Source organism: Corvus cornix, chromosome 8 (assembly GCF_000738735.6).
Source record: "Corvus cornix cornix isolate S_Up_H32 chromosome 8, ASM73873v5, whole genome shotgun sequence".
Taxonomy (NCBI): domain Eukaryota; kingdom Metazoa; phylum Chordata; class Aves; order Passeriformes; family Corvidae; genus Corvus; species Corvus cornix.
This window is the reverse complement of record NC_046338.1, coordinates 19,311,864-19,596,844: the sequence shown is the minus strand read 5'-3', so window position 1 is coordinate 19,596,844 and position 284,981 is coordinate 19,311,864. Positions and strand designations below refer to the sequence as shown.

Below are 284,981 nucleotides of genomic sequence, written 5' to 3'. Positions count from 1 at the left end.
ACATATATTAGTACAGGTTGATACCACTTCTTACAGTAAAATTAATCTCACCTGATTTCAATAGCACTGACAGGGTAACACACTCCTATTAGTCAAAGGAAAGAAAGTAACCAACACTACTACAGGGTGCTAGAGATGGATGGATAAGAGGGGTAGGAAAAGCACCTTTGTAGGGTGGTTTGTCATACTGAGATAAATCCTGCCCTTCTAAATTAGTAACAACATGTTGGATTCCAGTATTTAGACTTGAAAGAACAGCTTCCATACAATCAGTACAAAATGTGGCAAGACATTATCAAGTAACACAACTTCCCGCTAAGGAGAACTCGTTTTTCTACGAATGTGTTGATCACCTGTCTTTTCAAAATTGGGAATTCCAAAGTAATATACCCAGAAGGCTGAAATTACCATGCCTCAATATAACCCGATTTCTGTTACAAGCTTTGCCTTCCTAATTAAGCAGCACAAGCAGAAAATCTTCATAATGTAGCAGCAACATACAAGCTTTATTCTTATAGGTGAAGCATGTGCTGTTTATTATCATAATAAGGTACCAATAGTATGTGGGAGGAAAAAACATCTCCTTAAACATGGGGAAATTAATTGTAGAGTCTGTTTCAATATCTTAATGACCTCCTGTTTCAAGGGATAAACATGTAAAAGGATCATGTCACTCCTCCACCCAAAGCAGAATACATAAATTTCACCAAGCTATGCTGGCAGCAGAAAGAGACACAGACAACCCCAAATCTAGCCCAGGAACACAAGTCTGCCAATCCTCCAGGCATGCCTGTCCTGAGGGACCCTAAGGAATGTGAACAATGCACACCACAAAGCCCATAGTACTCTCCTTGGAATGGACCTACTACTCCCCAGGACAAAATGGGCAGAACAAAGCTCCCCAGAGAAAGCTTCCTACACAGTAATAATCCTCTGTAGTCCCTTCTGGCAATTTGTGCCAGTGAGTAACTACCAAGTCTATTGTTACACACAAAGGCTGTTCAGCCTGCCCTGTCTGTCACAGCGTGCCCGGCAGACCACTGGAAGGGTCACTCTGTGACTCAGCACTGTAGTCACTGCTAGCAAAAGATGGTATTAAATTTGAAAAATGAAGAGAAAATAGCTGAGTGAGATGGATTGATACAAGGTTTTAATCACAGATTGCATATGTCTAAGAATATTCCTTTCCAGACAAGCTCAGGGGCTCAGTGACTAGCTGTCACTTAGCTCAGCAGGCTGGATCCACAGCAAAGGCTATTTGTTTCAAAGCACAGCCTGAATAAACCTGTTACCTGGTAATTTGTCATAATCAATTGCTTAGAAAATGCTGGAGTAGAGATGAACAAACCATTCACAGCAAATTACTCATCTAGTAAATTGTATCCTGTTCCAGTTCAAGAATTGCCAGGGAACAGTCTTGATACATACTGATGTTTGCGCCAGTGAAAATATTTTGTGGAAACTATTTGGATAAGCACCTCTTCCTATAAATCACCCAAGCATTCCCTGCTGTGAATCTCATATCCTTGACATTCAGAAGGCAATACTGAGCATTTAGGCATATTTTCTATAAAAGGCAAATGAGGGCTGCAACTGCAGATCTTTGGGACAGAGTTGCATCACAGCCTGCTGTGCTGACATGCTCCCCACACCACTAATTCCCAGGAAGCTAACTCCTGCACCATGACAGTGTCACAACTGCATCCCACCAGCTCACACTCAAAAGGACTCAAGTATGCAAACTACCTTCCATAGATCATAAAGCCAAGTCCTGAAACTCACCTCCCCACCAAGAACAGAGACCACTTTATTGCCAGAACTAAAAGCAAAGCCTGTTTTCTAAGATGAGCTTTCCTCATTAATTCTCCAACAGATGATCATATACATGGACATCAACATGCAAAAAAATAAATTAACTACAAACTAATCCTAAAATTATAGAATAATAAGGTTATTTTTCCCACAGAAAAGAGACCATTTAGGTTATGCATAGATATGAAGGTTTCTACATTGACTTAATGGGAAACTGAGGAAAGACAGTTACCCAGCACCAAGTTGTGGAAATTATACAAAAATGACTACTTTGTATAGGATGGCTTTTATCTGGCCCTAGAAAACAGGTACTATATTGATGCAGTAGCTATGACCACAGATTCACTAAACTAAGGTATGCAGGAATTTTCCCAAAACTGCGAACAGATCATCCACCATCCAAAATATTCTGGTATTATAATTAATTTCCACTCTTATAATCTTTAGACTCCTGTAGACTTCTAGTTGTTATTTATCTGTATTTAGCAAGCATTTCAAGATAACTTCTACACTCCTACATCTCTTTTTTCCTCAGAAGCCTCTCACACATGTAACACATCTTGTGTCAGGCCATGAGGGTGATGAACACAAGGGATACATCCTTTCTGCAGCTCTCATTAGAGTCAGGAGGGATTATTCATAAATGTAGAGATTGACTCCAGATATCAAAACTCTGTTTCTTCCAACACCACCACTGGAGGAAATCCTTACTCTTAAAATACAAATCATGTTTACTGATTTAATACAAAGACGAGTTGCACCAGCTTTTCATAAAAGCATGCAGCCTCCGAAAGACCAAGGATATTGTCTTTGAAATCCAGACACTGAAGAAAATTCACATTTTCTTGAGAAGCAGAAATTTCTACTCAATTCATATGCTTCTTGCCAGCTGAGCACCAGCAGAAGAGCCTGTGGAGTTTTCCTGTATCTACTGCTTCAGAATATTCAATTAAAATAATTACATTGCAGAAACATTTCAACAGGCCAAGTGAAACAAATCTTCCTCAGGATTTTTTTTCAAAAGTGGCAGAGTTTTAAACACAGCTCACTATGAATGAATACAATATTTAGATCAGTGGCATTCTGGCCCCACCTTTGCATCCATTGTACAGAAGTCCCATTTTCCCTAGAAACTGTGTGACTGATATACCATAGCAGCACAGAAAAGTATATGAAGACATATTAAAATGACAGCTAACAGGTCAGATTTGACATCTCAAAACATAATCCATTTTACTGTGCCTTTTGTACAGAAGTTTGAATTCCTATTTACACAGCTCTTGTGGTGAACACGAACAGGAAGAACCTACTGGGCCAGAAATACTCATTTTCCCCTCACACAGTATCAGCCACATGCACAAACCACTCCAGCTTATTTTTCTTTGCATTTTCTCTTCTTTTGTTAGTTCTAATCTTCTTGATCTTCACCTAAACCTGCCCCAACCCCTCTCATCTTGCAGTATGTTTAATGAATGGCTGTTCAGATAGAACCCAAACTGCACAGAGGATTTATAGTACAGCAAGTTTCATCTGGAGAAGGCATAAATTTATTTTTCCAGTTATGTAAAATTTAGCTCTAGTATGCCCATAAAACTGCCTACAAGCAATACTGATTTTATATCATGGATTGCTCTACAGAAATAATTTAAAACAGGTTCAAGATAACTTTCTCCCCTTTTATTTATTTTAAAGGAAATATTTTGTTTTGTATCTGCCATGGTGAGAAATTAATTCAAATTAAATTCATCATTGTCCCCAGCAGGTTTAGACATCCATTTCTCCTTTCTGGATGACAGCCTCAAGGTGGTCAGCAGCACTTCCAACTTGTGAAAAATCAGGTCTCACAATAATTGAGCATTCACACTGTCAAAGGTCCTTATGCCTTTTGAGTTAAGCTCCAAGTCTGTGTCACACCATGCAAACAGTCCATTCATTTAGGCTTCCCTCATCTTGGTAAATTTGGCTTACTGTCACCTTGAAGGATATACCAGACTGATGGTGCTGTTGTAAGGTATTTGAACCTTGACAGTGTGCCCCAGCCAAACCATCTTTAGCTATTCTTATCAGAGCCCTCAGAGTGGGACCACGCTGGAATTATCCTCACTGGCTTCACTGGGCCTTCCACCTTCAGCTGCAGCACATCAGTCCCAAGAGGGTTTTTAAGCTCCAGTCTGAAGGCTCAAGGGGAGAGGAGGGACAGGCTTATATCTGCTCTCTGTCCTTTGCTGTCTTGTTGTTTGGATTTCCTGGACTAACTTGGCTGCTGATCGCTGGATGGGTTTTGTTGCTGTCATCATCTTGACGCTGCTTGCCTGGATCAGGAGCCCCACCTTTTAGAGCCCTCAGGAATTAATCATAGACTGAAAGGTAAACTGTGCTAAACTGGAAAAGAATTGAGAAAGAAGAAGCTGAAAAACTAAATACCAAGACAGCAAGGAACAGATGAAAAGGACTGTGCCACACTAGATTAAAACCAATCATATTATCAAAAAAGTGTGTACAGAGCTCATGGACAGACTAGAGAAACCAATCAAGCAATGTGAAACCTCATGCACATCAGTTGCAAAACGTATACGTACTGTATTATGGATAAGTTGTAAAATGTATGAGTACTATGTAAAGGTTGTAAGATGTATAAGTAGAGTAACATGTATAAGTAGGTAAAATGCGTAAGTACAGTGTTATGTAGAAGTTGTAAAAAGTATAAGTAAGAAAATGTATAAGTAGAGTGATATGTATAAGTAGTATAAGGTAAGTAGGTAGAATGTATAACTAAGCAAGGTGTATAAGTAGGGCATGATGTCAAAGTTGTGAGATGTGTGAGTGGAGTGTGTTTTAAACAATAAGAAGCTCCTGTGAAATCGTATTGCTTCGTTGATCAGAAGGCATGAGTTCCCGCATGGGGGCTCAGGCCCGTCCCTGTCAGTGCAGCACTGGGAGAGACAGGTGCCTTTTGGAGGTGAAGAGCGCAGGAGGACTGCGGTAACTCATTACTGTGGCTCTGACAGCAGCTCATTCCTGAGGGAAGAGCACACAGCACCTGTCATTCCTGCAGCCACCACCTCCTTGGGACTGCAAGGTAATTTACAGACACTAATTTAGACCATTTCCCACTCTGTCAGGAAAGAAAGGACATTTGTATGAATGTCATTGTTGAGGCTGAGCAGCTTGGACACAGAAGTGTTCAGCTTAAGCCCAGCAGAGCTTCTTTGGCTCACCAGCAGTTGCTGTTAGATTTTCAGTTCCCAAGTCAGTGTATCACTCATTAGCTCACTTCTGCTGAGATAAATATGTGTATCCAAAAGTTCAGGTCCCACAGTCTTACACGCTTTGCCTGTTTTGGCTTTGGCCTAATAAGGAGGCCTGTGTCCATTAGTAAGGTGGCTGGTTAATTCACAGTCATTATATGCCTGCCATGGGTGACTGCCTCCAATAATTTCTGAGGGAAAAAATGTCACTTTATATGGAGTTACTTTGTTCCCTTTATGAAGGAGGAATCCAAAGGGTGCTCCCATGGCAGGGCAGTGTCAAGGATGGGCATAACCTTGGACACAGAGCTCTGCCATGAACCCAGCCATGCTCAGGAGGAGCAGTGGGTGCCTACCTAAACACATTTTAGGTTCCTACATTTCTGGACTAGCTCTCTTCACAACACAAATCTCATCAAAGTATATTCAAAAGCAGTTCTGTTCACCAGGCCAAATGAGGGAGGAAAACATGAGAATTTTTAAATGCTTTGTCACTTATTTGGGAGCTGAATTAGGACTTTGGAGATTCACAGGCCTCATCCTGGCTCTGTGCCCAGGAATGAATTACACTCTGAAAGTCTAAACTGCACTCTTATGGCAAATGCTGAAATACTGTTATTCTAATAGCAATGCCATATCATGATACAGAGCAAAAAAATGACACACAGCAGGGATCCTAATCTGAAAGACAATAACACTATAAAATACAACATACTAAAAAAAAAATTATCCCAATTAAGCGTTTCCCAATATATGACCTAGCTTAATAACACTCATAGTTTTTCAACAGAATATACTAAATACCAGCTCAGTCGATTTTATTGGTATTTACTGAATAATAGTATGCATTACAGGCCTAGGTAATTATGGAATTGGATATTTATGTACCAAATAAAAATTGATACTTATGTCATTCAACTGACTCAAAAAAATTCAAAAAATCCTATAATTATGAGCATAGAACATACCATATTAAATTAGAGCAGAAATAGAAATTGAAATAGAAATATTTTATGCCACAGTGTAGGATGATACTTCTATTAAAGATAAAAATTAGAAATCTGTGTATACAGTGCATCAAATACACATGGATGAAAGAGCTACATAAATTTCAGTTTTGTGTTTTCCTTTCCAAACTGCATTTATAAAAATCACAAAACCAATTTTACAGAAAATATAGTCAGATGCAGATGTAAGTACAGATATATGACTGTACCTGGGTTGTACATGATATTTATAACCATGCCTGGAGAGAATACAGAATGTCTGGGCAAGAGCTTACATACTAACTGAAGCAGTAACAGCTAGAAAACAATCAAATATGCAACATAAGGAAACTTCTCCCTTGTTAGCCAGACTTCCCAAAATGGAGATATTTCTTCTACCTGGAACAAAATCAGTCATGCCTTGCAGAGGCTGCAGCCAGCCAGAGATATTGGGACAGCCACAGCCCCCAGTGTCTGGGCAGCTGCCACCATCCAGTGCAATCAGCAATATATTCACCCTGTGGAAACTGTAAAGCCCTCAACAGATAGTCCTGAGAAATCCTAACGTTGCACATAATGGTTACCTGAATAATCAAAGGAACCTTTGCCATAAAGTCAAGCAAACTGTACAGTGTGACAGGTTTGTAAGAAAATAATCTTAGTTTAAACACCTTCTGTTTAAGTAGTTGGCCAAGCTTTATGCCACTGTGTAGCTAGTCCACTTGGTGGCACAGACTCATTAACATTTTGTCCATGTTTACCACATGGCCACCCAGGAATTAGGGGAGAATGTTTGGGGAGATTTATTAGATTTATTACAGAAATTCTGATAAATAAGCATATAGCTACAACAAGTCTAGAAATGCTAATTGGGTTTTTTTACCATTTTTTTCTAATTTGTATTCTTTTGGAATACCTTACTCATCTGCTACTAAATAGAGATTGCTCTGGCCTGCCAAATAACTCATTTAAAATAGCATACACTTACATATATTGAAATAGAAATCAGCCCCACTGTCACGCCTGGATATCATTTTAAATGTCTGAATCTACCTATCAATACTAACAGCTAAATTATCTTTCACTGACACTACTGTAAAATTTCAGAACCCTTTTACAAGGTGTGTAACTAAGTTACAGAAAAGGGCCTTTAGCATTTCAAGTAATGAATTAGATATCAGTTCAACAAATACTCTGTTTTCCTTCTACATAATGCTGTCTTATTAACTTTAAAAGGGGCATTAAGAAACCATATCTGAAAATATTTTTATACCAATAAAAGCTGTAAAAGAACTGACTGAATTATTTGTGTACCCAATGATGCTGAGAATGCGTGAACGGTTGGGAGTTTCACCTCCGTTTTGCTTCAGTCAATCCCAAACTATCGGGCTCAACAAAGAACCAATACAGGAGTCAATTTTGGAGAAGTGTAACGGTGTGTGAAATAGGAAAGGTCAGATTAGGTAATGCATTATTCAGTATAGATTTAAACTGTGACTGTATGAATCTCTGACAGATTTAGATCTAAAGCATTTATCAGCACTTTTGGGTGCATTCTTCCATTCAGATTTATACAGACTGAATAAACACACAGCAATGCTTCAAGAAATATAAAAAGGTCAACATTTAAAAATTGGCCCATCGATTTGGACTTTCCTGCACTTATGGAAATTAATGATCTAGAAAGTCACATGAAAGTTATGAGTAACCATTTGTGAGCTTTTGCTTTTAAAAGCCAGATAATGCTAAACAGTGATTACTTTGCACTCTCTTTAGGCAACGTGTATGATGCCAGCTGTGGCGGTGCAGGTGGCTGCAGCCACCCTGACCCCTGAAGACATAACCAGCTGCAAGCCGCGGTGGGCAGGCACTGAAGTTTAACGCCACACTCGTGGTTAGGGTGAGAGCCCATAATCCCCCAGTTTTGTCATCTGCATACTTTCGTATGGTCGGTTCATGTTTTCCCCTCCCTGTTCTATGTATCAGTTTGTTAATATTCATTTCCCTCAAGTTAACATGTATAAGTTCTAGAAGCTTCTGTGATACTCGACAGCCCCATTGGTTCCTTCCCTAAGTCCTTCCTTTGTGTTAATCCCATTGGTTCCCCCCACCTCAACCCTGCCTCCTGTCACATATCCCATTGGCTGTGTCCCTTATCCCTGCCTTTCCATCCCCACTATAAAATCCCTGGACACCCTCAGATCCTGGTCTTCTTGTCCTCATCCTTTCGGGTGTGAGAACGTTCTGTGTGGAACCTATACGAAGGGTCCCCTCTCTCTCCTTCTCTGCCTGTGCACCTTCCATCCAGCCCAGGAGTAGCTCCCTTGGGTGAGGGGCTCGCTCTCAGTCTCCCTTTAGTGTGTGCCGCCGTGGACCAGCCGGAGTGCAGCTAGACCTCCAGGCTCCTTCTGTGGCTAGCATGCTGCTGCAAGTAACCCGTCAACCAGCATTTAATCCATTTTTAACAATTGCCATTAACATAAAAATCAAACTGGGAGTATGTTAGAAAAGTGTTTTACTTGTAAAAGTTGTAGAACGATTTCTGGGTTTTTTGATGACTGTTACAGACTTGCCAGGAATCAAGACTGCGATCACAAGCTTCTAAAGAGCATAGTTCTGCATTTCATTTTGATACTAGTAAATCCAGTTAAACAGCTTCCTACTTTTGCTGTCTGTTTCCAACCCTGCTACTACTCCCAGCCTATTTGAGCTGATAGAACTGTGGTGCTGTGTGACTGATAAATGGAATCTAGAGTTAAACAGGAAAAAAGGTGGGGGGAATACAGAACATAGACAGCTAGATAGACATTGCCACATAGACACAAAACCAGCCATAAGTGTCTCATGCAGTTTGAAAAAGTGGCACTCATTGATTTGGTCTATAAAGTAAGTTAAACAGAAAAGAAAGATTTTGGGACGTGACTGCAAGCTTGAATTATAGATTCTTCCAGGCCTCTATCTTGACTATTGTGAAGTTACCATGGCACGTGGAATTTAAATGTTAAAGCAAGAACCACAACAGTGGGATGCAGCAAATGGACTTTCTCTTTTTTTTGGAGAAATTTAAGAAAACTGACTTCATTTAAAAAAAAAAAAAAAAGATGTTACAATGGCTATGTAGGAGGAGATCATGATGAGCTACTGATAGATTAGGCTGAGTAAACCTCTTTAGGCAAGGAGAGAAGCATTACAGGGATTGTCTGAACTCCACCAGTCCCCACAGTAGTGATTCTCCTGAGTGGTCTGCCCTGCCCGGGTGCCTATCCAACAGAAAAAGCAAATCTCAAGCAGGGGACTCACCCTGTCCCAGCATAGCTTACAGAAACCCAAACAGATTAAAAAAACACAAGCCAGAGAATCTTGGCAGATACTAGCCACCAGATAACCTGACCCTTACTTCCACACATTTACGACTTGCTTTTGAATCACTGTGGTTTGTGCCTGGATGATGCTTGCAAATAACAGCCATCTTTCCTAGCCACCACCTTTAATTTTAAAAATATATAAGAGTGAGTTAGAGGCCTCCATATTTCCACTTAATTTCATTATCAAAGAGAGAAACCCAATTGTTTTAATTGGGGTTTTTTTTGTTTTGTTTTGTTTTTTGTTTTGTTTTCATCTTTGAAGATGCAATAGTAGTCCAATGAGAATATTTTGTCTGCTCAGCTTCCAAGTCACTATATTAAAATGCTATGGACAGAAATATTTCTAAGAGAATATATGAAGACACCAGCCTCGCCTTTCTGATTATTTCTGTGGTATTTGAGTTCTCTTCTTTCTAAAATAGCTATCACTTCTTCAGGAAATATTTTTTTGAATAAATGATCCAGGCCCATCCATCTGATTTCAGCAGAAAAGGCTGAAATAAATACTTTTCACACTATTTTACAAAATTACATGGACTACAATTTAGCAGATAACCATGAATTTATAGAAAACATCTATACAAAAAAGTCACTTCATTAGACAAACTTCTGGCTCAGTAAACCATCTCCAAGAATCTCCAAACCTGTACTAAGTAAGAAAGTGTTGCTCTGTCACTGACTCATCTGACAGACAGCTTTTACTGCATTAATATTCTAAAGATTCTTCCATTATTTCAATTTTACAGAACCCATTAATCGGTATCAATTACAACAATACTGTCTGAGATGCTATCCTAGCATTCAGCTACAATTTCCAGAGGTACTAAATAGCTTTTCTCATGTTAATAATTCATTATGGAAGCTGAAGTTGCCAGACTGTATCAGTCATGTTGTTCACAAGGCTGAGGCCTTTTGGGGGAAATAAATTGTCTGCCAGCTTCACAGCTACCTTGTGGAAGCAAAAACCTATATAAATGGTCAGTTTTCCAGCTTAATGTCTATCTGTGCTGTCACACCAGGGTGTAGCAGCTGTGTCAAATGTGTCACTCCTGGAGAGTGGAAGACATTCTCAGGATCACGGCTGATAACAACCACACATCTTATGGAGGGGGCTCAGACTGTACGAGGAGGAGTACCCAGTACATGCTGGTTATTTCACCCACCTTTATCATTTTCACTTGCAGAAAATTTCATTCTATTTTTACCCTTTTGGGACTATACCAAGCATAAATTCAAAGACTGTACTAAATGTAGTCAGTAACACGAAGGAGAACAGGCAATTCAAAGCCTTAAAAGAAATAATCCCATGTTTTACGTTTGTGAGTTTAGTATGCAGCTTCTGTAAAGGTCTACATTTAAATACAATAATACTTTGATGGGACTTGCATTTTCTGCTTGAGAGCTGGATCTCTATTTTGTGTACTTTAAACTATCTAAATGCTTATAAAACATCTTTGGGAAAGAAAATTCCCACTAGAACTTGCATATTAAGTTAAGCTTTTCTACTGAGAATATTATTAAATCCCACTAAATCCTATTTCCATTCAGTCATCAGCAGCTCTGTGCATAAATACATAGAAAGAATGCTATAAGGGATTATGTTTGGGAAAGAACTATCAGCCAGCATTCTTGGCTTGCTCCTTAGCAACAAAATAATGATGGTTCCTAAAAAAAAAATAGTTTTAATTTCCCTAAATCAAGAAGTTACTGATAATACCATTTTAAATCACTTAAGTACCTTTAAGAACCTTAGAAAGATCAAACCGTGAGAAAAGCTCCTGGAGATGAGCACTTTTCTTGCTGTAACTTGCATAATGGCCAGGAATACAGAATAGGGGATTATACCAGATTTGCTCCCAAATACTCTGAACACTGAAAATTAAAGATGTCATTAAACATATGGAAAGATGTATGAAAAAAACCCTTTATATTTGTTTAAAACTTATCCAACAGGAAGAGAAATTTCTTCTGAAACACTTTTGACAGGTGAAGAAAGAAGATGCAAGATGTAAAATATTTCAATAACTTGTTCTGGAAAGAAAATATTGGGCGTGGTGCTATTCTTTCTTTCTTTAAGCATACCTCAGTGTCCTTAGAAAATGTTCAATTCAGCACCAATACTGAAACAGCATTTTCTTCTGAATAAAGCACAGGTGGTGGCTGCACAAGTCTTTACTCATGTTTGCTGCATGAGTAAAGACAAGCATATGGAGCCAAACGTGTTTCTTGTTTCCAGAGATCGCAGGTTAAGAACAACTCTGTGGATGCACATTTAACCAATCCAGTGTAAGTCTTTGGCTTTCTGAGGAATTTCTTCATGGCATTTTCTATGCTGATTTTCCTACGATTAAGTTTCATACTTTACATTTTTAATGTACCTTTGCAGCTTCATTTTGATAGCTGATATTAACAGCCTTTTCTGGCATTATATAGTGTAGTGGTTTGGCCCAATTCCAAACACTCTTTGTGTATGGCCATATTTAGATTCAAACAAACTGTCCCAGTTTCTTCACACTGGCTAGCAATAAGTATTTCAATATGTTTGGGGGATCTTCGGGAGCTTTATGGCCGTATCGATAAGACAGAAATTGTGGATTTTTCTGCTTCTGTGGAATTCACATGACACATGACTGAAAATTGCAATACAAGAGAGCACATCATACCACCCAGGAACACCATATAAAATAATAAATCCAATTATTCAAGCATAAAAGCATCAAACCTGAGTTGAAGCCAGTGTTATTTGTTTAGCCCAGGTAACAATTCAATGTGTGTCATAGGAGTTAAAGCCCTGAAGGAAAGGGAGTTTTTGGCTCTAAAACACTAAATGAGAAATGAAAGATGTGTCAGGGTGTGTGTGACTTCAAGAGCAGCCCTCACCATCTTGTGTTTTCCTTAAAATGTTCTAGAGGCACCTGGATCTAAGACCATTTCCTTCAGCAGTTTCCAAATTCATACTATTAAAAAACAAAGGTGCAGCAGCTGACAAGATGATTGGGTGATAAGATAGAGTAAACTATATAGTCTTCAGACTATTTCAAAATTCCATACCTTGGCCATCATTAATCATGAGGATAAATAAGACAAATAGATTAAATGTGCCCTCTAATGTCAATTATATTCATAAAATGAAAAGTGCAGTGAAGGTTAACTAACACTGAAGTTCACTCATTCACTTCAGTGCATTGCAAAATCATCAGTTATGATTACTTTAATAGAGCTCATTTACCCGACAAGGTGTCTGGTTAAATGAAATAACTTCATCAAATTATATAGTTAAACTGCAGCTGACTGAATCTAGATTTTATTTTCCAGTGCTTAAGCTCAGACAAATGTTTTTAATCCTCCCTTCCTAAAGCTGTGACATTTTTCTATTCTGACCTTTATACAGCATATATGATGGATAGACACTGCCTTGACAGCACAATCATACATAAATTTAAACTGTCACAGCAGGAAGAAAAAGCAATGTGTTAAGAGTAGTCAGAAAAAACTGCCAAGTTCTGTATCCCTTCTTTTCCCTTCTTTGAACTAGAAGGGTCTGTAGCTGAATGCACTTAGAATACCTGTCTTTCTTTAAAAGATGACATGGAAAATATTTTGAAAAATCGAAGTGTCACAATTTTTTTTCATCTTTGGAAAAACAAAAGGGAAATTTACAGTATCTGTATTAATAGATAGGTCTCTATAGAATACAAGCTGTATTCTTTTTTCCTCCAAGAAATACTAAATATGATTGAAAAATAAGTGTTATTTAGCTAAAAAATATCTGGCAATAGACAGTGTTTATTGTTCAAATTGCACAGAGAAATATTTAGCAGTGTTTAATTCCTTTTTATTTATCTAGTAGTTAGTGTTGTATGTCAAACAAACAACCAAAAAAAACTCCAATAGAATAAATCCAGAACCAATGTTTCCTGTAACAAAATCCATTTCTAATTAATGAGACTTTCCTGCACTCTAGACTGCCAGAACTAATTTGGCTTTTTGCACCTGCATAGTGTCTCTCCTGCATTTCTGTGCTTTGATACAGAGGGGCAACAGAGTCTCAGGCAGTGCCAAATTCACTTCTGCAAAATAGCAAAGAGAAGAATGAGTATTTAGCTGTGGAACAAGGAGTGCTCTGCAATCACGTCCTCATACAGCAAAGGGCATTGGGCAAGTCACCCTCTGTCCTTTCTTCCCCTATGACCCTCAGTCTACTCCAAATGCTGTTGTTTGTCCCAAACCCGTGGTTAGCCTCTCCAGGCCAGGATTCCTTACACACACTGAGGAGTAGAGTACATGTGTGGGGAACATTATACCCTGGAATTCCCATGCCATTGCAGAGAAGAAAAGGATAAGAGGATGAAAAAAGAGAAAATAAATGCTGCCTTCAGTTCCCATCTATACGTAGAAGCTGAGGGCTACAAAAGGCAAAACAGACCAGATAAATGAATGAAAAACAGACACCACATATGTGTGCCATTCCATCCCTCCTCCCAGAGACACCACCTCTTGCTCCTCCTGTCCCGTGAGCACAGCAGGCCATACACAACTTTGTATCATTATCTCTCCACGCATATTTCAGGACATCAAGAAAGCTACTAAAAGACTCTTTGTTCCCTACTACCCTGCAGCTAAACATTGGTTTACAGTCACTAGAGAAGTTCTGTCAGCCTCTGTGCATGTCTCTGGTTCTACATGATAAAAGCAATTTTTATAGATGGTGAAAGGTTTAGTTATGCCTCATCAAACACTGTGGAGATGTTGGTACTCTCTGTGAAACGCAGCATATTGCTAAGCATAGATTAAAAATAAACATGTGGCAAAATTGAGAAATGCCTACCAGTTTTCCAGGAATTTTAATTATATTTACATTTCATAGCTGTTGCTGTAGAGCATGTGTACACTTACTGACTTTTGGGATATACTACACAGATTATCTTTTGTCCACAGAAACAAATCTGTGGAAATAGTCACAGCTTATTGTAATTGTATATCACTTACAGATGTTTTCTTGCAGCAGATGAAAATTATTAAAGTTATATCTCATAAGTCAATGAAAATGCTTCCTCTGAGTGGACTGTAGCAAGAAAATTGCACTGTTATTATTCTAATACAATAAAACACTGAACACATGATTTTCTGCTTCCCTTATTGTGAAAGGAGAATAGACTTCATTCTTACTGTCAATTTACCTGCTACATTTCATAGAGTTATATTTCAAATTCACAGCACCTCAAATGTACATTTCAAATGTGTGTACATGTGCTTATTGAGGCATAGACTGAAATTAATATCAGGTTTTCAAAAAAAAGTAATTAAGCATTACAAAAGCTTAATATTCATCCAGTTCACATTTGAAAGATAACAGAAAAGCAGTCTATGCCAAATTAACAAAAAATTCAATTCTCTTCCCTCCCCAACAGCATTTAGAAAAAAACCCAGAGAGGTCAAAATACTGTTTGAATATTCTTGGCTGATACCTATTGTCTATTTCCACAGGCATCTGAAGTGTTTCCAAAATTCAAAGCCAGTAACAATACCTGCAAGTCTGTTGGCAGACTCACAGGCTGGATATTTGATAAAGGATCTGCTGCATAAGGTTGTGCCACAACAATTCCTTGAGAACTTCTGTTTTGCCCTTTCAGGTAGCACTGTACATATATGTTGCAGTATCTGCATATTAGTAAAAGCACAGTTTCAAGGGAAACAAGCCTCTGCTAACAGATACACTGGCCAAAAGCTCCCCCACCCTTGGAAGAGCAGAGATGCCTGAAGAGAAGTTCTCCATTTGAAATCTCTTAAATCCTTCACTTAAGAACCAGATGAGTTTTTTCAGTTGCCAAATCTTATTTCTGAAAATCAAATGCTGTATATTGGAAGCCACAGTTACTTATGTGTAATAACATATATAATACAATATAATATAATTAACACAGTTAAATTCTTACATAAAAGAATTTTCAGATATGTAGAGAACTGACTCCCTACGCTGGCTTGGTTACCCCGCAAACAAATCAGATCCATGAACAACAGATGTATAAAAACCATTGCTTTGGTATCTCTGGCAAAGCCCCTCTGCTGCTGCACATACCTGTGCATATTCACGCTGTTCTTCTCATTGTTCAAATCTGAAATCATGTTAAACAATATCATTAATATTCCTACAATAGACGTAAAAAATTTTATAGATAAGATATAGCATACATAAATACTTTGAAATAACACTAAGAAGCAACATGCTAATGAGTAGCTTACAAGCCTTCAAGAGTATCTCTCAAACAATAATTCAACAGGGTAAATACAAGGGTCCAAAGAAAGCGCCAATAACATAGCTATTTCAAGAAAAAATACCAGCCTGATTGTTCATTAATTTAAATAGTTAAGTAGCTTTTCCATAGAAAAAAAATCTATTAGCATTAGGAATGTAAAGAACACTTAAGGGTGAAGGATGTCTGCAGTCACACTGCCAGCAAAGAGCTGAAACCTCTACTTAAGGCTTTCTCAGTTTTTCCCATTTCTGCCTCAACTATGCATATATGCCACCAGTAATTATTTCAGTAACATACAGTGTCTCCTGTGTGCCTCATGTAACACAAAATACCCATTCTCATTCTTAGTCAATGTTTATTCATTTCCTCTCCATTTGCATTGTTGAATGAAATGTTAGTTCTAAGCATAACAAGAACTGTTCCAAACCTCCAGACAAAAATGTTGCCTTAAGTACAAAGTAGAATCTATAACAAGGCATTTCAGAGACATCTCATCTCCAGTGTATTGCCCAGGAAACTACTGCTTCTTAGATCTGCTCGTTTACCACGTACACAGCTACCTTTATTTCACTGCTCCTGTTCTTTGTTCATCACACAGGTACTGAGCTTTAAGAGACCAAACTGATTCTGAGCTTGTAAGGACAGTTCCACTGATTAGACCACAAGCACATCAGCATAGGCTCCCTCAGGGTGTAGGAGAAGCACAAATGTGCTTCTCTAATATTCCATTCAGTTTTCCAAGTCTGGAAAATCACAGGCTGATAATGAGTAAGAAAATAATTAGAACAGTAAATCCAAGGTCATGTCAAAGACAGGTATATAATCCATCTTGCAACATATATTGTTTCTTGGATTAGTGACATATTAAAAAAAATGTGTCTAGAGCAAACAAAAACTCTAAATTTTTATATGTTCATGATAGTGATTATGTGTGACACAATTAAAGTCTGTCCAACTTCCAGCACTTCACACAGTCAATGAGAATAATTTAAAAAGTAAAATTTTTTTAATAATGTTTTCAAATATCCACTGGAGCCAGCCTCCATTGACATTTCCTTGTAGACAAATTTTAAATTACTGAAACTAGTAATATCAGCCAATTGTACTACCAAGACCATGTAGCTCTGTCTGAAGTGAATTGGACATGTACTCCCCATTGTTGTCAGCACTAGCTGGGAGGCACTGTGCTGGAAGCAGCCTTTGGTACAGCATGTCTCTTTTATATCAAACAGCATTGCTAGAAAACCTTCCTACATATGTAAGGCACCTCTGTTGGACTTCGTGCCTTTAGGACAAGCAGAACAGGTAATGTAAAAATATTCCTGGCCCTAGACTCCATGCATACAGGTTAATTCAAAGAGGTAAAACACTGCCAAATCTGGATGCAGCCAGATAACACCTCATTAAAGTAAGACAGTTTCAGTCAGTCCTGCCTAGAGCTATTCCACCTTAAGTACCTAACCAAAATTATTAACCTAGAGATGTGGCAATCCTGAACTCTGCAGCTATGTGAACTCATCTAATTCCTCAGGATAACAACTTCAGGGAGCTCTAATCTTAACTTTGGTGCTGCAGTTCCTTGCCTAGGGATAGCTGAGCTAAACTGATCCACATCTGCACCAGTACAAGGTTCAGGGCACACAAGTATGTCACGTGTCTGCTCGTGGCTGTGTTTTGGGGAGAGGCCTCTTGAAAGGTATTGTGGAACTATTTAAAACTTAAGAAACTGTGATAGTGAGAACTGTTCACATTCAACTCAGGACACTATATATTTTGCTACTCATTAAAGGAATACAATTATCAGAGAATAAAAGGAAAATAAACATACTGGCACAATTCAAAATTTGCCTGAACTATCAATTATTAAGAGCCACCAAACTGTCTTACTCTGCTTTCCACTCACCTGATCCCAGAACTAGTTTAGGCACACAGTACCCATGCCTGTTGTGCCCAAGGAACAAAACCTCTCTAATGAAGACGTAATTGTTTAGATGCCTCAGCTCTAACCCTATTTGCATTATAAAATGCTTCTATTCTTGGGGGGAAAAAAAACCAAAAATAAAAGGTCTGGAATACATACAATATAGTGCAATAAATGTGAGGATAAAGTACTATTTTCAGTCTACTATGAAAATACAGGATAGTGATGGCAGTTGTTCTGAAAAAAGAAAGTTTATAGCGTTACTCTACAGCTGAAAAAAAAAATTAAAACTCTCCTGCTGTGAAAAAAAATGAATCAGCTATAATAATGTGCATGTTGATGCAAGTCACATAGAGGTAGAGGTGTTAGACAAATACAAGAACCAAATCTTAAAAGATCTGGGAATTCACCACATGGGCTGTAATGCTGTATCTAATTTGCAGCATCCCATTCATGGAAGATGAGAAACAACAGGACAAAGTCCGGACCACTTAATCTGAACTCTAGAAAATCTGCCTTCTTGAAAGGGTTTGGTTTCTTTATTATACAGGAGAAATAAACTTGAGGAGTCACATGGTGATATAGGTGATTGTGAGACTGCAGTGAAGAAGATAGAAGTAAACTGTGCTCCATGTTCTTTGTGGGAAGGACAAGTAACAACCTTAAACTGCAAAAGGACATTCAGGTTATGGAAAATATTTTCAATAAATAGACAAGCTGCTTCAACTCTCAACCCTCATCTACTTTTCTGTTAGTTGAATAAATTAAATATGTGGCCAACTCTTACATATTTTGAAGTGAATGAGTTGATTAAAAAAAATTATTAGGCATGAAAAAGGTACCTAGTTCACTAAAGACAGCAGAAGAAAATTCCATCAACTTTTGTAGTTTTAGGATCTTGCTCCTTAAGAAGATTCAATGCTAATATAGCTGTTTTCCAGTTGAGAAGGTATAAAAAGAGAGTAAAAAATATTTTAGTGAGTTCATAATCTCCACAGCAGAAATTAATTTTACTAGCAGTAGTTGCAGAATTTATATATATTTACTTTTTTTTTTTAGACAGTAGTATATCAAGAGGGATGCTGCAGTGCATGGAACAAAATATATTCTTTTTTTTCTAAAATTAGAGCCACATCTGTACTTTGAAACATGTAAAAGGCAATTACTATACTATTTAATAGATTTCATGTGGATTACGGTAGTTCTTCATACATCTCCATTTCCTGATACTAAAAAAAATTTAAAATATCAGAATCTTCATGAGACAGCAAGACTTAAGCTCACAATTTATGTTTTTGAAGGCCGATAACCCTGTACTGCAGGTTTGTTTTTTCCCCTTTATGGTTCATCTTACATAAAATCCAATTTTATTCAGTTTCCTTAAGTGCCCAAAATGCAATATCCTGGTAAGAACATTGTAGAAAGCAGTAATTGAGTGAATCAGCTATGAATCCTACCCCTATACACATCTGGAAAATACAGGGCATTACAGAATAATTGTCTTCCACTTTGCAGTTACACCAAGAGCAATATTTTACAGATAAATGCAAAAATACAGGGTGAAAAAAACACCTTTATTTTTCAGCATTACTTGAAGAAGAGCTCAAACCATGCTCTGTGAGCTTTTATTAATTTGGCCCCAATTTTGTACATTTGCTATCAGTCAGTGTAGCAGGTTCAGTTCATAAACCAGGCAGAAATTTTCAAAGTTTCAAATCAAATCAGGCTGAAGGTTTGTACCTGGGCTATCAGTTCAAAACCAATGGGATTTTTGTTACAAAAGGTTTTCAATTACTTATCTTTCTGAATTTATAAGGAGAAAGATTCATCCATCTTGGGAGCAGATTTAGATGCACATTACCAACAGTAGTTTGATTTTTTTTTACAGATACGTATTTTATTTTGGAAGTACAAAGAGTTTTTGGATAATAAATTGACTAATGCTAAGGTAGGAGGTTCTCAAAAAGCTAGTAACAAATGACAGCTAAATATGAACATTAACAATTTATTATAGAATATTTCACAGCTAAATATTTGATCAAGCACTCAAAAAAATCAGCAACATGCTGAAATATTGTGACTGTGTAATGCAACTTGGTAAGTGAAGCAATTGTTTCCATTTATACCTGTATCATTATATTTGAGTTTAAGTAAAATAGATTGAACTGATTGTACTTCTGTATTAAATCCACTGCTGCTATTCACTAAGGCGACATATTGGTAAAATCAAGGCTAAATTGAATTCTGACCCATCCCTTCCTCCTAAGAGTCCCTAAGGCCACAGTGCTGTGGCAGCTGCTGAGGCAGCGGCTGGTTCTGAAGGGGGGGGTGTGAATGGAGGCAATATCTAGGAGTGCCCAGGGGTCTGCCCCCCTGAGGGAGCTGGCAACAGATCCGTTCTCTCTACATTTTCTAGCCAATCAGGTTATCTGGCTCTTCTCACTCCGTGACAATGTGCCCACCTACAAAGATTGCTGGGAGAAGAGGAACTGTGCTCTGGATTGGCACCATGCTGAGGCTCCACGCTGTAACCCTACACAGACCTTACACTCACTAAACTTCTGAAAGTACAATGTTCAGAGCAATTGCAGATTTGAGAGTTCAAACAAGTAACTCCTACAAGCCTCTGCAACACTGCGGTTGCAGTTTTAAGCTTGTCCCTCCACCCCAGTTATCCTGTTCTTACACCACCTTAGGTCATGCTGCTCTATACTGGTATTTTATTGGTGAATAAGTGCTGATTCCGTATTATGTACAGGGATTACAAAGAGCACATTTGAATGCTAAAAAAGCGCAAGAGAACAATGCTTGCAGATGTTCTGTAAGCATAGAAAACATCTCTTAGGTTCAGATTTAGGTCTTCTGGATCTCTCAATAATTACTGCTGAAGAGCTACACCTAATCGTATTTCAGATTAACGCTTGCTTATATATAACAAAGCCTCCAAATAACAAGTGTTTTTAACTGAAGATTAGATATTGAAATTCTTGGGGGGATTTTGTTCCCTCTGCCACCACTCTTTGCCTGTAAAATAGGATAATAATCATTACACTACTTACACACTTTTGTAAAACTTAGACTGTCAAAAATTATCTGAGTTTACAGAGTTTGACTGGACAGGCTTCCTAATTTTGAGAACATAAACACTGCATCTTCAACATTTCTTCAGGAAACATCACCTCGCATCAATTTCTGTATAGTATGCTGTACACTGATTATACTTGTTTATATATTCAGGCAAAGACATGGACAAAGTTTTTCATTTAGAAGAGACATCCTTTTGAAAAAAGATTTTAATGAACATTGCTAAAATATGTCTAACCATTCCCTTGAATTCAGGCAATAAAGGAAAAAATTGTTTACTATATTAAGCATTTCATTAGGTCTTCAGTGTACTTTGCCTGCCTCTTTAATCAATAAATTGTGGATACATGCGGCCAATCTATTCAATTTATTTAAACTTGAGATCCTTTTGATTCAAAGTTATTTGAATTTCTATAGTTATATATCATTTATCCAGTTTATATATCATCTGTGGACTATCGTCTTACTGAGGTGCAATTTTGTTACTGTGTGTTAGAAATAATTAGCACTGTAATAATGTTATAGCAACACACACATACTTGACACTAATGGATTTGTTTTCACTGCTTTTGGGTATCTATCTACGTGATCTGACAGCTTTATTCTTCAATTGAATCCAGACTAAGAGTCAATTCTAGTACTGAGTACACAATTCATTTACTTCTAATGAGGTGTTTAATCAAAATCTATTTGATATCTTAGGTGTGGAAGGCACTATTGAATATAATGAAAGCACAGGATCGATGAGCCAGAAAACATGCTTGCTCTTCCTCCTGAAACGTTTAGGAAGCAATAGTTTCGAGACCATGAAAAGACATCCCTAAATTGCAATCCTAACCCTGGAACTTTAAAATACCATTTAGATAAATAATAAATTAAATGATACCACAAATAAACTGAAGTGCCAGCCAGGTTGTGCTACACGCCCAAAAATTTTTGAATCCAAAAATTGGAGGATGTTGTAAGAACTTTGCAACTGCAGAAGCAACACAGACAAACCCCAAGATGTTAGAGCTGTGCTTGTTGTCTTAGGAAAATATTTTCTGAGTTAGTATTATACTGGCACTACATTCTGCATACTTATCTCCAAGGCCAAAGAACTCTCTGTAACAGAGAAAGGTTATTTCTAAGGTAGCAATGCCTCCCTTTGCAATGAAGTGACCTGCCAGGAGAGCACAAGGCTGTGCCAGGCCTGTGTGCATGCCGGCTGGGAGGAGGCAGTTGGCAGGAGCTGGACCAGGATGAGATGCCTTAAGAGATATCTGGGCTATCGTTTACATACTCCCTTGCAGGCAGGATAAGAATTGGCAGGTAACTGGTGGGAGAGCACAATGCTACTGTCTAGATCCTCTCTATTTTAATTTTGGTCTAGCTGAAAGGAGGAAAGCATGAAGGAAACACAAAACACCCACTGCAGTCTACAGATTATATTTCAGTTCAGCCTTGCTGCACAAGCAGTGAAAGTAAAGGAGCAGGTTGCTATGGGATTTTTACAAAAGCAGATCTCAGACAAGAAACTGAGAGTAAGAAGAGGAGTGAGAAACTCCTAGTTCTGCACTTAGTTAAGTAGACAACACCATATCTACACATTTGCTAAAAAGTTACAGGTTTTGTAACACTGGTAGGGGCCCTTTGGCCTTTCAGGTTCCTCCCAGCTTAGCAGCTAAAGCTATCAGCAGCTGTAAGAGTCGGATTCTGTGTGTTCTCCAGATACTGACTGCTGCAGCTGCCTTTAACTTCAGCAACATTTGGCTGTTAACAATACTTCTCAATCAAATGTTGCAAAATAGCACTAAAGTATTATTTTAAATGCTCTACAGTATGACCCCAGATTTCTTAATTTATTTTCCTTTATAGCACAATTTGTATAGCTAATCAAATAATGTTAATGAGTTTACTTATTAAATGGTGTAAAAATATTATAAAAGAAGATGGTACGTTAGACTTTGCTATAGTTTATGTCAAAGAAAAACTGATTCAGTTCTTCAGCATAATATTCTGTGAATATTGTTTCCATTATACCTGGTCAAAAAGCTGCCTGAGAGCAACTGGTCAGGCCAATGTCTCTTTCCAGGCAAAGGAAGGTGAGAGTGTATCTCTTAAACACACAATTTTTTCCAAGCTCTGCAGCTTTTTCTTTCCCTGGATGCCCTGCACAAGTGGAGGGAATGAAGACACCCAAGACTAATTGCTTGTTCAGTAGTTAATTGTCCGTGAATATTACAGGCACAGAAATGGATGGAAAGGCAGGTGCAACTCGACATGACTAACATCAGCCTAATGTTGATAAAAATACTTGTTTACAAGCAAATTAAAGAAGTCGAAAAACACTTCCACACATCAGCAGAAACACGTAAATAATGAGTTTCTACTGTCACATTTGACACTCTTCAGAATGATACAAAGATTACAAAATTTTAAAATGTGCTAACAAATATGATGCTAGCAAAAAGAGAAACCACTTGGTATGAAAATTCTACAAAATGTTTTTAGCTACAATGTTTTAAAACAGTTAAAATCGGGATTGAAGATATGATCAGACATGCTGTCTGTTGGCTTTTTCTCCCTTCACTACTTCTCTTTGCTGAAACAGAAAATCACCCAGCAATCCTCAAGCTATATGGCATAGCCTGCCCAAAATTAATAGGGCCATAAACATGACTCAGCCAGCTCTCCTCTGTTACTAAATCTTACTCAAGTATCTTGCCTGCTGAAGTTACAGGCACAACTAAAGTCTTACTTTACTAAAAATACATCTAAGAGATAAGACATGTCTTATAGCTCAGAAAATCCTTAGCAATTCCATCTACTCCAGTGTGGAAGCCCGAAGTGAAAGAAATTCTGATATGCTGAGTTCATTCAAAGACACGTCCTAAACGCAGAGTGTTGAAAACCAAAGTAGTCTTGGCTTGATGCTATAGACAAGATCAGAAAGCAAAAATGAACTGCCATTTGCACAGCAAAGGAAAACAATTTCGGGGACAGTCTCATCCCCTCTTTGATGTTTGCAACTGTGCACGCAACCTGAACAAATGAGGCCAGAGTTTTATCACCTCAACCACAGAATCTGAACTGCAAACATGAAAACTAGGTTGGTCCCATCTGTATCTTACAGTAAGGGTGACCATAGTAGTAGATCCATTTTCCAGCTCTCCAACATATTCCAGTCATGCAGAGACCTTGGAGTATTTGGGTTTGAAAAACAGAAGTGAAAGAACAGTGTTTGAGGGTGACTTCATATTTTATTTTTATAAGGAATTCTACAGTTTCTGGAATAGATTCATTATGATCAAGCCCAAAAGATTCAAATTACTGTATTTTTAAAAAGGTTATGTCCAAAGGTTGGGAAAAGGGGATTTTTGACCTAACCAAAAGCCTTCCAGTGACACACTTTTACTTATTCTCTGATGTAAATTAGAACAGCTTCAAAGCTATTCTAAATTCCACTTTTTCTGCAAAAGCAAGGGAATTATGCCTACCAAAGGCTGCTAAAATCCAGTATACTCCGAGGAGGAAGAATAGAGCAGACAGCTAACCTGCTACCTTTTTTTCTGCATAGAGATTTATTTTATCAATAGGCAACTTTAGCTGTCCAATTAGACCTATTGCTAGACTCTCATTTTTAACACAATGAATGCATATAATTTAGCAGTCCTGGACATGCAGTCACTTATTCCTCATATTACTGTACTGAATTGGAAGTATTTGTACAGTTCAAACAAATAATTTATATCCCCACATACCTGTTACTTCACCTGGGCCATACGTTGCTGCTAGGAACTTAGGAAAATATTTTTGGCCAGGCTTTTTTGCCATTAAAAAATACAATCTATTGTATCATTGGGTTTTGACATCATACCTTGACAAGAAGCCTAACTGTTGAGGAAAGGCTGTGTTGCACCTGCTACTACTGGATATGACTGTCCAGATGTATTTCCCTCTGGAAAATTAAAACCTTCAAAGTTATCACCATTGTTTTGGCAGTTTGCTGAATTTCTAAGCACTAGATGTCAAAAAACGCTTACTGCTTATTTTCAAACGACACTCAGTAGCAAAACACAGACTACTGTCCATATTCAGCACAGATTTTTCATTAGGAAGGAAGAGGGGAAAGCCTAGTGGTTGTCTTTGCCTTCAGAACAATGACATGAGCTAAACTTGGAGGACTGCTGTATGTCCTGTGAAATGTCATCTGTTGTGCTAGTCAGGAAAATAAAATTGCCATCATATTCTCCCTTCCCCCCACTCCTCAGGATTGCATTTTCTCCTACATGCTCTTTGACTTTTATTTCTCCTGGTGATTATCTCCTGGTGTTTCTAACTTCCTTTTGCAATGACAATGAAGAAATAATGTAGTTGCCTTGGGGAAGACAACGCAGAATGGCAATCAGAGACAGCAAGATGCTCAACCACTCCATAACTTCCTCATTTTTATCTGCATTGTGCTATTACCTTGTGTTATGTATAGCTTCCCATGATGCAAAGCTATGAAGAAAGCACACACGTAATTACTTTTAATGGATTATATTTACATGATTTTTGTCTCAATAAATTAGGATAGGTTTTGTGAAGGTCACCTTGTTAATGCAGTGACACAGGACAAGCTGCCACCCCATATTAATCCAAAGTGGAACTACAGCTAATGAAATTTGCAGCTCCTGGGTGGAGGGATCACCCAGCAAGCTCTCATATTTCTATACACAACGTGTTTCTGCCAATAGCACCAATTCACCACGGATCAACTCAAACCTCTAAGGAAGAGATCTGGCAAAGAGAACAAAAATCACTAGTGACTCTTCAAAAATTGCTTCTTTTTAAAAATGGTCTCTAAAAATTCTGATGGAAATTACCACGTGATGGCATTTCATTTTTCACGTGATAACCATTAAGAAGTATCCAAATTTAATCTGGAAAATTTGGCCAAAGTTGTGGGTAAACAGAATCTAAGAAATGGGTGCTACTTTAAGAATCTGAACTTCAATCCTTAATGAAAATCTCAAAAACTAAAAATTGAAAATATATGTCTTTACTTTTGGGAACCACCACTTGAAAAATTTCCTCTGAGTTGTTTTTAAAACATACGCCTTAGTTGCTTTACTTGGAGAACATGGTTCATTTTCTCTGAAGTATTCAAAAAACAACAGCTTAAGCTGCTCTGCAAAAAGTACCAAGTCAGTCCATTGCTAGAATTTAACACTCATTATAAAAACAAATTAAAAAAAAAAAATAAAAGAGAAAATTAAACAAAAAAAAAATCGTATAAAATCTCAGTGGAATTTTTTGCTTCCAGGTAGATTGACTGACAATACTTACAACTGTGTGCTAATAAGAATTATATCAGACGAGGTTATTTTATGTTGAATAATGTCCACGACAATTCTAACATCTTCAGGGAGATAATTTAAAGAGATGTTATTCAAAAGATGATGCACTGCTGAGACAAATTTTAATCCACAGAACTCAGGGAACTTCCTAACCCAAGGCTCGTTCCCATAGCAACTGCAATTACATAGCTTCAACATATGCATTATTGCCTTTTCTTATGAGCTGTCAGAACAGAGCCTGGCAGTCTAAAACTCTACCAGGACGCTGCTTTTCCTACATTTGTACATCTGATCTACAGGTGCTACTACACTCTGAAGTTTTAATTTTGCACTCTATTCTGAGTTGTGTTTTGTCTTGAAAGTCAGCAATATTAGCACAAATCCAGACTGAAACAACAGAACCACAGCACCTTGAATCTCACTGAAACACACAGCCCAGAGCAGCACATAAAGCTTGTCACATATGTTTTTTATGACAGTAAGTTGTTGCTACCTCATGATGGAAAATACCCCCTCCCCCCCCTTTTTTGTTTTTTGTTAATACCTATTATTTCAAGAGATGCTATTCTGGAAACATTAAATTTCTCAGAATCAGGCTAGACAAGGAGGACAGAATACTTCTGTTAGTAAAGGAAATTCTTAATAAAGGGGTGAACCAAACCCTAGACAAATGAAAATATTTGACTTTAAGCTCTCAAAAACCCCTGCCCTCTGCATTACAGATTACTACAGAAATCTCAGCTAAATATGTTGGGATTACCTTTTATTTTCCTTAGTTTATTCTGAAACAGTAAATCCTCACACAATTGAACCATTCTCTCAGTTTGGTTAGACAATGTAAACTTGAGCCAGTAGTTTGGCTCAGAGCGAAGAACAGTTGCAGCTGCTGAGATCTTGTTTAACATAAAAAACACACATACAAAAATTAAAAATTAAGAAAAGATATTAGGAGCCACCTAACATCCTGAGAAATAGCATTTAAGCAATTTAAGCATAGCTGTTATGCTAGAGTTTGTATTTTGGCTTACTGAGTTAAAAAACAACGTATCACACTCATAATATGAGCTTTCAAGGTACCTGAAGTTACACAGCTCCCACTGAAACAGAACACATCAGAAATCTGAAGATCTCTGAAAATCTGGGTTTATTGACTTTAGGTGTGGTCAGTGGTGCTCATATACTGCCAGGAGATCTATCAGAAGGATGTTTGGCACAATAAAATTGAGCTTATTATTATTCTGAAAGATATGTGGGAATGGACCAGGTATTTTGGACAATTGCAAACTGGTAGAACTTTGGCTATTATATCGAGAAATCGCAAACTTTGACAAAGAGGAATTTAAGGGTTGGTCACTTCCAGAGTAAATGGAACAAATAATCTCCACTTTCTTGTCAGAGGCAGAAACTCTTCAACTCCAAATCCAAAGGAGATAATTACAGTGCAAAGCTATGCTAGGAACTGTGTCATCCACCTTAAAATAAAACAAACTCCAAACAGAGCATGATGATGACTGTGGTATAAAGAGCAGTTTGTTCAATGACCACTGTTCTTTACACAAAAACTAAAAATCTGAATTAAACTTAGCTCACCTATACACTTCAGATCTGAGATTATCAAGAAAAAGAAAATTGTAATGACTTATCTTACTAGGGTACTGTGTACACGAGCTCTCAGGAAGGCTGTTCAGAGCCCTGAGTAATTCAGGTTCTGCAGGCTGCTCTGTGGCCAGCACTAGTCTCACGCATCCTGCAGTGCAGTTCTGAGAGCCTTGCCTCTGCACTGGGCACTCAGGGAACATCCTCAGGGTATCCCTCTATCACACCTCTGCAGAAGGCTTTTCCAAACCTCAGCTAACCTCCACTGAGGTCAAACACTGCCTAAAAGAAGCAGGCAGGATACAGTTTCAGGTGGGTTTAGTTTTTCAGGAGGGAAAGGGGAGGAGGGGTTGGGGGGTTTGCTTTTTTGTTTTTGTTGGTTTGGTTTGTGGTGAGCTTTTTGGGGGTTTTGGTTGGTTGGTTGGGGTTTGGGGGGTTTTGTTTGGTCAGTTCCTTTTATTTAATAGTATTAAAAAGGATTTGAAGTCTAATAGGTTCTTTACCTTTTCAAGGAAAAGAGTGAAAAAATATCAAGTTATCACTAAGCTATATGAAATATTCTGCTGCCTTTAATTTTCCAGCTACTTGCTTATCACAGAAATACCCACTCTCCCTTTCTCAGTTCCTTTCTTTGTGCATATGTCAAATGCTGGCATGCAGGCTGCCCAAAGGGAATAGAATATCATCTCCAGGAAGTTGTTAACATAAGGCTGTGCATGTACCATGCTGTTATTATGACAGTTTGCTCTAAAGCAGAAGAGACAAGCAGAATAGGGGAAAAGTGCACAGCTCCTGTTTCTACCACATGTGTATCCTGTTCATTCCTTAATACTAACCCTACCGGGCTCTTGCAGGCAGGCAACTGCAAAGCACAGAGCACTTCAGCAACTCAGTTTGCTGTAGCTGTGTTTGCCCATTTTCATTACTGATAGTTAACAACAATCTTCTCCAAAGCCTCCTGAATTGCTAACTTCAGTCAAAATACACCACAGAAGTACCTTGTATGACAGGAATCTCACAGCTCTTCCCCATCTCTGAACTATGGGATCATTTGGGTATGAGTTGCAGAGATTTCCCATATTGCAACAAACAGTAACCTACAGCAAGAACCCATTCACTTGATATTGCTTGAAGTGGCCAATCTGGATCAAACTCAATTAGTAAACTTGCTTCAGATATGTTATTGCTCCTCAATTCTTCTGCCTCATTATATTCCTGTCTCACAGAACTAGCCTGGAAATACTTGAAGACACATGGCTTGCATAAATATCTTAAATAAAATATTAATGAATTATTGTTTCCATTAGCTTCTTGAGTATTTTCCCCAGAGTGAACATTGCAGCCTTGAAATATTCAAGAACTATTCCTGCTCTCATATTGCTAGTTCCTATCAGAGCTATCCTCTGCTCTTTTCCCAACACTAAAAGCAATCTCATTAGCCTCTGGTATTCCCTGCCCTCTTTCTCTAATAGGCCCCAAAGAGATCATTTTTAATTTCCTTTCTACCTCTTGCATAATTCAACCGGAGACCCCCTGTCTTCCATTCTGATTTAATGAAATTGAGAATGGTAAAGCACAGTAGTTCTCTCCTATCAATACTCACATTTACCTTCTACATTTTGGTATTGATAGAGTTTTTAAAACCAAATTGATACATAAATTTGACCTGGTTGGGTCAATATGGCATGCCTCTCTACCATTTGGCAATTTGCTAAAAAAATACCATTTTGTATCTTTCATAAATAAGTTAAGTGCAAGGATTTCCCTGATTTTGGACAGAGTGCCTAGTCAGAAGAGCAGAGTTAGTCTCAAAGGGAGCCAGAAAGCCCCTTGCACCCTCATCAGGATAGCTGTCTTAGGCACCAAAGGACAAGTCCTTTCCCTACAGGAATGCAGGCAGCTCATGGAGAGGGCTGTCCCTTTGCAGGTCCCTACCCCTCGTGTAGCATTTATTTTGGGATAACCCTCTCTCTCCTTTGTGCCCTTGGCGTGAATGCTTCTGCTAAGTTCAGAAAGAAAAACAAGGACAATAGCCAGATCTGAATATATTTTGCTTAATGAGTCTTCCAGCTAGCTCAGACATAAATCAAACCAGTTCCAAAAAAAGATATTTTAGACATTGCAAAGGGGCTGAGTTTAAAACATCATACTATATAATTGGGGTTTTTTTGTTTTGTTACTTTAGTCATAATATAAAGACAGAAATCAAATCTCAAACAGCAGAAACCAAGTACAGTCAGGTGCCAAAAGGGATCTCTTCAAAGAGAATACATCAGACTGGTAAGTTAACTCACTTTCTTCTTTTTTCCTTTTTTTATCTTATAGATTGCCAATAGACGATAATATTCATACGTTCTACAGAAAGGAAAAAAAAAAACCCACACAACAACCCGAGTTGAGGGTCTGGTGTGATGAAGAAACCACAGGAACAGACTGAGCCAAATGCAGACAGATGTTCACAGACTACTTCAGCCAATTTGCCTCCCCTTCAAAGGACACTTTTTCTTTCTGAATGACATGGGTCTTACAGCATAGTACCAGCTTTCTCAGGTTTTTTGGTTTTGAATGCTCTTCCACTTCAAAAAGTTAAATTCAAGGACGTTTTCCCACTCTCTCAACCCTCATTACTCCAGTACTGAAGATGCTGACGAGTTTGTACTGTTTTTATGGTACTAATTAATTCTTACTAACAGAGCTTTTCTTTAATATATTCCTGCACATCTTCATGAATGCTAAATCATTTCTTTAAAAAAGATATGATTGCACAAAAAAAAAAACCCGTGAAGCAAATAAACGATTCATCCAGAGTCACATCAGTGCCATCCTTATCATAAACCAGATACTAACACCTACTACCAGAAATTAAATTCACTACCCTTGGCTCCAGACTTCATCAGCAGCAAAAGTAATGTCCACATGTGAGTGAAGAACCATATATGCACATTTATTTCCATATATTTTAGTATATGCATGTGATCTAATGTTTATGTAAATAAGCACTGGGCAATAAGGGGGAAGTCCTGCCTTATGATCAGAAGGGAGGTTAAGAGACCAAACATGAAGGAACTGTACAGCCAGAGAATAAATAAAGATCCAACACATGCATGGATTTCTAACCAGTGCCGCTATGGTTGAACACTATGATTCTGAAAATTGACATCTGCTTTGCATTAGCTCTGGGGGTAATTGGTTGTACTAATTTTGGCATTAGTATTTGAGTGTAAGATCTCATATTCTTTCAATCAACTTTAAAACATTAATAGGAAATACAGATTTTGTAAAAACTTTCTTTAGTTCACATTTTTTAGTAACAGAGATGAAATACACTTCTCCAGAGTTTTTGAGTAGTATCTAATTAAGAAAATCCAATCTGGTTATCTTGAGGTGTTCTTACCAATGTAGATATTTCATCGAAAGAAGAAAATGTGCTATTTCATCAAAATTTTTGGGCTAAAGAACGTAGCAGACCATAATAAGCAAAATATCTTCACAGCCCTGGTCTTCCTGTGGGGTAAAGCTAGTATGCCCAAAGTGGAGGATGACCTGTTGCCATCCTCCCCTCAATCCTACAGGCACTATACAGTCACAAAAATTGTGTGGAGACCCCTTTAACTCCAGTAAAGGTGTAATGGCACAAAATGCCCCACAGCTTGAATTGCTCTATTGCCTCTCATTTTCATGGTGCCTGCATTACAGAAAAAGAAAAAAAAAAAAAAAGAAATTCCAAAATATTACTTTCTTCAGTTACTTTCACTATTTCATAAAATGGAAAGTGACTTAAAGGTCAAGAAGTACAGAGGAAAATAATATGTAATAACTCAAAAAGTTAAGCTTGTGAAGTGGTGCCTTTTTTTCCCCCACTTTTTTAAGGAATCTTGAAACAATTTGGGGTGGTTTTTTGTTTAGCAGGTAAAAAACTGCTTTAGCAAACTATCAGCTTGTAGCTATTTCTTGGTCAAAATTCTAAGACCTTCTTAAAAAATTTGGTCCCTTAACACCCATTACTTAGTAATTATCTACCCCGACCTGATATGTAATGAGCTGAAATGCTTTAAAGAGGTTAGTATATTGTAGCAGAAATATAAAAAGCCCATAATATAATTCCTTATTGAAAAGGTATTGATACATTTTGATGGATTTTTACCCCCTAAAATGAAGGAAAGAAACCAAATACATTTCAGCAGAGTTTGCTCACTGTTTAACTTAGTCTGAGTTATTTCTAAATGAAATATTGCATGCAAGTAAAGCCATATATGCTTCTTAGCCTTGTTTTGAACTTTTAATTACCTTGCACTTCTCAGAAGAAGATTTGGACTGGTACAGAAATGGATTTGAAACACCAATGGACTTCTTTATGCCTTCCTGCCTACAAAAATTGTATTATTGTAACCTTGACATTAGCTTACTGAAAAAATGGGTTTGCACTCAAAATTAAATAAAAATTTGTGGAAAACAATATTTTAAAAAGTGATAAAATTACATATGCATTTGTTCCTTTCTCCTTTGGAGATTAAAAAGACCCTGAGGCAGCTCATTTTTACAGCATGTTTGCTGTCAAGGGGCAATGAAGTACAAATGGAAGCCAATCGAACTTGGTGATTTGTTTACTCAGGAAGACAACAGCTGGAGAAAAATGGAGCATTTCAATCATCAGCCAGTCACATTAGATAAGGAACAAACTGGTATATGATATAGCATTATTAATAAGGAGACTTCCTGTGGGGAATTAGAGAGAATGAGTAATTACCTTCCTTGAGGATCAAGGAATTTACTTCACTTTATCCGAGTTTGTTGGAAACTACAGTCCAAGATATCCTTGTCTGCTTTTTCCAAACCCTCAGGTAGTACAGACTTCACAGGTTTTTACTTCAAAATTCACAAACCGTTCTGGTATACCCAGTAGTCCCTATTGTCTCCTAAAGAAGAGCTTCGTAAAATGGAAGTGGTTTAATGAATTCATATTATGTATGTGGTGAAATTAAAATTTGTGTTACTGGGCATGTGTCAATGACTTCTAAATACGTTGTGCAGCTCAATTATCCCCTACCCACTAGCACATACAAGGGACAAGAAAAAAAAATTTGTTCATTAAAACGTCTGCATGCAAAATGCCTAATCCAAAATCTGCTAAATAAAAGCCTTCCTGATACCATCATTGACTTTTCCAATCAGACTCTGTCTCGCGGAACAACTCAAACTCCTTTCATGAATAGCTGAGTAGATTTTGCTCAGTGAGTTCAATTGAAATTGGTGCTACAAGATGTTATTTTAGACCTTTGGCTAAAGTGACAAACTTTTTTGACATCATGACACACAGCCCTGAAAAGAATCCAGAGGAATCTGTAGAAATTACAGGGGACACATTCTGAAGAAAATAATTGTTTTCTTAACCCTCTATAACAATATTCTTTGTATTGATTTATCTGAGTAACAGTGACTCATCATAACTGGACAAATTAGAGGATGAGGGCCATTTCTATCTGGAGCCTATCCTTTAGTCCTCAAATTTAAGCTGCTCAATTTCTGTATACTTCTTATTTCTGCATGACTATACAAGAGAAATAGACCTAATACTAACTGCAACACATTAGGGAAAGCTATTGCTGTAAAAAGTTGGGTGTTCCTTAACTCAGTATTTCCTCAGGTGCTCTATCTCCCCATCAGCCAAGTGTTCTGTTCCCAAAATCCCACAAAATTCAACTGAAAATCACAGTGATGAAGAGCAGTAGAAATTGCTATTTTCAAGCTTTGAAAAGCTCCCAGGAGACAAGTCTCACATCTTTGTAAACTCAAAAATGCTACTCCATTCTCTTGTCTTCTAACAGGTAATCACAGTATTCCTTGCCTTTGCTGCTGATGGCTCTTCCGAACTGACACCTTTCCAGCACTTTGGTTTTCGTGAAGGTGCATCTGATGAACGCTACAGAGGCACAACCTGAGCAGCCTTTCTTGCCGCTGCTGCAGCTGTCAGCTTGGAGGGGATAATGTAAGCAATTTTGTGTCCACAGAAAAAAATCAAAGAAATAATACAATTCTGCCAGTTTGGGAAGTAGCTGCTTAATTCATGCTAACTGAAATTGGATGTTACATGGAAGAAGCTGTAGGTAATAGTTGCTAAACCACTATCTCTACCATTTTATGTGTACAGTCTGTCATACAGCACACACACAACAGGGCTTTATGACATTTACGGTTAAACTAATTACAGCAAATTTTTTTTTTAAACTACCTCAAGCTTATATGCTTCATGATACAATTTTCTCATTGTTACCTTCATTTTATCATTACAATCTTGTTAAAAATCTCTGCTAGAAAGCAGTTCAGTCTTTTTCGGCTGCTAAGCTGGTGTCATACTTAAAACAAACTCATATTTTTTTATCTAACACTATACAGAGGCCAACAGCCTAATTTGAAGTTTGCATCAAACAACTTTCCATGCAGTCTGGAATTCTCACCAGCTACATCCATGTTTCTCTCTGTGAGTAATTGGAGAAGGAGCAGAAGCAACACCAACAGTGAGTTAGAAATAAACTACAGCAACATATTTTTGAAAGCTAATTTTGAACATACCCTGAAAGAATTTGCACCAGAATCCTGCCTTTTATGAGGCAAACTCCCATTACATAGATGATGTTGGTATCAAACAACACTGCATCCTTGTTTCTCTGCAGATTACAAACTATTTTGAAAATAATTAAAAATACAAATGAACTAACATCATGGGAAATTTGTAAGTTTAAAGAGGACAAATACACAGAATACATTGTGTCCCCCCCAAAACACAACTGTCTCTAGTTGTCATCAAATAATTCAGGACCAGCTATAAAAATAAAAAGAAAGTTATCATTTTAACACCAACCCAAATGTAACCTCTTGTTCCTGGAAAAAAAAAAAAAAAAAAAAAAAAAAGCTGAGACAAAGTATTTCTAGTCAACAAAAGAGAAAATATCAAAAGACACCAAAATAAGTTTAATAAGACACCTAGGCACCAAAATTTCTAGAGTTTACTATTTAATGTATTCAGAGATTCCTTCTGCAAATGTGTAAATAGCTTTTCTCCTCATTAGGACAAATTAAATTATGTTTTTGTACTTATGAAAACACAGAACCGACTTCAAAGAAAAACAGGGACCATGTAAATGAACTTATTCTTTTAAGTTTGTGAAATTGATAAAACCTCAGATTTGTAGAAAACTACCTAAAAGAGAATAACTCTTGGTAAATGAATGCCAGGATGTGAAATTTATGAAATATAAAGGAAATCAAATTTTCAAATGTTTGTTCTGCTTCAACTGAATTATTCATTGTGAATCAGATTCTTTTGACTTTAGTCCCCTCTCTTACCACAAATTGTCTAGGAAATGACCACCATTTTATTTAAACATTCATTACCTGCAAGCATTTGCTGAATATTTTATGTCAACAATTTTGAGTCCTTGGGATGCTTGCAAGATCTTCACCTCAGTACCATACTACTCTTTTATGTATCTGGAATGTTTGGCCAACTTAATTAAATACAAAGTTTCTAGTGCACTTATTGAACTACTAAAATGGTTTAAACAAGGATAAAACAAACTATGAACACTGAATAACAAATAATGAAGCAAAAAAAAAATCAAGCAAATATTTAAGGCATAGATATGAGCGGTATATGCTTAATCACTGCCCTACTTGAGAGTAATTTGGTATTTTTATGTCTCTCCACTTTCTCTCCAAGTTGTTAATTGTCTTGAAGCTGTGTTTTCCAAGGTACTTCCATATTGAAAGATGAGAGCAAGGTCAAGAAAGGATTTATGCATGCATATAAATGCCTTGGTTTAAAGATATTTTTGAAAAGCCCATTTTGACTTTTTTACATCGCAAGGTGTCTAAAAATATAAGATATTTTTGTGTGTTGTACACCTCGTTGCCTTAATTATTATTAATTAATACCTGACTTTTGCCATCAGAGATCCTCCTCAGGTCCCTCTGTTCAGGAACTGTTGACCAGTCCAGTCCTCCTTCCTTTTCAGCAGCCACTAGGGATGGCCAAGATAATTAGAAGCTCTGAGACTATTTTTCCCTGGGGAATACTTGTTTTCCAGCTCTGAGCTGCCTTTTCTCCTTTTTCCTGTTTCTTTTTCCTGTGTTTCTTCAGGGAGGCCCAGTTGTTGAATTTGCAGGGAGTTACAAACTCCGAGCCTGGCACACAGGACCACCAGTTGTTAAATTCTCTATTTTCACTTTACCTCTGTCTCGCGAGTTCTTTTACTCAGAGTTCGGATTAAAACACAGGGTTCTTCTTCTAATTGATGTTTATTATTTCTTATCTATGGCACAGCTGCACAGAAGGTGCCTCTAAGTTAACAAGGTGGAAATGGGCCCCAAGTGCTACCTTCCAAGGTCTTTTAAAGTCCAGTCTATCCAATTATGGAATGCCAACTGATTTATTTTTACTTATAATCCAGTAACTAAACATTCATATTCCACACTGTGGGTTTTTTGAACCAATACCAAACCACCTAGATTTGTGAAGCAGGAGGAAAAAAGAACTAACCTACACCCAAAATCCTCCATCTTGTTACCTATATCCCAGAAACCTAAATTTCCTACATCTCTACATATTCCACCCAGTGATATAACTTGAATTACACAGCAACAATCTCAGTGCTATTATATAATCTGGGAAGCCTTTCCCAAGGCCTCAGGTCAAATGCAGTGTGCTTTTCAAGATCGCTGCCTGTCAGCACTGAAAGACTGAAATTCTCTGAACTCAGGGTTCCAACAGAGTATTAATAACAACTCTACTGACTTTATTTGGAGAATTGTTAACATGTATAGACAGGATGAACATTGGGTCTTGATCCACTACAGATTGAAACAATGCTTACAAAGGAGAATTTCGTGCCCAAACTACAGGTAGCAGCAGCTCAGTTCATTGCCCTCAGTCAGACCAGGATTTGACTAGGAGTCAGAGAGAGATGGCATGCTTCTCCTGCTATTTTAAAATCAAATGCTAAAAATGATTTGAAAGGATAAACTGGAAGAATCTTACTACTTTTGAATATACAGTAAACAATTACTGTGATGGGCAAAAAAATTTTTTTATCTGCTTGATAAAACTAAACTGAACTGTGGTAAACATCAGTTGAGAAGATGAAGATGATGCTCTGTGTCTCAAGGTATTCTCAGCTGTAAGACTAATTCTATGCAGAAATAGCATTTATACTGACTGTTTCTCCAATTCCATGACAGCTGGACTAATAGGCATTTTTACCAAATGTGGAATATATGGTAAATTAAAGTAAAATCCAAGACAAACATTTCAAGTTCACCCAAGACTTTGCAGCAACCTGTGCATTAACATATGGTTGCATTTCTCTGAAGTTCTGCAAAGCAGCAATTCCCTATGAACTAAACATTTTCCTTTATCTTCTTAAATACACATCATCTCTCTAATATTATATAAAGCCATTTGAAAACCTCCTTCACAAGCTCCCTAAAACCAGGCACAATGTCAAACTAGCAGAATAAACACTTAAATCAGAAACACAGTCCTGGCCTTATAAAGTAACATTCCATTATGAATCTCAAACAACCATTTACTTTTCCAGAAATAATTACATGCTGTAATTTCATTTTTCTTTGAATTAGAATTGGAATTTAAATTTTTTTAAACACACATATTAGTTTTATCTAACATCGGGGTATTATATCTCAATAACACTGAGAAAACTACTGAATTTCATGTATAGGCTATATCTGCAATATCAAACATGTGCAAGGTGAAATGAGTAGTATATTAATGAAAGTTTTGAAATAGGAACCAAAGCAAAAAAGGGGTCAAGATGGACAAAACTATTTCAGCTACATCAAAATTAAACACTTTTCAGCGTCTATTTTGACTTTTTATATAATCCTGTAATTAGTTTGAGTTTAATAAAACTGCATTTTCTGATCATTCTTCTTGAACCACCACAGAATGCAAAATTTAGAATCAAACATTTTTGAAACTTCCCTGCTGCCTTCTATCAGACACTAATTCTAAGGAAATGCAGTACCAATATCTGTGCTGTAGCCACAGTGCAATTAGAGAATATCAGTGTTTTATAAGGATGGAAAAGGAGCATCTGGAATTCTCAGAATATCTGCAATCCAAATACATTGTTGTATTTAAGCAGTATGTTGATGAGGTATTCTACAAAGAGTTCAGAGAAGGAGGACATAAGAGACAAAGTCAGACAGTAATTAGAGTGTTACTTGGAAACAACCAGTAGCACCAGTTTAATAGAACTTCTGCTGACACTGGCTTTCCAAATGAAATCAGTGTCACAAATTCAGAGAATCCAAATAATTTTTAACTAATATCTTATTGGAAGCCAATAAAACATCAACAAGGGGGCACTTCTAATCATTAAAAGAATTCCTGTGTAACAGAGCTCAAAATTAAAAAGATCTGCTAGGGCAACAAGAGACAACCACATTGCTTGGAAAGACATCAGTGGGATATAATAGCAAGGAAGAAAAAGATCCTGCTTTTTCTATTATCAATCAAAGCTGAGGTAAGGTATTTGCATCATTAAAACATCTGTTGACATGTGAGTCAAAGAACAGAAATTAAAAGAACTGTCACACAAGAGAGTGATATGAAGAACATAGAGAAGTTATGAGAAGGATGCAAAAGGAAATAAATGTGAACATTGTACAAACTGTAAAGAATAACACAGCCTGAAAACAGCCACTGGGAAGAAATAAAGAAAGCTCTTCATTGCAATGAAAAACCATAACAAAGACCAAATTTTATACCAGAAAAATCACCACCACATACTGAGGGTGCTAACTGGAATAATCAGTGCAAGTTCAAATATGTGTGCAAGAACTTGCAACGAATCAGACATTCCTTCTGTTTCCAGAAAAGGCTGAATATGCCATTTCACTGCTGTTGAACATTGCATTCTTTACAAACAAAAGGGGCTGCTTTTCCTTCTCTTCCCAGTCAACCACCTCTGCAGTTCCCAGAGTTACACAAATCACATACAGTACAAATGATAGATGGATGGGTACAGATCGATACAAGCTGATTCTGTGACTCACATTCTATGTCCAGTGCTGTATTACTTACCTGAACAGACTTTAATCACAGGATCTTTTAAACAAGGAGAAAAAGAAATTCTAAAGAAAAAAAAATGGTGTTGTTTTAAATAGTGCCTCTATTTTTTTCCTCAGACATTTATTACAGGACCCTATAAATTTGGAGAAAAAGAAACTAATAAAAAAAGTCATACAAAACTGTTGAAGAATTAAGGATATTACTAAAAACAAGACAACAGATTTTCCTTACTACAATTTCTTCATGTTTTCAGGATCCTGTAATAAATGGCAGTAAAGAAAAAAGGACTTTTACATATACGCAGATAGAAGCAGCATTGGGAAGGTTAGCTAAGACCACTGTATCAGCTTAAATGTTAAGCCCTATGGCTTCCTAAGAGCCTCTTCATCCTGTGTCTGAGTGTACATAATCATTTTATTTTCAAAGTTGTGTGCTGCCATTTTTAACTAACAATTATTTCTTATAGGTTGCCATCAGACAGACTGCACCTCCAGTGCTTAGGGCATTTGATGCTAATTGACTCTACGTGTCAGAAAAAGCAAATCATGCTCTCCTACTTCTGCTTTGCATCAGTGTCTGGCTTAATGTACCACACATCTCAAATTACTGTTCTTACTGTAACCTACTGTAGTCACCCACATATGTACATCAGTAGTTATTCCTAACATTTGGGTAAAATTATCACCCTTTTCCCTTTCAGCATAATCTGCTGTGTTCATCACACTGGTCCAAACCATCTCTGGACAGTGTCAGGACAAACACTGCCTTTTACTGCTCACATCATTACTCTTTCAGATACACCTCATTTTTGTAAAGGCTAATCATTGAGTAATGGAAATATTTTTTTGTAAAGAAATTAATGGGTTTACAAAAGAAAATAGTTAATATGAACACTATTTGTAAAACATTACCCCTCAGTCTAGAGTAGTAATTGCCTTATAACATCCGTTGCCGTCTAAATATGCTTGCAGGCCTTTGTAACATCACGACTGCGTTGACTATAGATAAATCCTTCATACTTACAAATTAGGATTGCAGCTAAACAAAAGAGCATCAACACTTTTGCAAGCAAATTTCCTTGGGATGAAGAAAGGAGAATTACCCTTGACCCACTCAGGGTGTTCAGCTTCATTATGGCATCAGAAGGAAGATCAAGACAACTACCCTTGATTAGATGCCTAATTTTGCACAAGTGAGATAAACCCATTCTAAACCTTGCACATATAAGCAGTCGCTTCCATTTGTGGCCACCAAAATAATTGCTTTTTTACAACATGTTATTACAGTTTCTTATTAAATTGCCTAAAATAATTATTTTTTTCAGGCATTGTTTTGTCCCAAGTGACCCTCATTAAATTCAGTAACGGATTTACTATTGACTCAAATGGGAGCAGCATTAGACCTATACAGCATGGATATTCTTTTCTTTGTCTAATACATCTTTACAGAATACACTAGAGAAAGGAAGGGAGTCTTTCTTTTCAGACAATGAAAATACATGGTTTTAATTCCTATTTGAAGTATATCCAGTACTATCCCCATGATATTCAGTAAATTCCATAAACATGACTAAAGAATAAATATGGCCTCATGCATCTGCAAAAAGCAATCCATTGAGACAAAAGTCTGTACAGTTCACAGTTTCTACATTTTTATTTTTTAATCCATTGACCTTAGTAGTAACACTAGCACAAAGCAGATGTGACAAAGCTGGCATTAAAGCTTGTTACCCATCAGACTAACACTGAGCTATAAGACTTTTTCTTCACAAACTTCATCAGTAGCTTAAGCCAATGAGCATAATATTACCTGAAATAAATCTCTTGGCAACAATTAATTCCTATAAACATTATATTACTGATCTCTGGTATTAACCTTAGGGGATCATTTGAAGAATGTTAGCTACAAGAAAAACTGTATTTTTCTAAGTTGAGATACAATGAAGTTAATTATTAGAACAAACAGATAAGCAACACTCCTACTGCAACTTCACTCTGCCAGCATCCACAAGCAAATATAGGGATGACTCTAAAGTAACTCATTAAACAGTTGGAAAGATTTTGCTCCAGTCCAATATTTCTTCCTCAAAGTATTACACATGGAGATATAAGAATTTGGTGCCAGTGTGGTCTGTCTAACAAAAAGATAACAAAACAGACTTGAAAAACAAAAGGAAATAAACACATCTTTTTCAAATGCTATTTAAAGAAAACCTTTAAATAGTCCCCAAGGATGTTTGAAAGTAAGCACACAATTTTAGAGATTATTTAATTATATTTCTCTGAAAAGTATTTTAACCCACCTTAATTTTAGAGAGAATTAAACAAGGAAAATCTAACATTCACTAATCCACACTCAGTCCAGTAGTTTCAGTCATTACCAGCTCCATAGTTTTTATAAACAAGTATATAGAGAATATTGAAACACAACTGATAGAAAAATACACATTAAGCATTTCACAGGCCCCATCTACCATATATTTGGGGACAGAATTCCTCAGGTACTTATTCAAGTTTTTTCATATATAAGCAACTTTGTTCGTTTGCTCTGCTGTTAAGTGTTCTTGAGCCTGGATTTATTCACAGAAACATTGAGCCTAAAACTTTTCATAGGTGGCACCCAAGAAGACCCAAGGTTCACATGAAAGCCTGTTCTGTGTATGTGTTTTAAACTTTCCTCCATTTATTCACCTGCTTTTTAAAAGTTTGCTGCTGAAAAATTAAACAGAAGCAATAATGTACAAGTTAAGTGACTAGTCACACACCATGAAAATTCAAAATGAGCAGCTCCCAAACCTAATCATGCAAATGTATTGGCTGAGCTGTCTGGCAAGTACCTCTAAATTAAAAATAGATCCCTACAAATCAAGAGCCACCTCCAAAAAAAAATATTTAAATTGAACTGATATTATAACTATTCTGAGCAGATCAACTATTTCTAATAGTAAGAATACAAATCAACAAGAGATGCAAATCCTATGTAAAAAATAATTAAACCAGTAAAACCAACTTCTACCCAGTTTGGTTCTAATGCAAAAAGTGCTCTGCCTCCTTAGATGTCATCTATTCTGCTGTAAGTTAACTTAGGTCTTTTCTTATTGCTGCTTTAAAGTCTTGGTTTTTTGGGGTTGTTGTTGGTTTTGGGTTTTGTATTTTTGTTTTGTATTTTTCTTTAGGTACTATGAATTATTTGCATGCTTTACTAGCAATATCCCTAAACTGCATATATAGTACAGTGTACTTCAAATAAAGAAGCCAACTCCAGGTAGCCCATCTTTTCTGCCATCACAGGTGAACAGACTGCAGCAACATTCCACAGGCAGCTGGGTAGGACAGAGTAGGACTGCATGTGGTGCCTAAGGGATACGGCAGTCTCAACAATTACATCATCATTGCAACATCATAAAGCAAGTAGTTGGAAAGGTTGTCTTGCTTATCTTGCTCTATTTTTTAAGACGTTTGAGAAGTCATTTCCACTTGCTTTTCTTCTTCAATATAAGATTTTTTTCCCCTCACCTGTAGTAGTTTGTCCATTCTCACTTAAAGGGGAAGAGGACCTCAATTTGCATCTGCCCCATCCCAAGGGAGATAAGCAGAGAGAGGATGGCCATCACATGTTCAAACACCACAATGTGTTCACATCACACAACTCAAAGCTAGATGTTCTTTCCTTCATAATTTTTTTTTTAAAAAAACCTGCTCACACTTCAGCAGTCCTATGGAAATGTATTTTTACAGATGTGTCACAATCAGATACAGTTTTCAGTAGAAGCCAAAATACAAGCGCAGGCAACTTTATTCCAAAATCCATTTTCTGAGATCCAGACAGTCTTTACTGTCCCCAAAGAATTCAGATTTATTTTTAAAAGTGTATTCAGCTATCCATCTTTCTGAGAAGTAAATCTTTCATCTGACAAATAGCTTCACAAAAAAACCTGACATCTTATTTTCTTCCACTGTATTTGTAGATACCTACTGCAGTAAAAGTACAAGAAAACTCCACACAAATCACATTTCCTAAAAGCAAAAATTATGATGCTTGGGAACTTTAATTGGACCTTGTTACAAAGCAGAATTTATCAAAAGAGCTATGCCTGGGGAAAAAAATTTGACTCTAGGAACAAAACAAACAAAAAGGAGAAATCTTTCACTTGTGAAGGGAAACCCAGTGGGTAAGGGGGAGGGAGCAAGAAACAACCAGGACTCACACTGACTTACAGGGGAAAAGCTGGAAAGAGAGTCAGTGCAGGATCTGGTCATTTGGTGTACAAATGACTCTGGAAGCCTCCTAATAGACTATAAAATCTGTTATGTTGCCACCTGCTGAGGATAAGCATTCATACCTGGTGACCTCCCTTTTTTCTGCTTTTAGTATTTTGCCTTTCGCCTCAGAGTCTCTTGATGCTTGTCTTGCCTGCCCCTTTCTTTTCCAAAGAAAGTGTTTCTTATAGTTCTATTCTGGATCAGGTTGAGTTGTTTTTTTTTCATACTTTCAAGTGTTAAACATAATTGATTTTTTATAATTAATCCTCTAGTGCCCAACTAAAGCAATCTATGTGTTACAACTTATTAATTCCTTGCTTTAGGCTTCACCTGTTGAGAGAAAATAGAAGAAAATCTGCATTCTTAGTAAACAGATTGGACGATGTATTAGAAGTAAAAAGAAGCAGAGACTGATGTTTCATGCTGCTACTGTGTGTTCTCTGATAGATAATTGTTCATAGAACCTCCCTGGGCCTCCAGGACCCTGAAGCTCTGGATAAGTTAAGTGTCAGACTAAGAGTTTCTCATTTCTCTGCTTTAGTCTCAGTTATCTGTAGAACATAATGATGGCATTTTCCTCCACACCCTTAAACTTGTTACTGGCGTGAGAAGGAGTAACTACTATTCCCTAAGAGATAGTTTATAGTTTGATAGTGTTAAAGCCTCTTGCCAAATACAGAAATATTTCTTCTTCTCAGCATTTGCCTGCCCTAATAGCATATGGCTGAACTACAGCAGAATCATCCAAGGATGATTTAGTTTCCCCCAGTAGATCATGGCATCATGTAGTAAAGTACCTCATTCTTTTATGTTTCCCACGCTGCCAGTGTTTGAATATGGGTCTGCATTACATTTGTATAACCTTAACAGATTGCCAGTAGCACCACTGCTACTGCAAACACTTTTTCAGGCAGAATAGTAAGTTTTTATGGGTACACCATTCTCCTCCTCAAATTAATTGCTGATACATTAAGTGCCAATCACACATTATCAGCATAAGCATCACTTGGACTGCTCTAGCTTGGGCTGATGACACTGCAGAGTCCAAGAATGAAATCAGCTATTTGATTTCCTTTACAATGTATTCTTATTCTATTATTTCTAATTTTTAAGCTCGTTTAAATCAGTTTCTATGGTAGACAGTACACTTTGAGATGCAAATTATTAAAAAACCCAAATATAGACAAGAAAAATAGAAAGGTGTCATGTTAAATTCTTTCCCATCTCTGACTACTTAATACTGGCATAATTTTATGTGAAAAAACACCGGTTGCTGAAGTCAGACAATATAAAATCTGTAAAGGAAATATTAGTCTTAATTAAAATATTGAAGAAAGGATGAGATATCATTCCTAATACTTGGCAAATGAATACAGTAAAGAGTTAGAACATAGAAAGGTTTAGGTTGGAAGGAACCCTAAAAAATCTTCAAGTTCTAACTAGATCTAGTTCTAATACCCCTGGAAAACTTTTCCAAACAAGCTACATAGACAAGCATAGCAGTTTGGTTTTTATGTCAGCTCTGTGGTTTCACTTCAAGATGCCTGAGATCACTGCCAAATACATCTGGATTCTACCGAACTTTCAATCAAATCAAATTTACATTACAAAGAATCTCTTATGCCACATTCTAGGGGACTGAACAAATCCACTTCAAAAATAAATGCAATTGAATGTTATTAACAAATAAGCTGAACAAATTATTTTGTTTTACAGTTAGAAATTTGCAGTTCTTCTCCAGTTCTCATACAAGTAGGGATTGATTTTCACAGCCCTAAGATTACACTAAACAAAAATATGCAGGTCTCGGTCTCTGAAGAAATAAATGGCAAAGCAAAAGATGCATCCTGATGAAAAAATTAATCTGACTGCAGCTCAGGTAGAAGGGACACAAACTCAGAGCATGTGATGAATCAGTGTTAATCTGGCTGATGGCCAGTACACTTGAAAGCCTTCATCCAGAATTTTCAGAGACCTGTCTAATTTAGAAGCTAATTTTTTTTAATCTGGGCTACACACTCATTAACAGCTATCATGATTGAGTCATCACTAAGCACTCATTGACATGAGTCAAGAGAAACCCAAGATGGAAAAATAAACTTCCTGATCTCAGAGTTATGTTATTCTGGAACTGGAACTTTAGATGTAAGGATTTACATCCGCTCAGCGCAAATGCAAATATCTGCTCACCTCTACAACCCAACTAACTCATACGCACAGCTGAGAAATACACACAGAGCTGTGGGTATATTTACATTCATACCAAACCAAAAAAGTTTTTCTGTGGAAAGACTCCAAAATATTAAGAATTTTTATCATTAGTCATCCCTAGGAACCTCATCTGTTACAAACTTTACTGAATGAATTGTAAGAGACTTCATTATTCTAATACAAGGGAGAAAAGACACATGTAATCAATGATACCTGCAATTTGCTATTTTTGCATGCACAAGAATCACTTCTAGATCTTATAACCTGTAGCTACAGTCCACCAGAATATTTAAACCATTGTTTAACACCATGTATGTCAGCAAGGCTGTAAACTTCAAAGGCGCTTCATAGGCTTAATACAAAGCAGGCCTTGAAGGATATGACCTTATAACATTTTTTAATTATTACAATTAAGAGATTGTAAGAATATAGGTCAACTGTTTAAGATCATCTAATTAATCATACGTAGCATTTATAACCCACCTTATTTACCTACCATCTCTTGAGATGGCTTATTATTTGAAATGATTGACATAGTTGATTTTTTCCCACTTCTCTGCTCAGATTTTCTTCTTTATTATTTTTACTATATTGTCTAAGCAATGTTATCATCAGGCATCTCATCAGCAATGAGTCAAAATCTCAGCACTGTTAACAGGAATATTACAGACCTTCCTTAATAGTACTTTAAGCATAACTGATATGCTAAAAGAATTAGAAACTTCTAAGATCAGTATCAAAAAGACAAAGTTTTCTGCACTTTTTTGTTAATTTATAAACATAAGTTTGCTGCCTGAGCAGTGCTGTGAACATTAAGAAAACCCCAGCACTGCTGAATAGAACTTTTATGGAGATTTGCTTCTCAGCTTACTGCAGTGTAACTTTGTTCTCATTGAGTCTTAGAGCAAAATGAACGCAGCATTCATACCAGTGCCCCATGCAACTTAAGAGACAGAGTGAGCATCAGGCATACTGGCACCGTGTTTTTTCCTCACTCTTTTCTTCCTGTTTGCCCCTTATGACTGAGAATATATACTAACTTCTCAGGATTACTGCAGTCAGGGAAGAATGTACAAAAATGCATCCCTCTCTTGAGAACAAAGTCAGGGATGGCTGTGAAAGTCTCTGGGGACCAGAAAAATCAACACAGCAGGAAATACTGCAGAAGCTAATAAAATACCCTGGTTGTGCTCCCCTCATTTCCTGTAAGCTAAATATTACTGAAAATATTTTGAAAAAATCAGTCAGCACAGGCAATGTGCATATCCATGTGCACCGGTACAATTCCAAACAAATATGATGCTATATAACTTAGCACATGCATTTTAAATACAGGGTTTTTTCTTTCCACTATTCTAATTCATATGTCTCATCCCACAGGATGAGATACAGATAACCCATGCTATGGGTTAACACCTGAAAAGATACTTGAGGATTTTTACTAGAATGTGTGTGGAGGAGAAAAGAAACAGCCCCACCAAATCAGCAAAGAGGCTGTGGATTACCTCTACACAAACTTGTCTCCTATTCTCTCTCAGTGAAGAGGAGAGAAACCAGTAGAGCTTTACAGATGCTTCCCATCTTCTCCCACATATCACCCCAGATGGGAACCTGCCAGGCACTCAGGATTAATACTCAAACTCTCCTGTAGAAAATCCTAACATGTTCCACTGCCAAAGCACATCTCAGGTAGGAGCCGTTAGGGAAAAAACAAAGATTCTATACTGTAGGGTGCTAATTGGGTCAATAGGGATTGCACATGGATTGCAACACAAGCACAAGCTTGCTCATTTGTCATGAACGTGAAGGAATACTTATCTTGTTTTTTCCACATGTATTTAACTAAAAATTTAAGACTTGAGAGGCCTAGAAAGCCACAAGCAATCTCACCAAGGGCATATGCGTTTCCTTGTAGATAAAGCTTACCCTCATGACAGCTGACTTCAGGGAATTTTGTTATTACAAGGGAAAAAAAGCTGCTGAAAAATAATAACAAACAAGATTTTACAGCAGGAACAATTTGGCATAAACACTGAATACCAAAAACTCCCAAGATATTCCATAATGTATAATGATTCTGTAGAAAAGAAAACAGAGACAGCAACATCTGTGCTATGTGATGCTGGTGTTGGAGCCCACAGAGAAGGATTTACAGTCCCAAATGTACTAAGAAGTGATTTTGTGAATCTGTGTACACACACATACATCATACTGAAGTCCTAGGTTTTTGGGTACTGCACATGCAACAGAGTTAAAACCCTTTATTTCCAGCTAGTACTTGAAAAATTAAGACTGTCATTTGGTTAATACTCATTTAAAGTTACAATACTATTGCCAGCAAAAGCAATTTATCAGAGCACTTGCCAAGCTATTTGGCTGACTGTTTTTGGCATGGGGCTGCTGCAGCCTGAGTCATTCACATCAGTTAAAATGAAGACTCTCATTCACAAAACATTGCTCTATTGAAGCAAAGGAGCATTCTGCTTTATTTTTCATACTGTATTTCTATGTTACTTCTGTGACATCTAGGACAATTGGAATTAGAGCCTTAGATCACAAACTCCCAGACATCTATGAATAGAGTGGTGCAGCACAAGTATTTCCAGAGCATACCTGATACTTATCCTTTTCATTCAATTCTGAAAGATGTGGCCTGCCAATCTCAACAGCATCAACCATAGAAACAGAGCATGCATATACCCAGAATCTTCATACCATTCTATTAGAAAAGAAGCAGCTCTGAATCTGAGACTGAAAATTAAGTATGACCTCCACATTCTCAGACAGTTCAGTCAGATAAAGGACAGTTTCTGTCAGCCTCAGTTTGTGTCAAATCCTCACTCAGCAAAACTTTCTGCTTTTGTTATCAGTACAGAGCTCCTTATGAATTTTAGAATCTTCAAAAAAAAAAAATCTTAGTTGGCCCACAGTCCTGATTACAGCAGTCTTAAGTGTACAAATACAGATTTCATTAATAGAACATGCTTATCAGATATGAAGGAAAGTGACAATGCTAGGACACAAAGAACTATTCATCCATCAGCTATACTTCACAGCGTTTTCCATTACAACTTTCTTGTATACTTGCAGCCATTTAAACGTTCAGGCAATTTTTGGTGGCTTTCACTTGAACATAGATGCTTAAATCACTGACGCTTGGGTCTTACATCCACTGAGATGATGAAAGTAACTTCTTGAATAAATGCTAGACTAAAAACCCAGAGGTTTAAGACAAAAAAAGCAAGTTTCACCCTCTGCCCATTATGCCAAATTCTCCAAGAATGCCTAACACCAGGTGGTAGTTGTTTAAGTCCATATTCTCAGGGCTAATAGATTTTTCATATTGGACTTCATTGTCAATTCCCTGTAACTTTTTGTGCTCTGGCACATGAAGACTCCCACAGTTTTGCTCCATCTCGCAAAGGTTAAACACTGTCCACTGACTCTGCAGTCTGATCCCCTTCAAGGTACAGCACTTCTTAGCACGTAAATCCAAACTCTTTTACCTCTCTCAACCCACAGCAAAAAGTCAGTTTGCTGATTTGAAAGGCAGCCAGTGTGGGCCAATACCCATTTTCATCCCAGTACAGCTTCACCAACTACATGAAGACTGAGGAGGCATATCTTCTAGTCTAAGACAACAAAAAGAAGTTTAATTGCCTAATTGGTATTTGAAGGCTTAGAACTGAGAGCGATGATGGTTAGCCTGTTTTCAGAAGGCACTTCCAAGATACAATATTCCATCCTTTGGCATACACTTATTTCAAATCTATGAAAGTGAGAAAAGCTTATCCACACAGCTTGTGCTATTCTAGCTACTGTCTTTTGAGATGTGACCTCTTGTAGTGACCCTAAACCAAAGCCTGTTGTACATCAAGGAGTTTGAGGTTCAGCTTGCAGCAAACCTTGTGCTGTGTCACATGTACAGCTTGGCCACCAGGCCTGGCTGGGCCCTTGGCTGCAGGATGAGCTCAGCCAGGTAACTGTAGTAGAGGGAGCCTGTAGGCAGCTCCCACTCAGCATTTGCTATTACCTTGACCTTGCATTTATCTAAAACTCCACTAGTAACTTCATCTGAATGTGATTTTTCTTTGACAGTAGAAATAATTGCTTTCCTTACAGGCATTTTGAAAATTAATTCTTTCAATCATGTCAAGAAAAGCTAAAAAATTTTGAAATTTCTTTTTTTACCATCTATATGAAGAATCTTGTCCGCTAATAATATAGAAATTTTTTCTTTAAGTGAAAACACAGCCTATTTCATGTGCAGCTCACTGATTAGATGATCTGTGGAGACTTAAGAGCACAATCTCCCATTTACTTCAGTTTGGAAAAGTCTTCAGATTTTGTCCTATAGATTAAAGGAAAAGAGCCCAGCTAACCCAGAGCCTGCAGAAACCCATCTCACCCAGCCTCAGCACACAATGCAGAGGCACTTTCTGCTCTTCATTCTGCTCAGTAATGGCCAACAGAGGAGCACTGGCTTTCCAATAAGATTTCTGCCAAAGGATGCAATTTTAAATGCAGAATTTGATGTGAGAGCTGTTTGGAGCAAATATTAGTCATACATCACCACTACAAATTTACACTGTATGTATTTCCACAGAAATGATAAAGCTCTTGAAGCTCTGAATTTTATTCCAGTGTAATATTAGACTGTTTAAAGATGGCACTGCATAATTCAAAAGTAAAAGTGAATGCGCTGTAGAAAAGAAATTGTTTAATAGGGGCTTAATATATGAGAAATCAGCATTATCTGGATCTTTCTAATAATAATTTCAGTTGTTAAAGCACCAGGGACTCCATCAGTCTATACACTATATTCTGATTCAATTACAAGATGCATTAAAAAGTGGTGGTTTACAGCATCCATTAAACTTGTTATTACCCTTGTGCCATACTCAATTGACCAAAGGAAAAAAAGCTTTCTCCTATGGGAGGTGAGACCAAAAAAGCATATTCAGTGAGATGCATTAATAAGTATCTCCAAAAAGAAGTTTCAGTTCATTTCTTCCAGAGTTGTGTATACCTGCAAAATGCAGAGTAAACATCCTGCCTCATTACCCCTTTGTATAGTTCAGACCCCACATATATATAAGTGTAACACTGATTAATGGAAATAAATTACAACATTCTGTGACTCCGAGTAAATTACTCCAAACCTTAGCAGGACTAATAACAGCAACAACAACTTGAATAAAGCATATTAGCAGGAGACTCATCCAAGCCTCATTCATAATATCCAGCGTCTCATTTTTCTCTTTATCTTGCACCTCAAAAGCCATAAAAATACAGCACTGCCATTCTTAGCATTCCATCTGACGGCAATAGCAGTGAGATGATGTTTAACTTTGGTCAGGCTGACGAGATACTCTTTGCTGTTACACTGAATATGAGACACCCATTTTGCAGCTCACAATTTAGCTGTCAATTTAGCTCTGACCCACAATAAAACACTTTACCATTTTCTAAAAGACAAAAAACACCCCCAAACAAGTCTGCTCCCAGACTCCATATAGAATTTTCCAGACATCTGCAATCTTTATCTACCAGCAACTGCAGTATTAAAGCTACTCTACTCAGTATTCAGAATATGCTTGATCCCCAAATTAGATTTTTAAGCCCTTTTGGAGTAATTCAGCCACAAAGTTAACTTTTCTTTTTAAACAAAGGTAGGTCATGACTTTTCATATAAGTATATTTATTGCTAAATTTATCAAGTAATTGCATTATTCTGGGTTTTAGACATAATTAAGAAGGAGGAACAATAAATTCCCCCGTCTTCTAAGTATTTGAAATGTAAAATAATTCTCATTTAAAGATGAAAAAAAATGTTATTTTTATATATTAGTGAGAAAGAGACGCATGTGTTTTAATTTCAAAATCTTGTTAATGAATTGGAAGAAATCATATTAAATTATGTAACAGAAAAATGTTTTATTTGAAAACTGAACTAAGGAATAAGAAATTAAATTACTGACAAAATGTTATTCTCACCAACATAGCACCTTTTTGTGCAGTTTCCTTTTGGGGTAATGAGATCTTTTCAGCCAAAGAATTCTCACTCTTCTATGAATGCACAATAAATTTATTCACAATTTATGCCAATGACATAATGCCTTTTTACTCTTTTACAGCACCTGTAGATCCCCCAATTCCTTTACACTCCTATGCTTTAGAACATAAATTTCCTGTAAAAGCCATTCTTGTGCATGAAATACGAACAATTTTATTCAGGAGCTAAACACACTCCAGCTCCAATTGCTTGTCATTCAGAGGCAGCCAAGGCTTGCTGTCTCTCGCAGCTCTCTCCCCCTGCCTGTCCCACTGGCACGCTCCACGCGTTCCACAGCAGCGTGAGCCCACGCGGCTCTGGCCATCTGCTTCCCTGCCGTAGCGAATGCCTCACAGACTTGTTAGCACATGAGATTTCCTCTCCAGTTTGCTCAGAAAAGAAAATGTCTGGCTAATAAATGCTGCCTGTTTGACAACACTGAACACTATTTACAAACTGGGGCTCCCTTTAATCAACACACTTGTCCCTGATTCCAAGATGTGATCGTGGCTCATTTTAAGTCTGCAACAAAATTCTTGTTGAGATGGATGGAACTGAGGGTGAGTGCAGGCCCCACTCTTAGAGCTCCACTCAAATGGGGTCTTCTGCCCGTGACATGCCCATCACCAACAACATCGTTCTGTGCAAGTTTTTGGAGTAACTGATATGATGCTCACACCAGAAAAAGGACATCAGTGAATAATTCTCCATAGTGACACATAAGCTGAATCCCAAACAAACATCATTCTCCCCACGGCTTACACCAAGGCAAATACCTGTCATATCCTAGGAAGAGGGAGTAAAGCAACCCCTGACAACCAATGTCAGTGATGCTATGCTGGTTTGCAGTAACCATCTGACTTCTTGCCTGGTAAGTTAATTTCCTCTATGAAAGCTGATGAGGCACTCTTTTTATCTGATGATAGAAAATATTTTAAAAATATATCTTTCAAGCATGGAGTTTGAGAGAGTTTTTGTTTTCTGGTTTTGGTGAGGTTGCTGGGGTTCAATGTTTGGTTGGGGGGGAGGGGGCAGGAGGTTGGGTGAGGTATAACTTTGAAAAAAGCATTTTTTCCCATAATGTCCATTAAGTATTTCATACTAGCACTAGTCACCAAAGGATTGAGTTTTGTCAAAAATCATTGTTTGCCACCAACCTTTTCCTTTCCCAATGCAATTTATGTGACATCCAACATCCAATGCCAACTCACTATTCTTTTATGCCATTAGTGCATTGCTAGAATAAAAAAGCCCAGAATAAAATGATAGGCAAAATAAGACCTGAAACAGGAAAGCTGAAAATGACAAACCAACCAAGCACTTATTTATTTCATCCCCACCTATACTAAGAATATAAAATAATATTACACTTCACATGCCTGAAAACAGCACAGAGCCATTGGCTCAATAAAGCAATAATGAAGCATCAGGCACAAAGCAAAAGGAATCCAGTAAGGGACATGAACTCACTGCCAGTGACCCAGTGCATCAAGTGACCACGACGAGCCCCATATTTGGCAGCCCTTGGGCTTTTCTTCTTCATTATGTGATTTATCAGTTTTTAAACACCGAGCCTCTGCCATGCAAGGTGGAATAGACAATCACAGGGTTTCCTGTTGGCTTTTAAATCTGTTTTTTCCACAGTGGTGTGGTATCCTACAGCAAGAAATAAAAAGCAACAAGCCCTTATTGCTCATTATCCTGATGGTGTGTGCCAAATCTGCAGTTGGAATCGTGGCTCTGCAGAGCTGAAACACACAACTGTGATAGCTCATCTGACACTCTACAAGTGCTATTGCTCAGGTCATCCTACACATCAAAAGCCATACTCCTAAGCAGAGCAGACACACGTAAACCAAAGTCAATACCAAAATTAAAATTCTCTTCTGATAAAAACACAAATAAAAGTTCACATTGACTGCAATACCAGATACATCTTTGGGCATTTGGGTAGCCACACACAAAGTGACCGAGATAAGATGGGATCATTAGAAAAGAGAGTGTATAAACTTTAAGTTGCCTCTAACATTTGCGTTTTTATATTTCTCCATTGGAATGCTCTAAATTAAGTCCTAGTAACTTTCCTATTATCTCATAATGGGGACAGCTGTGGCTCTAACCTTCCATTTATTAGTCAGAGCTACAGCCTCAACATTACACCTTACCAGGAAAGGATCTTGTTCTCCAGTAACAGCCCTTTTTGTGGCAATGTCCAGCTGTGTGAGTGGATGCAGATGGCTCCCTGATGTGATGGATAAAGTTTGTTAGTATTTTCAAACTCACCCAGGATTCATGTAAATATGCAAACACATGGGATTAAATTCCAGTCCTAATTTCTTGGCCTGAAAACAATCTTAGGGCCATACTGCACAGCACCTGCACAGGAAGCATATGATCTGTATGAATAGTGAAAACATGATTGATAAGACAAAAAAAGAAAAACCACACCTGTGAAACAAGAGAAAAGTAGGCAGAGTTTGTGGGTTTTTAAGATGTCATAGAACTTGTGATTTCTCTTTCATTCTCTTTATAGAATTGTGTTTATGTTAAACTTCTTTGGCAAGTGGTATCAATATTGTGTTCCAAAAAAGTTCAACGCATTTAAAATGCACTAGCCTGCATTGCTCTCAGTTCCAGCAGTATACTGATTTAAAATCCAGGCCTCAGAACCTGGTGATAAGAAACTTACCTAATCGGAATGATACCACTTCATTATTCCACAGTACAGAAATTGTGCTTAGTTTTCCACACTCAGATTTAACTGTTCTAATGCAGAGAGCATTTATCTGCCTGGCGGTGAAATGGAACTGTTTAGCAGAGGTCCAATAGCCTATAAAGCTTTCCAGCCACTTAGAAAAGGTACATGTTTATGACCTTTGAAATCCACCTTCCTGATTTATTCAAATGTTCACTCAATTGTTCTCTGAAGCCCCTGGATATCTTTGGATCCCCTTTAACAGGAATTCAACTGAGTCTAGATGCATAAAACCTAGACAAGACTAGGAATTTCACAGTAAAACATTTGCTTAGAAAATGTTGTTTAATGGAAAGTAAAGGATTTTTTTTTTTTTGTAATAATATATTAATGTTGGTGAAAATTCCAAGGAAGAATATTCTCCCTATCAAGAGATGCATTCTGTAATTACCAAACATTGTAGGAGATAAAAAACCTTTTTAGTCTGAGTCAAACTGTAAATTTTACTGTTTTAAATTCTTGGTTCATGCCAAAGCAGTGTTGATGTTAGAGCTCAATCTACAAGGCTTGTTTCTGACCAGTCACAATTTAAAAAAAAAAAAAAAAAAAAAAAAAAAAAAAAAAAAAAAAAAATCACAGAATCCTGGAAATGAAGTCCAGAAGGAGAGTTGAAATTTATTGCTAAAATCAAATTGTTTCTTATACCTTACCTTTCATAAGGCATAATAGACATGGCTGACATAGCAAAATCATCCACATGCCCTTCAATAAACTTCACAGATGCACATCCTCAGAGATGACTTTTCATCTTTTATATCCTACTTTCCAAGAATTCAATCACACTAATATATTAAAATAATAATTCTTACTGCCTAGCCACTACAATTTCATATGAGCATTTATTGTTGCAGTTGCTATAACATAGCAATGATAGTGGCATAACTAGAAGATTATCTGTAGCAAGGAGCTACCACAGCATTGTGTCTCTGTGTCTCTATTCATGTGTGTCTTCTAGTGGAGCTCTTATTTTTAGAGTGAACTCTTAGTGACCCAAGAACAGAAACACAAGACTTGCTTGTGCTCACAGAACATCAGTTAACCTCAGCCTGAGTGACATCTAAGAAAAACAGATGTTGTATCAGCCCAAAAATAGAGGGAGAAAATTACAACAGAGGCTTTGAAACAGCAACCACAGAATGGCAACGGAGACCACAGAACTACAAAAACAAATCACAAAAGATTGATTTATGGTCACTATATGCATGCAAGTTTAAGAGATGGGTGAACCTGTTTAGGGAGTACCAAAGAACAAACATCCATCATATATAAAACATAACAAAAATAACAGATCTTCAATAAAATGTCACTTACAAATCACTGGAGGAAAAGCAAGTGAGCAGACTGTTTCAGCAATTACACAAAAAGAAGCCAAAGATGATGCAAAATCACAGGGGAAGAAACCATCATCGCATTTCCCTCAGCAAAGGGCTCAGTGTGCTGACAATTCATTGTAAAACTACTTTCTCTTCCTTTCAAGAAAAATTAATGCATGCAACCTAGGAGCTAAAGCAGCATGGGACTAAAGGGAAATGCCAAAAACTGAGATGACAAAGTTTGCACATATTTATTTATATTATCATTGAGAGTAAGCTGTAATAACAAGATAATTTGGATATTGTTAGCACTGTGACTGGACTAGTAATAATCCTTTGATCAGATAGTTAACAGCCATACTTAAGAATAAATTCTTGCTCCAAGTACATTTCTTCAGTCTGCACAAATGGAGAGGGCATTTAACCTGGTATCCTGCCTCTGTAGGCTGGCTGTTAAATCAGGATGTGACTTTATTGTCACACTACTACAATTTAGCTTTGTTAGTATTGATTTTACTCATAATGAAGTGAAGCAACTGAAGCATTCCACCTCAATAAAAGGTCCATGATTATTTTTCTTTTTTGCAGACAAGAAAACTTCTACTTTTCTGAATGACAAAGCTTCTCCTCACCCCACCCCTCATTGTACACACACACAAAATGCAACTCATTTCTATCAAGTTTCTCACAACTAAGTTTTCCCTTAACATCATCTGTCAAGTTAAAACATCTCTTTGTGATCAACAAGCAGATTAACACATATTCAAGTCTAAAATATTTAGAGGACAGGAAAGCTATTTTCCCATCATGTGTTATGAAAACAATCAAGAAATGCCATGTTCCTCCAATGCAATGCTCCAGTTAAATTGCTCTGCTGCCTTGGAGAAGAAACAAATTCAGAATTAACATTTCAGCTAAATCACACTGTTTTTGATGCTAGACAACAGTCAATTTTGATTTGTTCTGGAGCATCTCAGCTGAGCTATTGCAACAGATCTGTAAAGAACACAAAGAATGATTTAAAGACAATGCCTCTACTATTTTCACTTCTTACCACTGTAATTTAACCTAAGAATGATATAGCACATCCACTTTAACAGAGTATTTTGAACAGAATTGAGCCGCAGGGGGCCTGAACTGAAATTAAACCACAAGGAAGGACTGACTCAGAGCAGGGGAAGGAAGAAGAGGTGGGGGGCGGGGGGGGGGAGGGGGGGAGGCAAATAAAAATCTTTCTTTTCTTCCTCCTGTTTGTGTTATCATTTGTAATTGCAGGTCCACAAAGAAATCCTGTCTCCTTTCCACATCTTTTCTTTTTTAAATTCACATTATATTTTAGAAAAAAAAAAAAATAGGTCTTGTGCTGCACAATACTGTGAATACATGCACCAGCAGTTCAGGAATACAAGCTCTTTTGTGGCTTATCACTTAATTGGCAATTATAATCCTATAATTAACTACAGAAAAAAAGCCTCTGGCAAAAAGCAGATGAGTAATTCAAACATGAGATATAAAATTACTCCTAAAACCAGTCAACAGCAGCTTATCTGCAAATGCATAAATAAGCCCCACTGGAGAGTTTGTGCCATCAATTCCTGTGCCCACTCAATCCTCTCGCCATCGAGGGGCCACATCAGTTTAAAAGTGACAGGAAATGGTTTCAATGCAGCCATCAATCTGATGTGGACTGGGACTGATTGTCAGCCTTCCTCACAAAAAGGGAGAAGGCTAAAAAAATCCTGACTCACCTTGCTGCTGTAAACAGCCTGATATATTGTTCTAGTTGACAATCACTTATAGAAGTAGTGGTGCAATAAATGAGCTAATGAAAGTGTCACTTACAATAAGATGTCAGCAAGCCAAAAAAGCCAAGCTTGACTGGCATCCGTCCTGCTGCACTTGAGTAAATCCTTCACATCACACTGCACTGTTAATTACAGCAACACAGGCATCGGCAGCCAACCTGTTCTTTTTATGAGAGTAGCAGATGGGCCAAAACTGTGACCAACAGAAAATAAAATCTGATTGGATTCACCTCACCTTCCTTTTCTGATACTCAATACTTCCTCCCCCTACCTGCTCATCATCTAAACCCATCACTAAAATACTACTTCAGCCAGATGACAGCACAGTGGATTTTGCCATGTACTATGGGTTTTTTCACACAACCTGAGCCCAACCAGCCTATCAAACCATTCAGAAAGCATTTAACATGAGATTACTTATTTACATTCTCTTAGATATTCATTTCCCAATATTTGCAATTCTATTGAGCAGCAAATTCGGCAGGCCCTCAAATAGACTATAGCTACCACAGCTAACTCTAGAAAGACACCAATACTTCCATAAAAATTCCCACCTTCTTAAAAGATAAATTAAGCAAACCACACAGCTACTTCTCTGAAAGCTAGTTTGTGTTATTCATGACCTTGTGTCTCACTTCTTAATTTTTTAAACCAAAGACTGTATACAAAGAACTCAAAGGAGTACAGACTTGCTTGGGGAGCAAGGCAAACTCTCCAGTGGTATGAGTTGGGAGCCCATACGCTCAAATTCTGACAAAATTTGCATAAGTCATTTTTCACTGGACTGGAACACAAGCATCTTTTTAATTAGAAGCCATGCTAAGGGCTCCAGGATCATTCATATCCCATCCCTATTTCTCAAATACTAGAAAAAGCAGAAGCATCTCCAAACACATTCTGGTGCTTAGCACTCTTATATAGGATAAACCGTCTAAAACACTTGAAGAATTAAAGCATCTGTGTCTTCCTCATTCAGATATAGCAGCTGCTCACAGGAGGGCAGTGACAGGCTTGCAGCATCTCCAACCAGTCCTTGGCCTCCTCCTTGAGCAGTGTGTCTAAAATTACTCGTGTAATTTATCTCCACTTAGAGTCTCAAGATCAAAAAAACCAAAACAAGTCGCTTCTGTTAACATAGCCAAAAAAATGTTTTGTTCAGTATCACTTGCCTCCTTTATCTTTCAAATACTAATTCAAGAAGGTGCTAAAGTAAGATTTCTTGTTCTCAAAGAGACAAATTTACTACATGCTGAAAATACAGGTTTTTGATGACTAGGAGCTTACTGATCTATATTGCTGGAATTCAGTGCTAATGTTGTGCAGGATCCTGTCTCCTCAGTTTATATTGCTGGATGCATAAAGTTAAGTGAAAGACACAACAAGGATTACCAAAGAGCTCAAAAGAACTGATAAACAATGATAGAAACAAAAATGTCTCATGTACTCCGCTCCAAAGTGGAAAATGAATAGTGCTCCGTCCACACCAAAATGCAGTCCTTTTCCTAAGGCCAAGCCTGCAATTACAGTGAAAAACCTTAGCAAGCATGGGAGATTTGGATAAGATGAGAGGGTTTCGGGTTTTGTCAGTGCAAAACAAACATGCTGGGAAGACTCAAGACAAGTGACTCACTGCAACAGGCAGGTTATTGTAAGTTTCTATCAAGTCAGAGACTAGGCGAAGTGGACCCAACTTTATGAGCTTCTGCCGTATAGAAAGATGATAGTCATGTTTCCATTATTGACTACTGTGAGTCAGAAATTAGAGGGACAGAAGCAAGATAGACAATTTAGTCATAAATCAAAGTACCTTTTAACAATTTTTTTTCTTAATTTAATTCTAGAAGAAAATTAAAATTGACCCCTTCAACTGTGTTAGGCACCCACTTAAAAACTGCCTGTATAAAAGCTGCCATATAAAAATATTTTCTTAAGCTTACAAAGAAAATAATTGTCTTTAATTTTTTTGAAAATGCAAGCTCTGGATCTATCTAAAAGACTTTTAAAACTTTTTTAATTACAAATTTTTAAAATGTATTGTTTTCTTTTAGAATATAAAATATGTCAAAAATAATATCTACTTCCTACTTGTATTATTTTCCCTGTATTTAGACCTTTTCACAGGATTCATCACCTTGCAGTCTCTTCACATGCCACTTCACTGATCAGCTAGGTTAGGAGTACACTCTTCCACTTTTGAAAAAGTGGAAAATACCACCTGTATAATCTCACCAGCTCCCAAAAAAGAGTTGTAGGGAACTAACAGTAAATTCATGGAAAAAATTCCAGCTTACTGCAGTGGGAAAATATGCATGGGACAGAACATCTAACAAAATGTTGGGGGTTGTATTTCAAAGTGGTTTTTTTAATCCATAGCAACTTGGTGATAAAGCCTACTGCCTCCACAACATCCAAAAACTTGAATCCCATAAAAATTTTAAACACAGATCACCTAGGTGTGTTTGAAGCTCACATAAATCAGTTCCTCTCAGTGTAACTCTGTCCAAATTCTGTTTTGTGCTGGATTAGCACACACACAGTGATACATTGATTTCACCAGTGCCCTGCCAGAATCACACAGGTATAACACAGGAGCTGGGCTCTTCATTGTCCTTCTTACAGTATCACAGTTTATGAAAAGAATATTCAGTTCTATTCACCACAATGACCTTAGTGGCATAAGTCATCTTTTATAATTCACTTTTATCTTTACATTCAGACTGGCTGCTGTATTCAAAGACTGAAACTGCTCCGTTTGTTTTGACATGTGAAGCTGCAAAGTGCACCTTTCAATCCATCACTCAGAAAGGATGCACTAGTGATGGCAGGAGAGGTCCCTCAGGCAGCCACCTCTCCAGCAACTGAAAAAGCAGCATCTGGAGTTACAGAGCCAAGACACTGTTACTTTCTCCTACCATAATATGAAACTTAATTCACCTCAAATGCAGGGATTCTGCTGGATAGCTGCAGAGAAAGGAAGGGTTCTCACTGCTCCCAGTGCATAACTAGAATTTTAAGAGGAGTTGAAAAGGGAGAATTTTTCTTCATGGCACTGGCACTCAGTCATGGCAGGAAAAGTGTGTATACCTACAGAAAGACTAAGAACTTCTGGTACTACTGGGCTACTACTTAGTCCTTAAGACTAAGGATTTCTGGTATATTAAATCCTCCACTACCTGTCAATTCTGGTTACATGCTTAGGACCAACTGCTCGATTTACCTTTGGAAGCAGCAGGGTTGCCCTTCTCTGTCGTTCATATTGGCACCCTAAGGAGCTGGTTAAATACATTATCTATATTGATACACTGCACAGGAGCAATGCCTCTCAATAACAAACTAACCTCATTAAAACTAATGCGCTGCTAAGTAGTAAGCTAAGCTGTTTGATTAGGTATTTCCTTTATTTTATATATATTTCTTTCCATGACAATAGCTAAGTAACAGAACCAAAGCACACTAAGACCTCTCTACATTTCTTTTGATCAATCTGAAATATTATATTCAAACAAGTCCAGAAAGTTTTTGTTTCGATTGTGATTTACCCTTTTCATCCTTTGTCATTTTTGTATATATAAATGAGAAAATGAGTAAAACCGGAATATTGAAAATGCTATGAGCATGCCAAAGTGAAAGGATTTACTTTAAGTCCTCTCTTTTTTCCAGCCACTAGATTGTTTTCTATTTAATCTGCAAAAATTACCTCAAATCACATCTAAAATCTTTTTCTACATGAAGGACTACACATGTAGCTATAAAAATCTCTTCTAAACACCAGAGATATAAGTTAAGGACCAAAGAACCGATTCACTTCATGAAGTTTTACACTATGCTGACATAGTTCAGTCACACCTCATCATCCCTTCACAAGGGGGTTCCAGCTATGGTTACCACTTTCTACTGATGCCGTTTCCTGGACATCATTTTACTTCCAATAGCATCATTGTGCAGCAGTCTTTCCTTCACCACACAACGTACAGCAGAAGCTAAGTACATCTTATTCACCTTTTCCCTCCCTAAATTTGACTGGAGAGAAGGAAGCATATTCCTTCACCTTTTAGACCTCACCTTTATCCCTTGAAGCTAAGCCACACTTCTTCCAGGACAAGTATGGCTCAAGCACACTGGACTCTAGCCAAGAACAGGTGTAGGCTCCTTTTATGGCACATGCTAATGAGCACATTCACACTGACTTTCAGGACGGGTGCAGACAGAAGGGAAAGAAATCCTACCTCCTTTTTCTGGAGGACAGATTAATCCAACTGCAATTAGGCAAGAGGGACCATCACAGCCCTCTACATCTGCAAGGCAGTTTGTCTCACATTGTAGTCTCTTGCAATTTAAGACTCAAGGAGTTTGTGTGGATCCTTAAAAATCAGTGACCTTTCAGGACACCTCAAATACAAAAACCCCTTTCATTCCGTGGACGATCAGATGCCCTAGGTGGAGAAGAGCAGAAAACGAACCTCCACACTCACAGACCTCTTTATTTGGCAGCAGCACCTAGATTTTTATATTTAGACTGATAAGTAAATGAATAACAAAATCAGTTAGTAAACCTGGTTTTCAGTTCTGTTTTGCTTATTTCAGAAATTATTTACTTCTTCCCTTTAGAGCAAGGTAAATTATGCCAGGGAACAATAGGATGCATTTTGGTCTTGATTTAACCACAAATGCCATATAATTAAGCAAAGGTTCAATGTATACCTCAGTGTAAAAGGGCTTGACGAAAATATAACTTTTCCTCCTAGTGCTTTCCTCACATATGTAGAAAAGGAAGCTCTGCTTCCCTTCTGTCCAGTAACCTTTTCCTTTATATGTTTTCCTCACCTGAGTAGTTCCCAATATGAAGTGTAATGACTACCACCTCAGCAGCAATCTGCAAGAGGCACCAAAACAAATCAAGTGCAGCAGTGCTCACTGGCTGACAGCTGTAATAAATTAAATTGCCTATCCCACTCCAATTCATTATGCCTTCCCTGAAAAAAAGGGCTAGATGTCAAATGAGCTATTCAAAACACATTCTGCATTTCTATTAATCTAACAGAGTGAATTGTTTTCTGTGCAGTAAAGCTAACAACCCTTGCCTGCACACAGGCATAAAGCTGTAGCACCTGCCCAGGACGAAAATAGAGGCAATGTAGGAAGCAGGAAGATGTCACCTTAGAGGGCAGACTTAGAAGCTACCAGTCTGTGAAAAATGTGTTTCATTTGTTTAGATGTTTTCAGGTACCTGCCACATCTGTGTCGTTTAGTTCCTAAATGAATCCAGTATCTTTTCAGTTTCAGCGGTGGAAATTATTCTTCATTTTTGCAGCATTCAAATTTCAGACTGTTGCTCACTGCCACCTGCTGGAGTTTAGGGAATTTTATAGCTGGGAGAAAAACCGTGGGCACAGCAGTGGGATTTTATGCATGCTTTTATTTAGCAGATCCACCAACATTATGTCTTATTACTGTTTCAAAAGTAGGGCTATTTTCAGGCATGTTTTACCATTCACTTTTATGTAAAAGCTTTGAACTCTCTTGCCCCTGCAGAAGCTGGGTGAAGGTAATAGAAGGAAGAATGTGGTAACTTTACCCATAGTTTAGCTGTGATCAGGTGTTCATTAATATAAAAGGAGGATCAAATACTAAAAGGTAATTTAACATAAGTTCCATTTTCTGAGATAAGCACAAGAATCTAACACTACTTTTAATATAGCCATGTATTTAGTCAGTCTAAGGATAGTTACCCTTTAATACTGTGTCTAAGTCCAGTTTACAGAGAGCAGTAGGTTACAAGCTCAGTCTCTGAGCCTAAACTCATTTACAGAAGTCAAATGTTTAATGCAGAAACTGCAAAGAGAAAAATATCCAGAAATTCAATGATCAACACATGAAACAAGACATTACTTACCTGGTATCATAGCAAAACAAGTATTTCCCACTAGTAGGATAGTAAATTAGACCAAGAAAAAGCAGACCTCATGTAAGAAGCAGTATAGTTACCTCAATGTGGATTCTAAGTGGTTTAACCCTCTTGCCAACTCTGGTATCCAAAAAACACTGATAGCAGATGCCAAGGGTCATGAAATTCCAAACATTTAAAACTGTATTACTACTTTCTTGGCAGATTTGAGGAACTGTTTCAGCTTCTCTTTTCATTTGCTGAATAAAGTGTTATTTGGAGGTATGCATTAAGTTTTACCAGCACTTTGAGCAAGTGTTTTTTCTAAGGTATTATAGAAACATCCTTATTATGCATAATAGGGGATTGTGTCAGACTCAAGTTACAAATAGACGCTGAGCATTGCAAAGTTACTGCGGAAGTAAAGTGCAAACTTCTTGCATTACCTGCTTGGACACGTGGTTCAGTACATGGTTGTTTAACACTGTGGATGCTCACAATGGCCTGAATGAGATGTACAAGATCTGGGAGCCAAAAATTTATGCAGACAGAAAGTCCTACCTGCTTATGGGGAAGACCTAGGCCTGAATCCATGGGAGATTTGGATTGTGCATGTATGTAGCCTTATTGACTTCACAGCCAGATCCCACTGCCAGGAGGCAGCTGAGCCAGTGAAAAGGCCTTTACTGCCTGCCAGCACGACAAAGCCGCAGCCACAGTCTTGCATGTCAGGTCAGCCTGATGTACAGCTACTTTAGCACATAGCCCAGGAACACACTAAGCATTTTGGAGTCTGGCCCCTTGCTTCCAGAGCAGTCTGGAAGTTTGTGCATATTGAACTGTTCAGGATCTTGCCTTTTATGTTTCCTTTCCTTAGATTTTCAGTCTTCTCTCCCTATCTTACCACGCAGTATAACAGACACCAATCTTCTCTACAAGCTGCCAAAACTTACAGTAGCATGGGCACAAAACTTGGCTTTCCTCCACAGCTGTTTAGTTCATTCCCTCCAACAGCCTGAACAGCATTCACCATTGCAGAGAAATCATCAGAACATGAGGGAGTTCAGGAGTTTCTATTAATTATTCAACAGCACTCTGCTCTAGTCCACTCTTCCTGCTGTCTGTGAGGAAAGGAGCATTTGTCCTTAGAGAAACTGAGGTGAAGCATTTTGCTCCTGTTAGAGGGCAGCAGCATGACAACAGCTTCCCAAATCCAAATCCCTTCCTCTGCAGCACACTGTTTCCAACAGAGATAATATTCTCTACAACAGTACACACCTTGTAGCAGTGTCCAGGAGTCATGGCCAATCACCCATTGCTCCAGATGCTGCTGCACAGACTAGGAGCCTGACCTATGTCTGCTTCCAGGAGATTCCCACAACATTCATCCCTTTCTTAGAACCAATGGCCATTCCACTGCAAGACAGATGACACATTCCACAATCTGCTTTTGTTCCAGCCTAAATAAAAGGCGATGATATGGTTTCATGGGTTTCCAAAACTGCAACCTTGTGACCTCAAAAAATCTAAAGGTCACCAGAGTGGAAACAGAAAGCTGAACTTCTCTATTGCCTGCCTCTCTCTAAATTGCTAGGACATAAGTACAACGAAGTGAGTACCACAAATGAAATGAGAGATGATTAATGAATGAAAATCTTATATACTTTAAGTTAACTGCATATTGCTGTGACAGTGCCCAAAGATCAATCAAGAATAGTCTTGTGGTGCCCAAAACTGTACAAATACAAAAGGAAGTGACAGCTACAGGTCTGACAAGCTCATGGGCTAAATAAAAATCTTACAAGGTTAAAGAGATTCTTTCCATCGACTTCAGTAAGCTTTTAAGAGGGCTCTAGGGCATCTCTGATGAGACAGCCGCAACAGTCTCCCTGAGAACACACTCCAGTAGTTTCCTGTGCTTCCACACTTAAAGATGGAAGTGGAACAGAGCTAAGTAGGCATTTTAAACCCTCTTTGTAAAGGCATTCAAAAACTTGAAGAAACTCAAAAGTACCTGGATCCAAGTTTTTAAAAGGTATTTGGGCACACAAGCGCCACTGAAAGAAAGAAACCAGTCCTATAGAAGCTCCAATACTCAGGTTTAAAAACATCTCAGTTCGAAATAATAATAAAAACTTTTTTTAAAAGACCAAAAAAAACATAATTACAAACCCCACATAATACAGTAGTTGATGAAGCTGACAGCATTGCAAAATAAAGGTTCATTCTTAGCTGCTTAAGAATGACAAGGTTTACAGTTCTCACAATAACTCACTTCCATTTTGAAAGCACTCAGAATAAACACCTATCGTCACACTACAGCTCCTCCCACTGAAATGCAGATCATCCTATGCCAAGGTTAGCAACATTTTCCCAATACATGGAGCCCTGTTAAAGATCTTTCAAAGGAAGCAGAAATTCTTGGTGCCCTATTAAACCAATGTGCTACACAAACAGATACTGAAGAAGACTTTCACTAGTGGGATTTCAGTCTATAGAAGGCAAAGTTGGTAAATCAATCCTTGCTGAAGAAACCTTTTTGAACGCCAGTTTTTTCCATTGTTCATTTAATAGCATTACATTCAGAAGAGGACTGGGGGGATGAGGGTCCCCTCCAAATAAGTATAGTTTATAATTTTTTCATTTTGAAATAAAAATCAGGCAGTCTGCCAGTCACAAGAGTGCAACCCAGCATTTCCAGGATCTCTTATGGTGAATAGAAACTTCCAAAGAAACTGTAGCATTACATTTAATTTGAATACCATCAAGCATAAAGAGGCAATGAGTGACAGTTTCTGTGAGAAAAGAATGCTTCTAGAAGGTATTATGTTTATATATTAACAGCACAAGATATTCCCAAAGTCACTGTTTGCATACACCATGTATGTGTAGAAGGTTAACCAGAACTAGGAGCAGATATTTAAATTTATGAAGCTTGACAGCTTCTTCTTCATTAGTAAGCTGCCTCTGTCTTCACATTACACTCTTCTCCTCCCACCCTTGGAACAACATCCTACTCCTTTAAGTAGCACTGCTGCTGCTGGGAGAGGTAGCAGGGAAAACTGAAGTAAGAAGTGTCTCCCAGCTGAGATTCTCATTTTCCAAGTTGCTTTTCTTATTTATTTTTCACGTCAGAAGCCCAGCTGTCCTAAGACCCTGTTCACTGCTCTCTCCAACAATACCTCAGAACCAAAAATCCCTCAACTGCAGCTTTTTCTCCTGTCATGTCCCCAGCCAGGTTTTCCAACAGCCCAGTGCCCCAATAATTCCTCTGCAGTGTCCCCAGCTGCAACAGAGCAGCTGAGTGTGGTGTCAGTACTGACTGGAATACAAATATCATGTACCACTGAAAAGGCATTATAAAATGCACCCACACAGAATAAAGGTGAGAAGAATACATAATGAAACCCTGAAAAAATCCCTAAAGGAATAATATGATTTCTGTCTTATTTATGGACAAGGTGCTGGTACAGACCCTGGAATGCTCTATAAGTTTTGGCTATTATAAAATAAAAACTTCTCAGTAATCACAACATGGTAGCAATCTGCTTTAGGTGTTACTCTCACTAAAAGCAATTTAATGTCATGTCAGATTACCAATATATCCAATTGTGTGCAAAACTGCAAATACATTTAAAGCCCTGGTGCTGGGTTGAGTGGGAATTCAGTTTTCTAAGTGCCAATATAAATGTACACAGGTAAGCAAAGAGAGAATACAAAAGCCTCTCCCACACTGGCTAAAACTGTGTGTAAATGAGTGCTTAAAGAGGTTTACCAGCTTTTTATTTCTTTCTTACTACTGTTGGACTTGTAAAAAGCAGTCACTCATGCTTTACTGCTTGGTGTCTGTGAGTATTCAAATCCAGCAAAAAAGAATAGATTGTGCACTGACTGTTAGCATATGTTTAATAAACTCCACCAAAAGCTTACATTGAGAAGACGTTAGTTTAGAATCAGTAGTAAAAGCCCAGAAATACAGAACCAAAACTATTGCTCCATTTCAACTGCAAAGTCTGACTACTTTTACCTGCAGGTCCTAATCCTGCAACCTGTGATTACACCAGTAACCTCTTTCTTGGAAAATGTCCCCTTGGACTTAGAGCTGAAGACTTTATTCAGATAAAACTCCTGTTGAGCTGACCTGAATACATGGATTTTCTCCCAGGAAAAAAACAATACTTCATATTTGAATTATAACATATGGATCAATATTTGTAAAAATAAGGTAAAACGTGCTCTTAGACTCCTTAACTTTACATAGATTACATCATATGCCCTAAACAACAGGTGAAGTACTTTGCTTTAATATAAGTGGTTATAACAAAATGTGAGCTTCCAGGCTCCACTTGAAGTCATAGCTAACAAAACTAGCTGTGTATCTGAGTTCTCAATAAACAAAGGAAGTGAGGAAGAAATAATTAATATTATGCATATTTTACAGACAAGAAACTGCAGTTTGGAATAATAAGGACTCCCCAAGCATACTGTAGAGCTCACACCTAACACCAGATCCCTTGGGTTCAAAGCCTGTCTCTAAGGCTCAAAGATCTTTAATTTCCCTTGTTTTCCCTCATTTAATAACTATATTTATTAATTAGTAATTAGATTTGGCAAAAGAAGTTACTCTTTAGTGAAGTGACAGAGTAATCCTAATACCATCAAATTAAAATATTACAGGAAAGTTTTCATCTCTCTATTCCCACAGAACTGCAAAATATATTTCATCGGTGCTCCCATCAGTGGACACTGAGTAAAAAAATAACAGCCTCTGTGGGTCAGAAGAGAAGCTCATTTAGTGTTATCTTGCCTACAACAGTAGCAAACAACAGAAAAGGCATTAAAATGGAGTAAATGCGGAATGATGCTTCCCCTGAATAATCTCCCTCAACTTCCAACAACCCATAGTTCTGAGACTTTAATGCTGAATATCTTGCAATAGGCAGCTTGTGTTGAGTGGTGACACATTATACAACATGGAAAAAGGACTGTAAACTCATTGCAGCTTTAAAAAGGCATTACAGTCAACTCCAAGACAGTAGCAGAATATTTCCCCCTTTTTGTCTCTTACAGCTTGCTTTTTACAGATTTATTTTTCGTATCTTAGCATGATAATCCAAAGCTAAAAGGTCCTATTAGTACTGAAAGGCATATCACCAAGCTGTGTAGTTGTTTTAGAAAGCATATATTTATGTGCTATTAAAGGTGTGTTATAAATACTGAATAGATGGAATAGACAACTTTCTAGCTACAAGTGAAAATAAATTTTGTGAATACTCTAATAACTCAGTAAAAATATAAGGTATGACCACTGTTTACAGGTCATTTCAGCAAGGAATGGAAAGGAGGTCTAATGGCAAGAAAAAGGAGGACAAGATAGAAAAGAGGATGAAACTTCTGAGAATAAGTCAAAGAATTTCAGCATAAAAAGACAGTATGCAATAATAACCAATTTACCATATATTTTGGCCACAATAATACAATAACTAAACCCATGGTATTCTTCAGTCCCATTATTTATTGACCAGATTTTGTATATTAATTCAGAAACACAAATTTTGCATGACAGATGATAATAAGATATGACTGCAAACTTCAGAAAAGATTAACCATAAACAGCCGCAGGTAAGAATTGCAAATTATGTCATTATTAGAAGCATACTTCAATCTTATCTAAATGATTACTAGCATTGAGACACTGATGGTTAATCTTATAGGTCATTCCATAAAGCTCTACCTCAAACACAAAGAGATCTGAGGAAACAGAATGTCAAACCTGTGTTTGAATTCTGCTTTGAATTGCTAAAAACGTTTTTGCAGCATAAGTAAATTAGGATTCTCCAGAACAACCCTTTATACTCCTGCAAGTCTTCCCAAACAGCCATTCACCACAATACCATCTAAACCTGAACAACCCAGAGTCAGCTCTGATCCTGCCAGTGCTGACCTCTCTCGTCTCATTGTTCTGGTTTTACACATCTGCTGCACCCACCTGCTGCCTTTTTGTACACAGATTATAGAGTCTCTAGGACAGGAATCTTGCCTTTGTTCTGTGTTTGTACAACATCTGCCATCTAGTAGCTGACTACAAACTGAATTACTTCTCACTGAAGAGGAAAAAAAATAGACATTGTCAAAAGAGAAGTGATGTTTGTTTCCTACTTTTTCTATCATGGTCAGACACAATTCTATAAAATGGTTTTCAAATAGATACATTAATCATTTCATTTTCCCAGCCACCATGAGGCAATTGAAAAGGCCATTGTTTCACATACTAAGACTCCTCAAATTACTATAATTATTTTATACTGCAACTCTTAGGATTCAAAGAGTTATAATGAAAAATAGCATGAACTGGAGTACCATTTTAGCATGACAATGGTTCTTGCAGCAAAATGAGATTAATATTGGCTGGAGCTTCAAAATTCATCATGCATTACAAATTTTGAAAATAAAAATATTTATTTCTGCACTTGGAACTCCTGCAAATAAAACCAGTCTCAAGTATGTGATAATGGACAGTCGGAATTCAAATCATCCAAACTTTTGAATCTCAGTCTTTGACACTAACTTCTTATAAGATTACCTACACTTACAGGGAACATAAGACTGAATTACTTTATTGCCAGTGTGTTATTCTCCATCCATTCTATTCAAGAACCTGCCATCCAGAAAAGCAGGGGAAATCTGGTATTTGGGTTAGAGCATAGTAATCAAAGGCAAATTATGCCTGCCTCTGTAACAGTCTTTCATATTCACAGAACATCTACTGCTGTTCCACTTTGCATTTTTACTTTGGTATTAGATTTTCCAGAAAGTCCCTAATAGGATGATGCAAGTGTTGCTTATGAGTGTATTACATTCCACATACCCTAGAGGTCTTTGCCTTCAGCATGTGCAAGATACACTTACACACTAAGGTAACAAATGAAGGATATTTGCATATATAAGTTAAAGAATTTCCTCCTATGTAAGGCAAGGTTTAGGCTGCATGCCTTACATACTGTAAGTAGATTGTTCATGCACATATACAGCTTCTATTCTGTATTTTTCTACTCTCTGCTATTTACTTATTGGCGCCTCGCTTTATCCATGACTGTAAACTACTAAACAGGACCAATGCACTGTTTTTCAAGTTTGCCTTTCAAAACTTGTTATTTTTACATTAGAACAGAGTGAAAGACAAGAAGTCATTATACAGAAACCATGTGTGTCTCCATTTCAGCACATTGTTGATTTTTCCCAAAGAGCTCTCAGTGCCTTCATAACTTGATACCGTGTTCCTTTCTCCACTTTCTTTCCAGAGAAGTCCTTCTGATGTAATGCTTGTCTTTAAAAAATACCTTGTCTGAGAGTGGATGCAGGGCTTACTCTAGGCTAATGTGGGATTACTAGGAAAACAGTACACAGAAGCCATAAAACAAATGTTGAATCATGGTAATTTTCATTGCTTTGATTACTGTCACATGTTTCATGGGAAACATACTCAGATCCTTTTTATTTCAGCTAATGTGAAAAAATTTACTTAGAACCTCTCACCAATAAGAATAGAGCATCACTGTAAGCTTTTTACATCTTATTTAACATATGTTTTCTTGTTTTATTGATTATCTGCATAAGCTAAGACAATGAACAAAGTGAAAGAGTTTACTAAAGAAACTTTGTTGCCCTCAACACACCTGTCCTAGCAGTTGTAAAAAAATAGGTCATCACACCACAAAAAGTCATCCCTGGTGAAGTCTGAGTTAATAGTTCCATTCTTCCAAGGAAAATATAATAAATGTTCTTAAAACACTTCCATATATTGCAAAATAAACACCTTAACAAGAGAAACACACGTGATATACTCTGCATACAGGAAACACCTTTCTCCTTCATCTTTGTCTTCCTCAGTGAACCAGTAACTCCTACATTTAACTTTGCAAGCCCTTCTAAACAAATGTGGCCTGGACAGACTTTCCTATATAGAATACACTGCCAGACATTTCCTTGCTTTTATACTTCAGGGAACCCACACTCTGGAGATCTCAGCTGAGGTAGAATGTCAGAGGAAAGAGGTGGTTTCTTCAGTGGGTTTCTTTTGGACTTTATGGCAGCCTGGTATGGGAAAAATTCTTTTTTCAACATTGTTTAGATCTTCTAACAGGCACTACTGAATCAGATTTACCAAGTCCACTCTTTATCTTAAAGATGCATAAGTATGCCTTCGAAGAGATTTATTCCTTAAAGCGCAAAATGGACCTAGCTCCCGTGAAAAGCAATAATACACTTCCATCAAAGACAGGAATATAGCCATCCTATATTCCCCAAACTACATCAATACCTGCCTCACGTTAAGGTGTATCTATAGTTGAGGAAAATAAGGTCTCTCAGCAGCTAGATAAATTTCTTTATAGCAAAGAGTAAAGCTGAAGTGATTTCATACCTGATACAGACAGACTGACACAGTACCATGAGGAATGCATTTTTGTGGGGGGTTTCATATAAACACATATCTCCACATCCATAACTTTGGTAGGCAATGCCTTGGCTGTGATGGATCCCAGCACTTTACATCCCACAAGTTTGCAATGACCCTATAAAATTACTTTCAATCAATCTGAAGTTCCAGTGGCAAGAAATACTTCTGACAAATAACCAGGACTTGGCAGCAGGTCTAATAACGTAGTGCCAGGTTTAAAATGCTGCAGTTATCAGTCAGTCACACTACAGAGCGGGTCATGCATAGCAAAGAGCTGCTTTATTAGCTTGAAGGAATATGCCCATGTATAAAATGATAGCATGGAACTACCAAGCAGAAGCCAGAGCTGAAGAAAATCCCCCATGATGGCGCAGATAATGTGTGCCATTCACAATCCTGCTGGAGATCCATCCTAACCAGAACATGTTAGTTAACAGCACATCTTGAGATACAACAGTTAGGAAGCCATCAAGGCTCAAAATTGAATTTTGTCTTCTTTCTTGGGGTGAAAAGAGGAAATAGACAAGGATGAAATTGATACATTTCCCTGAAAGCTGCAAATCATAATAAAAACATAATATAAATAAAGAACTTTTCTGAGGCAATTTTTCACACTAAGACAGTGACCCTTGTCCTTTTCCAAAACAGACTGAAGCACTTCTCCTGACAATACCAGGCAGGTGCAGCTTTTTATTATTTAAAAAGCATTAAATGGTTATTAAGAAAGTGAAAGGCATGCAATATTTAGGGATATAATAAAGAACAATGAGAGGCCAGGGGCCTCCTTTAGTAACAAGCAAGGAACAACTGCAATTCACTGTTGTTGGGCTACTTTGTGCAAACCAAACAGCTTAATAAAATGCATTGTATACAGTACTAAGCACTTATGAGGTCACCTGCCTCTATAGACAGTCCTGGAACTTACTACATCTTCCTAGCACTCTGCTGTAAGTTTCAATAATCCTGTTAAAAGAACTGTTGGGATGATAGCAAATGTTAAATGTTGGGAGGGTTTTGTCACAAATCTCTCTGGTTTACTGCAAGAAAAACAAAGAAAAGTACTCAAATAGCTGCACAAGTTACACTAAAAAAAAAACCTAAAAACTTGAAGTTCTATCTCACTTGATATAGCAATGGACACAGCAATGCCAAGTTTGTGATTCCTTATGTACGACCTAAATGTTGAACGTCATCTATAATATAAAGGTATTGACAAGATATCAAGGAAATACTAAAAACTTGACAACTTTCTGTTTTCAGGATACACTACATTCAAAGGTATCCTTGCTAGAAATTCCCTTTCCTCTTGCTTAATTTAAAAGAACTATTTCAAGTTCCAATGTGATACAGAAATTTTTTCAGCAGAAGCAATACAAGACAGTAATTTTTGTATCCTGCTCCTCCCTACATCAGCACACCTGAATCACTGGGCTCTGTGAATGTGGAACTAATATCACTGCAGCAGTACAGAGATACGGAGACATCTTCCAAGACAAAACTGGGGTCATCACACAAGGGATGTTAACAGCAAACAGGAAATGCATCAGAACCAAGGGTGGAACATTACCCAAAGAATCTGATTTTTTTTTTTTTCCTTCTTTGTTGGCAGAAAAAAATTAGTTAAACAATAGATTTGCTTGCCTTTAAATTGATTGCAACTACTACCCCACCTCCTTGTTTCCCTTACCACTCATTCGAGCGCCCTGAGACCTGCATTGCTCAATCTCTTCCACGGCTTCTCACCTCCACGGTTCTCTCAGAGGTGCCAGCCTCAGTCTCAATGACACCCTGCTCTAGCTCAATGTCACCAACTGACAAGTGTCATACAAGTGACACCACCAGAACACTCAAGAGAGTACTCACTGTAGAGGACTCGCTCAATAATTGTCTGTCATTATTAAGTGCTGGCTGAGGAACATATCCACCCTCTCGGGAAAAAATGCCGAACAGCATGGAGCTGTAAAAAGATTCTGTGTTCATATCCAGAGCTCTTAAACAGAGCTATTCTTCAGGTAAATAGCAGCATTAACAGGAAAATTTGCTTCTATTGCCTATATTAAAAAGCTGCTCATTCCATGTCAGAAGTAGAAACACTCAGTTACACTGAAGCAGAGTATTCCAATTCAGCTACAAGAAAGTCATTCCCTTTTTATCAAGGAAATGTATTTCAAAATTAATAAAGAATTGCTATTTCAACCCAATATATACTTGTTCAATAAAATATGCAATCATATTCCACTGCAAACACTGAATAAATTTTCTTCCAAAAATCCTCTTTTTGTGGTGGTACATCCTGCCTCCCCTGCTTTTCATGCCACACTGTGATCTGAGAAATGCTTGTTAGACACAGCCTTGATGAGCAGCACCTTGATGAACCAGTCCTGCCTCACTTACAGAGATTCAACTACTTGTGAGAGTGTACTGCAAACCATGTAAGGAGATGGTTCTCTTGGTAAAAGCGCATTTCTTTTTTCTCATCCTTCAGTTACCTAACTCAGCTCACTAAACATTTCCTTGAATAATTACAATTACACAACTGCTAAAAGAGGGGAAATGAGAAAAGAGGACTGTACTGGTTTGGGCAGGGTTACAGTTGATTTAGCTGATTTTCCTCAGAGTAGCTGGCATGGTGCTGTGTTTTGGATTTGCCACCAAAACAGTGTTGTACAAATTGTAAACAAAGGAATCTTGTATTTGTTTCTACAAAATTTCAGGACATCTGATACTGAAATAATTCCTTTCTAATGCTTTTTCTCAATGAATTGACACAGCAGCAAAAAGGAATATTTCTATATTATTATAGCTTCAGCATGAATTCATTTGCAGGTATGAGCTGTACCCTTGCCTCTTCAAGGTTTGCCTTCCCAAGTTTTATAGAATAATTCAACACAAGAATCCAGGTTAAGATTATACAATGCCCTATCCATAGAAAATTCATGTCTCTAAGTAGCTTTAAATTCTTTAGTACCAGCTCTTCTCTTACTGAAATTCTGTCACCCTTTTGATCCTCAATCTATTGCTCTAAACAATGCTTTACCGGGGTTTTCTTCAGTAGGGAATACCAGAGAACCCACAGCTTAGTCTTGTTTCCATGCCCTTCCAAGCATGGCATGTCAGTAGTTCTTTTCCATAGGAAAAAGCATAAAGCAATTTTATTGCAGAGTTGGTTCCATTTGCTTTTTTGAAAGCTGAATTTTTTTTTTCTTTTTTAACCTTTCTGGTCACCCAGAATACCCACTTATTCCAAAGGTTCATGTTTAGTGAAGTATAAGATTACAGACAGTTTCCAAATCTCTACTCCCTAAACCTGTAGCAAGAAGTACACTCTGGACTAGAAAACACCTCACTGATATCGTTGCCATGGCAAAGCTTAGTATGAGTTTAGAGACTGGGCACACAGCCAAGAAGAAAATGAGGAGAGCTGGCACATGACATTTCCCCCTTTGTTTTTTTCATACAATTTGTTTTCTGCAGCTCTTAAGAGCACAAGAAATGTTTCAGCTTCAATTATCTCCACAGGAGCTTCATTTTTCCCCCTTTACTTTGCTCTAAAACAATAGTCAGAGCTATTGTGACTTCTTGTGATTTTTTTCCTTCAATTCCCAAAGAATTATATATGTGTACATAGCAAATAATTCCTACAAAGATTGTTAGCATATGGGCTATGGTTTCCTTTTTATTAAAGGAAACTAGATTGGAAGTTGGGAACACAAACCTAATGGCTTCCCTTCAACTACAGTTTAATCTCACAGCCAATAAAGACAACATTTTCAGGGCAAAAAAAAAAGGTACCAGTCTATTGTAAAACACAGATATTATTATTATTATTATTTGTTTATCATTCTAAACAGTGATTCACTTATTGTATCACTGTTTAAGTCCCATCATCTTTAGCCAGTGTTGGGCAAGGTTGGTGTAACCTGATTCAGCAATTTTATCCAGTTAACTTTACATAAACTGTACAGTAAAATTTAAGCATCTTTAAATATAGAGACTCTCTATAAATATAGAGCCTCCTAGACCTCTGATCCTTTATATTGTGAGCTTGGCCAAGGCCATCACTCTAAAGGGGATTCTGGCTGGCACAAGGAGTTTGTGACTTTGCCAGCACAGTTCCAGAGCAGCCCTGGCCCAGGTGGGGACAAAGGCTGCCTTCCCTCAGTGCTGCTGAACTGTTGACACAGTCCTGCTGTGCTTTCTGCTGTGTTCTACAGCTGAGCCCAGCCTCCTCTTCTACTTTCTAGCCCCAAGATGTCCCAGCACAGCTTTAGACATCACAGGAGTACAGCCTGCAGAATTCTGCACCTTCTGAATGTCTGAGTCCTGTTGCCATTCTACCACAATTCAAGAAAGCTTCTCTCCCTTGGATACCAATAATGCTCAAGGTTAAACACGTCTAAAATCAAAGCCCTGGTCTGTTACAACAGAGAGCAAATTGAACTTAGCATCTGGCAACTATAACCTGATCATACATCTTTATTATTCTAAAACAAGCAATTCCAGAAAACTTCTTTCAAATATACTGATGTTTTCATTTTATTCAGACTCCAGAATGAAATTTAGAGTTTATTTTACAGCAGTGAAACTGTCTCCCAACTGATTTTAAGAAATCCACTACAAAATAAATAACTTCATGACAAAAAGGACAGGTTTGAGCTGTTCCACTGTATTCTATTCCCTCACAGTAATTAGTTGGAGGCCTAGATTTCTAAACTCTTTCATAAGCTGTAGTCTATCAGACATGCCTCTTAGCAGGATTTGTAGCAAATAAGTAAACCCTTGGTGAAACGTTCTAAAACCCAGAAATACTTTAAACTCATACCCTCAATGAAATACAATTTTGAGGAAGGAAAGTAATCAGTAGGCTAGTGCACAGTAAGCAACTTATACAGCAGGTGTAAGGTGGACAATCCTTTGAAACTATGAGAGCTATCAATAGCAATATTAAATTAGGAGGAAATAAAATAGAAACATGAAGTATTTATTCATGATCTTGAGCTTATAAACAAGGGCTGGCAGCCACTATCCTTAATTACAAGGACAGCCATTCTCCCTGTCACATGGAAGCAATCACTTATTGGCAAAAGCACCTGTAGGGATGCTACAAGGAGCAACTGCCACAGGCAGGCATTTCTGACTAGATCAGAATTTTTTTAATATGAATGGTGACAGTGTTCAGCTGAAATGACTGAATGTGGACTAGGTTGAAAAAAAGGACCCTATAACCTGATGGCGTTATGAACATAATGAAAACTCGGCATGGCAGAACAGGAGGCTTTACAACTGCTGCAATCTATTTAGCCATCTGTCCAGAAAAAGGTCAATGTAATTAACAGTTTAAATACACCCACTGACATGGAAAAGTAGAGACCAGACTTCACATAAAAGAAGAGAATCTAAACCAAGAAAATAAATACTTTGATTCCAGAGATAAAATCATTAATTTCTTCCAGAAACACAGATCTATTTCCATATAAAATGCTGTAGAAAAATGTTACTATAACCCTTAAACAGATGTTTCAGCCATATTAAAACACCAAGGATGTCAAGCTTGAAGACCTGGTTCTGGAATATTAGATCATATTAAGAAGTTTACAGTTACACACACAAAACCACATTTGATCAGACACCAAAGCCCATTCAAGAAGCAACTCTAAAAAGTTCCACCCTTTCAGCCCTTTTTCTAGGTTGCCGACTTGAAAACAGCAACTGTATTTTTAATATATGATTACATTGCACAGAATTGGGAAAGCACAAAGAAGGTGATCACAAGAAATGCTAAAAAAATAAACAGCATTTAAAGGACACAATTCTAACAAATAGGAATGGCTAGAGGCCAAGAAAAGGCAATTGTTTGGGTGATGAACACATGTAGCTGAATCTGCAGGGAAATGCCAGAGGTTTCCAAACCAGCAATGGTCTATGGAGAGCTGCTCCAACTCATGGTTTCAATTCTCCTGCTTTTGCTATCCGTAGTAAATTCCTGCTCCCAAATACCTGACAGGTATTCTGCCATGCCCAGATCTTAGGGTGCATTTATAGAAAACCTGCACGTGGCTTTCAAGCACAGCACCCCACATCAAGTGCAGCAGCACCTGAGGGCTGCTACTGCTTTGAAAATCCCAGAAACATCACTGTGTCTATGCTGGAAACATCCAAACTGGATGGTCACAGACATCTAGAAACTCTAAGCCTAGCTCTGCCATCTGAAAATCTACCCAGGTAGAAAATGCAGTCAGATCCAGGAAAAACAGCAGCATTAACTTAAATGAAAATGCATGTACTAGATTTTATTTTCATATTAGCAGTTGCAAAAGGGATGTTTCCTGGGATCTTTTAAGCTTAAATCGCATGGTCTTAAAAACAATGTGGGACCAACCATACAACTTCCAGCCACACCATGCTCAGAACAAGCACTACTCTGATGTGCACTGCTGGGGATCCAACATCCACACCCTCAGGGACAAATGGGTGTCAACAACCCAGCAAACCACTTGGGGTGCAGCAAAGAAGTGAATCTTGCTCCTTTTTCCTCTTTTGGAAGCATTGCATCTGTCACAAATCCAGAAAGCTGGCAGCTTAAGTAGGAACAATTCTGAAGCTTCTGATGAGCATATGTGGGAGCAAGTTCCAGACAAAGAAAAACATTTACTGCTGAGTGATTTTAAGAACTAATATCCAGTTTAAGTTTTTCTTTATTAAAAAATTCTAAACCTACTGAAAATATTAGGCTGCCTAAACTTAATCCTTACTTGGTAGAAATCTATATAGTTTTATTGAACTTAGCACAAGTACAAAAATTTTTCTCTGGCCAAAGATCTAAATGCAACTTGGACACAAGTAAGTTCTGTGAAACTTCATAGGAATTAGGCACACAGAATTCTAAAAAATTCATTTACAAACCCCTAGAGATGGGGAATGACAATCTTTACACAGAATTTTTGATCTATCCTTAGGAAGAAGGAGTTCTCAAATGCACTATTGTTCTGCTACAAAAGATTTTAAAAAAAAGGTAAATTTTGTCCTTCTTCATGAAAAGGTTTCAGCAACCCCATAAGGCAAGTAGAAATAGGTTAAATTCTTATTGAGTGAGAAATATATGGTTCTCCATAACCTACAGCTGTTAATGATGATGAAATATCTGCCAGCTGCCATAATCAAAGAAACAGTAACTCAACTAGTTAAAATACCAGTTAAAGAATGACTGCCTGCCAAAGCATATTTAACTTCAGGTAGCATCTCTGCAATTGACAAAATAGACATCCATTCCAAAGATAAACCTCAAATTATAATTTTCTCACTTAGTGGATTTACATGATCTAACATGCAGTCATTTTCTCATTAAAGACCTAAATATAAAGTACTTGAACAAGTGATTGCTGTATTCGAACCATTACAGAACATTTATTTTGTGGTGCTCCTGCCTGTGGTACCCAGAACACGTAAGGGTTTGCTTTTAAAAGCCACCATGCTGTAGGAGTCAGGCATCCTTAAGCTACTTCACACATCCAGCTGCTGTAGGAAACAGCCACTGGGGCCTGGACAGGTCAGACATTAAAGCCAGTCAGCTTCTCTACAACATCCTCCCCTGCAAGCAAGATCACCCCACTGCAGATATCCCATCTAAGCCTTTTAAAACCTTGACCTTCAATCCTTTAGACCGTCTCTTGTTCTCTCAGAGTTCTGGTTTATCAGATGACTCTGGAGCAACAACAATTACCCCCACAACTGCACGCATCTTGAGCCAAGGACATTGTCGCTGCCAAGTGGCCTTGCAGCCTTCCCCAGGGCAGCTGGAAACAGCTCTATGTGCAGTATGTGCACCCTTCCACAGCTGAATGAAGGGAACTGTGATTGTCAAAGTTCCAGATTAGATGACATCAGACAGATAAGAAGTGATATCATTTACACAAAAAAAATCCAAACCCAATTACTAATTCCATTTTAAGAAAGAAGTGTTTTACACTTACAGAAATGGTGATACATTAAAAAACTGGATTTGCAGAGGTAGTAGATTCTCTCATGTAAATGGATTCTAAGTGCATCTTAGATATTTAAAAAGTCAGAGATAGTCAAGATTTTTAAATTTACAGTTCATAAGCTCCACGTTATTTACTTGCTAGTGTATCAAACTGCCACAGGTATACCCATCTCTAAACACCACCTTGCACACCCAACCCCAAAACTGTCCTTCTCAAAAGTCACAAAATAGTAAAGCTTTCAATGAAACCTAGCAGCAAACTAATGTCCAGAGCTCTTTAAATATAAGTGTATTCTTAATTTTCATTTGCTACAGTAAAGCATGACAGGCACAGGCTGGATCATGCCGCTTGTGAAATCCGGAACACTCCCTGAATTTTTAAAGGGTTTTCAGGCATGCACAAATACTTCTGGCACATTGTGAACAAAGTCTGAGATATGACATAAAATGAAGATGATGTTATGAATACCATTTCTGTTCTTCATACTCCAAATGATGCCACATATATCCAGCCACAGAGTTTTTAATGATGGCATTGCAAAACAAATTGTTCAGGGGTTCCTAAACAATATACCTTTAATACGTTTCATCAAAATGATGGATATTCACCTGTCAGAGCAACCTAGGTGACACTGAGGTTTGGGGTGGAAGAGGACAGGACAACACTGTAAAAAGCAGAAGCTTCAAGTACCAAGGCACTGAAAACTAGCAACTGAATTTAGAAGTCCAATCCTACCCTAGTTAGCTGACTAATCATAATGAAAACACAACTGAGCCAGGCACTCTGAGTTCTTGTACACAACTATCTAAAATTACCTGTTAAAAAACCTATTCATTAGCGACCACTGTGTTACAAGAGGGTTTTCAGAAGCTGGCAAACAGTACATTAACTAAAAATGCTTTCCTAATTAGAATTCATAAAATAAATTGTACAGCTCTAGTCTCTAATAAACAACAAACCTCATGTTGAAAGGCCTTCTTCCCCTCATTCACAGCAAAATGAGATATGGTATTTCAGTGCTGTTCTCAATAGGCAGCCATAATAAATATCTACTGAATTACATACTCTTCCACATATAGAGAAAGGCTATTAGTGAACCAAATATAGAGATACCTCTTGACATCAGTAACTAAGAACACAGCCACACTCTTCAGCTTTCCATTTGCTTCCCTTTTCTTTTTTACCTGTTTAGTATTTTTGAAAACACCCAAAAACTTTCAAAAAGGGTTTCCAATTAGTCCAATGATTTAGAATTTCATAGAATAGAATGCTATATTATTCAGATATTTGTATCCTTTAAAGTAAAAGTTATAACTTCACAGCACAAGAAAAGAGGTGGGGTGACAGAAACAAGCTACCCAAAAAATGGGTTTGCAGGTTATGGGAAATGCCAGGACCAATTTGAAGAGCATGCAGTGGATGTTAGAAATGGGAAAGTTGATTATGCTTGGGGTTTTTTTCTTACGCCACAAAACTATTTTAATGACAAAAAAAAATCCCTGCTGTTGAGAATGAAAAACTAAGAAGTCAACAGTCATACAGTCAAAGCAAAAAGAATCCTCAGGTTTAGAGTATTAGTATGGCCTTGGGAAGAGCCAACCCACAGCTGACAGCAGCTACCCACTGACTCTGCAATGAACAAATGATTAAGCTACTCTTATTGGTTTTACCCTGAATTTACTCAAGGCATTGTTAGTTTTTTTATCTTTAGTACAGAAAACAAGAACTCCCCATACCAGGGACTCTGTTTCTTCACAGACATCAGTCTCTACATAAAAGTTCCATAGAAGAGATTTTTTTCAAAGCACTTCACAAACAAGGTCTCGATAAAAAAATGCTTACTTCTCCTTGTGTGAACAATCCAAACAAGCATAATATCCTCTCTGAGAAAGGCAGAAGAAACCTGCATGCCTTTCCTCCTTTGCAAATTATGCGAGCACCAACACAATCCCCCTTGGGACTACTCCAACAGCAACGGGTTATGGTGAAGCTGCATCAAAAGCCAGAATACATCTCTTCTTCAAATCATGCAGCACACATTCTGCACACTGTGCCCAATCACAGGAAAACAGAAAAATAAGGGTCACTTTGTAGTGTCACAGCTGACTTAACTATGATTCAAAGAGCTCACTGAAGTCAAAGGGGGAAAAAGACTTGGCATAAGTGTCAGTAATTCCACTGAGTTATGTGTGAACACAGTTCTTCAGGCAGACTATCTGCCACAACACTGCCTCTCAAGCTCCTCTTGGAGTATACTAAATTCCCTGCTTATAAAATTACCATGAACTATCAGCTGTGATGGTTTAGACCCACATCTGCTACCACCACGTAGTACTCCACAGCCTACTACAAGCAACTGAAAGTAGCTCTAGGCTGGCTGCTGCTCCTTAGCCATAGCAACCCAGGCAGGAGAAATCCATTTGCAATTGTTTATAACCACAGTCATCACCACAACACTGCAGCACTCTCACATTCAACTGGAGTCAGGCTGAAATAGTCTTCTTTATCTTGTGGGGTTGAAATAAGCAGCTTTTCAGAAAAATAACACAACAGGAGCCATACCAAGCTACTGTTAATGGAGTGGTTGAAAGGGGTCACAGAAAGGTCCTCCAGATCAAAGAACGGAATGACACTTGTAAGACAGCCAAGAACAAATCAAAACAAGACAGGCAGACTTCTGGCAAGGATGAAGCTGATGGTCAGTATTAGAGGGCACAGATAGAATCCCCTCCCAGATGAGATCCACAATACACAGGTCAATAAGACAGACTCACAAACTGATGGGGGTGGGGAGAAAGACTTCAACTACTACTCCAGTTCTCAGATGAACACAAGAGCCAGAGACAGTCTAAAATCTAGGAAACATTAGTTTGTGCATCATGGGACTAGTTCCACTGCACATTGGGGCTGGGGAGGAGCATTTCATAGCACTGCACTCATCCACAGTATGAAACACATGCCACAGCACTTTGTCCCACCATTTTAATAAGTGTATTTCACAGCATTCTAACAGGGTTTATCATATTGCACAACATATTAATAGGCAGAAGAGGTTATTTTGGGAGAACATGATATAACAGTGATTTGCATTCACACGACAGTTCACAAAAATAGGTATTACTGTGGTAGGAATAAGAGGCAGACACTTAGCCCCTTCTGTTTCAAACCATTTCTTATAGAACTGTATTTTACTGTATTGCCCCAAGACATAAAATGGAACTTTAAGAAATGGTGTTCTGTAATGGTGATAAGATTGCAAAGCAGAACTGCCCTGCTACTTGCACTAGATTAGACCACAGTGCTTTTTCTGTACCTCAGGGGAGCTAGTCCAGCAAACTATTTTGTTCTGTATCTTTTTGAGCTCTTTTTTATTTCTAAACAATCAACCTTCTGATTTCCTTAATACACAAAAAAATTTAATGAATTCTTCAAAATAGGTACCTACACTACTTCCAATGTCACTAAGGCAAACTGAGCCCTTCCTACACTTCCCCTCACACTTAGCAAGCTCCCCTCCAGCCCTGCTGCCCTTCTCAGCACCAGGCTCTCTTGAACAGCCACACACAAGCAGATGAATGCATAGCACATAAAGACACTAGGGGTAAGTCTTATTTCAAATACAAGCTGTAAGACAAGAAGTATTAAAAAACAAAATCTTTAGTCTCAACACTGGAAAAAGTCCAAAGGGGTGGTAGTTCAAATAAAAGATTTTTTTTCTTAATCTGTGCTGGAAATTGGAAAGAATAACAACCATCTGCTACTTTCAGTTCTCTTGTGGACACTGTATTGAATGATGCAATGTTTTGCCTTTCAGAGCTTCAGAAACTGTGCAGGGATCTGCAGGGGAAGCTGAGAGAAGGAGGAGAAAAATGAGACTGAAGATAGCCCCAAAGTCTGAGGTCCAGACAGCTCAGCAAGGGAGCTTAGATCTGCCAAGAAGGCGGTGAAGCAACACAGCAGGACCCCACCAGAGCCACAGAGCAAACAGCCTGACTGCTCACCAGCTCACTGCAGAGAGCCTTCCTCTGAGCCAGGACTTGGTGGAAAATAACAGCAAGAAGGAGCTCAGGAACAAAAAGACCACTTGGCTCGAGACCATGCTCCAGGCAGAGGGACTCTGCTTCTCCAAGAGCAGCTTGCTGCAGCCCCTCAGCTCTGGAAGCAGCTGGCCCCAGAAAGTTCCTGCCTCCCGCAAGCCCCTGGCACTGCCCAGGGGCCCTCTGGTGCCTCGAGCTATGTGTTGGTGCTCGCTGTCACAGCTGCCCCACATTCCTGCAGCAGGCCAAGATGAAAGCAAGTTGCGCAGTGGAAACGTTTTTCCACAGCCTTTTTTTTCCAAGCACTGGCGTATTCCTGCACTGAGTACCTAAATGTGAACTCCCCTACTATTTATTTCCAACTTCCATCATTTTAACTGCTGTTGATTTGACTCAAACATTTGGGCTTTTGGCTCAAAGCATTCACAAAAGGTGTAATAACTCCATTCAGTAAAGCTAAATAACAAATAATAATAACAACTCCAGTATATTTGTATAGGTACATAGACATATATATATATGTATCTGTAATTATGAAAATGTGCCGAGGTTTCATTCAAGTTCCATAATAATCAGACTTCCCAAAATCAGTTGAACTTTGATCAAACACAAAAAAACCACCCATGGAAACTCACTAAATAATATTTATAAATCATTCCATACCATCACCCTTGACACTTCAATAACTAGTTCTGATGTTCCATGGAAACACTGAAGAAAAATGCTCAAACTAATTGTTATTAAAACACTACTAAACAAATAAGTTGATTTTACATAAAGATTTATTTTGTGAAAAATGCCCATTAAGAACTCACCAGACAACATCCCAATTATCTTTTCAACTTTAGTAACATTTTATCACAATACAAATGGAGTATAAAAAGTTGAAGTCAAAATTCCAATAAACTCCCAAGCTTTTCATAAAGAAAAGGTTATAGAAAATAGCTCACATACCAAACAGGAAAATACAACCTTAATAGGTAACAAAAACAATTGTGGTTTCATAAAAACACTCAAGAAATAGTACTCCAAAACACTCAGACAACTTCATAAAGCACAAAAAAAATACATACCAGAACCACAGCTCCTGAAGTCACTAAAATCAATTCCTATACTCATGGCAAGTGTCCTCAGTAATTTTGACAAAGCTGTCTCAGCACCTGCTTACAGAACCCTCACCTCTCCAACGTTTAATTCCTCTCACAACCCAAACCCACTTCTCCAAACCCCTACCACATTATGCTTCTGCAGCTGCTTATATACTCACCCAATTTGTGGCTGTGATTGAAATCAGCAGCAAGCAATTAAGACTAATGATGAACAGGTGATCAGTCTCCCAAAATAACAAGGGCCATGACCAACACTCTCATCCATGGCAACTGGGGAAAACAAACGAAAAAAAACCAAAGACTATGCTGGACCCCAGCATCACAAGTCTTTCTTCATGAAGAACCCAGCTTTTGATCAAGGAGGACTTGACTTTCATTGGTCAGAAGCTGGAACTTCACTGACTTTCACAGGGCAACAGGGACTAGCTTACTAAACCCCAAAGAGCAGCCAACATTTCCCAGCCAGAACCTGTATGAAGCAGCAGGGTTCCCACAGGACACTGACCCCCACGAGAAGCCAGCCATGGCAGCCGTGGGCTGGGCAGGTCCATGTGCTCTAGGGTGCATTGTCAGACACCTTGGATCAGGTGTCTGTGGCAGGCACTGGCAGTGGGGATGGCCACTGTGAGTGAAGGCTGGCGCTGATTCCATATGGCTCCACAACAGTTCCACAGCCAGGCACTGCTGAGCCCTCAGAGAAAGTTGGTGGTGCCTCTCTGAAAGAAAAAAAACATTTAAGAAAGGGCAAAACTCTGTGAGGCAGCAAGCAAGAAGTGTAAGAAAAAGCCCTGCAACCACCAAAGTCAGAGAAGGAGGGAAAGACAAGAAGGTCCTCCAGGCATCCAAAGGGCACAGAGCCCACAGAGGAGCCCACACTGGAGCAGGTGGAGATGCCCTGAAGGAAACTACAGCCTGTAGAGAGCCCGTGCAGGAGCCAGGAGAAGAGTGAGGAGGAAGGAGCAGCAGATAGGAGCTGTTATGAAGTGACCACAACCCCCTATCACCTCTATATCACTCACTGTGTTATTTCATTTCCTGTGTTTGTCACCACCCAAATCTAATTTAATTGGCAATAAATTAATTTCCCCCTAAGTGAATCTGTTTTTCCTGTGATGGTAGTCAGTAAGTGATCTGATTTTTGTCTCAACCTACAAGATTTTCATTTTGTCCTCTCACCCTGCCCTGTTGACAGGGAGAGTGAGTGGGCAGCTAGGTGGGCATTTGGCTGCAGTACACGGTCAACCCACCACACATCTCCAGCCAGTGATCTTGATGACCTGACCTTCCACAGCTTCCACCACTTTGCAGTCGTTCTGCAGAGCTGAACATTTGCTGAAAACCCCTCCAATACTCTGTGATGTTTATTTCATGGCTCCAGGTGCAACACCATGGTGAGGAGGACAGATGGGTAACACCGTCTCTTCCCCCCAACCTGAACCTCCTGTGGGGGTGGTAGGGCAACTACCAGGGCTGCTGCAAAAATGGCTGTGTAGTGCTGAAAAAGGGGTTGCCTTACAAAATCCTGGCCATCTCTCAGTGGAATTTCAAGTACACATCCACAAGCCTCTGTACGTGCCTGCATTTGCCTCAGGAGTCTTGCATCACATTGTTTTTCGGTCATGCAGAAAGCAGGACCAGCCAGTCAATAAAAATCCCAGAGCTAGGGCTCAAGGGATAACAAAGGAGAAATAACATGAATTTATGTGATTCCAGCATATGCAACCACAACAGCTTGCAGATGGGGATATGGGGAGGAATAACATAATCCACAAACATCAGAAGGATATGACACCAATTAAGAATACCAAACACTTAATACAGGAAGCCTTACAGTCCGAAAAGAAATACTGCAGTAGGGCTGGGGTTTGTTTGTTTCTGTCCACATGTATTGTCATCTGTCTGCACAAGCCATAGGAATTCAATACAAAGCAGACTGCCAGGTTCCAGCAGCTTTGGAAACCCGCACTTCTCTTTCCTCATGCATGGACAATTCATAGAGCCACACTCAGGATGCTGAGCCAAATTCAGTGTGTCAGGGGGGCAACTGGTTAAAATGACTTCTCAAATTTAAATGTTATTTAAACCATCGAAACAAGGATGCATAGGAAATTAAAAATTTAGTTCAAAAATGTATCCATAGCTCTAACTTCAAATGTATCTAGAATCACAGTTTTCAAAGTGGACATGAAGAAATACTCAACTATACATATGTCATTCTTCACAAATACCTGTGTAATCCAGCCTAAAAAGACTTTCAGGAAAGAAGCTACACCACCTTTTCATGGGTGATAAGTTTCCTCTGTGCTTAGAAAGAAATGGTGCTCTGGATAGAAGCCTGAGTCAATTAAAAAATGATAAAAGAAGACAGTGAACACACATACTCGTTGTACAAAAAAAGATAATGGAGCAATCACTGAAAACCCCTACACAGGGGGAATCATCCTGACACAAAGATGCTTTACTAGCTAGTTCAACTGTGCCTCGAACCCAAATTATACTTACCCTTCTTCCTGTGGTATTTATTGATATTCTGCACACTGACCCTTTCCTAAACTTTAACCTTTCCTTGAAAGTACTAGTAGGTCTTATTCAACCCAGTTATCTCCGTCTCCGCCATGGGCAAAGACGGCTTGCTTCACTTGATGTCATTTTCATTTATCTTTGCATTCCCATCAGCCCTCAGAAAGGCTCATGGCGCAGCCCCTGGCAAATTGCTCAATCTTTCCTCTTCCTCATGCCAACATTTTAAAGGTTCCCTTTGATCTTAGCTGGAAGTTTAGGATGAATAAACCTCACCAGACCAGCAGAGGCTACAAAAACAAATCACAAGTTTTATCATTGCTTCATTGTCCTCAAGGACCCTTGGCATTTTGTAGAGTCTATCTTCTTATAGGCACTCTTTCAGCTCCACTTAGTTTATATTTCCAGCCCTGTTCAGCATAACCCCGAATTCTGGCATAAAGTTGCGTAAACGTAAGTACGCTTGTTAAAAAGAAATATGTATTTACACACACACAACTTGCTCTCATTCTTTAGTTATAAATAACATGTCTTGTCTTCCCTGACTCAGTAACACACCTTTCAACATCTTTAAAACAAGCCAAATTACAGCCCTGACCCAAATACCCTCTTTTTTAGTAGGCAAATTTTATTGCTGTTGTGAATGCTATGCTTAGGTGAAATTATCTTCAGTTTAGCTTGCACTATACTTACGAAGTCATGCAGTGGTATTTTTGCCTTATGCTTCTCCAGATATTGAAGCAAGGAGATTAGATGGATAAAAGCATATTTCAGCCTCTAGTGATCTGATTTATACTTGGATATATTATTATTTTTAGCTGTACAGACTCGTAAGTATTCTGAAAAACCAAATTAGAAACAGATACTAGGTTTAGGAGAAACTAGAAGAAACTTTTTAAACCAATATGAGAAATAAAATACCCTAAATCCAACAGAGCTACCAAAGGAGCATAGGCATTAAAGCAATTGGATATATAGAATTCCTTTATTGCTAAGATTTTACAGTTTTAAAATGTAGAAAATTTTTTTCTGTCTTTTGTCATCAATATTCTGCATCTGTCTTCTGCAATTTATAGATACTAAATGCTTCTTTGTGTTCCTAAATTGAAAAGAGCTGAAGAACAATTTTCCTGAGATCTTGATTTCTAATAAATGTGGGGTTATACATAGATGAACTAACTAAGCAGAAGATGATACTACGTCTGAAGATAAAGGTGTGAGCGCAGACAAGGCGAAGAGGGGAACTGGGGATGGCAGCAGGGCCCATCCCACGGCACCTGACCCAGAGAGCAGGGCAGCTCTGGAGATGGCAGCCAGCTTTAATCAGGATCTTCATCCATCAGGTGGTTCAAGGTGATGAGGCAAGTCTGAGGGCAGGCTTGGTGGTCAGTGGGTCAGACATAGTCTAGAGATGTCCAGACAGACCCACAGTGACAGGACAGCCCTACTACCAAGCCAGGAATCCTGTGTATGTGTCAGAGTCCATGGACAAGGACAAACTGTGCCTAAGCTGGAGAGCAGCAATCTGGAAGCACTGCTTAAACAGGCATTGGCTCAGGGTCGAGTTTAAATCCTGCTCCTGGGGTGGGAGGCCCCAGTGAGGCTGGTCAGGGCTGTTACCAGTGACCCAGGACACTTGACAGAAGCTTCCTTGAAATCAGTGGGATGCTGCCCTGTTGAAGTTTGCTGTTGGAAGAAGTGTGTTGCTCACCCCAAAGAACTACAGCTGGTGATGAACAAATTTTAAGGTATTATCAGTGCTCTCTTCATCATGGTATCATTACAGGGAAATCAGAAAATTAATCTTTAGTGAACAAGGAGCAAATTAATTTGCTATAGCTCTCAGTCTCTCTAAATCCTTTCTCCATTATAATTTAGTAGGGTTTTAGTATATAGGATTTCCATCCACCCCCTCACCTACCACCACCACCCCTCCCAGTGCTTTTGTGGAGAGAATTTTGCTCAAAGGACAGCACAGCTCTCAGTAAAAAGTACAAGTGAAAGGAATTGTCTCTTTCTAACAGGACAAGTTTCCATTAAGTTAATTCTACACCACTACTCAATGTGTTTTACAAATCAGACAGGTGATTTTCTTATCGAGACTTTTAGAATGCAGCTTAGATTTGCTCGTGTATAAATGGAAAAAAGAAAAAAAACTCACAAGTCATCTCAACCCATGGAGAATCAATCTCTTCCAGAATCAATGAGGTCTCTACAAAGGCAATTGTTTTACAGCAACCAGAGAACCGATGAAAGTCAGAGAAGTCCCTTCTGGCAGATGTGTCTAATAAACACAGCTCCCATATATGTTCAGATGGCTGAAGCTGTTTATACAACGTTCCATCCGAGCAATTTCTCCATTGCAGTTTTATCTTTTAGTTCTTGTGCTTGGCTGTCAGCAGGGTTTATTTTCAACTGGTTTAAATTAAAAAAAAAAAAAAAAATTCCAAAACAAAAAGACAAATGTAACACAGTCACTATTCAATCCATAGTGATTCCTGCAATGTTTCTAGCAAAGCATGCATATATAACAGTGACCTGAGCTATCTCACTGGGCCCAGAGGAGAAAGGTCACCTTCTTTCTGAGAGAGTTGCATGTTTTCTGTACCCTGCTGTTGGAGCTACTTGGAGAGACTGCAGATGGTGAGCTACCACAGCAAAGAACAGAGGAATAATTCCAAAACCTAGTCCAAACTCTTTTAGCACAAAAAGCCTATCCTTAATCCCTTGCATAGTTTGATTTAACTTGAGCATAACATGGTCTGACCTTTCAAATATCTTTTTAAATTAATTTTCTTCCCAACACTTTAATTTCCACAGTGGACAAAGCTAGAAGGAACAGTCTAACCTATACAACCATTAGCATCACCCAGGTTTTTTAATCTGTAAAGTCTGGAACAATTAACTCAGAGTAAAAGTTTGTTTCACAGTGGTTTGGAAATGACACAGTGTGCAGAAAGTTTCACAGTTCATCAGTTTTAGAACATTTTCTAAACAAGTGCTTGTAATTTAAGATAAATTTTAATCTAACTCATGCATGTTTTCTAATGAAGTCAAATAGTGACATAATAATTTTAAAGATATTTTTAATTCCCGGTTAGGAAACCAGTAGCAAATCTAAAAATTCTAACACATTTCCAACAGTTCTTTCTTTAGTGCTTTTGGCTTAACACCAAAGGCAGATTTTTATTTATCTTCAAAATACTGTTGCCTCTGAAAGTGATGTGTCACAAATGGAAGAAAGATAATTTTAGCTGGATGTGTAAATCAGTTTGTTTTCTGCAAATTTATACCATTTGGAGAATACATTTGGAAGTTATGCATGGCACTTTTTAATAGACTGTATATTAGCAGCACAATTCTGAGTGAAACTGGCATTTATTCCTGTTTCAATTTCACACTTATTATTTGCCAGTTGTATTTTAGCCGGTCCATATTCATATCTTGAGTTAGCACAATGCAACCAAATTGTCTGCATGCAAAATTCAGTGCAATGTTGTCCTAGTTTTAACACATTTGGAAGACAGATAGAACAAATGACTCAGAGATATTCTGAGTAGTGGTAAACAGAAGATAACTGCCAGTGCGTGAACAAAGCCATTAATTCCCTGTCCCTCTATAACTTGATTTAAAAATTAAAATGGGATAATTACTATATGACTCTTCTGTCAATGTCATGAGACATGGTGTTAAGACAATAGCAGGCGTTTCTCAAAAACCATGCTAAGACTATTTTTTTTCTTGTCAGTTTACGTTCAAAACAACTATATACTTGAGTTCTCAGTTCTGGAATGTATTAATATCTATGGAAGTCAACAGCACTTGTTTCCATGTGGGTAAAGGGACCACAAAGCCTATACCTCAGTCTTTTAGAGCATTCCCTGCAAAGTACTTATCCCCTTTAACACCCATATGTGAGGAGATGTTGAGGCTCTGTTATAAATGGGTTCCTGAACAACGCAGACCTGTGATATGGCTTAAAAAGCCACATCTGTTGCAGGGATTAAAATCATCCTGCAGCAGCAGTCACACAACATTTGGCTGCGAAATGCTGAGTAACATCAAGAGAAAACCTCTGAGATGTTGAAAAATGGAGTGGTGGTGCTTGTGAGACAGTGGGCTTTGAGTTGCTGTGAGTGCTGCCCAGCCCTAAATTAGGAGCTGATACAAGTTTCAGAAAGGAGTTATGGCCATTTCCACTTTCTATCCCCCTAGGCAAGGGGTCTGTTGGAACATTTAACTTGCATATTGGAGCAAAGGAGCAAAGATTGTCAGAGCTCTGTGTTTGACCGTCTAGCATTTCAAGTTGAAGAACAGATATAAGAAAATAGGAAACGGCTAAAAAGCAACTGTTAAATGACATAAGTTAAAAAAATATCTGATGGACCTGGATAAAAATGGCAGTCTTTGCCCCCTAGGCTTGTGCCTCCAGACTAACCTAACAGACCTAGGGAAGCAAAGTTGCAAGGAAGAAATGAGCTAATAGGCATGGCCCCACAAGAATTATGATCAATTAAATCCAAGATGTAATTTACCTGGTTTCAAGTTACCATACAAATCCCAAGTGTGAAGGATTTCCCTGGGACATTAAGTTGGGCTCACAAACCCTTCAAGAGACTGAAGGATCCATTGCAATGGATGGTTACTTCAGCGCTGTGGAATTAACTAGCTCTGTGTAATTCTTCCTTTCAAACGTGTCCTTACAAACTGGGCATTCCTTCTGCTATTTGCCTGTTTGCTGCTGCCAGAGTCATAAAAAGCAAGAGCTGGCAACATGGAAGAGAAGAGCAGCTTTGGTACATTAGTTTTCATCTCTTTTTTTCTCTTGGTTGCTATGCTAGTGTGTTAAGCATAACAGATTAGATTTTGACATGCAATCTCATGGAAAGAGAAGCTTAAATATTGATTATAGTTAAAGTCTAGCTTGCTTTCAGAACCCCTGAAGTTCACCTCAGTCTTAAACAATACTTGGAAAAGCACCTGATGAAGAAACCATGACTATGTGTCTATTCTCATCAAGACTTAGAAATAAGCCAGAGAAGACTTTGCTACAAAACTCCACAGAGTAAAAGAGCATCTAAAGCTATATACAAGTCTTTTGTTCTCTATGTAGCTAGTACTAACCCAAAATATTCTGAGTCCTAGGAATGACCCAGATTGGCACAGTGATGTAGTCAGAAAGAGACCAGTCCATCAATCAAAAGAGAAAGCAGAGGTTTGCAAAACCACTGAAACTTTCACTTTGTGGCAAATTCATCATATGTCTAAAGAATCAGTGCTCTGTTTTTCTTCATCATGGCCCACGTTATAGGCCTTTACATTGAACACAAGGCCCCCATCACTTATTCTAGCTGTTGTTGCAATTCTGTCTCAAAAGGCTCATAGGAACAGGAGTACAGGGAGTTTGTCTCAGGCTTACAGTGCATCTAAGGTTTGCTTTAATCTGCGCTGTATCACAGCAGGCTCCGAGGGACCATTCAACCACTGATTGGCTGAATGAGTGGGCTACAGACTTCTCCGTGCCCTTCCTCGTCTCTGATCATGAGCTGAGCTTCAAACTCCAAAGGTATTCCCAGAACATGGCAGTGACTTTGACAAACTGGCTCAAATCCTAAGAGGCCAGTTCAGATCTGACTGCATCATTATTAATTTGTTAAGTAACAGAGAGCATGTCAAAAGTGTTGGGGGTGCTGAAGCAGGGCTCCATGTCCTGCTGTTACTGTTAACACTCCCCGTGGCAGAGTGAAACTCTAACACGAGTTTGCAGCGTTTGCCCTGTCCCCACTGGCCTGCTGAGTATTTGTCTCATGCACTAGGCATTACCAGGGAAAATTTTTAAAAGAAGAGTTATATTACTTACATATTAAACAAAAACAAGTCACATTTTCTCTAGCTGCTAGTAATTCTGATTAGGAAAAATAGCTGACCCTCTTACTCCTTGCAAAATTAAAGAATCACGCTGTTCTTCCCGTGGTTTTCTTGCTTATGACTTTCTATGGCAATTCATTAAGTGTTACAGTATTAACAGGGACCCAAAACACCAAATTTAATCAACACTACTTCTCACGTATCAACATTTGTGCTCAGAAAACTGTACATTAAATAGTGGCTTTAGTGAATTATCTGACCTTTCCCTCTCAAGTCTGCACCTCCTAATTGCAACATTCCTTCTTTCGGTATAAAATATGGGCAAAGTCAAACCCTGCCATAACACCTGCAAATTTCCTCAAATGGCTCACAGAACCAGCCTATCTAATGGTACAAACCATGACTGCAAATGTGTTTGGATTATCTATATATTTGGTATTCATGAGGTTTACAGTTCTAGCTTGTAGCCAGGAAAATTGCTTTGATTTTTTATAAGTCTCAGAGCAGAAGGCAAATAAAAAATATAATATGTTTACTACCACACACAGTTCTTTAAACTCCTGCTACATTTCCCCTGACAATTCCTTTGCCATCAATCCTCCTGCTCTTGAATATCTCTCTGATATTTCTGCCTTGGCAGCAAAGGACATCTTCTGGTCGACATAATGTAAAATTAATTCTACTAAAGAACATTATTTTCTTCTCTTATACTTAAAAGCAGCTGGACTTCATTCCTGGGTCTGAGAGAAACAAATAACATGAATAAATCGTCGTGTTCAACATATCATTACTCTGTGGCACAATGGGTAGGTGAGTCTAACTGGAATACCTCCAGGTACCCGTCCCATTCTGAAGCAATTAAGAGAATATATATAAGGTCACTATATATATAAGGTCACTATAAACACTACCGGTTTGCTCCTGGAGTTTGAGCATAACTGAAGGCTTTGGAAAAAATTCCAGTCCTACCAATGGATCTGACCAGTCTTCAAGAGTGTAAACAACCACTGGTATCCTCAGCATGTATAAATGCTCTTTGCCTCCTTCTCTGAAAATTGTCTGAGGGGCAGAGATAAAAAGCAAACTCCAGTCTCACTGTCTAGTGCTTTACTCACTGCACCTTAGATCTGGGTCAGACCCTGTCCTCATCTGCCCTCTGCCTCTCCAGCTCATGGGGGTGCTTCTCTCCAGGCATTTCATCAGGAAGATAGCAAAATCTCATTGGCAGTTTGGAAAGTTTTCCTTCTTACACTATGATTAAGTGTCTCTCATCTCATTTCCAGGTATTTCAATTTTGGCTGAACAAAGGTTTTTCAAACATGAAGTCTACCACAGGAGCCTGTAACACTATTTTTCTTCCTAAAAAAACCCTGCATAGACAGTTTCATCTAGGGGAAGATTCATTTACTTTGATTAAGAATATTGAAATCCCCCTTTTTTTTTTTTCTCCTTCATTTTGTGTCTTCATACCATATTTTAAATACCTGACCTGAATTTCAGTAGGATGCTGGCATGACTCTGGAGCTCCCTGAGGAAAAAAGGGGTATTTCAACCCTGGCCCATCACTGCTTCTGGAATACTAATATATTTTGCTGGGTGTATTCCAGTCCATTTGATAATTATATCCACATTACGAGGTGAAAAATGCAGGACATAATGCAGAGTACAGCTGGCACATTTGCACTTAAGAAAATATCACTTCTACTAGAGTCAAACTCACATTCTGCTGGAATTTTAGCAGCTTTTCCTTCATGAAAAGATTTTAATAGCATTTTTCTATTGGTTCACTTTGTCTCTCCATGACATATGTGAGTAAAGATTTCATGTTTTAATAAATGAGAGTGCTGGTTTAAAAGACAGTAGGGGGAAGCTGTTGTCTTGATTTAGTTTACTATTTGGAAAGGGTTCAATAAATGCAGTACAGCAAGTGCTGAAGCAAAATAGATTAAAGAGGAAGCCTTCTCTCCATAGAACACAGAATGACATTTACAGATGTATGCTCACAGCACACAGTACTAACAACTGGGTAAGGGCAACAGTCTGTTCAGCACCATCTTTCATACCATTTGCTCCCTTTGAAGCTTAAAATCTCAATAGGTGACCCAGAAGAAAAGATTGGTTCCTGCAGACAAGTACTTTGGCCTGGTCAGGCAGCAGAGGAAGATTTCTCACCCAACAGATGGGTGAGAAGTGTGCTTGTCCTGGATGCAGAGTGAAAAGTGCAGGTAAATGTAGCCATGTTCACTGCTCTCATTGCCACCAAAGAAGGCAAACTGCAAGCTGCCTGTCTTTTCTCCTCTAAAGAGTTTCAAGGAGTCTGCATCAGAAAGAGTCCACAAAGGTCTGCTACTCTGGCAGCTCCAGGAAGTAGACTTAGAGGACATGCCTGGAGGGCAGCAGGCCCACACTCTCAGCACTGCCTCATATCCCACTGCCAGGTGCAAAGGACAGCCAGGAATTCCCCACAAACTGTCACAGCTCTGGTATTCTGAACAGACACAGCCAGAGAAGATTCTGAGAAGCAGCCTCCAGGGATAAGCTGAGTTTTGAAAGTTAAGGGAGAAAGAAATAGCGAGGATCAAGGGTGGGAGAAGGCATTGGAAGGACAACACAACCTGGAACCTGACCACTAAAAAAATAATTAATTGTTAAAAGAAGTGAGACTGCAAAAACCTGTTCAGTGAAGATTCAGGAAGAGCAGAGGAAGGGACTGTAAAAAGCATTCTCAGAAATGTGGAAGCAAAAGCATTGGGAGGACCTGAGAAAAACTTGAATATTTGTTCCTAGTCTGAAGTAATTTCTTCTAGTGTGATATGTGATGCCATTGAATGCTGACAGGACAGAGAAAATCAAGCAGCTTTTCCTTAAGAATATCTCCCTTCTGTACTTCAGCTTCCTTGCAGTGGGAAGCATTTGAACAAGACAAACCAACATGCACAAGTCACTTCTCAGCAGAGCAAATGAACTCACAATGCCTTATGCACTGGTAGGCTGCTGTGTGTACCAGAGCTCACTCAGGCATCTCCCTGCTGCACTGCAGTCAGTTTGCTGCTGCACCATTAGCATAACCCAAGTCTGAGAAATACGAGCCTTTAGAGGCACCTGTACACCTTCAAATCCAGAAGGCTTGTCATCTTCCCACTAATCTGTTGGACAGGCTACTTACCGTACTTCATAGGACCGATCTGGGGGAGCTGAAAAAGCTATTTGTTGTCATAGAAACAGCAGGACTTCGTGCTACTGTGCAGGCTGATATGTGAGGGTATTATTGTTTGGCCTTTTTCCAGGTTACCAGATTGAGAAACGCTAAAAAGCTTTTAAAAAAGCTCCTGAAATTTTGCCAAATAATCAGACCTACAGTTCTTACAAACACACTCAAATATTTGCTAATTGTTGTGGAAAAATCTGAAAATTCCTGAGTATGGGAAACACTGTTGAAAAAAATACGTTCTTGACCCCCCAAAACAAACAAGCAATGGACATCTGGTAAGGCTGAAGGGAATGGCCAAAAATCTGAAACCAGTTTTGAAGAAGCAATTAAAACTACAGCCATTGTCTTCAGTTCCCTCCACTCAGCTGAGGCTAGTATTTTGAAAGCCTATAGTTAGAGCAGTAATTTAGGTCAATCCTGGAAAAGGAAATATCCCACGGGCTTACCAGCTGCCAGAGAGCACCACTCACTGACCCCACTGCCAGGGCAGGTAAGGGGTTTGTGACTTTACTTTCTGTTCTTTGCTGCTGGAGAATAACAGTGCCAGTAAATCACTGAACTGAACACTGTGAATGACCAAACCTCCTGGCACTGCAGGGGAACAGCTGTGCTTCCCTGGTAGCTCCAGAGGAAGACAGGTTTACACCCAAATTACAGAATCACAGAAGCATTTAGGTTGGAAAAGACGGCTAAGGTCATCAAGTCCACCCCTTGACCAATCACCACCTTGTCAGCTAAACCATAGCCCTAAGTGCCACATCCAGTGGTTTCTTGAATACCTCTGGGGACGGTGACCTCCCCACCTCCCTGGGCTCCCTGTTCCAGTGATTAAATCACACTTCCATGAAGAAGTTCTTCATTACTCACTAGCCACAGAAATACATGGCATGTGTCTTAGATATCATTTACTTTAGACAAAAAAAGTCCTTTTACCAGAATATCTTTTTTTTGTTGTTGTTTTTCTTACAATTTTTCTTAAAACATCTTTATCCTCCACCTGCAGAACAGTATTTCTTGGTTATGACAGAATGGAAAGATAATTCTCAGAGTGTTGCTAGTTTGTAGAAAAGGTGGAATTTTTACCTATTTGTCTTGGCAAATGAGTGCATATGACTAGGATAGGTAATGCAAATATTTAGCTGTATGCTGGGCACAGGTGGGAGATAGAAAAAGCGGTTTAGATTATAAAGGTCTTAATCCATCTGCATAGAAACTTCCCACTCTTATTTCAACAGTCCAATTTTCTCCCCATCTGTTCCAAATAGTTCAAAACCCTGTCCCATTTAAAACAGAAATCACCGCTTCCTTGCTGTAAGCCATAAAAAATGATCCAAATGGCCTTACATGTCCTGTGTGGAGGAAAAAAATAGCCCTGTGACTTGCAAACAGCCTGCCTCCGTCATGCAGGTATGACATCATCTGACATCTGTGAGTTAACATCCAGCTGGTCTATTGCCCCATAAAAATATACTCCATTTTTCTTACTGAAGTAATCTGCTTCTATTACAGAATACATCTTACCCCTCTCCCATTGCCACAGAAACAGTCAGAATGCCTTAGGAATTGCAAATATACAATTACTAAACTTTCAGCTCTCTCAGGCTGTGAAACTGGACGGATGCAACACTAAATTGAGCCATGAAAAGAATACAGGAAAATGGCTGGAGGAGCAATTCGTGTGGGAGTGCTTTTCTTAGATTTAATTTCTAATTTTTTGTTGGACAACAGCCTAGGGCTGCAGCCAGCCACACAGCCTCCTCCTATGCCAGGTCCAGCATCCATCCTCTATTCCAGCTTCCTTTTACAGGTTTAGTCCCTTCATGTTCAACTCACTTGCCAGCTGAGGAGCAATCTAATGTGATGCAGAAAGGCAGAAGCCTTCAGGAAAAGACAAGCATGTGAAAGACCAATTTGTCAGTAAAGGGCTACTAATTTACACTAAACAGAAACAGAACTGCAAGGTAAATGAAAAAAAAAAAAAAAAGCTGCCATTTTCTAGATTCTCCTTACTTCACTGGCTATTCAGACTGTTGCCACTTGTTAGAGTTCAACAAAAGAGAGAACTGAGAAGCCTTTGGTGATTCTATTTCTGACCTAACCCTAGAACACAGAGGCTTTTAGCCTACACTCCTCTTCAATAGAAACCCTGTGTGACCATCAGCTGTGGCAAACCCAGCCCAAGCACTTTTCCTTTCCCTCCATATGCTGAATAAGGTATCTGTTTAAAGGCAAAGAGAGTGTGACTAGATAAGCCAGTTTTTTCCAAGAGAGGAGAGGTCATGACTCGCAAAGCCCATGAGTCTGGGTTATATACTTAATCATCAAAATAATCCACTTGTTGCAAAAGCCTGGGATTATGCAAGCAGGGGAGTGTTGGCTGTTCTGGCATCTGTAGTTACTCACACAGACTACAGCTCTTCACTGGGTGGCACCACAACACAGATGTCTGTCACTGCAATTTGTAGACATTCTGGTGCTATAAACAGTAACACCATCATGCACACAAACACAGCAAAGTCCAGCTGGTTTTGGAATTATGCCTCATATACCGATATTTATAACAACAGCTATTAACTGACATGATACACTTTTGCTTTGCAGAAAGTCACAGTATTTTACTGTGATGAAATATAGTTTGATCTGGAGTCCCTGGACATCACTTGGAGACATGGAATGAAGTGAAAATACAACCATATTGCATATAAACATTTAAAGAGCTGTAGGTTAAGTATCTGCTTCTTGTGATACCCCTAACTTAGTTAGGTAAAACCTAAAAATTCATGTCTATTTCAAACACACAAAATAATCACCTGGGCATTCTGATACTGACTTAGGTCCCAGATATTATAGGACATGTTTCCTGCAGGACATATGAAGCAAACTACAACGACATAGTAAAAATCATAGTGCTCCCATTGTATGCATCTGTGCCTCACATGAATACAAGAAAACAGCAAATTTGTTGATATGAACTCTACTTCAGAATATTTTCTCAAAGCTAAAAGCAAACTCTTAACATTTGCATGACAGGAAAATTAAGGTGATCTGGATACAACAGACATGGAGTCAGACTGAGACATAAGCACCAGGTATCACTGGGCTGAAGAGAACCTCTGAAATTTCTCTGCATGACAATTGCAGGCTTGTGAAATTTCTGCAGCCACAAATTTTCCTTCTGTCATGTCCCTTCCCTGGCTGGGGAATCAGTTTTCGACAGGAAGCAAATTAATTTCATATCAAGAGTGACATCCTACCACTCCCCCAGAAGGCCCAGATTCTAATGTTGGAAGACACCAGGGCCTGTTATAAGGTCATACTGGTGAGATATTGAGAAGGCAGGTCAGGTAAGTTGCTTACAACTCACCAAACTGAAATCTGCAGACCCAGAGATTACTCAGATTGTGCTTCAGGAAAGAAGTAATGGGTGTCCAAGGGAGAAGCATATGCTGTGCCTGGGTCATGGGATGAGTGCTGCAGTACCAGCTGGAAGAAATCTGGCAGGAAACTTGACGATAATCAGAATCTGCAGCTAAGGAAAAATAAAGAGTAGACTTTGCACAATAGAGAACAGTGAGAGTAGATGTAATTTCCCCATCCTTATGTATCATTTATATAATACTAGAAAATTACTAACCAAAGAGGGTAAAACTGGAAAGAAAACAGCTGATGTAATGAGATTAATGTTAAAAAAAGGTTAGAAAAAGAATTATGCTATAACATCAACTGAAAAGCTGATGTTGCAAATTTTTGCTCATTTGTCTTTACTTTTATATGAAAAGCTTGTTTTGATTTTATTTCATCTTCTTTTCACAGATTCATAATCTATTTCTGCAATATACAAAACTTGCTGTTCCTGTTTTCACAGTGGAACTTTCCTTTGCAAATACTGGAGAGGTTGGAAAAAGGTGTGTTTATCTGCCCTCTGCTGGAAATACAGCACTGGCAGCACTGGCAAAAAAAAGCGGTTCCCTCTCCACACAGAGATCAGCTTCATGATGGGTTCAGCAGCTACACACCACACGAGTTGGATTTTGTTTAATGTACCTAGTCAAAATAAACTTTGTCTTAGTTGTTCAATATTGACTTACTCTTCTATATAAATACTGCGATCCAAAAACTGGAGTAAATAAAAAGTATCTCTGGGGAAATCAAGGAAATTATGCTTTACAAAGCTGTTTAAGTGAAAGTTGAATTATACTGTTAGAAATGGAACTGGTGAAATTTGCATTGCCACATTCACAGACAGAGGCACTGAGTATACCAGCCACCCCTAGGGCAGTGAGGAAGCAAAGGACCTCCCAAAACACTAAACACAATCCAGCCCCATTACTACACTTACCCTTCTTCTGAAGTCATTCCTCCCCATAATCAACCTTATCAGAAAATGTTACTTTTCCTTAAGAATTTGCTTCTATTCCTTGACTTCAACCCATGACCTTTTTTTTTTTTTTTTTGAGGGAAGACTCACACAGGGATGCAAGGATCGGACTAAAACATGTATTTTTCCAGCAGTTTTGCAGTAAGTTAATAGTTAAAATAATAGCAGCTATAAGAGAGATTTTTCTTGCAGTCTTTCAGGGCTACTACTTTTTTTAACCCAGGTCCAGCTGTGCTATCTGTTAGGCCAGCATCTTAAACCAGAATTCTAGCTAGCATAGGAAAAGCATGATTAGTTAAAGCTGACAGAAACAACCCACTAATTAACATGCAGATTGTATTCTAAAAATCACGCAGCTTCTTTTGCCTGCTCTGCATTTAGCTCATCTCCTCCTATAAGCTGATTCAGACCAGCCAAACCTCAAAGAGCCCAGATGTTTTTCCAGAAACAACCTTTAGGATTACAAGGCATATATGCAGCACTGCTCTTTGTGCTGCACTCTATATGCATTTAACATTAATTCAGTTAGTCTGTGTGGTAGTGGATCTTCAGCATTCAGATGGTGCAGATTATCATAATGACAAATGGAAAAATACTGCACTGGCCATCATGCAGCACTTCTGGGCTTGGCCTCACCTCTTGAAAGACTTCACCCTTTGTGCTTTTTTTCTTACTAAAAGAAAATTACATCATATGCAACACTGACACAACTGTCCTAATTTTCTTTCTCTACACGATGCTTTGATCTTGCTAGTCTTGTATCTATAAAAGAACTTTTTTTATTATTTGCTTTCCTCAAAGTAACATTCCACACACACACCCCTCATGGAGGCTGTGGCTGAGTTGCATCCTATGGACTTCACTTTCGTAACAAAACTTACGCTGCAGAAACATAGGTTGGTAAAAACATTTAAATAAAACATTAGCTTGTCCTCTTCTACCTTTCATGCTGTTATTGTAAATTAATTTTTAATCAGTTCCTACCCCAGATACATCCCCCCTTTAAACATACCCTTATCACATACTGTTAAAAGCATTTCTAAAAGGCCAACTGAAACACAGTGCCAAAGCTGCTCCTCAGCAGCCCTCTAATTCACATTTATCTCTGGTATCAGCTTCAGCCATGATGTTCTTCCTTTTTACAAGCTGCTGGATGGGTATTCGAGCTGTGCTTTGGATTACAGTCCATTTCTGCCTTCTGAGCTTGCTGAAGGGGATTCTGTATTAAACAGGAGGCTTTCAGAGTTGCAAAGAGCAGTTGGGAATCCATCTACCACACATATTTTAGAAAGTTCCTCCTAATGCTTTATGTCTATCAAAACATACAAGTATTTAAAAAATCCAGCTAGTTACACTGCTACAAACTTGGGTCCTGTTCTGTATGACTGAAGCTCTCTCTTACATAAAAGGAGAGGAAGAGGTCAATGATTCACAATGCATAAATTAAAAATTACCAAAGATACAGCTAACACTGCTTAGCAACCATCCTTCCATTCTAAACTCTCCTGTTGCTTCTCCTTGCCAGATTTTAGACATTTTGCCTTCATTTACCACTGAGCTGTCTGCATCAGACTAAGGGTTTGGCTTTGGGTTTTTATTGGGGTTTTTTGTGGGGGAGAGGGGAAGAAGAAGAAAAAAAAGGAAAACCCAACCAACCAAAAAAAACCAAAACAAAACCAAAAACAAACACAAGGGACCTCAAAATCACCTGCTTCTCATCACTGCAAATTCCTCTCTCACTGGGAAGTTCTAACATGTCTACCTTTGAAATGGGCCCAGCTGAGAAGTATACTATTGTTGGACCTTGTCACCACCAAAACCTGACTAAATCCTTCCCAAACCTTCACCAATGCTAATTCATCAAAATTGCAATGGACTTTAGTGGTTGAATTTTCTGAGGATTTTCTCCCACAAAGCACATTCCAGCACTTCATACCAGACAACGAAACCATAAAAACACCAGCTACAGACAAGGCTGCAACACCCACGATGGGATTTCCCAGAAGTCACTTGTCAAAGTTAAAGCTCCCCTGGGGTGCAAGGGGTACTCGGGGCTTTCTGACTTCTGGAGTGTTTGGCTTTACAACTTTAACATTACATCCAGGTAGCCTTTATGAAATAATCGCATGATAACAGTATAAGACGTATGAAAACATAGGTGCATTTTGCAAAAGCATTCCATATTGTCATCATATTCTCTACCAGGCCAACTTCCACTGTAAAGCTTTCAAGTCTTGCCATAAAAATGAACACTAACAAAATTAAATATTTCAGGTTAACAACTGTTTCAAAGCACCTAGGGTGAGGCTCAGCAGAGGATTTGGGATCCAGTGCAGATTTATTCTTCAGAACAAAGATGTGACATACTTACTAAGACTGTTTATTATAGCAGTACATTTCTAAGCTATTGCCAAGAATGTCTGGTACAATGAAATTACATAAACACAAAGCAACAGGCATCCAACTTTGGATCGGATTATTTTTGGACCAAGGTGATCATAGGAGGTTTTACAGGCTGGATTGCATCCAGGAGAGGAAGAAAGAAAAACGTTAAGTAATCGTGGCAGAAGTTGTACCCTTTCAATTCATGATCAGCTGACAAAAACTGATGGCACAGCACAGAACCAAGCATCATTAATCCCAGCCAGTTACTTACCTCCAGTGCATGCCCTGTACTTTAACTGTTACTGCTGTTCTAAAAGGAAAACAAAATAAACCCCAGAGGGATATGGATTTCTGTAATGGCTTATACAGCTCCAGTTGACACAAGCTCTGTGCAGGATATTTCCAGAGACTTAACATCTTACTGACAAAACCATAGATGTTATGGATGGATGATATCTGCTAAGCCATCTGTTCTGTTTCATTGCCAAGGCAAAACTCTTCCTACTGCATATTTATTTGACTTTTGCAGTAGTTTTAAATACTCTAGTGAATGGAGCTTCCCCTGTTCCCCTGGGGAGGTTGGGCTCACTACAGAATACTTTTCACAGGCAGAATTTTTTTCTGGTGTTCAGCCAAAGCTTCCCCTTTTTAATTGCAACCTATGACATTCCCTGACCTCCCTGCGTGTGCCAGTCTCCATGTTTCAGCACACAGGGAAGAGAAGCTGTACGCATCAAGGACTAATACATAACTGTTTTTAAAAGACTAAAGAGTACATACACAGAGGGTCTCAGACAAAATAGCATCTACTCTCCTCCCAGAGAATGTCAGAACAGTGGAGTCTCAGATTTCTCAGGTAGGGGCTATAATTACTGCAGTGTTTTCCAGCATTTCTAGTAGGTAGAGACAGACAACAGTTTCAAGACACCAACCCTCCTTCATCCATATGAAAGCAGCAGCAACTTATTTTTAGGCCAGAAGCTCTGTGGAGGCACAGCAGGCAAGCAGCCCCCAGTCCTCCTGTTTGTGGAGGGTGGAACAGGAGAGGCTGCAGAGACAGAGGAGAGCTGGATGGAGTCTCCCAGCCATCAGCCAGCCTTGTCTCACCACAGACTAACAACTGACCCAGTGTCACACCTTCCACGGGGTGCTCCGACAGGCTCAAAATCACACCTCAAGTCCAGCTTTATTGCCATTCTTTCCGAAACTCTCCAGGTAGTATTTTAGTGTACCCCTTTTGGTTTCAATTGTTACGTGTCAACAATCCTCAAATCTGCAGTGCTGATAGAAGGATTTTGTACAGCTGTACATCTGCACTGACTACATTTTGTTCTCCTCAAAACTGATTAAGATCTGACATCTTAAATGCTTCCCCTCATTGCCTTTAGCATCTTTCCCTATGCAGAGGTTGTTCTCCAGTTTAAAAGACTTTGTTCTGTAATAAGGTTAACAACAAGACTTTTTACACTGAATCAGCCTCCTACATCCTTGCTAATTTGTAGATTAGGTAACTGAGGTTAACCATTACAAGATTCCAGGTCTGGTTTTGTCCTGGTTTTAATAAGAGTAGCAGAACTCTTCTATGCATTTAAATCTCATTGAACTTGTATACCTAAGTAACATTTAAAACCAGCTTGTTGATAATTGATAACTTTTCTACATGGCTTAAGGCTGGGCATTTTTGTGCTTTGTTTTGTTTTCTCCTAGAAGATGAAGCTGACAAATGTAATTTCAGATAATTTCATTACAAATTGCCACTTTCACTATTTCTCACTGTTTCCAGTGGGAACATTACTTTTTTCAAGGAAGACAGTGGCCTATAGCAATACTGATAAATATCATTAACAGAGGCATAAAGTTCATGCATGTATTTTTAAAAGTTTAGTACTGCATCTAGGTACCATATACAGAGTCTTCATTAAAAAATCCTAGGAATCTGCAGCAGTTACTGTCTCCAATGAGATTCCATAAGATTGTGGCACATTCTGGCTAATCTAGAAACAGATTTGCAGTCCCAGCCCCACAGGTCATTTATAAAAACTATTGTCTCCACTTTTCTATTGCCTTACAAAAAATCTGGTAACAGCATCCTCTCTTCTGTTCACATCTCCATCTTCTTCTGACTAAATCAGAGCAGTCAGAACAACAGAAATGTTAAATATCATTGAGTCTAAAAAGTTCTCCTATAAACAACGACGTTTTATTACCTATTTTAGATATCTAATTTTAAATCCTTTCCCAGCAAACATTTGATTTTGTATCACACTTCTGTCTTTACCAAAATATCGCACGGGACCACGTCATTGCGCTACGAAATTCCTTGCGTGTGCAGCACAGGTAGCTCTGGATTTCAGGGACCGGGAGGAGGAGAAGCGTCCATCCCGCGGCGGGGCACGGCCGCAGCTCCCGCCGCCGCCGCCAGGTGTCGGTCGCGCCGCGCCCGGGGAGCGACCGACAGCACCGGGATCCATCCCGATCCATCCCAATCCATCCCGCCCGCCCTCTCACACGCGGCTGGAAGCCAGCGACGGGCGCTGGGAAGCATCCAGGGACACTTCCACTCCCTCACGGGTTCCCTCGACTCCCGCAGCGCGGCTGAAAGCCAAGCCAGAGTCTCGGCAAAGTTTGTTTGAGGCACTCTGACTAAAGCACCCACGACCTGTAAGCGATATTAACTCGGAAGTGAACTAATTAATCACTTGCTACCTGATTACACATTACCTAATCACAGGCTCAACGGCTGACTTTTTTTTGTCTGGGTATGTAGATTGGCATCTAAGTAAGGTCAAACTAAGCACTGCTTCTGGACAGAACACAGGAGGAATGCAATGATAAACCAGGAATACAACAGAAATGGGGAAAGGTCTGTTGACAACTGCTTCGGGCTCATGGGAAAATTAACAGCTGGGGTAGGACCATTTCCCCCCTCCAGGATAGCAATGCACTTCCCCTCTATTTTCCCCCAAATTGAAGCTGTAAGCATCTCCTCCTGGAAGCTCTCTTCTGCCTTTCAGAGTGAGCAGTTTTTAATGGAAAACGAAAAGCAGATAAGGGTAGAAGAAGCAGGGGGTGAACACAGGCAGGTGGTGAAGGTGGGAGGAACAGGAAGATCCTGGAGCAGGGGGATTTCCCGGCCCTGTCACTATTGCTGAATCCTGGAGAAGCCCTATCGATCAGTTGCTGTCAGAATCCTGAGATGTCAGAAGACCATAACAAAGATAAAGGCAGTAGAAAGATTGCATTGGGCAGGCAACAGAACACACACCCATGGGAAAACACATTCTATTGCCCTCAGCAGTCACAGAGGAATCTGGGTTTAAATTAGATTTTGGGGCAGAAAACAATAAAAAGAGCAAAAGTTCCTGTTTGCTAAGATGTCATATGCTAAGTTGATTGAACAAATTCTCTGCAATATTTACAGGTGACAGACTGCAAGCAAAGTACCAAACGAGAGAAAATTCATTTTATATCAGCACAGAATTCCATGAGTTTTCACTAGCAAGTACCAAGAAGAACCAGACAACCACTTCAGAGAGCATCTGTAGACAAATTCAAATGCAGGAAGGAACATTTCTCCTGCTTTTATTAAAAAACTGTCCCCATTAGTAGCCAGTGTTTCTCACTCATCTGAGCTGACACTTAAAACAGCTTTTGACTGCAGCAGACTTTGTCTTCAGCCTTTTGGAACAATCGTACTCTCTTCACTAGTGTTTGTTAAAAAGGGGCGTTCTCATTAATTTTAAATGACATTTTTAAAACTAGTAACATGATGTATTCACATAGACATTGTTATTTGCTGTACACAATGCTTTCCGTTCAAAGCTCTAAGACCTTTTAGTTCATTCTTAAAAAATTTATATGCATGCTCACATCGAGTATTATTCAATTAAAGAGAGTCCAGAGGGAAAAAATAAAAATCACTGGAGGTATAGAAAAAAATTACCTTTGAGGAATAATTACTTTCATAAGTTAGTCTAAAGACTAAGAGAATGAGGTGACAGCCTGCCAGATTTTAAATACATAAAAATTTTCCACAGCTGCAAAATGGAAGACTAACCGCTATCGGCAAAGTGGATAGAATAAGAAGTGATGGGCTTAAACTGTAAAAAGAGAATTTTAGGGATTTTAGTGGTAAGGGTAGCAAAGTTCTAGAATAGATGGCTTAAAGAACTTGGAAGTCTTCACCTACAAAGATAATTAAAACAAGTTTAAAATGTCTCTTGGATGACTTTCTATACTCATTATGGCTAAAGGTACGACAATATATTAGATTACTTTTCTGTCATCTTTTCTGTTACATGAATTTATGCAAAACTAAGATTTTGTGATATTGCAAGTTTCATAATGTACAGGTTTGTAGATCATGTTGACTGATCCCCAATGGAATGCACAACGATGTTTTCCCTGCGTCCAGTCACACTATAACCCCATGGGAATGCTCATTTCTCGTAGACTTTTCCTATTTCTCCTTCTATGCCTGGCAGAATCGGGAAAGGCAGAGGCAGGTTCCAAAAACTGAAAGAAAAATAGTAGCCAGGGTCCAGGAGTCACCTATGTTTAACAATGAGCAAAACCAAAATGGATTCTGAAGGGGTTCATCTTCCCCACAACCAGAGTTTCAAACAAAGATGCACATTTTGAGAGATTAAAGAAAAATAAAATGTATTTAAGTGGATAATCCCATTATTCTTATGATGTGTGAAGGCTTGAGACAGAAAAGCTCTATCTGGCACAGACAGGTAAAGATCCTCGGCCCACAGGAGAATCTTCCAACTTCACCTCCTAAACTACTGGTTAACTGTTTAATCTTCTACACAGTGGGAGTTGTGAGCAACCTGGACTTACCTTTTGTTTCTTTTATGGTTTTTGATTTAGTGCAAGTTAACTGAGATAGAAGAAACTGAGTTAGCTCACGACTCAGTTGTTAAACACCAGCCCTTTCAGAGATCGGAGCCCAACATTTGCAGTGCTTGATCTGTACTGTAAATTGGGACAAATATTATTTCACAAAATACCTCTATGCCTATGACATGAATTCCATTTCATGCAAAGAAATAGACCTTTTCACAGCTGCCATTCACTTGTTTTGCTCTATTCTGGATTCTCAAGAATGAGCAAAAAAACTGTTTATTTTTTGCTGATGCAGGCTGTCTGAGTTTGCCCAACCACACATTTGACTATGCCTGGCAGGGTGGGGCTGAAGTTTGGTTTTTCTAAACATCTCAGATTGTCATTCTGAAACTCACAGGCGTGATCAACTCTGCCGGATTTCCCTTTCACGCTGGAGAGAAAAAATGCAGATGGCATGCAAGGAGCAGCAGAGGAAAAAATAGTAACTGCAGCTATCATTTATTTTTCGCAACAGTTCCAACACCATTTCCATCCAAACTCATGGTAAGTCTTACACTGACATCCAGAGTCCAAAGTCTGACCCAGAGACAGTGCCAATGTGTTAGGCTGTGATCACTGAGAGGGTCAGATGCAGGCCTTGTCTAAGTGGGCTGAACTTCTATCAACTTTGATGGAACCTCCACCACCTAGTACGAAGAACAAATTTGATCTGAGTGTAGTCTCTGCATCAAATGAGTATCATCCTTGCACTACTCTTGCAGTGTCCCTTCTGCTTTATGATGCTTTCCATTCATATTCCCATTGCTAATTAACTGTTGTGTAATAACAAAGACTAACCAAAAGTGCCTTTTAGAGACCAATCAGCAGAGTCCTGTGACAGTCCTTGTGAACAAGGAATAATGGGATGACACCTGAGCTGCTTTAAAAAACCCAACCAAACCAACAAAATAAAACACTTATGAAAAGCAAGACAAAACATATGAACTTTTATCCTTGTCCAGAAAAGACAAGTAAACAGTCTAATTTCAACTTCCCTAGAACTTTACATATAAAAGCTTGCTTTTGAAATTCACAGAGAAACCACAAACGGAACTGTAGTAATGCCTCTGCAATCAAAACAGCTTTGGGTACATCTGCATGCCTGGGGGCAGATAAATTAGAGTATCTAGGGCTGGAAGGATGAAAGACAAATCAAGTCCAGACAGCAGCTATCCATGTTAGCACTGCTGAAACTTGTAAGCCACAGAAAATATAGTACATTAGCTTAGGTTGCCCTGTGGTTACCCAGCTTTACAGCATTCAGGCTCAGCTGACCAGGTCAAAGCACACAGGAGACGTGTCCGCACTTGACATACCTTCCATGTGAAAGGTAAATTAAATTCAAACACAAACCTCCAGAAACGTGTAGCTACAAATGGAAAGAAGAAGGGCAGCCTGTTCTTCTGGTCTTCTTTTGCTTTTCATCTAACTTACTCTTCAAACTTCATCTTTGCCAACTAATAAATTCACCAGATACTGCAGCAGCATTTTAGAGATTGCTGGGATCAAGGCAGACGAAAGTCCAAGCCTCTTTCCTAAATCACACTCCGGATCAAGCTCGTTTAACTGAAATGCAAACGCACACACAGCCACCCAGAACGGGGAGTCAAAGGCTAATGACAGTGTTTACGTTCTCCTTTCATATATCATCAGCGACAGAAACTGCTGTACCTCAACCACAACTAGTCAAACAGGCCAGACATTTCTTTGTAATGGACACAGCAGTAACATACAATATGTGTGAGAGTGACTGCACCCCGGTATCATCCTGACAGCATGGGAAATCTGCTCATGAACCCCTTATGAATTATGTTTGTGACCATCTCTGTTAGACCAAAAATTTATTTCATTTGCAGGACTTATTTATGCTCCACAACCTCCACCTCTGTCTAAAATTCCAAGTCTAACAGCAGGGCTAATGGCAGAGTACAAACAACCTCTAGGGGCAGTCAATTTACGCAGTATTTCCAGGCCAGCACGCCGTGAGCCAAAGAGGGTCACAATCACAACCAAAGCCAGCTCAGCAGCTAGCCACCCTAGAAAAGAACTGAGCAGAAACCTAAGACATGTTGGTTTCTCTCTTAATGTAAGGAGTTCATTTTTTGACATCCTCTTCACACCTATAACCCAACAAAATGTAGGGATTACAGTATTGCCTGAATGTGCAAGTTTTTCAAGCTTTTTAAGTGTCATAAAGACTCAGAACATGTTCAAGTTATATTATTTCCAAAACCCTGGCACACCTGCTTGATGTACCCAAGCAATGCTCACAGGAGACATGCTTTTTTCAGTTCCCTGACTCTGAATAAGAGGTCTCATGCCTGCAATTTTATCAGTGAAAATCCCACTTCTGATTTGTGGGAACTTTTCCACTTTCAGTTTCATTAAATTATTGCCGAATTCTGATCACAATGAGGAAACACAGTTAAGGCATTCCAGTTGATTGACGGAAGGAGGGAGAACTCGTGCTGGTGAGTTCTGACTGCCATTATTTTGAAGTTAATATTGTTTCTTTCCTGACTCATTGTATTATAACAATGACACTCACTTAGAAGGGAAGGAGCAGTTTTATTACGTTGATTTCCCATAACAGAAAGAGAGTAGAGGCCACACACAAGGCTGAGGCTGCAAGTGGCACAAAATGCCTTTACAGCTAAAAATGCTTTGCTATTTGTTCCACTTTGCTCTGAAGACAAGTGTAGATCAGAGCCATATTAGCCTCACATCATGCAGGGACACAGTCAAACAGGACAGAAAGCATGACTTCTAGGAATACTTACACTTTCTCCAGTGTACCTGCGTGACTTCGTTTGTTTGAAGTCCTTTCTATACCTACAAATAATTGCTTTGATTAAACGAACCAGTCCCAAGGAAACTTTTTCAAGAAGGAACGTCAAAACAATGGTTATTTTGTCAACGAAGTATCTGCATAAATGCACACAAGATCAACAAAGGCCAGTGTGAAGGTTGCTCGATAACCTGCGTGAGAAAGCTGGGTCCTCTCTCTGAGCAAGCATTAATTTGTATCATAATTCCCAAGGTGTCAGGCTGGGGTAGTACCAGCCTGTTCTGTGTCTTGCATCTTCAGTAACCTGTTCCCAGAAGGCTGCCCACAGGTGGATCAAGATAACACTCAGGTAAGTTTGAAGGACCACAGTAAAGGCAAAACTGAAATAAACACTTTGTCTATGATCTGTGCCTCAGCTTTTGCACGTGTGCTTAATGAATTTGTAATTAAACTGTAGCTACCAAGACTTCACTAGTCTGGGCTTTAATTTCAAATAGCATCTACTCTGCCTGCACTTGAGCAGGGGAATTGTCCTGTAGCCACAAATACTTACACGAGCACACATACACACCACAACACTGTAAATCTACACCGCTCCCACACAAATACCACAGCCCCCCATAATGTGAGGGGACAAATCAAGCTAGACCAGAGGTCTTCCTTTCTCTGGGACACAATGCCCGAGAGACCCTTCCCTGCCTTAGCGAGGCTCCCGGCGCTGGGCCTCAGCCCTGCCCGCCCCCGGCCCGCGGGTTTCCCCGCACTGCCCCACGCCTCGGGGGAGGGAGCAGCGCCCACGCTGAGCTACACCCGAGCTGGCGGCGCTGGGGGCCCCCTGGGCACGGCCTCGGCCCCACCGCCTCCCCCGGCCAGCGGCTGAGCTGGTGCTGCTTCAGCCGAGCGAAAATAAAACTCGAGCTTTCAACAAAAATCCTTTCACAAACAATCCTAGACCAGCAGTACACTTCGGGGGGGGGGCGGGGATGGGGGGAAGGGAGTGTAAGAAAAAAGACAAGAGAAGGACGGGAGAAGAGAAAAGACTTCTGGTTGTTTTCACATTGCCACAAAGCTCCCCCTTGCCGGCAGGAGGAGAGGCTGCCCGGGGGCTGGAGGTGTCCACGGCAGGGGGGGTCCCTCGCTCCGCCTGAGGGGAGCGGACTCGGCCCGGCCGCTCGCCGCGCCTCAAAGGCTGCTCTGAAGGGGGTGATTTGGTGCTCCTGTGAAATACTCTGCAGTAAATAGACTTAAGTACTTAAGCACCAGTGGAAACACTGTTTCTGAGATAGCCTGGCTAGCTTTACAGCTGCTGCGCTTGGCTTCTCACCTTTCTCAGCTTTTGGGCTTGGGTTTAACACCCGCTGCGTAACCCGGCACTGGCGGAGCCGGGCGGCGTTTCTCGGTCTCTGAGGGGCTGCTGAAACCTTTCGAGGGCTGAGAGGCGCGGGGGCTGCAGCTGCAGCAGCGCGCCCGCAGAACGGGGCAGCCTTTAACTTCTGCGAGACCCTTTAAACTTCTCCCCGTCACAGCTTTCTGTTCATGTGCTTATCACCAAGATAAAAGCGTTTTTCAGTGCTTTTTCTGTCTGTTCGGGTTGGTTTGTCCTGTCGGTTCGGGGGTGGCTGCGGTTCCCGCGCTGTGGCTCGGGGCTCCCCGCGGCCCGGCCCCAGACAGCGCCGGGAAGCGCTGGGGAAGGGAAACGCGGCGCAGGAAGCGCCGGGCCGGGCCGGCAGGAAAACCGTGGGGAGCGCAGGAACGGCACGCAGGAAGGGGCCCGAGGGCGAGGGCAGCGGGAACCGTCTCGGTGGCCTCGAAAGGGGCCTGGAGAGGAAGGGAGGGTGGTGTTCGCCTCCGAACGTGCCCCTCGGAGCCGCTGCTGGCCTAATTCGGAGGGCTGGGAGCCGCCGTTCCCGGCCCCCGGCGGTGTGTTCGGAGCTGGGGGGCGGTGGGGTGTGACTGCGGGTGCCGCAGGAAAGAGCCGGTACTCAAGTGCAGGAGTTGTGCTTCTTAAATAAAATAACAATAAAGACCAACCACCCTTAATTATATTCTGAAATACTGAGGTACTTTGAATCTTCAAACATCAAAATACTCTGAAAATACTCTAAAATACTTTACATGTTTTAACTGGTTCTGGTTTCTATAGACAGACTGCTTTTTGTCTGGAGCTTTAAAAAGTTTTCTTTCTGTACCACCCAGCATACTTCCATAGCGTAGCTGCTGGGCTGAGTATTGTGTTTCCCCATTCTCGCCGATGTGGTGAGAAAAGGCTTTGCTCACTGAGCCTTTTATGTTAGTTCATCCTATTAAAGCGCCTTGCTTTGTTGTCCTCTGAACCCTCTTTAATGCTTCTGCATTTTTCAGCAAGTTTAGTGAAAAGAAAAACTTCACCCTGTATCATTAAATCGTTCTGACTAGAGCCACATTCACTGATGAACCATTTCAAGTTGAAATAGTCACTGTTCCTTCACTATCACCTTAGTTGTGCAAACAAGTTCTCTTTCTCACACCTATGTTATTAGAAAAATAAAATCCAAATATTTTTGCTTGGGAAATGGACAGTCTCTGAGAGGAAGGTTAATCTGTAAGATTTCCTTAAACAACATTTGCAATATGACGTACAAAAATAGTAAGAGAGCTGATAAAATGCAAAATGTATTGAATTTCTGAGAACAGCGGGAAAAAAAAGTTGTTACACTTTTTGGAACAGAGTTGTAGGCTGCTTTGAAGTAATGTCTCTGTGCCAACATAAAGCATTTGTTCAAAAGGTGCATGGATCATATAACCCTGATCAGAGAGAGAAAATACGCACTAGCTGCAAGCAATTTCTTATCTTGTGTCTAAACCAGCAGTAGAAGTGGGAGTTGTGATGGAAATAAAAAACATATTAAAGTGTCTGGTGTTTGGGAAATGGCTTACATGGATTCCTTGTGCAGCAGGCATCAAAGTGGTCACCAGATTAGCAGAAATCGTTAGACCATAGTTGTGTCTTGCCTGAAAGCAAGAAAGATAACAATGCAGGCTGTGGTGAGTCGTTTTTCAGCACTTCATCAGAATGTCTTTTCCAGCTAACATCTTCATCCTTTTCCCAAACACGAGGATAGAGTTGCACATATTGGTAGAATTTTTTTTTCTTCCACCTTAGAGTAACTGATACAGCAGCATCCAGCTCATCAAAGCACAAGGAAATACTGCAAGTAGCTGGGTAATAATTGACCCGGCAAACTCTCCCCCTTATTCAAAATGCCACAGATACCAGCTCTTTGAACAGTGCCACAAAATTCGAAGTATTCACTTGTAAACATCCCTGTGTGTCTGTTATACATATCTCTATGTGGGAGGGTTCACGAGACCTTGCCCAGAGTTGCTCAGGAAAGAATTACAGATCTAAGGATAGAGTTCACAAGTGAAAATCCTCAAAATCCTCAGCTTTGTGTCTGCATTAGCACAGAGGATTCTTTCATTTCAAGTGGAAAATATCACACTGTAGTCCAGCTCCCTCCCCCAACAATCCCAAATTGTCCTTGAAACCTGTTCTCCCATATACTCTCAATCACAGTCTTGTGCCAAATACAATTTTTACATAATGAAAATTGTTACTACATATTCTGTGTAACCATATAAATTCTATTTCTATTGTTTAAAGTAATTCACACCCTCACCTTCATATTATTCAGCTCTAGCTGCTCAGTGTGGGCAAGAATGTGTCTGAGACAGTATTCCAGCAATTTACACCACTGTGCTGCTAAGTCAAGAAGTCTTGGTTTATGCCAAGTGTTTCTGTGTTTAAGAGAGCAAAACTACCTTTAGCAGACAGCTCAGGTCAGGACCTGTAAGTGTCAGCTGTCAGCTGTGGTTCACACCAGATTTTTCCCAGGTAGTGAAACAGTTTTCATCCATGATTTCACAAAGCCCAGCCGATGATTTTAACCCAGTATTTATTTGGTGATTTCCCTCTACCCCGTGTTTTCCAAATGTCCATTTGTTTTCAAAGCTGTGCATTCAGTATTTTAATCCCACTTTTAGCTGAGTCGAGTGATTCTGAATAAACACTGCAATTGCTACAGACACATCTTAATATTTAATGTGGCTTGGGTCACACACGTTTCTGACGAGCCATTTTTATGTACAGTCATTGTACCGTGCACCTAAATATGGGTCTTCTCCAAGCAATCATTCACGAAAATTCAAAATAAATATTAGCCTTTGTATCAGGTTACCATTATGTGACTGCTACCCCAGGCTCAATGGAAGGTTCACAGAGGGTTGACAGAGCTTTGTGAGCTCTGCTTTATTAGGACTTTTCCATGCTGGAGCATTCCTGGGTGTGGCTGATGGGATTTCCTGCCTTTTTGTCTCATGAAGGTAGCACGGAAACTCCAAGTGCAAGGAAACACTTCCCGCTTTGCTCCCCGTGTAGGGTTTTTCAGCAGAGTAAGAGATCTGGCAGTATAGAACAGGCTTGGGGAGCTCTATTAATTTCATTTTCAAAAGAAAAAACCCCAAAAAAACCAGTATGGGGAATTATTGAAATACAATAGATGTTTTCCTGGCAAACTTCAGAACCTTGGGGAATTTCCAGCATTTCAGAGCTGAGCAGGTTACATAGCTCTGGTTTGCATATCCATGTTTTTGAATGCTTTGTCAGTTTGACCCTTTTTACAACATCTGATAATGCCTCAGCCCATACAAAATGCAACCAGTATTGAGATCTTGCAGGCCAGATTAGGAACTAAGAAATGTTACAGTTGGGCAATCCCTGTATTTCTTAGGTGACAGGGTAAGAAAAGGATGGATAACAGTATTTTTACACCTTTCTGTTCCCTAGTTTTAGTCCTGGCAGGCTTGGTGTACAGCATGCTCAAGGTTAGTTCCTGCTGAGCAGTCTGTGGGGCATCCTGGCTACAGCCCCTGTCTTGCTCAATATAAACCCTGCTATACCTGGCTCTCACACAGGAACACCTAGACAGGGAGTTGCCAGGGAAGTAACAGACAGATTTTATGCTAATTTTCTATCCCTGTTGTATTCCTCGCTTCCTTGCTATTACTGGAAGAACAGCTAAGAAAAAGAACAAACATCAAAGGACCAGGTTGCTCCAAATAATTCAGGCCATTCTATTTCACATAGACATTTGGTATAATGCACCTTTTCAGTTCTCAGATCATTTTCTCTGCCTGTTTGTCACACAGCCATCACGAGGACAAAGCTGCATGCTCTTTCCATGCACACAGAAGGCAGGCCAGGGCTTGGAAGGGTGCTTTGTACACTGTGTCCTCAAATTGCGCTGTACCTCTGGCCTAATCTGCTGGTGTATGGGAATGCGGGGCCATGACTGAGGAGCTGCAGGGTTCCCCCCAAGGAGCAGGACAAAATGGCCTTTTTATTTTTTTTCACAGCAGGAACCCTTACTGTTATTAATTTTATTGGTTTATTACAGTTGTTGTTGCTTGTCCAAATCTTGTCTCCATGCATAGATGTGGCGTGTCTGTGGAGGAAGCAGATTTCAGTCATCATGACCAGGAGTGTAGGAAATGCTTCCCATGGCCCAGTGCCACACTCTGGTGCGTGCATATTTTTTATTGCGTGAATTACGTAGGGCTTTGAGTTCCCTCCCAGAACCGGGCTCCCATCACGCAGTCACCTCCATAGGGGAAACTGTCATTTTCCACACAGGCCCACAGTGCTTAGATGAGACAGATAAGAAAGGGATACAGAAACATCGGCAAAGGGAAGTGACTCACCTGTGGGCTATCAGCTCCCAGTGCAGATACAGGGTGGTTGTCGCAAGGGGTCAGTGGCACAATCTGGGATGACACAGCTCAGCCCTTGTCACAGGACCTCAGATGTGTGGGGCAAACAACCTTAATGCCTGTAAGGCTGCAGGAACAGAAGGGCTCCTGTCCCTTGGATAAAAACACCCCTAACAAATTCAGATGTCCCCATGCATTGCCTCATCCCCATACGTTGCCTTTATTTACTCACTGGTAGCATGAGGGTTTAACTTGGACTTTCATGGTTTGTACAGTTTTGGTGCTCTGTACAGAAGTGGCTATATCCCTGTGACAAAGCAGTGCTTTCTCTCATGACTGTCAGCACCCAGGGTATACCATCCCTGCCCAAATGAAGGCCTGAGCCAAGAGACATTTTATCTTGTGCACAAATACGGGTTTGACGTTTTTTCCAGCCCTGCTCAGGTCACTAACTAAAAGGCTAGGAAGTGAGCACACATGAAATCATTCCTTCCGTACAGGCAGACAGATGGAGAGAAATTCCAGCCTGTTTCCACTCTTTTGTCTTCAGGGCATTTTTGGAATTTCCTTCAGGAAGTGAGGTTATGAACCAGAGCCTTCCTCAGTGAGTAGGCTCTCATTTCCCACAGTAAACCCTGCACAGCGATGACATACAGTACGAGAAGGTGAGGTTTATCTTCACACTCCGACTGCATCCTGTATGAGCTCCATGGAACTTAAAAGTAGTACTGAGAGGGAACAGCCCCAAGAAAGGAAGTCAAACCTTTGGAAGAAGTAATGCAGTACCCATTCAGCTACACTGCCATGGTCTTCGCTGGCAGCCCCAGTGGAGCTGCAGCACTTGCGCAGTTGAGGCCATCATGCTGCGTTTCATAAACTTCCCTGATGTTTGCAATAAGCTAAGAATTGAATTTACAAATTATATTGGTGATACAAGTGAATTACTTCACTTTTCTACTCGAGGCAGTCAAGGTAAAACTGGCAGGCAGCTTGTTTTCCTCCTGTTTGTACTTCACTGGCTGTCAGAGGAGGATTGCTACTGTAGAGATTCTTCTGGTGGCATTTCAGCCATACAGTACATGCTGACAAAAAAGCTACAGTTCAAAATTAATTTTGTATTTTACATGATCCTGTGACATTACACATTATGTCCCCACAGAATTGACTTAATCCCAGTATGTACTAAAATCAAGGAATTCTTTCACTGACTTCTGTCAACAGGAAACCACACCTGGCATGAAACCACCACAACAGTACAAAACTGCTAGTAATCTGATAAAAGAATCATTTAAAAAATCAGTTTATTAATGTTTAGAAGTCAATAAAGCTATGTGCAAATTGAACAATAAAAGTCAGAAACATTTTAAATACTATTTTTTAAACCAGAAAAAAAAATAAAACCCAACAGTTTAATTGCACTGGAAATTTTACTACAAAGGCAGTACATTTTCTTTACAAAATACCAGTCCTAGGAGTTGCCAATGACTGTAGATCAGTCAGTTGCTCTCAGCTATCCCAGATATACCACTTTTGTATAGTAATACTCTAGGCGCATGAAAACTCCTGTATCTTATTTACATTGTACACATTCAACTCCATTAGCACAGGTTAGAAAAACAGAGAAGTAAAAATGATGCTGTAAAACAAATACATTCAATTTAATGACAGGTACTTCTTCCATGATAAAATACAGACATCTTTGCAGAAATTATAAACATTAACAAAATGTGCCAAAATGTATTGCATTTTGTTATGGAAGTGCATTTATCTATAGTCATTTCACTTCAACTTTCTTTTTCTTTTTCTGAAACCCGACGTACTCTTCTGATTTTCCAGCTGATCCTTACTTTTGGAAAGACTGTGAACCTGACACTGAAATACACTTTCAGTTTTTAGCTCTTCTTACTTAGGCAAAAATCCTACTGTTGCCAATAGTATTTTTTACTCTTATGTAGACTTTCGGTCATCTTGAAGAGAAATGCTGTTTAATTCTACCTTGCATTTGTCATGATAATGCTGTGTATTTAATGCTATAGAATAAGAAGGCAATCAAAATATGGGGCCAAATGCCATTCTGAGCTACTCCATTAAATCTGACGCAGCCAGTGGAATTGTACAGGTGAAAGTAACTGCAGAATCTAGCTCATGGTCTTCAAATGTAATACAGACTGACAGCAAAAATTCACAGCTATGATCTTGCTAAGTAAAACCCCAAGAGCTTTGGACTCTGCAAATACAACCTTATGACATAGCTAAAAGCTCTGCAAAATTATGCCAATTATGGTTGTATGTGGTCTAAGTTATATTTGTGTGATCTCTTTCCATGATATGTGCTAAACAAACACACTTCTTACCAACGATACCAGGGCCACCACTAAATTCAGTACAGAAAGATCTTTGTGTCAGTGGTTTGCTGTGAAGAGAAAAAACTTCACATTCTTCTCACAGGGGAAAAAAAAAGATTCATTCTCCCTTTCCCTCCTCCCCCTCTCTCTTTCTCTCACACACACCAGGCATCATTTCACCAAGGCATCAGTCTTTCAGAGTTACTAAGGAGATTTCAGGATATGAATGCGCCTGACAATCCTGAGCTGCCTCAGTGCAAAGACAAAACATGCTCCAGGGAAAAAGATTTTCAAGCCAGAACAGTCTGTCCCATTTCTTGAACTCCAGCCTCGCAAGTGCACCGTTTGCCTCATTAGAACTAATGCTACTTGCTCACTCAGCCCAACACTGCTGCTGTGAGCAGGAGGCGTCCCAGCTCCCTGATTTCAGAGGAAGGCTCTGAAATACACCCCCATGGTTACTCCTAAGAAGATGAGGTAACATTGCCAGAAGACATGATGGTTTCAGGATGGTCACCGTCCTCCTTCTGTGGGTGTGAGGAGTTGTCAGACTTACTCCGGCTGAACTCCATCCCCCCAATGATTGGCCGTTTGAATTTGGTCCCAGAATCTGCTGGGGGACATTTGCAGCAGCACAAAATCTTGATGAAAGCCCTGCGCATCTCTTTGTTTGTCAAGGTGTAGATGATAGGGTTCGTGGCTGAATTGAGCACGGCCAGTACTAAGAAATACTCTGCTTTATAAAGGATTGGGCAGGACTTCACTTTGCACCCCACATCCAGTAAAAGCAAGATGAACAGAGGAGCCCAGCAGGCAATGAAGACACTCAGGACTATGATCACTGTCTTGAGCAAGGCTAGTGACTTTTCTGAGCTCCTAGTAGCTTTGGTAATGTTTTTCCGAAATGTCAGCCTGCGGCTCCTAGTCCTCACCATGGAGTAGATCCTGCAATAGAGGACAACAATAGATAACAAAAGGCCAGTGAAAACGGTTGTGCAAAAGAGAATATAGTGCTTGTGGTAGAGAGGCAGCACGGTGGAGCAGTTGGACAAGAGGTTCTTGCAGTTCCAGCCCATGATCGGGAGTCCCCCTAGGATCGCAGAGATGACCCAGCACGCACTGATCAGCAAGAAGGAGCGGAAGCTGTTGCTGCCATTGTGGAGTTTCATCTTCAGCATGGTGATGTATCTCTCAATGGCAATGGCCAACAAGCTGAACACAGAAGCTGACAAGGCAACAAACATGGTGCCTTCTCTTACAAACCACTGGTTGGGGGTCAGACTGTAGGTTTTGTGTCCAGATAGCAGGAGGTTGGCAGTGTAAGCCACACCAGCCAGCAAGTCTGAAAGAGCCAAGTTCCCAATGAAATAGTACATGGGTCTGTGAAACTTCTTGGTTTTCCAGATGGTAAGCAAGACAAAAATGTTCTCTAAGATTATAAAGCAGCAAATGATGATAAAAACCACCGACGTCACTTTAATTCCAGTGTCCACACTCTCATTTAGCTTTCCCGTATAATTATAATGCTCTTTGATGACATAGTTGACATCAGTGTTGGTGGGGTTGCTGGTGACCTTCTGCGGGGCAGTGGTGCCGGAGTTCATGGTGCCCGGCTGGGGACTGCTCCCCCAGCGGCCACCGGACGGTGACGCCGACCGCAAACCCGGTGGCTGCCCTGCAGCTCCTTGGCGCCACAGCCTGCCCGGCACTGCTGCACAGCCTCAGAAACTGAAGCCCTGAGAACAACAGGCACAAAACCCAGAGTTAAAAGAAGGAAGACAAACAGTGTAGCAAATGCTAAAGGGTTTAAGATAATCGGCTAGCTTAACTGTGCATCACAGTCATAAATATATTCACATGTGAATCAGTTTCATTCAGCTGGTAAAATACATTTAAAAGGTGGTTAGGCATATTCAATAGATAAAGGTAGTAGGACAAAAAAAGTTCTGTCACGCAGAACTGAACAAGTTGGAGTCAGCAAGGACTGCATTACTGGACTTCTTCCAACACAAAAGATCTCAAAGCTCCCCAGCAGTTAGTTCTAGTCTTTTTTCTTCAGCAGAAAATACAATAGCAGAGGTTTAGAAAGGGAAAGGGCTTGCTTGATGAAATTTAACTCCAAATGTAAGACAGTCTACACAGAAATTACTTGACAAGAGACCCGTATTCTCCTCCATTAATAAAGTCAGAATACACTTTGGAAGGGGGTAGTTACGCAACTTACTGATGCCATCTCAAACAGTGATAAATTCACTGGTGTAAATATAAACAAGAGATCATCTCAAAGCTGTAAACAGGTAAGGGGTGCCCTTGCTAAATGCAAGTGAGAACATGCTTTACAAAACCCACAGCAGTATAAAGTTTAGAAAAGCAAGAAAAATATGTAATTAAGCTAAAGAGCAAGCCCATTCCATGGGTCTGAAACAAAGAATGTCAAAAAAACCCTTTGCATTTAAATAACTAGTATTGCAAGCTTTTGAAATGGGCATAATTAAGGAATACACATACAGAGGAAACTCCCTTTACATATGAAGGTTTTTAGTGGACATTTTAAAAGAATTAAACCCATAATATCACTCAAGGAAAGAAGAACAGGCAGATTTGTTAAACTGCAGCCTACGCGGGGCACAGCAAGAGGTGCGAGGCCAGTGGGTTCAGGTCCCTGCTCTATTCCCGGGTTCCAATCCGCACCGCTCCTGCTCCGCTTCGGTCTCCAGCGCGCGCGGCTCGCGTCCCGCACTGCCTCCGCGGACGCGGCACCCAGCCGGGCACGCCGGGGTCCGGGCAGCCCCCTCCCCACCCCTTCTTTTTTGTTTCGTAGCCCCGGGGGTCGCGCCGAGCGGGGACTGCAGCGCTGGGGGGACTGCGAGCCTTACCTCGCTCAGGCGCGACGCGGAGCCCAGACCGGCCCCGCACATCTTGCGTGCCCGCGGAGCAACTCCGGTGGGCGGGCTGGGGGGCTCGGTGGTTTTAATCTTTCTGCAGCTGCCACTCTCCACCCCGTTCCGATTCCCTGTCTCCTCCCTGCACGGACCTGCACGCCCAGCCCCGGCCCAGCCCACCGCCGCCGCCGGACACCCCCGCCCGCCGCCCCGGCCCTGCCCCGCCCCGCCTGCCGGAGCGTGAGCAGCCGCTGCTGTGCCGCGCTGGAATAGACCCCGCGCCGGAATAGACCCCGCGGGCCGCAGCGGGCAGCACAGGAAGGCGTGAGGCGAAGAACTCCCCCGCGGGACCCCCGCCCGGCCGGGGACGCGGGGAGGGGACGTCGCAGCCAGGCTCCAGCCGTCTCTGACCTGGGAGCCGCCGCCTCCCGCTACCGGGCGCACCCGGCGTTCCGGGGAAGGAGGTGTTGGCACGGCCCGGCCGGCTCCGAGCACGGCTCCTGCGCCTCGCGGGGTGCCGGGGGCAGCTTCCCGCCCGCCCGTCTTTCTTGCCCCCCGGGTAGGCACAGAAAGTCTATGGCCAAAGGCAGGATCCCTTTGGAGGTATGCTACCTCCGTTCTCTCTCTTAGAGGACAGTGTAAGTCATGTTTAAGGAAACACCTGGGAGAAGCTCTTCCATTTTCTCCCTACACCAAGGTGTGTTTTTGCCCTGGCAGGCCCGGTGGCTGCCACCCGCACTCGTGGCCTGCAGTGACTCACCAGCGGCTCCCCCGGGCAGGCAGCAGCCCGATGAGGCAAGCATGGTGCCAGGCTGCACGCTGCGGGGCAGAAGCCAGAGCTGGCCCATGGGGGATAAGCTCAGTTTCTGCCACTGTCAAACAGCACCAGGTGTTGGTGTTCCCACATGCAAAAGGACCCCAAAAACAAACACCTACCCCCCACCCCCCCAACCCAAAATCAACCTCTACATGTTCAGGGAATGCTGTAAAATACCTACATGTTTGAAAGTAGGAAGTTTTAAATACATTTTTTTTAGAAACAAAATTGGCAATGGCAACTATGTAACACTGTTACCACTGTATTACATAAAGACAAATACAGAAGTGACTTTAGATTTTAGAATTCCTTCTCCCTTCAAACTTTTAAAAGAAAAACCACCTTTGGTGTGTGTGAAATGCCAGCTCTGGTGGTATTCTACTGTTGCACTTACTGCAGAAATTTTCCCCTTCCCTCCTTGCTCTGCTTTTGTTAACTCCAAATTGAAATGCAAAAGAATATCACAATAGGCCAGAGCTCAATATATTAGGTCTTTCAGTTTATAGCATAGTGCCCGTCAATTAGCAGTAGCAGTTGTTATGGGGAAGCACCTTTCCTCTGAAAGTATGAGTACTGTACCCTCAGGAAGAGGGTCCCTCTCCTATTTATGCTAATAGTCATGCTTCAATTGCTCCACGCCTCTCCCAGAATGACTCAGATAAATTACACCAGCAAACAGACATTTACTCTTCCACCGCAAAGCTAGAAACTTGAAAAGATATTCAGCCTCCTGAGAGCCTGGAGGAAAATACAGCCGTTAAGTCACAACTGTCAGAAAAGGCACACAAGATAAATCATGCTTGAGGTTGACATATGCATCCCCTGCAACTGCCTGACATACCCCAGATATTTCAAGCTTTCCCCCTTATTTATCTAATATACAGAAAATACTAAATAAAAGTCCATTCATTAGGCATTTTCCTCTAGGAAATAATTCTCACATAATTTTAAGTAAGAGGAACTTATTAAAGGAACATGCTTTAATTAAAGGATAGAATGACTCAGGGTTTCATTAGTCAGATGTGCAGGCTTTCATGTTCAAACTACTGGTTACCAACTGAGAGGACACCAACTCAGAGATGTGACATCCAACAAATTAATTGTCAGAGGCTGTGTAAAATCACAGAACCATCAGAATGGTTTGGGTTGGAATGGACCTTAAAGTTCTTACTCTGCTGCCATGGGCAGGGGCCCCTTCCACTGGGCCAGGATGCTCAAAGCCCCATCCAACCTTGCCTTGAACACTTCCAGGGATGGGACATCCACCCTTTGGGCAACCTGTTCCAGGGCCTCACCACCCTCACCAAAGAAATTCTTACCAATATCTAAACTAAATCTACTCTCTCTCAATTTGAAGCCATTCTCTCGTCCTGTCACTACATGCTCTTGTAAAATGTCCCTCTCCAGCTTTCCTGTAGGGCCCTCTTTAGATACTGAAGCGCCACAATAAAGTAATCCCAGAGCCTTCTCTTTTCCAGGCTGAACAAACCCAACTCTCTCAGCCTTTCCTTCTAAGAGGTGCTCCAGCCCTGTGATCATTATCTGCATCTTTCCTCTGGACCTGCTCTGACAGGTCCATGTCTTTCCTGTGCTGAGAACCCCAGGGCTGGACACAGCACTGCAGTTGGGGTCTCACCAGAGCAGAGCAGAGGGGCAGAATCCCCTCCCTTGACCTGCTGCCCACACTGCTTATGGTGCAGCCCAGGATACAACTGGCTTTCTGGGCTGCAAGCTCACATTGCCAGGTCATGTCCAGCCTCCCATCCACCAGCACCCCCAAGTCCTTCTTCATCTCAGCCTATAGTTATACAAGGAGTTGCCCCAACTGAGGTGCAGCACTGGGCAAAATATGCAGGCAATTTCAGTTGCACTCCAAAAATGTTGGGTATTTGTATCACAAAAAGCATCATTCAACTTAGATGACCACACACATTTACAGCCTTCTTGACATTTTTGCAGAGAGGAAACTGAAATACAGCTTCACTCTTCACAGGCAAATGAAGCCAGATCAGCTGGATTTGTACTGAAGGCTGCCTAAACCCTCAGAGAAGATGGGTTAACATGGCTCAACTGCACAGGTTCTAACCTGCTTACAAGGGCTCAAACACAAACACAGGTGAACTCAGGTTGGTCCAGCCAACTCTACCAAAACTGTAGTTGCTGGTAAGTGTTTAGTTAGGGGGTTTACATCAGGGTTATACTCCAGCCTCACCCAGAGAACAAGCCACCAACAGAATGAGAACTCTTTTTCTCAGTACCTCTCCTACTGCCTGGTCCAATGATAAGGAAGCTTGTACTTCTACTACAGAAATCCAGTGTATATATAGCTCCTTTGAGAACTTGACTCTGGAATTGCCTATGGTCAGAATAAGGAGAAAGAGCAACACAGTGTTATTGATGCATTTCAGAAATAACCAGAATGCAGGTCTTGGTCAAATGCCAGCAGGAAGGCTGCACACATCAGGACACCAAACCAACACATTACAGATGCCTCACCTGGGTAAACTGGTTAAAAAAAATGTTCTGCAATATGTCTACTAGCATAAAGGGCAGATGCATTCTTCACAGGGATCCTGAATACGTACATGCTCTTAGGTAGTTTTTAGGATGAGCAGAAACTCATGTTTTAGGGAATGTCGAGAACAACAACAAAATAATACTGACTGTGTGTGACAGCCAAAGTTCTTGTGGAACTTCCAGTGAGAATTTAGTGTGGTGGGGATTGCAGAAACCTGGCTAGTCACAGAGCAATTTCCTTGCAGGAAAATGTTTTGATCTTGTCAGAAAAGAAGCTGTAAGCTGGGGTCCACCCAATGCCTGCATACCAAAAGACTGATGGCCTCTGACACTACCAGCCCGATCTCTGCCAGTGCTGCTGGATAACTCACAATTGCATCAGAGTGTCTGAATGCTATCCATCTTGAAAAGATAGTGACAATTCCTGCAAGAGAGATTAGCAAAGGATTTTTCTCCAACACATCATTCTTTTGAACTTTAAAAAGTCTTTGTCCATATAAGCAAAAACTACTTTTATTCATTCTGATGCAACTTAGGTCACAAAGGGAGCCATTTCTCTCTGAAGTGCTGGGTCATGACAGGAGATTCATGAAACAGTATCAGAGTGCAGGTTTGGTCACCAAGAAAATATCAAGAGTGGCCTGCAGAATCCCCCAAAATTCACATGACTAGAAGAAATATAAAGTCAGATTCATTATTCTGCTAAAATCCCTGAACAAATATTCTGTATTTTAAATCATTTGTCAAGATTTACTTGCAATGTAGCGTGCTCTGATGTGCCTTCAAGTAATTAATACTTTTCAAAATATGTAAGGAAAAAACCCAAAACCCTAATTTGTTCAAATGGGTTCAAATGACACCTTAAATGAAGTACATGAAGGCAGAAGAAAATGATAATATTGTGAGATAACTCATACTGAGAGACTATACCAGAAAGTTCCAAGAGAGCAGAGAAGACACTGGAAGTATTTCTGCATCTGTAAGAAAGCTACAAAGAGTAAATTAAATTACTTTATTAATTTGTTAACATCAGAGTAAATACAAACCATTTATATTGATTCTTGAGTGATACTGAATACCTAAGAGAAAAATTCAGATTTATTGTTTAGTTTAAACTTATTTAAATTATTTCAGTTGCATCACGTTTCCAGTTTAGAACAATCTGGTTTTAAATTATTCTTTCCACAGGGAATAGGTTAGATGAATTAATTTTCTGTTGATATTCACAGTGTTCAAAAATTCCATATCTTCTTTCCTCAGATTAGAATCAAAAACCTGGTTTGGAGAAAAAAAAAGTCATGAGAACATTGCAAAGACTAAAGCACACATATTTGTTCAGTATTAGTATTCTTTAATTTAGATGGTCTGGTTTTAAGTTCTTGATTCTGATAAGTAACATTAATTAAGTGGCCTTTTTTGTTTTAAAAGGAATTTTTAAGAAGTTTACTATATTCATTTTTGTGAGAATCTGTACTTTATTTTTAGATCACTAAGCTGACAATATTATTAGGAAAAGCTCAAGTCTGAAGGGAAAGAATTGAAGTAGTTGAGAACGTGACATGCAATAGTTTGCATGGATATCACTGCACCCGAAACTGTAACACACTTTAATATTTGGAGCAATCATCAACTGCTGGTTGATAAACAACTGGATGATAAAACTGCTAATATATTCTTGAACTTCCTATTAGTAGTTCAACTACGGAATGTTTCTCAAAGGGCACTGGCTGGCCAGGCCACTATTACGATCACAAACATTCCTCTTGGGCACAGCCATTGAGATCTGCTACAGTTAGTCGGTGCTGGGCTCCTTGGAGCAGCACATCCCACAGCTTTGGCCACACCTACAGTGCCCTATAGAGTGATACATATTACAGCACTGGCAAATACAGTGAGAATAGTCAGTTTTCTTTCAAGTGTGTAGATATCTTACTGGAGGGTGCAAAAAGTTAAAAAAAAAAACAAACTAGGTACGTGAAAAGTCTCCCAACACAGCAACACAAAAAATTTTCAGAAGGTTGGCTTATCTGTTATTTTTACCCAATGCACAGTAGTGAGAGGTGAGCTTCAAAGCTTTGGAAGGGGTGTGGCAATGTGGAAGGAATTAAGTGCCTTGGATTCAATCAGTAGCAGCAAGAGCTACACCACCTTTACCCCATTTTCAAGAGCATGGGTTAACCGCAGTGCAAAAAGAGGTGTGAATATTATTCAGTTGGCTTGGCCTAGTAGATTTGTGAACTTACCAGTATTAAAGTTTCTTTTTTACACATGCTACTCGGAAAATAATGCCTCGGAAGTCATGTTGGGGGGACAGGTGTGACAGAAACACTTCTGCAGCCTGATTAAAAAAAATTCCTGAATATGCACTTTAAAAAGCCATTTCCATTATTTTCCAATGTAACATTCTTAGGTGCCTTCATCTCCTGTACTATAAGAGATGAAAAGCAGAAAGAAGCAAGAAAAATAAGAGAGGAAGCTACTCAGAGTCAGGCAGGAAACTACTTGGCTGCACAGAAAATGGCCTCACCCTTTTCACTGACTTTTAGTTTATATTTTTCTTTTCCTTGTTTGTTTCAAGAGAGTTTCCTTCCACTTGGAGTCACAGAGCTCCTGCAAAGGCAGCTGACTGCACTTAGGTAGATAGCACTGATAAATTGCATCTTATTTTAAGTAATGGTTTATCTCAACTGAAAAGGAGTGTCCCAATCAGTCACCACCATAAATGACATAATGATAGGGAAGAAAAAGTGCCTTCAGTTTTCTGGTGTATTCCCTGATCCTACTGGCAAGATGATGGGTTACATAGATGAAATGGATGCATTGATGTATCTTAAAAAGGGTCACTGTAGAAAGGTGAAAAACTTTTCTCTCTAGGGGAAGTTTGTTTTACAGAAATAAGAACAAGAGTTTCAACCCTGGGGAAGAATATAATTCCAAGAATTCACTTGAGAGATAAATTCTGAGTTTAAAACAAAACAAAATCTTAAAAAATGAGCACCTCCAGGCTAACTGAAGAAGAAATAAAAAATGGAAATCAACTTCCTGGTTTTGTATGTCCAGCACTTTTGTATCCTTTTGGTCTTCTATTACCATAAATCACTCCTCCCTGCTACTCCTAAATCTTCACTTGCCAATTTCTTATTAGTTGTCTTATTTCTTTGATCAGTGTTGGCAGTACTTTAGAAAGGTTCATTTGGATGGGGTGATGTGGACTTATTCTTCAGCCACCTTTGCTTAGGAAGAAAACTATTACTGCAAGAGTAATGCCAATGTAGTTGTAAGATAGGAGCATAAAATATGAATCCACCAAGTCTGTCTTTCCTTCTGCAACCTCACCAAAAGAGGACTTGCTCAATGATTGTAAATTAACAAACATGGTATAAAGCTTGTGAATACCACTACATTCAAAGAAAGAGGCTTCAATGATAGATGCCAAGGCCACAGGAAATAACAGGGTTTCAGTCTCTTGGGCCATTATAGCTTCTAGCAGAAAACAATGGCTATTAGTGAGGCACAATGTGCAAAACTGCTCATCACACCTAGGAGAAAGATAGCTTGGGTCAGCTGAGTCCCAGCTTGTATCGTCTCAAATTACACCTCACTTTGTACACAGCTAAAATTAAACTCTTCTGTAGTTATAAAGGCACTAATTGGCAGCAATGGAAATGCTAGGAAAGATAACAAAATAATAATGAAAAAAATCCCACCACAGAAAAAAGTCCTGAACCAACAACAATTCACCCTGAATGTAATTAGAAAAGTATCAGATTAAAACTGTAACTTGCCACAGCTACTCCCTAAGAAGAATGCTTTTTTAGTAATACTACTTCTGATTATTCCTCTCATTACTCATTGAACTGCTTAGATACTATGACCTAGATTGAGAAAATGGTGGCTTGCCTTCCTCACAAAAGCAGGTGCAGACACCAGAAACATTGTAGAGGAACACTGAAATATATTAATGAATTCAAAGCCATTCTCACTGTAGCCTAAGGTCACCTATGTGGGGCATTAGCAAGAAAATCAGGTTTAATTCCAATTAGCTCAGAACAGGGAGGTGACCAGCCAGAGTCAAGTGCAAAAACCCCAAAAGTGTTCTAACCATTATGGAGCTCTAGCCACGTAGCTAGTCCTAACTGACCCTGTTCTGGTAATACTGGAGCTAGAATTTGCTAACCTACATAAGGATTTGGTTCCTTCTGCACATCGTTTATGTTGGAAGCAGTATGTTGATGTGATGTCTGTTTCTTCAGAGAGAACTAGAAGTGAAACTCCCAACTTGTGTTTTTTAAATTCTTAGAAAGTCATCACTGCCAAAAGCCATATTTAGGGAATATTAGGCACATGACTCACTTCTAGTCCTTGTTCTGTTAATTCAGATACACTGTGAAGTAAGGAGTACCTCAACAGCACAGTTTGAGGTTTTTTTATATTGCTAAGGTGTTATTCTATAAAGTGACTTTTCAAAAGCAGTATTAGCTGATAGCCACTGGTAGAAAGGTTTGTTTCTGAAATCTTTCCAACTTTCACTTAGTCATTGCCATAGTTTTCTGCAAAAGCTAAAAAAAGCCTAAAAATTACATTAGTTTTATAAATGAGCTTTACTGTTTGGACTGACTACTGAACCCCTCATCACAACAGTAGAGCCTGGTACAGAGCTGTTCTTAGACACCTAAAGTGGCATTCCCAGGTACTGGAGCTCCCCAGACTGCAGGCCATGCTTGAAACTAGAAAATAACCTTGCTGTGGAGATTGTGTATATTTCTCAGAACAACACACTGTGCAGGTATTAGTGAACAGCATTTCATACAATACCTTGTTTTTCATAAAAATGATTCTAGAGGCAAATCTAGCCAAATTTTTGTGGAAAAGTTTACCAGAAAAAACTAGACAATAATTCTGAGGAGCTGTTATCCAAAAGGTAAAATTGTCTGGATTTTAGCCAAGCTGCATAGAAGCTCTACACTTTGAGGACAAACAATGCAGGCTAAAATATATGATTGCTGTAAGTCACTTCTTGATAAAAAGCTAAGGAGCTTTGTTTCCCAATATGACTAAAGCAGAACAGCACTGGGAAAACTGCCTCAGGAAGTCCACACAATATAAATCATAATCAGATTTTCCATACCTTTCTAGACACAGGAACTCCTAAAATATCAAACCAATGCGACTAGAAGTTGAATACTAAGCCAATAGATTCTGCAGGCATATTTCTCAAAACAGATCTGTGGGCTACATACATCCATATTTATCACTCTATATAGACACCTATTTTATAAGAAAATCTGAACAACAGTATAGTTTCTCAATGAGATTTCCTGAACAAACCCAAAATGAAAGCTAAACTAGTTCTCACAAAAAGCTACACAAAACTCACCCCAATTTCCAGTAAGTAATAACAAAGATGTCTCTTTGGCTCTTGGAGCTCACTGCTCACCTCTTGGCCCTGTAAATAGTTTATTTGTAGATGGACTTGTCTGGAAAGATTTCTACTTTGGTTTATCTACAGGCTAGTAAGTAATATGCATAGAACTATCTGAGTAATGCCATAGTAATGCTGTGATATGCATAAAACATTTTTGGTGATGCTCAGATATTGTGTATTACAATGAGATTATATTTTTGATGGAGATCTGCAGTATATTGTACAACATAAATACTGTTATGATAATGGCAGTAACATTTTTTTTATCCAGATTTTTCTTCGTCATATATTGTATCTGTCTTACAAAGTACTTGAAAAATTATTTCATATTCAACACCTATATTGTACACTAACAGGTAGCATTTTTTCCCTACATTTTTCACGGAGTATCTCCTCGTGCACTTTGAATTAAACAGCCTGATGCAGAGTCCATGGTATAAATAGGAGTCTTCGCATGGACTTCACTGAACTAAGGAAAAGCATTTGAGATGGAAATAGAAAATCTCTTGAGGGTTGTACAAAAGTGCTACCCTCAAACATACCTTTCGTCTGTTGCCAGTGTTAAGGATTTCAAATCAGTGATCATTATTAGCAGACATCACTATCATGATTAGATTCTTACTGTAACCTTCTCTGAATTTAAATTACATGGCATGACTCGCTGATCCCCGAGAAAGCAAAAATAGCTCAAACCTTGATTCACACAATGAAACTTGGATCCCAGGAAACATGTCTCCCATCATGCATTCCATTCAGAATTTCAACATCATCTTCTGCTATTGTAAAATCAAACACCTGCAGGAATGCATATATAGTTAACATCATGAACACATGATGAGAATCAACAACCTGATATATCTTCTAGTATTTAACTGACCAAAATTCATTTAAATGTGAGGCTGAATTTTTATATATTTTTCCTTTGGAAAATTCTTCTTATGTTTTGTCATAGAAAAGTACTCCATCAAGATGACAGGCTCCACTGGGTGTTTGGCTCCTTTAGTGACGTATTTTTATTTGCAGACTATGTTAAGATGGTTTTGTAGCCTTCATGCCTCAGGCAAGGGCCCAAGACAAGGGTAGTGTCTGGGCTGGTTTTGACGGCACTCTCTGTTGTCACTGCTAGAGGTATAGGAATACCCTGATAGCAATCTCTTTGAAAGAATGAGCTCAGTATTTCACTTATATCCCAATGTTCAGTTTAGAGTGTTACAGTTCTCTTTCTAAGACTTTAGACAAAGAGAATTCTTAGAAGATATCGGGACATTCACAAAGCTAGCAAACCAAAGGTTGTCTATCTTTTCTATGACTCTACTTTGACAAAACTTTTACCAATCAGCTAAATACAGAAAGAGTGCTACAGTGCCTCAGTACTAACTCAAACTTGAAAGCAATCACCTGTCTTCAAACACAGGTTCTTACAGCCACTGACTTCTCCTGTGGCCAGACCTGCGATGTGAACGATGGTGTCAGTGCTTTCTTAGCAGGTGTCCTATTGAGACATTATCATCAGGAAGTTGCTTCTGTTCTCGTTGTCAGAGCTCCTCTGTGCTCAGTAAAAAGATTCTGTGGAGCCTGAACTGTAGCCAAATGAACTCCTCCCATCCTGCATTATCCAGCAACCACTGTTTTCTGGAATGATCCTTGTAGTCAAATCTCAGTGCTCTCTCAAGCCTTTTAAGCTTAAACCAGGGACCAGTTACAGAACTAGAAACCCTATATATTATATACTGAGGGTTTAATGAGGACCAGCTTGACCAGAAGTGGTAGAGACTCAAGCCAACACAGAAACACGAGGGAAAGAAAAAAAGGGAGATGTGATAAACAACTGTGCCAGTTTCTTTCTCTCTCCATCTTAAGTGTTTTAAGTTTGGATGTAACACATTTCCTCCGTTGTGTGAAATGAATTGGTGGTGCCATAGAGTAAACTCTGTAAAAAGTAAAATTAATCTGGATTTAAAATATCACCGGGGAAAATAAAGCATAAGGAAGGATTTTTAAACTGGTTTTGTTCTCTGATCTGATTCCCAATACAGTACCACAAGCAGCTGTGCTTGTACCACAGAAGGCAGTATGTATGTCAGAATAAACAGTCAAGGCAGGAGCTATATAAACAGGCATGGCCACCAGCAGAAAGCCTCATTATGTGTATATTGATTTACACCTACACACATATACACACACACACACAGACACACGCGCACACACACACACACACAGAGACACAGAGAAGGATAAAAATAGCAGACAGAAGTTTCCTGTCTTCTTGCAAAGTTTTTTCCTGATTTGCTAAAACAGTTCATACAATAACAGTAAGTTGTGGTTTTGCCTCCCCTAAAGAAAGAACACTTTCAGATTAGAGAAATAAAGAGCCAAATAAATTAATGAATTAAAACTATTTGGTATGAAAAGGAAATTTAAAAAAGGTGTGGAGGAGGAATCATGCTGCCAATTCTCATTCATTCCCACTTTTCTTTGTCCAGCCCCTTCATGCTGGGACCTTTTCTGCATGTTGAGTAGAAGGAGAAGGTAGGGGAAGAGGCAGCTCTGGCAGGACTGCGATCTCCCTGGAAGGTCCCATCTTCCCCTGGAAGTTATCCCCAAGTTAAAGCTTTCATAAAACTGTTATGCATAGCATCCAAACTTGACCTACGTGCCTGTCACAAAAAGAATGTAACCATAAGCAGATTAGATGTTCTACAAGCAGACAAGTAGTAAATAGAACTATTAATTAAAAAATCAACTACAAAAGGTCTTCTATGGATTTTTCTTTATACACAGTGATTAGTTCTCCAGTTCTTTTCTGACATTTGTGACTTATGGTTTTTTCCTACATTGTGGTCATTTTATGGTACCATCATTTGCCAATTTTGACTGAGTTACCCCAGAATAGAACTGGGAAGGAAAATGGGAAGGCAGACCAAAATATTAAAAACTCTTACTTTAGTCAGACTTGAGTGCATAACCAAATCTTACCTTGCAGTTTTCCTCTATCCGCTCCACTTTTGTTGACTTTGGAATAGTGACAATTCCATTCTGAAAAGAATAATGCTTCTCATCATTAAAATCTGCAGTTTTTAAGAAAATTATCTGTCTTCGAAACATTACGATAAATTCCTCACATCTTCTGAGGTTTTAATTTCATTTTCTTGGGGACATTGACATTTCTCTATGCCATTTGAAACTGCAGTTATATACACTGTGTTGACTTCCAACACACATTACGTGGTTTATATCAACTGTGACAGAAATATCATGGTGACAGAAATGGAATGATGAGGGATACTGCTTGTAACATTTACTTTGGAAACATCTCTTATTGGTGGCTCTTATTCTCTACAACCAGATTATTTAAAATAATTAATATTTGAAATACTGGCATGATTTGTGAACTACATTCTGGTTTTCCAGTACAGCCATCAGTTCACACAATATCAACATACTGAAAGCAGAAAATACCTTCTGTATAAATTCTGGTTTGATGCACAAACCCCAAACTATTTGCATTTTTTTCCTGAGAAAGGAGGCACATTTTTATTACCACCCTCCATTACCTGAATGCTCCAGCGTATGCAAATCTGTGCTGGAGTTCTGCCATACTTCTTTGCCAGCTGAATGATAGTAGGATGTGTGAGTGCTTCACCTTTGGCTAAAGGACAGTAGCCTTCAAAAACAATATCTCTTCTCCGACAATAATCAACCAGCTCCTGAGGTCTTTGGAAAGGGTGGTATTCAACCTTAGATAAATAGAAATAAACTTTTAGTAAAAACCCTGAGAGTATGTTTCATAGCAAACATCAATGAAAATGAATATAATTTTTCTCTTGTTTTAAAAATAGAATGGGTGAATAATAAATAATAATAAATAATAATAAAAATAAAATGGGTGAAATCATTGCTTCTGGGAAGTAGGTGTAAGGTATTAGTTTTAGAAGACACATGAAGGGTATTAATCAACAAGTATTTTACCAGTAATTGGCACAACAGTTACCTTATTTTATGTTTCCCTCAGAAACAAGGTGCAGTTGTCTGCCTGACCTGCAGCTGGACTTTCAATACTGCTCTGTTTTTAAGAAATATATACAGATGCACAGTGGAAGTCAGCATCAGGTCTTTTTTATTGGTGCTTTGAGACTACTTTCTCTTCCCCAAATCTATGTCCTTTCCTGTTTCTTTACTAATGATTCTTTCTAATGATCTTTGAGTTGCACAGGCAAGGGGAGGGGGCTGAGCAGGGGCTGGGTTTGCAGAGACCAACCAGAACAGTTTGCTTAGGGTGAGGACCTGACCTTGGAAGCAAAGCCTGTTGGCATGGATTGCACATGGCAAGTCCTGTATTCTGTGTGTGGTGTCACCATCAGCTTATGCAGGGAAGCAATCATGCTGTGGAATGAAGTGTGAAGGAGACCCTTTGTAGGAAGGAAGATCACAAATTGCCAAGAACCAGTTAAAAGAGGAAAAGTAACAAGCTACAAAGACACAGTTGTTGGGAGCAAAACGAAGAAGCTGTTATTGGACAGTAATGATCTCAGAGGAGAGACGTATTCTGGCATGTAGCTAAAGCCAAAAGAGAAACTCTGTAATATTCTTTAATAAGTTATTTAAATAAGTATTTCACAGTTTATGCATTGTAAGAAGCATACATTCCTCTGCATTTTGATGAAAGTGGGTAGTGTTTTCTTTTACAAAATACGTAATCATGTGATGGATTTTTGTGACCGCTCATCACCATTGTTCCAGGGATCGAACTCTTGCGCATTTTGAAGAAAAATACTCTTCTGAGCAATTGCCTCAACACGTGGAATCTGGAAAATTTCTTCTGCCACAAAGAGGACAAATGAACATTTCCTGTTTCTCATCTTTAGTACATGTTGTCTTTGCAGACAACAATAGTCAGGAACAATAGGCTGGCAGTCATTCAACATGAGCTAAGAAAAAACTGTGCCCCTGGAAGGCTGGGCTGAGTCAGCCTAAAGCTGCTATGATCTAAATTACTAGGTGGACTCGGGAACAAGGTTCAAGCAGCAGACATCCATGTCTTCAACCTTTGATGTTTCTTGACCTTTGAGTACCCTTTGTATTTCACATTTAAATGTGTGAGAGCAGTGCTTAGGTCATACAGTTATTCATTTGTTTGCACCTGAGCTGAATACGAAATATTCTCATTGTATCTATGCAAAATTACGAGGGGAGAAAAGAAAGAGCATGCAGGGTGTATTACTGGATTATTACAAGAGTAATAAGCAATTTTAGCAGCTGTTCTTTACACTAAGTATAGCAAATAATGTAGCTCAGAAAATATTAAATAAAGAATTACATATTTAGGATCAAATTCTGAAACATCTGCAGTGCCTCTATGGCATCATGTGACTTATTCAGCATTTACTACTAATTAAACTGCAAGCAGAATTTACCTGCTGGTTTAGTAAGATTCCAGGCAGCACAGTTCCAGGTTACACCAGAAATGTTTAAATCAAGAGCAGTATGCTGAGATATCACCTGCCTGCTTCACAAGCAGAATACATAGCAACAACTACTTCCCACCTGAAAAGATCATATTTTGTGCCTTTCTCTGAATCAAGAGATTCCCAAATTTTGTGATTCAGATTTTGTCACATGGAGTAGTGTGTTGGTAGAAGCAAGTATTTTTCTTCTTAGATAGATATATTACTAAAATAATCAAATGCATAAAATAAAATTTATTTTTTAAAAATAAAAACGTTCTGGAAGGTTCTAGCAGTATCTCAATGCAAGGGACTAGGATCCTGAGCTACAAGAGGCATAAGGTGAGTGGTCAACTTTGCTTCCCCTCAAAATAACAATTCCTACTTCCTGCCTTGCCCCACCCTTGCTATTTTCATCACCAGACTTCTCTCAGGCAAGGGCTGTCTGTCACATGGTGGCAGAGGAAGATCTCGATCTTTTCTGGCTCCCTACCCTGATTGATTGGCATGTAAAAACTGGCATCTGTTTAACAGAACAGTTTGCAGTTCACATTACAGAACTTCACAGCTGCTACTTGCTCAGCCACAGGGGACCTCCAACCAAAGGGCTGGTTTTTTACAACAGTCATAGCAAATGGGGAAAAGTTGAGCCCACTAACAATCCTGACACATGGCCCTAGAAAGTCATACGTCAGATGATGGTGCACAGAGGCCTTACTCTTTCCACCCTGCTGTGGTCCTTTTCACATGATAAAGTTTCTGCACATCTGGAATTCAGTAATTTTCTCAGTGGGAATGCTGTCTTACAATTATTTCTTTTTATGAAACTGAAATACAAGCCTGTAAATATTTCCTATATAGAGGAACAGTTCAGGTGAGTTTATGTACAAAGGGGTTGTTTTCTAATGTCTTATATACATTTCTACCTTGTACAAATTTACACAATAGAAATCAGTGTTAATGGCAATATCAACAACATAACTAAGTCTCTCTGAGGTCATTACACAGTAATTTGCACTTCTCCAAGACTGGAAAAATATTGATGAGCATTCCTACATGGAATTCATGGAGGAACAGTTTATATTTGGGTTCAGTACATTGCTTTAGTAAATGAAACATATATTTATTAAATACTTATAAAATGTATTTTTTTCCTGTAATGAGTGACAGGCCTATGAGCCTTCAGAGAGACTTCAAAGATTTCTTTGAGCATAAATCCAAACATCCTACTGCCAAGTCAATTATAAACTCTGGCATACAAACCTCGAACTTCCAGGTTGTAAGTTTCACTCTATGTGATGCTAGAATAAAGTACCATCATTTACAGTGTTTACCAGTACTTTTAATAGTATATTGAAATTTTAAAAGGTTATTATTATTTATTAAAAAATAACTTAGCAAGACAATATTCTTGAAAAGACAGGCCTTTCCTACTTCTTTAAAAGATATGGCAATGACAATACTGGGGTTTTTTTCCAGGAACTGAGAAGAAAGGCAGTACTTAAAACTTGGTTTTAAGTACAAAAAAGGCTTACTTCTCCTGCCTTCCTCATTTTTCCTCTTCACAGAAGAACACCCCCAATTTTCAATTTTAACTGTTGTTAAAAGGACTGTTGTAGTTGTAAGAACACCCTGAATTCTAAAAGGGAAGTGGTTTTCCTCCACTCGTTTCTTCAATATTTAGACTTTGTATACAATGACTATTTGCAAATGTTTTGCATTTAGAAGTCCATTGAAATAGTACACTATTTTATGCATAAATATAGCAAAAAAACTGTATTATAAATTGTGAACAGTGAAATAAGAACTCAACACAGCATTTCCAGTCCCAATTTGAATTTAGAAATTCATTACTTATTTGATGGTACTTAAGTAATCTCACCGTCAGATTCAGTAACTCTCTAACACTAAGCAAAAAACAGAATAAATACTCTTTTGAGGATAATCTGAAGTATAGTTTATAAGATTCCTTTAACTCTAGAAAAGTATAAATTAATGCTATAACAAAAGTGTTCAAGGTGGGGCACTTTGCAGTGGTATGGGTAATTCATTGTTGGATTTTGTTTTCAATTCAGAACAATGCTGTGTAGCACCTCAAAGAAATGACTAGCAGGGCCCCTCTCCCACCCCTCAGGATCACCACCACCTCAACTTTTTGTCTCCTCTTTTTCAGCCTCAGAAAAAGAGTTTTGTCAAATAGCACCAAGAAACAGCTTGTCTCCATGAAACAGTACCACTGAAACAGTAAGACTGGTAACATTTGGACACTGTGGGTAAGAAGAAATTTCAAAAAATAAAACCACTTTTTTTCCTTGCAGTGACTTAGTAGAACACTGAAAAGCTACTATCATTTAACAGGCAGTAACAACTCATGCCAAACTCTAGTAAGCCTTTGTAGGTGTGTATGTCTTGAACCTTGGTAAAGTCACCAACTATTAAACAGTCATCTACCTGCCCACCTTAACGTATATTTCAATGGTTTATTTTGAAGAACTGAATTTAAATATTTTGTATGGTTTTATGCCAATTTAACATTACTTAATTGTCCTTTAGTAACGTTTAGTGGACAGCTAAAATTGTTTGGTTCTGACAGTCACACTCTGAGCAACATTTTTATGGCTGTTAATGACATTAAACCATAAACAGCTGCCAGAAATCCTGACCACCTGTACAAAGGGGAAAAGCCCGTGCCTGCACTCCATCCATTCCAGTTCCCACATCCCATGTCAGCATAAGCACACTTTCTCTGGCAGGAGGTGGAAGGAACGGGAGCATGAACTTCCAGCACAGCTGGAGGCAGAAACCTGCAACAAGGGAACATTTGTCGAGTGTCCTGGCAGCCTGCCGGTACGTAGGTGGCTATCCTAGATCTGCCTAGGGCAGCAAAAAAAATTTTGCCAGGGCTGTCACAGCACCTGCCTAAATGAGGAGCTCACTGAATTTACATGAAATAGGAAATGAGGGGGGAGCAAGGGAAAGGGCACCCTTGCATGGATCTGTAATTAACTGAGGCTTTCAGTGTTGTTGACAGGAAGTACAAAAGTATCTGAACACAGGCTTTCTAAAAACTTGTTCACTCTGAAGATGCTCAGAGGTCTGTGATTCTTGAATTTTATTTCTAAACTGTTTTATCATCAATAAACTGTCACAGGGACCTTTTGGTTGTCTTAAATCCAGACACAAACAAGTAGCCTGGGAGAAACTGGGTGGGGGAAATAGGAGGAGGGACTTCCCTACCCTTCGGGTCATCTTCCTGAATGGTTTTCAATACGTGAATAGAAATGGAAGAAGAAATTGTATGACTAAGGCAACAGTTTGGGTGTAGCCTTTCATGCATAGGAGTGGGGAGGATGTTGCTAGCCAAAAAAACCAGAGTAAAAACCCAAACCCAGATACTTTAAATACATTTATCCACTCACCTGATTAACATGTGGAGTAATCACACAGTCCTCCTTTAGTTGCTCAAGATGGCTGATAAGAAAATTGCTTACGCCAATAGATTTACACAAACCTAAAGAAAACCAGAACAAGAAAAAGTTTTGGGACAATCCTAACTACTTGGGTGGATGATTTGAAAAATAATCACTTTCAAGAGACAAAATGATTTTTCACATCATTTCCGTAGAGTAAAATACTGCAAAGAAACACAGAAAAACAGCACCAAAATCTAGTTTGACAGTGTTATCTGAAAGCATGGCTCTGTCACAGTCACATTAGGAAATCATTTTATAATCTAAACACACTGGAAACTCCCCAGTGTATAAAAACTCCAGGCTAAATTCTGGGAAAGGCTAATGTAGTATAAGCAAAGAACAATTGGACTCCACCAGAATGAAAAGAAGGAAATGGTGTTCCAAGCTACTTGCCAAAACTAAAGGAAAGTGGAACATTTGCTGAGGACTAATAAGGTGTGAGCAATACAACCCAAGGACACACAGCCCAAATGAACCATGTCACACTGCCTATATTTCTGTTAGATCATTACAAGCTGTTACATAACACTCAGTGTAAAACCTTCAATTAAATGAGCAGTATCTAGCAAGAATCATGAAGCTTAAAAATGTAGCTAGATTTCTCAGCTCCTGTTGACAAGCAAATGAAGTTAAATGGGACCTAGGTGATATGAAGGCTATTTTTTAAATAAACCTCAAGTGTGCATGCATGTGTATAAATTAAGAGCTGACAGTCCTGAAATCAGATGTCTTCCTTCAAACCTCAGATGTGATAAAGGCCAACTCCCAGTCTTGGCCTGCCACCACCCCTCAGCCCTGACTCGTCTGGGGTGCTTTGGTCCTTCTGCTGTGCTAAACACAGCTAGCAGGGAAGGCAGCTGGGGCTAGGCTGCAGGGGTCTCCTTAGGCTGTGCATTCTGTGGACCACGACTCAGATTAATTTCTTCAGTACGTGAACTTTGTCTGGATTGACTTGAGCTGCATTTCAGTTTGTTACTCTACAGATGAAAAGTCTGTCTCTGTGTGTGAACACAGAAGTCTGATCACTGTTCTTAATCCAGTATTTATTTAAGCTGACCAATTCTATAAAATGCATAGACATGTGCGTATCTATATACACGGAAAGAAATTACATTTTTCTAGTCCTCTATGAAATTCTGTAAGTGAAGTTAGTTTACTTCTAATTCTTATAAACAGATTGTTAAAAGTCCTAAAAAAAATAAAGTCAGCTTTCACATACTTCAGCAGCATAAGCTAAAGCATAAGCTGCACTGCAGCAAAACCTGCGCACACACAGAGACACTTTTTAATGTGGCTTCTTTCGTGGAATACCAAAAGAATGAAAATATATTAACATCAAAAATGCCAGACATCTTTCCCTTACAGAAATTATCAATGTTCCAGATGTATAACATAATTAGGTTAAAACCTGCACTATAGTGATTTACATAATTTGTATGTAATCTGCCAGAAGGAGCAAAAGCTGAGCTTTTGACAAACAACCCTGGAGTGTCAACACTAATAAATCATTATGCCACAGCAGTCAGAAAAACACAGTTTTAGCACAATGGTGAACCAAAATATTATACACTATTGTTGAAAGCTAAGGAGTTACAAAAACCATGCCATTATTGCCCTTGAAGAATAAACCTTTCATTTCAGGTTGAAATAAAACAAAATTCAGTCGCAGACAAGAAACAGTACACTTCCACAAAAAGCTTCCATTTTTTCCCCCTACAGTATGCTCTAAGATGTTTTGCTTCTAACATATTTCTCATAGGAGACTTTGAAGTCTGTTCCATCATGTTAGATTTCCCATCAAGAAATTTCAGGTCATCTATGTTTTGCATTAAAAGTCATCTGAGCCATTCCTACTAAAATCAGTATGACAGCATTCGTGTGTTTAGACTGATGTCCCACAGAGAAAGCTTAATTCAAAGCTGCCAAGAAAGTAAACATTTTCCCAGGAAACAGAGAAATAATTAGAATTTCAATGCTTTTGCAGAACCAGTATTTTCTTAAGGGAAATTTTTTTTAAAGAACTTTTCTTTAAGGGAATACAATTGAAACATTTCACTTTCATTAAATAGGCATACTTAGTTTGGGTAAAGTTAGAACCCTTCATTTCAACTCCATTGCTTTGGTGTTAGTTACAGGTTAATACATGACAGTTAAAGTATTTTGACTTTTGCATTAAATTACAATGTAAAATACAAAAAGTATTAAAACAATTGCACAGTCTAACTGCATTAAAAAAATCTTATTCCAATGCATGGTGGAAACATGAATTCAAAACACTGGAATTTCCTGAAAAATAGAACCTGAATTTGAACAATCAATCAGTGGATTCTACTCTAGAGAATTGCTTCCATTTGCCTGATGGAAGATTAACACAGTTGCTCTGCATTGTCCAAATCTCAGAAAGACTGCCTTTAAGAAGAAGCTTATACAGAATTATTTCCACATTTACATCTTCTGGATTAATTCCTAAGAATGAAGGTTTACAAAAACATGGATATGAAACAGAAGGTCTGGTTAGCTCCTGGGCCTTATCTGACAGATTGACATTTGTGACTATGTCTATCAAACAAGATCCATGAAATCATATCAACAGTAGAAATAAAAAACCTGCATATTGAGTACCTTGTGTAAAATGGTCCTGACTGATTGCCTTGAAATAACCTGGGAGATGCAGGAGGCACATTTCCTTATATTTCCTCTCTAATGGAGTACCAACAGAGGGGTAAGTTCCCCAGAGCTCCTGCCATGGGTCTTAAAAACACCAGAATGCTCTTGAAAATGGGGGCAGGCTTTTTTTTTTTTCTGGGGGGGGGGGGGGTAGGAGGGTTTTGTTTTGTTTCAATTTAATACCTGTTTAGAATGCTTAAAAATCTCATTTCAGACCATTCAGGCACCATACATGTCGTTAGAGCTGTTGTGACTGCAGGTGGTTTTAAAGTCTATACTTCTTTTTAACTTAACCATTTTAACAAGTCCTGAAGTTCAGGTTTCCTGAGATAAGAGCTTGCAATATATTAGCTATAATCTCTCTAGAAAGTACCCTTAAAATATACATTTTTACTGTCTTATTTACAAACTCACAGAGTTTTGACTCAGGGAGAGAAAGCATCCTCCTCATCTGCTTCAGGAAATGATTGGTCTGGCCCCTATGAAGCAGATTTTGAGAAAGTGCCAGGTGCAACAAACAGTTTGCAATTCCCCATCAGCTCCCAAAAGCTCCTGTTCTATCTTCTGAGGCTTTATTCTATTCCTTACGACTCTGACTTCACAGGCTCAAAGAAAAACTTAGGAACACTGCTTCTTTTATGCATGCAAAAAACTGACTGACCACAATATTGGAACAGAAAATTTCATCCAGCTTTGAAAGCCTATCATGAAACTCTGCAAGACACATCAGAAAACATATGGGCAAAAGAACAGCTGATTATAATGGGGAAAAAATGAGATCTTTTCTATTCTACACAAAAAAATCTTGGCCCCCACCACATTGGTAATTTCACCACACTGTGTTTCTCCCAGCTACTGTGAAGCACTACATCATGCTAATGGACTGGTTTGCAATATAGTTGAGTATTAAGCTTCAAGCATTTTTTATTGCAACTTAGAGAACGATTGGGTATTTTTATCTTTACTCTGTATAATACTAAATTATACAAAATTTGATGGGCACTGTTAGTCTTGCAACAGAAAAGCATAAATATACTGTCTTGGCACCACAACACTGTTTTAGTACAATAGCGAGCCTTATCTTTCTCTAGCACTACTACAGACTTTTATCAAACTTCTAAATACTCTCTGGAATATTAAATGGACAAAGTTCAGATCAAAAAGATTTTTTAAATTACAAAACTGGATACTGGGTTTGTGGGGCCCATTTTCCTCCCCCTCCCTGCTGCTCTACATGAGTCAGAGCAAGGGAGAATTCCCACGTCCAGTGAACAGTGCCCATTCTGTTACATCTTCTATTCAGGCCACAGAATAAAAACACAAATGGATCTACTTTTCACAAGAGGTCAACTGCAGTCACTGTATCTTTATTAACGAAGGTTGCACAGGTTGGAAAGGTCCATATTCTCTCTGATACACACGCTGCGTGTAAATCACGTTACTCATAGAAACCGTACAAGATTTGATTTCAGCATATCTTGCTAAATCAAAGCTGTAGGCTGAGAGTGCCCCACATGCAGACTGAAAGCCAAAGCCTTGATAAATAAAGCAGACTACTCTTAGACAGAATCAATGGGGAATTAACTTCTAGATCTGTGAAATAACACGTGTTCCCATACCACAGGCTAAAATACACAGACGCCAGAAGGCTAAGTGCCCCCTCTGAGAGACACAGGAAGACTGTGGCAAAACTGAAAATACACAAATCGTACTTCCTCCTCCAAAGGATTTCTTTTTAGTCTATTCACTGCCACAATATAGGTGCTTGTCTGCAATTCTGTGACCATTACTCCTGCTACACATCACCTGTGAACCATGATAAACCATGAGGACAACAGAGAGCAGGCATGAATAGAAGTCAAATTGTTAACTTTTTAACTGAAAACTCTTTACAAGCAGCCAGTTTCCACAACTGTTATATGGCAACCTAAACAGCATTGTGCAGCATAGTACTGGCTTAATGCACATTGTCTCTGACCCTGGCTGCTCATTCTGACTATTTCAGTGCAATGCTATCTTAGTTATGTTGACATATTTTTATTCTTACAGTTGACATTACAAATGAGACCAGATTAAAAAAACCCAATCCACTACAAGGTACAAAATCAATTGCACTATACCTTAATTCAATAATGCCACCACACACTGTGATGTGAAAATGTGATCAAAATTATCAGCAACTCAGCTATGTGCCTAGAGGCTAATAGAATATGTACCCCCAAAAGTAGCACTTTGGAGGTATTACAGAGAGCACATAAGTAAGATTCTAAATAGTTTGTTCCCCCTGTAACTATGATGACACAGTTTCATAAACTGGGGTACTTTTTGGGCTTCCATATCAGAGAAGATAATGATTCCTTCCTAATGGTATGAATAACAGCAACCTAACTGATGTTAATAAATGAATACTGATTTAAAATAGTTAAGAATCGAAGGCTTTACTTCAACATATGCAAAACAGATAAATTATGCCTTTTCCACAAATCACGTACATCATTTATTGAGACAAAAAGTTATTTTAGACAAGGACTTTCCTTTGAAAGATATTTCAACCTTGCCTTCTTCACAAGAATTCTTGTGTTCACACTGGGACCTCTTGGTACATCTGTATTGGTACACAGCTGTGTATATTTGCTTTAAATCTTTTTGCTTAGCTTGATTATTTACAGTTTTGACAAAAAGGATTCACTTGCTAGCAGAAAAGGCACAAACCATTCACTGGACTTACTTTTACACTTAGAATTACCCATGAAGTCCTTGACATTAAGAAAGAAAAATTAGCAAAACAAATGAGCATAGATGTTAATGCAAGTTTAGACTCATTCTCACTTTTACATCTACACCAAAAGGACTTTTTCTATGGCAATTTCTTATTTTTAAATAAGATACTAAAATATTATATTTCTTTATGATCTTTAACATAAATAAGTGTTGCATTCTTTTTTACATATGTCTTTATTGCTCTCTTATCTGATGAAGAGGGTGTGGTGCAACCAAAATCTTCACCAACCTCCAACCACTTCCAACCCATGAAAACACATCTCTAAACTGTGTTTCTCATAATAACAAACCCACAAGATATCCTCATCTATGCAGACAGAATATTATCAACAATGTGGAAAAAAAAACGTTTCTAGGCAAATAAGTTACTTGCTTTTGCTTATTAAAACTTTAGTGCAACTTATGAACACAGCATTCACATATGACTTCTACCACCATAAACACACTCAAGACAAACATTTTGTGGAGCTGTAACACAACAGTTTGAATTGTCAGGTGTTCATCATTTGACAATATACATATAGACTTAAAATATGTCACCTAGCAGAGGATGTGCTAGAAATTTGTGCCACCTGCACAAGAACTGTATTTGGTTCACTGAACCCTTTTCCTGCCCACTTTTAAGAACAGATAGAAAATGGAGGAAGAAAATACGATGACTGAACTGGTCTATGCCCAACAATGAAGATGGTAAGAATATTATTAAGGTTGATTAGATATCTTCTTTCACTTGGAATTAAAAAAAACAACTTTTTTTTCCCAAGAACAAAGTTACATGGCTTTAATTACTGGGCTAAACAATTTCTGTAACTTTCTGAGGCTCTCTTCAAATCGCACACATAATCATAACAAAAACATGTGTTAAGACACATCAAGGAATTTCTGATGCAAGTAAGAATATTTCACGTCAGCATGAGCTGCACTGCTAAACATTAAAAAGATAAGCAAACAATTTTAGTAAAATGGCAGTGAGTTCAAGTGGGATGTGAACCCACAACAACCACCACAGTACTACTCTTGCTAACTTCAGGCAAAAGCCCTGGCTAGAAGCCCTCATTCTTCCCAGCATTTTTAGATAGAGGGACAAGTTAATCATGTGCATGTGTATATATGAAAGCTTGCTGAGATGATGGGCTAGCCACAGTGCCAAAATCAAGGTCATTAAAGACAGTGCTTATGGAAAGGCTCACTCTGCTAGGAACAGCCCAATTACCAGTGAGCACATATAGTGACTACAGAGCAGTTTGCCATCCTGCCTTCCTCTGCCAGCCAACAAATGCCTATACAGGAATGTTGCAGCTGTCAAGGGAATATATGACTCAATGTATGTATCTTGGAATGGATTCTGTAGGCAGCCTGGCCTCTCTTCTGAGGTACTGGGGAAGATAATTCCACAAAAGGACAATTTTGAGACCACAAAAATTCAAACCATAGCCTTGATATTACAAGAATTCTAGTTGATTTCAGCTGTTACAACAGAAATAACCAGTTACTATGCACAAATGTCTCACTGACCAAGTTTTAGAATTTTTTTGCTCTCTTTTCCCTCAGCACTGTTTATCCCATAACTCTTTAAAGGAAAACACAAATGCAGGCTATTGAACAAAGATATATGTCTGCAATTCTCTACCTCTCAGCACTGCAGTACAGATAGAATCTTCTTTATTCTGGCTGTGACCTGAGTCATCTGGCTCCTGTGAAACAGCTCCAATCAAACAGGAGCAGATTAACAAGTCAGAGAAGATAACAATAATTTTAAAAAGCATTTAACAGCATTTAAAGAAACTAATTATTAAAACTGTGTTGTCCTCAGGTAGTAGAAATCAGTTTAGCAACAAGATATTTTCTGCTATGAATAGAAAGCTATCGGTTTGGTCTATCACAAGGCACACAGGATTTTTTAATGGCAGTTTTTAGTGCAGGTAAACACTATCCTAAATTCCATTCCAAATCCTTTACCTTATACTTTCAGGTAACTACTAAAATTTTCTAAAATCAGTAAAGAAAATAATAATTCTCCTTTCCCATTCACTTGTTCCTAATCCTCAACATAAAGAAGTTGCAATGGCTGATCAGTAGAAGCTCCTCAGGACGTTGTTCATTAAAAAAATCTTCTGATCACTGGAGCTGAATACCAAGACCAGGTGCAGAATTCTGATCCCTGAGCTACTGTAAGAGTTGGCACAATTCCCTCTGGAAGCAAGGTCAGACCTAAATGCATGCAAATCCCAGGGTCTGAGGACATATGGAAGACAGCAGACTGTAGGACAAAACAGAAATGTCTGCACTGAATTCTTTCTTAACCAGCACATGAATGTCTCATGAATAAAGCAGTTGTAATTCATCAGTATGACAAATAAGCATTCTAATACTTTCTGTATGATTTGGGGAAATGTTCATAATATTTGTCAGTTTGGTTCATGGTATGGAATGATACAACTGCTATAGGTTTGGATACCACCATAAATACCTATCTACCTTTGCTGACCAGAACTGTATCACACTTTTCCCTGAAAAGATATTAATGGAAACCAGCAAATTTAATGACTTGGCTCTGTCTATACAATAGGAATACTACCAAAAAAAAAAAAAAAGTATAATCTTGCCTTTGTAGCAAAGAGAAGATAGAGGGCATAAATATACAAATTTCATGTTAAAGAGGGAAAGATGCTGGTAGAACATTTAATAGACTCTAAGGAACCTACTGAAGGGTTTAGCCTGGACAAAAGATGAGTATGTTTAGCCAAAGACTGTCTAGCTCAAGGGCAAAACAGAAAGACACAGGACCATGTTCCAGATGCAATTCAGATGTATTAAAACACCTGAAGAAGGTAAAACTTCCAGGGTGTGTTATTTTAACACAGATAATTAATGTAGCATGTCATACTGTTACAGTAAAAGACAACAATGGCTTTAGAATGCCTAGGAGTGTTTTTGGGCATATCTGTCATGATATCCCTTAGGATTCTGGGAATTTGTTTTTAACCTGAAGTGCAATCTTGAGATAGCTGCTCAGTTGCCTTAGGCAATTGAACAGTGTACTCAAGCACAAGGGAGAGTGCTAAAACATGAAGCTTTCTTTCAAGTGTTCCTGAGATTCCAGCCTTGGGGCAGTAACCAGATTCCATTTAGTTTCCAAAGCATGTTGGATCCAAGTAGTGCAGCCCAAAACTTCAGTATGGTGAGCAATCAATTGGAGAGGGTAACCAGATCCCCAACAAACACTATTTAGATTCTCATTTTAAATAGTTCATGTTTCCAGTTCACATCATATCAGGACAAAAGAGTCTTTCACAAAACACTAACCTCAAATTCCTTTTGATGAAATACAAGAGTAGTGGTAAGCCAGAGCAGGGATTTTTCAGTTTAGAAAATTTTTCAGATTTTATCATTTTTCAGATAGCAAAGGATCTCTCTTGTCACTTGAAACTACTATTTTCTATTTATGATCATATTTTGATGTTACAGCTCAACTCCAAACCTTCATTAGGAGTATATATAAGAAGCATTACTAAGCAGCTATGGCTTAAGAAACAGTAAACTTAAGGATGCCCACACATCTCAATGAACACACATCTACCAATTCCACACCAAGTTCATTGGCACCTGCTGCATTCAAATAGCAATAAACCTGAACAATAAACCCTCTACAGCCAGAGGTACTTGAGAGTTTGTGAAAATCAGACTCTAGACTATGATTTTTAACTATTTATGCAAGTTTTCTGCTTCCTAAAATATTTATTTTAATAATTCTGACAAATATTCAGATTTTTTTAAAACTTATTCCACAAACTTTCTGTTTCTTGGGGAAAGGGTCTTATAAATTAGTGCAGATTGACCTGGAATGGGCAGAGACCCAGCACCTCTGTCTCTCCTCAGTTAGCTGGGTGGGAAGACACTTGAGGCCAGAGTCCTGCAAGTCCTTTGTTACTGCAGCCCTGTGTCCCAGCAGCTCCGTGTGGGCTCTCAGATGAACCTGAATGAATCTTTGTAGACATGACTTAAAAAAATTCTCTCAGAGCTATGAATATAGATGGAGTTGGTATTTTGCTTGTGTCAACTTTTGACCAATGTGACCAATCTAAAAGTTAATATAATCTTTAAAAAAAAACCTTTATAAATTTTTACAGTCTTGAGTACTAACAGTTTATTTACTTTCCTTCTAGTGTAATTGATAATAATAATAGATTATGAATAATTTACATTATTTTAAAATAATGTTTCTTGCCCCAGGTAGGTGCAATTTTGCAGAATCAATATTAACCTGGCTTTAAACTGAGGAATGAGATTTACAAATATGTGCATTCAAAATATCTGAGAATACAGAGAAGTGATTAAAGAAATTCTTGGTAACTTCAGCCAGATCAAAGACTTTGTCAATACTTACATCTTTTAACCACCTCACACAACTCTTGCAGATAGTTCCACAACACAAACCAATTTGTGTTTCTACAGAGGACAGTGGTTATTATCTCTGCACTTCCAGATACTCTTCAGGATGGACACAGCTAGCTACTAGACACGCTACCAAGATGAATAATTTCAGTATTACCTTTGTGAATTGACTGCAGAAGCAAATTATTTGTTTAAAACGTCAATCCTTGAATGTGAAGCATTTAGTTTCTAACTTTTTTTTACAGAATAAACATTTCAAAAAAAAAAAAGTTAACAGAATTCCAAACAGGAACCAATGACTACCTGAACTAATGTCAAGTTCAGAGTAGACAAAGAACTCACTTGTTCATAGGACTTAAAATTTCTTCCTCTAATAAATGAAGATTTTATTTTTTTCCTCAAGTAAGGATTTTGACCAAATCAATTCAATTCAAACCAAGGCAAACATGTTGCTCACATAACACATAGTAAGTCACAAAGATATGCAGCAAGTGTTTAATCTTCAGTGGAAAATCTAGTGGTTAACCATGCAAACAAATTATTTAAGATTTTGCTCAGGAATCATTGCATTTCCAACTCCAGAGTGGTTAACATCTGCGTGTCATTTCAGGAACACATAGTTATGGTCAGGACATCCAGAGTCTGTATCCACTAAGGCAAAAGTGTGGAAGTTAAGGCTCTAAGGCACTTGACTCAACCAGACTATTAAATTTTCCTTCCCCTGTAACTGATCTGAGGTAATTTTGACAACCAGAGTTGGAAAACTTACCCTCAGCTAAATGAATCATGAGTCTACAGAATGCTTAAATTCAGAAAATGACTGACAGTAGCAACACGCAAATTGAACAAAAATGTTGAAGAAATGCAACCACAGGAAATATAAATACAGAATGGGATGTCTGTAAAGAGGTATCATACATAGGGACAAAAATCAAAGGCAACTTTTCTCTGTTTGTGAGAACAGCAGTAGTATTTCCAGTGACTTATTAAAAGACCACTCAATAGCTCATAGTTTTTTCCATTAGGAAGATGTAGAGAAAGAAGAAGTTGCATAAGATAGGAAAGATCACAAAGATGCATGCAGAAGCAGAATAAATAGGATAGGATAGGAATAATAATAGAATGTGAAAAATACAACCTGTTTGCAGCAAATTAGGATGGCATATCTAGGCACAAAGGGCATGCAGTAACTTAAATACGCATCAGAAAAAAAACTTCACAGTGGAAAGATGAAATACCTTGTGGAATAACCCATCTTTGGATGCAAGAGTCATTCCTACTTTGAAATACTAGGTCAGTGAAGCATTTCTTTAAAAACTGAATGTTGTAATGTCTTACATGGCAGAAAACACTTTTAGCAACTTCTCTTATGCTCAGTATAAAAAGAAAGAACAAAAGATGTAACAAAGATAATTTACTTCTGTTTTTGCAGAGCCAGAGCAAAAATAAATGAAGGATTGAAGTGTAAGAGGTGCATGGCTCTGATAAAGCTGGTAGTGAAACACAGCCTGTAATTGCCTTTGTACAACTCTCCTGCTACAATCACTATTTCAGTAACTCTGGGTTAGTGGATAGGCTATTTTATCCAAGAAGCCTTCTCCTCACTTGTGGAACTTCTCTGAAGCTACGAACAGGGTGGCCCACATGGCCCAAGAATGGCATGACAGGATCTTCTCTCACACCGTTTCTAATAATTCTGCATACTTCAGGAGCAAAATCATCCTACTCAATCTACAGTCTACTCCTCCTATTGCTATGAGCATAAACTGAAGTTTGCTGTGCACTGAAAATCAAAATGAGTTATCCAAACTTGAGAGAGTAGCTCTGTTCTTTGACAATTCTTCCCAAAAGTTAGCACCAAAGAATCTGCAGCTGAGTATTCATTCCTCATTTAGCCATTTTATTTTGTTAACTTTTAAAACACAAACGCAGTTATAAAACACCACAATGTATGATAAATTGGAAAATGGCATCATACAATTATTAAAAAATATCTAAAGGAGATAAAATTTGGCATGATTTATACTTAAAAAAGAGGAGGTTACTACAAAGATGTTCTATAGTGTTCAGTGGTGTTCTATAGTGGCATAGAGATTTCAAGAAATCAGTAGATTTCTTCAAGAAGCATGCACACCATTATTAATCTCATGGACAGAATTTGACAATGTATTATTTACAAGCAGCACCAAATTGCTAATGCTGCAATTTTCAAAGAGATTTTCATAACTTACACACCCAAATTCCACTGAAATATGAGCATCCAGTTCAAATTAGAGTTTTTTAAACATCTCTCACTATGAGTTTCCCAATCCCAAAGCACACTATAATTCCTTCTTCTAAGGTAGGTTTTGTTATTTATCACCTTTCTCATAGAGCTCTTCCATCGCTCTCCAGGTTTCAGCTCGGACCTCTCGATTGCTTTTACCTGGAACTTGTGCATCAGGCCAGTGTATCAAATAAAGATCTAAAACAGAAACAGAACCAGACTGCTTATTAAAGTGTCCAAAAAATAAATATATCAAAGCACATGAGACAGCATTTGACCTCCACAATGGCCCCTAACACATTATCATCATAATAGTTCCAATTACTATTCAGTGATCATTACTGTATATATCCAGCTGTAATAAATGAATTCTATAACATCACATTAACAACTGAGGGTAGCAGAACATGCACATGTTCCACATGTTTAGGTCACTGTAATCAGAATTTCATGGTTACATATGTACTTAATAAACTTTCCACTCATAACAAGCCCCATTTAAATCAAAAGGATTTTGGTCACTGGAATTATGAGTGGACTAGTACTTACTAAGTGCTGCAAGTCTTCCACTTCACGGAAGATAAATACATTTGACAGTTCTGCAGATATTTTATACAACCTCAGCAGTGGGTCTGTCTTTTTCCTTTCTAAAGAATACTTCCACTTATGAATTTCTGTAGGAAACCACAGCACAGTCTATATGCAGATTTTTTGTCTTAAGTTTTGTGGCAGCCTTTGTGATTTTTTTAAAGAAATTTTTAAAGCAATATTTTAAGGTGAGAAAATTATGCTTTATTACATTTTTTGGCACGATTAGCATGATTTCAAACACAATTAAGATTTACCACTGGTGAAATTCCCATAGAATCATAGAATCATTTCCTAATATCCAACCTAAACCTTCCCTAACACAACTCCATGCCATTGCTCAGGTCACTGGTCACCAGAGAGAAGGTATCAGTGCTGCCCCTCCACTGCCCCTCGTGAGGAGGCTCTTTGTGTGCTGTCTTCCTGCAAGAAAAGACTTCCATCAATTGAAAAAGGAAGCACTTCCAACATAAACTGAGAAATGTACATGTACTGGACTCAAGAGTTCCAAATCAGATTTAAATTTTAAAAATGACAGGATCTCTAACTCCTTTGTAAGTTTGTAGACACTGCTAGACATTCTGAAGGAGAAATTTAGAGATACTTGGAAGACAATTACATTTCTATTCAAATTCTAACTGCAGATTAAACAGGTAACTGCAGGTATCCCAGTCAAACAGGTTTTGGCCTTTGCTGCATATATTAGTCTGATGAAAAACAGGAAAAGAAAGTAAATAGATGACTGAGATGTGTGCCATTTTCTTTGTGCTTTATAATATTCCTTTTCTGGCAGTTCAGATAGAGTTAAGAAAAAAACCCAACTTGTTTGCAAGAAGAGGTTTTTGCTCTTTGACTACACCACACCATTCATTTACAGCACTTCTTTGTGAAATACAGATCCTCTGCATTGCGAATAATGAAAAAATGGAGGAAAAAAAGGAAAAAAATTCCTTTTATTCACAATTTAATGACTGCACTAATGATTATTGTATAAGGGGGTTGGTATATTAGCTTTCTCCCTCTAAAAATACAAATTCAACCTTGATTTACGATGAAAATGTAACATGAAATTCACTATAATACACCAGCTCCAATTTTGGTACATCAATGCAGCACATTAAAAGTGCTTTACTTACCTTAAGAATCTAATTAGAACAGTACAGAATTCTGTATAGTAAAATACACTAGAGAGATAGCAAGGCAAACATTTTGTATGTGTCACAAAAATCACAAGCTACATTTGCACTTTCTGATATCAATAACCATTTAAATACAACTTTAAACTTTTAGGCTTTTAAATACAATAGCTCTGACAAGCAAATAATCACTTATATATAATCATCTGCAGCATCTGGTTTTGTATCACATATAAGAAGAATGTTGCTCGCTCTTTGGCCTTTTATCCATAAAGTCCACATCCAATTCCACATGCATTCTTATTCATCACCAATCTATGAATAATTACTTCTTCACTAATTTCTCTGAGAAACGAAGTTGTATTTATTAAAAATATATACCAATGTATGGCATTGGAATAAATACCAATTCTGTGATATTTAACTGAAAACTAGTATTGGGATATTGATTAAAACGTTCGGTGAGGTTATGTTCAAAACTCAGGACTACTGAAATACTGTTGCAAATAAAATTTCCACTAATTTATATTAGACATCAACCTAAGGATTAGCATTAGGAATTGCTAACATCAAGTATTCATTTTGATCCAAAATTACATATGCTACTGGACCTACTTACTGCATGGAGACTGCCATGTTTGTATTTAAACTTTTTTGCTTGTATAAAGCAAGTGTCGTATAGAAGTAAGTGAAAGTATCTACCTCACAGAAAAATGGAAGAATTTTATTTTTTTAGTTGCTGCTTGCTATGTTCTCCAAACCAGACTAATAAGAACTGCTTAACTATGCAGAAAAATGTCATTTAGCAAAAATAATCAAACTTCAGCAGAATTTCACCACCAGTTACTTCTCCAAAAGCCTGACTATTCAGTGAGACACCACAGTTTGCAAATGCTCACAGAAATAGTTACATCATGGATTTCCACAGACACAGATGCATTGTACTCTGCTCAGGAAACTTAAACATTCTCCAAAGAAGACTTTTAAGAGATTCGATAACTGAATGATCTCTGGCTTTGGACATCTAAAAAAATGCAACACATCTCCCGTCTCTGTATTAGTGTCTGAGGCCTCTGATGCAAACAAGACTAGCTGCTGGTCCTTTAATTTAGGAAGGTTTTGTTACTAGGTACACCATGTCCATATCATCCTATTATGTTTATTTCAATTTAGGCTTTCTCATTTAAATAAAAATTATTTCACTTTTAGAAATATTGGCATATAGGGCTAGAAAGCAATCTACTAAATCAGCAAGTACAGTCTTCCTGACTGCAAGAAGTATTCATGAAAGATGTGGAGCAAAGGTGCCTTATCTCATAAAGAGTAGAATAGTCCTCCTGCCAGTCATGTGTAAAGCACCTCAGCACAGCTAGGATCTTACTTCTACTGCATAGAAAACTTTCCCTCATACCTGCAGGCCAGTAAAAACAAGCACCTCACAAAACAAGGTCTATGATTTCATTTTTATTTGTACACACATTCACACCCTACACCCACACACATTTTCTTTTGCTTAAACTATTTTCCCTCCTGGGGTACTGTGTTTGTGAGAACAGAAACACTCTTAAATTCCATTTGGAGGCAAGAAATTAGCTTTAAATCATTGATTGAAATAGCTTAAAGCTCTAGTAATTAAGAAATATATAACTTTATCACTGGGGTTTTTTAAGAACAGACTACATTTTTGTTGAGAACAAGGTTGTGCCTTGTAGCATGGGAAAGATTAATCAGTATCTTGAGATGCCTTCCAACCACGTACTTTTTAAAAATAAACTTGAATCAAAAAATCCACCTTGAATCACAGTATCAGGATGCACTTTAGAAAGAAGAAAAAACCTCCAAACATTCACAATCTGGTTTTGTATTTACCAGCTCTTTAAAACATCCTCTGCAGACAGTCAGGCTGTAACGGTGCAGCAATAAGCGAAGGCCTAAAGGTCATTAAATATCAATGCACAGTGGTGCAGGAAAGCTAAAACTAACACTTGAGTTGCTTTCACACAGACATTTAAAATAGAATGGCTTATTGCTTCTTAGTGGTTGCAGCACCTACAATGAACACACTTCCTCTTAACTGGAAAGTACAGGGCCATTTTACACATTTAAAAGCCAACATGATGTTGTGGAAATAAAAGTTTGCAATTCTATTCAAATCCCTAATACAATATTTTTTAAAAAGTCAAAATTGACTAAAACAAACCTAGTTGTATGAAAAACAAGCCCTGCCTTATAGCAAGCCTAAAAGCAAAAGTATATTTTGTAATGTTTCCCAGCTGTCTTAATGCAGTGATCATATTTCCTTGCTTTTCTCAGTAGCCACTGCACTTAATATTGATATGATGTATTTTTCTTTCTCGCTCAATCCTTTTTGTTTTGTGTTTCCTTCCATTGAACAAGGATCAATGTGAAACAACCTCCAAAGTGTTTTGAAGCAATACAGAATCTGGATTACGATAACACACTCATTTCATGTGGCTCATCTATTACAGTGAAGATGCTGATAGCACATTTCTCCAGCTCCAGTTGGGGATTTGTCATAGGCCAGATTTGCCTGAATGGGACAAACTCGGAACAGTCGAAAGGAAAATAAAATTGTTTATGAATTCGGTAACCCACATCAGCATTCAAGAAGTTACTTTAGAGGCTGGATCTAAATCCCAAGGAATGTATTCTGCTACTGCCAAACCTGTAATATCTGCTGCCATTTCATATTGGTTTACTGTGACTGCTAGTTGAGGATCACATTTAGAAAATGGAAGGAGCACAGTATCTGTTACAACCACTGCCCACAATAAATTTCCATCATGTCATGGATATATAATCTACCAGCTCAAATAAAAATCCTGCAACACTGCTCTCCTAGTACCATTTGTTTGAGAACTGTTTATTGAAAAGGCTTCATAATAAGTATTTTACATGGAGCATTTTTCTCTTAAAAAGCTGTGACTGCTTTCAACAGCTCATCTGTTTCAACAGCTGGCATTCTATATATTGATAATGCACAGATTTATTAATTCCTGTTAGATTATTTCCCAGGTTTCTAATTCAGTCTTTATGGATGGACTCAGTAACCCATAAAGACCCTCAAGAAAATGAACATGAACAAAAAGCCTAGCTGCACATTTAGCTGCCAGGGCTCCTGCAGCTTTTTCTTTTTGTACTCTTCTAAATTACTAACTTTCCCTCCAACAGAAAGATCTAACATCACAGATGTATTATTTAGGATCTTTCAGTTTTCTTTATGAACTATGTATCTTTACAAAAGATGTGAACCCCCACATACTTGGTTAATACCATAGAATGAAATCAGGAAATTCTGATTTATCCGGATCAGCATTGATTTAGGTCACTATGGCTGACTAAGTGGTCCAGGAACAGCGATATAAATTTTTCAGACATCTCCACATCAGTGGAAGAAAGGTGAAGAAGAAGGGAATATGAGTGAGTGTATTAAAAAAAACCAAAACAAATATATTTTTTAAAAAAGGAAAAATGTAGTATGGAGACAAATTGTGCAGGGAGCTGTAACATTCCTTAATTGGTCTTAATAGTATGTGCACAAGAAGTCTCAGCTCTAAACACATCTGACAAACAAGTTCTGTTTATGCCATTCCAAGGATTCACTCATATGGTGACAGCATTAGTACATTTCTTGCTCTCAGATATTCTTCTTCTTCTTTCAGGCATTTCTGCTTAGCAACAATACACAAACTCAGTATTTTTGTGAGCATCTACTCCAACCTACTACCTGAGAAAATAAGAACAACTTACAGTACTAGAAGGAATCAGTGCAAATGACTTCTTGGAAGTGAATCAAGTTTTCCTCTCATCAACATTCAGCACCAGTGCCAGAGCAAGCAGAAGAAAAAAGAAAGCAAACACAAAATATAACAAGCAGAAAACAGAGAGGAGGAATAATGTTATTTCTCAGTTTAAAGGAGAAAGTCAGGGCTTGAAATTTTGAGACCTGCATTTGCACGGGACAAACAGAAAGGAATTTTAATTCATTTTGCATTATTCTGTACCTGTGGAAGAAGTTAAGGGATACATTTCCAAAAGAATGGAGCCAAAGGTGTGCATACAAGAATCTCTGTCTAACAAATACAAGTTTTTCCTTGTTCACCTTGTAAAGTAGTCAGCCAAAAAAAAAAGCCAGTGAATACAGCACACAGCTGCCATTAATATTATACATTATTAATTCAGCAAAATTCACTTCCTCATTGAAGTTTGTTTATTGCTAAAATAAGCAAATATGTTTATTTTCAGGTACCTCCTCTCCTATGACCTGTTGCAGGAATTAATTGGCATCATTACTGCAACTCTGCCTGTGTAATAAGGTAGTAGCAATATTACATCTTTGACTACAAGGAGTTTATGATCAGGGTAAATTTACAAGTGCAGCGTTAGTTAAGCTTTTAGTTTTCTAAAGTCTTGTAGATACTTCTAAAATTTTCCCCAAAGCATATTCCATCAGACAGACCAAACCAAAGGCAGTATACAGAATTTTAAAAAGTTAAAAGACCTACAAAGTAAGTTTTAGAAAGGACTCCCATTCCTTGATAAAAAGAAAATAGACCACCGAAGAAACCAGGCATCTTTGTCACCCTGTTGCCAATATATTATTGTAAAGTTTATAAATCCTTATTTCATAGGTTTTGGATGTTTTTTAGCAAAATATATAAAACTCACATAGTTGTTCCTTAAATAATTTTACAATAAAAAATACCTTTACAAAACATTTGCAACAAGAAAAAACTCTGTGCTCTCAACTGTACACCTGTGAACTTCCTAGAGAACAAAGAGAACAAGAAACCTGCAAATGTGTAAATAAAGGCAGAATTTGGTTTCTTCGACCCATCTGTACTACATAATTGTTTTCAGAACTCATTCATCTTTGCAAGTACTCCCATGGAAGGCACAATAAATGAGCTATATGGAAAGATTCATACCAAGATACTCAACACCAAGCCTTTCACATGACTCCAGGCAGGCCTTTTTTGTGCTTTCATAGCCACAATCACTGTGCCAAAGTTTGGTAGTTATCCAGAGGTCCTCTCGCTTCACAGCACTCTCTCTGATGGCCCTTTGGAGGAGGGATTCACAGCCGTATCTTTTTGCTGTGTCAATGTGACGAATGCCGCATTTCTGTAGGGCATGGACCACTGCAGTGTGGGAATAGCCACCCTGGTGGGAAGTACCTAAACAACGAAAGCAGAAGTGAATTGTCAGCAGTGAATTATGAGGGGCATATTTTATAATTGTTTTCAATTTTTCCTTCTTTTTTTTTGATATATTGACACAAAACCTTCTTAATTAATTTTCATTTCCTAATAGTAAAGGAATGGGAACTGACTGATCTTTAGGCTTGTAAAATACATGAAAAGGGAGAAGTTAGTGCTGATCAGAAGTAACTCCATCAAAATCAAATATCAACAGCATTTAGCTATAAAGAAGTGATTTAAGGAGTTAGGCTGAAAATCATCAAAGATAAAACACATACTTTATGGAAAATTAATATATGTCTCTTAATTTTCATATAGAAGCATAAGCAGATGAAAATATTTTAAAGAAACCAAAACCCCAAACTGTGGAAGGTATCTTTTCAGCTTTATACCGGCTAGGCTAGTACTTTAATGCCTTAGAAAGCCTCGAGCAGCCTAGAGAGGTAGCACGGGCGATCTAGCACTTTAGTAGCTCTAAAACAGGCAGCAACACCAAACAACTTCTAAAACCATTTACTTTGCAAAAAGCATATCCTGGAACCTTTATTCTGTTGGACTCTTGGTAGCTTGAAGTTATTATTGCATTGTACAATCCCAGGCTGCACCATAGTGCAGGTGCCATTTACATAATGTAAAACTCAGCAGTAACCAAAACAATGGAATCCTACACAGGAGTTACAGAATGGGCATATGCAAGGAGTTTCAGTAACAAAATCCTGTTACTGTCATTGTGTGGGGATTCACTGGACGTGTATTTTGCATGTCAAGGGGACGGAAGGAGGAGGAGACTCAGCAGGAAAAGCAACCAGCAGGAGGACTTCAGATAAAGAACTGGTTGAGAGCAAGGAGGATGATGTTTCTACTTACCCTTTCCTGTTAGTTGTTTTTCCTGCCATGAGCCCCTCACCCATTCACCCTCACTCCACACACTTCCCACAAACAGTATTTTCTAGTTTGTTGGAGGAAATGCTCAGTCAGTTCCAGTCAGCTCCCAAGTCACCTCCTTCCAAGCTGATAACAGTACTTAAAGGCCCTCATGCCATAAACAACAGGCAGCACAAAGTGGTTCTGTCGCTGACTTCAGAAATGGCCCTGCACAGTCCTCAACAGGCCACAGCAACCGGGCTTCAGCCACTGCTAAATCTAAATAAATGAATAAAGGACTCGAGGTCAAAGAATTATTTAAAGTGAAATTTGTGTCTGTTCTTACCCTTCTCTTTCCCTCCAAACATGGTTTTTATTTGTACCTCAAGGACTACCTGCACATTATGAAATTACCCCTGCAAATGGCCACCCAGGCTGCCAGGAAAAGGGCACAAATGAAAGCACAGGTGCTCCTCCTCAGAGCTTCCTAACCCCAATGGGGCAACAATGCCCAGGGGAGGCTGCAGGACTTTCTCACTCATTTTAACAGCACGTGACAAGGCAGAGAATTTACGTAAGGCAAGCCAGGTTTTCCTAAATGCTTATCTTTTTTGCTCATTCCTGGTCTTAGAAGGAAAGCCAATAAGTCTTGCCCAACACTCAAAGTCATTTACACTAAGATATAATATGGTTGATGTCACATCCATAGAGATCAGGATCATGACATCCTGCTGATCACAGCAGGACAATTTCCACTTTATATTTGAGACCAACAAAATGTGGAGTAGTGAATTCTTGACTTACCTTCATAGACTTTAAAGTGATGAAATTATAATACTATATTCCTATAATTTTGACATGCATATCATAAGTAATTTACTTTCATAAATTAAAAAATACATAAATAAAGTTTTTAATGTTCTAAAAGACAAAACTTTAAATCTTTTTTTTATAGCAACTAAATATGATTACTAACTGGCTTAATTTCTGAGCCAACTAAAAATAAATGTCTCTACAACTTGTTTTACATCAAAATAACTTAACCTAAGTCAACTTGGTTTTCAAAATAGCTATTTCAAAATCCTCATGAATGTTTAAGAATTTTAGATGACTGCAATGCTACTACATTACAATTATGGGCTAAGAATATATATGCAATTTTACATTATTCAAGTCCAAAAGGAATTTCAATACGGAATTATATAACTAGCATAGAAACATTACTATACTTCTTCATAACAAACCCTTCACTTTTAATATGCTGGTACTGGTGCAAAATAAATGAGGTTGTAACTATTGTGTCTGTTTCTGGCTGAATGGACATTTCTAAGCACAGAATGAATGGAGTTCATTTAGAGGTCTTGCAAATGGACTCTGACTCTTTTCATGCATAATGGATTTCAGTAAGAACATTTAGGACAAACAACTTTTTTTTTTTTTTTTTCCTAATTTAACCCTTTAAGTTAAAGGGAGAGAGGGGCTAAGAAGGAAAAATCAGAAGAATTTTGTTATTGTTCCCCATTCAGTGATGGCACGCACACTCGTTACACAAGAAATAAAGACAGCAAGATCAATCTGGAGGAAATTATCTCAATTTCTATGCCTAAAAATGAACTACAACAGTCCTGGTACACTAAACAGTAATTAAAAAGAAATCAGCAATTATTTAATATTACCACTTTGCAAGCCAACTTAATCATGAACAATAGGTTGATAAGCTAATTATGCTACTACAATAACACTCCTAGACTTTAGAAATCACAGTTTTCTTGTGTTTACACATGTGATTAAAGAAGTTACAAAGTCATAGATGCAGAAGGATGACAAAAGAAGGTGGAATGACTGAACTTTCTAATTTTTTTATATTAGAAATTCAAACAATGCTATTTCAACACATTAACATTCTTACAGGTTTGGGATTCCCCTTTGCTCATAGCGACGTAATTCACACTGTACATGTATATTTAAAGACAAAATTCAATCATGCATTTAAAACTAGTATGGACCTGCACCCTTTCCATCCCCGTCCTGTTTCTAAAAATATTTAATACATTTTTTTCCCTAGAATTTGCTAATAAGAAATAGGAATTCCTTTCAAGAAACTATGTCAAATATACGTACATTTGGAAAAGCTTCCTATTTTTTAGCTAGTATTTTAACTTGTTTCCTAGGGAAAGAGCACTGTTACCTCACTGACTGAACTAAGCCAAATTTGACAGATTGGAAGATGTGCAAGACAATTACATTCCTATGGATTTTGTGAAAAACTGGGGGTTGTAAGGGACAAGGATACTGCAGTGAAAATACAGATAGGTCAGAGGACACAAATCCATGGAAAGTAGGCTTAATTAGTTACGCTGTTATTTTGTCACAGTTACTCATCACTTTGTTGGTACCCTGAAGAACACTGCCATCAAAACTGGAGTGAGAAAATGCTCTGAACAACCCATAAAATGATACAAAGATTATCAGAAAGGCAGAATCCTTTTCATAATGCAGTTGCTACAGGGGACAAAAACCCAACATGCCAATCAGCAACACCTCCCCCAATCCCTCAAAAATAGAAAATCAGCAACATCTCCACCTCTGACACCACCAAATATGTGGAACAAGTAACAAACCACCCGCTATCCCCCCTCCCAGATTTATGCACCAGCTCAGCTCTCAGTCTCATTAAACTTTCTGTTCTCCCTCGCGAAGCTGTAGAACTACAGAGAGAGATCCAAAGCACCAACAGTTTTTCAAAAAGAACCAGGATCTACTTTCTCTCCCTGCTTTCTCCCTCCCTTTATGGAGAAACGTCTTCATGTTCTTTATGAAATGTGAAATGATTATTCATTTGCATATATAAAAACGTCCAGTGATATGAATAACTTTGGCGACTTGAATTCAGTGGAATAACACTAGGCAAGTTCCTGCTGGTGAAACCCCGGCCAGAATAATTAGAGATCATGTCAGAGATTAATGATCTTCTGACATCAGTACTAAATTAAAAGAGTTGACAAAGAAAACACCTGCAAAAATGCCCATTCCTTGCTGATTTTTTTACCTCCAAGTAAGTAAGAGCAAAAGCTCAAACATCCTTTTATCAATTTTTACACACTCATTGTGTATATTTGGTACTGTATGCCATAACAGGCTTGACATACCTCATTCTATTAGTTTTATTTCTACTAGTTCAACATTACATCAATATAACATCTTATGAATATATTGATTTTTTTTGGTGTTCATATAGTTTGATTTCCTAATTACCTTATGAGCAAATGTGATGATAAAACATAAAATGGCCATACATAATGCAAATGAACATATAACACATTTCAAGGTTAACTGCTAATCCACTCACAAAACCACATGCCTCTTCTGTGGAAAGGCTCAAGGACAGACAATCCTTACTTGCTGTCCATCTTACATCCTCCTCCTAATTTTGTATTCATATGATCGTCTGACAAGCTGACTCAGATGGTTAAATGGCCAAAAAGAGAGAGTACAGTTTCAGAATTATTCATGAACCTGAATAATTCCTCAGAGGTGAAAACCCACTAAATTTTGGGCCAGGGATGGAGCAAAACAAGTTCCCCCCTTGGCAGCCACAGTTAAATAATTTGATTTAATAAATGCTTTTATTCACATTTTAAAAAAAAATAAAATCACGGCTGTGTCCCAGCCAATCAGCAAACGATCAGAAAGACCTTCTCCATGAACTTGTCTCCTGGAGCCTTTCTTTCTATTATATTCCCCAACACCATCCCTACAGCTGCTCTCAGACAAGCAGATAATGTCACACTTACTTTCTATCACCACAGCACTACAACCCAGGTGTTCTTACTGCCATAGTAAACTATTTGGCACAGTTTTATCTTAACAGGGTCAGTTACTCTGAAAATCCTATGTAGCATCACAGGACAAAGTATTCAAGCATCCCCTCTCTTCTGGAGTGTAGGGTTTTCCTCTGCAGCAGCTGAAATCAAAGTCAACCTCGCTATGAAGTTCCTACACTCTACCATTTTCATGGGGCAACTAGAGACTATTTCAAGCCAAGAGATCCAAATTTAATAACAATTACTTTTACAAAATAACTTGGATAATTTTTTCAGAGTACAAGACTGGCACCCAATGTGTATATAAAACAGGGCAGCTACTCCTGAGGGAATGGAGCCTATAGACACAATCGGCTTCTGGAAAAACTGGTAGGACCCCATCAACAATAACAGAGAGACAGTGAGCACACTCCCTTATATAACCAATGGTTCTCTAACTGGTCAGAATGAAAACAGCACACAGGTTTATCTAAAACTCAGTCATTTAAGGCAAGTTTCTCCTGCTTCTGTAAAAGTTATTTGGATTATGAATGGTTTAATTATTTTAGTATGTAAGTTTTACTTTGGCAATGCTTCTCTTTCTTATTCTTTTGTTTGTTTGCTTATTTGTCTGCTAAACAGATGATGCATTGCTTAGTGCAAAGGTGTCACTCTGGGACTGCTTTTCCCCTGTACGACTCAGAACACACTAACAGAATTCAGTAACAGAAGAAAAAAAGTAAGCAAGCACGATTTTAAACTCCGTAATTCTACTCAGGCAAGTCTACACAGGCACCAAGAAACAAAATGCAGGAATACAACCTTGCCTCAAGGAAAGAGGGTAGGAGAGAGCCATTACATGTTTATTATGTATCCAGGGAAAGGGAAGCCAGAATTGCTGGTTTTCTCTCTTCCTGAGAGGAAGGAAGAAATAGCAATGAGCCATTGTTGATAGAAGCACTCTATTCCCTCCATCCCAAAGAGACTCTGGTTGTAAAGGATATTCAGATCATCTACTTTAAAATGACCACACATTTCTGTTCACTGACCCACCATTTATCTCCTCAGAACCTTAGACAGGAAAGTAGGTTCAAGAGCAACTTCTCAGAAAGTGTCTCACAGCAATCCCAGAAAGTCTGCAAGTGGCATCTGACATCAGTGGGATGCTATTGCTCTGATACAGCACCAATTCACTAATGTATTTCTGGCAGCAGAAATAACTATCACCCCAAAAATGCAAGTATTTTTTCAGCAATAGTAAAGAGACTTCCACTGGAAAAGTGCCAGATATTTAAATTATTCATCTGTAGAAGTCAAATATTTTAATCATGCACAACTTATCAATAAAATCTGAAAAGAGACCTATACATTTGAAAGGCAATTATGAATGTGCAATTCACGTAGAAATTTCATAAGCAGAGCAGCAGCACACATTTATTTAAATGCCTTTACAGACAGACTGCCAAATCTTGAAGCCTCTCTTTCACTCCACACTTTCCCACCACCGTGAGAACTATTTCTCATTAACAACCAAATTGGTTTCAGATGCTCTGCTATAAGATGTTACCTTAGAAACCATTTGGTAAAAGACTGTGGCTTCCTTCCATAGAAATCTCAAGCAGTGAAAAGGCAGATTTTCTGGCATAAATCAAATCCAATTTCTAGGGTTCACTAAACCTTTTCTCCTCAGAATAATGTTTTGTGACTAGATCTTAGCAGTTAATAGTGCACGAAGAATTGCTGGTGTGAACCAGTTTTAAATTATTTTCATTCTATTCTCTTTCTTAACTCAATTGAAATTACTTCCAATACTTACCGTACCTTGATAGAACGTTTAACTTCATAACTAATAGGATATGTACTATGTACAGCAAATAAACAGACTGAACAAAAGTATTATTTCCCTTCCTGTTTCAAATATGTCCTTAGACTGCTCTACCTGATGAGGATGACATTAATTAACTAACGTTAGACATTTGGAGATACTTTACAAATAAGACAAATACTACAAATGAGATAAACCCAATATTTTTCTCCTGCATGAAACTTTCACAAAAAAGAATGATCAAAAGAAAATAAAATATTAAACCCATATTCTGTACTTAATTAGAACATTATCATAATCATTCCTGCTGTGAAAGGCTGACCTAAAAATAAATTATATTAATAATTTATAATTATGCATAATCAACATACAATTATGTAGAGGGACAGCAAATTTAAGTGTAGTTGAACATGAGACCAATGATTCAAAGCCAGTTAAAACACTGTAAAGATAATATTATAGGAAAAATTATAAAGAGAATTGTGATTTGTAGTGACTCATAGCTTTACACAATGAAAATGTATGTACAATAATTACCATTGTGACATCCTAATTCAAGCTGATGGGTAATTTCTGACATCATACCAGTGCCCTTTACTTGCAAAGTGTAATTGTGAATCATGACAGATCCTCCTCCTGCACTACCACGTGGCAGTGTGAGGTCTGAGACTTGCCATGTCCCACTGGTAACTAATTGCTTTCATGAGCTCCAAGGACAGCAACAACCCAGTTCCCCTTAGTGCAAACTACGCTGAACAATAAAGAATGTTTCTGATTAAACGCTTATTTTTCCCCGCAAATTTTATGTTAACAATTTAAAACGCATTTTCTAAAAGTTTCTGAGACAAATAACATCTCCTCTAGCCCCTCCTCTCACACTGCACATTCAGCCTTAGAACTTTATGCATTAGAATGCAAAGCACTTCCATTCAGGCACTAAGAAAGAATAAACAGACCTTAAAGTTATGAAACTGGTGCAAAGCCACAAAGATGGCTTTCCCCTTTCTCTCCCTTCTTCCCCTACAACAAGGATTTTGTATCACTTTTTGTGCTGTACTTTGCATAAACGTTAGAACTGAAGAGAGTTCAGGAATGAGTACCTCCTTTCTCCCCATTTGGTGGCATGAGGAACTACTGCAATTCAGGTTAAAGGAGCATGTGACATCACCATTCAATGCTGCCAAAACTATGCTAGCAAGCTCTGGCAAAGAAAAAAGGTACGATGACTAAAATCTGCTATATGAAGGTTGAAAGATAAAGTTTAGCTTTCTTTTATTTCCCCCCACAAAATTTGGTATAATTTTTTACACCAAAAAGCCATGCTGAAATACAAAAATGATATATACTGGAGCTTGCTTCTCTGTTGATTTCAAATTGCTTACAAATAATTTGTTTTTCTCTTGGGCACTTAGGCTTGTAACATTTAAAAGTCTTAATGGCAACAGGAAAGTTAAAAGCATACACATGAAGTGCCTCTGCTTATACTGGTAAAAGTCTTAATTATTAAACAGTGGTAGAAACCTAAATTGATTTATTACTTAGAATTAGTGAAGGACCTCTAAAATTCATCTGTATCATATCAGCAATACAGTGTTTACCAAAAAGAATCCAGCATGAGAAATGAAGCTATTTTTCTGCTATTAAATCACAGTTCATATGCCATAATATAAGGTAAAATCCCCAGCAAACATATAAAAAGCTGACCTCATAGATTTATAGGTGTACAAGAGAGCAGAGACAAAGCAGCAACTTCCATCAGAAAAAAGAGCGTATTTCTGTACCTTGTAGACTCTGATGTAAGCAAAAGTTGGCCCAGCATTTTTCCCCAGATGCATTTATTAGTACCCCTTAAAACAACACTTGTACAGTGTTCAGGTTTTTTTAAGGAATGAAACAGCACCAGGATGGAAGGAGGTGAAGCTGGAAGAAAGCAAGGGAGGTAGGAGCTCACCAGGTTTAGTCAGGTTGGGAGAGGACACTGCTTTGTTCCACTGTCTGCAAACACCCAGCTGCCTGGGACATGGCCACATTCTGTACAGGAGAGAAGTTAAATATCTGGAGGCCCTCAAAGATCAAGTACAACTTCTCAAGGTCAGATCTACCGAAACAGTGGATGAATTGAGACAGAAAGATTTATAGAGGTAGCATTTTGTTCATCACAAGAGGCTATTAAGGCAACTTGGTAACCATGGGTGAGAAGCAGAGCCCCAAGAGAATAAAAAAAAAAATGGTTGAGACATAAAACAAAGGGAAGAAATAAACAGCCAATTCTTATTACAGGGTAAGATTAATAGCAGGGAGTGCCATAGGTCTTGGTACCAGGACCACTGTTCCATAAATTTCCTTAAGAACCAAAGCCATGAAGAAACAAGAGCCATGAATTCTAAAAAAGGCAGTAACAGTAGAAAATAAGCGAAGGCTTGATTCTACTGCCATTGAGTTGAAAAGCAAAATCTAATTTTATTCCAGTCCAGCAGGACTGGGCCTTCTTTTGACCACAGCTAAGTTTAAGAATGAAAATAAGCAACTTTAGGATTAATAATTAAAAAGTAGGTAATTAGTGGATTAGTAAACATAATGGAATGTTAAAGTATTTCCACTCAGCATTAAGATTAAAATTTATGTAGCATTTTGAGGAAAAAAAAACCAACACAACCTGATGCAATGAAAATGGAGCAATCTGATGCTGTGCTTTTTGCCAGGAGGCCTATTTGTTGTGAAAAGAACTGGGAACAATACAAGAAGTCCTGAGTGATTGCAATGCAAATGATGCAATGTCTTAATGCAATCAGCAAACTAAAAATCAGTAAAAACTTACTTTTACGGTTTATTTACTTAGACAAGGGTACAGCAGAGTATCAGGAACGTTATCTATCAAACACCCTGAAATGAGGCCAGAGATATTTTAATGGTTTCCCTTGAGTCTGGAAGGACTGTGTGTGTGTGTGTGTGTGTGTGTGTATTACTTTCTCCCCAGGCTTTGGCTGTTTGATCAGAAGCTGCCCAGAGCAGTACCTGACTGCTTTCCCAGCTACAGTACCTACAATAATGGTGCTGGGCATTCTTGAATGATGTTCTGTACAGACCATTATTACTACTGATAAAATATTCACTGTGCATGACATGAGCAAGGCACGGTGAGTATAAAGACTTGATTATTTTGTTTATTAATTGCCTGTCCCGATGCCCCTTCCCTAACAAGCATGCAATTAATTTTATTCTTTCATAGGAGGGTATCGTTAGAGAATTTTTTATTTCATCAAGTTGTTGTTAATTCTAGCTGCCCCAAAGATTACATAGAAAGCAACTTTACACAAAAACACTCTATGTATTTTTGGTATCACCAGCACATCTTTCCAAGAAATCACTGGCTACTTGACCAACCCACCTGAATGCAATTATTACCATCCCTAAAAAAACCCCAACAAAACAGCAAACACAAAGAAGCACACAAAACCCTGTTCTAATGGGAATATAACTACCACATAAAGGGGATGAAGAGCATTTCAACAGAAAGCGCCAAAACCTTAAGAGATGTCAACCATTCAGCACATGAGCTTGACAAAGGTCCTAATATTTCAGTTACAGGAAGAAAAGCCCTTGTGCTACTGAATTATAATCAAATGCTTTAGAGAGTGGCATTTTCACTCCTCAGACTTACAAAAAAAGGAAGTGACAACTTTCTAAGTGAGAGCTTCCTACTTAACAGAAGTAAGCATGAGCAGTTCAAATTACGCATTTTTCTTCCAAAACCTGGCAAGGATGATACTGTGTGTACCATTTTGACAAGTGATACGTTTTTGAGGATGCTCCTTTAGATAAGCACCAACTATTCTGCAGTTAAGAAATTGAAAGAATATAGTTTTCTACTATAGTACAAAGTCTCACCAGCAGATTCTCAGACACATGTAGCTCCTATGAAAAAGTGTAACTATATCTGTAACTTTTAAACAGTGTCACGTTTTATATCAGTTATTTGCCATGCACTTCTAAAACACTAATAAGGTCTTACAAACTATCTTGTTAGCAAGATAGTGAATGTATCCTTTTTCAAAAGCAATCTAAAGCCACTATGAGGTAATGCACTCTCGAGGGCATAGATTTACACTCGAGACAAGCATTAGGGCCAAAATGCCAATTCATTTTAGACTTAAGCCTACTCCAGTAGAAAGCAGCCTTTGTAATGAAAATTGACCATAAACATGCCTGACCCTCTGCACATGAATAATGTTGGCTAACACAACTGTTAGCATTAAACCATATGAAATATAAAGTTACCAGCAGTTTTCATAATCATACAATAAACAAGGTGCATATTGTTTTTATTTGTTAATTAAAATGTTAGCTATACAATATATTTCTAACATAAAAGTGAGCTGCCTTATAACAATTGCTTTGTGTCTCAGAAAAGTCAGTGTGTTTTACCATTGTTAGCAGACTGGTCTTTTGCCAGACACAAGACACTATGAATACGCATCTAAGTAGATAGGAAATTTTGCATGTACAGAATTCAGCATGCTATTCAAAGTAATCCTTCAGATAGAACACAAATTTTGCACACTCCATGGCCTTCTCTGGGGTAAAAAAAATTCATCTTTCTCACTAGAGATTTTAATGGAAATGGATCCTCATCACTAAGAGCAGTTTATGTAAGAGCACAGAACCCCAGAAAGAGAATGGTAACCTAATGAAAGACTTAACCTCCTTCCCCTCATCTCCCCTTTTGCATCAAACCTGGACCAACTTACTGAACTTCTATGCAAATGACAAATAAGCTGTGGCATGGAAACCCATTTTTACAAAAAAACCCAAAGCATAAAACCACCATCACAAATACCTTTTGATAACTGAAGCTTGAACAGGAAGAAGAAATATTTTTGACAGAATGCTATTCCAGGGTGTTGTTGCACCCTTTTGAGCAACGTGTTCTGGCCAAGATGTGCATTAGCTGTCTCCTAATTTGGCTCTCAGATACCACAAAAGGGGTTTCATCACTTTAGAATAACTTGCATAGCTATCTGAGCTGCCTTCCAGGTGGCACAACTGGAGAGCTGGAACCATCTTTATGCATATTTAGCATATTTATCTCTCTGAAGCTTTTAGAAAGATTATCTAGCAACAGAGGCAACATCTGTGACTATTAAAGTTGTCTTTGAGGGATCAGATAACAATTAGGTCTGCATGTTTAGAGGGATAAGAAAGGACAAACAAATCTTAAATCCTACAGAAAATGGCCTTGCAGAAAATGCATTCTCATTTAAGAAAGTTCTCCTCTACTTCATATCTGAGTAAATCTTTTGCACTGCAAATATTAGTTAATGCAGTGAGACTGTAACAAAAATAAGCCATTAATGTGGAAAAGAGCAGTTAAGTGAGAATAACTACCATAAAGATCCCATTGTGTTGGGCTGCATATTGTGGTATTTACAGCTTGACCACAAATGCAAGCATGGCGAATCTTCAACTTTTTTTTCTCTGTTCTTTTCTTAAATTCTCAGCATTTTGCAGTGTATATCAAGGACTCCTTAAAATGACCTTACTGGTTCCTGTCTGTTACATAATTGTCAAAGATCTGCAGAATATATAAAGCACTATGTAAAGTGTTCCTCTAGCAAGACAAGAATAGGTAGGTGAAATCAAAGAACCAAATCCTGTTCATGACAACACCACCACTGTAAGTCAAGAGAAGCTCCTTGAAAACCAAGAGAAGCTCCTTGAAAGCCATACCTGGCAGAAGTTACTGGGCCAGAAAAATTCAACTTGATTTTCCTGTATGCCACTATCCATTTACTGTGGTATGAATTCAGGCTTAACAACAGGCTGCTCAGGACTTTCCAACACAGCAAAAGGACAGGGAGCAGCTATTGGGTGGAGAGTACAAAGGAGTCTTTCTAGCCAGTTTATTCTTCCCATAACCCAAGAAATGCATTACATCCTCGATAAAAAAGGTGGTTCTGTAGACAGTCTGAAGCACAGTTCAGCATATACTGAAACAATAGACATAAGACAACCAAGTCCATTCTCTAAAACAGACTATGTACATTATTTTTTTATTATTATTTTTATAAAAAGTCTCCAAGAAAAGTAAATTGGCAGTAAGTGTTACAGATTAAAATAACCAACCAACCCCTCAAAAAACCCAAACCAAACCGACCAACCAACCAAAAAACAGCAAAAGGGAAAAAAAATAGTAATTTTTGAACAACATAAGCTGTTTTGCTCCCTACATAGTGACTAAGAGACAGCTGCATCAAGTATCCTTCATCATCAACCACCATTCCCTTGTGCCTCACAGATGCTGAGAATCCTACACAGGCTCTCAGTCCAACAGGTGCAATAAGGTTAATTCTATCATGAGAGTCTGCTCTAAAGAAAAGTCTGCTCCCAAGCCTCGTAAGAAAACACACCCAAACCACCGCACATCCCCCCGGGCCAGGTGGGAGGGGAGCGGTGCAGTGGTGCTGGGAGCACACCGCTCCCCAGCAGGCCTAGCTGGTCGCATTTGGCAGGAGCACGAAGCCTCACCGGGCAGCGCAGGGGCTCTTGGAGGAGCACCAGGCTCAGCGCGGACAGCTCGGCAGGAGGCTCCGGTCCGGGCTGCCCTGGGGCGAGTCCGGCTGCGGGCCAAAGGCAGCGCTGAACCTGCCGAGCCGGCCTGGCCGGGCCGGGCCCTGGGGTGACCCCCGTCCTCTCACAACGCCTCTGGCAGGGAGGCGGGCTCTGGGCGGGCCCGCCGCCACTTACCGAGCCCCAGCACCGGGATGCTGTGGCCACTGGCGACTGGTACCACGGGGACACTACGCGCCCCTGGCCGGTCCGCCACCGCCATGGCCTCTCTGCGGCCCAAGACTACAACTCCCGGCGTCCCTTGCGTCCCAACGGCACCGCGGGCAGCCGGGAGCCGGGCGAGAGGAGCCGGGAAACGAGGAGCTGCGAGTCGGCAGCCGGGAAACGGGCAGCCGGCAGCCGGGAAACGGGCAGCCGGGAGCTGGGAAACGGGCAGCTAGGAGCCGGGAAACGGGCAGCTGGGGGCCAGGCTGTCCCCCGGACCTGGGCCCGGGTCCCCGCCAGTGGTGGGGCGTGCGGCGCCCCGGCCGATCCCGCTTCCGTGTCCCTCCTGAGGCAGGTGGCGGCTCGGCCGCGCTCCCTGAGCATGCTGTACCTGGTGGGGCTGGGCCTGGGGGATGCCAAGGACATCACGGTGAAGGGGTTGGAGGCGGTGCGGCGGTGCCGCAGGGTGTACCTGGAGGCCTACACGTCCGTGCTCACCGTGGGCAAGGAAGCGCTGGTAGGTCTGGCCACAGGGCCCGAGGCCTCTCGTACCACGGAGCCAGGGGCGTGCTGGGGCTGGTGGGTCCGTGGGAGAAACTAGCGGTGCCCGTTCTCGGGAGACGTGACCTTCACTCTGTTTTATAGGAGAAATCTTGCTACCTTGCAAGAAGACTGCAGCAAAAATAAAATGTTCCTTCTTACAACTGTTGGCACTAGTTTTCGTCTCAAAACCTACCAATGTGTGCAGGCCTTGAGATACTGGACGACTTGGTTGGAAAAGTGTCTAATCTGTTTTAAAAAAAATCCCAAAAGTCATACCGGAAAAATACATGGTTTGAAGCCCTGAACCTCTGTATCAGCCTGAGGTGTTACGGCGTGCCTGCTGGGAATAACAATTTTATTATCTCACATTTCCACGTTTCCACGTGGGCCAAGCTGCCTCACCGTGTTGGGATTCCCAGAAAGGCACAGTTCAGCCAGAGATGGGCTGTTGAACAACATGGAGATAAACTTTTCATTAGCAAACACACCTCATGGAAGACAACAGTAGTAAAAATGTGCAGATCATAACTCTGAGGGGTTCATAGCTAGTCACAGAAGGATACGGTGTAGTTCTGAAATAATACCAGAAAAATAGCCCACAGACCAGAGATCTTGCCTCTGAATAAGCTGATGCTATCTGGGTCTTGGGTGCTGTATGGCCATAATGTACCTGTATGCAGACCTGCATATACATAGAGCATGTGAGAGTTTTGGCTTGTAATCAGCATTACATGCTTTCCAGATACAAGGTAGGCTAGAATATTTGGGGCCATCTCTGGTTTATCTGCTGTATGAAGATATGCTCTGTGGTTTTATGTTTCTTTTCAGTACACTGAAGCAATCTAAATTGTAGTCAGTCTGTTCAAAACAAAATGTTCTTTTTTATGGATGGTTGATAGTTGGAAAACTGCTACATGGAAAGGATTACCTGGAGATTTTTACTTCTCAAAATGTGCATTTGCTATAAAAAAAAAAAAATTAATGGATTCCTATCCATCCGAACATAAAACATTGAATAATAGAAAAATGCTGAATATTTTTGATGTGGTTATTTGGGGTTTTCTTGTTGTATATTTCTTATCGTTTTAAGTCTTTTGCAAACCTTGAAATCACAAAGATGAGATAACTGGGAAAAGAGATCAATAAAAACAAAGTAAAACCACCTAAGAGGGAACATAGGAATTAATGACCAAGGGTTTATCATACAGCCTGGTTTACATACAGGTGACAATGCTGAATAGTTTATTTACTAATCTGAAGGTCAATCTCTCCTAAGCACCATGAAAAGTTAGAGGAAAAGTCTCAAGAAGTAATGAGGAGATCTTTTCCTGCAGAGACTTCCTAGAAATCCTTCTGTGTTGATGGTATTGAAATCAGATCTTAAAATTCAAATGACATGACTCGCTTAGTTTATCTGGTTGGCCTAAAATGTATATTAAAAGTTATTTGATGTTGACCATCCAAATTGGCCCAGAGTTTGGTGAAAGAACTGTTTGGACCCAGTGGCCTCCCAGTGAGTCTCCATTTTACTTCTTGCTAGGAGATTGCTTTTTCTATATTCTCTACTTAGCTTGCTTTGATTAGCATTGTGGAGCAGTCTCAAAGCATGCAAATAGATTCCCTTGGATGAAGCCAAACTGAAAGATGTGTTCCTGGGACTGCACCCCATCTGTTCTGGAGCATGCATTTGCTCACAGTGTGGGGCCAAAGCCAGCCTGGTGCAATGGTAGCCCACGGAAAGGGATGCATAGTTATGGAGTGCTTTGCTTTAGAGACCAGCTCCCATTGTGCTGATGTGCATCTGGGCTAAGGTACCTAATGAAAACCTGTGGGGTGTCAAAATTTGCTGCAGTTAGCTTAGTATCAATCTCAGCATTATCCCAGGGTGACTGTCAGTCGTTCCAAATCACAGGTACAAGAGTTGCTTACACATTTATTTGATCCCCTTTCCATTGAATCTGTACAGGTTGCAGTCTGTTTCACGAGGAAAATAATATCCCGATTTTATAGAGTTAGGAAAACTTACCCAAAATGGGCAGGAACTCATGTTCAGGAACGGGAATGTAACCTGGTAACAGAGGTCCCATACCTATTACTCTAGCTATGGGGTGGATTTTTTAGTGAAAGCACTACTCCGCTTCTGTACAGGTGTGATAGTTCTCTTGTCAGTTCACTGTGTGGGCAAAGAAGGCACAGAAGTCAGAGGAAAACCTTTCTGGGCCATAACTGACTTGAATAGTTTTATCAATTTATTAATATTCATAATACCACACAAATTTGCTGACTACTACTTAGCACAAAAACACCTTTCTTGGTCTTCGCCCTACAAAAAGAACTTTAATCATGTAAAGAGCATATAAAATGCACGGTGACACATGACATGGCAGTATGATCAGAAAACGTGTTCTAGAACTAACTGAAGTTTCATTACATGTGTGAAGTTGATTCTGGAAATAAAGGCCTTTAAAATGTACAAAGAGACATGATTACTAAGCTGCTAAAGAAAAATTAGGACATGATCAAATACATGTTCACCTGTATACATGGTAAAGTACTTCTTAAAAAGTTCTTAAAAAGAACTCAAGATGAAGGATTAATATGAAGTCATTCCTTAGATGTGGTTAGCTAAAATGTACTAAGGAAAAACTTGAGAGAGCAGGTTGTGGTGTAGCTAGTGTGGTATTTGTATCTGGTTGGGTGCCAGTATTGTAAGTAGCCTAAGAGCTGGGCTCAGGCTTTGAGAGGGAAGACCTTACATAGAGCAGCAGGTTAAATTAACTCTACCTGGAGTCCACCCAGGTACCCTCAGTGTGCAGGTGTGATTGAGCTGCTTTAGGTGCAGCTCCTCAACTGACACAGAAGGCATGAAAAACCAAGTCAGTATCAGGATAAAGTGGTTCACCAATTTTTGTCAGCTCAGGAGCTGCCTTATGGGGAGCTCAGGTATTCTTGCAAGCAGAGGTGAGGTTCTCCAGGACATGGGGCAGACTGCTGGGAAGAATAATAAAGTTACCTATTCCACTGTCCACTGTCTGTATTCCTGAGAGAGCACACAGAGAGATACAAAAGCGTTCCTAAGTGTCTTATTTTGATGGTTATTTTTAATTTCAATTTCTAGGAAGAGTTTTATGGAAAAGAGTTGATTTTGGCTGACCGAGAAATGGTGGAACAAGAAGCAGATAGCCTTTTAAAAGAAGCTGATGTTTGTGATGTCGCATTTCTTGTAGTTGGTGATCCTTTTGGGTAAGACAAAGCAACATTTTAATTATTGTTGTAGCTTGATCACTCTTTTTTCAATAGGAAGAAGCCAATTCTGTTACTGTAGTTCTTTTTGAGGAAACTGATTTTCAGACCAGAAACACTTCTTATGTCTGTATATTCCTTATTGTATTAAAAATATACATACAGTTTTCCACACTTTATCTTGCTTTGGAGTTTCTTTGCCCAGATGTTCATTATAGATAATGTGGACTCTGCATGATGTATGAATCTTTCCTTCAGCAGACATTTATAATTTCATTAGTTATCATTCTCTGTGCTAGCTTTTATAACAATGCTTTGCCTCATTATTTGTCTGCTAACAGAAGAAATTCTAGGTTATCACATAAATAAGAAATGTGGTTTTTGGGGGGAGTGTTCTTTTAGTTGCTGTTTGTATTTATAAACTGCAGCTTTTATACTCAGTTGTTTTAGAATGAATACAGATTATTGGTTGTATGGTGCATCCGCTTTGATTTATGCTAGCTTTAAAATCACTTATGTCATTATAAATGTCTTCTCATGTTGGTTTATTAGGACTTTTGTTTCCACTTTTTATTCCTGCTGGAAAGTACATTTGCTTTGGTCTTTTTCTATGACCAGAGGGATCTCCTTCTGTCTCTTTGGTCAGGCATCATCAATCTGTAATGTCAAGCCATGCAGAAAAGCTTTTCATCTTCAGCTGGTGATGCAAGATTTATACCACAGTATAAGGGGCACAAGAAAAATGAAATCTGAGCACCTTATTTGTGAGTGAAAAAATGGAGCTCATGAAAAAAAGGAGCAGTGTGCACATCTGTCAAAAGCAGATAATTTGTGTAAATACAGGTTAAAGGCAATTGGCAAGACAATATTATATTAAACTAATTATGGGCAGATGACCCTGTATTTCAGAAATATTAATTATACTTGCAGTCCATGTTTACTTTAAGGATTTGTGCAGAGTGTAGAGCCATGTTACCTGTACCCTTGTGCTCTGATCCAGTGACTGATCTAAGTACACAAGATGAAAAAAACCTACATGGATTGAAATGTAGTTGCTACTTGTAAGCAGTATTCTGATCTGCCTCAGTTATCTTCAGTTTCAGTGTCAAATACTTTAGTTCTGGTCAACGTATTACATAATTTTTATTTGTTAATTAAAATGTTAGCTATACAATATATTTCTAACATAAAAGTGAGCTGCCTTATAACAATTGCTTTGTGTCTCAGAAAAGTCAGTGTGTTTTACCATTGTTAGCAGACTGGTCTTTTTGCCAGACACAAGACACTATGAATACGCATCTAAGTAGATAGGAAATTTTGCACGTACAGAATTCAGCATGCTATTCAAAGTAATCCTTCAGATAGAACACAAATTTTGCACACTCCATGGCCTTCTCTGGTGTAAAAAAAATTCATCTTTCTCACTAGAGATTTTAATGGAAATGGATCCTCATCACTAAGAGCAGTTTATGTAAGAGCACAGAACCCCAGAAAGAGAATGGTAACCTAATGAAAGACTTAACCTCCTTCCCCTCATCTCCCCTTTTGCATCAAACCTGGACCAACTTACTGAACTTCTATGCAGATGACAAATAAGCTGTGGCATGGAAACCCATTTTTACAAAAAAACCCAAAGCATAAAACCACCATCACAAATACCTTTTGATAACTGAAGCTTGAACAGGAAGAAGAAATATTTTTGATAGAATGCTATTCCAGGGTGTTGTTGCACCCTTTTGAGCAACGTGTTCTGGCCAAGATGTGCATTAGCTGCCTTCTAGGTGGCACAACTGGAGAGCTGAAAAAGCTCAGTTAAAAAACTACCCTTTTTTTGAATGAGTTGCTTCTCTCTATATGTTTATGTTCTTAGCTCTTAATACTGCAGCTAGAACTGCTCCTATGATCACATAGAGCCCTAAGGAGGTTATTAGGACAGAGTACTGTTTCTGTCCTAAGAGAGACCATAGGGGAGGAGGATAGAGGCCACTTGCAGGTGATCACAGACTTTCAAGTATATTTGTAGGTGAGCAGAGTACCTGGCAGCCACAGGAAATGCCAGGTGTTGGTGGTTAATGGTTAAAGCAATTAAGCAGGCTGTGCTCTGTCACCCTCACTGTTGTTCTCTGCAAGTTTTTATCTGTGTATGTGGTAACACCCATGGATGTGCTACAAGAACCTGACAACTTCAGTAGTACAGTGGAAAGCCCACCACTCCAGGCTGGTGTTAACATTCATGTTATTTCTACCCATAAAACTTAAAGTCTGTATCAGTGACAGAAGATACTACTATAGTTATGGGTGTAGAGGGATGACTCCATGAAACTTTTCCTGGTATTAGCTGAGTGCTCATAAGGGCACTTCTGCTTTTAGGTACAGCCATTATAAACAAATCTACTGGGTGAAAAAAAATATTGGCTGGAGCAAATTTCAGTGAATAAAGCCAGCTGATCCCTAGGTCAGTATTAGCATAACCACAAAATCCTCCAGTGCTCCTTGTCCTTCGTATGTGCATGGACTAACACAAGGCTGTAAAACTAGTCTCCTCTTCTCTTAGAGCAGACATTTTTAATTCACCTTTGCTTCTGCAAGGCAGGAGCAATGTTTGTGTAGTAGCTAAATATTAGTTTAGATCACTTTACTGCCTTCTCCTCGGTCTGGGAGCCTGTTTGTATAAGCGTTTCAGATTTCCCAAATTCAAATTCCTGGGTTTTTTTCTTCCACTGAAATTGATTTCTTTTTTAAAATATTGATCCTTGCCAGCTGATGCCACATTTGTGTTCCAGTCTGAAGCACCTGATCTGCTGACTGGGTGCTGGTCAGACACAAGGCATCGAAATTATCAGGCTAAGATCAGGGGAATTCTGTTAGGGTAACTGAACAAGGCCAGGGTGAAAGCAATTTTCCTAGTTCATTGTTCTGATGGCCAAATGTTATTTCTTTTCTTCCTTCTTTGGAATGGCCACACAGAAGTGTGTGGTACATCTTGAGATTGAAATTGATAAGGTCATTGATCAGGTTTGATAAATTTAGGCAAGGGGCAGGTGCATTTTTATATTTCACAAACATATAAGCATACATACAAGCAAAATAGGTAAACAATGTTGCAGTTCAAATATTTGCTCAATCTATATGTACTTACCATTTTAGAAAGGCTCTAATCTCAACTGCTTACCTGCAAACCCAGTAATTCTTGCAGCAGTCAATCACTGCAAGCCTTAGACCTAGAACCAAACTTAGCTCTGTTTGAAACTTAAACTAGAATATTCTTAACTCTTTCAGAATGAACTTGATCGCTCAGATTTAGGTATTGTTAATTTGAGTAATCTGCATTAAATATTATTAACGTTGATTCAGTCTAAGGGTGTTTTTTCTATGTAAACAAGCAGTTTCCCTCTGTCTGTCCAGAGTTCTTGTCTGAGCGTGGGGCTTTCTTGGCACACATTGGTGCTGGTGGGAGAGGGCCTGGCTGTGCAGCCAGTAACAAAATCCTGGAGTTTTGTGTAAGTGAGTGCCAAATAGAGTCGACATTTACAGTTCAACACATGTTCAACAGATACTGCAGAAGACAAAGCATAAATGGAACTTTCCTTTTCAAGTACTTGCCAAGGCTGCTCTATGAAGTAACAGTTGTAATAGTGTTACAGTTTTAATGATGCCAGGAAGCTGCAAAGAGCTGTACCATACTGAGGATGCCTGGCATTCCAGCGGGGGAAGATGACATATGGAAGCCTTATTGGAGTTTTTACTTTCCTGTAACAATTAGGATATTGTTGCCATCTTCCCACCTCGGCATTGCCCTTGTTTTGAAGGGTTTCATTTTACTTTCAAAACAAACTGTAGTGCTAGTAACACTTGGTAACATCACGTTTTCAGTGTTTAATTCCTTCCTTTCCTTACCACAGGGCCACGACACACAGTGATTTAGTGCTACGTGCAGTAAAATTGGGGATTCCTTACAAGGTCATTCATAATGCTTCAATAATGAATGCAGTGGGCTGCTGTGGTTTGCAGGTAATATTTTTGTATATGAATATACGTTACTTCACAACTGCTAAGCTTAGAATTGGTGAGCTCTTCTGCTGTGGCAGTGCATGTTGCAAGCTCAACTTTGAAGATCTGTACCAACTGTACACTTAATGTTAGAATTTTTTAACACTTCCTTTTAGCATGCTACATGTCAGCAAAAGCCCCTTTTGATGAGCTCATATGAAAATGAATAGTAACACTTCTGTTCTTCTCTGCTTTCTAACTTCCCTCTGCCCCAGGAGCCTTTGGTATTTAAAGTTATTTTACAGATAAAGCTTTGTTCATGTTGGCTTCCTTCTACTACTGATGGTAGTATTAGGTATCAAGTAATACCTGATAAATTTACTCTTAAATAAGGTTGTTACCCTGTAGAGAAATATGCTGATCTTGTCATAAGAGAAATACATGCACAAGCCTGCACATATGTCCAACTCAGATCATAACTAATTCCAAAGTCTTGAATATGACGCACTCTTAAGTTTGATCTGTCTCCACTTTCTGCCCATCTGATGAGGAGGGACTTGCCTAGCCAAGGACTAGTAAAACAAATGACAGTTTTTGTGTATCCTGAATGGCTAAAGTAGAAAAAGTCTAGTGTTCCCAAGAAAATACTTCCTTTTACACATGTATGGGTCCATTATTACTTTTCCTGCATGAAAGATATTGTGGCAGTGTATAAATCATAACTAATCACATATAAATTAGATGAAGCTTCCCCCTGTTGTTTTCATTCATCACTTTAACATAGAACCTGGCCTCTCAAGGTTCAGAATAGCTCCCTGTGTATGGGAACCACTAAACCAGGTTCCCACTTTACAAAAGCCAAAAGCAAGCACAGGAATGTAAATGTCCTACAGACAAGTTGAGGGTTTGAACAATAACTTTCCGTCACTGAAGGAGGAATTCCTTCCTAGCCATACAAAAAAGAACACAATTTATTTTAATTTCAGTAAACACCTGATACCTTCAAATTTGCACTGACAAACTCCAATACTCCAAACTCCATTCAAATAATAATGCTGACCAACAGCAGAAAATCTGTTGCAATGAGTTTGGGTATTATCTTTGGTTTTGATTTGAAATCTGAGTGCCCTGTCTGACCTGGCTCAGTGCAGTGACACCTGTCCCATTAGTTAATGCTAAAGGGAATGCTAGACAGCAGTCACATTCTTTATAATTCTTCTTGTGAGCATTTTCTTAGTGATACCTGCCTATTGCTGCAAGACTTGGGCAAAATTATCTTTTAGGAAGGAAACAGGCTTCTTGGTGCCTAAAATCTACATGTACAGCAGACAGATGGCAGCTGTCGCATGACTGCACTTACTAGGGTGGGTAAAACAAGAGTTGGGGCTGGGGCTCACCCTTCCCCTTTTGGCTGGATGGTGGTGCAAAATTTGCTCCTGCTGTCAGGCTGTTGATAAGTAGTTTCTACTACTTGCTCTCTTTTTTTACTGTTCTTTTACATTCATTAGTAAGGAAGATGCAAGGCCCAAAGAGTTTTCTAAGTTTTCTGAAAGTTTGCTTCCCTCACAATTCAGCCAGGCATAGGAAGGAGGAGTATAGAGCTTTTAGGTAAATTGAAAAAAAAGACCAGAAACCTAACATGGGTATATTATAAACAGTCTGTAAATTCTTTCACATATGCAGAGTTTTGGAGATTAGATTGCTATTTCCGTATCCCATGCTGAAGGGAGCAGACCATAAAGGAAATGTGATGTTATTCACTCTGGCATTAGTCCCCTTTTCCATTCTGGCTTGGGAGGGGCTCCCTTCTCATAAATCAACATTCCTGTTGTCGTATAAGGCATTTTAGGAAATAGTGATTGTATTACCAGACAGAATATAACCAGTTGTATGTTTCACTCTTGATTGCTCCTTACTGGCATAAACAGCAAGTGAGGTTTTATCTTACAAAAAAGCAGCCTTTGATTAGTTAGAGTTGTGCTGGAAGTTAATAGTTTCTTTCAAAAGCCTTTACTTTCATGGCTGTCTGCTGCCATCAATTTAGTTTTGGAGTTATTGTGTCTCAAATTGCAAAGTTCCTGTCAAGTACAGGAGGGATTCCTCTTTTGCTTCACCACAGAAAAGGGTTTGCCTTTTTTCTTGTTTTAATGTGATTGTGATACAAACCTTCTCTCTTTCTTAGTAGAGAAAAACAGGAAACACCTTTATATGCCGTTCAGAGAGCCATGTGCGTAGTGAGCTGTAACTGCTGATTAGGCTGTCAGTGAAATGCAGCTACAGCACAGTCTGGTCACAAAAGAATGTCTCTGGTCATCAGAGCAATGTTTCTGTGCAGCCAACAACCTTTGGGTACTTGCGCAATTTTCCTTTACGATGATTTAATGAAGTCAATAGAGCATCAGTAATGGTTCGTTACCTTCATTCCATAGCTGTAGTTCTTGCCAAATAATAAAGAGGGGTGCTATTTTCAAATACTTTTTTTTAACTGTCTTTCCCATTTAACAGAATTAGTACAGCTTTTTTTGAATATTGAAGAAAAGAGTGGGGTTTTAATTTTGAAAATTAAACTTCTTGAACTTCTTGGAAGCGCTCACATTGATAAATTGTGCTGGGATAGTATAACTTAGCAAAGTGGTAGTCTGACTGTGCATAATGCTCTGTGATTTGCTGTGCCTTCCTCTTTTACACTGTTTTTGCTGTGCTTTACCGTGCCAGATTTCTTTTTCCATGGCTGAAGCTATTTTCCCTTAAAACAAATGAATATGGTTATGGGAGATAAGCCAGGAAAAGTGCTCCTGTGTTAGTGCTTCTTAGCATGTTCTCTGCAGGTTCACCTCCCTTCTCTGGAGTCTGCCATGTGGGTGTGTTTGTCACTCTGACTCCTGTTGCAGTGGGGAATAACCACCAGTGAGGACAGTCAGGCACTTTGGTATCTGCACACACTGCCAGGGAAGCACAGACTTTACCTGTGCCCACACTCAGTTTTTCAGAATAGGGCTGATTGGTACGGCTTTTAGCCCTAGAATAAAGAGGCAGGAAACTGAGGATCTCTAATTTGCATCTTTCTCATTCCTATCTAATCTGCATGACATCTGGGTTAGTTTGGGAAGATCAGTGGCCAGAGTGGTGCTTTCAAGACAGAATTCTCTCTGACCCAGTGCTGGTAATGTGTCCTTGAGGTAGAACTACTGGTGGTCAAACACATCAGGAATATTCTACGTTGTGCTGACCTGTGATGCACATGAAGGAATGATGCCACTTGAAATGGCTTGAGGTAATGGCATTAACATAAAGAAAGAGGATTGAGAACTGAAGTGCAAAGCTGGAGGCAAGTCACAGGGTGGGAGAAAGGACTAAAATGAGACACTCATTTCTGAGTGGTGTTGCTCATTTTGAAAGCATTGGCTTTATATTTTGGTTGGGTAGCTAGGAAAAAAACATGTTATAACAAAGAGCTGCCTTTCTTTTGAGATGTACCCACTTTCCACCTGAATAGCTTCAGAACAAACATCTGCATGTGCCCTTGTGTCTTTCAGTGACGCATCTTGGGTTTTTTGTTTGCAGTCCAGTTAATTCTTGAAGACAATTACAGTTATAAAATAGAAAATAGCCTTTTTGCTACCAGCTGATCACTTAAACATAAAAGCAATGCTTACTGTGTTATTTTTGAGTTTTTACTGAACAGGTGAGTACATTTCCAGTGTCAAGTTGAAAAATATTACTTAAAGATGAGGAAGCTGAAGGATGCTATCATTAATCACTGTGCTCATAGTCAAATAGAAACCCTGTAGTAGCTGCAGGAGTGGAGCCTCTGCGTCCCACCCTCTCTGTGTGCCTTAATCTTCAAAACCACTCTTTGCTCTAACAGGAGGGACTTTACACAAAATGACTGACTGTTGAACTGTCTTCTGTCGCTAGTTGGTTTTTTTCAGTTACTACCAGCTTCTGAGCCTTTAAGAAATTGGCATTTGTTTCTCAAGCCAATTAAAGGTTAAATCAGTGCTAGTCACACTACTTCGCGGGTCACAATTGCTGTCCAACTTAGTGCCATTTGTCACCAGCAAACATGACCCAAAAACATCTATTTAATCAGGTTTGGTTTTTTTTTCTTTTAGATATCTTCATTTCATATTGGTAACTGAAGTCACCAGGGTAGGAAGGGAACATTGCTTGATATTGGTGGAAAGAATCTTAGAAGGTTATTAAAGATAAGGTGACATTATCTTGGGGGAGAATCCTCTCCTATTCAAACTTGCTTTTGGATTTTCACAGTATTTTGAGAGCTGAATTTTGTTCTGCTTGTGGAGTGGCTATTTCCTAAGCAGATCCAAGAGGCAGCCATGGAAAAATGTGCTTGTCCCTTCAACTGATTTTATGTGATTTGTCTCAGCTGCCTTCTGAAGACTGCAGTTATGTGCAGTGGGTTTCCCTCAGCAAAATGGCCAAATGTATTTTTTTCACAGTTCCTTTCTCTCTGGCATGTACTATGGAGATGGGAAGTTTTTGGGACAGCTAGGGCGATTTCTTGGCTTGCAGTACAAAAAGGAGGGAAAGCCACATATATGTGAATGGTAAAACATTTCAGTTTCATGTGAAGGTTCTCATGAGAGGCATTTGAAGTTGCTAAAGGTCTGTGGTACTAAATAAGGTAGTGTAAAGGGCAAGAGCTAGGCTTGTGGTTGTTTCATATGACCAATTCCAAGCAAAAACAGACTGAGTGATTCTTGCTACCTCTTTGTTGGCAATTGCACTACTTCTTAAGCTGCTATCAAGCAACAATATGTAATACAAAGAACAGTAGGAGCCCTTTAATCTGATGTATATGGTCTGGAGGGTTGTTAACAGGTTAGGGAGAATAAAGGGAAAACCTGACTCCTTAGGGTCCTTATCTTTGAGCATGAACATTGCATAGCATCATGTCAGAACCCCTATGACAAAGATAAAGAAAATATGTCTTAGCTTTTTTGGGTATGTTCATTGGGATCTATCAGGAAGTAACCTGGGATAATGCAAGGTGCTCTGCAGTCTCCAAATCCATTGAGGGATACTCTTAGGAGAAAAAGCCTCTTAGTTCCTACCAGTGAGTTGTGATTAGGCTGTGAAGAGTCTGAATTTGCATAATTCACCTGTCCTTTGAGAACTATCTGCAGTGTAACCTGTGAGCAGCTCAACACAGAACATAGCTCGGTAGCATTTCAGCCCTCCAGGGTGTTCAGGTATTTGGTTGTGTATGGTGGCAGGACTGAAGAATGCAGTGACTCCTTTTTTTTACTTTCTTCCCCAGACATGTGACCAGTTCTGAAGTGGTTTGAAATGTTAGGAAAGTAGGTAGGTTCATAAGTGAAAAATTGCTGTGTCATTATTGCAGCTGATACAGCAATAATTCTGGGAAAGATGCTGTAAAAATAGATGTCTGTGTTTTGAAATGTTTACTTCTTGGTTTCTCTGCAGCTGTTGGCCAACTGACCTTTAATATTATTTTGCATCTTCTCTCCTGCTTGCTTTAGTACTTTTTAGAGGGGATGGTGGATCTTCCTTTTTTAATTTCCCTATTTAGTCTCAGCTTGTTCCATCTTTTATGCCTAAATTTTTGTGGTGATTGACCACACCACTGTTTCAAGTTGATCAGGACAGTTTCAGGTATCTGATATCATTCAGACTGGTCTTTAACAAAGTAGCTCAGCAGTTTCATTGAAATTCCCCTTGCATTCAGATTTTCCAAGGTGAGATCATGGTACAGCACTTTTTCTCTCACAGTTCATTCTGGCCTCTCAATTTGCAATCAACTCTGCTTATATAAACAAGAAGTAAAATAAGAAATAGCATTAATAGAAGGGTTAAAATACTAACAGAAAACAAGCACCAGAAGTTGTCATTCTTTCATATCGTGTATAAATAAAATAGGAAGTTATATCTTGTTCTGAGGTGATGTAACTGTGAGTTGAAGAACTGCTTTCTGCAGTATGAGGCAGAAAACTCTAGCAGCAGGGCATTGCCTCAGAGTAGAGAATTCTGGCTTCCTTTGCTGACCTGAGCTATTGCATTGCAAAATTTAAGTGCACAAAGTTTTGCTTAAGCCAGTCACTACTTGGAGGGAGGGTGGGGAGAAAGGGATATTTCCAAAGACTGAGGTCTTTCAAAATGACCTTTTGAAACCTTTCTGTGAAGTTTTTGAGCATTGAGGAGAAGGTAAGAAGTTTGGTTTCCAAGCTGAAAACACGAAATATCTGTCCAACCATTTCATTGCGCGCCTTTGAAATTCTGGCAGTTTTGTGCCTGAGCAGAATGTAGGCACTGTAACAAATCTGCTCATCAGTGCACGTGTGGTGCCTGAGATGTTTGGGTTTGTACAGAACATACATTGTCCACTCCTAAACCCCAGGTGCTTCATGGAGAGTGCAGCACACAGAATTTGGCTGTGAAATTTAATTTGCTGTTGCCTCTCTTTAGAGCTGTGCCAGCCACTGTACAGCCTGATCCTGTCACTGCAAATACACACAGCTCATCATCTTACTAAACTTGGGAACAGTCTAAAAGCATGGCAGTAATCCTTAGTTGTGTTGTAACACTCCTTGGTTAACAAACGTGTCAGACAGTTTTATTTCAGTGACAAGCATGATTCCTGGAATTTTGGGACCCTCTGCAGCCTTTTATGGTTGGTGGAAAGAATGCTTTTTAATTTCAGTGGGTTTTGTCTTTAGTGGACCTGCTGTCTTCTGTAACTCCTGAATCCTTAGGATAATAGTGGAATTTTAGACATTTCCTGCTTTCTTTGCAGCAAGGCTTTTCTTGAAAGTCAGATACTTCATGCAGAAGTTCAAGAGGTAGAAACTAGAACACAGCAGAGAAAACTTAATTAGGAACAAATTGAATTCTGCATGAGGTACAAGGAGAGCATTTAAAGTGTAAGTTCTGATACAGTCATGTGTTCCTTCTTTAATGCAGGCTTGCCCTGGTGAAGAGCAGTTCCTATGTTTGATTAAATGTCACATGTCTGCAGAGATCAAATACTGGATGAGAAAGAAATATTGGTTTGTGTCTGTAGAAGTGTTTGTAAGGTAATTGGTTATAAGTATTCAAGCACAATAAAGGTATCTACTTACTGCTTCAGTTCCTCAGCATTCAGATTGATGGTGTACCAGGGACTTTCCAAAGTAGTATTCTGCCCTCTGTAATTTAAAGTAAAAATATGTGTGCATTAAGCTAGGAAATCTGTTCTTCACAAGTTTAGTTAGTAGAGGGGCATAAACTGCAAAGACATTTCTAGGAGGTTGATAAAATGTGCCCCAGTCTATCTTAATTGGCTACTTCTGTGCTTTCCAGGTGCTGAGAAAACAGGTGTATTTTTTTGAGACTGTAAGGTTTTCTGTGATATCAATACTTCATGAAGGTGTTCTGAAGGTATTTCTACTGAATAGACAGGCGATTTCCAACAAAAATGTTTTACTCTTTTTGACATCCAGGCTTCAGTATTAATGCAAAACCCAGTAAACCAAGGACAGATTAGTGAATCTGACTGGCAGGGCTTGTACAAAAAAGGATAGCTTGCTTAACTTCTTGTTGGCAAAGAGGATGGAGAATCTTTGTAATGAATAATGGAAAAGAGAACGATAACAATCAGAACAAGCACTGTAGGGTATCAAGTTTAATGTCCAACTCATTCTTAACATGTGGCAGAGTGGCTTAGAAGTTCTGATTCCCAACAAAATACCTCTCAGATAGTAACGCTTTGCCCATTTCTGCACATCCTTTTTTTTCCTAAAGGACAGAGGTGAAAGTTTCTCTTCCTTGGGTTATCAAAATGCCAAAGGGACAAGGTAAGATTTAAGGTTAATTGAGGCCACTTTCTGTTCTGAACAAGGACTGCTGCTTTTGGGAAGTGGCTGCAGGGATTTCAGGTGGCTGATGGGAAGCACTTAGGTTGGCACCAGACATTGCAGCACTTGGGGAAGACTGCAGGAATACTATCAGTGAGATTAAAGGTATCTTGCTCCCAGGTGCTCTAACAGTGAAGGGGAGAAGGAGAAACTTTTTGTACTAATAGTTTTTTTACAGATTTGGTACAAAATGGGAAAGAGTTCTAGGCAGCCACATGGAAAATGGGCAAAGCACAGTTTGACTTTTCTTTCTTTTTCTAGAACACAGCATTGAAAGAGCTAACAAGTTACATCAGGAGCAATTTATTTTGTTCAACCTGTATTTACTTTACTGGAAGAACCTTTAGGTTGTGAAATGTACACAGCATGTTCTTGTCCTTGTTCTAGAATGAAATACTTAAAAGAGGAAATGTTTTCAGCTACATTCCAGGAATCTTTGAATAAGTTTTATCAGCATGAATGGTTAAAATTTGAGCTTTTGGTCCCTTGAAAACAAACATGTTTCTGTTTTGATTCAAGTTCTGCTCTACCAGCATAAAGGAGTTAAAACCACAGCCTAATGCCACAGTAACATACGTATGTATAGGAGAATCCCCACATGGCACAGGGCTGCCAGAGCTGCTTCTACACAGGGTCCTCTGCCAAAGGACACAAAGTGCCTTTGTCTCCTGTTGTGGGCTTGGCAAAGCAGTTTTTCCTTCCAGGAGTACAGAGAAACTGGGAAGGGTAGTCCATGTAGGTATTGTTTCTGTGGTGAGCTTGAGCAGATAGGATATCGGCAAGCCGTAAAATCCATCTGGGATGGCCCCATTCCAGAGCTGAATAGACCAAAATTGATGCATGGTTTTCCCCTATTGCAGGGCAAAAACTGCTTCCAAGCCAAATACTGCTTTAAGTTACATATGACTTTCACTTTTGCATCACCAGAGATGATTGGCAAGACTATTGCTTCAAATGTCTTAACCAAGATTAGGGACTTAGAGCAATGAACATATTAAGACTGAGAATAGAGTCAGTGAGTATGCTTGACATAGAATCTGCTAGCAGTATTCTGCTAGCAATATTCTTACCATATGTACATAAACCATATTGTATCTCTCAGCTTCCTGCACAATCTGTCTTCAGATCTTCATATCCACTGTCTCCTTAACTGTAACTTCTTTTGCCTGCTAGAGCTTCCATCTGCAGCAAAATGCCATTTTAATATAAACACTACTGTATCAGTAGAATCAAAACATTGAATTATGGCACTATTCGAAGCTGTCTAGCCTTAATCAAAGTAAGAAATAACAAATAATAATTTTGGTGCTAATCTTACAAAGTTTTTGCCTTTAAAAGGCATTACTTCAGAATGAAGTAATGATAGAAAGTATATTGAAAGTTACTTATGCATTGGAAAGGTGACTGCAGCGATAGGTAAAAACTTTACAGGTAGTTCATGACTTGGTCTTTAACATTATTGCATGCTCTTATTTTTTGTTATTGCACATGTATGTTACTGCATTTGCTCTGTTTTACAGTTGTACAATTTTGGAGAGATGGTTTCTATAGTGTTCTGGACAGATACATGGAAGCCAGAAAGCTTCTTTGACAAGATTGAGAAGAACAGGCAGAATGGAATGCACACCCTGTGCTTACTCGGTGAGCAGCAGCCACTCCTCCTGCATTTTAGTCTATGTGTTGAGTGTTTACCCAACTGTCTAGATCACCAGATAAGCAAATGTGACATTAAAAAGATGAGTGGTGATAAACTTTTGAATTCAAAGTGACTTCATGGATGTAGAAGCAATTTGGTAAACTGGACACTTAAAATCTTGGGGGTTTGCATGTTAAACCCCTTTCATCTGAGTCACTCTGGTTTAGTTGATTATGTAACAAGGAATACTTATTCAAGGTTTAAAATGTATCCAGCTTTCAGTATGATAATTGGGGGGGAGGGCATTTGAGTACAGGTAACGTTTGAATTCCTCTTGGAGACATTATGGTCAATTTATTTCATAAAATTGCAGTTGTGCAGAGTCTTACCTACCTGACCTCTTCTCTATTTCAAATCCCTTTTTTTCCCATAACAGAAGTTTGTTCTAAATTTTCATTGGGACAGGAAAGAAGCGCTAACGAAAGTCAGATTCCTGCATGACAGTGATGTAATCACTGTCGAGCAGTCAGACTGTATTACCTTTTGTGACATAATGTGCTCATGGTTTAAGAGTAGTCCCAATGCACTGGTGTGCTCAAATGTGCTGGTATTTAACTGTCTTATGCTAAATATGCTTATCTGTATATTTACTAGGATTTTTATTTGGCTGTGTTGCTCTGAAATCTGTGAAATTTGCCCTATCTTTGGATAAAATCACATGCATAAAGTCACAGGATTTTGAAATTAACTAACACATGAAACAGTACAGTGTGATCCATATTCTAATAGCTAAATATAGTAATAATTTTAATAACAGCTAAAATGTTGTTAAAGCTTTACCTACATAGAAAACTAAGTGGGGAACTTGTAGGGAACCTGTGTTCTAATGTGTTTTGTTCTACAGATATTAAAGTGAAGGAGCAGTCTCTGGAGAATCTCATGAAGTGAGTCACCATTTTGAAAATTCATAGAAACACACAGTGCACTTAAGGTTTTTTTTTGTACAAGGAACAACGGTTCTTTGCCCATAGTCTAATACTGAACTTACCTGCCTTCTCCTCTTGTGCTTTTCAGTGGCCTTTTGATTCTTAGAAGGAGTGAAACTCTTTTGTTCGTTGCAATAGGGCCTGGCTTTATTTAAAGTAACTGAATGGAGTTGCAGCAGAACATGATCTTTTATATAACTGTCCCTGTGAGAAGCACTAAGTCAGAATGGGGTAGACTTTCCTCTTGGTGAATGAAGTGTTATTTCTCTACTGTTCTGTGCCTCCTGAAACAGATTAATATCTGAGAGTGTTATAAATTTATTCTTCTGTACAGTGGGTAGAAACAGTGCAAAGTACATAATATGTAACACCCTTCTTAAAGAGTTAAATAAGCAATATATGCTCTTATGTTTGTTTAACTGTATTCAAAAAGCTTTTGCCACATTTTAGTCATCTCTGCAATCTGTATGTTTTGACAGTAGTGAATATAAATGGCTCCTTTATACACATGCTGTAACTGGTCTAAATTGACATTTGTGAAGTCTCACAGTATCATTGAGGTTTGTTTATTCTGTAGTTTCAAAATAAAATGTTTGACTAAATCCACAGTTGGCAAAGAAAGCAGCATTTCATTTAAGAATACATTTCTAGTCTGTAATCATCTGTCTACAGGGCATTTAACAGAAAAACAGTTGTATGCCCTTGAATTTAAGTCTAATGCATCCTTCCAGAGTAGCTGCAAAACCTGCACATTGCTTCTAGCAGCTGAATTTGTTTTTAGGATCTAAATGATCTACCAGCTGGAGCCCAGCTGTATCACAGGTGTGATGAGAGCACAACAGATTACTGTACTCTTTAAAAATCCACTCTTGTCTAAAAGGCCCAGCCTGAGAGCCTGTGCCTGTTTAAGTTCAACCTGCTGGTCTAGAGGTCTCTTGACATAAGCTGTAAGATTGCTGGGGATAACAAAATGAGTTATATGTGAAATTTCTCTGCTTTTCCTTCCCTGCAGAGGAAGAAAGATTTATGAGCCACCACGCTACATGAGTGTAAATCAAGCTGCAGAACAGCTTCTTGCCATTATTCAAAACAGGAGGCTCCAAGGAGAAAAACCAGGTATGACTGCAGTGCTTCTGTCTGCTACCACCCCTCTCCAGTCACACCTATTGATGAGCTGCTGAACTCCGCTCCCTTCCTCTGACTCTCCAAATTCTGTTTGCAGTGGATTTGGGCTGCCTTAAATCTTAGTCATGAGATGGATTTGGCCAAGTTTCAACAGCATAGTTCAGTGAGCATCGATGAAGGTGTGCTGGTGGCTCCTGGAGGTTTAGTCGAAGCCTTAGTCTGGAAACCCTGGACTATCCACATTTAACTGTGAGCTCTTTGGTCCATTAGAATTGCAGGAGGCAGAAGGACTCTGAGCATTTTAGATCAGTCAAGCTTCAACAAAATCTCTGCTATATTTTACTCACACTCTGTTCTACATGAACACCAGCCTGAAGCTAGGTTAACCTAAAGATGCAGAACTGTGATTTTTACCTTGAATTCTTAACACTAGTCAAGAGCAAACTGTGAAATGTTTATTGAGACCAAGGGTAAAATCACAGCAGCTAATAAAGATGATGCAGTTGTATCACAGAAATTTAACAGAAATTGTTTTAGGTCTACTCATTTAAAATGTTTATTCCTTCAATACTATTAAAATGAAAATCCCTTAATTTTATCCTTTACGTAGAATGAATCAGAAGCAGCAGTTTCCTCAAAGTGAACAGAATTCCTGAATGAATTCTTCCTTATCAACATCCTTAAGCCTTATTTTCTCTGAAGAGCAAGCTTCTTTCTAGACCACTCCAATAATTTAATAATTGGAGGTTTAAGAAAGCAGTTAAGGTTTAAGCATTTTGAGTACTTTTTTCCATATGGTAGGACCATTAGTCAATAAATTAAACATTTAATCTTCTTTCTTACAGAAATAACTGAAAACACAATTTGTGTTGGCCTTGCTCGTGTGGGTGCTCCAGATGAGAAGATTGCTTCAGGCACACTACAGCAGATGTCCACTGTGGAACTGGGTGCTCCACTACATTCCTTAATTGTTACAGGCACTATGCATCCTCTGGAATTGGAAATGCTTAAACTTTTCTCTGTTGATAGTTCCAGTTTTGAAAATAATGCATGTCAAAAGACTACTTAAATAAAAATGAGGCATTTACATTTTTATTCCATATTTAATTGCATAAACAGCATAAAGTTATTGCTGTGACTATTTAAGACTTGTCTAACTGCAGTTAGACTCTGTTGTTTCAGAAGACAAGACTGCAGGAAGATGGACCTGCTTCTACCCGAGGCTGCAAACTGCACCTGCTGGTATCAGCTTCTACCATGCAGACACCTCCAGAAACTTTTAAATCTTTGATTCAGGTCATTGACATCCACATCAGTCTTGGGCTGCTGATTAGGGTAAGAAGAGTACCAGGTATCTGTGTGGCAGCACTTGCTGTAGTGCATTAACCAAACTTACTGCATACACTGTAATAAGTGCATTAGATGCTAAATTTCGCTTTTCAATTTTCCAGGAACTTAGGAGTTCTCTTACCAGTACAAAACATTAGTGTGCAAAACCTTTTAGGTCTGTGTCCATGTTTGCCTTGGGAGAGTAAATACAGACAGGTGAGAATGCTTTAAACCAAAGAAAACCAAGAACTTTCCTGTTGGACAGCTGGTGAAACAGGGTGAGAAGCTGCACAGAATTTCTTATTTCAGAAGACTGCAACATAAAATAGAACTGGATTTCTGCTAGCATTTATGAAGGGCTGGACTCAACTGCAGCAACCACAATTAACCTCCAGCCAAGTCTCAGCAAACAGACTACAAGAATTCTCTTTAAATCAGCTAGTAGATGATGATGGTTGCTATTTCAATTATTCTTCACAGTATGATGAGAACAAAGCAGACCTATATGCATATTTTTTTTAAAACTGAAGATTTATTGGAAAGACATTTGATCCCATATCTTTTCAGCAATATAGGATAGTTAACATTTTATATAGACTGTATTCAAGTAGAAAAGATTACATTAAAAATTTCTTAATATTGCACTTGGGACAAGCCGTGGCTAAGCTACTAACATTAGCATTCCAGAACAAAATCATACATAGTCTTCAGAATTTTAGTGAGCTGCCTTGTGTTACCTGCAAGATTTCTTCACAGGTGCTTTCACACACATTGCTATTCAACTGAAGCTCACTGCTAAGAGTAATTCCTGTAATTTAAAGGTAAAGGCAAGCAATATGCTGTATGCTACCAGGAATGACTTTGGCAATTGCTTCATTCACATTATTTCACACTTCAGCCAAGATACTGTAGCGATTCACTTAACTCTTGTACAAGATCCCAGCATACATGTGAGAGGCTCCAATGCACATGGGAAGTGAAATACCCAGCTCCTTTTACACATTATTTCCGCCAAATTACCACACAGGCAGGAACCTTTTGTGGCTCACTGAGACAGACGAGTAGATTGAGCAGTATTTGCACACAGCAAGACTCAGTCTTCACGTGCCAGGCGCAGCATGGCTGGCATTGCTTCACATTATAGCAGTGTCTGGCCAAGGAAGTCCCAACAGGGGCAGGCATTGCAACAAAGCCTGAACGGGGACAAATCCAAAAGGGAACCCCAGCAAGCTGCAGATAGGGATTTTCACAGAACTGTAAAGGAGGAAATAACTACTGAGTCTGTACTGAGGATCAGAGAGAAATGAAAAAGAAAAAAGAAAAAGAGAAAAACCTGTTTAAAGGGGTGGGATAGCCAAGAACTGTAGTGAGTGGCAGTCTGATGGCTGCTGGAGAAAACAGGACAGGGTTTAATTATTAACTAAAATTGTTGCTCTGAACTGGTATTTAGAGACCTTGTTTCATGAAGAAGGGTAAGTGCATTTTATAGAAGCATGCAACTGAACATCTGCACTGTGTAACTGCAACTGAAATCTGCACTGTGAAAGAAAAGCCATGGACTTTACAATTTGTTTGCAGACTGTGTGCAGAGGGTAGAAAACTGCAATTCAGCAGCAGCTTCTCCCCTCTTGTGTCTTGTTTATATTCCCAAAACAGGTTCGCTTACAACAGTTAAAAAGAGAAACCGTTAGCCTACCTTCACCTTTAAATGCTGCTTTACTTCTTAAAAAAAAAGTAAATTACGACTGTTAAGTCACTAAGGTCTATTTTATTAGTAGCAGCTTCAATTTTTGTGTAAAAATAGTGTCAGCAGCTTTTACTAATGACGCAACTAAACTTTCGCTTTAGTAAGCATTATTACACAAAAAGCAGAGTCATTTATTTACTTTTCATCTTAGGGTAGCAAATCACACGAGTAACTCAGCTCTCTGTGGGGACCCTCCTGATGTAAGGAGCCAGTCCATCCAGAGCTGTAGACTTACCCAATTAGCCTATAAAGGACCAGTCCTTACTGCGCGTATTCCTAAGAGTTTTCCACTGTTACTTAGCACAAAAAACATGGAGGCATTTTAACACAGACACTCTGTAACATTTGTTTTATCTTCTTTTTTGCTGTAGGTGTGTTAAGAATCATGCAGTTTGCAGGCTTGGTCTTTGGAACAATAGGGTTTTAAGTTACTGGTTTCAGTCACAGAAAAAAATAACCCACAAAGACAGACCAGCAAAAGCACAGAAAGTATGAGCTACAAGAGAACATGAGAAAACCACACTTTAAAAACTTGATTCAAAACTCAGTGGTGGATACAAGGAAGCTGAGTTTTAGCACATGATCTGCAGACATTCATCCATCTCTGGATGTCCATCATTCACACAAGTCTTTGTTTAAATCATGCCTTGCATCTCCAATAAAGTGTCAATAGCAAAGTGTTACATAAGCAGCCAGTGTTAAGTAATTAGCAAAACACAAATAATGGTGCTTTGGCTTTTAGGGTAAGGAAAACTGTGCTTTCAACTGCATGTTTTGTACTCTCCTAAAACCTGAGCAAGTATCCCCTTAGTAGGTGAAAAAAAAAAAATCAGATGTCCCTTGTTTACTGCCATACTAGATGTGACTGCAGTTACTGACTAAACATGTCATACACTGTGTTTTGCAGAATTTTGTGATGCTTACCCTTTATCAGAAAGCCTAAAAAGGCTTAAAGTCTATTTTGAATCTAACTTCTCTACACTATCCCCAATTATATTTGACAAATAAATGATTCATTTCTTTAAGTTTAAACATAATGAAGTGCTATCTTTCTTAGCTAGAAAACTCAGACTTGTACATATGCTTCCAACAATCAGCTAAATCATAATAAGCAAAAAGTTATTAAAATAATTCAACAGGCTTATAGGCTGTTTCACTCCATTTCCCATATTAAAAAAGTTTGCAGATGTACATTTAAAAGAATACCATCACCACCACCAAACAAACTGCCACTCTGCCAGGTTCTCACTTGGAAACTTTTCATTAAGAAACTAAAACAGTGGCAAAGCTCAGCAACTTGGGCAGGACTACAGTATTTCAACAAGTCCTGGAATAGTCTGTCCTGAAACATGCTGGTATAAAGATGACTTAAACCAAAGCCTGCTCTTGGATCATGACAGAATTGCAATGCATCTGTCTGGTGCTTGCCTTTAAAGTGGTATCAATTGATCTTCTCTAGCCTCAAATAGCAGTAACAGTAACTATTAAAAAATTAGGAAATCCTCTGGCAGCCAGCAAGCAGCAGTCTATATGCACCACACTACAAAAGAGTACCTCCACCCTATAATCACAGCCAGATTTTAATCACCTTGTCTGTGAACATACATGCACACGGTATCTTAAACTGCAGTGCTCAAATCTGCTCAACGGATTGCTGCACCCCACCCCATGCCATGTAACTTCCACCTTTCAGTCAGGAACTCTGGGCCTGGCAGAGCATCTTCCAGGTGGGACAGGGAGAGAGCCTGACAGAGTGCCAGGCAGGAGGCCAGGGAAGAGAGATGTGGAACATGCAGCCTGCTGGGAGGACACTGCACTTGCGTCTGCAGGGAAAACAAACAGGATCAGAAATAGGCAATGGAAGGATCTGAAGACTGGAAGAGACTGCAAAGATTAAAACCAATATTATAGGTGACTTTGTACCATTTTTAAACCAGGTGCCATTTATTTTGCACCCGGTTTCCAGTTCCAAGCACAAGAGTACACCCCCAAGATATGGACAAAATCAACATTCACGTTTCAAAATCTCAACTGGAAAATTCAGGAATCACGTATCAAATTTGGCAAGTGTTGTGTTTTCACATAAAAAGAAATCAGGTGCTATATAGGAACAACAGAATGAATGCAAGAAACTCTTAATACCTGTGATGAATTCAACAATATCAGTGGCAAACAAACCATTTCTGCAAATCAATCTTCAGTAATTTCATAGTGCCTAGCACTTACTACACAGACATTGTCAGCTTCTCAGGGCCTTGATTTTACTATTACCTTTAACAGGTACCAAAATTAGTCGAAAACCCATACCAATCAGTGGAAGCTATGATTTCTCGGAAGAATGCCTGTCTTGCTTTTTACTCCACCATGTTCTCTTTGTAAAATGTCCTCTTAAAAAGTCTTCCATTACTAAGTGAACTACTACAGCATAGTGGAACTATCATCTGTAATACCAAGCATAGCAGATTGCTTTTGAAAAAGACACTCAGATATCTGAGTGAAATGACTATAAATGCTAGAAAATATATGACAGACAAATGTTTCTGGAAAAAACCCAAATCTAATAACCCTTACTGCACTGAGAACATTCTCCCCTATGAAAACATACAAGGCTACAGTAAAATAGTCAAAGATGTAAGATTTGTCAACCTGGAAAAAGCATAAGCTTAAACAACATGAAATGTGGTCCTTATTTCCATTTCAGGTATAACCACCAGAAACAACCATTTTCAGTATTTGGAAAGGCAAAATTTGAATTTGATCACTTTAATAAAAATTATTACAACCTATTAAAATCAAGGAGACTTAAGCTTTCACAATTTCAGGATTTAGTTTTTTCCACCACATAATTTCTAAAATAAAAAACTTCAAGCATTTCTTCCATCACCAGCATCCTCCTTCAACTGCCCATTGTGCCCATGAGCAGCATCATGTAATGTCTCATTACTCTCAACAGTATGAAGAGACTAAGAAGTGGAGTTAAATCTAATATTTTGACTAAAATAATTTTCACAAGACATGTGCAACAAAATACCCAGCTTGTCTCAGAAGCAAGTCTCTTCACAATAGCTTTGTCTTTTACATTTAGAATTTTTCTGTCTGGTAAGATGCAAATATAATGGAAGTCTAACATCTACAGTTATGCAAGTACACAACCCCCCCGCATACATCACTAGTAAATAATCAGACTGCATACAAGATTACTTGTAAAAGTAATAAAACCCTTTGATGCTCTGTATTTATGCTGGCAAATAGCTCTCCTGATATAAAAGGCACTTTGAAAACCCAATATGGTTTGGTTCATTAAGTTTGCAAAGTACAAACAATTGTACAAACATACAATTATATTGAAGCATGTCAGCCATTGTGACATTGTCTACAAAACAAGTTTCCAATTGTTGATAACACTGGTTTTATGGGAATGAGCAGTGGTTTCAGCAGCTTTACTGAAGACATGACAGGGTTTCCAGTACCACAATCTTATTAAGTAAAAAACCCTCAAAAACTTACGAGTTTAGGGGCCCCCAAAAAAACAAGACCCGAAGTCCATAACATTCATTCAATATTTACTCCTTAGAAGTGAACTCCATCCATAGCCCGAGGGCAGAAATCTATTCAGTCGATTCCAGACGTGGTGGAGGCAGGCTCTGTTTCAAGAAGTGTTGGTACACCAGTACAGTACTGAAAACTTTGGTCCAACAGCACCATTCCAGAAGTTCACTACATGGCTGCAACATCAATCTGTATGTAAAGCTGCCTTACTCCTGCCTGTGGAAAAGGGAAGGAGGGTTAAAAATGCTGTAAAGCCAAAGCAGCTTCCTGTCCTGAACATCAGCCCACATCAGTAAGTGACCTAGCAAAAAACCTCAATGTCTTATTTTTCTGTAATTCATCTCCTACATTTAGCACATCACTCAGAGAGCATGGGACGAGTAAGGAGTTCTTCACACAGTCAAGTGCACACACATAATGATGTATTAACATTAGCTTTGCCATTATTACCTCTTCTGATTCATCCTAAATAACTGCCACACGTGAAGCTGCACAAAAGCACTTCTTACTTTCTTTTGTGCCACTTCCTGAAAAGCAAGCTGCTTGAAGAACTGTCAGGTTAAAATGGAGCTAAGCACAAGAGCGTAACGTGGGACTTGTTCAAACCAGTTCTACATTATGATTTTATCCAGAAAGCCATCACATGTGCAAGCAGCCAATGAGTAGCTTTGAGTAGGTCCAGTCTGTTGTGAGAAACCCTAAGCTAAGAGAAGCCTCATCTATTTTCTTAGTTCCTTATAGGTCAATATAGAACAACCAAACTGGATACACCTGAGACAATTACATCTGTTATTTCCATAAAGTGGCATGAAAAACTAATGCAGAGAGGTACAGTAATTCCATCTACACAACTGAGTATTTTGAAATTGTTCTATACAGCTGGAGCAGAGAAGCTTTTCAAAACAGATACCAAACTCAGAAATATTCAACCTTTCCTGATAAGAATTACGTCACATCACATGACAAGCAATTTACACTTTGAGATGTGATTTCTACTGATAAGACATACCTGAGTAAAAATATTGTGAGTCTGGCTTAGAATCCACCTTCCATCAGCATCAGGAGCTACTAATAACTTCAAAGTCCCTATGTAAACATCAGTACAGAGGGTCCAGAAATGTGGATCATGTAAACTGTAAACTCCTTGCAACTGCTGCACCTAAAAATAGAGGCAAATTTTAGAAAGTGTATTTCAGAAAATATTTGTCTGTACTATGTTTTTTTTTGTAGAAAATATTATAAAAGCCAATGCATTCTTTTACTTCTAGTTCACTGGGCATTTTGTGATCTTTTACCAGAACTTCTTATTACTATCTCTGTTATTGTAAGGAAGATGAAAACATACAGAGGATTTGTGTCTGTGTGATGATTTTGTGTATGTGTTGTGATTTTGTACTCTGCTGCATTTACATTCTACATGTGTTTTACTGAAACCGTTTCTGAAAATAGAGGTGTTCAAGAGAGAAAAGTCAGTTACTGGATTTGAGATGGCATTCAATTAAAACTGCTCTTTTTGCAAATGTGGGAATTTTGCCATGAAACATACACACAGCTGAAGCTCAGTCAGTCAGCAGCTTGATCAGTCAGAGCAAAAACAGCTTAACAGCTCACCCTCTGGTAGCACTGAGGCAGGGCATTTTCCAGAGAAGGAGGAGTTCTCTGCATCAAAATCCCAATGGATTCTTTTAAAAGTGGAACAATACTAGAAAGAAAAAAGGAAATTAGCTATTATTACTTTTTCAAAAGGTGCAAGGAGCAACCTAAGATTCCTTAATGCTGAAAAATTTTTCTTCAGTTCTTCCACCAGAAGCTGAGAAAGTTGCCATGAAATACCAGTACAGAAAATAAAAGCATTGACAAAATTGCTATGGTGTCCTATCAAAGGCAAGACTATTTCTCTCTCACAGTTTCCACAGAGTTAACTAGTGGCTAGTCACAAAAGATTAATGGTTTAACCACGGGATTTGAGAGGAAATCTCTTAGTGTCTTGGAAGTTATACAACAAAGCAGCTGTATAGCTCAAAACCAACTTCAATGGCAAATCATTCACAACCAACCATAAAAATACTCAACTGAAATAGGGTTTGCCTCTGTGTTTGGGTTAAGGCATATTTTTCTTATGAACTAAGATAATAATGGGGCAATCATAAAACAAAATTATTGTGGAACAGTCCAGCTACAACAGAGTTATTTTGTCAGAAACAGACAACTTGGCATATTCTTGAAGTAAACTAAGTGTAGGGTCTCATCCAAGCTCAAGGGTTAAACATTTGGAAGCAATTAGAGGTTCCCTCCTGGCCAAATAGTCTTGTTTAATCAGCAAACTAAGAAGACATTTAATACCCTTTTTTGTCATTATTACTTTTTGTTTTTTAATAAAACCAGGAGACCAGTAAGCCTATGCCCTGAAGCTACCACTAAAAGGTTATACTCTTATTAAGCATTCAGCATGGTGATTTTTTTGTTTAGGTGTAGTGCATCATGTCTGGTTCAGTAGCACATCCTAAAATTTTCAAGTGGATGACAAATATGTGTAGTCCAACACTGAAGCTCAAAGAGCAATTTAATTTCAAGAGCATACAAGTCACCTAACACTCTGGACCGAAAGTGATTATGTATTTCAGAAATTGTAAGCGGCATTTCAGAGTTCAGCACTGGCATCACAGCTACACTACCTGGAGTTATGGGATTAAAAGCACACCTAAAACGTTTGTAAGAGATTAACTGGACCAGCTGTTAAAGGACACTGCAGAAGCTTTGTTTAAAATCTCATGAAGTGATGTGGAATGCACAGCACAGACCAGCTGTGTATTTGCAGATGTGAACAAATGACCTAACCATTTTAAAAAAGGTGTTTCCATTTGAACATGGGAGCAGTGCTGGCTGATGGACTGCTCAGCTCACTCCCTGGTTAAACCCTGGCCAGGGATGGGAGGGAGCAAGAGGCTGCGTGACTCTTATCTAATGAACCCCTGGAAAAACCACCACCCTAAAATTAAGTCTTCTTGCAGGCACAATGCTTGTTCTAGCCAAATTCACTGCCTGGTGCTCTCTAGCACATGGCCTCCCACGTTTGCACTGCCACCAAGGCATCGGTTCAGAGATAGAAGCAATTAGGGGCAAGCATTAGGACCAGGAGTTGCCTGAACTGGACCTGTCACCAAGACAAACAGTTAGCAATGCAGTAACTGTCAATCTGTCTAAAGGAAGCTTAATTGGAGTGTCACATTCTACAGTGGATTACAGAAGTTTAGGGAAAAAAGGTTCTCTTATTAATGAACCCATCTCACTAAATAATGTCCATGTCACAAGCACTACATCAAAGGGAGGTGGAGCTGCCAACATACTCCACTGCTGAATTGATTTCAGTTTAACTCCCTATTTAAAATGCACATTTGCTTCTTAATAAAAACCTTGAAAGACCAATACACAAGTTCAGGATGCAAACTGAATGCAAGAATTTTGAACACTGACTCCATTCCCATAAATTTAACAAAGCCTCTGTAACTTATGCATCCAAAGGTTTCAAAAACCACACACATACAGGCTGCATATTATTCTCCCAGGGAATCAACTAAAAGAATAGAGAACGTAGTAGTCTGCCTTTTTATTGAAACATACCACTAAAAGTGAGAAAAGCCATGAAAGAAAGCTAACAAAAATGGCTAATTTGTACAACTTATTTACATCATTTAACAAAACTGTTGTACATTATCTGATGGAAGAGAAATTAATTGTCAAGTAGATTTGAACAGACAGGCTAAGAACACCTTGAAAGTCCAAAGAATAGAGGTAAACCAGGATGTGGCTTGATGCTGTCAGTGAAAGTTGACGCACAACCCGGGTCACACCTTCTTCCTCTATCTCAGAGCCAGTGTTCAGATACAAAGTTTATCTTTTGCAAAGCTGAAAAGGCCAAAAGACAGCTGCAGTGATGGGACAGGCCCTCACAAATGCTGTTCAGAGCAAAGAAGGACATGGATGCCCCTCTGCATCCAAGGGATACTAACTTACGTGGTAGTCTTACTGTAAGCCAAACTAACACAACAAACAACAGAATCCTGTTTTATGATGCCTGATGTTTTCCATTGTTTCATGCATATTACTGAAGTATAAAACCTTTAATTTAAAAACCAAGACTCCAGAGAGTATGCTCTTTTCTCAAACATTAACTAAAACCAGTATTACTTAATCACTAAGAGGCACTAGAAATATCAGTTCCATTTCATGTGACTGAAGAAAACGTTAGGGAAGATGACAAAACCAAGCAGGCTGAAAATATGGTTAGAGACTTTGACCAAGCTCTCTTTTTTTTGGCTTCATCATTAGTGAAAAAAAACCATGTGGCTGCCTCCACAGCAACTATTGCACTGGTGCTTCCCCCCTTGTTTGTTTTAATTTATAAGATTATTGAGGAAAACAAATAATGCTGAATTGTCACCAAGTGGAAAGCATTCTCATGCATAAGCAGTCAGTAAGCTTTGCTATTAGAGACAATTCCATTGCTTTCTGATTACCAAGCCTTAAATCTAAAATATCACACTCTTTTACAAGACAATAAAATTTGAAAGAGGCACCAACCCACAGCAAGATTTGGGTTAAAAACATACTCTCTACAAAAGCCAGAAAAGCAAAGGCAGCTAATGTTACAGCACATCACATTCCCACACAAACTGTTACAGAAGAAGTGAAAGGTGTTCCAACAAATAAAAACAAACTAACTATTGAGATGAACATGATAAATCCAGCCTGCCACTACTACACATGGATTGATTAAAAATTAAGAGTGAAAGCATCAAACTCTTAATTAACCTGCATCACATTCAGATACTACTCATACCCCTTCCAGTGCCATCCTGTTTGTGCCACTGTTTCTGTAGGCATAGCTAGCAAGACCCTGGCATTGTCATGATCTTGGACTGCAAAGCTGAAAACAACTCTGGGTAAAGAACCCTTTACACAGACATTGCATGCAGAGCACAGCAGGAAATTCATTCAGTGCTCTCAGCACTACAGAAAATAGAAGGTATTTGTGACAGGTTTCATGGAAGGTAAAAAAACATTGCTAAGGATCAAGACCAGCTATGGTTCTTCAAAATATGGTTCTTCAAATACCATAGCTCAACATCTACAGCCAGATTTCCAAATTCTGGGGTTTTCCCCAGCCACCATCCATATCCTCAGTGTGAAGAGTGTTGGCCTAGTTCAGAACTTTAATAAAATTTTTTTATTAGGCAATGGCAATTTTAATCAGACTACAAGCTTTGCTTAAGACAAAGACCACAGGTTTAACATTTGCTTTACTGATTTTGAATTCTTTGTTCTCATAACAATGTAGCACCTTGATTCTCAAGCAAGGCTGACAGGTACCATTACCCTGTAAATAAGGGTAGTGCTTGACATTTAGCAAAAATGGCTTAAAATAACACCACCAGTAAACATACTAGTTTGGAGGAGTTTTGCTATAGAAAGTTCCTTCTGAATCTTAGTGAATGCAGCACTTCATTAAAAAAAAGTAATTTTTTTTATACTGTTATGCCTCAAACATGAAAGACCCCAAATGTTACTGGCACACCCTCCCCTGAAGCTCTTTCATATTGTATCATGTTCAAGCAGCTCTAGATTTTATGCAAAAAATTATGTAACCCGTGGAAACAACTTCACTAAATGACTGAAGTAAATTGCCTCATTTCTTTGACCACTTAATATGCAGTCTGCATGCTCTATGCAATCTAGTATCAGATTTAGTCTACTGTGCCTTTCTAGAAACATGTGGGTCTAATAGTGGTTTAGGACAAACTTGATTTATACCAGTTGTGGCTTTTGCATGGTGACTAGTTTCACATAGCTGACTGAAATACTAAAATTGCTTCAACATTTCAGAACAAGGCTTAGAATACCAAGGTTAAAAACTAAATGAATATTTAGTTTTAAATATTGAAAGCAGTTTAGAGACTTGAGAAATTGTTTATTGATTCAATGCATATATAATTATGTGGACAACACCTTGAGAAAACTTGAAGAGTTCCAGCCTGAACTACAATGAAATAGTCAAGCTTTTGTTAAAAAAAAATTTTAAATGGTGGTAAGACAGACTTGTCTATTTTAAGCATGTCCTATTTATGCTTTACTTGCATAAGATAGTAGAGAATAATCGAAGAAAGAGTCATTAGATATTAGTGGTTGCATCCAGGAAAATTCAGATCCCACACAGGATTTTCACTGGGCAGTCAGAATGTTCTGTGCTAACTCACGAGGAGTTAGGCAGAGAATGTCACCCTAGAGCAGTCTTAGCAGAGGATCACAAGAGCAACAGAGCAACTGTGTCAGCAGCTGACAATTTGCACTAATTAGAGATGTTGTCTACAAAAAGGCTCAACCATTTGATTTAAACGCACTGCTTGACTTCTCTGAAGAAGCATTTCTTAACCCGTCTGCACTTACACAAGATAAAACAGGTTACAACGTGGAGTCTGTACAGCTTTACACTGCCCCAGTAAGTTTTTCAGTCATCTTACACAGGTATTTTTGTGATTTCTTTTGCAAGCGTGGCCATCATTTCAAACAACTGAATGGAGAGGACCCACTAATAGGAGCAGGCAAGGCTTGAATAAACCAGGGAGAGCTGCCCAACACTGAAGCAAGCAAACACTCAATCGAAAACGAATGAACAGTTATCTCACATAGACACAAGCAATCCTAGATTAAGAACCGTGATTTTCCTTTGCATTCTCATCCAACAGATTTGATATGCTATCAGTTCACCAGACATAGTTCCATAAAAGAGAATAAGGATTTCTGTTCTGCCTTTATTCCTTCTTTTTATACAAAAGTATCATAGAAAGAATACAGATTAAAAACCAAAACCCTAAACAAAACCAAACTAAAACAAACCCCACAACAACAAAAACCCCCAACAAGACAACAGAAAAACAGGAATCCTGGATCTAACCTACCCCCTACTCATACCCTGCACACTCTGTAAGTCAAACTCAGACCATTAAGCAGTAACTTGGAGAATACAGTTCCAACTAGGGCAAAGTCCCCAAACACCATTAAAACTTTTGAATGACTTTATCAGAATGGCTTTTGCATTTCTGGCTCAAAACTATGCTTCTTTTATTACAGCCACAAAGATCCTGATTACAGAACAGATCCTGATTTTTAAACACCCGTGGATGGGGTCTGCTTGTTGGGGCACACACATGCTCTTACTCCACTTTACCTAGTTGGTTTAACTAGTAAAAGGGATACAAACAAAATTGACAAATATTCATTTGAAACAGCAGACAATTATTTAATCTGAAGCCAGATTTACCCCAAAAAATTATGTCCTTCCCACCTCAAACCCACAGGTATCCCATGAGCAGACAGACAATTAAAAAAACCCAAACAAACAAAACCCAAAATCCCCCTCACACCCTGAACTAGACATAGCTCTTGCCATGACCAGTTTAAAGTATTTCTGCAGTGTTATTCCCCTCAAATTTTAAATTTCACAGCACTTCAGTAAATTTTTTTTCTCTAGGTTAGATTTAGGTGACTGTAAAAGATTAAGTACAAAACTATTATATATCCTAGCAAGCATCACCTGGGCTCCCATATTACTGTTACAGAAGATCACCTTATGGGAAAATCTGAAAATCTTTTTGTGCTAATTCTTAAAGAACACTTCAAACACAGCATAGTGAAGAATAGGCAAAATTAACAGTGGTTTTATGTCCAGAAGTGTAAATGAAGATTACTGAAGTCAAACACCATAGAAAGGCACTCAAGTTCTCAGTATCCATCTGAAACTGCCAGTTATCTAATTTATAATCTTAAAGTGCATTTCAAGCAAAACCATCAATAGTTAAGTCTGTTGGACTGCTTAGAAAACAAAATATCATCACAAAACCACCCAACCCTGCAATTAGTGCTCGCTCCACTGATGTGCCAGGATGTGTCAGTCTGCATGAAACGCAGGCTTGCTTCTATCAGCTAAGATGCAGCTGACTGCACTGATAGCAGAATTATTCTACTGATCATTTATAGCATCAAGGACCAACAAAATAACATCACAGGCTGAAGTCTGGCATCAGATCAAAAAACACATCAAATAGTGAACTTCTCCAGCATTTTCAGCATAGAACACGGGTCTCAAATGTTCCTTCTATCTGTGCTAGAAAACCTACCAACAGCATTATTATGACACCTCTGTTATGGAATTCAGTGTTATTTCAACTACTGTATGAATGGAAGAAAAAAATGAATTGTCATTCATATGATATTTTCTGCTGTACACAAAGCTAGACCCTTAAAATATAAAGTGTATGGAAACCTGTGTTTTAGCCAGCCACTACCTCTACCTCAGCAAGTTTCTTCCCCCTTGGAAACATGCACATTTTCTTTCCCATTTTCTGAGATTTCAGTAACAGAAGTAGTTTGTAATAATTTGTCATTTATGAAATTACAGAATGTTTAAGTCAAAATCTCCGAAGTTTATATTAAAGTGGTGATTTAATAGTGATTTCTATCACCGACAGTTCTGTGGGTGTTGCGTCTGAAGCCTGCTGCCCTACTCTGACAAACAGGGAGACTCACATCAACAATCCTGTGAATGCTGCCATGCACAAGCCATAAACATGCCATACATGGTATGAGCATAAGTAGCTGCAGTTCATCAGATGACACTCACCACTGCCGAACAGACAAAGGTGTTCAGTTATTAGGTTGTAACTGGAGTTGTGGTATGCTACCCTATGCCACCATTGAAACTGCTGCCAAAAAAGCCTTATAGCATCACTAAATGAAATATTTGCTTGACCAGTCAAATCCAAATAGCTTCACATTTACAGTGATCTTGTCCAGGAGTACTTGAAGTATTTCCATCAGATCTTAAAAGGAATAAGGATGTCTCAGCGTACAAATACAAATAAAAAGTTCTTGTTGAGGTAAGAAAACAAAATTAAAACCTACCAGCCTTGATTTGTCAAGGACAAGGGCACATCCTGTGCCAGCAGTCTCAACTCTGCTGCCCTGAAAGCATTCTGCTCCATTTACTGGAGTACACTGGTTTATATAAGCATGTACTAAATACAGAGATGAATCTTTCTACAGTTTGAACCTGAAAGACATTTTTGTATTATTATGCAAAGAAGGACAAAATATGCAGATTTAAGAGCTGAAGTTGTAGCTGAGGAAAAGGGAAAGAAAGACAGCTCATGTAAGAGCTCACCAGAACGGCTGTATAGAACAGAGGTAACACACCACTCTTGGAAGAAAAGCAAATGTTATAAGTCATTAGCATAACAAAAACCCTTTTTCTTCTGAGCTGTAATTTCTGCTGTAACTAGCATCAAAAATACTACCAAATACCAGTGATAGCAACACTTACCTTACACCTATAAGTAGTGCTATCAGCATTGAACAAATAGGATCTGCTATCATTAGACCATAGTTCTGCATCAGTATAGCAGATATGATTACACCAATACTTCCCAGCGTGTCTGCCACAATGTGCAGAAATACACCTGTAAGAGATTAAGTGATACCATTACAACTTGCTATTCTTAAAGCTAATGCAGCATTTCAGAGATGTTTTACAAAAAGAAGTCTCAAGAACTAGATAATACAATCTATACTTGTTAAATTTGTGGTCAGTTTTGGGTCCAACACGCAAAGATTTTAATGTATTTGTGGAATATGGGCCATTTGAAGAATTTACATTCTTTTCTGCACTTAGCAGTAATAAGTATTTCATAGCAAGGCTATTAAGTTAAACAGTGATTAACAGCTGCAGCTAGACTTTTCTCGTTCAATACCCACTCATATTATAGCACAGAAACTCATAGTCCCTGATGCCTACAGTAGTGAGTACTGTATAAGATGGCCAGACTGTTAAAAGAAACAGTTCTGTGAAGCTTTGACACATGCTAATGTTTAACTGACAACACCTTCTAGAAGTTATTTGGCAAAGAAATCCAAGACAAATAGTTTTGAGAATTAAACTATGCTGCAGACATGAAAAGCTTTACTCTTACTCTGAAGAATAACACTGCCTTCAAGTACAAAGAAACACATACTTTGCAGCTAGTCAAAGTTTAGCCTTTGGAGCTCTCTGCTGGCAGTGACTGGAAGTCATTCAGAAACAGCTTCTTGAATGCAATTCTCCAGACAGATAATCCCCTCTCCTAAAAACAACACACGACTATAAACCAGCTCTTTGGGGATTCTCCAAGTCTACATTTGTACTGGGTCTGGCTGGGACAGAGCCAGGTTTCTCCAAAGCAGCCTGCACCAAGGCCTTCTGTTTCTCACAGCCCCACAGCAAGAAAGCTGGGGCAGGCAAGATGCTGGGAGGGCACCACAGCCAGGCCAGCTGATCCAAACGGACCAGAGGGATATTCCACACCACCCAACACCATGCTCCCCAGTAAGACTAGAGTGTTGTCTTTTCCGAGTAGCTGTCGGTCAGACTTCCCTAGGCAGTGATCTGCTGGTGGGAGGTAATTGCTTGTGAGTGACTGTCTCAAGAATGATGGACTTTGTATCACTTGGTGAGGTTTTTCACTCAGTATTGAAAAATTAAAATAAAACCAGGTCTTTTTAAAATGCTTCAATTAAAATGAGTCTTTCACAAAAAGACTGACTTTTGAGTATCTTCAACTGAAGTACTGAGTATACATATACATACTATGGTGTACTGTAAATTCTGGAAGAACGTGTAAATGTTTCCGTTTCAAGGACTACAAACAAGCCAGAAAATCATCCCATGAGAGAAAACCCTACGTACATTTGGGTATGCCAAATAATTACTACCTCCTACATCTCATAATTGTCTCCCTTCAACTTCCGAACATTTAAAAAAAGTAAAACAAAACCAACAAACAGCCAACCAAAGATCAAAACCAACATCTAAATTATCCATAACTAATGCTCAGGAGATCAGGGACTCCAATTCTACTTCAAGAAATTTAGATGCATTACCATCTGCTCTAAACCAACTCTAAGAGCTTGATGAAATGCATATTTTAAGCTCAGGTACTCTTTAACAATTATATCAATCTGCATTTTTTAAATACCTTCTATCTTAATCACATTGTTCTTCATGTTACAGAACATATATTGCAAATAGGCTCCTTAGGTTTCTGCTTTTAACCACTCTTTCCTAGTTTTTCATTGATTTTTCAGCATCAATAACAGAAGCCGAATCCCAACTTTTGGGATGTCTCTTTTAAACTGTGTTGACACTGCACTACATTTAGACTTCTGTGAATGTCTTGACATGTCATGCACAGAGTACAGCAGAGCTATTTACAGGGGGAATGGAACTTCATTAAATAGCTCCTTTAAGAAAAACGTGGCATTTATCCAGAGGGACCCTCTAAAACACGTGTGATAGACCCAGGCAGGCAGACTGATAAAACCAATAAACCATCATACTTATTCTCATCATACCTTGTAAAATCTGTTTGCTGGATCCAGCCATTACTTCGAGAGAATGGTCATCTGTGAAGACAATTATTGACATATTAACCTAGACAAAGGCTCTCTCTAGTGGTCCTTCTGTTTGGAAATGTCTTGAACAGAGGCTGCTCACAATGACCAGCTTTTACTCAAGCTATTGTTTTTTAATGCAGCAATTAAGTCTTAAAATGCATTTTTTTAAATAAAACATCACTTCACACAATAGATTTCTACCTATGTATATATAAAAATAAATAATATACATTTGTTCTTAATTAAAACAAACTGAGAGGGAAGACCTTGCTAGTACATAACAAAATAAGACCCCCTCAAGAAACCAAGTCATGTACACAAGTGAGAAGAGTAGGTTTAAATAAATCTGCTAACCAGAAATACTTCACTTAAGCAAGCATTTATACCTAATGTAAGACAACAAGGATAAGACTTGGAGAAAGAAGAAGTAAGTAAAAAATCTTCTCATCCAAGCAGATTAATGCCTCTGTAGCATTAATCTGAAAGATGTTTTAAGAAAAACTTGTTAAGGGATAGCAAAAGGCTTCTAGTGAAGATATACAATAATTTACACAACAGATGATTTGAACACCAAATTGCACAAAACAGATAGCCACATTCACTGGTCTACAAGGGTGAGGGCCATGGGGAAAGTATGGAAGAGGCAGCAGCAGGGAACTCCTGCTTTCCAACCAAATTCCAGGAGAACTACTGAAAAACAAATGCCAATTTTCTAAGAATAGCAGGGAAGGGACAAGTAAATATTTTTACACTCCTTCTCACCTCCTGTCTGCCACGTCCCACACTATTCCCTGCTCTGAATGTGCACATTTTGAGTCACATCAGCTCCCAGCTTATAGCTTAGGCAGGAAGGACTGACAACCCTGCATTACCACAAGGCTTTCATTTGCACTGTTTCAAATAGGTGGTATCTACACAATCTCTTCTCCCATAGTGAGGGCTACTGATCATATTTTGCATGAATGTCTCTTCTCAGATTGTTTGCCTTCATAGAAAAGATTTAAGCATAGCTAACATAACAAGTATCTTTTTCATAACCATCTTAAAACAGATTACAACTACACAAAATGGGGAAAGTCTCACTTGAGATCACAAACCAAGTACAACTAACAATCCCTAAGTACCCAAAGATCATTGGTTCATTTTTTCTAATATCTTGAGCTGTAAAATTATTCAAATGGAGAGCACCAGCAAAGCAGTTTAACTTTGTCTATTGATTTTAATGAAAAAAATGAAACAGGCCACTTGATAACTAATTTCACTATATTGCAATAGCATACAGCTGTTCCATCTTTTGCCAACACATAACATTACGGTGAACATTCAAAAACCAGAGGTAAAGCAAAATCTTTAAAAACTAACACTGAAATTACTGCAAGTGAAACACAAAATGAGCCACAAAACACGCTAGTTGCAGAGCACACCAAACATTTAATGAAGCTATGTCCAGGTATAATCACAATAAGCTGCCAGCACACTCTTTTTTTTTTTTTTCAGTGAATTATTAATAGCAGATTTAGACTGAGTCAGGATGATCTGTGGCATCAACTCAGTACTTACCATGACAATAATCCTGACCATGAGAGTGTCCATGGCCGTGACCATGAGTGTGTCCATGGGAATGTTTATGTTCGTGGCTGTGCCCATGATTTCCGTGACTGTGCCCATGGCTGAGACCACCGTTAAATAGAGAATGGCTGTGCTCGTGCCCTATAAACAAATATCACCATCAGAGCATGATGAATACATAAATGATGAATACAAGTACACTTACATTTGTTCCTCAGCTACTCAAACCTATTCATCTTTTAGGTCATCTTAAAGTATGCCTTTAAATAAGTTAAGAAACTTAACACAAGCTGTTTGTCATCTACAGCTCTGCTGTGCAGACTTATTTTATATATATATATGTACACATAAAATATACCAGATTTGAGAAGTGCTTTTATACATTCCCACTTCTGAGACTTGTGCTAGACTTTTAATATAATTTGAAAAATGTACACCTAATTAAATATAAGCACTTTAAAAATAGCTGTTTTAAGAAACCAGAAATTGACTTTCATTCACAGATTAAAAATTCAAGCTTAGATTGCTGCTTAAAGACCAAAGACTATGTTCTTTCACCAGTATATGTAAGTTTATATGTTAAGCTCAAAGAGAGACCCATAGGCTTTGCAGAAAAAAACCCCAGAGTGTTTACCACGTGTATTTAGACAAATAAATTCTGCATTTCAATTCAAAAGACACTAAGCTGAGAAGCATCTGAATCAGAATCATCTCATGCTTAAAGTTTGGTTCAGATACTGTTTTCTAAATTTTCCAGCAACAACCTTGCTTAAGTACAGCTTAAATTTGTCCAAAAAGATGCTCTGCAAATCTCTTTCAGTAAGGTGCAGAAGAGTGCATTAACTCCAGAAAGCAGATTCTGGACTTCTAGGTGTTCCAGTTAATGGATATTAACATGAGAAGTACAACAGTGGCACACCAGGGCTAGTAATAAAATACAGAAGTCAACAATGCAAGAAGAGGTCACAAACACATTTGGCTAGGATTGCCATTAACAAGACATCAAATGTAATACTGGGGTTCTCATTGGGGGTTAATAAGGTCCTGGAACACAGGCTGCCACTAAAGGAAACAGTACTGGAAGTTACATCCTACCAGAGCCATGTGAATGCCCGTGACCTCCATGCTGAAAAACAAATATTCCTATGAGATTTACAATGAATCCTAGTATAGAAACAGGAAGAAGTCTCTCATGATGCACATCGGGAGGCTCAAGTGCTCTCTAAAAAAAAAAAATAAAATGAAACAAACCAAAAAGCAAACATAGAGTTTTACAATCTCTTTACGTTATTAAAAGGCACCAAAAAACTACTTAGATACAGGAGCATTCTTATACATAACATGTATATAGACATACTTTAAAATTATTCTGGGCTTTCGGTTTTTGGGATGATACACAGACCAAATCTCACTGTCTGAAAATAAAGTTCTATTATTAAAGCTGTGAAAGTACAGTAGCATATTCTCAAGAGTCTAGCTCAGTTTTATCATAAGATTGAGTTATGCTGTGGGATGTGGCTCAACACCATTTGAAAACATTCAGGTTTGTTCCAGTATGTGGATTGCTTAAGTCACCCACCATCTGTAAGACTTCCAAGAGACTAGAATGCCATTTCTTCCTTTCTCCTTAGAAAGGTGAGGCAATGAGGGCAATGAAATGAAGACTGAGAACAAATTATGACATTTTTTAGAAGTTCTCAAATCTAGATTGATTTTTTTTTTCAATTCTTTTTTACCCTACTTTCTCTGGAATTTTTTTCCCCATGAGACATTATAGACCTAATACAATTTGCATCTGGAGCTAAGTATTGATGAGTGTAAATTACTACTGGCAGAAGAGAAAAACATTCACCACCTCTCCACAAGGATGAAAGGTACAGGCAGTAAATAGCAAGACAGTAAAACTTCTAGCAGATGTAAAATTTTAAAGCAACTGAGAGAAAGAGATTCATAAGCAAAGAGAATACTTAGCATGGGAGCTCAGATCAGCAGGAAGAGAATTATGTTTCAACATTGCCCTTGACCCTGTCATTATTTTTAATTTTTGTAGTAAGTTTTGCTCCTGTATCTAGATTTGGAGTAAAGTTTTCCCAGGCTTTTAGGCCATTTCAGCCCAGCTTTAACTGATTGTGAAGTATTTACAGGCCTAACAATGTAGAAAAATGTTCCTGAAAGCTCTTCCCAATTCTCTGTTAGCAAAAGGAAAATTCAAGAGACTTATTCTGAACTAGAAGTCTAAACAAATTTACAGTGTATTTCCCATTAAAAAGTAAAATTATTAATTGAAGCTGATTAGCTCTTCATGCTTGATGTTGCCCTTAATGTCTAAATTTCAATCTTGAAATTATCATCTGAACCATCATGTAAAACAAATTCAAGAAAAAAGCCCTTGTAAATGTTTAACCTATCACTATTTGCCATTTATATCAGACTTCAAGATTTGGAAAACAGTGCTCTTTCTTTAACAAGCTGGTCCAACCTCACAGAATGTTACTTATGACTAACTTCTCTCCTCTGAATGACTAGTTTGGGCCTTTCTTTCTTGGCCTCATCTGTTCTTTAACAATGAGAAGTGAAGATCCTTCTAAAATATCCTTAACTGGATGAAAAAAAGGGACAGGCTCCATCTCACAGAATCTTTACACATAAACAGAATACACTATTTAAGAAGCTAGTACCAATAAACTGAAAAAGCTGGGCTTCTCTGTCATGAAACAGCAACTTCAGATGGCCCCATTCTCTGTTCAAATCACAGATTTTTAATCAACTATGAACATAATTTAATTTTTCAATTCATTAATTTCAATAATTTATTCCTAGTAAAAATAGAAATGTTTATCCATATTAATTATAGAATGAAATAGTGTAATTGATTTCATAACATACCTCAACACCTTCAGAAAAAATGAAGAATGCTGTAAAGATGAGGAATAAACCATTTACAAAACCAGCAAGTACTTCTGCTCGAACATACCTTCAAGAAAAAAAAAAGCAATAGCAGATATTACCACCTTCGTTTAAATGCTAAAAATTAGAACTTAAGAGACTGGAGTGCAATCTTCTAGCTCTCAAACAGTTTTATTACACAGGGATTTGCTACATGGAAGATGGCATATAAATTATGGATGACTATATAAAACTGGCCACGTTGTATTTTGACAGAGACCTGATCCAGATCAGCCATTCCTGACCTAGATGAAAGAAATCTTCCAGTGTCAAAACCTTTCCATTTAAGATTACGTCTACTCGAAGTTACGGTATAAACGCATATTTGGAAGCCACAAACTAAGATAAGCATGCGAAATCTAATCAACATTTTCTGATGTCAAGTTAGGTTTAATATTAAACAGACATATATTAATTTGCTTCCCCTCTCAAAGGTGAAATTTTAGTAAAAGTTTTAAGTAGAAATTAATCATTCTAACATCAAATTTTGACAATGACAAACTGCCAGCTTAGAATAACATGTAATTTCACTGTAGCAAACATCAGACTTAACAAAGTGTGGCTGTTATCTGATAAATGGAACACCAGCTGTTTAAATGCTGAGCAGTAATTAATACAGAACTTGCTTTCACTGCAATTAGTTCATGGTACGATTCTCTCTAAATTGATTTCTATGCACACTGGAGCTTCCACCTAAATTAAACTGTGCTTTAAGTTTCAAACTATATGATTCATACGTAAGCAAGGCAGCTGAAGCTAAGTGCTGACACTCAAGTCAATAATGCTGTGGGGAATGCCCATGTTGCAACTCACTTGCTGTTAGTCAGTATTACCAATTAATAATATTGTACCACCAGTATTGTTTTATGGGGCACAATTGCAACGTTCAGTGGAACCAAGTGCCTGTCAAATGCCAGCTGCAGCAGGTAAATCCACCAAAGGCAGTATGGGATGACACACCTCAGCTTTGAGGCTCTGTATTAACGGCAGTCACAGCTCCCAAATCCTGCTGGTTCCAAGGATCTTGGTTTATAATCTCCAATGCAGCTTCACTGAGACTTAGCTCCTTTCAGCTGTAACTTCCTGTTCCAAAGAAGGAGTGGGACACCAGCAGTCTGGGAATCGCTGCCGCACTCCTCACTGCACTGTGAGGACAAACCCAGGATGTGGCTGCTCGTTCTTCACTGGTACCATTAAAACATGACAAGGCAGGGCAACTTTCTGCTCTGTAACTTGTTTCCACTAGCATGATCAGAGAGATCTTGGAAGTGATAAACCTTCTTCCCAAAAGCAATGCCCTCATATTTTTATCCTTTTTAGTGGGATATTAACTTACATGTTGACATAGCTCACCTTAAAAAACCCTTCACTTTCAACAAAGTTTTTCCACATTCTGCAAAAAGCTTTTGTTTGTACAGTGAAAAGTGACTATCTAAACATTTACTATAATACATGAAGGTAACAGCCTGGAGTTTCTTACCCATATGAGAAAGCATCGTTTGACCTCCATTTTGAAATAACTGAAGCTGCTAATCCAGCCAATAGAGCAGTACAGTCAAAAAACATATGAAAAGAATCTGATATTAGACCTAAACTGGAAGAGAACAGGAAAAGTGTTATGTTTCATATGCTACATGTTGAGTATGAAAAATAAAAAAAAAACCCACAGACATTAATCTTTTACACACTGGCAAAATACACTGTGTTTCTAAGCTTCAGGCATGGTTTTGCTAGCACAGAAGAGAAAGAGACATCCACACTTCATCACCAACAAAAAATGATGCCAAAACTGCTTTTGTCAGCTTAGGGAAGGCACTTTGGAAGAGTGCTTGGCAAAAATATCCTCCTAGCATATGATTTTGGTGATAGTGAAAGGTGGTTTCCACTGACACAAACCAAAATCCCTGGAGTAGATGTACCCACAGCCACATCTCTCATCAATATAATTCAGCCTTAAATCTTTGCCTTAGCAGTGGCAAGGCACTGACTAGAAGATACACACCTCTGAGATCTAGAGGCTGAAGGAATTAGAGGCTGAGAGGCTTATTTCAAAGACCAATGTCAATATTGATTGACAAACACAGTTAAAGGAAACCAGCATGCTAAAAAGTTCAAAGCAACTTAAATTAGTTCATGAGTTAGCCAGTCAGTAGAACTTGTATCAGTTTGTAGGCTACAGGTAAACTGGGGTTAACACCACACACAAGAGTTGCCAAAGTTTACCAAAGTACTCATGAACAGGTTCTGTAAGTCTGCAGGGAAGTACATGCATTGAAACAAAAAAAAATTGCTTCATATTTTAAAAGACATTTGATACAGAGGTACTGTTGAGCACTTGTTAGTCAATAGTCCCAAAAGTTCAATTTTCCCAGTCATTTGGTTATCTAAGAATAAATACATTACATACACAACTTACTTCTTGGAAACTCAAGCACAAGAAGCAAGTACTGGTTTAACAAGTTCTAGAGGATAGTTGCATACTCACATTGAAGTCAAATACAGTTTCATTAGCCAAAATTCCACCACTTCACATTAAAAAGCCAAACCATTTCAGCCTTACTGAAAACAATTACAACAGTAATCTTAAGCGTTCCAGATGAAACACTCAACACTGGAAGTAGATTTGAAGGAGAGGAAAGAGAACAAGTGTCTTGCTCTATATAGTTACATATATACTTTATGGATACATACAGAGTTATACATACACACAACTGTAACATATAAGGCAGAGGAATGATGGCATGGTAAATTGTCCTTAGGTGCTACGGCCACCAAAGCAGGAGAGATGAAGCTGTTCTGAACAAACTTGATAACAAGACCCATAGGCTAGATGCCTACAAAGCATCAAAATGGAATTTGCTATTGAATTCTTAAAGGGGTTTAGTGACATCTTCCCCCTTCCCAAAACCAGGTGACATCTTTAGGGAAACAGCTCATTTTAGGTTTGTTTCTGAGCAGTTAAGAAGATCCAGTGAGGAAAAAAAAAAAACACCACAAAGCACACCAAATATTCAGGTAGAAGGCAATTACTGACAGGAACTTAAGTTGTAATGATTATGAAATGGAAGGAATAAGCATGGCTAAACAGAGAGAGCTACTGCTTTCTGAGGTATTTGGGTTTTGGTGGGTTTTTTTCTTTCTTTTTTCTTTTATAAAGCCTTCCGGGAAAGAGAAGTGTATAAGAACTGTGACTCTAACAAAATCCCATACAAGTTCTAGAACCAGAAATCATGCAGCAAGTTATCACGGCACAGCGCTCACACCTGCCAAGTCTCACTAAGGCAAGACTTACCTTAAGGGCAACACCAATACACCTGCACTGCTTTCAAGACCTAAGCTAACAATTGCAGGTGGCCAGAGGCATGTGGATTTATCAGCAGGGGTCAGCAGACTGCATCTGCAATGCAATTCACCTCCTGGCATAACCATGCTCTGTATCATAGGTACAGCTACAAGTGATTGAGCTGCACAAATGGCAGGAAGACTGGTAAGAGACCAATCTCATTTCATCTGAGGCTTTTTTAAAGTGACCTGTACAGTAACAAGACCTTAGAAAAAAGGGGTGCAAAGTGATTACTAAAGTAATCAAGCGATCCAGTCAATGACCAGCAATACAGTGAACCACAGCAACATGGGATTCATGCAAGAACTCCTGTTAGAACCAAACACATCATCCAGAGTATAAACTAGTAGAAACCCTGTACTCAGACACACTGTGTCTAAATAAAGACACTTCCACAGCTGATTTAGTTTAACATCAAATTAAACAAATGTGCACATGTAGCAAATTTCAACCTTAAACAAGCAAACAAGCTCTCAGCCAGCAAACTCGTGACCAGTGACAGAACTCAAGGAAAAGGCATGAAGCTGAGTCGGGGGAGGTTTAGATTAGACGTTAGGAAAAGGTTTTTCACCCAGCGGGTGGCTGAGCACTAGAACAGGCTCCCCAGAGAAGTAGTTGCAGCGCCAAGCCTGACAGAGGAAGGACAACACTCTTATGTGAGTTCAGGAAATAACCTATTTGGCAAACAAAAGCTCAGGAGAACTGTAAGGGCAATGGAACTGTGTCTTCAAAATGACAAAATAATTTTCCCTATGGGGTTCCTTGTTTGCTTGTTACATGTTTGCTCTTCCAAGGCATGACCTGTCTGCTTTGACTGAAGACATTCCTCATTATGTTCTCTGCTACCCCTGTCTACTAAAGTGCTTACTAACACACTGTTTTGTTCTAGCCCAAAATCTAGGCTTAGAGATACTTAACACTAGTGACTTGAAATACAAATGAAAGGTTCAACTAATGGCTATGCAGCAAATCCTAATTCTTAATCTCAAGTATGAACAAAAATAAGTAAGTGCCTTCTGAATTCCAATATGCCAGATTCTTCAGTGACAAAGTTCTCTAAGTGTCACTAAAGTTTCTCAGTTTAGTTTTCTCATATACAGGACTTTTTATGGTCATACTACCAAAAAAAATTGTTACACTTAAAAAGACAGACATCAGAACAAAGTCACATGAACACAAAGCTCTTTGTATCAGAACAGCTAAGAAAAATATTTACATCTGCTGAGTTACTAGAAAAAAAATCCATACTCAAATAGGCAGACTATGCATACAATAACCCTCACACAATTGCAAAGTGAATCAACATCAAAGCCTAAACCAAACACATTCAAAATTATTTGGGTGCTGCCAAGATAGTCTGTACCCATGACAGTGCTACATGCTCACTGGTGCCACAGTAGCAATTACTGTAATCAAGGTTAAGGATTTTATAGTGTCATTTGAGAGATTCAGAACAACATGGCAAATATTAGGATGCAACCGTTTCCAAATTCACATGCTGCAGTCGCTCAAGACTTTTAAGAGCTCCAGTAATTTGTGTCTATAGTACAGCTTTTGGTAAAGAGGACACTGCAGGACCTAAATGACATTTCCATGCCAGTCCACTCTGAACTGAACTATTAACAGAGACTGAAATATCATCATAAAACAACTTCTCTATCACTAATGAAGCATGATGGAAATACTGGCACCAGTGCCTGTTCTCTACCTTTATACTGTACACCAGTACTGAAGTTATTCTGCATTTCCACTTTTATTTTGCTACAGATTTTTCAGGAGCAATTTAGTCAAGTCTCTTCCATTTTCTTGTGAATTTTTGTGCTATGTAAAGTACCACTCAGCTATACAAGGATGCATCAATTCCTGTTTTGCCCTCGAGACAAGGATGTTTGAGTCAGCGATATCCAGGAATCAACCTACAGACGAAGCCACACTCCCCAACAGAGGATCTCTGCGGCAAGCGGCAGCTACAGCCCCCGAGTCCCGTAAATCAGGCCAAAGCCAGGCTTCCTCCTCAGCAAAGCACCGAGCATAACAGCAATTCCAAACAGCATTCCTCCGCAACGCGTCGAGTCGCGCCCGCCAGCCGGAGCGCCTCCCCCGCGTCGCCGGGACCCGGCAGAGGGGATGGCGGCACCGGTCGCTGCCCACGAGAGCGGTCCCAGTCAGGGGAAGCTGCCCAGCCGCCCCCAGGCTCTGCCGAGCGGCCCCTCCGGACGGCGAGCCAGGAGGCCCGGCCCCGCCGAGAGGAGACGTGGCACTGGCCGGGCGGGACGCGCCGCTTCCTGCGCGCTGCAGCCGCGCTCGCCCCGCCGCGCCCCCGCCCCGGTACCTGTTACTCCAGATGCCGTAGAGCAGCTCCACAAAGGCGAAGGAGAGGTTGAGACAGAGGAAGGAGAAGAGGTTGCGGGAAGTCTTGTCCGCCAGGATAGACCTGCGCACGGAGCACACCGCGGGTCACAGTCCGCCGCTACAGCGCCAGGAGGCCGGACCCGCTCGCCGGGCGGCCCAGGCGCCTCGGCACCAGCCGGCACAGCCCCTCCGCGGGGGCTCGGCCGCGGCGCCGGCAGCGCCCGGCCTCGCCCGCACTGGGCCACTCACCTGAACCAGCCCGACACCTTCCTGAGCAGGTTGAGCCTGGGCGGCTTGTACTCATCGTCCTTGATGGAGAGGGGCAGCATCTTTCCGGCGGCGGAGCCGCGGCGCGCCGGGCCGGCAGAACGGGCAGGCGGATCGGGAGCGCTGCCCGGCCGGCCCACACGCCGCTTCCGGCCGCCACCGCGCCTGCGCCGCCGGGCACCGGGGCTGAGGGGGCGCGCCGGGGGCCAGGCCGGGGCTGCGGAGGCTGCTCGGTCTCGGGGCTGCGCCGCCCGCTAATGAAACACAACACACCCCGAACGTGAACTGGTATCCGTCCCGTGCCAGCCGCTCGCTCGCGTTCCGCTTGCGATGCCGGGTGCTCTCGGCGCAGCTGTTGCGGCAGCGCCCGGCACGGGGCGGGGGCGGCAGAGCAGCGCGCTCGGCGTGTGACACCCAGAGCCGCCGGAGCGCCCCGCCCGCCGCAGCGCACTGGACTACAACCCGGGGCCTGCCGGGAGGAAGCGCAGGGACGCCCCGCAGGAAGCGGGGCACGGCGGCGCCGCCGTAGCGCTGCCGCGGTCCCGCACGGCCGCCCCTGAGTCACCGGAGCGGCTTGTGCGGGGCCGAGCGGCGGGGCCGGGCCGGCACCTCCTCTGCCCTGCCGTGCCGTGCTGCCGGTGACCCCAGAGAAGCACAGCACGGCCGGAAGAAGCGGCGATAGCGGCGCCTGCAGAACGTGAGCGAAGCCGTGGGGGAGGGGCGGCGAGCGGGGCGGGCGATGCTGAGCGCTGCTGTGCTGTGCTGCTGCCTGGCTGCGCCCAACTACGGCGGGGTGCTGTTAAGAAGTCCTGTCCGCCAAGAAAGGGGACCCCGTTCGAGAGCTCTTTTTCTTGGAACGAGGATTAAAATACTGGTCTTTGATACAGGGGTTTCGTTGCCGTCAATTTTGTGTTGTCTGCAGGGAGTATTGTATGATTTTTAAAAAGAGGTCAATCTGGCATTGCAATTTCATAACTTAATTGGCAAAACTGATCTGCATTTGCTTATTGGAAAGGGCCATGATGCTAATTTTAAAACACCTAAATAAGTGTTTATTTTGAGATTACATAATAATATCATCATTGCTTATCACTACACCTAATGTAAACACGACATGGTGTGGTAAGCAAAGTCTCATAAACAGCAAACACTATTTATATTTTCGTCTTAAGTAGGATTTTAGATTTTAATTAATGATTATAATAGCCCTGGTAAGTATTGTTGCAAACTGCGGAAAGAGGACCTAAAGTTCAAGTGCTTTTCAAAAGCACATTTGATGGAGATAATAGTGGACCTCATAAATGCTGAGTTGCCACTTCGGCTAATAATTTTTACAAGTCAGGTATGATTGATTGTTCCTATAGAATGAAGCAACCAGAAAAAGCAATTAGCTTCTGGAAATAGTTTCAGTGACCTCTTGTCACAAAGTAATAGTAAGATTTGATCTCAGCTTTGGGAAGACCTGTATATGGGGACATATTCAGATTGGTATGCACGCAAATGACAAATCTGTATTTTTAAAAAGCAAATTGGTATAGCCCAAACAAATTACTCTTACGGAATTTCACACAGGTTCAATTATTCAACAAGTTCAACAAATTCTTGTTCTTTAAGTTTTCACAGTACCATTCTCAAATCAAAATTAATGACTCTGGTTATTCAGCCAGTTTTAAAGGAACAAAAATCCCTCCAACAACCTAGGAGCACAGCTTTCTTATATTGCTGTCCTGCATTCTGTGTATCCCTCTTTTATGTGCTTGCACTCATACTTTCCAAGCTGCCAAACCTCATGGGAAGACCAAAATCCTGTGTCTTGAACCTCTGATACAACTGATAATCTTAGTGAAAGGGGAGTGTGAAGGGGATAACCCAGAAATAAAATAATTTTAGTGGGGTAAAATTTTATTTTATTTGCCTGACTGTGGTAACCAAATATATATTTTAGTGGTGCCTGATGAACAAAACAACAGCTGTCAGGTTCTGGAGACCTATTTGTATCTTCAGAGTGGAACTTAAGGATGGAACACAGACTGGATGGAACACTGGCACAAAGCAGCAATTTTAAAAGCAGAGACACAGAGTGTTCTTTTCTTTTTCACCATCTGGTGTACTAACTTCTTTCTGGAGTGTTCACTGAAAGGCAGAGGCAATTATTCAACTGACCAATAGGAAAAGGGATGGGATAATTGCCATGAATGCATGTATCAGTCAATAACTGAGAGGAACTTCTACTTGTAAAAGAATGCTGGGTAGCATGTGGATAACTGTTGATCTTCAGTTATAGAGTCCCTTTAATTTCCAACAGATTCAAAGACCACACACAACTGCCCTGTAAAAACAAGAGGCAAAAACAATCCTACTTGTCAACAATGAGGTAAGTTGCAAGGCTTTTTAGATTAAAATAATTTACATTCATATTTTCAGGCATAGTATTTGCACTTTGGAAAAAAATGATTCAAAATTCTGTGAAAAAAACCCACAGATATTCTCTCAAAAACTATACTTGTTTGGCTGTCCTGGATCACTGAATTTGATCAGAATTCCCTGCTGAAAGCCTAGAAATTACTCACAGAATAACGTGAGTAGTATGTATAGATGAGTAACAGTATTACAATAATATGTATAGAGGAGTTAGTAGCAAGCTTAGAATGTTCATCTTATATTCAATTTGTACTAATCTTGCAAGTACAGGAGGAGAAAAGGAAAACTGTATGAAGTTCCACAAAGAAAAGTGCCCGATTCTGCACCTAGAATGGGACAACCCTGGATGTGCAGACTGGGGAATGAGAGGCTGGAGAGCAGTGCCACGGAAAAGGACCTGGGGGTCCTGGTCGATGGCAAATTGAACATGAGTCAGCCGTGCCCTGGCAGCCAGGAGGGGGCTGTCCTGGGGGGCATCAGGCACAGCATCGCCAGCTGGGCAAGGGAGGGGATTGTCCCGCTCTGCACTGATGCAGCCTCACCTCAAGGTGGTTCTGTGCAGTTTTATAAGAATAAAAGAATACAATATAAGAAGGATATAAAGCTGTTAGTGTCCAAATAAGAGCTGCAAAGATGGTGAAGGGCCTTGAGGGGAAGCCGTCTGAGGAGTGGCTGAGGTCACTTGTCTGTTCAGCCTGGAGAAAAGGGGTCTGAGGGGAGACCTCACAGCTGTCTACAGCTTCCTCACTTGGGGAAGTGGAGGGGCAAAGCACCGATCTCTTCTCTGATGACCAGTGACAGGACTTGAGGGAATGGCATGAAGCTGGGTCAGGGGGTTTAGGTTGGGTATTAGGAAATATCTAACCATCCTAGCCAGATGGTAGTTGGGCACTGGAACAGACTCCCCGGGGAAGTGGTAACAGCACCAGCCTGACAGAGTTCAAGAAGTGTTTGGATGATGCCCTCAGGCACACGGCAGGATTCTGGGGCCTCTCCTGTGCAGGGCCAGGAGTTGGACTTCAGTGATCCTTATGAGTCCCTTCCAACTCAGGATATCCTCTCATTCTGTGAGGAACATTTGAGGGGCTATCTTTCTAGAAGCTGCTTTTTAAGAGCTTCTGTTTAGTTCCAAGATCATGAGGATCCAGAAACCTCTGCCTTAAACTAAATCTGCCCTTACAGCTGGTAGGTACCACCTAGCATCTGACATTGCCATTTTCTCATGAGTTCTAGATGTATCAGTTCAGCTGTTGCTGAGATTGTTGCATTCCTGTATTACTCCACTTGACATGTTTCTTTTGCTCCACCTGTGTTGTAACCTTAGTATGATCAGCATCACATTTTTTGTACTATCATTATCAAGCATATATACAAACTATTGACAAAATGTCCAGCAAATCAGTTATAAAGATTGTTCCTTCTGTGTGGTGCCTGAGCAACAGAAAGAGAGTGAGCATTTTGTTTCCTCCTTTCTGCCAGAGCTTTTGAGAAGGCACCTTCTCTCCTTTTTGCTTCCCAGTTAAGGTAGAGCTCCTGCAAATCCTGAAAACATTGAATCTCTGTACAAATTTGCTTTCTACTTCCAGCTGGATAGATTTGGTGAGGTACATAAATGATCAATCAAAAATTAGTTCTAAGAAAACAGGAAACAATGAACACTCTGAAGAACTACTCTAGATTTATTTTCACAAAACAATGAAATCCAAAGTTAACCAAAAAAAGTGAAAAGCAAGTGAACATAGAAACTGAGTACCAGAAGCACCTGTCTCAATAGTTGAAAGTAATTTGCCAAAGTGCTGAAATCCTCCTTATTTACTTACTTAAATGAAAATCTACCTAATGTTTTGGGAGTTTTGATCAAGGGAGAAAACTGTACACGGGTTTAATGACTTCCTTTCCTGTTACTTGTTTTAAAGGTGTTTTCACTTCTGTAAGCTTCCAGGAAGAGTTATGGGAATCCGCCTACTGCGTTTCACCTCTGTGGTGATCATCGTCTTGCTTCTTGTGGCAGGTGCTTTAACAGCTTTGCTTCCCACTATCAAAGATGACAAATTGCCCAATTCAAGAAGGGAACCAAAAACCCAGAGTCAGTCTGCCTTGGATTCATTCACTCTTATTATGCAGACATACAATAGAACTGACTTACTGCTAAAGCTTTTAAATCATTATCAAGCAATCCCCCACCTACATAAAGTAATTGTTGTGTGGAACAACATTGGTGAGAAGACACCAGAGGAAATGTGGAATTCCTTGGGGCCTCATCCTGTCCCTGTTGTCTTCAAAGTTCAAACTGTAAATCGTATGAGAAACAGGCTGCAGAATTTCCCTGATCTGGAAACAAAAGGTAATCACAGTTCATATCACTATTACTAATAATATTTTCATGTTTGAAATCTGAATGCTAAAAGAGAGGTCATTGAGTCATATTGTGTAATAAATCAATGGATCTTTTGGGTCGTTTAATAGAATGTGGGTAGTATAGAGGAAACCTGTGTTAGGAGATCAGATGCACACCACCACCAGGCTGTCAGTGAAGAGTAATGGGAAAAAAAGAGGAATGTCAAATGCATTTCAAGGGCTTTTGCAAGTTCTCAATTTCCTTTGTGAGGCAGACATGGGTAGTTCAGCTTCTCTTCCTTCTGTAGCATAAACTGAAATTCATAATGCATGTATTTGTTGAGTCTCTGCACTAATCTGGACTTAAGTCATCTGGTAAAGACTTGATTTAGTCCATTCCTCTTAAGACTAAGTTCTCAAGCGTGTTGTGCTCTTCCGAGAAACTTCCCTCCCTAGCTGTCTGGCTTTCTATCTCAAATTATGCATCTTTTTATTTAAGAGTACTTTCCCCAGTCTCCTGGGTATTCATCTAAATATTCTTCCTAAGCTCTTTCTAGGAGGTGTACAACAATAAATCCTGTTTGTCTCAAGTGGAAAAAAACCCCCTATGTTGCATTACAGACCTGACCTTACTCATGATTAGTAAAGGTAATTCTATTTACTGCCCCCTTCCTAACATGTCTGCTAGTCCAAACACATGATTTCAAGGAAGACACTGGAAACTTCCAACTGCCCAAGTGTTTTACTTACTGTAGTAAGATCTGTGCTGACTGTAAACTTTCAAAGCTTTAATGCATCTGCAGTTCAGATCTAAGAATATCCTTCCTTTTCCACTTCCTGGTAGTCTTTTATCTAAAACTTAAGGGAAAGAGTCTTCTTTCTGTAGTTAATAATAGTGAATGTTGCCTGGGTAATTTGTTTAACTTGCTTATGTAGAACTTTCAAGTAGTGAGATGAGTAAAATTTTATACTAAGGAACCCTTCTAAGTCTCATATGCTAAAGAAAAGCATCTAACTCTATTCTAGTTGTATCTTTACACAAGATTAGTAGAATTTTAAATTGCTTTGCCAAACACTCCCAAGTTTTCTAACACCTATCTCTCCAGCTGTACTACAGGTGATCAAAGGTTGCTGAGTCTTGTAACAGCCTGGCAAATAATCTAAAACTTAGGTTTGGTTCCAGTCACCACAAAGCTGTAACCTTGCTTTAGCTTTGAAATCTAATTATTTTTTATCAATCTACTTTCAAGGAATTGCAATTCAGCTTAATAGTTGTAGAAATTTTATATTCAGTTTTTCAAATATTGTGCCATATATCATGCTCATGTATTTAATCTTCTGACCAATTAAAAGTTTTTCTCTTTTTTTTCTCCCTTCAGCTGTTTTAATGATGGATGATGATACACTAGTCAGTGCTCATGACCTTGCTTTTGCCTTTTCCGTTTGGCAGGTAATGTTTGGCATCTTGGCAGGCAGTATTTGCGTTGCAATTGAGAGTAATAGCTTTAATTAGAGTAGTACTGTATCATATTGTTTTGCCATTGGTTTTCTAGATGTCAAGTTAGATTTTAGCAAGTTCGAAGTGTTGAATAGTAGAAATTACAAGAATGTTCTTTAGTAGTAGCTATATCTGTAATCTATAACTTTAAAATTTTAACTCTTACTCTACAAAACCATGAAGTTGCTAACTGCTGAATTCATTTAAATGTATAGTAGTCTGTGTGTTTTGTTTTGCAAAACACAACAAATTGTCTGTAAAGTTATTTTCAGTGCCAAATACACAGCTGCCAATTGTGGCTGGATGTTTTGTTGGCACTATGTGATGTGGAATGAGGCAGACAGTCAGTTTCGTGAAACTGTATTTAATTGCAACATTTATGCAGATCAAAGGACCATATGCCAACAACTTAATTCTTTCCTGGCAATAATGTTGTCCTCCTCTTATTTAAAAAATGCATATATCTCTCTTATGACATACTTAAGTGAACCCCACACTGTGAAATATGTGTTGAATTTCTTTTTTTCTTTCAGCAATTTCCAGAGCATATAGTGGGATTTGTTCCTAGAAAGCACATTTCTACTCCTTCAGGCGTATACAGCTATGGCAGCTTTGAATTGCAGAACCCTGGATTTGGGAACGGAGATCAGTATTCTATGGTGCTTATCGGCGCAGCATTTTTTCACAGTGGGTATTTAGAAGACTTTCAACGGCAGCCAGAAGCAGTTTACGCCTTAATAGATGAAACTCAAAATTGTGATGATATTGCCATGAATTTTCTGGTAGCCAAGCATACTGGAAAGCCTTCAGGAGTGTTTGTGAAGCCTGTTGATATAAGAAATTTAGAAAAAGACACTAACAGTGGCTATTCTGGAATGTGGCACCGAGCAGAGCATTTGTTACAGAGATCCTACTGTGTAAATAAACTGGTTAATATTTATGATGGCATGCCCTTAAAATATTCTAATATCATGATTTCTCAGTTTGGTTTTCCTAATTATGCCAATCACAAAAATAAAATGTAAGCAAATGAATTTAAGGTGTTAAATGTTAAACAATACTCAGTGAATTGTACTGAGTTCAAGGAGAGAAGAAGGTGTAATTACTGCATCTTGGCCATCCCTCTTTGTAGCCTCTGATTTTTCTCCACTAGGCTTTTTATGTATTTTCTTTCTTTTCTAACTAATTCACAAAGGTAAGTTTTGAGAAAACTTAAAGAATATATAGTCATGCTTAGCTGTGGTAAAATCATACTCTTTCCTTAAAACCTGAAAAGCTACTCTAATTAATTAGGCCAGTTCTTCAGAAACATGCAGACAAAAATGCAATCCTGCTCTTCAGATCTTAACGTTTGGATTTTTTTCCTTGAATATACAGATCTAGTCAAATGAGGTCTAGGCATATTTTTGACGGTTATATGTTGAGATGCTTCCTTGCCTTCCCACTCCTCACCTCCTCCTACCCAGTTTCCAGTGAAGCTGTAGAAGAGCTACAGTGAACTGCTGGCCAGGCTTCTGGCCTCGTGTACAAAACCCCTTTGAAATCTGTATATAAGCTACTCGGTGTTCTGAGATGTTCTTGAAGCTGCTATGAAAGCCAGAAGAGTACCTCACCTTAATCTCAGATAGTCTTTAAACCATTGCCTACAATATCTACTCCTGCTGAGATAATGGAAAATGATCTCTGATGTGGCATTTTTTTCTCTTATTGATTTGCCTAGAGTTGCTGAAACACTGCAAGCAGCTGAAAGGTAAATCCTAGTAGCTGGAAATACAAGAAACATGAATACAAGAAATACAAAACTTATAAGCAGCCAGAAGAAATGGACGGAATGTTACTTATTAATATTCTCTTTAGTACTTAGTCTTATTTTAATATTTTGCATATATGTTATTACAAACATCCACCCAGGAAAACCCTCAATTTGTTAAAAATTTCTTATTTACAATTCCTAGTAAGAGCAGGGTGTTCAACATTTATTACAGTGTACATTTTGTAATTTTACAGGTCTACTGGGTTTTTAGCTACTCTTTCAAATGAGTATTTACTTTATAGTTCCTTTTTTTCTCTGTTTCTGGTGGCTATGACAACAGAGTTAAAATGTACAATAAAAGGGTAAAGCATTACAGAAAAAAAAGTATTTTAAGGTACAGTGATATTTGACAGGGATGTACTATTATCAGTCTCCGAGTTTCCTGACTTTATAGCAAGAAACAGAGCTGCTGTTAATGACTTTAGTTAGATTGGGACTCTGTAATTCTGGAAACCTGATATTGATATAGACAGGGCAAACCTTTTCCAATGAAGTTGCAGAAGGGTTGGGCCTTTTTTTTTGTGGTATGGAGAATAAAAAACAATGATTTTCCTGGATCACAGAATCAGATTTGGCATCCAAAGCAGATTTAGTTTCATCTGCATCAGCTTTTAATTGATTCTTAGAATCAGTTCAAAGGTAACTGTGGGCAACCAGTAACAGCTAATACCTAGTATAAAAATAGCATCTGCACAAATGGTGTATAATTTTATCATTTTTTGTAGTAAGTTAGCTGAACAAACAGTGAAAAATGTGACAAGTTCTTTACAGCAGGGCGTGAGTCTTTGGGGGGAACGAAGAATTCTTTTGCCTTGTTCTATCAGTATTAAAGGATTTGATTTCTGTTCAGTGAAGTCTTCCTAGTACTATTTTTAAGTTTTAAAGGGCAGAATCTTTAACATGGCAATGTAAAGTCTGCTTAATTTTGTTGTAATAGTGAAAAGTAGTTTTTAATTATTGTGCTGTAGTGCTAAGTAGTATAAAACAGGTCTATGATCTTTCCAGAAAAGCAAATTTCCCAGTGGTAGTTTACTGTATTTCATTTACTTACTCATCTTCCATGATTTCTGTTCTGTGCAATATCAGCTAGAGTTGTGAAGACTCACAGTTGTTGTTAACCTTTTTTTTGAAATGTGAAACAAACTGTCAACCCAGCCAAATCTTAGTATTGGGCTCTTTGTTGGAGCGAAGGAGTTGGTTTGGTTTTGGGATGGTCTTTTGTTCTTCTGTGTCAGTGAAAGAATTAATAGAACAAGCTTTTAATTATACTGTTAAATTTAATTTGCACCATTGTCAAATAAAGTACAGAAAGCAGACCTGTGATGTATTTATTTTCAGACTGTTAACCAAATTTTTCAGTGTTAAGATGTGTAAAGTAAGTTCACAGTTTGCATACTCATGAGCAGCACCAAGATTTCTTTTTTAAAAAAAAGTGTACTTTCTGGCACATTCATTCATTTAATTTAGGTGAGGCCTACTTATGAAGGAAGAAAAGACATAAAAAAACCCAACAGCCTTAATAATTTAGTCTCAGGTAGGAAAGGAAATACAAAGATAAGACTTAAGTTCCAGCCATAATTCATTGTACTTTGGAACCAAAAGGGGTTGTTTGCTTATTTTTTAAAAGTGGATTTTTTATCCCTTAGTCGTTATAAAAGTGCCTTAAGATTCTTTAGTGAAAATACATTACCAAAAAATTGTATTTTAAACAAAATTATATGCATGTGATTATTTCTTCTGAGAGATTATCTATATGTCATTTAGAAATATTTTGGAGTCCAAACAATCATCACCGCCTCTGAATGTTCTGTTGAAATTACTGTTAAAGCAACACAGGGTTTTAAACATGGTATCTAAAATATATATTTAAAAATCCTTGACAAAAAATCAGGATATAATGCTAAAATGATACAACAGGACAAGAAAATTGCTTCTTTACAAAAAATACCACAAGATGTCACTGCAGCCTTGATATTTGATCTCAAAATGAGTACATAGTATTGATTAGAATACCAAAGTTATACTAGTTGAAAATATTCTTAAAGCTAGCGTTTTACAAAGTGAAATTCATTAACTAATAGCTACGAGACACAATATTGGAATTGAAAAAACAGATTATTTTGCACGTATTTTTACAGGGAGGAAAAGAAAGGTTAGTTTATTTCTGATGCTTACAAAGGCTGCAGCTAATTGCCACAAATGAGAGCTTTAATGCAACAAAAACAGTATTTGTAACTTTGCAGAAGACATATAAGCAGTATACAAACATTTTACAGCTGGGCTTCAGTTTCTAATCATATTTGCCTCCTAGATTCACCAGTCTAGCTGGATGGGTTTACATATTTTAGGCTTTAACACAAACTCTGTTTCTAGAGATTCTGGATACTGGATAGGAGGCTGTAGACTGTTCCATCTTTGCTTCTGTTGCCGAAGAGAGCGTTGCTAAGGCTGTTTCAACTATGCTCATTCAAATTCCCCTTAAGAAGAGTGCAGCACTGACTGAGAAATGTGTTACATTGAACTGTAGTGAAAGTCTGAGTAACAAAGGGCATTAAAAAAACTGCAGTTCTGGACAATATACCTTAATATCCCTTCTCTTTCATGGGATATAGTACCCCTTAGAGAATTGCTTGTGAATAAAAAAACACCAATGAAATACTTGATTTTGTTAAAGGTTACACACAAGTGAAAGTCGTAAAGAAAAACAAACACTGATTTCCATGGAAAGCAAATACCCTCCAACAACCTTTATTTAATTTGCTGCTACATAATATTGCAGTCTCATTCTTGTAAGCATCTTGTATGGAATAGTACTTACTACTGAGAATGAGGTTTTCTCAGGTTTCAGGATCAGGCACAAACAGGGGCATATTTAGCATATTCGTTTTGGAGCTTTTCAAAAAAAGTTGAAAAAAAGCAGTGCAAGAACATAGGTACGAAGCATTAGAATCAACACAAAAATTAAATAAGCAACTACAAAACAGCTGAACTGTTTCCTGTGTCCTTCGCCTTATTTGTAAAGCTTTAAAGATTATCCAGTGCTTACGACACCACATAAAAAACTTAAAGTCAGAAGTGTTTCACACTCATGTTTAGCCTCATTAGCAGACACACCAGGATTAATTATATGAACTGTGGTTACAGTAGGTTATTTACAGTGTTACGGGAAGATGGTGATACTAATGTGAACCTCAGGGCTGCACATGCCTTTAAACAGTATCTTTTAAAGGTGTTTCAAGAGTGGATTTTTTTGTTTGCTTGTTTGTTAGGGGGAAAAGTATCTTTTTTCCCCCCTTTTTTCTCTCCTCAAGGAACCTCTCCTTTGCAATCTTTTGCTTTAGTTGTAAAACTGAGGCGGACCGTCTGCCCCGTTTGGCACTTACCAGATCTTTCTAAAGGGGAGAGGCGGAAGAACGCGCCCACAGCCCGAACCAGCGCGTTAGAAGAACTCCGTGCCTCAGGCGTGCGCAGCGTCTGCTGCTGTTCGCAAGCGGCTCCCCAGCACAGCCAGCCCCGCGCCCGAGGGCGGCCCGCACTGCCCCGCCGGGAAGCGGCCGCTGCGGGGGTCCGGGGGCGGGGCGCTCCCCGGCGCGCCGCCAGCTCATTGGCTGCAGGCGTAGGAGGGCGGCCTCTGATTGGTCAGCCGGCTTGTCTGTCACGACAAATGGTGCCCCAGGTAGCGCAACGCGCGCTCTGCCGGTTCCCCCGTGCCTGAGACGGCCCCGCCGCTCCGCTCGCCCCCGTCCGGAGCGCGCCCGCGCTGCTGAGGCAGCGCTCCGGCTCAGCCCCGCTCCGAGCTGTACGCGACACTCGCCCGGTGCCCGTGGGGCGCTCTGCCACGGACCGCCCCCGGGCGGGGAAAATCAGCACCAGCGCAGCGGGGAGCGGCGGCGCTGCCCGGGCAGGCGGGGCGGAGGGCGGGGCTGTTCCGGGCGCTGGGCCGCTGCCTGGTGGAGCAGGGGCGCTGCTGGGCTGGGGAGCGGGGGGGCCGGTCACTCGCAGCGCCAGCCCTGGGCCGGCCGACACAAAGGCTCCGTAGCGCGGTTGCCAGAGCGCTGCCGGTCGCTTGGTAACCGCCCGCTGCCGCTTTATCCGGGGGCGTCTCCTGGCTGGGGGCGGGGTGGAGCTGGAGTCCCTGCGGGCGCTTGCCCGCCGTGTCCCAGGGCTCATTCTCGGCTCCGCTCCTATGCGGGCTGCGGCCGCCGTGCTCGCAGCACCGTGCCCGGCGGGCGGCCCCTCCGGGCAGCGGGTCCCGTCCCTGCGAGCGCGCCCCAGCCCCGCCGGCGCTGCCCCGGAGCGCCATGAGCTCGGAGCCGCCCCGCGCCTCGCTGCTCCGCGCCCTCTTTAAGATGGAGCCGGCGGCGGCCGCCTCCGAAGTACTGGGGGGAGCCTCGGAGTTCGTGAAAGGTGAGAGCGGGGCGGGAGCCGCCCTGTCCCCTGCCCGCGGGGTCCCGAAGCCTCCCCCAGAGAGGAAACCCCCTGGCTTCCCTCCCGCCCTCCCCGCCCCGGCTTTGCTGCGTGCCCGCCTCGGCCCCGGCCCCCTTTGCCCGGCAGGTTCGCGGGCTGCCCGCCCCGGCTGCCGCGGGCACCCCCCGGTGCTGCTTTCCCCGCTCTCTTGGGCCAGGCGCGGGGCCGGCACCTGTTGCTGCGCGCTGCTCGATGGGTCGGAGCCGCTGCCGAGGGGTGGCCGGCAGGGGCAGGGCCCGCGGGCGGAGCGGTCCCGGCGCTCCCGCCGCCGCTCACGCAGCAGAAAAAGGAGCGGCAGAGCCTCTTCCGCTCCGCGGTGACAGGCGTGCCCCGGGGCGGTGGCCGGCTGCCTTCCCTGTCCCACGCCGTTCCTCTAATCTGTCTTTCAGATCGGTTGTACTTCGCTACTTTACGAAATAAACCGAAAAGTACTGTAAATACCCACTACTTCTGTACCGATGAGGAACTGGTCTATGAAAAGTAAGTGTTGTGGTTTGCATATTCAAAGTAATCACCTGAGAGTCTCCCCAGCACACTTTGATATATATTCTATAGAATATTTTTGCCCCATTAAGTTACTTGCATAGAATATGAGCGTGAAGTTTGTCCGAATGTATTTATTTATTAGCTGAAACTAGGTTAATAAGGTGACTCTTTAAAGAAAGACCCACAAAAACAGCTGCAAGGCCAGTTTAATGGCTTAAATTGTGGGTGAGCTAGAACAAGGATATCTGAGCCTTGTAGGATGTGTTTAAAACATGGAGGTCTATTAGGACTAATTGCACTTTATTGAATGTTGTCTTAAATAGAAGACTTATTTGGTATGAATAGATAAACAGTAGTTTGTTTTATATTTCCTGTATTTTCCGGTATAGAGAGTACAGAGTTTACAGAATCATAAGAATGCAATGCTTAAATGTGCTCTTGAAGAGCATCTGCAACTTTTTTTATAACTCTGGTTTTATTAGAGGGTTTTGAGATACAAAAGCCATCAGGAAGTGCTATCTTTAGAACAGCAGAAAAAGTCTTTTATGTGAAGTAAAAGGCTCATGTGTTTGTAAGACACTGACTGCATATAGAAGGTAAAAAGAAAAAGTGATTATAGTTGTGAATACTATTAAAAGACATAAAAAAATTAAATAATCACTCTATGGTGTGGCTAAAAAGTTGGTACTCTGCACTGCGTTCCCAGATCAACTGTTTCCCGTGTGATGATATGTGTCTATCTGCTTGACACGGGGTTTGCTGCAGCAGAAGTGAAACAAAAAGTGTGTTCCTATTTTAAGTGTAACTTGCTTTCCATATGTTTTGAAGCAATTTTGAGCATGAGCCATTCTTACCTCCTTTCTCCAGTGACCAGTACTGCTTCTGTGAAGATGTAAACCAATATTCCTTAGTTTTTAGCTTACTTTCTGTGCACAGCTTGTAGTTTCAGGGTATCTTTTCTACACGTTTTTGAGTCTTTCTGATGTTAAGCTGTGTGTCATCTACTGGAGTTCCCAATGGTTCATTCTGAAAGTTGACTTTTGTAATGGGCTGCTTGGGTTGGGAGTAAGTTCCTTAATGATCATTAAGGAATTTTGATTGGAAGGGACCTTGGGAGTATCCTAAGGGAGGGTTGACCTAATATTAAAGGCAGAATTCAGCTGGGGGAGGTCCTGAGTAGTTTGTGTTGTATGAAAGTGTTCCACTTTCTTTAAGAAAGGAAACTTGTATCTCTTCTCGACTTCTGTATTATGTTTTAATTCTTAATGTGCTTTTAGGAAGTGTGAAGGAATCTTATGTGGCATTTGATCTTGTGGGTAGGAAGGGGGAGCAGTTCTGTACTGTTAGTTACAGATGACTGTACTAACCAAGGCCTGTAACTGAAGTATTTTGTGTGAGGATAGTGTCATATTAAAAAAAAAAAAAAAAAGTACTGAGAAATTTGAAGGGGGAGGAAAGTAATTTTCTTTAGCATGTAAAGGAAAATCTGTAGGTATGTTCCTTAACCCAGTGTTAACTACGTATGAGGGTGTAACCTGATGCCAGATATAGTTACCAGGTAATGGAAAGAAGCAAAGTTTCCTTTATCTTCTAGGGCACATCTAAAGACTTTGAACACGTAACTCCTGGTGTATGTTCTGAATTGATGGTTCCTAATCTGTTTGGCCCCTTTTAAAGTTGTTGTCCTGTATCTGATACCATAAAGATACTCTCCCTTTTGTGCTCATAAAATGCTAAAATGTGATATGAGGTAGAAAATAAGTGACAGTTACCAGGTGGTACCAAGGACTTGTGTAATAACCTTTTACATATCATTGCTAACCTTTCCCCTGGTATTTGTACTGCAGCACCCATCCCTATCAGTGTATGCCATATTTGGTAATAAACCCATGCCTGGTTTTATTTTTTTTCTTTTTTGCCCTCTCATATCCAAGGAAGTTTATATGGTTTCGGGGAAGTAAAGGCAGGTGTCAGTAGAGTTACCATTTTAATGTATATTTTTAATATCTTTCTGAATTTGGAAATCTAGAGGTAAATTGGGGAATAGAATGCAAGACTCAGTTCTTGGGGAAGTACTAATTTTTCTATAGCTTCCCTTATGCTCATCAACAAGCTTGACATCAGTCTATTGTCTTTCCCAGGCTGCACACGAAGTGGGGGGCCTGACAATAGCACTCGTCTGTAAGTAGTAGTAGGGCATAACTTTAGTACAATAGATCAGATGGTCTCCTCACTTCCTCAGAAATGCAGTCTTCTTTCTGAGAAAGTGATTAGAAGTATTTGTTGCATGATAGCAAAATAAATACTTGGAAGTGAGTTTTGAAGTGCTGTAGCTCAGAACAGTGGTTTGCAGAGTCTTCATGGAAATGTCAGAATTCCACAGCCACTTTCGCTTTTTAATCAAATGAGTTGTTCAGAGAGTTCCAAGGAGGAGGATAGGAGATGTCTACTCAGGCATTAAATCCTGAGCACCTGGGAGGTATGTAAGTAATTACATTCATACAATTGTTTATTGACTTAACTTTGCTTAGATGCATCTTCATAGTGACAAGACAAAGATACTTCATTGTGCTTGGAAGTAAACTGCTTTTCTTTCAGCTCTTATTCTGTTTAAAATGCTTTTCTTCGGGCTCCTATTCTGTTAGCTTGTTACAGAATTTTATTTAGCTGACTTTACAGAGGTGTCAGTTTGCTTCACGAAGCAGTATCTGATCTGAAAACCTCATGAATATGTAGGTTTGGAGTTGCCTGATTACAAAGAGCCTGCTACTGGATCACAGAGTACTTAAAAACTTGCTGCCTTGCTTCCCTTTTTTTCCCCCCCCACTCTTGAAGAGACATAAGGAAGCAATTTTGTACATTAGTACTATACCCCTTTTATTAAACAAAACGGCTGTAGTGCTAGATTTGATGGTTTGGGAAGTTTGGGGTTGACTTGCTCCTGTAGCTTGTCATGTGATTTATCACTAAATTATACACAAAGTATGGTTATGTAATCTTGAGCACTTTAGCCTTCAGTTCTCTCTTGAAGTTTTTAACCATTCTAATGACTTCATAACACTGTCTAACTTAAACATTCACACTTTAAAAAGATAATAAAGGCATTCTTAAAACCATTTAAGCCTATCTCAAATGCTAGCTGACTAGGAACTTGCTAGTAGAACTGTCACTATTTCAGTTAAATGTGCTGCAATTTAACCTTGAACCTATTATGCCAGGGAAATGGTATGCAAATGCCTCTGTTAAGAGAACAGGAAACCTGAATGGAATGATACAATTCTGAAATATCTTCTTTGATGGTTCTGTTTCTGTAAGATTTTCTCTGAGTCTTTCTAAAACTCTCTTGAGGTTCCTCCTGAGGAAGTGCACTTCTTCTTATAAGGGAACACAGTCTTTCAGGATTGTGTAGTACAGGTAACTATTACTTCAGAAAAATGGAGTTGATGAGAAACAATCCATCTTGATGAAGATTGTCATTTGGCAAATAGACAAACCTTGCCTTGGCAAGAGCTCAATTAATGAGTTAGGCACTAGTAAGAAGCTTTTTATTCTCTAAGAATAGCGTCTTTCACATTTCACCTTCCAGTAAGCAGATCTGGGTTGAGAATACTACACTTGACTGGTTAACTTGGCTTTCACATAGTTTATCAAAGCAACTTTTAATGTCTTTTTTATTTCTGAGAAGTTTTCTCAAGCAAAATCAGAATTAAATAACGTAAAATGGAAATCTCTTACTGATGAATTATAATGGCAGCCTTCATAAATCATACTGCTTTTATTCAGTCATTTGTTCTGACTTTGGATCTCTTGTATAAACAGTTTTTGCAGATCTAATCTCTGACATTGTGTAAACAGCTGTAGAAGTAGTAAATATGATAGTCTCTGTATATCGTGCTTTACACTAAAACTTTCTTTCAAGCTACGGTATGCTACTTGCCCATTTCACAGCAGTCTTCATGATAGCTACTTCAGTTATGTAGCAACAGAGCAAGACTCAAGTGCTTAGCTGCAGCAATATTAAATGAGTACTGTTTCTTCTACTGCATGTGTATATGCAAAGAAGCAGTTTATCTTTCCTGTGAGAAGAGTAAGGGTTAGCCTATCGGGTTTTGCTTTGGTTAAATGCTGCTTTTCTGTGCCTCTCCAGTAACAGTACTTGCATAGGAAACCTGAACTTCTCCATCTTTCTGTGGCTTAAATCATTTGAAAGGAAAAAGAAAACTTAGCATTGTTACAACAGTCAGAGCTGTCACTTCACACAGAAAACAGGGAATTCCTTGTTTGCATCAGTAATTTTGAAGATTTGACCTTGACTATTGGATGACCAAGATAGCTTAGTAAGATGAAGTCCAAAATTAAAAAAAGGGAATTTCCTTAATTTTGTACCTATACGTTGCTTTACCATTTCTGTCTTTGCTTTTTATAAGTAAAATATAAAATGCATTTGCCAGTAGTACTGAGGAGTTTTTTCTTTTGTTTGCAGTAAAAGGGTACCAGGATAAAACAGCAGCTTTCTAAGCTCCAGTTTTATATTGGATGGGAATGTAGCTTGTTTAGGAAACTGCTTAGGTGCATCTTGGCCTCTGCTAAGATGACTTTTTTTCCAAAGAGACTAGGCTTCTGACATGACCTGAAGGTTCTTCTATAGGGAAACTTTCTATGGGAGAACCTCTTCATTGATATTTTGGTTTTGATATCAAGGAGCATTGGATTAAAAAATCACGTATCTGGAATAAGTATTTAATTATGTGTAATTTAGATCTGTGAGTTGTTGGGTTTTGAAGAATCAGGATCTTGAGGAGGATTTGGAACTTCCAAGAGGAAATGGACTTAATACCTGGGCTTTTTTGCATAATCCAGGGCCTCTGCATTATTTTTACCTTTAGATATTTCCACGGTTATGTTTGCTGTATCATCCTTTGTCTGTTCAGAAGCGTGCAATCCCTAAGTAGCATTAAGCATCAGGGATTTTGTCTCGGCCCGATTAAGAAAGCTCTTAACAATTCACGTGTTATTGGAATCCGTGGACTAGAGGAGGAAAACAGTGGCCACCTTTTTTCATGTGCTTGAGAAGTGGGGAGGAGAAACACAGTCCAGGAAACTGGAGCTGGAGAAAAAAGCCTGAATTGGTAAGATTTCCCAACCAGCAGTTAGGTTGTAATGAGTGTGCAGACTGATCCTCTCTCACCCAGAGACTTTGTTGCATGTGAGATGTGCTCATCTTGTGGTTTGAACCAAGTAGCTGTACTAATCAGTTGGCCACTTCTGCAACACCTGGCTCTTGTATTGTTGAGTGGCCAGGCTCAGAACCGATGCAGCAAGGCCTTTAGAGGGTAGTAACCTGAATGTTCCTGCGTAGAAAAGAGGGAGGGAGGAGCAAGAAGGATGAATCACTATAAGAGAAACAATCTCATTGCTTAATTTTAATAGGAAGCTGGACATTTATAAAATGCTGAAAAATTTGAGAAGTTTTGCAGTTATTTCACCGGTTTCTTAGGTTTTAGCTTTTGACTTAAGTAATTGCAAGCTTGGTAGGGGCTCCTGTTTTGGCAGGAAAGTGGCTTTATATGATGGCAAGCCTTCAGTAAGGCAAACATTATACTTTAAGGAGTCCTTGTGCTATAGTTCAGGGATATGTACTCCAGAAAATGATTGCAGTTATTAAATGATGCCTCTGTTTTCAAGTTACCAAACCAATGACTGAATAAGGTGGCAAGCAAGAAACCTCATGCCCTGATTGGAAGTGAATGGCAGTACAAAACTACTGCTCTGTAGGGAAAAAGTACCAGGCATGTGGAGTAAAGTATAAGTAATGCATTTTATCTTTGAAAGATGGTATCTTGGCCTGATAGATTGACTGATGTTAATATGGACCTTAACAAATTAGGGAGATGGACGATCACCAACTGTATGAAGTTTAACAAGGGCAAGTGCCAGATTCTGCACCTGGGATGGGGCAACCCTGGGTGTATGGGCAGACTGGGGAATGGGAAGCTGGAGAGCAACATTGCAGAGAGGCACCTCCGCGTACTCTATGATTCTGTGGAGGTTATCAATTCAGTTAAAAGTCTGCTAGGCTATAGTATTCCTTCATTGAATGGCACCATCTAATAATTCAGGATGGCAAATCTGTTTCATTTTTCTCTGGCACAAGGGTCGAGTGCTTAGTAAGAAGTGGTGTTGGCATTCCGAAGTGCTGGTTCAGGCTTGAACTGACTGATGGCACCTTCATGTGGCATCCCATGGAACTGCAGTTGGAAACGACTTGTTACTAAGGGGTGTGGGCTGCATTTCTTTCACCATTAAATTCCCTGGAAGAATTTACAGTAACTGTTTGCATGGCAGAGTATACCCATGGGCTGGCCTTTCTAGGGGGAAGACCATTCCTCTGATACAGTACAGCAAGTGCCTCAGATATTATACTGCAACAAAGTACAGGTAGGAAGAAATGGTTCTAGGAGTCTAATCTACAGAGAAAACAGATACCAGAAACTTTTGCTACTGCTTCCAGGTGGCATCATGATGGTATTTTTGAAGTAGAGTATTTAAATGTCATCTAGTATATTCTGGGGTTTTGCCGCTTGGTTTGAGAAGCGTAATGATAGCAAGTCTCCATGGGATGAGGGGGAAGAATAATTTAAGGTATCATCTAAGTATTTGATTAAAACAAAATACAATTAAATGTTAATTAATACCATACCTGCCTTTTGTTCCTCTGATTTCCACCTCCATTGTTAATGACTGTCTCTCTAACTGGCTTAAGCTTCAGAGACATTCCAATTTCTTACTGTATTTAAATGCTTTGTTCAAATATCTAGAGGTAAAAGAGATGGAAGTAAAATGATACTGGATTAATTGTTATCAGTGACTCCTTGACTTCTCTTATGTTGATCTTCAACTTTTGCCAAATAAAATTCTTTATTCAGATGGTGACTTGGTATGCCATTTCATCCCCATTCCCTATATATACCCTGCCTATTTCCCATGTTCCACTTACATTCACTTAAAGTTGTGGTCTTAACGTGAAAATCCTTTGGGTGAATCAGGATCAAGTGTCACTAATTCAAGTATAAAAATGGCCTTTTATAGAAAAAGTAATGAGGGTGCATAGTATTAAATCCTTCTGCTTAAACATGTCAGAAACTGTATTTAGGTCTAGGGATGTAAATTGAAGAAAGATTTTGTAGATCAGAGCTCACTGACTTCAGTACAGAGCCTTGTATTATCTTTCAAAGAACTCTTTTGATTTGAAGGTTGTAAAGCACATTTTTAACTTAGCCCAAATAAAGAAGGGATAATTAACTTACTCAGTTTAGAGGTATAAAATGGAGAAGGATTATGTTACATGCATTATTTTAACTTTCAGCCTCACATGTCAACCACAATGTTTTATCAGCAAAGTCAATGGCTGGTTTATACTGCCTCTGTGGTAGTAGGGAAATAACTTGGGACGTGCCAGTGGTTTTCTGTATGGGTAGTAATGCTAGTGCAGCAGTGACCAAAAGTGCCTTTCCTTTGATTGTGTTTGGATTCTGAGAAATATCTTGTTTCTGCAGCATAGACAAACAGTGGCAGTATGAGAGTCTTAAACTCAGGTACTTCTGCCCCCACTCCACCATATTAAGAGAAGCGCTGGATTCTCAATGGTAATCAGTGATGGAGAAATAGTCAAAGATTGTGCCATCTTTAACTTGGTGGCTGAGAGAAGCTGAATAGTTTCATTTTGTAGAAATACAATTACTTCCTGGATAGACTCAAATGTGTTTTATCCTTATACCCCCCAAAATAGTAATTTGTCTTGTGGATAAATTTGAAAATTGGTTTTCATGTACTTTTCCTACACTGATGTTTGAATTAATTTAATCACGTGGAAAAGTAGAAGTGGTTATGACTTCATATTGATGTACTTCAAATGATTGTAATACATCTTATCGTAAAACATGGCTGTACTTGTTCAGTTCTTTAGATGAGCTGTGTATTCAGTTACATCTTTCAGATACTTTGCTCACAATGGTTTTTAAAAAAGTATTCTGTATTACAGTAACTATCCCATTCCATATTTTTCCACAAGACTTTAAAAAGTATTTTTCCAAAATAATTTTAATATCATAAGTTTTACTCTTCATCATATATTTAAGTGAAAGAATGCTCTAAAACTGATGGAGTAAGATAGGGTGGGGGTGTTTGATTCATGTTAGTGCCGCTGTGTGGGTGGAGATGTTAGGAAGCTTTTTACATGACTTTCCTAGTAGCTACATTCACACCAGTGTTGTTAGAGCTCCAGTTTTAACTTCTTGTTTGTCCTAACTCATACTTGTCCTTAGAACTTTTTATTTCATCTCTATGAAAAACTGTATGGAGGGTTTTCTTTTAAAAATAACTATTGACCGTATCTGGCAGACTTATCTCTAAGAGAAGATGAGGAATTCTGAAGTTAAACCCTGCTTTACTGCTACTGCAGTTTTCTCTTGGTTTAGTTAACTTCTGTCCAACCTGCAAATTAAGTTCTAGGAGTTGAACAGCTTGGTCTTTTTCCCAGCTAATTAGCTTCTGTAATTACATCATAGTGTTTTGTGCTGAACTGAATATTAACCAATACTTGTATTGTTACTTGATGTTGTAAAGTAGATGATAGTGAAGTAGCATTGGTGTGGCAGGAAGGCTGCTTGTCTTAGTGATCAAACTAATATGATTGTCTCTTTTTGCACTGGTCTTGGCTTTCTTGGTTGAGAGAATGTGGGGAGGATGATATCAATGATGTTATAAGCACTAAAAAGATAAAGCACTCCTAATTTGGTTTTGTGTCTGCACAGAAGGGGTGAAGCCAGAAGGCACCTCTGCAGATATGTAATGCAACCTGTGGGCTCAAAGCAAGGCTGAGAAGAGCAGGTTGTTCAGATCCTTGTACAACTTGGTTGTGACTTTACAACCTCTCTGTGCAATTGCTCCCCAGTGTTTGACTGCTCTCAAAGTGGAAATTTTCGTTTTATATTCAACTGGAAAAATAAACCCTTTGCCACAGGGAAGAAAGCTTGATAGGTACTGCCATCTATCCTATCTTGTAATTTCAGTAAGTTCTGGACATACGGTCTTTGAATTACAGTTCAAAGACCGTAAGTCCAGAACAACTTTTTCCTTTGTGATTCCCCAAATAGAATGCATTCAGATGCCAATGGTTTGTTTTGTTTGTCAGTAGGCAAGAAGCTTCCTGTCTCTTTTATCAAAAAGGCTTATGGCAGATCAGATTAAAGCAGTTTAAGTAGTTGTCCATTCTCACTGTAATTCATAACGTGTGCTTCAATAAATTTGCATAGCCCATCAAGATTAAGATTTTTATGCACAAAAGGAGAATTACTGGAGGACACGACATTTGCAGCTTAAATTTTGACCAGTTTTGCACAATTGATGGAGAGGGAGCTCTAGAAGAGTTTGCTGTAAGTTGCTTGCATAAAGGCTTCTGTTACTTGTAAAGGTGCCTATATAGAGGGTTTGCTAGGAAATCACTGTGAATCACTGCAAGGAATGCCTGTTGTGCAATAATTTTCCTGTACAGACTACTGCTACTAACTCTTACCTTAAGGCCAGAGAGTGTTGCTTCAAATACAACACAGTTTAAAAGTGTAGAAGAGAGAAACAAGAACAATGAGAAGTTGATATTTAGAACAGGAAATAATAAATTGGAAGAGCAGCCCATAGGTGAGGGGCGGAAAAAAGGAAACATAATTAGATTTAAAGTGTGTATGTAACATCTAATCTCTGGAATAGCGAAGGAAGGGGTATAAAGAAATGAGCTTAAATTTCAGACAGAGATCAAGACTAGATGTTACTACATAAATTTTATCACCCATAAGAAATTCTATTTAGCTTATTCTTGAGAGTATGTAATAACATATTCTTATCTTACGCAGTTGTAGAATCTTTAGGATGATATCAGCATGGTTTAAATGTATATCATGTCTTCAAATTCTTCAGTCTATGGTTTTTTGGCCAAAGCCAGACTGGATGTCATGGGATGAAGAAAAAAATTCTCTAGTTAGTGTGTGTATATAATGGGAAAAATAGTTACTGGAATACCTTAAACTGAAGCTATGAGTAAGTTTAAATTAATTGTTCCTATTGTCCTTTTAAATTAATCAAGAAAGGACTTATCTGTTGTTCCATGTGTATTGGCTACTCAGTATCCTTTATTTCCAGCTTTAATTATCAATGACATGCATGTTGAAATTTGCTTAGCTCTTTTGTATTAATAACTCTGGGTTTTGTTTTTTTCCCCCAGTTTCTACGGAGATTTTGGACCTTTAAATTTGGCAATGCTATACAGATACTGCTGTAAACTAAATAAGAAATTAAAGGTAAGCTTCATTTAAAAACAATGTTCCTGTATTTTTGTATTTTCAAATTGAAATAAAATTTGCCAGTTTGAAAGTGTTTATTAGGTGCTCATTAGCTAGATGGTTATTGCTAAGGATTATTATTAAGGATGTTCTTTGTTCCAAGTTTGTTTCCCTCTGAAGAGTGGAAGAAAATAATATGCTCTCATTTTGGCTTAGGAGGTGAGGCAGGTGACTGAAGGCTTTGTTCATCTTTTTGCATAACCTTAACACCTTCAAGACAATAGTAACAAAAGCTTCTGCTCGTGTCACGGGTTTTCAGCTAATGAAGTGTGTATGCTGGTCTGAATAACTGAAAAAGCAGGTACTCAAGGAAGAAAACATGGGTCCTGAAATCACACTTTTTAAAGTAAGCCTCAGTGGAAAGGAGGGTGGGGGCAGAGCAAGAGAGAGAAGGCGTTTATACTATGAGAGCACTGCTAGGCAGTAGGTAAAACATGGGTGTCTCATCAACACAGTTTTGGTCACAAATCTAAAGCACGGCATATGTGGCTAAACCCCAGCTCCATCTCAGCCAGACCCACTGAATGTTATGTACAGCTGCAGACTTAACCTTCTCCAAATACCTGTGAAGAAGTGATTTTCAGCGTGTATAGAAAATCCATCAACTGCAAGAATTGAAAGATGTTTTAATTCCAAAATGCTAATTAACGTAACTTGTGGGCAAATAGTGAGGAAGCCCTTCACTAAATATTACAGATTTAAAATATTAGACCTGTTACTGAAAGAAGGGGAAAATAGGACAACAGATGTGATTGCTTTGGCCACTGTTAAGAGGGTCCCTTTATGGAAAATGGCATTATGTCTAGGTGCACAAATAAAACCCTTAGTTAAGATGACTAATGCTATCTACTGCTTTCAGGGGCATGCTGAATTCCATGTGTTCTTAAGAGGAGGCCCTGCAAACTGAGGGACTTGTAGAGTGCTATAAATTTCTTGGGAAAAAAGGAAGTGCTTCTAGTGAAAATTTACATTGCTTCTTAGTTTAAAAAGATATTTATAAAGATAAAAAGTTAAACTCTGCTATTTGCTATTTTGAATGCCTGTGCTCATATTGGGAAAACATTGGATTTGCCATTTGATAACACCAGAGACCTTATAAATACATTATCACCCTATTCTGCAGTGCCACTGTCCCATTCAAATGCATGACCAATGATTCTTACTCAGTAGGAATCTATTTTTCACCTTAATTGTGCTGCGTGTGACCTTATATTTGAGTTATTAAAAACTGAAGAATGTTTGCTCTGTGAAGCAGTTTCTCCAGAGAAGAACCAATAATAAACCTGCTGTTCTAACTTCACTGTGCCCATGGGAACTAGAGATATCAGTTGCGTCTTTTCCAGGTTTGGATTGAGACACTGATCAGTTTGGAACCTTAATATAGTCTCATGTATTACTGTATGCCTTCAGTCTTCAACCTAGGTACCAAGAGTTTCACCCAGAAAAGAAGTATGCAGCTAATAAATATCTTGGGGTTTTTTTTAATGGTTCAGTATTAAACAGGAATGTGTCTGCAGTCTTTATTTTTGTTGTGAGACCATCATCTTGCTCATTGAATGAGGCAAGCTAATTGTCAGAAGTGGCTTGTAAGCATGATGGTGAAGATTGGATGTTATGATGGCAAAAATAAGGGAGCTAAATTGGAACTGAACTATTAACCCCAATATTTGCAGGGTTGGTTTAGCAAACTGTAATGTCATTTTAATGTAACTTCTCTATTTTTTGAAAAGAGTGAATGTACTTGTGCTGCTGGGTGAAGGGTACAGCTGGCCAGGACTGGGACAGAGAAGTCTCCACTGGGAGGAAGTGCAGTGTGTTGTTGCTGGCTTGCCAGAGGCTAATTCCAAATAGGTTAAATTAAACTCCTAATGCATGAGAGAGAAGGGTAACCTGATAGTGCAGCCACTTGAAAGTAATACCTGGAATCAAACAGCTAAAGCTTGGAATACTGCCAGAGTGGTATAGAAACTTCTATATGAATAGATTCCTGTCTAGCTGATTGGCACTGCTCCTGGGGTAGGCCAGCACTGCTAGTGTAAGCTTCTGGTAGTTAAAATACGTGCCACACTCTGTCCTAATTTAGATACCATCTGCAGAGGGTAAGTAGGCTTGTAAGATGGAGTCCCTGGGCTGAAGCCTGCCTCTGCATGTGTATTTACATGCCTCAGAGGAGTGCATCTGCTGGGGACTGTAGGCCTAGCTTCAGTGGCTGCTGCTTAGCTTCCCCAGGCCAGAATTACAGAGTCATCATTTCTACGCCTCATCTTGTGTCTGTCCTTCACACGTCCCCAAGAGGAGTTCTGGGGCCTGAACCAGTGTGTTCACAAGTTCATGACCTGTGCCTTGTCTGCCCTGCAGCAGCAAAAGTATGGTAATGCTCGTGTGGCACCAGGTGATGTGTAAGCAGCCTGGGATGAGCGTTTCAGAGGTGGAAAGTACAGATTGGACTAACGACAGAGAGAGAGTCCTATTGGGCAACTGCTGCTTGCACACCCTTGCCGAAAGGGTGCCCTGTGACCAGCAGCAGGATTTGTTTGATCATAGGAAGTAAAAGACACTGCAGATTATCATGGGATGGTTGCTATTACCATACTGCAATACATCTGAGACCCTGAAGCAATCATAGTGCTTAAGCCCAGATGATTTGGTATACTTGGCTGGGTAATCAGGGAGTGTTGCTGATAAAAATGATACAAGTATTGAAGATCAATGGCAGGAGAGAAAAGGTACTGGCAGGTTTATAAACTATGGAGTTCACATTTTTTGTATGCTAACTGTATTGCTGCTGAATCATAGAGGGATTCGGCTAATTGTTTTGTTTTAATATAAATAAACTGCTGGGCATACACATGGAACTATAGTAATTGCAAAGCATCTCCTTTAGGACAGCCTAGATTTTGAGGCAGGGTTGCATGCATGTGTTTAATTATTTTCTATTAAGTTTGTCAGTCTTGTATTCACTGCTGTTTACGTGCACATATTACCTATATATACACACCTGTATATATATAAAAGTAGAATTTGCATAGATGTAGGCTTATTAAACACATTGAAGTAATTTCTTGCTTGAACAGTACAACTATGTTAAACCATGCCATTTTATAAAATGCTGTCAAATATATGGTAATTTTACACAGCTGTCAATCCAGTAATTGTCCATGGCACTTTTTAATCCTGTCATCAATTTCTCTGCAAATAAATCTATTTTGAGATTTACAAGGAACTTTTAAAAAAGAAAAATGTAATCTTACAGTGAAAGTAAATGTTCTGTAACCCTCTCATACACTTCATGAATTAGTTTTATCACCTAAAGCAAAAACTGCTACATTTTCTGTGTAACCTCTGCTTTTAATTCACAAGATTGTCTTTCAGTATATTCCTCTGGGGTATATCTTGGCAGATACTGTTGTGTTATACTGTTAAAATTTCATCTTTTAATGATGTGTGAAACTGATAAAATTTTCTTACTGGTAAAGGATATTTTTTGTGCTTTATAGCGTGTGCACCTCAGTTTTATTGCGGAAAAAAAAAGTTTATTGGCAACTAAGTTATCTGCAACTATAGTTATTCCCTAGAAGACCTGTATTGAAAAAGTCTGTTTTGAAACATTCCTGGTTCTTCAGAGCTGTGCAGTGCCTAAGGGAACTAAAGCCCTAATCCATTCAGGTGGAGCTCTGGAGCTGTAAAAACAGTCACCTCCCAGAACTGTTGTGAAAGCTTGTCATTGGACCTGGCCACAGGAGTAGATGTAGTTTATGAAATATGGTCAGAAAATCGGTATTTTTAAAAATAGATCCAACAGCTTAGTTTTGATAGTGAAAGTGTACTGAGTTGACAAACTGCACGTTAATGTTAACAGATGCATTACATTGATGCTTCAGCAAACACCTACTGTAAAACTTAATTTTCTGATACTAGTGTGTAAATAAAAACAGTGATCTGTTTTATAGGCTTCTGAAAAGTTAAATTGTGCTGCTGTTTTCCACTGCTTTCTGTGCTATTAGGCATTAATGTCGGTTTTCAATTTTGTGTTAAAGCTTTAGTCAGGATTCAAAACACATTTAAGTATTTCATATAACGAGGATTAAACCCTTACATTTTGAAAATTATGCACTAAAACTGATATATTGTTTTCATCTAAATATTCTGGAAACTTCAGGTTATGGCTGCTTTGGGTACAAAAGTGTCTCAAAATTGGAATGACTTGATATACCCATATGATTAAAAAATCCATTCTATAAAATAAGAAATATGGTCTTATTACATAGAACTTACTTCTCACTAGCTAGCTTTGCAGTTTAAAATAGTGTTTTAGGTGAACTGTAAACTGCTGCAAAGAACTTTGCTTTAAAATAAGTAGTAGTCAATAAGTTATAATTGAAGTTCTGTCACTGTTGCATAACTACTGTAATCTTATCCCACCTACACATCATGGGTGGAATTGCAGTTAGAGAACACTAAAATTAAAAAATTGAGGAGGGGGAAGAAGGGAGGAATCTTAAAGTACTGGGATTCATTTTGTCAAGTTTTAATAGTAATTGAATGCTTCACTAATTAAGTAACAACTTGTGCTTTGTATGTTTGCATATACACTGAGAGATGTTGCTGTTGGCCTCAAGATACAACCTCTTCCAATCAACAGCAACCATCTATTTCAGGAATTAACAGTCCTATTTAGATACACTCAGTTGCATTAACTCTCACTCCTTCCACCTCTGGAAGTTGTGGCTTGTAAGACCAGACTGGAAGGTGCAGTTAGAACTGTGACTAAGGGTGCTGTTTCTGTGGGGGGTGGGAGTAAGAAACTCACTGTTGTACCTACATCAGTTTTCTCCTGAGTTGATTGGCTATTTGATACTTTTTTTTTCGTAAAATTTGATAAAACTGTTCTAAAATTTGCAACAAGTTTTGAGCTGAGAGCAACATTGACAGATTTCTGGAAGTGAAATACAGTTGGCGCTACAAATGAAAGAAACACTGTTGTGAAGCAGTTACCTTATCTCCCCTCCCCAAGTGTCAACAGTGTCAAGAGTTAGAAACCTGAAGTTGGGTAATAGCAGCGGTGTTAGGGCATTTTATAGAATGTGCAACTTTTAAAACTAGAAAAATGCTTCAAATATTTAGAAACAGAATCTAGTATGTCTGTTGATCACTTCCTCAAAACTGTAGGAGTACTGTAAAAATCAGTCAGGAAAAATGTGCAGTTGTGTAGCAGAATGGAAGTGTGGCAATTTGTGAAGTTTAAAAAATTGTTGGTGTGGTAAATTGTCCAACTTGCCAACTTGACAATATTTGTCTCTCTCTGGCTTTAAATAGTTTTGCCGCAGCTTGTCATTATTGTTCTTTTCTGGTGCTTGTTGATTTTGTTTTCAATGAGAGGTTTGTCTGCAGGATTCTGACACAGGCTTCTTTTCTTCCTAAAGAAACAAGAATTGCGAGTTTTGTCTTTGCCTAGCCTTTTCTTCAGGCTTTTCTCTTATGCAATCTTTTCTTTCTTACTTTTAAAATGAATTCTTGCTGTTGAAGCTTTCTAAAGATGTCTGTCACCCCGTTTTAAAATAGTATAGATGGAAGTGTTTAAGTTAAAAAATGCCTGTAAGGTTGATTGCTTGAGTTTTTCTTCTGTCTTCTCCACAGAATTGTGTGCTAAAGAGATTTAACATACAGGAGGATGTTTTAGTTTGAAAATGTCAATGTCTTTAATCAGTGTTCATAAGCTAATGTTTCAAATACCTAAACGTGGGGGAAAAAAATCCAGTTTTTTGTACTGAAGATTTTGGTTCATCTGCACATTGTAGCATGTTTTTGTAGAGCTAACCAAGAGATCTGCCTGGAAACAGTGGCTATTTCCTTGCACTCTTACTTATCTGTGTTATAAGATTGTTCAGAGTATCAGTAATTTTTTCTCTTTTAATTTTAAGAATCTTTTATAAGAATTTTTTCTGACCTATTTTGCAGTTTTGGAAAACTGGTTTGGCTAAAGTATTCTTAAAGTGTATTCTTTTCTTAGTAAATATGCTGTTTTGTTTGTTTACTTTCTTTTAAACAGTATTTCAGTCTATCAAGAAAGAAGATCGTGTACTACACCAGTTTTGACCAGCGGAAGCGAGCGAATGCAGCGTTTCTAATAGGTGCATATGCTGTAAGTATTTTTGATCCCATGGATACTTTAACCTTCCTTAAGAGACTTCGGCTTTGTGTGAAATGGCTTCTCTAGGGGTGCTCCTTTAGGGAGGTGAGCAGATGGTCATTTCATTTGTCTCTAAGCTGTCTTTGAAAACTCTGTGGTATGAGTTTTAGGGAAACCCTGTCTTCGTCCCTTAACTCCTTTTATTTTACTGCACAGGGAATGGCTTTGGCAGATCCTCTGCATGTTTTTCCATAGAGTACCAATTTCTTGAATGTGGAAAATCCGAATCACGAACTGACCTCTAACTGATCATACTAGAATCAATTGCTTTTCATGTCATTAGTGAGATTCAGAGTGAGAAGGAGAAAAGATTTTTCTCACAGCCTTCTAAAAGTTATTAGACCAGAGGCATAGTGATTATTGAATTGATTTCTTTTCTCATTTAATTTTCACAGCCTACCCAGAATAATAGACAGCGTGCCACAACTCTACCAGTGTTTGAGAGTTAATTGAGGAGGTTCAGTTTATTTGTCCTGGTTCCTGTTCCTTTTCCTTATAGGTAGCAGATAGACTGGACATATTTCTTTCTCATGATTCCTTTGAGTGTGTATTTTGTTAGTAATACCTTTATTAGATTTCTGTAATGCCAGTAAGAGAGAAAAGCTGTTAAGTTCTTAAGTTTGTAGTTCTAATGGCAGCAAATGACCAGATAATAGCAAACTACTAGGGCATGTCCAGTTAATTTGCTTGCATGAGTGTTTTTTCCTAATTTAAAAATCTAAATTACACATCTCAGTCCTACCTGAAACATGCTGGTAATCTAAGCAGCTCTAGAGGGGATCTGTTGCATATACTTCTGATTTGTAAATGGCAGGTGCAGGTGGGAAAAAATGAATCTAAATTGCACTTGAAATACTGTGGATAAGTGTTAAGGTGGACTTGGAAAATACTGATTCCCTTTTTGTTCTGTAAGCTTCTTAGGAAATACGATATGAGTTTTCTTGACAGCAGGTGTGTGTGGCCAGTATTGCTACATGTCATGTGCCTGCAGAGTGCCCTGACTGTGGGGAACTTTCAACCACATCATCGCTCAGGAGGTTGAGAACATAAAAATGAAAACATCAGAGAAAAAAAGGTTTAAATGTTCAGTATTTATTGAATCGGGGTTTTACAAGTAGTGGTGCCATATGGTAAGATTTACAGTAGTGACAGTGGGGCAAGGGAAGAAGACCTTGTCCCTTGTAAAAAAACTCTTGTAAGAGAATAGTTACTGTCTATAAAGTACTTTTTTTTCAAGCTTTTACTCACATTGCTTTTTAAATACCAGTTCAGTTTATCCAAACTATTCACAAGGGGCTTTTTGGGTTGTTAGGATTTTTTTTGTGTATGTTGCAGAAAGAAAGCACTCCAAAGATTTGTTAGATTAAAAACAAAGCTAAGATTTGGTTGCTGATGCTTCATTGATACAGATGAGTCGGAAAATGTCTCCTTGATTTTTCTTAATGGAATTCACTACTTTTTAGGTGCTGAAGATGTCTGTGATCTTTTCCTTTTCATTTCATGATCCTTTCTCCTTCAGTTAGTGTATTGCTCTTGACATCCAAGATAATTCCGATTTTTTCAGGAGCTTGTTCAGTGTTTCTTTCCCTCTCCTCTTTCGTGTTCTTAATTCCTTTTTTTTGTGTTTCCTCCTGGTGTTTTTATTATGAGCCTTTATGAGCTGTGTGGACAGTGTTTGGTTGAAGATGTCATGTACACATGTCTTTGAGCAGACACAGCTTTGAAGGGCCATAACTTTTGTCAAATAAAACCTGCAGTGTTGGGAAAACATGAAGTATGAATTCGCCCCTTCTTCAGATTCACAGGTCCTTGATAAGATGGAAACTCATCTTTTTCCTGAAGTCCTCTGAACTACCCTCTAAGGATCTTTTGTCTATAATCAAGAAGTTAGGCTTTAAATGTAATCTATTTTACAGTAATTCATGCAACATTAAAGTCTTTAAGTTGCAGCAGTGTGTGACATTTTTCTCCAATTTTCTCTTTTTAAAATAAGGGACTGATAGAAAACGAAGTTTCTGTTGATATCTGAATCTTTCCTTTGTATGGGTATGTCTGTTTCTGATATCATGAAAGGAGTATAACATGCATTCTTAGGCGTTTAGTGTGCTGGAGGAAGTTACTATATGGTTAAAGACTTTTCAGACTCAGGGCTGATTTTTTCTTTTTCCTCCTCTTCCCCCATCCCTTTTAGGTTATATACTTGAAGAAAACACCAGAAGAAGCTTACAGGATGCTTTTGTCTGGATCTAATCCACCATATCTTCCATTTAGGTATGTGAACATAAGAAATGAGGCTACCTTTTCTGTTTTGGAATTTGCTAAACAATTTGGGTTTAGATTGCCTCCTGAAAAGGTGTATCATGTCTGATACAGACATTGTACCAAAAGGACTGATCTCCAGAAAAAATATTTTTTACATTTTGTGTAATTACCTGGGGAATAATAAATCATTTAGATTGCTAAAAGTCTTACTTAAGACTCTTAACCTTGTAAACTGTCAGGTTTTGAAAATAGTTCTTAGCATGTTTGTGATTTAGCACTTAAAACTTTTCTTCATAATGCATCATGTGTTACTATTTGGAAGTCATTAAAATATTTTAAATTACCTAGTCCCTAGCTAGTGAGACTTACAGGATTGAAGGGGGTTTTATGCTGTTACATTTTCTCTAGTTTACAGAACAAGTACTGATATTAAGGTTACTGAATGTTTTCAGTGAATCATAAATTGATAGAAACTATCTGTCTTTATTCTCTGTACTACGGTCACATTGGGGCTTGGATCTAAGGAAGTTTAGCTATCATGCTTATCTAATAAAGAGACTTCCAAATATTTTTCATGCTGTGCACTATGAAATGCACTTACGCTTGATGAATGTGACTACCTCATGGTATTCTTATGCAAACAGTGACAATAAAAGGCAACTGCAAGAAGGTCAATACCCTCTCTTTTAGGGGAATCTGCATTTTGCAAGTAGTGTTCACTGTCAGCCAAGGCATTTGTAAATGCAGACCTACTTTGTCTATATCCAATTCATCTGATTGTTCAGCCACTCAGCAAAGGAAGATCAGATTGTCGCTTCTCATACCTTGCACAGAAGCCAGATGCAGTATCTGTTGGGGTGGTAGATTTTTTTATGTCAAGACCAGTTTGACTACAAAATCTTAAACCATCAGCTACATTTAAAAAAAAAAGGTATTAAATCAGTGATAGCTTTTATTCACAGAGAATTTATTCACTGACCTGGTCACTGATAGCTCTCCAGAGCCCAAGAAGTTTACTGAGCTACTGGTATCCATATTTTTTTCAGCTAATTATAAAAGATACTTGGTACAATGCATTTAAAAAGTCAGTTATTTTAAACATGTCAGTGTTTTTTAACATCTCCAAATTCTGTGTAAGATACAGATTTACATTAAGTGTCATGATTTACATTAAACAATGCCTTGCATGTGCCTTAGCATTGCTTCCTTGAGTATCTGCTCCGTGATCCTCCCAGGCAGGCATAGAGGATGGTGCAGTTCTCTGGCTCTCCCTTTCTACCCTTTTTAAAAATAGGAGCAATGTTTCCCTTTTTCCAGTCACTGGGGACTGGGCCTGACTGCCGTGACTTTTCAGATATGGTGGAGAGTGGCTTCACAACAACACCAGCCAGTTCCCTCAGGACCCTGGGATACATCTCATCAGGCCCCATAGCTGAATAGCTGTTTCTTGTTGACCAGTTAAAGAAATTTGCTGTTTGGCATTATAGTAAATTGATATGTCTTTGGGTTTTTGTCTCCCCTGCTAAGGTGAAGATTAAGGTGTGTAGAAAAGCGGTTTTGACAAAATGAAGAAACTTAACTTGTCAGATCCCAAAATTGTAAGATAGAAAACTTGGGAGGAATAGTGTGTTTGCAGAACAGTCTCACAGGACTTTGCTCCAATCAAAGGCTATAGATTCTTGCCTTGCAACTGATTCCTTATAATACTGATAGTAGTAGCAATAATAAGAAAATGCTGTTTCTGCTTGACTGGTAATGAAAGTGTCTCTGTGATTTCTTGTAATGCTGATTGGAACCACAGTAACAAATTTAATGATACAAAACAATTTCCTATTAAGTGTTAATTGATTATAGGTAATCCTTGTGAGTTTGAATTCATGAAATTTTATTCCAAAATAGAATAGTTAGCTACTCTAGAATCAGCAAAGGAGGGATCAAAAAAATAGAAGAAACAGCAAGATTTTCTAGAGAGAATTTTATATTATGTACAAAAGAGCTTTTTGTGTTTCCTTGGGAAGAGTATACTTACCAAAAACATCGAAGAAGGCAAAGTCCAGCAAAGGGGCTACTCAGGTTTTGATGTGTGGGTTGGCAGAATGATTATGAAAGAATAATTGCTTAATTCCATTTGTCAGCTTCAGGAGAAGACAGCAATAAATTTATAGAGTAGGATATTCTGAAACATAACTACTTTGCAGTCTTCTTCTATGTGCTTCAAGCCCTAGGTTGCTGTGAGAGAAATGATTGTCTAAAACTAAAGCTTTTGACAATTACGGGGTTTTTGTGGTGGGTTTTGTCTGGTATGGATGGGATCTGGTAGGTGTTTGGGCTTTTGTTGCTCGGTTTGGTTTTTTTAACACAAAGCTTTGGCAATATTAGAGGGAGGCAGTCTTCTTGAGCCTTGCTGTTTCTAGAAGGAATATAGTGTTAGGAGCTTTTGCTAGAAAAATTAAACATCCTGATTTCTTGAGCATTCTTGCATGGTGTGGGGTTGGAAAGCACTTAAATGTCTTTTGGATCTGCTTTGGACTACGTCAGGTCTTGGCACTGGATTAGAGCCTAAGCAAATTCTGTTACCTGCGGTGTAGTTTGTCCTAATGGGAAGGATGAATGTGTAATCTGGCTGTACTGGAGGTGAGGCAAAGAGGAGTGAGGAAGTAAACTGAATGATTGTGATAAGATAAGAAGCTAGATGAGAGCTGGGAAGTCTGATAGGGAGGGGCTATTTGGGTATTGAATTCATAGGTAGAGGTTGGTGTATATATAAGGAGCTTAAGAATTACTGATGCTGAGAGAAGGACAAGTAGATCTGATGAGGGTCTGCAGTGGGACAGTCTAGAGTAGCTGGGAGTGGGAAAGAAATAATTTAATCCTCCTTCCTGGTTTTTCAAGGCCTTAGAAATATTTCCCCCTCCCCCCCCATTCCGAGACATTTGGAACATCTCTGTTGCAAAATGTAGCATAGTACAGAGGCTCAAGCGATTGAACCTGTGCTGGAAGCAGTAGCTCTGCCTTACGTAGTGTGTCTGCTTGGCATCAGGCTGTACTATGAAGAAACAAGGTTGGTGCTGTGAGGAATTTTGCAGTCTTTCCACACCTTTAGTGTCTTGAAAAAGACTAAAATAACTCTTATTTACAATTCAAAACATAACCCAAATGTCTTACCAAATGTCCTCATATTCTAAGGTCCATGAAGGAAATAATTTGGAGATATTAATCATTGCTATCCAGTACTTATTGACTTGATTTTATTCTGGCAGTGTGGAATTTAGATAATACATAACTTCTGTAATATAGGTCATCTCTGTTTGAATAGTTCAAGAGTTTATCAGTGAGCAATGATCAGTTAAGTGTTACAACTGGACTATTTAACAAGTTTAATTTGATATCTGAAGTGTCTGCTATTTAAAAAAAAAAGACAACCTTGAATAGGTAGAAGCTGCAGCATTGTCACATTCTTTGTGACATACTGAGGTAGGTTTACATGAAGTGATTGCTGGGAAACTGATCTACTTTCATGTAGCTTGGTGACCTCAAAAAGCCTTAATCGGCTTAGGTCTTCAGCTGGTATTTCATTTAAAGACAGCTTCAGCAAATACAGTTCAGGGGTGGAAGGAAATCACATCACTCCTCTTACAAAATTCATAGAAATTTGTATTGTTTTGTTTTTATAATAGAAAAGCTAAAGATAACTTGGAAGGATAAGGCACTGCTGTCTTCGAGACACTTATTTTTGGCTGATTCACTGTCACTTGGTGACGCTCTAGTCTCTTGAAGATCTTATACTGTATCTTCTCACTTTCATTTAAAAAACAGTGCTAAAACCATTTAAAATTGTCATGAATACCAGTTGCTTACTGAGAAGCAGAGTTTCAGAGTTTTACCTCAAACTACTCTGTATTGATTTTATGTTCAAAAGAAAAAACAACTACATTTTTATTATTATTGTGTTCAGTCTCTAAATAATGACATGAATTTCAGAGACAGATTTTAGTTTATAGCTTCTAGGGTTTGTTTCTTTGTTGGCAAGTGCTGGGGAAACAAACTGTTTTGTTATTGACAGTGTTTAGAGGTTTGGTGAAAGGGAAAGCATTATGCAGTATTGAGGTCAGCTACAACAACTGTGAAATCGGATGTGGGATGTGCAGCTCTGTATTGCCAGCTCAGATTCATACTAAATCAGTATCTCCTGGGAATATCCACATTCCTTCTTGCTTTGAAAGTGAATAGAGTTCTATCAGGTAATAGCTGGTAAAACACTGTTTGAAAAGTAAGCTGGCTATTCATTTGAGCACAAAAGACTGTAAGAATACTGTAATGAAATGTGATCAGCAGCCTACTTTAATGGTCACGTGCACATCAGCAGAAATGAGACATTTGAGACATGGGTGATGGAGGCAATCCATGTTAGCTGCCAGCGTCCATGTGCATGTCACTGCTAACAGCTGGCTGTGGGAACTGTAGCTGAGAATACTGTACACCTGGAATTGTACATCTAGGTCAACTTCACCAGCCTCCCGCCCTCCTTCATAGTATTTCTTACTAATGGATTAGAGATTATGTGGCTTTTCCCCAGTATTGTTTTTATGTACTGCCCTGTCAGATGCCTTATCAGTCAAAGAGGTAATTATATGCATACAGATAAAATAGAAGTTATATTCTTGTTACAGCAAAATAACGTGTAAAATAGAACCTGTCTGCTACAATCATATCTTCTGTTCATATTTCTCTAAATACTTAATTTTGTGGTTTGCATTGGTTTGGATTTCATTTCTGTCAGCCCCTCCAGAAAACTGGTACAGCTTTTAAAACCTTTCTGCTATGTATGTGTTCCCATTGGGCCCTTAATTTTTTTTTGCTCACAAGACCTTTTTGTTTGCTAAAATGCTTTTGTATTAAAATGATCAGTTGATAAAATGTGATGTTCAAAATAGTCATGTTAATCCATTATCTGTCAAAAATGTATTGTCTGTAAAATTCATATATTAAGTTTTGATATGTTCTGCTTATTCAGTGTAATGAAAATGGCTTCTCATTTTTAAAACTTCGGTGTGGGATTTGGATATGGAAAGTTGATACACACTTCAAAGTTCCCATTCCAAAACGTTATTGTTAAGTGTGTTTTAATAATCTAGTAATTTGAAAGCTTTTTTAGATTGGCCTGCCTGCACTATGACACTACCAAAATTATGGATTTAATTTTCTTTAAAGCATTTTCTACAAACAATGCTTGCTCAAAACTGCTAAACTTATTCTGCTCTTAAAGAGCAGGTGAGAATTTTCTGCTCTTTAAGTACTTGAGATTGAAGGAGTGTATCACAAACTTCATAGTACTTACAGTAAGTTTTATCAAAAAAGGAAAGTTTTCAATGAAAGATTGAAATTTTGATTCCTTTATAGATTAAATATGTATCTGTCTGAACCTAAAATTTGGCTATTCTGATAAATTGCAGTTCTTAGGACTCTGTCTAAGATAGCTAAGAGAAAAGCTACAAAGGATTTCCTTTATGAGTGATAAGGAAATAGTCTGCTCAGGCAAAGTGTCGTTAAAATCAAACTGATCTGGAGCACACTTCAAAAAGTACTTTTTCGTTTTTTCACAATGCATTTTTTTAGTGGTGTTATTTTTCTTCTTTTAATGTTGCTGTCTCTTACCACTTGAATATGTTTTGATTTGGAGTCTCACTTCATCTTTTACAGACAGGTTGTCATTTTCATAGTGGTAGAACTGAGGTTAAGTAATTTTAAAGTTAATTGTATCGGGATAACTTTTGATCACATCTGTAATCAGGCATCAAAGTGAAAGCCTGTACATTAATTCCAAGCTAGTAGTCTTATTTGCCTGCCCCTGTTAGTGTAACTCAGTTGACACTTGAATAATGGTTAAAGCAAGCTGTGCTTTATTTGCTACTATCTTTACACAATCCAGAGAGGATGCAAACCTTCCTGTTCCAGGAAAGCATAAATAATTTGGCAAAAAGCATGTAGTTACTTCATGTAAAATATGCATCTAAAATAGCTTGCAATATCTAGCTGCATTTACTCTGAGCTGCCTCTTGGGTAGGGGAGTACTTCAGCCTGAACAAGCTTCTAAAAAGATGTCTTTAAACTTTAATCCAGAGTTCTCAAAGGGGATCGAATAGCTTGAATGTATTCTGTTGTGTGCTGCTGTTCCCCTAGTTCTTAAAAGAATTCTATGTACATTAAATTCATTTGTGTTAAATCTATAGGGACGCTTCATTTGGGAACTGCACATACAATCTTACCATCTTGGACTGTTTACAGGGAGTAAATAAGGTAATAACATTTTTTCTTACAGAACAGGTTTAAATTGATTTTTAAAACATGAAGAAAAATACTGTTAAAATAGATTATAAAACCTGGTTTCAGAGCAGACTGTGTGAATGAGTAGCATGCTCTCCTGAAGCCTAAGTTACTGAGACTGTGTTTGAGTAGTGATGGCTGAGAAAGGTTGCATTTTGACCTGTCTGGCCCGGCCTCTGACAGCTTTTTGAACTTCACCTCATGAATTGGAACACGCAAATGCACCAGCCCTGGCTGGGGGACAGCTCCTAATGCAAGACACTGTGCTAGGTCTGCTAATAGATCATTTATAACCATTGGTGAGAGGGAATGACAGGTGGATGAAATCAAGTGAAACAGATACCTAGATGTACTGTGACTTAATCTGAAGAGTTTTTGCATGTACTTGGCCCCAGCTTTCCCCAAAACACTTGGTTCAGTGTTTGACACTAATCTTTTCAGAATTGTTTAACATCCATGAAAACTAAAGTATCTTACTAGTGGTTTGATGTGTCACTTTAGCTCCAGTATTGTTTTCTTTAAAAAATTTACATCAGTTCTTAATTGGGGACCTTTAAATTTTGTTCATTTCCCATTGGCCTTGATGAAGGGAGCAGGCTATAGGAACAGTTCTGTACAGACACTTCATAGACCATTTGAAGCTCTTAAAAATATGGCAAAACAAATGTTTTTTAAAAATTGGAGAAAGAGAGATCAAGCTTAATATTTTTAGTTCTGTGGGGGTGGGAAAGGAGCTGTCAGTTACCAGCAAGACTGTAATTTGTGAGGCATTCTACGGATCCTGAAGATGTGAAGTAGTCAGTGCAGTCACTGTAATTTATCTGCAGCTAATACATCAAAAGGACGGTGAGAATCAGTTTTTCCTCCTTTGTTCTTATGAAATTTATTACTGGAATTTTGTCTAGTTCACCTACAGAGGTAAAAACACTTTGGGCAGAAAACATGTGCCTTAATTGAAAGTAGTTTTAGTTTACCTGGATAAATTTGGTGTTTATGTGTGTGTATATCATATACATGTAATTCAGGGGGCCTGAGTTCTGGAGTGCAGCCAGCCAGCCATGCTTAAATGAAATACATTTTTCAAAATCAGCTGTTCAGACAAACCTCTCAGTATCTTAGGTTTCGTGACAGGTCCAGTCACTGAGCCTATGTTGTCTATAACAAAGCTGGTTTTGTCCTAAAAAGGTCTTCTATATGTAGCAAACAATGGCAGTTTGATGATTACTGGTTTTAAATCATAGACCTGTGATGTGTTCTTATCACACCTTAATTCCAGAATGTTGTGCAATATCTGTATTTCTCAGAATGCAATAGGTTCAGTATAAATATACACTGCAGAAATGTCTTCCACCAATTTGGAATAAATTTTGGCTATGAATTTCATATTCATAGAATTGTACTAAAGATTTGTGTATAACAACCATATTGAAAACAAAAGTGGCATAATTAATAACAGTACAGTAATCAAATATAAAACTTCTTTAGTCCTGTAATAAATACTGTCTAATGTAGTCTAGTGGACTTTATTCTGCCTGTGAAATGTGTATTAAAAGAAATACTAAAATACAGATTATACATGGTACTGCATGTATATGCCATTTTGCCTAGGTATTATGGTGGTGAAACCAGACTATTATATTAAGTGCAGAAAATCGATAAACTCTCAGTGTTCGATGTTTTGTTATGTCTGACTGTATGAAAGTACATTTGGCATAGGAATCATTGAATGAGTGTATGACAAAAAGGGAATTGTTTTTTAACTTGTTGTCTGCCTTACAGAAAAAAACCCCACATGGTGGGGTGTGGAGAATCAATGTTACGATTTAAGTGATATGCAACAACCGTATGTCCCATCCTAATGTCTTCAGAGGGGAAATAATGAGCCTATTGTGTTTCAGTGACATTGTTGGAGTTCTTGTTGTCTGTGGTGTTAATCTGTGAAGAATGTAATGTTGTCTTAATGTAAAAGCTTCAATAATCCACAACCACAAACACTTAGGGATTTAGTTTTTCGCAAAAAAGTATTATAAAATGAGATTATACATTGTATTTCAGTGTGAACTGACACCTTGTTGCCTTTTAGGCCTTGCAGCATGGATTTTTTGACTTTAAGACTTTTGATGTGGATGAATATGAACACTATGAGGTTTGTACATTTAATAATCCATTGAATGTGTTTGAGTTACCTAAAATAAGAGTATACAGTATCCCCCAGCTTAAAACCTACTGGAAACACATTTTAATTCAAGTAAAACCCAGTGTTCATATGTTAGGTATGTACATGGAAACCTATATGCTCTTTGTGAAGAACATGCAGGATTACTATCCTTGCAATTTCAGTGCATCGTATCATAAATCTACTGTTTTCGTGTAGCATTTCTGCCTTCTGGGATCTCTGTTATGCTTTCCCAACATTCTCACAGGATATGATCCACAGTCTCTCAGCTGACCCACAGAATATGTTTTCTTTCAGCACTTGCTAGCCTCCTTCTTCCATTCCTATTAGTCCCAAATACATGACAGATTTTTGTAGCCATATAGATTAAGCAGATTTTGAGGGTTTTTTATAGTAAGGATGCATTATGTGGAATTCTAGTAAAGGAAATACATCCAAAATACTTCCCTAACAAAGTCCCAGAAAGCTAATAGATGTCATTCATTGTTCTGCCAACTTTCTTACAAAGATACTGTGGCTTTAGATGCTTCTGGGACTTCGTAACGTGCGCACCCTTATCTGCTAGTAGTAGAAAGTTATCTCAAGCTACATTGCTTTAGCAAAGCTTTAAAATATGCCATGCTGTACCTGTGGGCTGGGCTGTGTGCAGAGGAAATCTCAGGCACAGAAGGTGTACATACATCTGGTCCAAAATAGTTGCATGGTCTTTGTCTACCGTGTCTCACTCCAAGGAAGGGAAAGGGTTTTTACTGAAATCAGTGACAATCGTTTAGTTTATTGGACACTGTCTTTGGAACAACTATAAATTCCTGTAGTTTTATTGGTTAAGTGGAAAGATATATAAACTAGAGGTGTACTAAATATTTGGATATAAATTAAACCCTCTTTTTAAACTTGAGTTGCTTTACTGTAGCCAGTATTCTTCCCCTCTATTGCAGTTTTCAGAAAACTTGGAAGTAATGAGAATAAAGTTGCTTAGTTTGAAAATCTCAGTTTTAAAAGTATTTCCTATAACTGTATGTATTTCAGATACATACTGAAATGCTTCATAAATGATCAAGAAAATGAAGTCAGAAGAGGAGTAAAATGTGGAAAAAGTTAATTGACAGCACATCTATACAGTAGATGCCTGCAATAGGCAGTCTATAACACAAAACTGCCTATTTCACTAAACTTGAAAGCATTTATAGGAGGATTTCTGTATCTGTAATGTTCCCTAATGATTAGGTTGAGAGATTGGTATAGCCTTTGCTGGATTACCAAAATTAAATGAACAAAACTAAAATTTAAAGTATAAAATTGCTGCTTTTTTGTTTATTCTATGTACAAAAAGAAAAAGCTTATTCTAAAAACAAATGGTAGTTAGGAATTCTTGGGATTCTGTACACATGGTAGGCATTAGTCTGCTTGAAAAAGAGTATTAAAATAATTGACTAAAGCTATCCCATTATCTTGTTTAAGTCTTAACATTATTTTAGTTTGTGAAAAGTACATATATGTGAATGATGTTTATAGTAGGCTGCTTGCTGAGATTAAGAAGGAAGAACTTGGAATCATCTTTAATTTTTTGTCCATTTTTTGGTATGTCTTCTTTTTTTTTTACATATGGTGGTCAGCTTTATGTTTAGTTATGTCCTGTGCTATATTTCAAAAACTTTAAATGTTACAGGTTTTTGCTATGTTAGGTCTTCAGATGTGTGGTTATGTAGACAAAAGTTGCATACGACTTAAATGGAGCAGGCTAAAAGGAAATTTTATTTCATGTTTATAGTTCTTTCATCTTGCTGTGTTATCAAGGCAGCTAATTCCCCTTTTGTTGGACTGGAAGTAAATTACTGATTGGGTTTTTTAATAATAATGGTGTTTGCATGTAGTGTTGAGCACATATATACAGAGATACCTGTAGTTCATGTTGCTTAAAATTAAAATTACTTGCTGCGACCCCTGTAACTATAAAGAACTTAATCCACAAATAAAACTGGTGATACAAATACAAAAATATTTTTAGCTTACTAAACAGGACTTCTTCCCTTAAGGGAGTAGGGGTGCTGCAGTGCTGAGATGGCAGTCTGTGCTACCAATGGGGGGCAGGGGTCCTGGCTTGGCACTAAGGTTGGTTCTCTAGTCCTTATGCAACCTGGGTAACCTCCAGGAGTTTCCATTGTGCAAGGACGTTGGGAGCAAGCCTAATGGGCTCAGCTAACAAACAGTTGCTGAATTGATTACAGTGATGTCCATTATCAGAACCTTTCACTCATTAGGATGTTCTGATGAGCTGAGAGCTAAAAACACAAGCTTAATAATGCAGCTGAACTGAGTGCTTTGTCCTCAAAAGTCATGCTGAGAATAACTGCATTGCCAAATGAGGAATGAGCAGTCTTCAATTAAAGAAAGAAAAGAAGGCAGTTTTGAACTACAGTTCATGTTATGTATTTCCAAAGAAGCTTTCATTTTCAGCAGTGACAGAATTTGAAGAGCCTTTTTAGGTTTTCATTTAAAAGTGAGCAAGAAATGCAAAATGTCAGAGTTTGAAAGTTTATTAAAATCGAGTCTCTTAATTTCATTTACACTTTTCTTCTGTGGTTACCGGCTCATCAGACCTTATGCCAATATGTAAATTTCAGTTTCTACAGGGAAAGGGTAATTGTTTCGAAGGCTAATTGGTTTTTAATTTGTTTTCTGTGAGCTGGGTTTTTAGCTAGTGCCTCATGAGCAAGCACTTTTCCATAATTTTTGATTAAAACATAGAAGAATGTTGGTGTTTGTCAATGTTATTAATAGGTGTCCCAAATCACTGAACCTTCTCAAGGAGAAATATCTTAAATAAAGGATCTTTCTGCTTTTATTGGAAAGCTTCAGCAAATTTTGTGTACGTTTCATGTTATTAAGATAGATCTGAGAAGCAGTTTATGGTTAATTTGTCCCATAGAGTTAAGCTAGCTAATTACATTTGAAGTGTTTCATTTTAATGCAACAGGAACATAATAAAGAGTAAAATAAAATAATGAGTAATTTTTTTTACCTTGTATATACAGATACTAAAATGTTTTTCTCTTCTGAAATTTTTGTAGCGAGTGGAAAATGGTGACTTCAACTGGATTATTCCAGGAAAATTTTTGGCTTTTAGTGGACCACACCCAAAAAGCAAACTTGAAAATGGTATGGTGTATGTTTTAATGCTGTGCTATGCTCTTATTTTTCCAGTATGTAAAACCATCACAGCAAATGAGCAGAAGATAATAGAGAGTTATAGATCCGTTTTAATCTTCAGAAATAATCATCCAGTGAACATTTTATATACAATCATAGAACTTAATTCAAAAAGTTTTGGAATTCTTCTTTGCCAGAAGAATTTCAATTTTTCTAACAGTCAGTGACAAGGTGCCTGAGAGACTCAGGTCCCTTACTGTTCTTCTGGAACCTGCCACCTGATACAGTAAGTGTGCAGAATTAAAGGTGAGTTGCATTAAACACAGAAGACTCCGTTAAAGAGTTTTGTAACACAGACCAGAAAAGATTTTTAAAGGAAGCTTGCCTTTACTACTTGAGATACTTGGGATAATGTGCAGAACCTATGGAATGTGATTCTAGTGGAATAAAAGAAAAGAGAAGCTTGACTGGCAGAGGGGAAGTAGAAATTTTGTCCAGCTAAAAGGAAAATCAGTCATTTAAATACTACAATCAGTTTTTTTCTGAATTTGTCTGTATTATTTGTGCCATGTCCCACTGTTTATGTGAGCATATTTTCTGAATATCTACCTTCCCTCCCCACCCCCTTCTTCTGTTCTCTCATGTTTCTTTTATGACTGAAATGCTGCCAGTTTCATGGTGTCCACTGAAAATTTAAACAAAATCCAGAAAGCAAATATTCAGGTTGATTTGGGTTTCTTCCCCAATCATTGTTGCAGTCCTTTCTTGCAGATTTTTTTCTAAATTTACTTAAATTGTTCCATGGAATTTGGAAAACCTGTGTTTTATTTATAAAATATATATAAATGAAAATTACTAAATTAACACACTTAAAATCCAGTTACATAACTATAAGTAACCCTTTCCCAGGTGTTTGTAAGTACACATTACAAAGCTACATTTTTCACATTATGTTGTGACTCAAATTGCATTTACTAACGTATATGTGACTTGTCCTGAACAGCTGTGTTGTGGTTGGTCATTGACCCCCTTCCCTGTCCCCCTGTCTTCAGCTAGAGGATCCTTTTGTCTCTCAACTGAGAATCAAGGCAATAAAGCTTTCTTACTTCACAGTAAGACAGTAAGAAAGAATATTTTTGGTACTGCAGTTTATCCTTTGGCTGTTTCTCTCGTCCATAATATAGATCAGCAATCTATTTTCCTCATGAACAGTGTTTGCTCTTTAAGCATGCTTTTATTCTTTGATCTGCAGCTTGACTATAGATAAACAGCTGTTCTGAAGTGTTGAGTTCATATATGTCCCTAGCTTTATGTATAAATCCTCCTTGCAGAGGGGAGTGGGGACTTAATGGGAGACAGTACAGCGTTTCGCATAGGCTGTGTTTTAAATTTTTTCCTCCTAATACTTTTTTTAGTAAAAGTGGTCTTCATGAACATTTGTTGGACAATTTTTTTTTATCACTTAACATGTCTGTAACGAATAAAGTATAAAAGCATTTTTAATATTAGCATGTCTATCATTCAAAAAAGGTTTCAGGGACAATTTTGAGTAGTGAGATCTTGAGCTTCATGAACCTATGACATTAAATGATTGTGGCTTTATTTTTTTTATAGGTTATCCTCTTCATGCACCTGAATCCTACTTTCCCTATTTCAAGAAGCATAACGTCACATCAATCATAAGACTAAACAAAAAAATTTATGAGGCAAAACGCTTTACTGATGCTGGTTTTGAGCATTATGATCTGTTCTTCATAGATGGCAGCACACCAAGTGACAGTATAGTTCAGAGGTTCCTGAATATCTGTGAAAATGCTGATGGTGCCATTGCTGTACATTGTAAAGGTTTGTGCACTTACTCATTTCTCAGACTGAAATTCATAATAAGTATAAATCCATAGAGTTTATCCCAGAAATCCCACAGCATTTAAGAACACTTTCAGATCATGAGAGTAATAATGCTTTATGGTACTTGACTGAAAGTATGCCAAATATTTGTTCTTTTCCCATGTATATGAAGTCCTTACATCCTACACTGTTACTTGCAGTAACTGACAATCTGTTGTTCATTGTTCTGTGTTTTTTTTTAATATGACTTGAAAACTTGAGATTTAGTTGATGCAGGTTTCTTTTTTGCATTATGCTTTCACAGCATTATGATAATTGGCTAGGAAATGCAAAACACTAAAAGGTTTTCTTTGTGCTTCTTGACTGTTCTACATTTTTCTGTGGAGTATGAATTCCAAATTTCAAGTTGATGTGAGTTATTGTGATGCCAGCATTTCAAACCAGCTTAATTCAGCAAACCAGCCAGAAAATGTACAAAACATGCTTAATCAAGAGAGATTAACAAAGGCTTTTAAGGGTTCAGCTTGATTTATGCTTAGAATTGTGTAAGGACATTGTGGAGATGAATGTCTTGCCTGATCAGAAGCAAAAATAATGTTATTCATAATTTTCCCATGACCAGTAGATATGCATATGAAAGATAAATAGGTTTATATGCCAACAAGTTGTTACTGTGGGTAGAACCCAGAAATTCTGGCATTAATAAGCTGGACATCTGCTAATTGGCTAAATGAGAGTATAAACTATTGATTAGCAGGAGGTTATTAGTAGGTTGTTACTCTCCAGGGTTAGGTGCTAAGGGAATATAACATAGTAGTAGTAGTGAGTTAGAGATGTGCTTTTTACACTGAAATATTTTTGGTCTTTTATCTGACCATTTAGTAAGCAAACCAGCAATCTTGTTTTTTTTAGTTTTTACACCATCCTAAATAATCCTCTCCGGTGTTAAATCAACAGTTAACTCAGGCCGAGTTACATTGCGGAGGTGTTCTGAGCACTGCTTTCACACTAGAAAGTGCTTGTCTCAGATGATATAGAACAGTTAATTGCAAAGGATTGTAATGGAAAGTTTGTACATTAGCAGAATGTTGGAGCAAAGAACTGAAATCAATACTTCTCTTTTTAAATGAATCTTCAGAGCTTGTCTTCCAAGCTACAGTTATGGAAGCTCACTATGTGTGAACTTCTACCTTCATCCTTCTATCTAAATCATTTTTACTTTTGTCAGAGCAAGATTTAGTTATTGGTTAAATGTGAAGAGCTTGTAGTTGTGTGTAGAATTGTCAGCAGAGATGTCTGGCTGCTTAGAGAGTTTCCATTTGGATAGTTGGTACATAAATAGTAGGCTACTGTGAGACTGTAAATTGCAAATACTGTATTTGTGGGAAAAAGTTTAAATGGGGAAACACTTTACTAGTAGATGAGACACAGAGCTAGAAAGAGATTAATTCTCACTCTGTAGTTTGAGATTTTACTGATAGTAAAAGCTAATTTTTCTGTGTCTCTGTCCCCTTGAAAACATTGGGCAATGAGTTAAATTATTTTAAGCTATTGATACCTAAAATTATACACTAGTCAACAGTCATTGCTGTTTATACACATTGCAGTGAATAGTTTTATGTGTTGGTTTCACAACAAAACTGATTCAAAAAGAAAAAGCTTGCTTTTCAAAAAGAAAAAGGTCGCTCTGAGATGTGACTTGTATTTGCACCACAGTTTTTAGGTACGTGTGTTGGCCCCTCAAAGGTACTTTGATTATGTTTTTTTACTGGTATTGTAAATATAAAGCTGGTATCCAGCTTGATCACAGCTTTTTTTAAAAATATTGGCCTTTTTTTTAAACAAAGTTTGGAGTAGAATTGTTCAAGTGCCACGAGTGATTGCTGTTGTAGGTGTTCTTTTAAACACTTTTTCTAAGTATGAAATATTTGTATCTACAGCATTGAAATTGAATTATGTGATAAATAGGACACTGAATCAGAAATTCTTTCTTCAGATACTAATATGGTGAATAACAGTGCATGGAAGTTTTCTTATAGCCTATACTTTTATCTGATAATTATGGAATGCTCATTACTTCATATGTGGCTGTTGATACTTGTGTTTCTATAGCTGGCCTGGGGAGAACAGGAACACTGATTGCCTGCTACATAATGAAGCACTACAAGTTCACACATGCTGAAGCCATTGCTTGGATAAGAATATGTCGCCCAGGCTCTATTATAGGACCCCAGCAACACTTCTTGGAAGAGTATGTATATATATATATATATACACACACACACCTTCTTTGCTCCTCTCCATCCCTATCCATCTTGCACTATTTATAGGATCTGATTTGTCTACTGACATCTGTATGTTATTGCCTGTTAAATATATTTAAGGTTAGTTAATGGGGGATTGAAATCTGAGTTACTCAGAAGCAGTCAGCTTCTCTGGAGTTCTAGACCAGAACTTTTCATTTTGACCCCTTAAAGGGGCACAGGGCCTCAAGACTGCAGGTTTCTGTTCTGGGGAATTTAGGACTTAGACAAATGTGTTGAAGTGGACAGATGTGGACAAAAGATTAAATCAACAGATAGGATTTATTGAATATTAGCATCAAAAGAATAGTCTTTAAATACTTTATCATGTGTGGCACTTAAAATTAATCCTAAAATGGTATAATTTGTATGTTTTTTCTTTATTAATAATAAACTAAAGATTAAGTAAGTACTTGGCATAGAAAGCTTATGATCTCCATCAGATTCTTTAGGATATTGTATAATACATTTCTGATTTGGAGCTGGTAGTTGTAGTCAAACAAATGTATGGTTTTAATACAGCTTCAGATTTGATCCTGACTGGAAATGAATGATAGTGATGTAGTCAGTAAGTTTAGTATCAGTGGTTTCTGTGTTGTGCATTTACTGTTACAGTGGTTATGCTGATATATTTGAGCTGATGGCAGGATGATATTTACTTGGAGGCATTTTCACTATTATGGGAGCAAACATTTAAGAAAGCCCACTCCAAGTAGGAAAAAGAGAATTCATCAGCTCTGCTAGATACTGTGTAAATAGAGTAAAAGGTGCATCGATGCACTCGCATCTTAAAATCCATTGGATATTGGAGAGAAAGAGGTATTACTGTAATTCATAAGAGAAATTGGGCATGAATGAGCATAAATTTATTTAATTTCCAGTGCAACTAAATGGACACTACTCTGAGAGGTGGCTTGCCATTATTCAAAATACTGCAGATCACAAACTTTGACAAACCACAGGTGTTTACTGGAGGCAGATTAGTCTTTTTCAGACAGTGCTGATGCTTGGATACACTCTTAAAAATAATTTGCACAATAGAGCAAAATTACAAGAAAGGTAGTAGGTAATGTAAATCGTAAGTGCTGTTTACTTACAAGATAGGAAAAACAAGGCTCGTGTCCTTTGTTGGTTTGATTGAATGAATAGTTGGCTTGATTTTATAGATAGGCAAAGATCCTTCAGATCTACCTACATTATTCACAGCTAAGAGCTGTAGTGTTGTTCAGTAAGAATTTTCTACTCTCCTAAGGGTAGTAGATACCTGTTTTGAAAATCAAACAAAATTCAAGCAATGTCACCAGTGCTGTCAGCATGGGATTGGAAAAGAGTGTCAGTTACATCTTCCTAGTATCAAATGTCTTGCCCTCAGGGCTGCAAAGTTGAATCTGACAAAAAGGTAAAATCTTGCAGTTTCGATCTCCGAAACTTTATAGGTGTCAAAGCTTAATCTCTTAGGTTCTTTGAGGTTTGATAAGGGAAGTTTGACTAGTTTTGGTTTTTTTATAGAAACTCTTCCACTTAAGTGTGTATCAAATCAATTTGTTACTGTGTATGCAATTAATCGTGACAGATTTCAAAGGTATTTAAATTCAAGCATGTTTTCTAGGCTACTTCCGTTAGGTGGACTAAGTGGTATTCCCTCTCCCCCCCCCACCCTTTTGTTCTCATTCTCATGATGTTTTCTTGGGATGTAGTGGAATTTTTCTGGAAGTGCTTACCTTTTGCATTTATTATTGATCAAGCTTAAGACAGTTGGCTCAGATCGCCTTGCTCTTAAGCTTTGACGTAATATTTTGTTTCTGAACAAGAAAAGTTTCCAGTGAAAGTAGATTCTGATTTCATTATTTTTTTTTTCTGTTCAGTGTAGGAATTAATTTTGTTTCAATAGTATGTAATAGGGTCTCAGTTCTTGGATGGAACTAGCACGACTGGTACCTACCCAGCAAGCATCCTTGACAAGGAATAATGCAGCCTCATCCAGAAAGTCTGCTCTGCCCATTCACATTGTAGCAATTAAATTGTTATTATTTTACCACCTGTGTGAAGGATATATTCTTTCAGTTTCTGAGTCAATTTTGGAATCCTGTTGAACTTTACATGAATACATCCACTTGCACATCACAGGTCAGCTGCAGTTTCACTGCACAATATCTGTATCCAGAAAACTGACCCTAGTAAGTTGCAAAGTTCTGTAGCATCATTTATGCTACACGTGATGTATATAAAAGCATTGTTTAATATTATTTTTTAAGTTGTGTTTTAAAGGCCTTTAAAATATGATTGCAAATTCCTGTTTAGTTAACCCCTTTCTCCAGAAAGATTTGGTGGAATGAAGTTTTAGTACTGTGTGGTGACTACAGACTCGTTTGGTGATCTTGAAGGGTTTTTTGTTGCTGTTTTTAAGTCTGGAGTTTTTAAAAATTTTGTGATAGACATGTAGATTTTTTTCCAGATGAAAATGTACAGAAGGTTCAAATATTGGCAATCTGTAAGTGTGGCATGTTTTCATATGGTTTTTTTATGTGTATGCACATCTGTTGATATGAATGGCTTTGGTTTTGTATCCTGAAGGAAGCAAGCAATGTTATGGCTGGAGGGAGATCTCATCCGATCAAAGCAGAACCAGCGAGGAATTGATGCAAACATTAACAGAGTTCTTTGTAGCTTGAATGACATTTCCATCAGTGACACTCTGAATAAAGTGCAAGACTTGGATCAATACAAGGAGGTAAGTGTTCTTAGGAAAAATTTCAAGCAGACTGAAGCTGAGCTTTTAATAACTAGCTGTAGATAACTTCTAGATTTCCAGCTTTTTTAGGCTTATATTAGTATTAGATTGCTTTTTCTCAGATTAACTTTTTTAGAGGTCATAATTAGAACAAATCTCCACTTAAAAAAAAAAAGAAGAAAGATAAATAATATTTAAAACTGTTACAGGTAATTTTTCAGGGTTCAGAAGGTTTGCATTATTCCAAGTCATTCTCTCAGGATTTTAAGTTGTTTTTCTGAGAATGAAGGAAAACAAAAAGTCAGCTTTCCTCCCGGAAATAAAAAATTCCATGTAGTCCAAGTTTTTAACTAATAATGCGGGAGTGTATAAATGTCGATTCTTTTATCACAGTGTTAAAGATGAGGTGATGTGTAGGTTTAGGTTAAGGACTTTACAGTTATATTTTGGGAGCACAGGCATGAAGTCTGAATTGAAGTGAACATAGTTTTGTTTCCAGACTAGTAAAAATCTAAAACTGTAGTTTCTTACATTATGTATAAAAAACAGTCTAGAGGAACTATGCATTTGGTTAATCCCTCCTGAGGTCTGTAATGATGAAAGAGGTTTTAGGTTCCTGATGGAACCGTTTGCTTGATGTAGAAGACCAGGCATGTAGTGGGCATATTTTTCATGTAGTTACTAGTATAAATTAAAATAAGCATATATGATAATCTGGAAGAGTATTTTAAATGCATTTCTGTAAAGATGCTGTTTCCCTGTATTTCACTTTCTTACAGATGTCATATTAAAGCTGTTCAACATTCAGTTTTCAAAACATTTAACTTATTATCTTTTTGGGTATTTGGTTGTATCTCAAGACCTCATTAACTAGAATCTAGTTCTAGTAACTCTAGAATCTCAAAACAAAGTAATTTTCCCAGTCCCAGAAATTTATGATGTCAAAGAATCAGAAGAGAGGACAGCTAAATGCAGTAACTGGTGGGCTGGTAGAGACAGTGAAACAAAATTCATCAGCATTGTGGCTGGATGATAGGTAACAATGGCCTAGCATGTAATCTGCAATGAAATCTAGCTAAGCTATTTATGTTTTCCTATAGTGAAATATTATATATAATTAATATATATTTCCTACAGTTAGACTATCATATCATTTAATTAACTTCTATCATATTACTTCTGTCAGTCCTTTATGTTGGTTAATGGCAGAAACTATTGTTCTGTTTTATGCAGAGCAGTGAGTTCACTTAAGTACGAAACGAACTGCAGTAATAAAAATACTCCATCTGAGGTCAAATGAAGTGTAACTGGTATAAGTTTGTTTTCATCTGGAAAAAGAAAATCAGTTCTTCTCTTGCTTTGTGTTACTTCTGTATTTCTCTGCTACATAAGATACTGTCTCTCCATAATAGTTGGGTCTTAAAAAAGTGTTTTGAGACCAATCTGAAATTATAAATAGGTATTGAAACAGTGTTGGCATACACTTTTAATATATCTTAGAGTTTATAATATTTTCTAAAGCTAGAAGAAATGAGGATAAAACTCTAAAATGTGTTCATCCTATATTCCTTATTAAGTTCACATGGGGAAATTTTTTCCAAAACTTACTTTTGCAGAGAACATAAGAACTTTCAGGTTTTTATTTTTTAAATCTAGTAATTTAGTTAAGTTGATTTTTTAGCTCCTCTTGTGGGACACAGCTTTATTTAAATTTCTTCCTTCCTTGTGCATAGCAAAATTTTGTGTTACTGTTTCCCTTGCGTGTTGCTGACAACTTTAAAAATAGTTATGAAGAAAGTTCATGTTCTATAAAAACAAACTTCCTTGAAGTAAACGAATGCTGGCATTAGGCTTGAGCATCCTGAACTGTCTTTAAGGTCAGATTCTGCAAAAGTCCTGTGTGAGTATGTTTGTACAGAGGCACATTAAATGTACCAGAACTATGCAAAGGGTAGTGCCGCATCTGCGGAGGATGGTAGATCAGCCTTCTGGATTCTCATCTTTGTGAAGGAGATGCTCAGTACTTTGAAACTACACTGCTCCTAGGATTTGATAGATTCCCTTGCTTGCATACTTTTGTGTTTCCCAGAATGATTCTGAAGACAAAGCAGATGTGGAAGCTCAGAATGGCATGACACAGGGAGATAAGCTTAATGCCTTAAAAAGTCGGAGACGGCCTTGTTCTGCTACAACTGGAGCTCTGAGGTAATGATACCATTCTGAAGTGATGTGCAATTTTAAATTCAGTCCATGCTATCAGATCTGTGTGGCAAGTACATGATCTTGTTTAAGGCAGTGGTACTACCTGTACCACCTTTTGTGGTGGAAATTACTCCAGGTATGTATCTATTAGTTGCAGATTTGGTTTGTTAATCGTTTCCTTCTCTCCTTTTTTGCCATCTGTCTCCCTGTTTAGGGGTACCTTCTTACTGTGTAGCACTAAAAGATAATGTAAAAAATACTTCAAAATCTTCGAATTTAAATCTAGCATTTTAGAACATATGACTTGAACAAAATATTTTTAATCGAACTTAGTTGTCTTTCTGTAATTACTTTTCTATACTCCTTATATAAATTTAGAATTTTTCAGATCCAGTAAAAATGTGAACTGTGAAATTAAACCTGAAGTAACTCTCTGTTCTTTAACTGTAAATTAAAACACTGATTTTCAATAATTCTAACTCTTATTTTTATATTTTAAGCCAACCTGAGACATGCAGATATGTTTGGCAGAGGGGAAAGGCGTTTTATCCTTGGATAAAGTTTACTGCTTTTGTTTCTTCAGGCTGCAAGACATGAAACTGCACACCAGGTCAATATCACAACCCTTCAGGTATTGACTTTAAAATTTTTTTCTAAATGTGTATCACTTGACTAGGATCTTAATTTCCAGTGTTTTGGATCATTGCTAATCAATTGATGTGATAACTATTTCAGGCTTCTGAGCACAGGCAGGTAACAAACGTTTTTAAACACCTGCCAATTGCATGCCTTACCCCATTGAATCTAAAATACCATATGTAGGACAAAATTACTATCGTTATCAAGCGTTAATACTAAAAAGAGCACATTTTTCAGTTTCATGACCTGAATTTTTGAGTTGAATTACTCCAGATGGCTAGCAGTGGAAATAAATGTTTTACCCTTTCTTGGTGTGTAATTAAAGCTGCTCAATGTCATTTTCCTTCCATGCTTGTAGTTGGAGATCTGTACCCAAGTTTTTTCATCCTTTCATCCATTGTTGTATCTCCTGGTCTAGGGTTGGAGAAAATTAATTTTTTTAATTAATGTGGACAGCCATAACAGTAACAATTTGAGTAGTCCTGTGTAACGTACATACAGCTTATTATCAACACATGGAGCATTTTGTCATTAAAAATCCCACCCTAAAAAGAGCTGCATGTTCTGTGCAACTTAGGGAAAATGTTCATTTGGAAATGATGATGACCTCTTGAAACCTACAGTTTTGGTTTTTTCTACTCATACTTGCTCTATAAGCTCAAAAAGTACTCCTACTCAAATTTACACTTTAAGTTCTAAAATTTATGATAAAATTTACAGTAAATCTATAAAAAATGGACACTTGGCCTTCATAAATTATCAAGGCGAAAAGTAGCCTGTAACTGTTTAATAAGGTGCAGCTGTGGAAATACTTGGAGTGGGATATCTGCAAAGTTTTTTTTTAAAAAAGATGTTTTAAAAGGCAAACTTGAATTTTTGCTGTTGAGCTCTCAGACTTGAAAATTCACACTTTTTAAAATACCAGTCTGTGTACTGAAAGGCTTGTGTGTTTGAGAGGTATATTACAAAATCTTGCTTCTCACTGGAACTCTGCGCTCTTTTTAGACTGAATACTTCAGGTAGCCCAGAAGGGTCCATATCTCCTCTGAAGGCCTCCCGAGTGATGGCAGTTACTTCACCATCTGCAGAAAGAATAAGCAGACTTTCCACGTCCTCAGGCTCTAACCTTAAAAGGTTTTTTTTCTTCTTCTCATTTTGGTATAAATGCTTACTGTATCCTGCAGTGGTTGTCAGCACATCTGCAGTCTATGAAGCGCTTGCTGTTCTTGGCTATAAGAAGGCTTAAATTTACTTACAGAATGATGTGCTGTTCCACTAGCCAAACTTTAGTTGCCTACAGATTTAAAAAACAAGCAAAACCCAAAATCTATCCCACTGGTCTGAGAGTTTTATTGAGATTGTGTCATCAGACACAGTATTGCATTGCTCAAGTGGGTTGTTTTGGTTTTTTTCACTTATCTCAGTTTATAGATGTTTTGCAGGTATTCCCACAAGTCTCTATACTAGTACTCTCAGAATACTGAGTGGTAATTAATACCATTTTTTTAATGAACCATTTTTTTATTACTATTTATTTCCATTATTACTATTGTTCTAAGTAATTATATGTGTTAAATGACACTCAGAATGACTGGTGCATTTTTAATAACTATGTGCAGAAATGTTTGCCTGAAGAGAATAACCAGCTTGAGATATTTCAGGACACCCTATTTCTATTCTATTTATCATGTAATTTCTTGGTTACTTGGAGGCTTGTATCACAAAACTGATTTCAAGAAACGGAGGAGGAGTTCTTAAACTGTTCCATCTACACAAAGTACTTCAGGGTTAATCAAATACTGCCTAAACCTTTTAACACCATCTCCTGCATGTGTGTATGGTTTGACAGAGGTGAAAGCTGGCCATGGTGTAGTGCTTGAATAAGCAAAACCCTGACAAAGAATTCTGCTTTTCATTACTTGGGAGCTAAAAAATGAGCCTCTGTGCAAACATAGATTCTTTCAGAAGAATCTGTGTTATTCACCTAATGTCTTCTGAATTGTCTGTTACATTTTTTGTATATATCTCTACATACCTTGTGTATATTTTTTTTCCCTGCATGTGTTTTCCATTCAGCGTTTCCATAAGCTCCAGACTAGCCAGTTCTCTAGGGAACCTGTATGCTGCTTCAGATGATGATGAGAGCAAAATGACATCATCGTCCTCTAGGACAGGTTTTTCTGTAAGCCATATCTCCAGTCACCTGAATGGCAGCTTGCAGCTCCCACACAGGAAAAACCATGAACTGAACAACAACTTATACAACAGAAGCAGCAGTAGTGGCAACAACCTGAGCAGCCAAAGCAGCTTTCACAGCGCTGTGACAGATGAGTACACACCAGCCTTCCTTTATGGGCCTTACAACTCCTCCAGCACGATCCCAGAGTCAATTCCTGTAAGTCACAGTCACAACAGCACTTTCAGGCAGCTCACTGATGCTTTTCTTTCTTGCTTCTGTGAGCAAAACTGTTGAAAAAAGAATTCTTAACTCAGCATAATTCTCCAACTTCCTCTAGTGTGTCTGAATTGCACCTTTGTCTGTTACCTATCATTTCAGCTGCTTTTTTTTTCCATCTCTTCTAAGCATCTAGTACATGGAAGCTTCATGAAAATAAATCACACCTGAACTTTAACACCTTTCCTGATATCTTTTTTAATGGACCTTCTTCCCTTTAGATTTTATTTCAAATTATCCATAACAGTCTAACACAAGTTAATTTTATGACTTTATCTTTGTGCAGTAACAGATTTCAAGAAGCCTTTGTATGTATTACAGTAAATACAAGGTAGAACATCCTTAAAGATAGGACTTACTTGCTTTTCACTTGAAACCTACTCCCTTTTCTAACATCAAATGTGGAAAGTATTATAAGCAAGGTCTCACATTACAGCTTTCATTCTCAACAACTTTGGTGCCTTGGGCTTATTGTGTGCTCTTTTTCTGTGTAAAAGAGTCTGTATGAAGAGGATGTACAGATAAACTAATGCAACTTGGAAGTGTTTCTATACAAAACGCAGAGAGAGAGACTAAAGAAACTTCAATTATGAAATCAGAAATAGCTTCATCTATCCTAGGGAAAAAAATAAGCATATCTACTACTATAAATCTAAAATCAATTTAAAATTCCTGGTTTCCAAGGATTTGATAGGCTACTAATTATAAAAAATAGTACACTGTTTTTAATAGATTTTGCCTATGATTAAGGGAACCTGTCAGCCTCTCTTGACTAGTACTGACACAATTTTTACTTTTTTTTACTGGGTGGAAATAAAATTGGCTGTGTGTAAAATTAACTTCAGAGTATTGCACATTGCTCTTCTGTTTCCTTACCACTGATAAATTGTTTCAATATAAAGAAAGTTTTGTTCCTATACCTGCTAGTGGTTTTGAGTGTGGTGAGTCTGTCTTAAAACAGCTAATAACATATATTGCATGTAACTAGTTTGTCCTGAGAAAGATCATTCCTTGGGCTGTGTTCTCTTTTCCCTGTGGAAGTGGAGGACCTACCCTCTTGTTAACAGCTCAGATATGGCACCACTTACAGTTCAGAAGCCACATCTTTGTAGCTTGGGAGTGTGAATTGCACTTTCTGAGGATAGATGACAGTAGGAAATAAAATCTCATTGTTCCATTATGGAATTAAACTGCCATGTGACTGAAACCTAACCTGTATAGAAAGAACTTGGGAAATGAAGTTAGTTGAGGGAATGTGATTCTGTATTCTCTTACTCAGTGGGTTCTTCCTACTGTGGTAAAATCTGCTTGACCTAAAGCAGGTCTTTGAAATACTTTATGCTTTCAGACTCCTTGTTTACAAAAAAATGTAGCTTCTTATCCGCTACAGTTTATCTGGAAATAAGTACTGATATTCCATGATCTTAGAACCACTGTTCTGCATTGAGTTTAAAATTGAGTTTAAACAGCAGCAGTAACTTGTTTGCAAGGGAGTTCTTGAATGTTGCCACATCTTCACCTCTTTGACTGTGTTTTTCCCTACTACGTGTGATTGAAATAAACTATATATAATTGAGATTTTTCAAGTGAGATACAGAAACCATAACAGGTTTTCTATGATGAAACAAATTCTAGAACAAGAGGACTGTTCTTGTTTGACTAATTTGTTTAATTTCTTCAGGCATAGATGAGGAGAGAGGTGAAAAGCTGTATAACAAGCCAGGAGTGTTTGTTTTGAGACACACTGATGAGTCTTTCATTTGTTCATACATTCTGATTGCTCTGGAAAGTCATCCTTTTTACGTGTTCCCAGTCTTTAATCCAAGATGCTTACAGAATTTCAGTCCACAGGAGTTCAGTCCTCAGCTCCTGTTGAGTATACTGGAACTAAAAGTCGATATACCAACAGTGGCTGAGAAAAATCACTCATCTGAATAGTAAGTGGTAAATTGGCTGATTTTTTTTTTTTTTTCTTAAGTCTCACTTTCAGTACTGTCTCATATTTAATGTATCGAACAATAATTCTTTGGAGAGTCAACCCATTCCCATTCTTTTCAGTTGTTTCTTTTGTAAATTATATGCTGCCAGCAGCATTTCTTAGAGGGTTTTTTTTCACATTTTTCTTACAGCTACATATTATGCATAAAGTATATGCATGTAAATTTTCATGAGGCACCCTAAGGGGAAGAAACTCCTTGTAACTGTAGTGTGACTTAGTCATGAAAATAAGCTGATGTTATTCACAATGGGCCAAAATTTACAGGAGTACCAAATCATAATATAAAGCATTACAGAAACAATTAGCCTGTTTCCTCAAGCAGCTTAAAAGGTTGATTGTAAATATAATATCTTAAAAACTAAGAACTGTCACCTCCTTTGGAGAGGTACTTGCCATAACTTAATGCTACAAATGATTTTTAGCAGTGGAGGCCAAGTTAGTGGGCTTGTTCCATAAGCATAGGACAGGAAATTAAGTTTTGGTGACACTTTGTTTCTTTTTTATATGCAGATATTTACAAAATTCTAGGATAGTGTTGTGTTTCTCCTTAATCTCATAAACCCTCCAGGGTTCAACATAATTGGCTTGACACAAAAGTTCCCCAAATCTATGTGGGGAGGGAGGGTGGTTTACAATGTAACAAGTCTCTTCCAGAAGTGTAGCATGCCTTTCTTTCTTGGATAAGGATAACTTAGGAAAAGGGAGGAAAGCAAGGAGTGGTGGTTACTGTGTAGTTTAAGGAACGGGAAAAGAGCAATTCATGAACAGGTGAAAACAGCCATGTTGCTAGCAGAGAGGCACTTACAGCTCTGTTGATTGCAGTGGAGAAGGAAATTAATTTTTGTCTCTTTGCAGTGAAACTATTGTGATTTAAAATATTGATTTAAATGAAATATGCTAGGCATAGTGTAAAGTTTTAGGTTGAATGGAAAACATTTTTAAAGAAAACAAAACCTTTCTAAAATGCACAATTCTTTTGTTTTAAGAACATCTTTAATTTTTTTCCTACCAATCTCAATGACTTAGTAATGCATGGAAGGATATAAGGGTGTAACCTTTGAATAATTCTTGGTTTGATATTGCTTGCTGTTGAGTAGAGGTTACACACAATCAAATGCAGCAAGATCTTTAAATGAGATTCCATCTCTAGTCTTCTCTGAAGAGTGAGGTGAGCTAAAAATACTCTTATTTTATATATTATATGCTGTGATATGAGAAGCAGCATTTCTTAGTAAGAGTGATGCCATGCAAAGCCTACATAGCAACGTGCAACTTTGTTTTACCTGTAAACTAATACTCTTTCAATATAATAATGGCTAAAAAGTGTTCCTGTTTGGAATGTTTTTCAAATATGTTCTGATTAATGCATTTGCTTCTAAATGCACCCTATAGCCCTGTGCATCTATCCCAGTCACAGAGGAGTGCACTGAATTGTTACCCATTTTATGCACAATTGACTGAGTGGAGTTACTGTGGTATTCTGAGGTTTAAGGCAAGAGTAGATTTTTTGATCATTTAATTTCTGAATGCTAGGAGTGTCTGATAATGAGCATCTCACTGACTAATTCAGATGGTTTATTTTGAGGACAACATAAACTTTCTGAAAGATGATTTCCACTGATTGAACACAGTCATGCTTAAAGCTTTCACTTTTAAGCTGAAACTTTCTGTATCTCTTTATGTCAGTGTTACAGCCCTGTTATCTTATTTTCTTGTCATGGAGATATCTCATGCTAGTCATCTCAACTTGATTTTCTTTTGATAAGCTAAGTTAGCTCAAAAATCCTTTTGAAAAGTGTTAAAATTCTTTAGTGTTTGAAAATCTGTCTTGTCCAGAGAGCTGCTACTCAGTGTTATCCTGCTTAGAAATACACATCTTGTTTTATCTTTTTACTGTAATACACTGGAAGCTGAGGAGGAGAAGAAAAAAAAAATTTCTTGACATTGATGATACTGACTTCTATTTCTTGTATTTTAGTCCCATGTCCTGCATTCCCTGAGGGTGGTTTGGTTTGAGTTTTTTTTTCTTTTTTTGTGTGGAACTCCATGGAAAAGTATAATCTCTTTTCTTTTTATTTGGTTGGTTGGTTTTTTCTCCTTCCCCTCCCTTCTTCTTAACTGACCAAGGAAGATTGGTTTTTCTTACTGCTTCAGCCCCGACATGCAGCTGCTTTTCATGGCACTTACCAGTGGTCTGAAGCTCATCAGCAAAATACAGACTAGTATCAAGCCTTAGTACAAGTTCTGGCAGAATTCTTTTAAAAACAGAATTCTGTTTAATCATTTTGACTTCACTACTTCAGATGCTGAAGTTACTTGGAAGTCATGACAGCCCAGCCTAGGCTTGTTGGAGTGTTTGTGTTAACCTTGCACTTCTTTCTAATTGGAGCACATCGGATGATGGACCTGACAGAAGTCTATTACATGTCCTGGTGTTTTGTTTATTCACTTAGCTCATCAAAGGACTCTTGAATGATACTGATGAATTCTCTTTCTCTTTATTGCCAAAATCTCCTTTCCCTGAGTTAGATATCAAGCTAACCAGCTGTAGTAATGCAGTACTTTTATTTTATAAAATCACCTTATCACTCTTATTTTTTTGTCTTTATTAACATGAGTGGTTCAGGAGCATTTTGAGATGGTTAGGACAGCAATTTTTCAGTTCTAGTTTGTGTTCAGTGAACTCATTAATGAGCTTTTTCCCCAGTATGGAAGAGAAAGTTATTCACTGATCTTTTTTTCCCCTGTTCTGCAATGAAACGGCATTAATACTGCTGTTCCACATTCCATTTAATAAAAAAGAATAAAAAATAACCACAGCTGTAACTATTGTCTCCAGCCACATATTTTTCTCAGATGGTTTTTGTCCTTCATAAGTGCAAGCTTATAATCCACTTTATTGTGTTTATGCTGATGAACTAGAAGAAAAGTTTGATTTTCAAAGAGTAGAAAACTTGCTGTTCTACTCAGAATAAATACTTTATTTACAAATTTTACAAAGTGTGTATTTTGATTAAACAGAATCTCTCAAAATTACAATTTGCAGAATTACTCCCTTCAAGTATAATCACATTTAAGGTACTGCTATAAGATTTTTGCTTTGTTCTTAGAATAGTTCTAAATCCAAATGTTGCTCTTTAGTATGTATTTTTATTGGAGAATATGTAACTGGGTAGTCTCAAGATGAGTCACCTTTTGCTTCTATAGCTGTCATGGAAACCGGCAAGATGGAAACATTTCCAAAAAATTGAGAAGTGTTAGCAGTGTTTTAAAATTCATATACATCATCTTTACCTGTAACATAGTTTTTCTTAATAAGAACTTACCATTAATGAAGATAGGACAGGCTTTGCAAAAAACAGACAAACACTAGTGCATCATGCTGATGTGTAAATGTAGCAGACCCACAGGATCACTTCAAGTGTGTGTGCGTTTTCTCTAATGCATCCTGAGTTAGTTTAGTGGCTCTTGTGTGTTCATGGTAGTTCTTGCCTGCAGCAACATTCCTATTGCAACAGTGTTTTGGGACAGTTGATGCACAATTCAAAAAACTTAAATTACATTTTTGCAATTATCTGGGGAAAGTACATGTTCAAATCCTAACAAATAGCCCTAAATGCTGTAGGGTTTTTCTGTCTTGAAAGAGAATTCGGGCTGATGTTGTCCTGCAGTTGCATGTCTGCAAATACAGTTCTTGTGCCTTGGTGGATCTGGTGCCTATTTTCTCTTCCAGGAGGCTTTCCGTGCCTCCTGTTGAAGAAGAAAAATGGAAGTGATCTAAGCAGTTGTTTCAGCATGAGCTTCATTAGATATCCTTATTGGTAGTGAAACTATCTAATTATGAGTTCTTTGTTTAAATGTCTGTTACTTGGGTATAAAATGGCAAGCTTGACATGGCATGGGATCACTGTAGGAATACACATTGAGATTTCTTTTCCACTAACTGATTTTATACTCTCATCTTTGCAATTCAGCAGTCAATTTTCTTTGGTTTTTCTTTCTTCTTCTATTTTTACCTCTATTTTAAATAAGATTTTGTTAAATCTAGCAAATTACTTGTAAAAGTGGATTGGGGTTTTTTGGTCTTAATAAAGCTTTCAGAAGCATAGGCTATACTTTGAGTCATGGCAGATACAAATTTTAAAATAGAAAACTCAAAAGATTTAAAAGAAAAAAGGAAGAAAACCACAATTACAGGCTTTGAAACATTACAGTCAATTTCTTCAGACATGTGAAGAGATTTAAGAGCACAAATTACTTCCCCGAAAATGCAGAAAAAATCAAAACAACAAGCTGCTTCTGCTATATTTAAATTTTTCAAACTCAAATGTGAGTCTGTATATTTCACAGTAGCTCAGTTGTTACAGCTGTCACCATGTTTTTAGTAATAAAAATTTTTGTGAAGTCACATAGATTAACCTGGGAAAGATGCTGTTTAGATTTAATTATTTCTCTGTATTCAGAAAATACTTTGAAACATTAGGAAGAAATCATTGCAATGTGAAGTAGAGTTATGATGAGGGTGGGAACACACTGAAAAACGTATTTCTCCATTTGAAAGTAAATAAACTCTGCTTGCCCATCTGTAATGAAAATTACCAAAACATGGTATCCTGTTTCCAAACAGTATATGCTGCTAGATATTTGTTCTTTTTTTATCTGTTTCCCTGATTTTTTTCCTTTTTTTTGGAACTTGGATTACTAACAATTTTAAGAATTACAGTTTGAACTTCAGAATTTAAATTTAATTTATGGTTTGCTTCTTTTATTTAAATCATGATGTAGAATTCCTGGTTACTGCTGTCTGCTGAGTGAAGGGCTGGCGTTCACAGTTCTTTGTAACTAACACTTGCTGGCTTTGAGTGTACAGTGCTTTCTGGTCATCTTTCATCTGTCCAAGCTTAAAGTAATCTATTGCTGTACAACATATGGGAGTATATAATTACATTTCATGCCATTTTTAATGGTTATCAACTTTACTTGGGATTCAGTTTTGATGGATCCATTTCAAATACTGCACTTACTAAGTGTAACCATCTTTCCAGTTGTTAAAATACACATCTGAAAATGAGAAACCCTGGAGGATCATTAAGAGAAGCAGAAGCTTCAAGTGCTCATCAGCAAAGGGCTATTCCTTCTGCCTCGCTCTTACTACAACCAGACCCTTTTTAGTCAGTGGTATTCAAATCTATATGCTGACAGCACTTTTTCTAGGAAGGAATATCCAGATGGTCTCAAATCTTCAAGATGTGAAAATGCATTTAAAAGACAACTTTGAAAATACACACTGAGACTTAAAATATAGGGGAAATGTGGTTGTGTGATATTAGTTAGAGCTATAAAGGTATATATAACTGTATTGTGCACTTCTGCTAATAGGTTTCACTATGGGTACCAAAGAGCATTTCTATAATGACTAGTTAGGAATAGTAGGAAAATGGAAAACTGTGAGGTTCCAATCTGTCTTAGGAGTCATGTTGGTCTCCAGTAGTTCTAATTCTGAAGAATTGATGCAGTTTTAAAATATGTTTGGTTTTTTATTTGCTATTTGTTTATAACCATACTAATACTAATCTGGGACAGCTCATCACTATACAAGACCAGTTATTCATAAGAGTGACTTCTTAAACACATCTCTATAGGAGCTAATAAAATTATTGGATACTGTCTAAACTGATTAATCAGTTTCTAATAAAACTTCAGACTTTAGTAGAAACAGAAATGTAAATAAATATAGTAGACCAAGTTATGGTTTTCTCTTAATTATAGTGACTTGTTACTAATCCAGATTAACCATTTGCAGAGTTTCATTTTCATCTGGTTCTGGTAATCAGACATAAATTTATCCATGTGCATAAAATTGCTAATGTAGATTTTTTTTCCTCAATAATGAGCTACACCATATGTTTCCTTTATCATTTTCTGAATCAACATATAAAGTAAGCTGACTCTTTTACAGTAGCAGTTGGATTCTCATTCAGGATAAGTGGAAACAATTCAATTACAGTAGCAGTGGTATTTTAAAGGACTTATAACACTTCAAGAGTCTCAAGAAATTGGTTTGGAAAAGTAAGCGTAGGAACAGGCAAATTGATGGACTTTACTGTGCTCAGATTTTAATTTCTTCTATTTTATTCATCTTTACCTATACAGAGATTCAAGTCCCCCTCCAACTGTTTATTTTTCTCCTTTCTGTCCTTCCTCTACTGCTTAAGTGAAAAATACATGTTATGTATAAATAAAACCTCTCCAGTGAGTTTTAATCAGTTTTTCTTCTCCGCACAGTCCCTTCAGTCTGAGTATGTTCAGTACTAAAGCCTTGCTGCTTTGGTGAAACCTGCTGAGCTCTTCGAATCTATGTCCTTCATGGTGCAGAAGAACTGAAGAAAGGAAGCTGCTCATTAAAAGGAGGAACCTTCAATACAAGATGTCTTAAAACCTTAACACCAAGAGGAGACTTCTTAACAGGAAGAAATTTATCATTAATGACTACTGCAGATGCACTGAAGTTGAATTTATGGAAATTACTACCCCCATGTTATATACAAATTTAAATTTTTTATGTTGAGACAGCTTGAATATATTTCTAATGAGTTTCATTAAGACATTTATTAACTTGTGTACAGTGTTAAAATATGTATTAAGAGAATATTTTGGTAAACTATATATAAAAATCATGTAAAAACTAGAATATATTTTAATTTAGGGTCTACTTTGCTACAAAAATGTGTATTTTAAAGAATTTGTATATGTTTATCAAAGATATAAAATTTTTTTATGAACAAGAGATTTTTCTTGTTTTATGGGTCCATCATTATTGCTTAGAGCCTAATGTAATTTACTTTTTTATTAATTGGTCTTCTGGTAACTTGATAAAAGTCTAACTAGTGAGAGACTTGTTATCACAATATCAACTAAAAGTACTTGATACATTGTCTGCTTTCCACTTCTAGCTGCTAACGTTTCTTAAGGAAACACTATGAAAGAAAAATAAAGGGAAAATATTTGTTGAGATGTGATGTAATTACATCTTCTACTACAACAAAGGTAATTTGTGATGATTCAGTTGTACAGTTAACACCCTTTCAATATGTCTTAAAGGATTTATGTTTTGTTTTCAATGTAGAATGTTAACTTTTGCTATGCAATATATGCTGCAAAAATGAAGGCAGACCAAACTGAAGTTGGAAAAAATGTACAATGAATTTAGGTAGCACTGCATACTTGTATGCTTTTAACCTACATTTGGCGGTATGTGTACAATTTCCTTAGCAACACACAGTAAATGTTGGAAGTATATTAAATTTTCATCTATCAATTGGATGCTTCATAAACCTTTAAATTTGTTGAGCATATGGCTGCAGTAACCTCCTGTGTCATGGAATGTTTGTCAATAGTAAAGATGCCCTTTAATCTATGGAATGTAGAGTTTAGTCAGATGTGATCAGGAATGAGACGTAGGATGAAGTGGTGTTACAGGGAGGCAGTAAAGATTGTGTGTAAAATTTTCAGAACTCCACAAGTGCGTGGTAGGGAAAAGAACGTAAGCAACCAAGGATTTGATTTGCCACTAATTTACAAGACAAAAACAAAACAGAGTTGTTACCTATTGGCTTTTCCAGTATCTGCAGAAACTTGAAAATAAAACCTGGTTGAATTGTCAGTCTTGTTCCTGAAAACCTGTGAATACCCTGCATTTGCTTTAAAACTGACCTTAAGTGCTACATCATTTTTTTAAAAG

The 284,981-nt window shown here is 38.6% G+C and overlaps 6 protein-coding genes across 15 annotated transcripts; 3 read left to right on the top strand and 3 right to left on the bottom strand.

Moving 5' to 3' along the window:
- Positions 1 to 117,624: 117,624 nt before the first annotated feature.
- On the bottom strand, positions 117,625 to 124,740 carry S1PR1 (sphingosine-1-phosphate receptor 1). 2 transcript variants are annotated; one of them, XM_019291600.3, is made up of 2 exons: positions 124,644 to 124,740; positions 117,625 to 120,422 (listed from the first exon to the last, which is right to left on the bottom strand). In XM_019291600.3, the coding sequence occupies exon 2, from the start codon at positions 120,288 to 120,290 to the stop codon at positions 119,151 to 119,153; it is 1,140 nt and encodes a 379-aa protein (XP_019147145.1). In that variant the 5' UTR covers positions 120,291 to 120,422; positions 124,644 to 124,740; the 3' UTR covers positions 117,625 to 119,150. The 2 variants fall into 2 exon arrangements, with proteins under 2 accessions (XP_019147145.1, XP_010407531.1); XM_010409229.4 differs by lacking the exon at positions 124,644 to 124,740 and adding an exon at positions 121,563 to 121,715.
- Positions 124,741 to 125,899: 1,159 nt separating this feature from the next.
- LOC104695381 (uncharacterized oxidoreductase ZK1290.5-like) lies at positions 125,900 to 171,644 on the bottom strand. Of its 5 annotated transcripts, none has more exons than XR_002047618.2 (9): positions 171,536 to 171,642; positions 158,027 to 158,275; positions 151,450 to 151,551; positions 139,191 to 139,282; positions 133,882 to 134,064; positions 133,304 to 133,363; positions 131,021 to 131,122; positions 130,280 to 130,348; positions 125,900 to 126,177 (listed from the first exon to the last, which is right to left on the bottom strand). XR_002047618.2 is itself a non-coding variant. In XM_010409222.3 (8 exons), exons 1-8 carry the CDS (start codon positions 171,618 to 171,620, stop codon positions 126,159 to 126,161), a joined length of 882 nt encoding a protein of 293 aa, XP_010407524.1. In that variant the 5' UTR covers positions 171,621 to 171,642; the 3' UTR covers positions 125,900 to 126,158. The 5 variants fall into 5 exon arrangements, 3 of the variants coding, with proteins under 3 accessions (XP_010407524.1, XP_010407526.1, XP_010407528.1); XR_002047617.2 differs by having other exon boundaries at positions 131,031 to 131,122; XM_010409222.3 differs by lacking the exon at positions 130,280 to 130,348 and having other exon boundaries at positions 131,031 to 131,122.
- Positions 171,645 to 171,662: 18 nt separating this feature from the next.
- Positions 171,663 to 192,057, top strand: DPH5 (diphthamide biosynthesis 5). Its single transcript, XM_010409228.4, has 7 exons — positions 171,663 to 172,079; positions 175,224 to 175,348; positions 179,251 to 179,359; positions 188,736 to 188,856; positions 189,756 to 189,795; positions 190,850 to 190,953; positions 191,808 to 192,057. The coding sequence occupies exons 1-7, from the start codon at positions 171,945 to 171,947 to the stop codon at positions 192,029 to 192,031; spliced, it is 858 nt and encodes a 285-aa protein (XP_010407530.1). The 5' UTR covers positions 171,663 to 171,944; the 3' UTR covers positions 192,032 to 192,057.
- Positions 192,058 to 194,039: 1,982 nt separating this feature from the next.
- Positions 194,040 to 219,972, bottom strand: SLC30A7 (solute carrier family 30 member 7). Its single transcript, XM_039556157.1, has 11 exons — positions 219,528 to 219,972; positions 219,259 to 219,360; positions 215,064 to 215,177; positions 213,524 to 213,611; positions 211,733 to 211,859; positions 210,629 to 210,778; positions 209,027 to 209,077; positions 206,964 to 207,099; positions 199,199 to 199,289; positions 198,597 to 198,746; positions 194,040 to 197,803 (listed from the first exon to the last, which is right to left on the bottom strand). Exons 1-11 carry the CDS (start codon positions 219,605 to 219,607, stop codon positions 197,756 to 197,758), a joined length of 1,137 nt encoding a protein of 378 aa, XP_039412091.1. The 5' UTR covers positions 219,608 to 219,972; the 3' UTR covers positions 194,040 to 197,755.
- A 108-nt stretch (positions 219,973 to 220,080) lies between these two features.
- EXTL2 (exostosin like glycosyltransferase 2) lies at positions 220,081 to 228,930 on the top strand. Of its 2 annotated transcripts, none has more exons than XM_039556159.1 (5): positions 220,081 to 220,242; positions 221,851 to 221,919; positions 223,883 to 224,310; positions 225,683 to 225,753; positions 226,335 to 228,930. In XM_039556159.1, the coding sequence occupies exons 2-5, from the start codon at positions 221,915 to 221,917 to the stop codon at positions 226,824 to 226,826; spliced, it is 996 nt and encodes a 331-aa protein (XP_039412093.1). In that variant the 5' UTR covers positions 220,081 to 220,242; positions 221,851 to 221,914; the 3' UTR covers positions 226,827 to 228,930. The 2 variants fall into 2 exon arrangements, with proteins under 2 accessions (XP_039412093.1, XP_039412094.1); XM_039556160.1 differs by lacking the exon at positions 226,335 to 228,930 and adding an exon at positions 224,851 to 224,951.
- Positions 228,931 to 231,572: 2,642 nt separating this feature from the next.
- On the top strand, positions 231,573 to 284,418 carry CDC14A (cell division cycle 14A). 4 transcript variants are annotated; one of them, XM_039556151.1, is made up of 16 exons: positions 231,575 to 232,021; positions 232,471 to 232,561; positions 242,844 to 242,919; positions 249,011 to 249,103; positions 251,343 to 251,422; positions 257,644 to 257,710; positions 259,821 to 259,883; positions 262,985 to 263,072; positions 264,678 to 264,908; positions 267,024 to 267,162; positions 269,789 to 269,945; positions 272,035 to 272,150; positions 272,731 to 272,778; positions 273,792 to 273,920; positions 274,863 to 275,181; positions 283,526 to 284,418. In XM_039556151.1, the coding sequence occupies exons 1-16, from the start codon at positions 231,916 to 231,918 to the stop codon at positions 283,553 to 283,555; spliced, it is 1,833 nt and encodes a 610-aa protein (XP_039412085.1). In that variant the 5' UTR covers positions 231,575 to 231,915; the 3' UTR covers positions 283,556 to 284,418. The 4 variants fall into 4 exon arrangements, with proteins under 4 accessions (XP_039412086.1, XP_039412088.1, XP_039412085.1 ...); XM_039556152.1 differs by lacking the exon at positions 273,792 to 273,920 and having other exon boundaries at positions 231,573 to 232,021; XM_039556153.1 differs by lacking the exon at positions 274,863 to 275,181.
- Positions 284,419 to 284,981: the final 563 nt, after the last annotated feature.

What these genes read in the sequence shown, in the direction of transcription:
- CDC14A (XM_039556151.1), top strand. Translation starts at nt 231,916, where the DNA reads ATGAGCTCGGAGCCGCCCCGCGCCTCGCTGCTCCGCGCCCTCTTTAAG. An exon ending in TTCTAATAGGTGCATATGCT is followed by an intron (nt 249,104 to 251,342) that starts GTAAGTATTTTT and finishes CATCCCTTTTAG; the next exon opens with GTTATATACTTGAAGAAAAC. An exon ending in GTTTACAGGGAGTAAATAAG is followed by an intron (nt 257,711 to 259,820) that starts GTAATAACATTT and finishes GTTGCCTTTTAG; the next exon opens with GCCTTGCAGCATGGATTTTT.
- SLC30A7 (XM_039556157.1), bottom strand. Translation starts at nt 219,607, where the DNA reads ATGCTGCCCCTCTCCATCAAGGACGATGAGTACAAGCCGCCCAGGCTC. An exon ending in GCACTACTTATAGGTGTAAG is followed by an intron (nt 199,290 to 206,963) that starts GTAAGTGTTGCT and finishes TTTTCTTTCTAG; the next exon opens with TATTGTTCCACTTTTAAAAG. An exon ending in CTCACAATATTTTTACTCAG is followed by an intron (nt 197,804 to 198,596) that starts GTATGTCTTATC and finishes CCTTTTCCACAG; the next exon opens with GCAGGAGTAAGGCAGCTTTA.
- LOC104695381 (XM_010409222.3), bottom strand. Translation starts at nt 171,620, where the DNA reads ATGGCGGTGGCGGACCGGCCAGGGGCGCGTAGTGTCCCCGTGGTACCA. An exon ending in CATCCCGGTGCTGGGGCTCG is followed by an intron (nt 158,276 to 171,535) that starts GTAAGTGGCGGC and finishes TTCGTTGTTTAG; the next exon opens with GTACTTCCCACCAGGGTGGC. An exon ending in TTACTCCACATGTTAATCAG is followed by an intron (nt 134,065 to 139,190) that starts GTGAGTGGATAA and finishes TATTTATCTAAG; the next exon opens with GTTGAATACCACCCTTTCCA.
- DPH5 (XM_010409228.4), top strand. Translation starts at nt 171,945, where the DNA reads ATGCTGTACCTGGTGGGGCTGGGCCTGGGGGATGCCAAGGACATCACG. An exon ending in TCTCTGGAGAATCTCATGAA is followed by an intron (nt 189,796 to 190,849) that starts GTGAGTCACCAT and finishes CCTTCCCTGCAG; the next exon opens with AGGAAGAAAGATTTATGAGC. An exon ending in GCTCCAAGGAGAAAAACCAG is followed by an intron (nt 190,954 to 191,807) that starts GTATGACTGCAG and finishes TCTTTCTTACAG; the next exon opens with AAATAACTGAAAACACAATT.
- S1PR1 (XM_019291600.3), bottom strand. Translation starts at nt 120,290, where the DNA reads ATGAACTCCGGCACCACTGCCCCGCAGAAGGTCACCAGCAACCCCACC.
- EXTL2 (XM_039556159.1), top strand. An exon ending in CCCTGATCTGGAAACAAAAG is followed by an intron (nt 224,311 to 225,682) that starts GTAATCACAGTT and finishes TTCTCCCTTCAG; the next exon opens with CTGTTTTAATGATGGATGAT. An exon ending in TTGCCTTTTCCGTTTGGCAG is followed by an intron (nt 225,754 to 226,334) that starts GTAATGTTTGGC and finishes TTTTTCTTTCAG; the next exon opens with CAATTTCCAGAGCATATAGT.